The following is a 271,959-nucleotide window of genomic DNA, read 5'->3' as shown; positions in this document are numbered from 1 at the left end:
CCAAGTTCTAACTCGCTCTCGCATATCTTTGCAGGAAATTATTTATTTCAGTGAGCATCCTGGAAAGGCTTTAAGAACGGCAGCCAAAAAAAAAGCCTAGGCAGGGCGTAGACAATGGAACATGGCCAAGAGACAATGATGACGCCGAAACGTTGACGAGGACCTGCCACCGAGGGTGCTGAGCTTGGATTTGGAGGACTCAATGCCCGCCGCGACGGGTGTCAATATGAAAATGAATGCGTGTGGTTTCCTCGTGCCTTTTTTCGGTGGTGCCCCACCTTGAGCTCGTTCCTATGTGTGGATATGAATTATTCATAAAATGGCAATGGCACTCTGAGCAGCGACATGAACAAGAGCAAGTCGTGACGAAGGCATTGGAATGTGTGTAGTCCCAAAAAAAGGAAGGGCTGTTGGTTATTGTCGCTTCTGGTTTGTAATACCCTTTCCAGGGGTAGAATTTCCATTTCTTTTCGGGAAAATTGGAGTACTGTTTAAGAAACAATCTGGTTGAGAATCAATTTAATATTATTAAAATATACGCCTTAGCAAGAATTTAAAAAGCATATAGAGAGCATTTCAAGGTCCTTTTATTTTATTTGGCGGTAGTTTTATTTTTGGCCACCTCGGAAAGTGCACAACTCGGAAAGGGCCAACAACAATGAGTCGCCATTTGAGATGCCTGCCACATACACACGCGAACACTCACCTTTATGCATATGCAAGTGTGTGAGGGGGGATGTGTGTGGGAAAACTATGCGACATAAAATGTAACGAGGCTGAGTGGGGAGGGCGATGAAAATTGTTGAGTCACAGAGATGGCCGAGGTCGCTCTGGGCAGGTTAACCCCGGGTCGGCGTGCCCAGCTTTAACCCCCATTTGCCAAAGTGAAATTAAGGAGATATCTCGCCGCGAAATAACTTGAAATCAGTGAGGGGATCTCGGGGCATGCATCTCTTCAGCTGGATCAAAGCGCAGTACAAGGACTTGATCTGCCTCTTGAATTCCCCAGCTAATTAGCGAAATGGAAACGCTTATTACATCGATGGCGAAAGTTTTCGGCTCCCGAATAGCTGCGTAAACTAAGTCTAGGAAAATGGATGGAAAAGTGAAACTCACCTGACGTTTCCAATGGAAATTCAGCAAACCAACTGGCACTCGACGGCAACACAATCACACTCATCATCGACATTAGCGACAGCCCCCGCCCTCATTCTCGGCAGGCTTAACCCCTTATCCACTTGGATCTGCATGCATAACAACGACAAAAGCCATAATATTTGTGCAAAATAACGAGGCAGAAAAAAAAGGAAAAAAATTAATCGAACTACGACAGGAGCAAAAAGGAAAGAGCCCTCGGAAAGGGCGGCGGGAAAAGGATTGCAAAAACTGGGGAGAAGCTGGGCTGCGTGTGCTCTTTCTATATTTGCATATAAATTTGCATATGTCTGTGAACAGTGGATAAAACAAGCTTTTGTACATTTCAGGTATTTTTTATGGAGGAATGTATATTGGAGTGGAATATGGGCAATGGTTTTTAAACTTTTTCCCAGAGAATGTTGGCTAAACGGTCCTTCTATGGAATTATCGTTATTAACCGGCTTTATAAATAATAAAAGTGTTTTGGCTTTGCGTTTGTTAAATATATTTACTATTGATTGAAAGGAGAGGTGGTTCCACTGTGGGACTCAGGACTGGCTGTGTTTGTGGTTTTGCAGGTTAGCATTGCAAATGCTCGCGACTTGGCTGCGAGCTTATTCAAATGAACTGAAGAGTGCTCCGCTCAGATAGAAGAGGGTATCGAGGAGTGGCAGCCCGGAGGAGGGCCGAAATAACATTGTAGGCCCAGTTGCAGTCGAGAGAGGCAGCTGCGTAATTAGTTCAGAGCTTGAAGGATTTCATTTGGCGAGTTGTGGCACAGTTTCATTTCATTGTGGCTTTCCGCAAGTTGTGCGGGCTACATTTTTCATATCCTCCAGCTTTCACTTTCAGCAAACATTTGGCCTCCTTTCGGGTCGCAGTCACGCCCACCCCAGGCCCTGGCCTAGGCACACTTCATTTGTGCGGTAATAGTTATTTGCGGACAGTAAAAACAAAAAGGACATAAAACAATTATAGTCCCGGCGCTGCAGCGCATAAAAAGGAGCGGGCCAGAAACCTTTGACAAATTTTTGTTGCCAGAGTTCTGCACTTAAAGACCTCCGCCGACAGGCTACAGTAATACTCGCCATACTGGCAAGGATAATGTTTAGCCAGCTCATACTTGTAAGAGGGCTTGGACTTCACTGTGTTGTTTGAAGCCTTTTGTCGCGGGCAAACAGCAAACTGACTTGCTAATGAAAAGTTTATTGCTCCGGGGCTATATGTACTTAGAGCTCCGTCCGCCAAGAACTGTCAGTGGTTGTCCTGGAAGCTGATGGCTCCCGAGCTTGTGCTCCTGCATATGCACGGTGGAGCTGGAGCTCCTCCTGTTTTGGCTTTGCCGCCTGTCATCTGTTTAGTGCTAATATTATTTACACCAAACAGGAGTGGGCGGAAGGACATGGGATGACAAAGCGACACAGACGCACAAGCACTTTATGTGAACGACGCCCTCCGGCATAAACTAGAATTATAACGCACACTCAACGTGATGCGATGCGTTCTGGAACAAAGGAGTTGCGCCAAAGGGTAGCCCGCAAAAGTATGCTACGTTTCGGGAGTGCGGGTTGGGTCTGTTTCTAAGTATATTTTAAAAGCAAAATTTACCAGCCGCATGCCATCAAAAGGGCAACAGACGCCAGTGGCGTCAAATGAACATTATGCATAGCCCGAGGGCAGCCAGCAGGAACCGAAGGATCGTACTCAAGGATTAAGGAGTGTGACTGGATTTCTATATGAGCGTCAGTGTTTTTGTTCGTCGCCTGAGCTGGCTTTCCCATTTATTTCGGGTCGTGTTTGTCCAATAAACCTTGAAAACTCATTAGAAAATTTTCAATTATGCAAACAGCAGCAACACAGAACAAGTTACTGTGGCAATCGATTGGAGATGGCATTTTATTGCAATAGTACTACACTTTATGGCTTGTGTCTCAAAGTCGAAATCCTGACAAAGTCCGATAATCCTGCACAGATTTGACTATTTCGAGTTTTCCGATTTTCGTGTTACTCCCCAAAGACCTTCCGCCCCATTAATCGATCATCTCTAACGCACACACGGCCCGGCATTAACCCATGTGTGTATGCTCAGGTATTTTACGAGCTTTATATTGATAAACAATAAAACCACCCATCGTACCAATTCACACACACATGTATCCGCCAGAAAATCCTTCACCCCGCCTCCCGTGTCTTCCTGCTGCTTTATAAATTTTTATTTTAATTTTATTTATTTTGTTCGGCGTGGCTTTTATGTATTTATGGGCCAACATGCAAATGCAAATTGAAAAGGAACATGAGCAGCAACACGGAGATGCCTCGGCGAAAAATGATTACGAGCATTTGTACTTCCCTCTCGCTCTCTTATTTCACGTTTTATTTTCTTTATAATGCAATAAATAATTTTATTATGTGCCGAGACCAATAAACACATTCGAGGCGAACAAATAATCGAATACAAGCAAGTGCAAGGCAGTCGGGCGAGATCCGCATATAAATCATGGGTGCAAAGGGTGTCCTGTAGCATTCGCAGTCCCAGGACCTTGCTGATTTTGGTGGGAAATAGCTTTATAAGCCCCAAAAGTAATGGATTTAATTTAATTTTTATTTGTTTTGTACCATAAGTGGAAATTGATTATGTAAAGTGAAAACAATGGAGTTAAGTTATTACCTATTGATATTATTGTTTTATTTAAGAAACTGAAAAGTCCTTTATATTCTTTAACCTAAGAATAAAAAACACACTTCTTATTTTAATTTAAATAAATATCTATTAAGAGTACTCCAAAGTCGCTTTCACCCAATATTGCTACTCAATCTTTTCGTTTCACATTGACATTGGGAAATGAGTTTTGCAATTCTTTAGCAATTTTCACAGCCTCTCAAATACAGACACGAGTGGAAGGGGGCCCTGTGGGAGGCTACTTAGCCACGCCCCTCACATGGTGTGTGGCATGGTTAGACGCCCGGCCGTAATGCTGGAAAATCCGCAAAACCCTGTTAGCCTAAGCTCATTGGGCAACCGAGTATGTGGAATGGGGATAACGAGTTTGCCAGGCAGTAAGGATACCCCCTGGCAAGAACTGCTAAGAATTCCCCCTTATGGCAGTACAAATGATATGCGTATTTAAATGGAATGGTAGCAGCAGCTTTTCCAACAAAGTAAATGGGGTACAAGGAAAAGGCGCACAAAGTCAGAGACAAAGGGGTAAGGTGCTCCCCAAAAAGGGGGCTCTGCTCTGAGATTTTCTTGGCAGGAGAAAATGAGGAAAATGGTTAAAATAAATGGCAGCGTGAAGAGGGATTGCCAGAACAATTCCGGCATTATTTATTTACACTTGTAATCGTTTATTGCCATTTATATGGGAGAGATCTGACAGAGTTTCCCAAATCCAGTGGTTGAGTAAAATGGAATACTTTTCCATAGTTGGTAAATCAAAACCATGCACATTGCAGGATGGCGGGATGCAATGGCAAATATTAAAAACGTTTGATTAGAGTTGGCCCTGGGCGAAGCAATCATACCCAGCTTGATTAATAAATGTCGCGCTTCTGTGGCCCATTGACAAATATTTCCAGACCGAAGCCCATTCAAGCCATGCAACCACTACAGGCAGCGATTTCCTGTCAATAAGCCTTGTCAGCAACATGAAATTAACGCTATTCAGGCCCGGAAGGCGCCATGCAGGAATTCTTTCACATTGCGACAAATGTCTGGCTGCTGAATCCGAATTCCTAACTCTGACACTTTCAATCAGCCAGCCATGGATTGCGCCTTCCTTCCTCCGGAGTCCGGGTCGCCCTGTGACATCGTTGGGAGGAAATGCCAATGCCGCTCAATAAATGTCATTACATTGTCAAGTGCATATTAGCGCCATAATTGAGCGGCGTGAGCGGAATTTTCCCAGCCAGTCTCTGTGAAATTCGGAAAAGCACGAAGGAGAAGACAGGACATACCAGGCGAGAAAACATACAAAAGGATGAAAAGCTTTTCTTTTGTGTCTTTTAATGCATTCTGTAAAATATTTTTAATATATATGTATAGGATAGAGGGAGCTCTGACTTATAGATCGATTCTGTATAAGTTAACATAAATCCTATCATGTTTGTAAGCTACAATTGCATGTTTTATTTTCATTGTTGTAATACTGCTATTTACCTCTTTTGTAGAACATTTTTTTAACATTTTTTTTATGTTACAACTCCCTGGATATGATTTTGTTTTCATAAATGTCCCCTCACCAGCTAGCCAGTTAGCCAATTTAAAATCAAAGCAATTGAAGCCCCAACTAATTAACTGAATTCAGAAAGTAAAGTTCATCGCAAATATAAGCAAACACTTGTTTGACTTTTGCAAATTAATTATTTAATTTAATGCAAACATTTTTCCAACACACAACAAAGTAGACAAGGCCAATTAAAATTGGCCGGAAGGAGGGTGGGACGGTGGGGAGAGTGGCAGAGTAAACAGGAGGCAAAACAAATTTTGGCCAATACAATTTTAATGGGCCAACAAATTGCAAAGCCAGAATAACAACAAAAATTTATCAACAAACTTAAGATTGAAATTTTATGCGCAGAATAAGCAGAAAAAAATGCGTTGGCCATTTCCTGGTCTGGTTGGCCGGAATTCTCGCATTTTCCGGCTCAACGCTTTGCAGACCAAAACTGAATTTATAAACCAAAAATGCATGATAGCCCTACTGCTGCTGCCCCCACCCTTGGCCGTCTCGTTTGCGGGTTTTGCGGCTGTTGTGGCGACCTCAGCCCACAACAACAGAGAAAAAGAGTCCAGCATCGAAAGCCACCAGAATTATCATTACAACGGCAAAAATCTCTTGCCAGTTTCCCGGACTTCTGGCCTTCCACCCACGCCCTTCCGTTCTACTTCTCGTTTACGATTTGCGGCTCGATTTGCTCAATTTTTATTTTTGTTTTAATTTTGTTTTTTTTTTTCAATTTTTAGTTTATGCCGTGGCAGGCGATAAAATTGGGTGGGCGTGGAGCAGAGGCACGAAAACCCGCCCAGAATTATTAGAGGAGTTCTCATCGTTTTCGCGTTGGCCCGACTCGCTGGCTTATGTTTTATGGCCTAGTTGCCTAGTCGGGGCCAAAAGCCAAAACTTCGCATACCTTTACTGCAGGACTAAGTATGAGTAATTTAAATATATAAAATGTATTTGTGAAAACATAAGCTCGTCTTTAAATCGTGCATTCACCAAAGCAGTTACCATTTGACTTTAAAAAGGCAAACTTCAACTGGTAAGTCACATACCCGTTCTTTTAAATTCATACAACACAATTCCTCGTTGCTCTAAATTTATGACTATCGGGCCAAGTTAGCAAACATTGAACGAGAAAAAATTGTTCGGCAAACAAACGGAGGAAAACAAACCAAAACACATGGAAACATAACTTGGCATCATTATACGAGAGAAGAAATGGGCGGGTCTGCAGAACTTCTCGTACACAGATATATTTCCACCCAGTTGTGAGCTCTTGAACTTTACTGCACTTCTTTTTACTTTTTCAGGCATTTTTTTTGTTTGCTTGTAGTGTTGTAGATTTATGTTTTATGACCAGAGAGTGTCTACAATTCTTGGCTGGCGATAGCCGAGCAAAGTCGGGCTTGGCTGGCCCCCAAAAACAAATTCAAGTCTAACTCATGGCGAGTCATGTTGCAATATTGATGACCGCGGCTTGCTAAAGACAATATGAGTTCAACGACAAAATCCCCAAATAATAATAATTTAGGTTGGGTCTACTACAACCCCCGCTCCGTAAATAGACTTTCCAGAATAATAGACAGACACATAGCCCCCGGGCAGCCAAAATGTATCATAAATATTTTGCGAGAAAATGAAATAATAAATGCAGCAACAAGAGGTGTTTCGGATGTTGGCCAAATTGTATTTGGTATTGCATTTCGAACTTTGACTGCCGAACAAAGCCCGATAGCAGTGTCATTTGAACCTGAGAGTGTGTACACTGCCAGATAATATTTAAAGGACTGAATAAGAGAAAACATTTATATTAGTTATAGCCTCTATCATCCTTTTTATAAACCTTCCAGATGAATCGCAGCCTCGAACGTGTTTTTAATAGATTCATTTTCAATTACCCATTTTTATTTTGTAGTGTATTTCTATGGTATCCTCTATCTCTGCTTGTTGCTGGCTGTTTTCACGTGCATTTCCGCGTGGACGGGGCGCGATAAGTGAAATCAACGTCGCTTACAACGCCAACCAAAACACGAGATACAAATTGTTTAACACAAATCGCACTGCCATAGTGCCATAGTGCCATGCTGCCATTGTACCATTGTGCTCTGCCTGTTTGGGTGTTTAGCTTGTTTTGGGTGTTATCCCGCCCAAATGTGCAAGTGTCGAGGCGATAACAAACTGGAACATTGCGTTGACAAGGCCGCTGGAAAATGCGAAGGGACAGGTGCGACAGTTTGCTAAATTATGATAAGGAAGGTGGGCTAAAGCTTGATATTTGTGCACGGAGTTTAAATTTTCAGTTTTGGTGTTTCCATTTGGAGTTTAAAAGAGAGCTATTAGGGTATATGTGTTGAATAGCTCAGAAATTAATCATTTCATTAGTCATTTAATCAGAATAGCTATCAAGTATATCTCTTTATCAATCCGCACAGGCTCAGTCACAGTCGCAAAAGTATTTTCCACGAAAATATTAGGGTGCTAATTATGGATCAAGGCTTTCCACAAATATTTCTACTCTTCGACACATATCTTCAAAAGAGAAAAGAATTGAAGATGCAGTTTCTATTATTCCTTTTTAACGTAATTCTACTAAATTGAAATTTTCAACTTTTTCATGAATCGGTCCACAAATTGTTTTAGGTATTCCGCTCAAGAATCGGATTACTATTGGAAAACATATAGCCATCGCTGTGGGCCATATTGTGCCTCCATGCATTTTCCCCATCTTTAAAAGGGATCCTCCAGGAAATTTGAGAAAAAATCCTTAAAATATTTTATTTCTAGATTTTTATGAAGATCGCTATTCGGTCCACAAATCGTTTAACGTATTCCTTTCAAGAATCGGATGACAATAGGCACAAATATAGCCATCGCTGTGGGGCATATTGTGCTTCCATGAATATTCCCCATTTTTGAAGGGGATCCTCCAGGAAATTTGACAAAAAATCGAAAAAATATTTTGTTTCTAGATTTTGATGCAGATTGAAAGGTTATCAGCCAACAAATCGTTTAAGGTATTCCGCTCAAGAATCGGATGACTATTGGCAACGAAATAGCCATCGCTGTGGGCCACATTGTGCCTTCAGCTTGAGAATCGGATGATTTTTGAAGATATGGGTGAAAAAATAATAATATTTTCATGGAAATAAATCCGAAAGCGAACGTTCATAATCCTTTATTTTAGACTTGAAACTTGACTTGAAGACTTGAAAACTATAATGTAAACTTCACTTAACCACGAACTTCCACTTCATTAGAAATCCAAGTACGAGCCCCTTGCTAGGTTTTTGGCGGAAATTCGAATCCGAACAATTGAGTGCTTTTCCTGACTGAGAAAACTTATCGCAGGGTGTCACTAGCACCGCAGCCCATATTATCCCTGCCCTCCTCGATCTCCACTGAATGATGTCTGCGTGTCACACTTTCGGCCAAAGTGCAATTACCTATTTGTGTCACGTGCAATTTGGGCGGAGTGCAGCCGTCGAGGGCGATGTGGGATGGGCGTGGCAAGGCAACCGGTTCATGGGTTGCACATAAATAGTGAGTGCATCGAAGTCAGTGCCGAAATGCATGGTTGCTGCTGATTAGGGTACTGAAGCATTTTGGCTGCGACACGAGGCTGCCGAGGCTCTTGCAACAACAGCCATCCGAGGAGCGGAGCAGCGGCAACATACCCACAGAAACACCCAAAATCAAGAGCAGAGCTATTGTCAAAACATCAGGAACAAGTCTAAAGGGCACTGAAACAAAATTTCGAATTTGGACCTTCTCCTGTTGGATTTTCTAGGAAAAATCGAAGCTCATATGTACAAGGGTTTCTTTCAGTGTCTGGTATGCTAGAAGGCCTCCTCTTCCTTCACCCCGGTTTCTGGCTTTAGCCGCTGTGACGTGCCAATTGTGCGGCCACCAAATGTCTGGTCGTTCTTCGTGCTCCTCCATCTTCTTCCTCTGTCAGCGACACTCCCTTACACGTACCCCTTTCGCCCCACGTCTGTGGCAGACGCCCCACTCCTGCCAGGATGCTTAAATCACGTTAAGATTTCCAGTCCTGCGACTTGGCATGTTTTCTCTCCCACTCTGTCCAACAACGCCTCCTCCACTTCACCCACTGCACACGGAAAATGCAAACATCGCTCGGGCAACAACTGTTTTCGGACCTCCCACAGCCCCTTTTCACTTTTGAAGGGCGTGCCGTGGTAGTTTGAGGATGATTTCTGATTCAGAATGCAGATTTATGTATGTTTTCGGAGAAAATAAGAGGAAGGGAACCAGAAATTATTGTTTTTCATTACTAGATACATGATGGTTCTATAAAAACCTCTTATTAAAACCTGTATCCTAGTTCCCTTTATTTTTAAGCACACTGCCCATAAATTAGCACCATTTTTGTGGCATTTCATATTCAAAACTGTCACATCCGCTCGGAATGATAGTACACCACTCACGTAATACCCGCGTGGTGTCCTTCACTCAATCACATCCCGTCCAGTGCCATTTTCGCGGCAATTCTCCCTCCATATAAGCTACTCGAAACTCCAATATCTGCGCTAGGACACTGCAGCTTGATCGGAATTGAATACGTGCGGCCCTGTCGTAATAGCCAGATTTGCTTCCGGACCACGACAATAATATTTACGGCTCTTCGGCTAAATTCCAATTAAAATTGAATGGCTTTAAGTGCAGGCCGGACTTCTTGTTGCGACTTATATTTAACAGCGTTGTCCAGCTCCCCCGCAACGGATTGGAGCAAAAAAAAGGGAAAACCGAAAAACAATATTCGAGCGATTTGTGTGGATCTAAAAAATGGATAGGCCGCGGCCACCTTCGCATGTGTTGGCGCTGGCCAGCAATTAGAGTTCTACAGCGGCTGACCACTGAAAATACCGGACGGACGAGTACACTGCTGGAAAAAAAGGAGTATAACGGCAGCTGCTGGGTATGAAAAAAGCGGAAAAGGGAGCAGAATGGCATGAATGGAGGGAAAAATGCACAGCAAAGTAGAAAATCGCACAATCAAAACGAAACTGCTGACCAGCATCGATCTATGACGACGGCGAATCGGAATCGGAATCGAAATCGGAATAGCAATGGCTTTCGAAACCGGAATGGGTGTGGGTGCACTTTGAGAAAATCGGATACTGTATGCTGTTCTCAGCTCGACTGAATATCTAAACACGCAAATGGCAAAGAAATTTGCATCAAAGGACCACAAAAGTTTTAAGCTGGCAGCAGGATATGCAATGGGTTCGACTTCCTTTGGAGATTTTAGCTCAGTGCATGGGAATGGCAACCTTACCCAGAGCGTTGTGTGGGGCCATTAAAGTGTGGATGTTGTCGCCAGCGGGAGCATCGTGGGGCAGTAAATGCGGGACAGGACAGAAGGTGTTCGGGTGAAAAGGGGCATGGAGCATGGAGCCCGGGGATAGGGGCAACGAAAAGCCACAGCCGCAGAGTCACCGACATGGTAAAAATTCATGTTTGCCAATGTGTCCTTCCTCCGGTTCGATCTGTGTGCTGCTGCGGCTGCGGTGTCCTTCTAACTAGTGGTGCGTTGTCCTATTTACGTTGTCGTACTTCATGCATTTCGATCACCAAACACAACACAATTTAAATATGCTGATTGGGTGGCTGAAATTTCGGTTGGCCGTCAGGCCCGTTGGGGACGTTGTTTTAGTTGGCCACCTCCTCCTCCAGTCTTGGAGTGGCTTTATCCTGCGCTCTGTAGCGGCTACCATAAATTTCGTATATTCATGAGCAGCGACCCACCGCCAGATGCGACATTGCTTAGCCAAAAATAATTTAATTAATTTTCTATTTTGGCTTTTTAGTTGGTTTGGGATGCACTTTGTTGACATACAAAATGGCTTTTTTATAATTGGATGCCCGGACAACAGAGGTCCCCTACGGGTAAGTGAAAAATTGATGACTGCTGCATGTTGCTTTTGATATTAATTTGGGAATGAAAGAGCTCTATATTGGAAAACATTCCCTATAAAAAATAATCTATATCTCAATTAGAAAATATTTCAGTCAGTTCATTGCACTGAAGACGAAATAATAACTCTAATAAGGTGTCAGGTCCCTCAGGTGTCACATATTGTTTTTTTATTGTCCGCCAGAACCTTAAAAAATTATCAAGCACCCAACAGCTCGCTTCCATCAACTTAAGACAAAGAAAAACAATTTGCGGATAATCTCAGAAAATCTATTGAATCCGAAACCGTTGAACTTTTTGTCGATTGGGAATGGAGAATGATCCAAAAATATACACACCTCTGATTTCCCCGGACACTCGCCGGGGGGAGGAAAACAATACTGATGGGAGCTGGAGGCTGGGAACTCTGCGGGAGGCGTCGCCGAGCTAATCTGCTCCCTGTCAAAAGTCATTGAAACAATTCGAAATGACAACAAATATGGAAGTCGCAGAGAGATACAAAGCAAACACCTCCTCAAACACACACACACTAGCGACCGAAAACACTGATATATTGGGAGAAAAATCCGCCGGGGGGGAGGGATATCTATGGAGGAGGTAGGCGGTGCTGGGAAAACTTGGGGCGAACGAGAAGCGAAAACTGCTGACAGTTGCATAAACAATAAAGGCAGCCCCAAAAAGCGAACTCAGCCAGCGAAACGAGCCAACGAATGCGGTCAACATCAAAAGAAAGGACAAAAACTGAAAGGATAAAATGGCAGAGGGGGTGGTGGAGACTAAGGGGGAGGGGCAAATGGAGGCGGCGAAAAGAAAGCGAAACGAAACTAGAACTATTACTGCCATCGCTACTGCCACTGCAGCACACATGCAACGTGTGGCAAGTAGTTTGGTAGTAGCTCCTATGCCAATCCCATCCGTTCTGCAATCCTGTCCCGCTGCCCGCCGAACTCCGCCGTCTCCATCTCCATGATGGCTAAAACAACAATGTGACATTTTTTCCGCTTTGACGACAATTTCCCTCGCGGCACAAATGGCAGCGCAGCAACTACAGCTCCACCGACTGCAACACCATTGCCATCCTCGCTGGTATGGCAACGGCAACGGCTACTGCTCCTGCTCCAGCTCCGGCTCCTATATAGCTTCGGCTATAGCAACTTAACGATACAGTGGAGGTAGCTCCCGAAAAGGATTGCTAAAAATTGGCTAGTCGAATTGGTGGATACTCTGAGTTTAAATTAAACAATTTATAAGGTCATTGTAGTGGAGTTTTAGTTACTTTCATGATCTCTAACCTTAGTCAAATTTACCTTAAGTGAAATATAGTTTCAAACGTTTAAAAAAAGACAAAAATAAGTTGGAAAAAAGAAAAAAATATCGGAATAGAAACTTAGTTGGAGTGTAAAAATTAATGGATTAGAATATAAATTAAACCATATTTTTGTATCTTGATTAATCTGCAAAAACTAATCCGAATTATAAAAGGATCAGATGATTTTTTAGATGAGGGCACATTCCTATTATTTTGTTTTTTCTTGAGGAGAAGTCTTACTTATTTTATAAAAAGCAAGAAGCTTTCTAACCTTTATCTCCATGAGGTGTGGGGAAATTCATGAAGTAGGTGCCATTGATCTCTAAGTTTTCACATTTTCACAACTCAAACCCTCTAATTTTTGCAGGAATTACGGTAAGCAAAACTGCCAAGCAAGTAAGCTGCAAAATCAATATTTACCATTGCCTAAAATATTTATCTAGAATTACCGCAGACTTTCCTATGCGATCCCGAGATGCAAATACCCCTTCCAAGAGCCACCAGAACGGAAAGTCTGGGGGCAAAGCGAGGATGTGATACACACGCAATGTCGCCATACAAGAAGGATGTGCAAGGAGCACTTGCAGTAGGATTCGCACTGCTCTTCATTTCAACATTCTCGCTTGCCTCCGCCCGAGTATCACAAAAGCACGAAATTGATTGTGTAAATAAGAAAACGAAAATGTCGTTAGTTTACGTTTTCCGCTGACAAGCTTTTGAGACTGGCCAGAGCCCGGAAAAGTGCTGGGTGGTGATGCGGCGAGGCGGGGAGGTGGAGAGAGCTACGGATGCAGTGGGAAATAAAAAAGTCAGATGATGCAGAGACAAAATGGCGTTGGGATAGACAAAGAGTGAGTCGAAATTAAAAATGGAATTTACTCGTTAGTCGCATTTCCAGTTTATTGCCAACTGACTTTGATGCGAGGCATTATCGGTGAAAAATTGATAGCTGCCGTTCCAGAGGCATCTCAGCCAATGCGAAAGTGGTGAAAAATGGATGAAATCGGGAGGCAGACTCCATCAATGAGCGGAAAATGTACATCATCATAAAAGTATGCTACAGAAAATTCATTTTGTGATATTCTGACTGTTAATTGCCTTTTATGGCAATTGATTAAGCAATTAAACGTGAATAAAGAACTGACATTGGTGATTTATTGCTTAAATTAAGGAATGAGTAGGCTATGACTATGATGTGTTAAATCGGAAATCTTCCCACTCCAATAACGACCTTGGCCGCAACCGTAAGGACCTTTCCTACAACAAAGAAAAGTGGTGTGAGAAAGGAAAACGAAGCAAGGAAAATCCCAAGCAAATAATTTGCCTATTCCACTATCTTTGAATCAATTTTCAACCCACTATCGGTCAGTTCACTTTGCACTCGCCTTCCTGGGTCACTTTGTAATGCTCCCATGGACTTGGCTGAAATTCCATAAGAATGTATCCGGTACCTTTTACCAGCTTATCAGTACACTAAGACTATAATCTAATACACTATATAATAAAATACACTAAAATCTAAGAAAAACTTCTAACGAAGGCTGCTTTTGAATACTATCTTGTAAGTTAAGTTATTATCTAGGCAATGATAATTTTTAAATAGTTTTATGATAATTATAAAAGTCCTCTTTAATATTTTTCAGTGCGCACCCCCTTGAGCATGTTAACTTTTCTTTGGCGCCAACAATTTCTGGCACTAGTTCAAAGTTCCCTTCTTTTCCAACGCCTTCTCCTGCCCGACTGCGGCTACTTAAACTCGTCGATGCCTTTTAAATTGAATGAAAGCACATTTTGATTGAAAAGGAAATTTACGGGGAACTTATATAGACACAGACAGGACACCGCAACAGTTTTCCGTTTTTAGTTTCAGCACCAGGGGGCAGGTCCAGCCACTATGGCTGCTTTAACATCCAATGTACCGTGGCTCGTCGCATCTCCTGGCCGAGTTATCAGTCAATTTTGGAAAATAAGGCAACGGGTTTTCCAAAAGGTTTCTCCCCCACTGTTCTAGTTTCTCGCTCTTTCCGAAGTATTTAAAAAGAAGGAATTCTTTTGGTTTCGGTCAATGGAAACTGAAAAACATGAAGCGTTTGAAGTCCGACCTCGTGATTAATTTCAGGCAACAACTAGTTGGCCAAGAGAAAGTTTGGCAATTAACCTTTCGTTTGAGGATTCAAATTTAAAGTCAAAGATCTCTAAGGGCTTTATTTGACATGGATACATATTTAGCATATAGTTAATACAGTTGGTATGCGAATATAGAATACATAGTGCGTTTAACTACAGATCTACTATATAGACACAATCATCATTTTCTACTTATAGGGGATATAATATTAATATAAGAATAGCTTTATTTGGTAAAAATTACTTCTACGTTGCTGTGCACAGTTATACATGTTTTCCAAGCCAAAAGTTAAATAGAATGCTTCTGTGTTGTGCCCGCTTTGCCCTGAAACCTTCGCCTACAAAAATTATTAAATTAACATTATAATTGATTTGTTCATCTTCTCAGTAGGTATTTGTGTTTTAGGTACTTCTTGACATTTTGACACATATAGGGAATAATAAATATATATATTTCTGATTAATTGATGCAATACAAAGCACATTCACTGTGATATTCAAGTTGTTTCAAGTAGTTTGTTTTCTTTGGGTTTCATTCTCCCTCGATCCTTCCAGCTTAAAACTTATCCCTGCAAGTTCCCTTATTCCAGTATATGAGTGAATGAGGTTTTTTTCAAGTACGATGCCGAATACTGAGTTATGTTGTGAACTGTTTATGATTTTGATATCCTCATACTCGGCTTACTATTCTGATTTGTTCAAAAGGATTTATATCCGCCAATACATATATGTGGTAATTCTTTTACCAATTTCTACATCAGGTATTTCGCGTAACCGTATTTTTCATTTGGCCAAGACACCCTCCACCGCCATGTTATTTGAGACAAGAACCAAGCGCCGCCGACAACTGTGGAAGCTAGTTCCGGCTGGTTGTGGACTTGGCTGTAGTGGCCAAGTTGGTTGCGGGCTCTTGGAGTGGAACCCATTGAGCTGTTGCGTTCTTGGCCCGGAAAATTTCCTCGAAAAATATTTTCTCCTCGGTGCGCACTTCCGGTGAATTTCCAATGATGGCGCGTCCCAAAATCTCACTTGAACCTGCAGAAATAGAGTGTTTTAACAGAAAATTAATCTAAAAACTTAAATATTTCCATCACAACTCACCCAATAAACCATCGTGGACTACAGAAAACTCCAGGACACAATTCTTCAGTGTTTCCTTTCCCACATCGAAGGCCAGTGCTTCATTGTAAACCGGATTCAAGGTTCCTCTCTGAACGCCTGTCTTGCGCTTCTTCATCTTCTTACCTCCGGGTCCTAGGAGAGTCACCTTTACATACGGATCTGATGAGTTTCGGGCATCGTCCACAATCCTGAGGTTCCGGGCCTTGATCAGCACCACCATCAACCGTTCTGCCGAAGGCAAGTAAGCCAGAGACACCATTATATCGCCGAGGTCCACCTTCATGTCCTGGGCCGAAGCGGAGCTCAACGGCGTCCATAGCTTCACCTGCTCACTCAAGTCCAGGTTGGCCAGGTGGATTTTGCTTCCCCCAATGCAAACGTGTCGGGAATAGGCGTCGAAATCGTAGAGTAGGATTTCCACAGTTCGCTTGTCTACAACTCCGGCGGTAACCTCGAAAACAAACTGCTCATCGAATACTAAGAGAAGGTCCTTTGTGAGTCCTAATTTCATAACTTCAAGGATAAAACCTACCTGGATTCAGAGTCTTCTTGTGAATGCGCGTTTGCCAAAAGTTCTTCTTGTCGGGCAGAAGTCGGACCTTGGCATAGGGATCTGCAGTGCCACTAAACTGCCTGGGCTGTAGGTTCTGGGCCTCCAATAACCTAACATTTAGAAGACCTCCTACGGGGTCGTAGCCAATACTCACGTGGAGATCGCCCCTAACTTCATTGATGGTCACAGGGTTTATGGTCTTTGGCTGGGAGTGCTGGAAAGGAATCTTTTAATCTCAGACCTCTTATCGAAGCTCCCTTACTTACGCTCCTGTACAGGGTCATATCGATTTTGGTGTGATCCAGTTTGGCATTCATCGAGGACACTCGCGGACGACCCGGGTGCATGGCCAGGACTACATGCTTGTCGGATCGGGCAATGGGAACCGAGGCGGTTGAGCAGTAGGAGAGAGTGTTCGACTTGAGGCTGCCGGTGGGCGAGGTGGGTGTGGGTGGGGCGGACTCTTCGGTGGTGTTCGACACCTGTTGCTGGATGGCCGAGGTGGAGGTGACCGAGGCCGGTACCCAGAAGGCCGGGTCGTTGTCCTCGCTCTTGAGGGAGGTGGGACTGAGGTTTCCGCCGTTTCCAGGCCCGAATTTCCCACGCGGCACCTCGTTCACGTTGTCCACATTGTAGCCCACGGCACCGGCAACCAGAGCCTCCCTGCTGGAAAGGAAAGGGGAGAACACATAGCATAGCAGGTTGTTATTGTGTACAATTTAGGGGCAACGAGGGTGCTCGAAAAGGCCCACTTGAAGTTGCCAAACATTTTCGAATTATTTTACACAAGCTTGCCATTTTCAGAAAGAAAAACACACTTATTTTTCCCCCGATCGCTGGGGAAGGGCAAATTGCATTACCCTGAGTGTTCCCGAATGTGTGCTTGTACCTACAAGGTATATTTAATACTCCGGTTGTCTCCCAAATTATACAAAATAAATGGAAATGTACTGGAAACAAAAAAAGATACTCTTTCTGAATGAATATTTTTCTGACACCCCAAGATTTATTTGAAAAAATTGGCCATTGAACTTGTCGCGCAAACATTTTTAAACGCAAGTGATTAATGAGTCTTTGGGGGCAGATTTTGCATGCCTTGATTAATTGTTTCGTAAATGAAATTTAATTAGGTTTGGCGAAACAAAGTTCGCATTGACTCACCTCTGTTGGTCCTCGTCCTTTTCGTTGGCCGACTCCAAGAGATTCTGCTCGAACCAGTTCAGGCGGTAGCGCTTCGAGCAGGTGGTGTAGAGGGCGGCCCCCACTGCAGAGACCACCAGAAAGGACACCGAGGCGTAGACGCCAATCTGGGCCAGGGAAATGTCCTCCTCACGTATGACAATGTCCATTGCTCCGGCTGCCGAGTAAAACAGGTATCCGAGGGTCAAGAAATGCATCAACTTCTTACACATAAAATAACATATGCTATTCTATTCTAGGTCCCCTGGTAACGTGGCTCAATTATATGAGCACCTTCTGACCCGCTCTCTGACCCGACTAATGACACCCAAACTAGCCATAAAACATTCATTAGCAAGTCAGGACCCCGTGTGTTTGGGCCTCATAAATAAATCAAAGCTCGGGCCCCACGTCCGACATTCATCTTGCCAGCCACCCCAGCCTTCCCAGCTTCCCCGGCTTCTACGGATTCTCTGGCTTTTTGGGTTATTAATTGAGCGGCTTAAGGTAGTGGTCGGGTGCTATTTTGCGGTTCTCCCGCAAATCCTGACCACAAGCACGTGCTGACAGTTCCAGGCTAGGATCAAAGAGGGACTCGGGGCAGGAGGCGACAGGAGGCTTTGTCTTTGTTGGACGGCAGCCACAAAATTGCTATAAAGGCGCCTCGTTCTCGGTTAGTCCGCAATTAGCCGAGCAAACTGCCAGGTGAACCCCACCATCCCACTCCCATGACCCCCACAAGAGTCCTCAAAAGTCCACCCACTCGCTCAAGAACAAGTACGAGGACAGAAAGGAAGGAGCTGAATGCTAAACTCGTGTAATTACTGAAAAATATGAAGGTTACTTTGCTGGCAAATCAGAACCCAATTGTTTTCTTAAGGAAACTTTATGATAGCCCCTAATCCTTGGCATGAATTGTTTGTAAGATAGTCAACATTATTTTTCACAGTGTCCTAGAAATGTAGGGAATGCACAAAAGTGCCAACAAGACGAAGCGATGTCTGTTCAAAAGCAAAATTTATAAGCGACTTGTTAATTAATTAGTACATTTATATTTATATTTTGCCGCTACCTTTGGATGAGTCTTTCTTTTCGTTTAGTCCCGGATCCTTTGGCTTTGTACCCGCCCCCCCACTTACCCCGTTTTCTTGGCAGTTTTGCAATTTACTCTTGGTTCATTATTTATTTACGGCCAACTTCCTTTTTTGGGCCGTGGGTCTTGGCCTTCTTTTACGGCCTTGCATGGGTCGTGTGCGGGTTCAATCCCCTACCTGTCCCACTGGTCCCCCACCTCTTGCTTTAAAGTCCTGGAAAATGATTTATGTTCCCCTATGTGAGTAGGCTCAGCCCACCTGGAAGACTGAGTACTTGTCGTGGGCTGGTGAACTTATGAAATTAGTTATAATTTGAATTTTGACAGTTCACGAGATAAGCGATTTCCCGAAACAATATGCTTTATATAGACCTTTTCAGTGAAATCTATTTGCCAGTCAATCGGGCTCTAATCCCTGGGCTTATTATTGAAATGCCACAGAGCTGATATGGCTACCTCGTTACTTTTTCCATTCATCCCGTGTTCCAACAAAGACCGAGCCCCGGCCCATGTAAATCACATATAACCCAATCAATGTCAAATTGGGCAGATCGCACAGCCGCGCCCACTCATTCATTCAATCACTGAGTCAGTCGCTCCGTCAGTCTGTCATTCGGTTGGATGCCTTTGTCCTGACAGCCCTACTATATCCTGGCATATGTGGTTTAAAACTGAAACTGAATTTCAAAAGGGAAGTTGTGGCTGCGATGTGGTTTTAAAAAATATATATAATAATATTTATAATCAAACACACTCCCTAAAATTATGAATGCCTTTGTTCTCTGACAAGCACCTGTTGGGGGAAGGTATGTTGAATCCTTTCCTGCTTCTGCTCCCTGGTTGGGACCCTGGTATTTGCCAACATGCATCATTCGCACATGTGTCTACCTGTGGGCATATTGGGATTTATTGCCGCTGCCATAAATTTCAATACAAAAACCGCGCTTTAGCCCTGCCCCCAGAGTCTGTCTGCCTGTCCGTCGGACTGCCTGTCTGTCTCCTTTCTCCTTGGCGAGCGGGCTTTGTAAATCATTTTGCGGCTTTATCGCGCACATTTTCACTTTTAGCTTTTCGCTGGAATCCCTAGATAAGGGACGCACTACTTCCGCCTGTGGTTCGCCGCTTTTGTTTGGCTCGCGGCCCGCGGCAAAGTCAAGGCCAGGAACATGGCAAGTCGTTAATGTGTTGACACAGAGTGACTAAAATTAAGTTTATCTAATCGATAAAATCAGCCGCATGGTTCATTGGCTGCCTGGGAAAACGGTGGGTGAGCGTGGGCCCTCGACCAGGCCAGCTCATGCCCGTGATTTCTTCTGGCCCGGCTGGCGATTTCATCATTCCACAAGTTACAAAAAGTGGAATAAATAGATACAGATGCCTTTCAGCGTCATCAGCGACTTCGAATTGCACAATTACGGGAAATTATGTTCATTAGTCTAATGAAGTGTTTTGTGGCTCAAAGACCCGAACACGGACTCACGCCCTGCTGCTTTTCAATTGCAGTTGTCAGCCAGCCGTATGCCCTATTATCCCCCGGGCTGGGTAGATGGACATTGTAAAGGAGCTTGAAATTGGGCTAAAAAATTATATATAATTTGGGTCTATTGTCCCTTCTCCTTAAATCCATTAAAGCCATTCAAAGTGCTCACATATCAATGACAAAAAACCTCCATGTCGAATCATATTCAGTTTGATTGAACGGAAGCTCCTCGTTTAAGATAAACCTGGCTCCATTAATCCACTGAAGAAGTTCCATTAAACTATCGTTTTTCCTCTACTTCCGGAAGCACTTTTCCTTATCCTTCCTGCATCCTTCCACATTGTTTAGCGCTTCCTGCCGTAGGGCATTGCGAAATCGTTCTCCCCACCCCAGCTCTCAGGAAGGAGTAATTATATTACGACATCAGGTCCGCCAGGATGCGCGTTGCCTTTGTCCTTTGGGTTGGACACGAGAGTGACCAGAAAAAAACACAAAAGCGAGCGTTCTGTGGCTGTTTTCTATGGGATGCACTGAAACAAATCATACTCGTACTGGAAAAATACAAAATTCTAGTTAACTTCTACTAAAAATGCTCATCCAATGAGAAGGTTCTATCTTTTTATGTGCATTTCTCGTCCTTTTTCATTAGCACAGCCCAGGTGTGGAATAAAACTTATGAAGGCTGCTAGCCAGGGATCCTTTGGGTTGTGTCCTCCCACGACTGCACTCTGCGCTTGGCTTTAACTCATCCAATGCAATTTTATATTCAGACACCCCAGGCCAACCTTCGGTCTGAATAAACAAGCTGTGGCTGTTTACCCAGGACGAAGGCCGGCCTCTAGAAGCTGACGGATGCAGAGGTCCTGCCCGTCAATAATCAGGCATCAGCAATTTGTACTACTCGCTGTAATGCCATAGTCGGACCCGGGCAACAACTTTATCCACATCATCAACATCATTATCGTCCATCTAGCCCCTTCTGCCCGGACTGTTGTCCGTCTCCGGAATGTCCTGTTTTCGTTATTCGAGTTGATTATCTCCCGCCAATGGCGGCCGCAGTTGTTTGTCCTGCTACCCCAATGTCAATGGGATCAGCGGGCCAAATGGGAGGCTGGCTTTGCTAATTAGCCATCAATGAATATATATGGCTTGTGGCGGGGATAAAAAGGATGTGCGTGGTGGGCAAAAGTTTGGAGCTGCCTCAAAGTTTGCGGTATGGAATAAGTATCTTGATAATCCCAGAGGATCGTATATAATGTATAAAAATGAGTTAAAACCAGGAGCTGTTCGGCCTCACTGTTGACAATCCTTCTATACTTTATTTGAAAATTCACGAGAATACCCGCATGCAATAAAAGCAAAGTTAAATATCCTATTAAAATCAACAACCATATGTCAATTTGCCACAGGCCATTAAACCATGGGACCCTGGCATGGCAACCCAGGAAAATATTGAAAATAAAATACAAAATAAAAGCCGAGAAAGCCCCGGTCGGGCAAGATAAACAGTAATTTAATAAAGTGAGCCAAAGTTATGCGCCCCAGACTAGCGGCGGGAGCATAAAAATAAACAATAAAACGCTCATTAAAACGCTGAAAATGTCCAAGGAGTAAACACCGTAACATGTTTACATGCGCACACGAAAAATGTTGCTAAAAAGGAAAACTGGCATGTGGGCTGCGGAAATAATAAGTGTGATATTAATACTTGAGCCTGGAACAAAAGGAGAGCCCGCCCATTGGGGGCCGGAGGCTAAAGAGCTGCCAATAACTCAACAAGTTAGCAAACATGGCTGCCTGTCGGGCCTCATTATTTCCTTCCTTTTTCCAGCCGCCTTTTACGGCCTGCGGCTGAATGGGCGACGTTTTTTGCATTAAAAATGCATTAATCTTTGGACATGTGATAAATATTCATGGCTCCGCGCCACTCGAAGACGTCTATAATAAATGCACTTCCCTATTGCAGCCTGTTGCCTGCCCGACACTCCACTCGCCAGAATGTAAGACGAAGGTCGCAAACCAGCAAAAAAATGAGCTCGATTCGAAACTCGGATTCCGGAATGGAGGTCGGGGGTCACGGTCACGGTGACGGTTACGTGCTACGGGTATTTCAAGGACCTGCCAGTTGTGTTTGAGTGGCTGCTTCACCGCCCAGGCTCACCGCCAGGTTAAACAGCCTCCGGCAGAGGAAGGAATTTTTTTCTTGTTTCGATGTCGGAGGAAATCCTTACTGGCTTTTCAAACAAAATCCGGCAAATTGGGTAACCTTATCCACATATGTCGGCAGAGATCCCAAGAGCCAGACTAATTAAATTAAAATACGCTTTTCCTTTCAGGGAAGATACTTCACAGCCACTGCACACAGGGCGTATACGCAATGCAATCACTTCAATCAGTAATCAACTGCAAAAAGGTAAAGAGGGTGCTCAAAGTGATGCGAAAATTCATTTTCCAAAGCAAACACATCTGATGAAAATCCGATATGAAAAATTGATGGATATTAACTGCCGTTTACCTACTTATTCCATCCTTATTTCTTAAAAAAAAAGTCAAATTTCCCCTTGAATTTAAATATATAAAAAAAACATGACAGACTAAGTTCTCTTTTTGGTTTTCCATTTCTATTGCCCAGCCATATCGGCTTTCACAACAATTTCACTTAGAACCTTTCTCTGGAAATGAGACCCCTCGTTTTCAGTAAAGCATTTCCGAATAAAAATTCAAAAGACAAACTTTTACAATAAAAGTTTGAGGGAAACTTCGGTTGACTATACAGAGTCCTAGGCTATGGACTCGTAAAGTTTCAATTAAATTTCAACAACAGTGCTTCTCATATCATTCCTTAGTTTATGAAATATTCTTTGATATACTGCGTAAGTTTTGACGGGCTTTTGGATTCAAAAACATTTTTCAATACATTCATATGCAAATGGAGTGGTAAATAAATCATTCGATTGTGTCAGCACTTACCCTTTGATTATTTGCAATAATGTGAGCAAACAATTTTGTTATTCAAATCGCGGCATGCAATTTTCCGCAACAATATGTTTGCGAAATCCTTTGATGGTCCAACGTGGCGTATGCGCAATTTGCTCTACACCGAGTCCCGCATACTGTGCGAGCTTACAGGCCTAACGAGTTTTTCGAAAACAATTTCCTTATTAACGGGCTTTCATAAATTTGTAATTCAATAATCCTTTTTTCCACACTGGTCAATTATTTCAATGGATTCTCAAAGTGAAAGCGATAAGGAAGGCGGTTGGCTTTTGTTTTTGAGGCTCACGCGCTTGAACAACTTGGCCGGAGCGTTGCTGGAACTCGACTGTGTTGTTGTTCACCGAAAATTACACGCAGTTGGCCCGATGTCATGTTCCATCACCCACACACTCACATTCACACTTACACCAATGCACACGCACACTCACGCAAACAGGAAGCGGGAGACTTTGCTTTCGATTTGGAAAAGTACGTTACACCCTCTGGTTTAAGGAAAATGGGCCTTATAGGACCTTATTTCATATAAATTATTTATCAACTATCAATATCCGGTACTTTCAACCAAATGCATAAATATGCAATTAATTCCTTTCGAACCCATTTCAGGGAAAGCTCTCCAACAAGCAACAGCTGGCTCATTTTCCAAAAGCCCGCGAACTCACAAATGATTCATAGCTAGCGTTTCCCGCTAAAAGCTTCATTTCAAATAAGCTTTTCGAGGATAAAAGGCGTCTTTGACGTTGCCACCTGGTAAATAAAACTGTCAGTTGGCTAAGAATCTCAAAAAACGCTTTTTAAATGGAAAAACTCTTTCCAATGACCATCAAAGTTTATTTTACTATTATTATAAAATTTTAAAGTAATTTATTTCAAGTATATTTTATACTTTTAGTTGAATTTATACATATGTGCCTTAAATATGCGAAAGTTTTGTCACTAGCGTCATCACAATTATTTTAATCTCAATACACTATTCCCCAATATATTTTTGATAGAATTTAAATTATGTTGAGCCTCATTAATGGCCATGGACTTGGCAATGTACTTGGCAATGTTCTCGAAGGTCTAAAGACTAATCTATACATTTTGCAAAAATTCTTCAAATCCAAATCCGGGGGAATTTGAGCAACATAAACTTCGATCCCATACGCCTACATTTTGTGAGACTAAACTGATAGTAAACGAAATACGCCTTAGTCCAAAAAAAAGCTAAAACATGTTTCCGAGTCATGACAAATAATTGCTGATAACCTCAAATTTGGGGTTCAGACTGTACGCAATTTCTTTTTTTAATCTCATTCAGATTCCCAGGCATAATTTGATGGCTTTACGATTAATCCTAATACGTATGAGACTGCAGTTCTGACCTCAAAGTCAAAGTCAAGTGGCCTAACCCAGATTCCCATCTCGTAATACTTTTGATTACATTATAATTTAGTGTGGTTTTGAACGTAATCATGCTGATCTTAACACTGACTTGGGGGGTATTGGGTTTCCGAGATTTCCAAGAGATGCGAAAACCGCACATCGCACTTGAACCTATTGAAAATAATACTTTTCAATAACAATTGACTTGTGACGTCTTCGATGTGTGAATAATATTTAGTTGGAAACGTGGCAAATAACAATATTTGTTGATGTCGTTGTATCATTTTAGTTTAGCTTTGCATTTTATTTATAACTACAATGTCTGTACTCTTAATTGCGTTTTGTCTGGCGCCTATTAAATGATCCGATTAATTTCATCAGCCCTTTTCATTCGTAAGAACTTGTATTAGCTTTTGCACTTCTCTTCAATCTAAATATGTAGACAGTTCAAAGAGTTCAGAAGTGTGGCACCGATTTCCAACCAGTTTCAAGTTCAAAGTGTTCGGCGATAATGGTTTGAGGCACAATCTTTGTTTCCATTATGGGTCATGGAAGTATTGAGAGTAAGCACCACATTTAGAAATAAATATAATAGACTGCAGGCTATTAACCCAAAACGAATTTTTACTTATTTAATGACTGGCGTTAAATTGTTTTGCGTAAACGAAATTGATTCTCCGGTGCACACTTGACTTGCTCCAATAAATCAACTGCAATGCTGATAAGCTCCTCCGGAAATTCGCTTTTATTATAGATTTATGAGCCCAATTATGGGGATTAATGGGGCTTCAGGTAATTAGCTCACTGAGAAGACGCATAGTTTGAAAAAGTGCTCATCTGCCAGTGCAGCTAAGAAATTGACTCAACTTTTTTACTCGTGGCTAGTTTTATTACCTAATCTCGGTCCGAATCGCGGGCCTCCCATGAATATTGATTAAAACTAGTTTGCTCAGCTCTACTCTTGCGTAGCCCCACGTATTAACCGATCCGGCTTCGGGTTCTGGTTCCACGAAGTCTTATCAGCCTCCTCGATGGGTACGATTGATTCACGTGTTGGCGTTTATAAAACGATTACAGATCGACGCATGAATGACACTTCAGTGCCACAAGCAGCCCAAGCCACACACGATTTCTCGGGGCAATCTGAGCAAAACTGGAACTTGAAACCGAAACCGATCGAGCGGAACTCACTCGACTCCAGACTGTCTGAGGTGATTGTGTTTGAGAAGCAAGTGCCGGTGGGTGCAGAAATTACAAAACACGCTGTGCAGCATAAACACAACAAATAATAGCAAAGTGAAAGTCATGTCGTCGGCTCTGACAAACCTCTTGCAATCCCTCCGCATCGTGCCCTTGGGACACGGCAAGCAGGTCTCCAAAGTAATGGTCGTGCCCAGCGAGAAAGACAGGCTGAAGGCGGTCGAGGTCCTGCCGGAGATCACCCTGGAGGAGGTGGCCCAGCACGACAGCTTCGACGACTGCTGGGTGGTGATCTACGACCGGGTCTACGACGTCACCCACTTCCTGAGGGAGCACCCCGGTGGCGACGACGTTATCATGGACCACGCTGGTCGGGACGCCACCATCGCCTTCCATGGCACCGGACACTCCCGCGACGCTGTCGAGCAGATGAAACACTTTCTGATAGGGGAGCTTCCGGTCCAGCAGCGCATCTTCCGCACCGGCAAAAACAAGGTTCTGTCCTCGGGCATTCCGGAATAGTGTCAGCCGATCTACCAATCGATCGCTTCCGCCGCCGTCCTCTAATGCATATATATTCCTAGAGTATTTGTCGATTTTGTGTCTAGTTTTAATCAGCAGCTTATTTCGCATTCAGCAAACTGCTTTCGCATTCGCCCTCATAAAATGCCATTCAGCAAATCATCTATACTATACTATCATGTAAACTACTTTATAAGACTTGAAACGGATCTAGAATTAAATTATTGTGTTTTTATGACGCTGCAGTCTTCTCAGTGGGCAGGGCTTTGATTCTACAAATCGGAATTAATACTTTATTGGTATTGGGGTTCTTATGACATTATGTAAATGCGCGAAAAAGAAATGCTTACGACAAAAATAAATATCACTTAACAGATTTTCACTTGGCTTTTCCAACTCTCCCTACCACTCTGCGACCTCTCTGACTAGTTTATTGACTTTGGCCTTCCTCCAATTGACTTAAAAATTATTGCTCGTCGATTGCTTTTTAGGATTCGGGGCTTAGCTGCTGCTGCTGGTGGGCGGTTCGTTGTGAGGTCCTTGGAGCAGAGCCTGCAGCTTGGCGGCGGCCGGGAACGAGCCCAGGTCCAGAGGAGCTGCCCCCGTGGTGCTCTGTATGTAAGCGAGGAGTCTGAAAGGCAAGGAAGTGGGATGAATATGATAATTCGCCAGGACTAGTAGTAGCCATACCTTCTCAACTCCTCGAGGGCGTTCTGCTGCATCAGTATGTAGTTCTTGGCCAGAAGTAGAGTGGCTATCTTGGACAGCTTCCTCACGGACGGGGAGTGGGCATACGGAATCACGCTCCTCAGTTCGTCCAGGGCGTCGTTCAAATCGTGCATCCTCCGTCGCTCCCTGGCATTGATGTTCAGCCTCACGGTCTTTCCCTGTCGGTTCTTTTGCTTTCCACCGTTGGAGCCACCTGGCCCAGACCCACCGCCTCCGGAGCCACTCGGCACAGCTACTGTGGTGGTGCCCCCGCTGATGGCAGCGATTGCGGCCGCCGTGGGACTCAGCGACTTCTCCGGAGCACTGGGACCCGGCTTGTTTTCATCAGTCGGCGGCTGGGACATGCCCATGCCCTGGGCATAGAAGCCGCCCAGGCCCACAGAGCCCAGGGGCGTCCGACGGCCGGGGACGCTCTGCGGCGGACTGGCGGTGGGGGCTGGGTGGGCGCCCAGCATGTTGGCCGTGGGCGGAATGGGCATGTGTCCGTGGTTGGGCAGACCGGGAAATCCGAAAGGAAGATTCGAGGGATCCATTCCTGCTTATTTTCCTGCAGACTCTGAAAGGACAAGGTCGAGGAGATGTGCAATGCTTTAGGGTAGTCCTTGTGTCGCAGGAAGCTATCAACAGACAGGGTTGCTCAGGATATACAAGGATGTGGAAATAGGGGTGGAAAGTCTCAGCTGATAAGTGGCGCCAGTATGCGGCGATTTGTGGAAGCTGCAGCTTTGCGAATGCTCTCATAGGTGGCGTGCCTGATTTTGACCATCTCACACTATTTATTAACTTTTAAATATTTAGATAATGGTTTATAGATAAGAAATATTGAAGAATTTAACTAGAAACCAGAAACTTTAAAATAGTTTGAAAATATATAATAATTATTTGGCATATACAAAGCTTTAAGTAAAGTTTTTTTAATCTAAATTCCGCATTTAAATGTTTTTTTTTTAAAGAAACTACGAACACTAAGCCGCTGTATATTCAAAATAATTTAAACCGTGAAATCGCTTATTAAGATATGAAAAATCACTGAAGCCGTACCTCTGGCTTATTGTTTAATTTATGACACACTTTAAGGATTATGCATTAAAATAAACCACAAATCACTGATCCGATGAGGTGTGACGGAGACGGGAGGCGAAGGAAATTGGGGATTTGCGAATTTATGTATATTTTCGAAAATAGCACGAACCACAAAATGGGGAAAAATATGAAACTGCGGCCGCCGTGTCAGAGGATTTTGGTTCTGATGCTGGCCCGGAATTCGGTTTTTGATTCTGGTCCTGCTTCTGGACGAGATTCGGATTCAGATTCGATGTGCGAGTGTGGGGTGCCCGGCAACAACAGAGGCGACCGCGATTTTGTGGTGGGTTATAGTAGTCGCATAACGATTTTCCGATTTTCTCCTCTCACTCACTCGCGTCTCCACACCCTCACTTTCTCTCTCTCTCTCTGTCTGGTTGTGTGTGTGTCTTCTATCTCTCTCTGGGGCTGGCGCAGCGCTGCCGTCGATTATAAATATCCTTTTTGCTTTTATTCCTGCCACCGACGCCACCGTCGCCGTTTGGTGTTAATCTCGGTCTGCAGAAGGAATATTATGAAGCACTACATAAAAATGTGGGTCGGGTGGTTGACGTTTAGTGGTTGTGCCTCATAATGCAGCATCCACACCTATACGTGTGCCACTCTTATACAGTGGCGGATCTAGAATTGCTGGCGCCCGGGGCAAAACGAAAAATTTGCGCCCCCCCCCCCCCCTCCCTCTCTGCTATATGAACGCGTTAATTTTTTTTTATATGAATAAAATTCAAAGTATTTTGGGTGTGTAAAAGGTTATATCATCTAAAGCTTATAGGTATGAAGAATTATATTTCATTTTTATTCTTTCGTTAGATGCATCATAAAAATACATTAAATGTTGTGTTTTTGTATGAAAACAAAATATTACTTCTGTAATATAACTTTCCTGGCCTTGGTTGCCGCAAATTCAGCAATAATATCATTGTAATCGAGTGATGCTGCTACATCATTTTCGATGGAAAGTATTGCCAAGTTTGATAGCCTGTCTTGGTTCATGGTTGTGCGGAGATAAGATTTTATTAGTTTCAGTTTACTGAACGATCGCTCACACGAAAGGTTGGTTGGAAAGGGGGGGGGGGGGGGGGGGTGAAAATCCTTACAGTTCCTCAGTGAATCCCTTATGAATCCCACCTGAATTCCCGTAAGATTCCTCACGGTATACCTCAGGGATTCCTTGGGGTATTTCCTCAACGATTCCTCAAAGTATACCTCAGGGATTCCCTGGGGTATTTCCTCAACGATTCCTCAGAGTATACCTCAGGGATTCCCTGAGGTATTTCCTCAACGATTCCTCAGAGTATACCTCAGGGATTCCCTGGGGTATTTAGTTCGAAATACTCTTCGAATAACTGCAGGAATCGTGCAGTATTCCTCGAGTTGTTCGAATTCCTCGATGTGAGGAACTCTTCTATGGAAATTCCTTGATGGTTTGTATGAAACATACCTAGAGGATTCCTCGGGTGGCAATACTAGTACCTAGACGATTCCTTCAGTAATCCTTGAGGTATGGTACTGAAGGGATGAATTCTCGAAACATACAGTGTTAGCCGAGCTCGATTTAGCGCCCCTTCGGGACTTGGCGCCCGGGGCGCTTGCCCCTTTCGCCCCCCCCTAGATCCGCCACTGCTCTTATACCAATACGCACAAAACCTGATGAGTCAGAATCAATGCACTGGCAAAAAAACCTGTGGTAAAGGATTAAAAGAGTATTATATAAATTCTCATAAAATGGTCTTAGTGAGGTCTCTCATATGGTCTCTCATAAAATGTTTAAATATTTTTAATTAAAGTATGGGCTTTTGGTTTTACCCTTCTTACGTTCTAAGAAATATTAATACTACTAGAGAATATTATTAGTCTTAGGGAATTTTTTTCTGTGTAAAAAGTTTTTAATGCCCTGCCACGGACATCCGAAAATTCATTTCTCTTGTTGTTTGGGATTTTTATCGCTTCGCTCCTTTTCAACCCTGATGGCCCTGTGCTGTCCTGCCAACCCCCCAGCTTCCTCCCGGCCCGCCCCTTCCACCGGCAACCTCATGGCCTCTCCTTTGTCCATGATTTCAATTTCCATTGAAACTGAATCTAATCACATGCTCACTGCCTGCTGATCCTTGCCCGTCGCCTTTTTGGTCCTGGAACCGAGTTCGGCTCGCCCATAGCCTTTGGGGGTTGAACACAGCCCGTGCATCAAACTCCTGCCACACTATTGTGCATGTATGTGTGTGTGGCATGGCCCAGTGGATGCCACATCTGCATGGCATAGCACGGCGAGGCATTCTTTGCGAGTGTGTGCGCTCAAGAGTTGCCTGGAAACTATGGTATCGCATTGTTCCAACTTGGAACAATGCCATAAATGGCACATGCCAAATATTTTCGTTGCCTAGCGCATACCCTAGGAGAAGGACCTCCTAGAATCTGGGATGTCCTTTCATTTGAAAAGCTTTCATAAAGTATGCATTAAAAATCATTATAATAGTTGGATTTTGATCTAAAGTGGTGTAGGACATTAATAATATTAATAAAAATCATTAATCATATAAACATTGTTGAAGGTCTTCCATATTAACCTTCCATATTTTCATATCCCCTTATTTAATTTTTAAAATATAGAAGAGAGTATATCCAATTTCGTTATGTTTTAATTTTAGAATTTTTTACATAGTCCTGTTAGCGTTGTGGTGCTTACATTCAAAACTAAAAAATTCGTTGCTTGTATTTCATATTTAGAATAAACAAAGGAAGTTTTCAAACGAATGCCGAGGTTTTCTGCAGATTTTTATACTTTATTATTTTTGCTTCGCTACGTGGTTTCCAATTAACAAGACACTTTTTTTCTTATTTTAAAGAATTTCAATCCCTTTAAGAAAATTCTCTATAATACAACTATTATTGTTTTATGGCCAAGACTTTATAGCTAGAAATAGTTTATAAAAGCATCTCTACTGGCTGTCACATGCAATGGCCACTAATGACTTTCCACACTTCAGACTTGCCAGCATCCCAGGATATTTATGTGTGAGTGCGCCGTTTAGTCCTTGGAATAACTCGAACTGAGAGTACAGGCGACAGACCTAATGACTTCGCGCATAATAAATTTAATAATTTGCGTTGGCAACTTACCATTTTCCCTTGTTTGTTTTTCCTTTGGCTCGGGCCACATTAAAGTAGGGGAATTATTGTGTCAGATGTTCGTAGAAAAGACAGAAAAAGCCAGAGAACCGGCAACCGTATGCCATTATTTTCAATGGAATCCGGAATCTGGACAGACCCTCTAGGCAATGCACCATTTGCTCTGCGATTTCGGGGATTGGCTTTTGACAAGATTTGCAGTTGCAGTGTACGGAGTACACCACACCACCCTGCCTCCCTGAGCACTCTACCCTATTTTAATTGTTCTGGGACTAATTCGGTTTATATGCAGCATTTACATTGCAATTTACGGCCCTCCACTCAGGCCACCAAAATAATTTCGACTTTTCAACCCCGGTCCAGGCCTACGGGCAGGACGAATTTAAATTTTCGGTTTTTTCATTTTATGGCCACATTTTTATCAATCCATATACATATAGATGGGCATTTGTCGCTGGTCCGGGCGTCCCCGGGTCCCTGGGTCCCCCGATTCCGGATCCCGGGTTTCCCGAGTCCGGCCATGAGGAATTTCATTATAATTTGCATAATTTATGCGCGACCGTGATTTGCATAATTAAGATTTGTACATTTGTGCATGCCAGTCATCATTAGCTTAGGTTCCGCACTGCGGACCAATTGTAACTGGCCAGAAGAGAGATTTTTTTGCCTCGTACCTCGCAATCCCGTCAAGGGGTTGTCGAGGGTTAATGATTAGTCTTCGAACTATGACACACTGAGGGCACAAAAGCCTCTCAAAAAGTTGCCTAATAACATTATCGAAAGAGTTCTGGAATTCAAATTAGTAGAATTTGGAAGCCCAAGAGGTACTTGGCAGTCGAGTTGAACCTTTCTCCATGTTTGTTATTTGGAAAATTACAAATGCAAAAGCCCCGAGACCCAAACGAAACCCCAATTTAATGTTTTCGGGTTTGCACAAATTAGACAAAGCCATGGAATCCATGGCGTCCACGGAGCTATACGGAACCGGGCACAACTAACGGCCCACCATGGGGCAATGTGAATCAATCATTAGCATTTTATTGTGGAAAAACCAATTTGGCACATTTATGAAGAGCCTTTCTGCCTTTCGGCAGAGAATCCCCTTTGGAGATTTTGTTGATTTTTGGGTTTATGGCTTTCTAACCTTATTATCGATGGGCTCTTCGTCCTATTGCCAATATTTATGGCAGCAGCCCCTGACGTGCCCCTAATGATTCCCTAGCGTATCGTTTTCAAGGTAACAATCTCCACCATTCCGTGCACTTGCCACACTCCACTCCACTACACTTCACTCGGCCCATATTTTATTTCGTTATTTTTATTGGCAGACGTCAACGAAATACAAAAATGTGTCAATTGTACGCCTGGGAAATCGTCGGCGAAGTCTTATGTGCTGTGTCTTTGCAATAAGCAACTGAATGAAGATATATTTATCGTATATTTCCGGTTTGACAGGCTTGATGTGCTTTCGCCATTAGCCGGCAGGAGGATGAACTTTTGCGCTGCAAGGATCTCGGCTAAATAGTTTATTTGTGACAGTGCCCGTAACCACGCCAAAAGTGCTGTAAAGAGCTCCATTCGCTTTGTTTTAATCTAAACCCTTACGCCTGACTTGACACTCTAAATAATTACTCTGTCACACATAAAACATGACCAGGAAAAAAAGGATAAATGCCGCGACAGGGTGAGGCCCGTGAACGAAATTTGATTTCCCCATTTGATAGGATTTCTCATCCATTAGCTGAACTGAATGGATTGCGTCGAGCTTTTATTGATTACATCTAATGTTCATCATATGTATGCGCTCCAGCAACCCAGAAACAGAAACAGAAACTGAAACACAAACGAGAAAAAAAACGAAACGAAATAATAATCACTTTCAGACAAAGAAAAGCGTGCAATATTTTATCAAATTATGCGTTGTATGCAACTTCCGCTCTGGGGCGAATCCTTAACACCCACCCGACCGGCTCACAATTTATCAGCATCAAATGGAAACCAAACAGCGCGAGGGTTACTTCCACAAGAACTCGCAGTAAGCCAGGACACAAAACAACAATAACAGTGCCAGAGCAATACCAATTCGAATTAAAATGCTGCTGATTCTGATGCTGGGGGTGGCACTGAACTTTCATCCACAGTCCCGGTCCAAAGGGGTTGCTCGTCGCTTTCTGTTACCAAGGATTTTTTTTCCTTTTTTCGCTTTTTGGTTTTTTTTTTGAGCGCGTTGTTGCAAATGGATATGGAATGTTACACAAACAAAAAGGGAGCAGGGTGACCGGGTGGAAGTCGAAAAGGAAGCGCCCAGGCCCGAATCAAAACCGAACCGGGAACAGCAAAAAATTGCAAGCTCAGACCACCACGCACAGAACCCAGAATCCAGAACCCAGAAGAACCGCACAACCAGGAGCAAGTCACAAAACAAAGGGCGAAACTTTGGAACAAGGGACGCCGGACTAACAACGAGGTGAAGAGGTGTGGTTGGATGTGGGGAGTCAGTGGGGAGCAGGGCAAAATGGACCAAACAGGCTCCGAGCAGGTCGCTGAGTCAGCTACCAGGATCTTTAATACACCGATACAAAAACTATTGACTTCTTTTGAAAATATTTAATACCTACTTAGACAGTTATACTATGCAGATATAAGATATGGTAGATATATTTCAGTAGATATATTCCTACCCCAAGATCAGATAGATCTCATTTTAATTTTGCAATCTTTAATGCATTTGAAAGACACCCTTATTATAAGGTATCTTTCAGTGCACTCACCCCGAAGCGGTAGCCTTGTCGATGCCTTTGACGACGACGATGATGCCCCTTCGTGCGTTTTGGGATTATGCCCCGTTTGGCTGCCCGGCACACGCATTTTTGATTATGCCCCTAACCATGAGGCATCCGTGGACTGCAATTACAATCGTAGTCCAGGTAACGTAGTCCGGGCCTAAGCCATTCGATATTAAGCCCACACTACGAACTCCGTTCCCCAGTAACCCGACTCCTGATTCATTTTAGAGTCAACTTTTGTACGGTTCCTGTTGCTGATTTTGATGAATTATGCACTGGACTGGACTCCCTCCCGGCAGTGAGTTGGGTGGACGCTGGCCCTGCAGGATAATAGTCTGCTGCAAATGGCCAGGACTGCCTCTAATGATGTGTCCTTATTCCTAATGCTCTCAACGCCATGCTCGGATTAGACCAGACACTCGTACATGGGTCGGAGGTATGTGAGTGTGTCCAGGGTGTGTGTGCATTATCGGGTGTGCGAGATTTCAATGAAATATTGAATAATGCATGGCCGAGGGGAAACTTGATTCCCTGCAGATACTTCTGCCTTTTTTCATTTCTCGTGGGAATATTCGGGAATTAGCTCTGGTAATTGAGTTTGCAATTCCTCCAAAAAGTCCTCCGAAACTTCACACTGTCAGAAATACAAAAAAATTACCTCCAATGTTGTTAAGTGATTTATTACTTTCTGTAACACACAATCGAGATTGCTTTTTGATTCTCTGGCAGTTTAAAACTTTGTGAGATTCCCCTAATCCGAAAGCTGGTGGATCAGAACCAGCCACGCCCACAACATCCATTAATGGGGCCCATAGTCCTGACGATGTGACAGGGATTCATAACAAATTGTTGCTCTGATGTTGATTAGACTTTTTGGGTGCCACCCTGGATGGTGAGGAGCAACCACCGGAGCTACATACGGAAGCAGTCCACTGTGGTCATTACACAGAAAAAAAAACTAATAAACAAAGACCATTTTCTCTAGAAGACTTCTTAAACTCTTATATCTTAGGAATATTTATTAATATTCCAAGTCAAGGCATCAATCTCTAAGATTAATGATATTTTTTGAATCCCTAGCTTTTTTTCTCAGTGTTTGGCTTGTTTCCCCTCAGTCGTTGTCCGACATCAGTCACATCTTCAATTGAATTGAATGGACGTGTGTTCCTGACGGCCGGAGCCGCCTCAAATTTTGTTTAGTTTTCGTTTTTGTACTTTATTTTTATTTATTATGAGCCCCCTCCATGGGTCCGAGGGGTGTACGAAGAATGCTGTTAATGACTGATTGTGCGTTTCTCAGCGCTTCGCCAAATGGAATTTTGATTGCATCCGCTTACGTGCCGCCTCCCTGGGAGATCATTAAGGGAATCCGTCTTGGTCCTGCTCTTGGTCTAGTTAAATATGTCACGTCAGCAATTATTTGGCCACATGAGGCTCACAAACATTGAGTTTCTTCGCCGCTCTCCGTATTTGGCTGGAAAGGAAGGGAAATACATCAAAATAATTTCGGCGTTTATGCGCAATTTCTTGGGTTCCATTTTTGCATTTCGGATGATTCTCATTTATTTTATTGTGCAGTCGAGCGCATAAAATGTGCAATAATAAATGCTGACTGCCGACCGGCGACTGGCGACGACTTTGTCCTGTCCGCGTCCTTTTTCCCCCACTCCCTTTGACTTAAAACTTTATGTGCATATAACATTTTTCGCCCATACTCCGCCTCGGTCCGGGAGTCCGGACGGACTTTCGGTTGGTTGGATGGTCGGTTGGTGGCTGGCATCGTTAACATCATCAGTGAAGCAGTCAAATGCTAATAGCTGCCATTTCCTGCAGGTCCAGCCAAGAGGAGCGGAACTGGGAGCCAGGAGCTAGATGCTGGATGCTGGAAGCCTGAAGCCGAATTCAGGAAAATTATGCGCACAAGTCGAGTTGCGTTCTTCTCCGCTCCAGTATTTTTTCTGTGCGCCTTTCTCGGTTCACTCAGTTTGTTTGTAGCATCCCCACTGATTATGCTTTGTCAAAAAAAAAAAATATAGAGAAAAATGCTAAAATAAAAATAAACTTAAAGAGAACAAAAAGTGATGGGGAAAATACTACAAAAATGTTGCATTTTCATTGTAAGTTGGTATCAAGAATTTACATTCTAAAATATGCAGCAAATTAAAACGGGAAGAACTTTAACAAGGGGGCGGAATATTTTGGGATGTCAAGCGAACTTTAAGATCGTAAACTACATAAAATGTAAATCAGTTCTTTAATGGGTACCAGCTTAGTTTTCCTCATACTGCACCATCCAGTTTAACTAACTTTTTATGGATTAAGAACTTTGTAAACTTTGCACAAGTCAGGCCAAGAGCTCTTGTTTAAGCTCTCTTTTGAGTTTCATTCAAAAAGGCAATATATTTTCTTTTCCGAGCCGAACTCGAGACAGTAACAAGCAATCATAATAATATTACTCCCGTATTATGTGTCACTGATAGATTTAACAAGCCACAACAACCAGCTATGCAAAATGTTTGTGCCATAAAGAAATTCCGCAAATCATTACGACACAACCGCAAAATATAAGACCTCGGCGTTGAAACTTTCTGACGTTGAAAGGCGACAAAGAAGGCAATATACTAACAGAGAGAGAACCATAGACATTATGCCATAGCCAGTGAGGGAAAATTGAAGAAAAATAAGTTTCGCCAGAGGACACCTCATCCTTGAGCCACGTCTTCTGTTATCCTTCGACCTTCTTGTTCTTTGACGGCGTCAGATAAATTGAATCAAACGAGGAGCACAGCCAAACTTTGCATGCGTCGAAATTCAATTCTAATTAACATAAATTTCCACAAATGAATGTCAACCACAGGAGGCAGTGCTGAAACGCGAAATAAAAGGAATTCCATATACTTGGTAAGTATATTCGACGAGGTGATACTTGTGAGATATAAATATTCGGTTCTTCCAGAGTGCGAGTGGTACTTTATAAAATAAATATGTATTATCAGGCTCAGGAAGGCTTATTTAATATCGGGTATCATATAGTCAAGGAATTATCCATTTTCAAGTTGTCTGCTTAACTGTTATACCCCGAAGGTCTATATTCATGAAAGTAAAACCCAATACTTCGGCACACACGTACTCCTGGGTAACTCGTAATTTAATTTATGTAGCGTGGAAACTTTTTCGGCAGTCATAAGTTAAGCCGCCCCCAACAACAGGTGTAGAGTGGGCGTGGCTGTGGGCCCCTGAAAAGAGCCCTGAATGCAAAGGGCCAACTTGATCTCGACTTGCCAGCTCGCTCTTGTGGGCCAAATACAAAGTCTTTCCTGGATGTCCTGGGTGTGGCATGTCGCCCACAGCTTCCGGCCTCTCCAGCTCCAGCTCCTTCCGGCTATCCCCTCCGCCTCCGCTGCCGCACTTTCCCGGCCAGTGCTGCCAGCTACTAATGAGCTCCACAACAAGCACAAATATTATTTGAGTGGAATTTATGCACAGAGTGGGTGGAAGTGAGTTCGTTTGAATAGAATGTGAAGGATATTTTCGGGGAGGAATTACTCTTGGAAGTATGGAAACTATTTGGTTTCGTTTAGGCAAAAACTGTACCAATTATACAAGAAATTTTTAAGAAATATTTATTTAAAAGCTTAATTCAGCATTTCATTTACTTTAAAAACAAGTTCTTAAAAACAAATTCTTGGTAGAGCATTCCAGTTTCGTATTATTTAGCTTCTTCTACATTAAAAATTTCTGCTTCGCCTCCTGCTTTGTTCTTGGAGCAAAAGTTGCCGGAAACGGAAATGGCATTTTGTGTTCTTCTCCAATTGAAAACGCAAGGACTCGTTCTGCGACTTGCAGGGGCGGCGCCGAAAAAGTTGACTTAACTTTTCACTTGAAGTTGCCGAATAAACTTTAAATGAAGCAGCAGGAGCCCGAGCCTGAGCCTGAGCGATGCGGCGATGCAGATGCACATGGCATAGCCCTGGCAGACCCTTCCGCCCCTCGGCCCTTGCCTTTTGGCAGGACGAGGGATGTCCTTTGCCCTTCTGGACGGCGATAACGGAGCGGCGCATGTCAGGATCAGGATCAGGATGCGCGGAACGACGCCGAGAATATGCAAATTAGATACAAATAGTAGTGAGCAAGAATAAAATGAAAGGCACACGAAGAGCCAGCGAATGTAAATGGAAAACAAAATAAATTCCACGGAAATCCCTGCACGTAGCACGAGCCCAAGGTAGATCCTTCATCGGATGACAGAGACCCTGGAGGTGGTGGTGCTGCTAGAGGTGGTGGTGGTGCGTTTCCAATAATAAAGGGTGCATCTGGAGCAGCCCTCTGCTTTCAGCCATTTGATATGCACAGCGTCATAAATAATGTTCAGCATTTAATTTCATTTCCATTTTACGATATGATATTCTGGCGAGGGGCCTTGCCGACTGCTGTTTCAGTTTCTGTTTCTGTTTCCGTGGCAATAAAATTTCCAAAATTGTATTTTTCTTTCGCAAAGTTGTTCGCGAAACGAGGCAGCATTTGATTTTATGATTTTCCGACAACAAACTCGTCCCTTTGGCCAGAACTATTGAGCGGCAACTTCCCAACTTTAGTGTTATTAAATTGAAAAAGTTTCCATCTTGTTGTAATTGAAAAACCAATATTTGCATAAATGTTGCTCAAGCCGTGGACAGTAAATTGTTGCGGAAAGTTGCCCAGATTTGTATACATTTCGTACATGTCCTTATATTCCTAGTGAGCTCCAAATCGCATCAATCAGGCTCGATGCACACTCAAAAGTTATTTTAGGCTTTATGATTACGGAATTCAATTTAAAATGATCCCTAATAGCCAGTGCAGCAACTAATTTGGACGAAATGTATTAACAAAGGCTCTATCAGGGACACCATCTAGCTGGTGTGGCTTAAGCCTAATGCCAACTTGAAATAGGGGCTGTACGGCCCAAGATTTGCATGTCCATGTTCGTCTTTATTTATTGATTGATATGAGTGCGTGGACGGTACACAAAGGACAATGGATGGGTAGGACTCGACCACACCTCGGACCTCCTGGCAATAAAAGCCTCCAGCTTAGAAGCAGTCACTCAGCAGAGAGCCCTCTCCTCTCAATCCGGCCCTGCACCGCATGTATCTTTCATCTTACGGTTGCCATGACTGCGATTTTCCCTCAAGCTTCAGTTCCTATTGATGCACTAGGAGAAAAGTATTTCAAATAATTCGACAAGTTAAGAGTCAAAGGGTTTATTACTTCATTTTCATCTATTTGCCCATTTTTTAAGTCATTAGTGTTTCAAAATTAATTTAAATGAAGCCCTAATTTTTGCTCAGTGAATGTGTGGCAGCACTTGCTTAGCCATCAGTGATTTATGCCACTGTACGGACACTGCTGATGAAAAGCGCCCACCTGTCCGCTGTCACTCTGTCCATCCATCCTGTGCATTTGTCCCTCTGTCCGTTGTCCGCTGTCCGCCTGTCGGTTTGGAATGCCTGCCATAGTGGCTCAAATTATTATTGCCAAGTGCACTCGGGCGTATACGCAATGCTTTTTTCCACTTGAGCATGCCAGTTGCAAAAACAATAACAATGCATGTCTATCACTGGGAATATTAAATGGTTATTTTTATTTATGGGAATAAAAATAAAGAACTATGTATACAAAGAAACATGAATTAAATTTAAGAAATATTTCATCAAATTATGTATATATTGAGTTTAGTTTGTCATTCTCTAATTTTTATTATTCTCATATAAAGTTTATCAGACCACTATTGATTTCACTTTTCCAATAAAATACACATTTTCAAATGCTAAGACCAAAAATGAACTCGATTCAAAAGGAATTTGTTCGCTTCAATGTAGAGATTCATTTCTTGGCTGGCTTGGCTGGCTGGAAGCAACAATTGCAATTTGTGCTCCCACACACAATTGTGGATTATTCATTTGCAAAAGTTTTTCCCATCCAGACACATCCACCATATATTTTCCCAGGCATTGTTCTTGTTGTTGATGTTGTCAACTTTGGATGTTGGGATGTTGGGATGCTGTTGGGACGGTGGGTTGTTGCAAGTGCAACAGCATGATGATGGTGATGTGTGGCAATGCGATGCTGCAGATGGGACTCCGGTGCTTCCTACCCGGCTGTTGTGATTCAGTTTTGCCATTTTCTGCGAATTAAGCCAATTTATATGCAGTCAGAGTACAAAGCATTATTGAGAAACGACAGGCCAAAAATAAAGAAAACGCTGCCATGGAAATTAATAATTGTTTTTGAGTTGTCGAGTTCAGTTTTTTGTTCTTAATGGCCTGGAGGGGGATCTGCTTTGTTGCCACCGCTGCACTTCATTAGCGCAGAAAATTCGCAACGTTCGGAAATTGTTTTCCATTAGCGCAGGATGCGGAAGGAAGCGAAAGGATGCGAAAGGATGTCGAAGGATGGCAAAAGCAGAAGCCAAGGTACGGGAATGGCGGCTGCCGCTAAGCCTTTATGCATTTGATGGCTTTGTGACGTCAAGCCTTGCCACATGTGGGCCGGCTGGTGGGTGGCAAACTTTCTGCCCCACCAACTCGTTAGACAAATTGAAAATGTTGCCGTCAATTGGCGTTCTCCGAGCCAAGCACAAAAGTTTTCCGTGTTAAAGAGTGAAAAATTTCTAATTGGGCTTGGCAAAGGCTTTCTCGGATCAGAGAGTTTAGCTGGTAAGCCGCCATTCTCCTACTTCGTCCTGATGATTCCCCCATGGCATAAATCCTCAAAGCAAATTTCATATTCCCTGTATCTCTCAGATGCCAGCTGCTGAGTTTGCCGTTGTCAACGAGTCCTTGCTGCTCATAATTCAATATTTATTTGCGCATATTAAAAATACTTTGGCCATGTACAAAGTTCAAACAGCACCAAGCAGTGAGCCAGAAAGTGCACCCCACTCCGGAGTCCGGACCATGCCCCACCATATGTATACAATATGAAGAGAAACTTACAAAATAAATATTTTTGCAATAAATAGCAAAAACTTGGCCAGATGTGTGCGTGTACTTGTTTGCGTGTCCACTAACAGAGACCGAATGAGTGAGAGAGAGCGAAAAAGAAGGATGTAGTGAAGGATACCATTGTACATGTCATGGCCAAGATGGCCAAGATGGCCGGAATGGAGAGTCTTTTGTATTCGCCGCTGCGCTGGCTTGTTTATTTATTCTGTTGCATGTTTGTCCTGCTTAAGCGAAAGACAAACAAATGAATCTACATTTCAAAATGGATTCTATTTGCAGTTCCATTCAAGTGCAAATTGCACATTGCAAATAAGAACTTGAGGAGGCCGGCATTAAATATTGGTTGAGTTTCAATTCGCCACTCAATAGATGGCTCGCCCAGAGTTAAAGTCCTTCTTCAGGAAACAGGGAGTTTGAGGCCGAGAAGTTTTCCTAACCAGCTAACCCAGAAAATTGTTACCTGACCGCATCTTGGCAGTTGAGAAAATCTAATAGCCAAATGCCAGGGCCTCTACATACGTACATATGTATATCCTGGCTCCTGCATATGCTGGCTCTTATGTACACTGGCCTGTGGAAGTATCCACGGCAGGGAAAACTTTTACCAACTTTTTTGGGCGTCCGAGAAAGGAAAAAAAGGAAAAATAAAATGTTGACAGGCCACAACCGAGCCAGCCCAGCAAAGCACTCATCGATCCATTAAAACCCAAAAAGAAACGAAAAATACCAATTGGCAGCAGCAGCAAAAGCAGCACCATCAGCAGGAGAGGTTTCAGCGTCCCAAAAAGGACTCAAGGACTCGTAGGTGGATGCGGAATATTTGCTGCCAGCTGCGACCGCCAAGCGACTGATGAGGTTAAGCTGTCAGGGCATGAGCACAGGTAGTCAAGGTTGCCATAGCAATAACGCCATAAAAGAGAGTCCTTACTAAGCTTGTGCTTGTATTTGTGTTGTGTGTGTGTGTGCGTTGCTCATACGCCATGTTGTGCGCAGACCGACAAGTAGGATTTTCAGGGCCGGGCTATAAAAGCCGTTGCCATGTACAGCCCGCCGCAGAGATGCTCCGCAGTTTCCGTTGCCAGGTAGCCTCCCCCTGTAAGCCTGTTTCGGGTTGTCCTGGCTGGAGTCCTTCTGGCCCGGTTCTGGCTCTCGAGTGGCTGGCCGTTTCCACATTGTTTGCCCGGCCGTCCTGCAAGCTGGCAAAACTGTTGGAAAAAGCAACATTTCAGTTAGCCCGGGGACTAGATGTTCTATTGGACTGAAGAGAGCTCAAAGTGCCAACAAAGATTTAAAGTTTGATTAGTTTTCGGAGCTGTTTCCTTCAAAGTTTGCCTGCTTCATTTTTATCAATCTAACGAAATATTAGAAAGGGAATTCAACAGAGATCTTTAAATTAATAGATCTCTAGAGATACATATTTTTGAAAAGTATTGTATTAAAATGTCAATATCTATTATGTATTGGTTCTTACTTTTAAGAACATTTCTGATATACTGAAATATTATAGCCACATACTATCAACATTTGGCAATTTTAGATAGCCCCCAATACCATAGTTTTTCTTGCAGTGTCTGCGATGGCGCCTGCGCCATTTAATTCGCTGGAAAAAACATGGCTGCGCTCACGGCCAGGACACTCTGGCACTCATACACTGGTACTCACACCCGCACTAATACACCCGCACCAGCTGAAGACAGACAAAGACCATTTCCCCTTAACAAATGAGCAAATACACTCACCCGTACACCCGTACACCCGCACACTTGCTCACACACACCCACCCGCACACTCATACATACACACAAAGAGAGTGATTTCTACTCCGACGTGCTTTGCTCACAGTTGTGCAAACGATTTTCAACACATTTACAATTATTGTAAATGTGTGCAAAATTTCAGACCCACTACCAATACACACAGCCCTATATATCCCGCCGTGTGGGTGTTGGCCATAAAGGAGCTCTTGTGCGTATGTCTGTGTGGGTGTGTGAGCCAACTGAACATTCGATTTTACCGGTTGTTGCTTTTTGCCGGTTTTTTACTACCACTGGGTGGAGGCACGGAGGCTGGGGGCCGGGCCAGAGGAGGGGCAGCGACCCCCACGGCGAGTGGATGAGGGGAAGCTGGGGAAGACTACAGAAGGGGACTCTGAGTGCTTCTCGTCGTTTTGGGAATTTGAATGCTCCGAGCTGGGGCAGCTTTTTTGGGGTCTGTTCTTTTTCTGGTTTTTGGGTCCATATTCCCGTTGCCATATTTGATGTTTGGCCCTTGTCCTGTTTCGATTTCTCACCAAAAGCCACTTGGTCAACTTGGTCCTTTGTTCGGACCGTTTGGGCCATCTATCTGACTGCTGGTCAGGTCCGGGCGAGCCATCCCCACGGAAATACGTTTGCGGCATGCTGATGTCCAGCGATTTATTATGGCTAAGATAATGATGCCTAGTAGGCCCGTCTGTGTTCAGATACTTGCTTAGCTCGGCCAGAAGGACCCACATTTCAGACCCTATATCCACAATGGGGGCTATTAGGTAATATCTGGCACTATTAAAATGATTAAGATCTGATCTTAATTGCTTGGAGCTTCATCCTTTAAATGTTTCCATAATGAAGATCCAGGAAAAAAATAAGAAATAAGCAATCAGTCTGATGGATTTCCAATCAGCGATAAATAATTTAAAAACATGATGATTTATTTATAAATAATTTTCCACAGGCTTGTTTTTCTCTGCCACTTCATGGTGTGTGTCTGTGAGGAAAAGCCTCCTCTGGATGCGGTTGTTGTTCCTGTCCAAGTCCATAGCCCAGCCCCTGCCCCTGCTTCATTCCGTATCCCTGTTCCTGGCATACTAATGGCCGGCCAGACGCCATTGGAAACACCAATACAAAGGCAATGTCGATGGCCGCCATTGTTGCGGCCACTGCGCGTAACGGTTCGCGTTGGCGTGGCGGGAAAAACAACAATGGCAGCAAAAACTGATCACACTGAGAAACAAATAGATGCAGTTTAAGGCAATTCTTTTCCTGAAATAGGGTGGGAAGGGAGGAACAGATCCGAAGTACCAGGTATTGATACTCTTATAGTAGCAGAGATACAATCCGAAGTATCTCCCTAATTCTTTCAGTGTACATTTCACGTATGGATCGAAATGCTCAGACAACAAAACACAACGACAACGACAATAGCAGCTTTGAGTCGACTAAATGAAATGAAATCAACATGGCCAACCCGAAGGATACGAAATGGAAATGCAACGTTGCCAATTTTTCGCAGAGAATTTTCATTTTGCTTTCCATTTGTTTTGGCTGCGGCCTGGGTTGGTTATTCGCCCCCTCACTCGCCCCCAGAACAACCTCATTAAGCTTCCCAGAATTTAATTGCCGCATTTGTGCTCCTTTTTCCATTTTTATTTCTTAAATGAAAAATAAACGCTGCATTGTTGGCTCTTTAACGTTTCACTCCGCATCGCCACTTTCGATGAATTTAATTATTTTTACAGTGTTTTGCGTGTTTCCGAAAGGCAATTAATAAAATTGAAATGGCTGAATTTCCGGCCTTTAGAAAAAATGCCATCTAGTTGCGGCACTTAGTGGGCCAATTTTAATAAATTCAATTGTTGGGTGCTGGGGCACACAAGCCCTTACCAAAAATGCTGCAGCATTGACCAATTTATGGTAGTTGCCTCTCAGTGCAAAAAGTTTTAGAATGAAATTTCCTGCCTCGTCCTATGGCAAATTGATTGGAAAATATTTACAAAAGTAGCAAAGGGACCATTGTGTAATATTTTATTAAGCAAATTTGTTTACTTTACTATATCAGGGGGCGCCAAGAGGGGGAGGAATTATTTCCCATTGAAAACAAATGAATCGTTTCCAAATTAAACTAGCCAGTGGCAAGTAATTAATCAAATTACACTCATTTCACATAGATGGAAATTGCAATGTTATTATTCAGTTTAAATCTTATAGAAAGTACACTGAATTACTCCTATTCAATGGACTTTGATCTTGTGAATTTTTTGTGAAAGTTCGGTTACACATGAATCCCCGTTTTATGCCCCCCAGCGGACTTCCGCTGATAATAAAATAATAATAAATTCTGCATGAACTTTTGCCTCCAGAGTCCGGTGTGGGGAGCCCAGGGCCTGAAGTCCAAGGGAACCAGCCATATGTGAAAGACGATGTCGGCGGCGGCAACGTCATTGCTTTAATTTATAGAAAAACTGCAAAAATATTCCCTCCTCGTTTGCAGCGCTTTTCCCGCATTTTCCGCTGCCATTTTCCAACTATTTTTCCAGCCAGTTGGTAGTCGGTGGGCAAGGCGGTGCCAACATTTTCTAGTATTTGCGCGCTCCAAAAACCACTTTTCATGCCCGTCAGTTGCAGCTGTTACTACAAAAGCGAACTGAGAGCTTTTTGGCCCGTCAGCCGGGGCCAATTCTTTTTTCCTGCCAGTGTCCTGGCCCTCGTCCTCATCCTAGACTCGTCCTAGTGGCAAAAGGGAAAATTCCCAACACCAAACTAAAGGCATTTTTCCAGTGACTGCCTTTGTCTACGAAGCATTTGATAGAATTTTGTGCCCAAAAGAGGGAAAAGCTTGTTATCACTCGGTGCCCACATCTGTCACCTTCTATAAATCAGCCAGAAGCCCACAACCACACACACGTCCTGGAAGGTCTCGCCCGGGTTCGTGCAAGAAAATTCTTATGAAGGGAATCGACCAAAAGGCGAATCCTTTATTGGGTTGTGTGCATGTTGTGGCATCCTGAGCCACTGTCTTGGCCTCGTCCGGGCCACTTTTATTATTTTGTAACTAATTCCCTTAATGGAAACTTGCACAATGATGTTAGGAAGCAAAGTTTGCTGTTGTTTCCAAGAAAAAGGAGTGGCAGTGGCACTGGCAGGTTGGACCTCGAACAGGATGTACTCTTTATTGCAACTAGAAGGGAGGAATTACTTAATTTAATTAAACGATGTTGTTGAACAAGTATGCTTTCTGTTTGTTTTTGTCGAGAAAATACATTTAAAGAGTCCTTTAGTACCTTGATTACCAAAAACTATCTTCTTTTAAATTTTTCCGAGACAGACTCCTCCATATTTTAATATGCAAATGTTAATGGATGGAAAATCCAGAGACAATCACTACACTGGCAAAGTAAACCAAGCCAGGGGATAGAGTATGCCCGAGTGCTCCACATAAAGTATGCATAAAGTATTTGTTTATGGAGGGAATCGGGATCGGAGGCGCGGCTGAATTGCTCTCACGCATAAAATATTAGATGCCGCATTGCAATTGTTGCCTTACCATGTTGCGGGTGTTGCATTGTCTCTATGTGCGCATGGAGTGTGTATAGAGTGAGTACTCTTCCCTGGGTATTTTAGCCATTGTAAGAGCCACCCACCAGCCCGCTATCCTGCCACCCGGCTTGTCTGTTGTTCGTGCTGTCGCATTATTCTTCCGCATTTGCTGCCACTTTTCTTTATCTCTCCAGTAGCAGCAGCAGTAGCAGCCGAAGCAGTGGCAGCAACAGTGGCAGGGGCATAGAGTTCCTGCCCCTTTGCCCTTCGACCTCCTCCAACATTGAATTCAATATCTCGTGTTACATTTCATTGCATGCCCAGATTTATTGTAGCGTAATGCCAAACGCTGCCTGCGCCCCAAATTGTAACATCCCCTGCTTCCTCTCCGCACTTTTTCCCCTTATATTAGAACTGGGCTGAGATACATTTGGGTGTTGTCGGTAGTCCGGGAAAATCCATTGCCCAGAACAATGTCGTAAGCCTTTCCAGCTTAGCTTGCAATTCGGCCTTTATTCGACTACTTTTAATGGCCAGGACTAAACTTTTATGATTTCTTTTTTGTCGGGGCTTTGTGGGTTTATTGTTTTCAGCCCAAGACGTCCGTTGCACATGTGTGGCGAGATTGTTTTATCTTTTTACAATCGGGGATTACCAATTTGATGGCCTCGAATATGTTTTATCTGCCTAATCAGATTTATTTTAGCTTTTAGGCCTTCAAACAATGGTTCTTATTACTTCTTGGCCTCTTCTCCATCGGCTAATTTAATCATATTTATATGAAAAGTCTTCTTAGACCAGTCTACTTCGCCAAGAGCACCCGAAATTCATGTTAATTCGCAAATTAGTCGGTCGGGGAGGAAACAGACTCACGAAGAAATACACAAATTCAATTCAGGCCTGTGTCGGGCGGAAATTTGTAATTTTCTCTAATGCAAATATGCGATTTATTCCATGAGAAAATTAATATCCATCATACAGGAGCTACATCAAAGCGAAATCTGATCCTGGCCCGCCCACCAGTACGAGTCCGCAACATGATTGCTATTTCCATTAAATCGAGTATCTATTTTCAAAATCCTTCATTACTCTCGGCACGACAGCTATTTCAAAAGACATCCTCCCCCAGCCCCTGCTCTTGCTCCTGGCCACTTGTAAGCCATCTTAATTATAGGCACATCCAAATGGGATACTTTTCACATGCAACCAGGAAAATGCAATATCCTTTGCATTCTCTCCCCACAATCCTAGCGTTTGTTTGTGTAAAATTTATATATTTTCAATTTCCGCTTTTATGAGTGAAGTGGGGGCAGAGTCGAACACATTTTCATGCATGGCCAAATCAAATGGCCTCCGTACTCATAAAGGGCCATAACTATGTGCGCTCGGGTATGTGAAAGGATCCCAGGACTAAGCAAACACATATGCTGTGTGCTCGCCAGGATGCCATTGGCGGTTGAAATGCAGTCGAAGATGAAGCCCGGACATCGATGAAAATGCATTGAACTGCTTATGCAAATGCCAATCAAAAAGCGGTGGCTTCGGGCGAACAGACTACTGTGGGAGGATTAAAGCACATATGCCGAAGGATATCAAAATGTCTGCTTTTCAGAGACGGATATTCTTTTCAGATATACTTACAAGAGTGCAGAGTGTGGAATCAATGGAACCAATACATATTAAAAACAATAAACAATTATTTACTTTATTAACTTTCATAATGATAGATTTTTCCTCCTCCAGGACCTCGATAACTATTTGCTTTAATTTGATATGCTTTTCCCATTTCAGAAACTCATTTCAGTTTATATGTTTCTTATTCCTCCAAGGTTCAGGCCCTAAGATAAGCTTTTGCCTTTCCTTCTTTGTGTTCCAGGGCCATTTAATCGATATTCAGAACACCAATGGCAGCCATCCTGGTTGCTTCAGAGATATGCCAAGGATATGGGCGAGGATTCGGCAAGTTTCCTCGCCCGAAAACCCATTTTCATCAGTAATCTGGCGAGTAATCTGCATTGAACAGTTATTAAGTTTTCAAAACCCAAAAAAAGGGAAAACCCATAAGGCGTAGCATAAGCTAGAGCTCTCCCAGGATCCCCTGGCCCGCCAAAAAGGACCTAGCCGAGTGTCCTGGGGCTAAAAACAAACAGAACCAAAAACCACCCAAATGCACGAGCAGTTTATGCATATGCGAAATGGAACGCACACGCCCGGCTGCTCCTGCGAGTCCTGCGAGTGTTGTGAGTCCTGCGAGCTGCAAGGAGTCAGGATTGCGATCTGAGCCGGAGAGGGGAAGGGGCAGCACAGCTCAGGGCTCTGCCTTCATTTTCATGCAAGCAAATTTGCATGCCAAAGCGGTAAGGCCTGCAGAAAAACAACAACAACATCAACAACAAGGACGACGGCATCAGGATAAGTCCCTAAGGCATGCAGTCGAATATGTGAGTGCATTTGAGCGTGTATGCGTGTGGGTGCAACAGCAAATATGGCACAGTGAGAAAAAAAACTTGAGACCAGACTCAAAATTGGAACTTGGAAAAAAGAAAAATATTTGCTTCCCATAGAGGTCTGATGGTTTCGTATAATAGCATTTAAAAAGCCAAAATAATAAATAAATGACATGTTAGTCCCCCTTTTGTTATCAGTGTAGTATGCAAGGATATGCAAAACTTTGCTGCGCGTAGAAAAGCGCAAAAAAACGTTGGAAAGAAGTGAACAAATTGCAAGGATATATGCTCGCCTCCGTGTGGGTGTGGTCCTTTTTCATGTAACTAAGTAAGACCCACAGCCACCCACTCCCTACACACCCCCTAAATCCCAGCACTTTGTCAAGCACGTTTATGTTATTTTTACCTTTTTTAATCAGTTTGGATTTTTCATGCTCCGGAGTCAGGACTTTTTACGGCCAAAGAATTTTCTTTAAATATTTTTCGTTCCTCTGCTTCCCTTTCCTGTTTAAGTTGAGGACGCAGGCACTCTGGAGAGAAATATTGCAAATTTCCTACTTACCAACTTTTTCTGCTCCTCTGGCTGCTCATTTCTTTGTCAACTTAGAAGCTTGACAGCGTCATTCGTTGCTTTTATGAGTTGGGGGGCAGATAGGTGGGCAGGAAGTTGCTGCCACGCCCCCATTTCGCCTGTCGCTGTCCTTGTTAGGTTGTAGATTTTCCCGGGAACACCTGCATTAAGCCCCGTCTAATGCATATTTGTGCGACGGCTTTCCACGTACCGACCCTGCTGACGTTAAATTAATTTCCGCTAAAGAATTTATAATCCTGCTTCCCCTTCATGCCTGGCTGGGCTTATTGGCACTTTTAAGATGCCTGTCTCCGAGTTATCCTCGGATTTAATAGAAATCTTTGTGCAAAGAGAGAAGATAACTCAAGAGAACTTTTTATTTGAGTTTATAATTTGTTATTTTAATTTATCATCTTGGCAATATGGTGCGTGTGGATTCATGAAACTCTTTGTGTGCGATAAGTTTGAGTTTAATAAATTGGTATATTAATATCACAGAGGTCTTTTCATGATGAAAGCTAGAAAAGGTATTATAAGCTCAATATAGACTGCTTAAGTATATAATTGAAAACATTGCAAAAAGAAGGTTTAGATATATCCAACTTCTGAGAGCACCATATATAGTATGAATAAAATGAAAAAAAAAATGGATAAGTTTATGAAACTCCATATATCTTAAAAATGAAATTATGTGTTATTTGTCAACTTCTTAATTTTCTTTTATGTTTTTATCACTTTTTTTAGCACCAATCAAATAAATTTTTTATTTTTAATATGTCGTTTGAGATTTGTAGAGTTTCGTTCGCTCTTGGCATTCACCGCGTGCCTTATGGTCGAAATACATATAGGCCTACAGTGGATACCAGGAGAAAAACGTACCAAACGACACAAAAGCCTCAGGGCAAGGCGATTGCATAACCATCTTGAATGGGAGAACGGAAACTCGAAGAAATATCCAAAGGCGAACATATCCTTGACCGAAAAGGAGCCGCATGAGGTCATCAAACGAAAGCGAAACCGAGAACGTAAACGCGAACCGGTTTGAACTCTCAGGGTTCCAGAAGTTTGTTTTCCGTTTTAAATATTTGAACTTTTTTTTTATGCCAAGGACTCGATTGGGAGATCCTTTCGCCGACGAAGTCGCGATCGAACTGCCCGAATTGGCGAATGCGCTGCGATACAAGAACCCCGATACCGGCCAGGGGTTTAAGTACTCACGATCGGGATGCGAGGAGAACACCTCGGCTTAGGGGATGATCAGGAGCAGGAGCAGGATCAAAGGATACGCGAGCAAGAGGGTGGGCACGATCGCGCCCTCTCGCTCTAGCCGCCGAGAATGAAATCCGGTTTCGGTTCACTTTGGGTTATCCTACAGGACCAGCTGCCTGTGAGTTTCATTCACCGATTTTGCCTGGCACATTTGGCTTAGGACATTCGAGTGTGCTCCCTCCGCCCTGTGCCCTTGGTCCTGCTCCCTGTTATTGTTATCCTTGCTGATTTTACGATTATGTGCATCTGTGTGCGTATCTGAATCGGAGTCGTGTGTATCCTTTTGCGTTTCATTCAATTTTTTTATGACGCTGCCGGGGCAATGCAATGCACTTTTTATATCCTGTTTATGCGCTCGTCTTCCCATTGAATGCAAGCTGTGATTTGCGCCCGAAGCTCCCAAGGCGGCAGCTGTGCATCTCCCCGGGAAAGGTGAATGAGCTCGCCTCCAGCGATCCGGCGACATGTCCTCATGTTTACAGTCGCACATTGTTGTCCGTTAAATAGCTGCCACTGGGTTATTGTACTGATTGTGAGGCCAGATAATGCCAAATTGATGGGCAAGGTATTAAAAAATGAAATTATGGGCTTTGATATGCAACCCCGCAAAACGGAGTCTATCTTGATCTAGTAACTCTTTTCTTTAAAAACCTAAAAAGGGCATTGGACTGCTTATCTTATGCCTATCTTGAGAATCGATTGTATGTGTTATATCCCTCAAATCTAAATAGTTTACTAACTAATAACCAGAACTATAAATCAAGCTGGCGCTTTGCCAATCGATATCCTTTGAAAGACAGGCACAAGGAGAGGCCGCAAATCCGTCACAGGACCCTAAAGGAAAACGGGCTGCATCTGGGAAATGCACAGCAAAGAAAAATGCAGCCTGAATGGGCTGGGACGGTCTGGGGGGGGATGGAAAATAGTTAGAAAATAGGCGGCTTTGTCCGCATTGTTGTCGTGCAGCAGCAGGAGCAGCTGATCGACAAACAGCCACATTTTGGCCTGGCCGGGCGAACTGAATAGGCTGAAACTGAAAAGGAAGCAGCGAGGTCCTTGTGGCCCGTGACACACATTTGCAGCAGGCGACGGAGGACAATGGGGTGGAAAATCTTCCCCCGAGCGTTTTCCCTGCAATGGATTTGGCGCCTAAAGCGGCAACAATGAAAATTGCATGAAATCAGCTGTGGCAGGACCAGCCAGCTGCACTCCGGTCCAGTGAATGGAAAACGAAACAGCTGACAAGCTCCCAGCATCCTTGACAACTCATTGGGTATTGATTTTGTCCTGTATTATGCAAATTTTCGCCTTATCTGTCAGCAACGTTTCTATTTTTTTGTTTCTTTATTTATCGATTGCCTGCAGCTCGCCCTAGAATTACGCTTCATTGAACAAAAATGTAACAAAAATAAATTTTCCTATAAGGGCTTAAATAATCATTTCTAAGGGAGGAAGAAGGACTAGCTAGGATAGATTTTTCTATAATTTAAAGTGAAAACCAAATTAGAACTATCATAGAACTATTTCAAATGGTCCTCTGCAAATGTTATGCATCTTACATGCTCATCTTTCTTTTTCTGTTCCCTCCATTATTTTTTATACTTTTCCCTGTTGGCTTACAAATTTCCAAGTCCTTTCATTCCCCGGCTTTTATGTGAAGACCCAAGTTGAGCATTCTATAAAGCGTTTTTCCCTGTTGCCTGTCTTTCTATTTCAATGCCCGACAATTAGCCTTCTTTGTTGCTTCCACTGGCTTTTTGCTTTCCTTTATTTTTTTGCTCTAATGTCGTCGTCGCTGTCGCATTGCTGCCATATGAGCACTTATGCATGATTTTAATGTCAATGGTTCGCCGAGGTCCCTTGCTGCCAAGCTTCTCGCCTTTATTGCCTCAGACAGGAGCAGGACACCCAAAGGACCTCGAGTGCGACTGGTAGTGTGCCGTGTAAGGCAGCTTGTTAGCCAAGCAATGAAGATGAAAGTGTTAGAGGTCATAGCTCTCTTTTTATAGATTTTTCTTGGCTTTATGTCAAGCCATTCGGGGCGGTGTTTACATCGGAAGTAGTGCAAATATTTGTAGGTTCTAGATGTAAAATTTAAGGGCTAATGGGGCAAGAAAAGTGCACTCTAAAAGCCATAAGACCCACACTCCTTATTCCTTGAGTTCGCCGAACTAAGTCCTTTGGAAAGATTCCATCTTAACACACACAAACTCCCGTAATCCTCTTACACATACAAAGTAAGCCGAATTCTGGATCTTTTTTGCGAAAATGCATCCAGGAAAAACTTGATCAACTTTTTCTGCTCAAAGGACACTGAATGGAACTATTTTCCACCTGATAAAAAGTGCCTGAGAAGTATTTTCTAAACCCACAAAGTCCTGAACTCCAACCTCCAAGTCCAAGTCCTAACAAGTGCAGACAACCAAAAAACTCAAAGAGAAAATTATAATAAAATCCGGCAAAAAGCAACGCGAATGAACTCGCGACGGCGGGTGCCTCACACTCGTAAAACAGGAACCCCCAGTCCTGAAAAAAGGACCAAAAAAGCTAAAGCTAAAATACGTGCAAAAAACGCAGCCAACAAATTTTTATGCCAGCCAAGCGTAAGAGATAACGAAGACCCGACTGAATCAAGTTGTCCTGTATGTCCTGTCTGTGTGCGAGTGTGAGTGTGTCGAGGATAATAAAACACGGACAGCTCGTTTTTTATGCAAAGCACGTTTCACTCTTTTTTGTAAGAAGGCAAGAAGTTTTTTAGTTGGGGAGCCAAACACTAGGCGACACATAAAAATGTAATTTCCTTCCGCTCAAATCCTTCTGCAAACTTAATCTGCCATAAATATACGAGTTCTTATTTTAGACTATACATAGAACTGTTATTACAAAAATAGTACAATTTTAGATTTTTCTTTAAATTTCCTTTGTCAATTGTGAATTTTAATAAATATTTAAAATCAAAGTAAAAATTGTGAAGCACAATGAGCTCTGAACTTTTAGATATCTCAGAAAAAATTGTCCCTTGAAAAATATAAAAAAAAACGATCAACCTTTTTAATCAGAATATTTCAGAATATTTTTATGCCTATTTAAAATAGTCCCCTTATAAAAAAATATTGAAATAATAGTTGAACTTTAAAAATTTCGCTCTCTGCATTGTCAACTAAAACGGAAGCTGCTCCTATAATTGATCGACACTTGGCGAGGCGAGCACCCAAATCCTATCCAGCCAGCCCAGCCAGGACATCCATCAGAGCTCAGAGCTCGTCAGAAATTCGCGCTGCGAGAAAAAAGTTTTTTGGGTGCGGTCCTTGACATCGCGCACGACGCATGACACTCGTTTCGGTTTGAGTGTACTAGTGTTCGTGCGTCGGTGTTACTGGTGTGTGCACTGGTGGGCTTGTGTGTGTGGGCATCCTGCGAGTGCTTGAGATTCGCAGGGTTGCCGCCTGCCAGCCCGCCAGCCTCCCATTTGCGGCTTCTCGTTTCGAATTCACGATGAACTCGATTTTACGACAGGCTTGCTTGCCCATCGCCTTCGCCCCCACTTCCTTTGCCTTTGCTTTCACAGCCTCTGCTCCTTTTTCCTTGAAAACAGACTCGGCTGGGGCCGATGTCGGTGCTGGTCCTGCTGCCGTAGCTGCCGTAGTGCCAGCCCACGCCCACACAGGCCCCGGTGAAGGCCCAGCAATGGCAAAGGAATATTTGATGAGTTGTACAAATTCAGCTCGTTGAAACTTTTCTGTTTGCACTTTTCTGTTTCTGTTTTCTCCTGCCCGTGTCCTTTATTTCGTCCTGGGTCTCTTGGACAACATTTGATTTGTGATTTCAGCAGGAAATTGAATTGGCCAAGTCTGACTTGTTCTTGCCAGGGGTATTCTTAGAGAAAACTGACCTAAAAATTAACTCAAACCATTCTCCAACCAAATTTAATTCTTAAATTATTTAATACTTTAATTATAATACTCACTCGATATATTATAAAGTGGCATCAGAATTAATTTAAACGCTGATGTTCGTGTTAAGACAACCAACATCAATAACGAAAAGGACAACAACAAACACCAAAATTGCAACATGACATAAAACGAATATTCCATTACAACATCAAGTACATACCCATGGAAATATTTTACATAACGCGCACTTTCGGTTACGAAATTAAAAATCAATTATAGATTTAATGATTTATGGGGGTTTCGGCTTTTAACCTGGACACTTTCGATTTTCTTTTATGATTATGGCTTTGGTTTTTCCACCGAGTTTTCACTTTTCGTTTCGTTGGGTTTCCGCTTCGATTAAAAAATGTGGACTTGTGTGGCTGTCGGATGGAGTTTTCTTGGTCAGCGTGTGAAATCGGATATATATTTTTGGAGCTATTGTCTAATGAAGCTTTCTGTCCCTCGGTCTTTGTCTGGGTCTGTGTGGGACCTATGGGTGTTAGTGGTAGGCAGTAGTAGGTGGGAGACCTGGCAGCAGATGGCGGCGGCAGGATCCTGGCCCTGGCTAAGGTTCTGGCTCAGACTCAGCGTCTCCTCCGCTGGTGGTGAGCGAGTTTACGGGAAAGCGCAGCACCAAGCGCACTAGTTGACGCCTAAACGTCTACTACGAAATGCGTTTGTTGTAGCGAACCCCAATTTCGAAAAATTCCAAATGGCGGCACACACAGACACAGATGCCCACACACACACAGACAGGCGCCCGGGCAGAGCAGCAGCTGCGCAGCATCCTTGCTCGCGTCTCTCAGTCGCAGTCGCTGCTGCTGGTGATTTATGTACAAAATGGCAAAAGGCAAAAACAAAATAATACAAAATACGCTCACAGGCACAGTTACACACACACAGCTACAAGCGGGCAGCCACAGCATCCAGCTCACACACACACCAATACAAACGCAGACGCTGAGACTTAATCCCAATAGTGTCCTGCCACGAGGGGTGGTGGCGAGCTTCTCTCGTGCACCTCGTCCTGCGTCCAGTCCCGGGTCTGGTCCTCTCTATTACATAGTTACTTATATACTTGGGTCGATCCTGTATCTGTGTGTGAGAGCTGTTGGTGTGAGTGTGTATCTGTATCTGTGTGAGAGGCTGGATTCGACAAGCAGACTGTTGCTGCCGGCTTTCGCTGTGAGTGGAAGCTTCTTTCGAGTGAGCCCTGGGAATCGAGTCAGAAGCTCTCTGCTCGAGTAAAGGACTTTTATTTAAAAATCGAAAGCTAATGGTTTTTTGAAACATAAACAATATACTATAATAATTGTGTCAAATAAAAAGGGACTTCGTAAGTTTAAAAAACTTTAAATATGTTATTTATTGTATTACCCAGAACATCTTTATGTTTGGTATAATTATCATGAATGATTTAAAAAATAGAATTTGCAATACTACAAATATTAAAAGTTTATTATAAAATGTATATTTTTGTTCATCTCTAAACTTTCATGTTTAAAGTATGTATTAAAGTCCAGCTAGTACCAGCTAAGCTCTACAGCTCTATAAACCACCTAATCCAAAACCACAATTTACAATGCACCGTGATGAAACATATTTTATTATAAATTGTGTTATGATAATAAAAACATTATTGCAACAGCAAATATAAACCCCTACCATTTTCCAGATTCGTAAACCTCATTCTAGTGTACTGTAGCCCCTCCCGAACTTTTACTCAAAGTTCACTCGAATGGAGTGACTTTCGTGTCTGTATATAGCCAGGATGCTGGAGGAAGGAAAGTTTTTTGGTATCTCTGGCTCTTACCTTCGAATACCAAGGTGAGAGGATACTCTGCCAGCAGAGATAACAGCAACTACAACAACGATAGCCAGCAGCAGAAACAGCAACATTAGCAGCAGCAGCAGCAAAAGCAAAAGCAGAAACATAATAAAAATCCATTTTTATAGTCCCGACAGAGGAAAGCAACCCCTCCCCTGCTGAGGCGGAAAAAAAACAGATTTTCTGGGATGCAAAGGAGGCGAAGTGGGGTGCCTCAGAGGGGTGGACAGGGAGGGTGTTCTGGATGATGTTTCAGCTGTGGCAGTGGAAGTAGCAGTGCCAGTAGTAGTAGTGGTGGTGGTTCCCAAAAAATTCTAGAAATTTTACTGCCTGCCTGCCAACGTCAACACAATTTTGAAGCTTTGCTTTTTTTGCTTTTGTTCGATGTTGCTGTTGCTGGTAATGTTGCTGTTGCTCCTGCTACTCCTGCTGTTGCTGTTGCTGCTGCTTGTGTTGCTGTTGCTCTTGTCACTGAAGTTGCTGTTGCTCCCGTTGTTGCTCCTGTTATTTTCACTGCTGTTGCTGTTATTTCTGTTATCGCTACCACTCCCCATGTTGCATGTCCTTTCGCCCATGTTGTTGTTGCTCCGGCCGAGCGCCGTTTGAGTGAGCGCGTGGAATGTTGCCATATGCCGCCATCTGTATGTACACCAATACATTAAACTCTTGATTTCTGTGCATGTGTATAGGTGTGTGTGGTTGGCGTTTTATGCTTGGTACAGTCGCTGGCAGCAGCAGCAACTTCTTCTCCAGCGTCAACGTCAGCAGCGGCATCATCAGCAGCAGCAACCACGACTGCGACGGCAACGCAAACGGCAGCAATAATGTCCGTCCGATCTGCCCAGACGAGCAGACTTTTGACTGTGCGGGGTAACCACTTTTTTGTGCTTCACGATGCTCAGGAATCGTGTTGTTATTGCTCTTGTTGTTGCTGTTGTTGGCTTTCCTTTGATTGCTAGTAAACAGGGTGCTGTTTTTTGTACCATATCCCTAGGCTTTGAGCTAGATAATTCAGAGAACCTAATGCTGGTAAAACTCAAATATAAGAACCTTAGTTGTGCTATTCGCTAAGCTTTTATAGGGAGTAGATCCTGGAATCACCCTGTTTTCGTCTATATTCAAGTTGAACAAGTGTGTAAGCACATAAACAGAGAAATGGAATTAAGTTTGCATAGCAAAAGAAAATAAACTGCTAAAATTATAATAACACGGTGACGCTGAAGGGACGGGGACGGTGGAAGGACATCAACAGCAACAACAACAACAACGACATAGAATGAAAACTAGTGTAAAACGGCAACAACAGAAACAGCAACAATAACACACCAAATTACACACACCTCCCACACCCACACCCACATACACAGGCTCACAGCAAGGCTGAAAGAAGCGAAAAGTGAAGAAAAAAAATAAACGAACTTGGTTTGTAATTTATAATATCCTTTGTCCTCTGCCGGCTTTTGTGTTCTGTGTTTTGTGAAAAGTGAAAATGTGTCTGCCTGTGTGTGTGTGTTCTTGTGAGTGTCACATACTTTTTGTGTCCAAACAGACACAGTTACAGGACTTGGCATTACTTTTGGCGTAGCTTCTTCGTCGTTTGTGTCGGGCAAATAGTTAAAACTAAAATAAATTTAGTTGTTGTGCTCCCGAGCTACCGCACGCACACACACACACACCCCCTATACTACTAACACTAACCAAGTAGACAGACAAAAGATAGCGCGGCGACGCCATCTTTGCTTTGGAGCTGCTGCTCCTTGGTTCTGGCGCTGATAAGTATGCTACGCTGGTTTCGCAGCCACTCTACTAGAGGCCAGCCACTGAAAGAAATTAAAAGACGTATTAAGTAATGATTGGGCTTAACTTTTATGATTTATTTATTTAATATTTCATTTTATTTTTAAAGTTTTTTAAGTTTGAAACCCTTTTTTTCTTTTCGTGCATCTTTCAGCTCCACCCGCCGCACGAAATCTCATTATATTTGTTTTATTTTATTTCGTGCCACGTCTTCGTCGTTTGCAGCAGCTTCTTGCCACTTGGACTGCTTCGTTTTGGCTTTTATGTCTATTTCCTATGCTTTTGGCCAGAAGTACTTTTGTGCAGGGCACGTAACTGACTCCGCTCCTGACCAAGCCCTCCCACTAGCAGGCCCACAGCATTGTAGTCTACTTACTTACTACTTAATGCGTGCTTAGTTATTGTTTTAGTGTGGACTTTTGTCTCGAAATTATTAACAATGGACGTTGCCAAGTGAAAGGTGCTCCTGGCTTTTGGTTGGCATGGGTTAAGGGGGATGGGTGGCCGTAATAGCATTTAATGCACCTGCTCTCCTGCCAACCCATACACCTGCAGTTAAGTTGCTTTGTTCAACTCGGGCATTGTCTTCTCACGCACACACTGACACACTCACAAACACAAACACTTCAGAGACACCATCATCGCCACCACCATCATCATCATCATCATCGTCCTGGGCATGATTATGTTGATTGTAAGCCGCTTTTAAAATGCTTCATTTTACGTGTGTTTGCTCATTATTTATTTACCTTTAGTAGCGCTTAATTTTCACTCATTGCCACAGCCCTTCCCATCCTTTTGTCCTTCCTCCCTCTGTTTTCACTCGTCCCCAACTGTTAAATTGCAAAACGTTAAGCTAATGATCTAATTTCATATTTATATCCAGCTTATTTCCATTTTATAATGGAGGCGCATTAAAATATTGAATTTTACATCGCCGCTCCTCCATATTTAATTTCCGATTCAACTGTTGAATGCTGTAAGCGCTTCAGGAAATTGTTGGTCTCGTTTTTGCCGAAACTGCCAACTAATTGGAGTTTGGCCCTCCATTTGAATTTATTTTGAGCGAGCAATTTAAATTAAAATGCAGGTACTAAATGCAAATATAATCGGCACAAGCTGCACTTAGGTTGATTAAAATAAACCTCGCTTAGTGGCAACTAAACAGAGCTTAGGGTAAATATTTACAACATTCTATTAATTAACCTCAGGTTTTGATGCGATTTTTTATTAAAAAAACAACCATTCAGCTTATATTTTGGTTTTTAATTTGGAAGCATTCATTTATTTAGTCAAAAAGTTGAGTCCTGGGAACTCGACTCGTTTTAACAAAATCGACAATCCGAGAGAAAAAACAACATGCTTAAAACGTCAAAATCGGCTTAGTATAAAATCTGCCCCGCAAAAAAAGACCAAAAAGACAAAATTATATTTCTCGGCTAACATCAACTTTATAAATAGCGGATCCCTGGTCAGGACCGCTCCCTATTTTATAGAGCTGAAACTCTGCAGCGGGATATAGCACAAATCTAACATATTAAGCACATACACAACATGGCCCAAAAGCAGGTGACGAACACCACGAAGATCCGCAATACATCTCTGAACCTCATAAACCAAGTGGTCGGTGGAAAGTATCACGTGCTGAAGGCCATCGGATCGGGCTCCTTCGGGGACATATACCAGGGCGTGAGCATCAAGGACGGGTCGGATGTGGCGATAAAGGTGGAGCCGTCAGACGCCAAGTATCCGCAGTTGATGTACGAAGCCAAAGTGTACGAGCAGCTGGCCGATTGTACGGGCTTTCCGGCCCTGTTGCACTTTGGCTGCGAGAAGAACTACAACGCGATGGTGATCGAATTGCTGGGGTCCTCGCTGGAGGAACTCTTCAACAAGTGCAAGCGCCGTTTCTCTCTAAAGACCGTCCTGATGCTGACCGACCAGCTGCTGCTGCGCCTGCAGTGCGTGCACGAACACGGATTCATCCATCGGGACATCAAGCCAGACAACTTCCTCATGGGCCTGGGCAAGAACAGCAACAAACTTTTCCTTATTGACTTCGGGCTCTCAAAGCGGTTTAAGGATATAGGCACGGAGCAGCACATCGCGTACCGCAAGGACCGCAACCTCACCGGCACCGTCCGCTACGCCTCCATAAACGCACAGCAGGGCGTGGAACAGTCGCGTCGGGACGACATGGAGTCGCTGGGGTACTGCATGATGTACTTCAACATCGGCAACCTGCCGTGGCAGGGCGTCACCGCCGCCACCAAAAAGCAGAAGTACGAGAAGATCCTGGAGAAGAAAACCAGCGTCTCGATCGAGGAACTCTGCAAAGGGTTTCCTGCGGAGTTTGCTCTGTACATGAAGTACGTGCGAAATCTCCGCTTCAAGGAGCCGCCGGATCACGTTTACCTTCGGCAACTCTTTCGCATTATGTTCCGCTCCTTGGGGCACCAGTACGACTTCATGTTCGACTGGAACCTTTTGGATATCCAAGAGAAGGAGCGTCAACGCCGGGAGCGGGAACGGCAAAAGGAGCAACACCGAATGTTGGACCGACTTACCTACGGACGCGAACGGGAGCGGGACCGACAGCGAGATCGAGAGCAGCGACGGAGCTCCGCTCAGTACACCGTACCACACTCCTACCGGCGAGTGTCCAGCAAATATGACCGCGACTGGATCGGTGATGGGACTCTCCCCAAAAAGTAGCGAAGATCGGGGGCAAGGTGGTCAGAGTTGCGGGGCAACGGCCACTGGTCTCCATATTATAGGAGAGTATCAAAATTATAATCATTCAATAGTTAATAGGGGTCTACGTTGGGACCCCCCGTTTTGGTGGAAAGTCATTTCGCAATCAGATCAGATCAGATTAATCCCGATCTTTAGAATTTACGAAGACTTGTCAAGAAAAATTTTTGTTTCCTATAATGGAAATTTTGGGCTGTTACTGCATGGGATTGTTTATTAAAATTATATTCTGTTAAAGTTCTTTAAACGAGTCTTCTGAGTGCCAGCATCAACATGTCCTCCCCATCTAGAATTTAATTATATCCATAATCAACGCAATTTATAATATTCTTTGGAAACTCGACTCGATTGAATAGTTTATAGCCAAGTTCCGCCTCCCCCCAGAAAGCTCTACGCCACTCTAAGTTTTCCATTAAGTGGGAACTTTTGCAGCGGGCTGGGGAGACAACTTAATAAACTGTCAAATTGTCATGTAAACGGGACAAAGCTGGCAACCGAAAGTTTTTTACCTCACAACCGTAGAGTCGACAAAAAACGAGGAGGTTGCGGGTTTATTTACGCTACTTATTTATTGAGTGTCCTGGCGAGGCGAACCTGGCCAGGAGGGAGAAACATTTGCCAGTTATGAGAAAACAAAATAAATTTTATAGTAGCAGCGGACCCTCGCTGAAAAAGGATATATAGTTGTGTCAACCGCAAAGGACATTTTATTAGTTTCTTTTTTTCGGTGGAAGCGAAAAAATAAGTGGAAAAGTTTTATTTTACTTTTCTGTACGTAGTACGTATTTGTGGGATAATGGCTTGGTTTAAAGATGAGGTCGCGACTTGGCACCTGCTGCCAAATTAAACCTCCCCTTTCTGAGACCTCAGATAGAGAAAGAACTGCAGAGACTTGGGCATGACAGACTGACAACTTCAATAATTTATGATCTAGCAGCCGAAAGGATAAAAAACAACGCAACGGAATCATTTTGCCATTTTGAGTAATTTTTCTTTTCATTCCGGGCACTCGTCCCCGGCTCTGCCGTTCTCCGGTTCCCGTGGAGCAACTTTTCCGGGCGCCCGAAAACAGAGAACTGAAAACGGAAAACATAATTAAGTGTTGTCTTGAGTTGGGCGCATAGTTGACATGACAAACAGTTGATGAACGAAGCAAAGTACGGGAAATTGCAAATTCCATTGGGGGAAAATAGTTGAGAGTCCCCTGGACCCGCGGACGGAAGGCTGATCTCCTTCCAGACTCGTCGGCTGGCTAATAAAGCGGTCTGACAAGTGGCAGTAGAAAACAAAAAGCCGGCCAGACATCGTGGAGGCTCCGAGTCCTTGATTTCCCGGCTTGCCACCGACACCTTTCGCGGATGCTGACAATGACAGTTGGCATGTCAGCATATGATAAATTGTTCAACCGGCAGGTGACTTGAGTCTCGAATGTTATGGAAACTCAGTCCTTTAGTCCTTCGGCAGCCCGGTGAAAGGGGTGCCAGTTTATGCCCCCTTTTGGGAAATGTAATTGCACATTTCGTTGAGTGAATGCTAAAATAGGTGTTTATTTAATTTGCCAAGTGAATGTGAATTTGTCTACGTGTATGCCACCCGACTCTGCGAGTTTGTCCAATTCGATGTGACAGTTTCCAGCATTTTGAACTCAAAAGGAAAATAGTTAGCAACGGCTGCCGAGGCGAGTGAGTGGCGTTGATGGAATATAAATGGGACGGCATGGGACGGACTAGAATGTAAATTGCCGAAGCCATTCAAATGTGAGCTGAATGCGGTGCCAGACATTTAAATGCATATTCCAAGGCTCTAAACTGAATTCCCAAGAACCAACCCACGGACAGCTTAAAATATTCCAGTTTAACGTAAAGCCTTCTACCCGGCGCGGCAATCAATAAAAAATAAAATGTATTGCAAAGTCATCAAACGAAATGAAAAACAAAAAAATAACGCCTTTTTCGATCAAAGCCGAGGCATAGATACTCTTGCAGATTTATTTAGGAAAGCCAATGGGTTACCTTTGCTAATGAAGTGCATGGCATTACTCCTCTCTGTGAATTTTTATCCAATTCATTATAGGCTTGGCTTAAAGGTTTTTAGATCGATTTTCTATCAATCTGCAATAAAACCCCAAAGCAAACAAATTTTAAAGATTTTGTCAAATATTCCGATGGGACTCCTTTAAAATGTGGAAGTTGTATGGGAAGTACCCATATTGGCCTCCGCAATATCTATTTATTGGCAATTTATACCCGTTTCATAGGTGTAACCTAATTCCACTTAAAATGGTTCAAATATTTGTTATGAAATTATGAATTCGTTTATTTTCACTTCATGAATTTATTTATTTTCAACATAAGAGACTTTGTAAACTCTCTCCTAGGGCATAAAAAGCAATACTTTTTTTAGGTTGTAACTACATACCTCCACCATTACAGCGATTATTTGAAGCCATTCATCCCAGTCAATGCCTCTGAAGTGTTGAGCTGAGAAATTGAAAAACTAATCTATCCGACGACTCCCACCGCAATGGTAAGCCATTAACATCAACAGTAAACTGGTGGAGGAGCACAATGGCCAGCTAGAGTGGAGCTGGCTAGAAAAGTTTTGCTGACTCTACTTTAGGCGAATTTATTTCCTGGGCCAACTAAAAAACGTGAAACGTGAAACGCACCGAGATAATGCCAAAACACCGCAGCTCCAAAAGCAGCTCTTAACTTTCAGCGGTGGTCTCAAAGTTTTCACTCAAATAATTGCTTTTACTGGCCCTAATAGATGAGGATTTTCGAAAGGGAATAGTGTGGTCCAGCAAGGCCACCCACAGAGTAGGGCCCCGGCCCCTTCCGATCTGCCGGAAAGCTACTGCATAATCCATTCGCCGAGATAAGTCGCAAAACACGAACCAAAGTGGTATGATTCTTGTGCTTTTTGTTCGCCGGTTGAAGCCGCAGAGGGATCTTAACTTACTTTGTTTCGTTTTTAGTTCCACATGCGCTCTGAATTATTTATCAGGAGTTTTTCGTGAGAAGGCGAGGTAATTGTGTGCAACGTGGCGTATACTTAATGCTGCCTAAGGCACGAGGGTTCATTAGTTTACCAACAGCTATTACTTCTCCCAGGTGTGCTTTGGCTAAAATCGATTTGAGAGGTAAAAAATAAACGGAATCCTTTGCAAACCACACTTACGATTTGTAATCGATTTCCCCAACTTTCCGAGAGAAATAAAAGTCCAACGGTCGTGGACCTTAAGCAGATTTCACCGTCGAGTGGTCGAAAATTGTCCGAAATGAAATGAAAAGTCCATCAAAGTGGTTGTAAAGCTAAAAGGGGGCTGGCCAAAAACCGCCAGCGCCATGGGTTGCCCAAACAAAGACACAGCATGGCATAGACACACGAATCGAATGTCATTAAAACGATGGCCCTGAGAGACTGAGGAACGGGTCTGACTGACTGAATGTCTGACTGATGCCAGCAAGGGAAACAGAACCCGGGATAAAAGGGGCATCATGTTGAGAGCTCATTAAAATGAATACGAATTTAATGGTACTTAAAGCGGAAATTGCCTGGCAAGTTTCCGCCATGCCAAGCGCACAAGCAGCCTCGACCGAAAACACCAAGCAATATCTATAGCTAGAGATACAGATACAGCTAGAGAAACAAGAACGGATACAGATGCGGAGAAAAGAGAAAGGCGGAGGAAAATCTAAGCCAACTTAGATCGAAGTGCCAAGCCAAGACAAGGGGCACAAACAACAGCACCATAGACTTTACGAGCTGAAAAACTATTAGTGCCAGCAGACAATACTCCACATGCAACAAAGCCACACAGAAAGAAATAGTACAGATGCTGGGTGCTGAATAAATAATAAATCAATTACAGGACGTAATGTTTCCTGCTTCCAATCACAATCATGTTCAATCGAACTGCACTGAATAGCTCGTCAATTATTTGAGAGTTTTTTTAAAAAAATCCAAAGGGGATTATATTTTCTTTTTTCTTCCATTTGCTACTAACTCAATTATTAATTAAATGTATTATGGTTTAATTAAATATTTCATGTGCAGCCCTGAAAAAACTCCCAGGGAAAAAATTCTGGAACCTGGAACCTGAGCAGGTGCTCAGCTAGGAGTGGCTCTTACTTTTCACTCTGCTGGCTTTCCTGTTCCTCTGTGCGCCAAATGAAGCCATTGCACACATATGCACAAAGCCAAGGACTATGGAGATGTTGGAAAACTAAAACGAAACTAAAACAGGACCAAGCTGAAGCGAAAAAATGAACCGAAACGGAAAAGTGGAATTAGTATCCATGGTGAAGACAGGATGCCCTAGAAAAGCGCAAATTAATTATAACAAGCAACAAAAAACCCTCTAGTTGGGATGATAACTTTTAATTAAAATCAGTACATAAAACCAGTAAATGTAAGCCCTGGAAACTACCAACCAACCATGAAATGATATCAATTGCAACTTGTAATATGCGCATCGAACAGAATATCGAATTTAAAGCGCTTTCTGTCCAATTTATTTGAGTTTTTGCTGAAACTTGTTTTGACAAACTTGCAATATTAATTTTTTCGTCCTAAACTGTCCGTAGAGCTCGAGGCTCTATGTTAACACATAAGAGTATCAAAGCGGGATTACAAAAAAGAGTTGGCTGACCATGCAAAGCGGAAACAGTGTGAAAAACTGCGACGCCATTTTGAGACGCACAAAAGTATGCTTTAATTGAATGTTTGTTGGCCTGCCACACAGCACAGACACACAACCTCTTTGCACACACACACAGGCACTCGTTTTCCGCACATATGCATGTCAGTGGCGCACATTATGGCCATAGAAGCATCATGCCGTGTACTTTGAGTTTTCAATTTCAGCTTTTTGCCAGCCGATTTTGTCGGCAGAATGGGCGGTGGAAAATCCACACACAAATGGGACCGGGTCCCTACGAGTTTTGGCTTTCATCTGCCAGATGGGAATAAAAATGTCTCGAATATTTGATACCAAAGCTTTGCAAAGGTGGGGACTCACAAATATAAAAAGGATCTTTCACAAGAATACTCATATGTTCGTAAGTAACCTGTAACTTATTATAGAAATTGGAATAGAATGTAGACTCCTTCAAAACCTCCTCTAATAAATGGGTAGCTACCTTTTATGTTCCCATTACCGTCGAAGTTACCTGGTGGGGCTTTTTGCCAGAGTCAGCCAAAAAGTTGCATTGATATGAGGCATGATTTTTGTTTGCAACCGAAGCATTTCGCTTACTAGACAATTTTGACAGCCAAATCAACAATATGAAATGTTCCATTTGCCAAAGGCGAGCATAGATTTACGGGAAACTCAAAAAAAAAGGTTAGCTTATACATTTAAGCTCTGTTTATAATTTGCAACTGCAAGGGGAAAAAGTGGAAACATATACATGACAACCGTCAGTCGTGTATACAAAACCCGCTTTCAAGTGCACTCATTGCCCGAAAAGTTAATAAAAATAAGTGCCTCTTGGCCGTGTCCTGAGGACTCTGGAGATGAAGACTACAAGCGGAGCCCCAGGACTCCGTCCGGGTCATATGAAGGGCCCCGACAGACTTCGCTAGTTACTGCCATTAGTAATTTAGATTGCTGCCGAATAACTTTGCCCGTTCCCGGCCATCTGCAAACTGTTGGCCGAATAAAGGACTTCTGCCCATTTTCGGGCTTCCAATTAAAGCCCAGGATAAGAAAATACCACAGGCTGGAATAGAAGTAATAACAGTTTTGAGACGGAAGCCCTCGAAGGCAGTCGACCACAAGTTTTTAATGCTACACAGGATGTTTGCCAGCCATTGACAATAATTGTTGTTGTCCAGAATCCTCAACCCACATCTCTCTACATATATATTCCTTTTTTTAAACTAGCTGATTGCCATGGAAAATCTCGTTAAAGTATGCAAATAAATAAGTTTTTGAATTGCCTTCTTGGGGTTCATTTTGTGGCAGTTGCCGCTGGAAATGAATTTCCGGATTGCGAGTTGTTTTGACAGTCCATAAAAAAATGAGAAAAACATATTTCGAAAGGCTCCGGAAAGTGGGGAAAGCTTAAAGCGAAAATATGTGCGATTACTGTCCTTGGCAAGGATGTGGAGGGCCAAAAGAATTTAATTTACTTTCGGTTAAAAGTGGCAAGCCGGGAAAAGAGTGCACAAGTCAGCAGCTAAGACCCGGTAATCGCATTTCTAATTAAGTGCGAATTTCTAGCACACGCAGCACCCTCCTCCCCCTGGTTTTCGCCTAGTTTATTTCGTTTTTTCTCCATTTTTTTTTTGTCCTTCGCCAGTTGAATTTAATTAAATTTCCACACTTCAAAGCGCCTGGCAATGTGTAAAATGTCCTCAAACCCAGAGACCCAAAACCCAAGACCCAGAGAAACCGAGCCAAAGCCAACTTGAAAAAGAAATACTTAGAAGGGCGACACTGGACGGGGAGGAGTTGGAGGCGGTGGAGAAAAAATGGTTATAATAAAAAGGAAATCTTAATTTTTCGTCCTTCGTTATTTGCTTGCTTCAAGTCGGTTTCCTTCAGGTTACAAATTGTTGCAGCTTTCCCAACGACTGTCTGCCGTTGCCTTTTATTTTTTGTGTGTTTTGCCAGCTGCCTTTGTGCTTTGTCGGTTTGTGCCAGCTTCCCTTACTAATTAATTTCGATTCATTGAGCACTTTTACAAGAAATTGCACACCCACTCCGGGTGCCACAGTGTAGCAGCTACGTGACTCATTCCCACTCTGCCCTATGCCCCATGCCCCGTGCCCCGTGTCTCGTTCTGATTCGCATTCCGATTCTGATTCCGATTGCCATTGCATTACAATTCACTATGGCACGGCAGGTTCACTTACTTTTCCTCTTCACCGTTTGCCATTTTCTAGTTTCCCGTTTCCTTTTTCCCCATTTTCCCCACATCCCATTTTCCTTTCTCCAGCTTTCACTTGCAGCTTCAAAGGCGGACTCTGAATGCCTCGGCAAATGAGCGTTTCAAATTGTTGCCAACAAATTTGCAGCCATTGAAGAAATTGCTTTCAACTTCTAAAAAAAAAAATGGAATAAAAATGGAAAATAAAAACTGCAGCATAGAGTCGTCAGTGTGTGTGGCGAGGCAGGACGAAAGCCTCGTCTATGTTAACAATGGTCCTCCAATAGGTGTTACTTTCTCCGCCACCCATAGCCCGCTCTTCCCAATCGATGTGTCAATTAAATGGTTTTAGTGTAATGCCTCTGCCTCTGAGATGGCGCTAAGCCGGGCAGGATACAATACTCCAATCCCCCAGGCTGTCAGGAATCGCACGGACTTAGCCCAATCGAGTGAGACATTCGCTATCGCAGTCTGACATTTCAAAGAAAATACCAGGAAAGGTGGAAAAAATAAAGAAAGAGCCGAACCACCAATGTGCTGATCTGGAAAAGCCGTTTCATTCAATTAAAGACAATTGCAAAAGCTTTGCTTGAAAGGAATATTATACTTAACACAATTTCAACAAGTATTCTAGAGGGGATAAGGACACTCTTAATATTGTTAAAGGTATAAGATTAAATAATGAAATTGAAGAAGACTCTGTCTATTCCGAATTAGTGCTCTAATTAAGGGGTTATATACAGTTGTGATATATGAAAAAATCGATTTTTTTTTATTGCATATTCTTTAAGTATATTCTATTGGGAATACTCTCACAAAAATTCATAACGATCGGAGCATTGCAACCGAAGCTGTAGCTATTTATAGCGCTCTATCTGCATATAAAACTTGAACAAACTTGAAACTTTAAACGCGATTATCTCAGAATCTTTTTTTTTTGGGAAATTACCTTTGCGGTGGACACGATTACTAAGAAACTACTAATCCGATCAACACCAAATTTTAACCACTTATTTATTATGATATTAGCTAGTCCGTGAACGAGGGATTTTCAATTTTTTTGAAAACTCCTTTTTTAAAGCACAAAAAACAAAAATCTTATACCTTGAAAAAGTACATTTTTTGTTAAAAACGTCGCCATTTTTTTTGTAATCAAAATTTTTAAAAATCCCTCGTTCACGGACTAGACAATACAATATACTAACTAAACTTTTTTGAATTTTGGATTTCGGATGAACCGTTTTCGAGAAATCATGTCCACCGCAAGACACCATCGAAAAAAGACGATCCGGGAATTCGGCTATAACATTTTTGTTATGTAATATTTTTTTATGAAAAAATTTAATTAAGTACCCAGAAACATGTACTAAACAACGTCGGTAAAACATTTTTCATAAATATTTTCTATGGTGTCAAAAAAAAATCGATAAAAATGCATATTTTTGCGCGGTACAACTGTATATAACCCCTTAAATATACAAAAACCAGTTTTTTAACCGTATACATTTCGATCATAACACTTAATATTACAAGCCCTAGGGAATTGGGTTTTATTTCAAATACAAAATAAGTGGCCATAACATAATTAAAATAAGGTTTACACTTCCTTGCACTGAATATGTAATTGCGTTTGCTTTCCTTCTACACATTTCCACACTTTATTTTGTGAAACTTTTTGGATTTCTATATCATGTTAAAAAAAAACGATTAAAGTTTAAACAACTCACATGCCAGGCCAACGGTCGGTGAGCAGAAATTGTTGGACCAAAACTTTGTATTAACCGAAAAGCCTCGAAAACCTGAGCAGGGTTCCAAAAATCCAAACACACTCCCCCACACAGCCCCACGCAGAGGAATCCGTAGGAAAATATGCTGGAAATGCGAGAATGTTATAAAAATGCAAAAACCTCAAAAACACAAATTAAAATAAAATGAAACGAATGGTCGGAAGAGTGTATGAATATTTGATGCCCTCTGAACCGACCATGAAAAGTATTCAAGAACTAAAAACCAGCCACAACCTTAAACTTTTTATGTACAAAACTCTGTACCTAAAATGTGATTAATATAATTAACATTAAGTTTAATTTCAAGTCCTTGCCAGCCATTAGTGGACCACAAACAAAAATAAAAAGAAAGTGTAGCGGAAAATGTGAAAAAGAACTGACACCGCCAGCATGGAAAATGTATTAAATTTTTAGCATGCTCATTAAAAAAATATTAAAATAAAATTTCTATGGTTACCGTCCACGAACACATACTCGCAGACAAACACACACTGGCACTAATAATGCCCACATGTATTGTAAAAAATAAAAGAAAATAAAATGTGAAATTGTCTGCCTGATGGCAAAAACATGAGTTGGTCGAGCCATGCCGGGAAGGGTGAACACGAGGCCACATTAAAATTGGCATCCTGCACACAAACACAGGGGCACACACATGGACATTAAAACAACACCCACCACCCACTGAGCCACAGGAGGACTTTGCAAGGCTGAGGTATGGGAGCGGAGGGCTGGGCCAACGATATGTGAATATCAAGATTTAATTTAAAGTTAACTAAGTAAGATTAAGCTTTACCAACGCAGACACACACACTTGCGCAAACAGACAGCCATTTTCAGGGTGCAAATGTGTAAGAAGAGTGGTCCCAAGTGCCAAGGCCAGGGATGGAGGGCGGATGGTGCCTTGTATCAAGTAGAGCAGAAACTCTTAATAAAGCAATTGCCTCTGGCAGTCAAAAAGTAAACGTCGACGTTGTGCAGCAACGTGATTACAGCAGAGAGAGCAGCGGGGGACAGTTGGGGGTGGCGAGCGGGAGGTCTTCCCAGGGCCACCACCACCCACCAGCCGTTCGTAGGTGTACTCCCACCGTGTCTGTGTGTGCATTTCCACCCATTTCGTGTACTTCTATGTGGTCTACACTGGAATACCTTTTAAATATTTTTCCTTGCCTTCTGCCCTGACAAAGCGCAGTGGGTGGTGAGTGGGTGGAATGTGCAGCAGCTGCAGATGAAACTACACTCACACCGTGAGAATATCAACTAACCGGAATACATAATAATATATTGAATAGAGAGAAAGCTCGAGAAGAAATATGAAACACCAGGCGAAGCGAGGCGGAGCATAACGAGGCTATGAACTGAATTTAATTAGCTTTGGCATGGATTTGGACAGTGGACTCTACAGGATATAAATAAAGAAAAAAACAATAGATAGTTATATCATTAATGAAAATAAATAAGTAATTTAAAATTGCCATATACTATTCTACTCTTATTATTTATTTTCAAAACCCATTATTTCTTGTTTATTTCTCCAATCTCTTCCACTGTCCTACTCTGAGTTTAAACAGAATCTCCGATGCTGAAGGAAAATTACACAGCAAGCCGCACCATCAGCATATTATTTGCAGGAGCATCAGGCATCAGGAACCACAACGTGAACCAGGACGACTCCTGGCATAAAAGGGACAGCCATTGCCGAAAAAAGGAAAACAGAAAAACATTAACAACCAAAAATTTAAATCTCCCTTTTGTTATTAGCTCGGAACTCGCAGCCAAAGGGAGATAAGTCTAAATTTAAACATAAACATAAAAGCAAGTTTCGAAAATCTAGTTTCGCATTTGATAATCAGGCGGGGGTTGTGCTTCGACGGAAATCAAAAAAAAAAATGTTATATAAAAAGGGTGGGCAAAGGGTTGCGCCTTCTGCAGTTGATGAGGCAGCCACTTTATGTAGCAGGGGCACGAAAGAGCCGAGCTGGTGACAGTTGTCAGATACATATAGCCACAGCGCCGTGGGCCCTATTAGGGCTTTGGTTACTCAATTGGGTTCGGGGATTGCATTGGATCTCAAAGGGAAATTTTATATATGATTTTTAATGGTTCACGCATCATAAAACCGTATCCCTGGCAGCTCCGAACTGAAAATTGTCAATGCTTTAAATTCCTTAAATTTTATTTGAATTTTTATGAAGGGCTTCTACCACCAGGCTGGGTTTTTGATTAATGTTTCACCCTTTTTCGAGGGGAAGCCGACAAAATTTACATCACAAAGTTAGGTCATTTGAAGTTTTTCGCATAAACTTTGCGTCGAATGTGACTCACAAAAATTAAGGTGATGATGCCGAAACTTGATGTAAATGCTGGAAATAAAATTTGGTAAAGTAAGGCTTTAGTAAAGATACTTTTTTTATGGATCTTCTTTGTGCGCATTTCCTTTCGCTTCGATAAGCAAATCAAACTTCGAAAATGATTGCCGACATTATGTGCGAATTTTTATGCATGGATGCACCCGACTATTGGATAAATTTTAGAAAATGAATTTTTAATCAAAATAAATAGCATTAATTTTCATATTTAATGAAGCAACACTTCATTTAAAAACGGTTTCGCTTTGTACTGTGCATGGGTGGGATTTTACTTTTTTTAAGAGCGTTTTTAAGAGTGTGGGCCTTTAGCCATTAATGCTGCATGGCAACTGGCTCATTAAAAGGCCCGAAAAAAACAACAACAAAAAGTACAAATCCAACGGCAACCAAACCAATTAAAAATAAAAATAAAAACGTTGAAAGCATAATATACAAATATAAAATCCATATACACCCGGGGGCAATAAACGCTTACGCAATTTAATTGCGCACAAAATGGCTGCCGGGACATGCAATGCAAATAAAAAACCCAAAAAGTAGAAAAAAGCAGTCGGCCAGTCAGACAAATATGCATGAAATAAAATAAAATACCAAAAATCCCCGTCTTTCAATAGCGCGATAATTAATATAAAATAAAGTCCGACTGGCGAGGATGTGGGATGAGCCGGGATGAGTGTTTACAGATCGTTATGGGGCCATATAATTAAATGGAAAATTAAGGCGCCATTTAACAGTGGCAATTATTTGTAATTGTTATGTTAAGCTACCAAAGTATGCATCACGAGTCCTTCAAAGTTTTCATAAGTTAGGATAACCCTCAGGCTCTGGCTCGTACTTCCATAATTTAATAAAATCTCAAAAAACATTCCTCAATCAAAGCATTTTCCAGCCAGCTTTAATTTCCATTGTGGAGCTTGAGCATCCTTCGGGCTATTGTCCTTGGAATGTGTACAAACATTTGGATAATCTTGAGCAAATTTAATATTCCTGCCCGTGCCTGTGATAAATGAGCAAACATTTAATGGGCTCTCGCACAGATTTCAATTAAATAAATGCCTGGACTATTTAGGTGTTCAATCCGCTTTTATAGACGACATTAGCTCCGCACCCAGCCACCGGTCCGTGGGCATGCAGGCTCTTCTGCTTATTAAGAAATATCTTGGTGGGGGCAGAAGGACCTTCCATGCCAGCCCGCGGCGCCAGTGTGCAATGTTTTTCCTCATTTTCATATTGCTCTTTGCCGGCTCATCATAATATGGCCCCGTCCCTGGCCCGGAGCCAAACAGAGCAGAACCCAGGACCTGTAGTAAAACAGGAGCGCAACACTGGCCCCAAAGGCCATTCTTCAGTGTCAAATCCAACGCCCCCTTAGTACCCCTGCCCGCTACTTAGAGGCATACACTTTTAATGCGTGTCGCTCACATTTTATGAGCTGTCACAAAGCAAAGGCAGCCAGGAGAAACCGTGGCAAAAAAAGGAAATATTGCGAAGGAAGTGCGCACTCACGCAGCTGTGACCAGCATGGCAAATAAATGAAAATGAAAAAAGTTCCGCAAATAAACAAAAAGGGCAACATGCTCGAAAAATGTAGGTGGAAAAGTTATGCACTTACTCTTCCCCTCGTCAACGGAGGAAGGCTCACAGGATACCACCACCTCTGTAGCTCTCTATGGTATATATATTTAGTCCACAACCCACATTCCAGCATGGCCAACTGCGACTCTTATTTAATTAAATGTCAAATGCTGGCCGACAGTCAGTTTGATTTGAACAGCATTTGGCGGCCAGGGGACATATTTGATTTATTCCATTTATTCGTTTGTCTGTCGCCATTAGACACGGGCCAGAGTTGAAAATTTGCACTTAATTCGATTTCGTTATCGCGATGGATTTAATATCCATCACGGGCTTTAAGGTAAATATTTTAAATGGCTTAATAGTTCATAAAAGGTGGGTTTAGGTCCCATTTAGCCCCATTCATAGAGCTATATTCATTTTCAGAGAAATGATAGTAACACAATATTTCAAAGCTGCAGGCGAATGCATTTGCAATGCCTTTGTTACTCATACGCACTGTTGCCAGAGATACCGCTTTCGGTTCCTCTGTACTAAGGCTTTGGTCAGGAACAGATTCAATTACAAACTAATTAGTTTTAATGCCCTGCAGGCTGCAGCCTTTTCGGAAATCTGAAAAATTGTAGGAGGAGCAGGTTCGTTTTCCATTTCATATTCATATCCATGCCTGCTGTGCCAGAACCTCATTTCGACATTTTACGCAATTTCCATTGAACTCGGAAACTCTTTGAAACGTATTTTCCACTCGGCCGGACACCGAACGTCCTTTGTAATTTTCCAATTTCAACTTTTTGTCATTCGATAGCTGTCACATTTTCCGTAAAAGTAATTTTCCTGCTAATTTTCAGATGTTCCTTGCAGAAACGTCACCATCAGCAACGACAGATGCCAAATAAAATATTTGAAATACTGCTGCTAATATGTGAGTACATTTAATTAACCGCATTTGCCAAAGGACATTTCGCCAACATCAAAGACATATCTTGGCAGTGGGTGCGGTGGAGCAGGGCTCCCCACTTACAGTCCTAATTAAACACGACTCGACATGCGGCAAATTATCAATAATGTACAGATCCTTGTGCTTGCTCCTGTCGCTCCTGTTGGCTTTTCGCTTGATTAACCGAAAGCTGTGCAGCAAATGTTGCTTTAATTAACACTAGGGATGTCGGAAATATATCAAAATATCGATATATCGATATATTTTCTCTTAAAAAAATATTATTATCGTGATATTTTTTGGGCAAAAATAGTCGATAATAATATTTTTGAGTTGGTGTTCTCCGATATTTGTTGCGAAAGAAAGGAAATGCAGGTTTACTTGAGTATGCCATTTTGTAGTTGGGAGACAAATCCGTTGGAATTCTGGAACTCACAAATTTCAACGATGCCGATGCTAGCGAAGGTTGCTTTAAGTTTTCTTATCACGCCTGGAAGTTCGGTTCCATCTGAACGGTTGGCTTCTGCCATTAAATGTATTGTCTGTGACTCCCGCAGTCGAATGACAGACCAGCATATAACCGAAAGAGTTTTTTTTAAATCATTGAAGAAAGATTTATTTTGTAATTAAGAGTAATTAAGAGCATTAAATAAGAGAATTAAGTAATTAGCATTATTAAGTACATATTCCATGAATTCCATGAAACTTTTTTTTTTGTATTAAGTTTTTTTTATAAATAAATTTGAATACAATGTCCTTAATAATTTTGTTATTTTTTATTTCAAAGAACTTAAATAAAAGTCTCAAGCAACTTTGGGTATAAATAAGTGGGTATAAATATTTGTTGTTTTTTCAATTCACTTTTTAAATAAAAAAATATGTCTTATTTGCAGTTCATGGCGGATGAAAACACATATTAAAACCTTTTTTTAAATTTAAAAATAACCTTTTTTCAAATTTAGCTGACTATAAAAAATATCGAAAATACTCGATATATCGATTTTTTTTGGTGATATTTCTGAATATTAGCGATTGATATTTTTTTCACAGCAAATATCATCAATACGATATTTTTTCAAAAACCAACAACCCTAATTAACACTAAGCACTATCGGATCGAATCAATTCTACAGTTAACGCTCCAAGTCGCTAATTAGTGTAATGTACTTGATTTTCGGGAGTCACTTTTATGGCCAAGTCTGCTTCGGCCACGGAAGGATTCAAATCAACTGGCATCCCATTTAATTTTTGAGTAAATAAAACTTTTTTGATTCATGGAACAGAAAATCGGCCCTAATTGCATTGTATTTGTATAACTGCTGTTGGCCACAGTTCGGCAAGGAAAACCACAACAAGTTGTTGCTTAGGCCTGCGGTGGACTAAACAATTTTCCAAACTAATGCCCCGTCGGGAGCAGCTCATATGTCGGAAAATGGGCTGGGAAAAGCGGTGGATGGCGGCATAGGAAAAGCAATGAGCGAAACGAAACCAAACCAAGCACAAAGAACCAAAAAAACCAAAATCCCGAAAATCCCTTGATTTATTTCTATATATGTATACATAAAGCTGAGGAAATATTCTGGTAAATAGAGCAAGTGAAAAGTTCTTTTTGCCTCCGCTCTCGGACCAGCCCAAAAAAAAGCAAGAAATTGCAACAACAACAGGGAAAACTTTAGCATTTTCCCTGAGGAACTAAATTGTGCCACTGGCGGTTTGTTTGCTTCCTTTCAACTCCACACAGCTCCTGCTCCAGATCCGTTTTGCAGAGGCCTTTCTGCCAAAGGCACTCAAGGATATGTGCGGCAAAGGAGCGACCATGCAAAGTGAAGCTAAACGAAAGTGCCTCAATTTAAGTTGTAAGCTGATTTGCTAGAGCGTAATATGGCTGCCACACCACCCACACAACCACAAGATCCCATATACGTACACATACGCACGTATGTAGGTGTGTATATCCGGATCCGGATACGTATCCGCCCATATGTGGAGGGGCGCCGCTTTTTGTGCCTCCGCCCATTGAAGCGGAAAAACTTTCTGCCCGGAGAAGCAACACAAAATGCTTAAAATTAAGGCAAAACTTTGCCATGGATTCCCTTTTCTGCTGGAAGCCATTAGCGAGGGTCTCATACATTTCTAATGAACTTGGCTGAGTTGCCAAAATAAAGGGAATATGTTATTTTATTTCAGGGGTTTTTCTTAAAGCTTGCGAGGAAAACAAACTAATAAGATTGAATGGGAATTACAATACGGTTGAGTGTTCTAGTTTCGGTTTAGAAATACTAGATCCAGTATCTATGGCGCCCCTTTTGTACAGAGTGCTTCTTGTTCTCCCATGAATGATGCTGTTTTCCAGGAAACTCCTTTGAAGGGAATGGCTTCTTCATCATAAATACGAACAGACTTCTTCTATTTCGCATAGACACCAAACCGAATAAACGGAGTGAAGGCTTCTTGTCTTTGGGCTGGCTGTTTTGGTCTGATTTTGACACAAATCCCTTTGGTGCTAAAGCAATTTATGCGGCTTCCAGTCATTCGGGATCCAGGATCCAGGATCTGTGTTCCGGGGATGGGATGTACCCACAAAACTACACTCTCCGTCAGTCTCCGGCAAAGGAGAAAAAAAAACAACCAAACCAAAGATGTGCGAGAATAGTTTTTCCCTATTCCGTGTCCCAAAAGGATGCCAGGACGAAGGACGAGGAAGGAACCCACATGCACTTGGCTGGGCTTTGGTTATGGCTGGTTGGTTATGGCTAGATTGGCGCTGCATAAGTGCAATTTTATGTTTTGGCCCCAAAGTTGCCTTCGAAGCGAAGTAGTTGATAAATGGCTAACCGACGACGATGGCCGCCCCGCAAAATCCATGGAAATCTCCGAAACCCAATCCCTTCCGATGCCTCAAACCCAAACAATTCAAAGCAGCAGGACGAACGGAAAAAATGCAAATTTCCGAGCATAAATCTAAAAATTTTCATATTCACATACAAATACTTGTACGGATGTATGCACCATAGTATAGTATAAATAAATATGGTCGCTGTTTTTTATGTTTGTCCCAAATCGAGAATAACAAGCCAGGAAGGGCCGGGCACAACCACATGCCACGCCTACCTAACAGGCCGCCCACCTTTGTGAGTGCTACATGGCCGCAGATAAACCGTCCGAAAGTAATGCCAAAACATTTCGTGTCATAAATTTTACGACATAAGCGCGAAAGGCAAAACCGCACACAAAGCCAACCCCCCAAAAAATGTCAAAAAAATGGGAATAGAAAGTAACACAATTTAACAAGTCAAATATTTGATGCTCTCTAGAAATTAATAAAAACGTGATAAAATATATACACTTAAGACGAAGATAAAGCTTTAAAAATTGTAATCCAAGGCCAATTTTCAAAACTAATAAAATAATATTTTATCCTAGTTAAAAATGCAATCTAGATATACTTCTTATAAAGTCATTTTAAAGTTTAATCTATTACTTGCGTTACAAATATTATTAGTTTTAGTAAATATTTATCAGTTTTTTTAGAGGCCTACCCTATTATTCGTAGCACGTTTATATGTTGAAACCAAGCCCATTACAATAAATATTGATTTACAATTTTTTGCGCTTAGAACATTTATTTGGTTGAAAACAGAGGCGTAGTCTAAAAATACTTTAACTATAAAATAAAAAAAAATAAATAAATAATAAGCTATAGCTTTAAGATTTTTATTCGTTAATAAATTTGATTAAAAACAAAAATCTTTTTAGCTTCCTTTGTTCCGCTTCTGATTAGAGGCATATCTGATAAAGCCCCCTTTCCTGAAGAACAATGATATTTAGCCTTTTCGAAGGGGAGTACGTAGTGGAGCTATAAATTAATTCAAGTGCCTGAAAATATTTTTGATAACATAAAATCAAGCCAAGCGAATCCAAAGATCCCTTTCTTGTTATTATTTCGACGAGGCCTGAAAATTTAAACGGCCGGGCCATTAAACGAAACGAGTTGGATGTGGTTTAATGGCTTCATTTTTCAGGAGGGGGATATTGCGGAGTGCAGCCCTCTCCCTTTTAGCCAACATTTCCCAATATTTCGGCCGCACTTTAGCCAATTCTATTTGTCTTCTGCTCGAAGATTTAATTAAAAAAGTCGAAAGCATGCAAAACGAACTTTTTTGGCGGGCAACCAAGGGAAGGTGAAATGCGGCTGGCATTAGCCAGAACTTTCCGGCAAGAGGTCCTGCCACGACCCGACCGACCACAAAGGATGCGCCCTAAGGAAGCCCGGCAACTTGGCAAACTTCTCCGGAGCACAGAGCGAAGCGGAGCCGAGTATCTCGTTATCATCGCCCATCATCAGCGTCAGATACAATAATAACAGGACCTCCAACAACAAAGGACTAGATGCCAGCCACTCGTCTTCGATTCCTTCGTTAGCAATACTTTTAAAGTAAATTGCGGCAGACCCTGGGGTGGGGGTTTGGCTGGGTGTTTTGGGTACTTGGGTTCTTGGGTAATGGGACGTCCTGGAGTCGGGTCCATGGAAAGTGCTCCCTGCACACGTTACGGCACTTTGCCCTCGCTCCATGCTTGGCTTCGTTTTGATTTTTCACTGCTCGCCCCTCATGGTGATGTGATGGTGGCCCCCAGTTTTCTCCAACCTTCTGCCTCCTGCTTCCTGCTTCCCGGGCTGGGAAAATTAATTGCATGCAAATATTGACAGAGAAAAAGTAAATATAATTTCATTGTTTACTCATAAATACGCATTATTTGGAAAATGAAAATAGAAAAGACCCAGCATCTTCACCCACACCTCCGAAAAATAACATTAAAACGAGGCAACACAAAGAAATAACTAATTACAATTAGCTCACTGTTTCAGAAACGACTAAAAAATTTTAAACAATTTCAAAAATATTTTTAATAAAAATTTATTTTAAAAGGAGGTCTTTTAGACACTAAAAACATAGTATAGTTAAGTAAAGGTAGGATTCTTTTTCTTTCTTTTCCCATCTCTCCACCCAGTGTAAAAATATAAAAATATAATTTTAAAAGGCTTTTCCCGTTTCTATGCTCTTGTGGAAAAGATATTGGCATTGGCCCTCTAATCGGTTTAAACATTCGGCGAAAACTCTGTCGGCTAATTGGCATCATTATTTTTGATGGGGTCACGCAGGCATCCTGCAGGCTCCTGGAATCGTTCCTAAAACCTTTTCGCCAGGAACCGAATCCCGGTCTGATAAATGGGAAAATGCTTAGCAAAGGTAATTAATGGGCAAGTGCAGGGGGGCTTTCAGCCTTTCAGTGTTCAGTGTTTGAGGCTTTGAGGCTATAATTAATGGGTCTGCTAAGCACGAACATGAGTCCTCAATTGCACCGTCGAGAAGAGTTGTTTCCTGAGTTGATAAAAATTGATGCCAATTAAAAGTTGGCAATCTGTGAAGCTGTCAAAATGGGTCAAGTTTTCAGGAGCAGGTCCTTTGCCGAAAAAATCTCCTTCTCGGCTTGGCTTTGGTACCACATTAAATGGCCCACCGAAGACTCTCTCAAATGCTTAAAACCCCCGGGCTAGCAACCTCCTCGAAAACAACAATTTACGGCTCCCAACTTGCTCGAGTGTTGTGCTTAATCGTCAAAAACACTTCTTATCGAAAAGCATTTCCTACCCCCGGATAAACTTTGCTCATAAATTATTACACAAAATTAGTTGCAGCAGGGAAGGCGGGGAAAAAGCTGAAGCATCTTCGGTGACTTAAAAAATTTAAAGCCCGGCAAGAAAATGAAATATGGGCGACTCGAGACAAAAAGCTAAATAATCACAGACATGTCGGATAATAAATGATTAACGTCCTGGCGGGTCGGGTGGAAACTAGAAAGGCTTCTGCCTCATCCAAGGCCCTGATAGCTCCGGGATTCTTGGCCGAATGTTGACCATTTCATTGCCCCAAATTGATATTGATGAGTAGAGCCCATTAGGATTTAGACCTCTGCCTGGAAAAGGGAAATTTTAATCATAATTGAGACAAAATAATATCCAATAAGCAAACACTTTCGCCCGCCGTCATTACTCAAAATAATATTCAAAAAAGACTTAGGATCAAAGCAAGCAGGCCGAGTTCTACACTCTTCCAGAGAATTTAACCTTATTTAACCTACCAATCCCTGGAGACAAATATGCTTGATAACTGAAATGCGGAACCGCAAACAAAAGAAGTCCAACTCCGTGCAGGATGAGCGCAAGGAGCGGATTATGCGATTCATCGAGGAGAACCGAAGAAAGGATTCAGATTGTAATGATAAAAGTCAGGCTTTAAAAAAGGATTCAGGACCTGCGTCATGTGTAATCTCAACGCCAACAACAGACCAACGATTAATAGGAGGTATATCTGGGCAAAGATTCTGTGCTCCACCCTGCTAAATATATCCAATTTCAGGCACCAGCAAGCCGACTGGAAAGCTACCCCGCACCGATAGTGAATGTCGGCTCAACGCTCCTGGACAGAGTTTCCTTCAAAAAAGAAGCTCCAATGTAGCAATAAGCTTACTGGAGCTGGTTATCCCAAATAAACCACGAGAGCAGCTGAAGAACAAGTGCAACTTTTTTCCCAAATATGTGGATCCTCGACCAAACAAAGATCAGACAACTCAGACGCTTTACAGGTAGAGGATCAATTTTTTCGAGAAAACCTATATAACGTTTGCTTTTTTTTTAAGGGAGTCCTCGGCGCAAACCCTGCCATACCTTCCGCAGCCCTTCACCAAACAAGATGTAGACCAAACGTTGGAGCTCTTAACTCTCCCCACTTTACTGCCAGGAGACGGGCCTCCGGGGCTCTACGAGGTGGATGTGCTCGAGCGAGCTCGCAAGCGCGGGGCTCTCCTCCAGGCTATGAGGACCAACATGAAACTCCACCAGGCGGATGCCAGGAAATTGGAATTTCAAAAGTACAAGAACCTGCTGCAGGCATTCGAGTGGTCGGAGTGGATACAGCGGGAGGAGTACCTCCAGGAATGCCAGATTCTGCGACTGGAGATCGTGATCAAGATGCTCGACAAGCGAGAGCGGGAGATGCACGCCGCCTCCAAGACGCGGATTGAGCAGGCCTGCGAGCGCATCGAGAAACGCCGCCAGGCAGACCTCCAGAAGAACGAGATAGAGTACCAACGCGGGATGCGACGGATAACCATGCAACTTGCCAAGACCTCCAGGAAGTGGGAGAAGCCAGACACGCTGTTCGCACTGGGTTCGCGCTGCTCCGAGTTCTACGCTCCGATCCGCCGATATGGCGTGGACCCCGTCCGTCGGAACTTCGAGCCGGAAGCCGGGCGTCGAGCATTCGACATGCGGATCGATAAGCTTGAGAAGCAGGTTAACATGAACCGGCTGAAGTGCCCCTTTAAGAAGCTGAAAGAGTGGGCCGAACCGAAGCTGCCGACCCACGAATACGAACAAAACTTCTGTTCGGAGGCCCATCTGCAAAGCCTCTACGAGTTCCTAAAGAGAATGAGGAAGCTCAGGGATCCTCGCACCGATACGCCTCTCTGCCTAAAAGAAAAGTTCGATTTTTCAAAGATTAATGACCGCGGAGATTCAACAGTCTCCTACGATCCAGCCCCGCAGTTCATCGGTAGGCGAACTCTAAAGCCGTGGGATAAGAAGCCACTCCATAGCACTCGACTTAAAGAACCGGAAGATCCAAAGGTAGATAGAGACCCAGGACAAGAGATCCAATACACCGACTTAGAAGCTTTGATTAGTGCCTACGAAGGCAAAGTTATCGGCTTCCTCATGGAGTTCCTCTTAGAGGAATCAAATCGGATGGTGGAGCAGCGACGTCTCCACGCCTTCGCAATCCTTTCGCTTAAAGAGCGTTGGCGCCGTGAGGCCATCGAAGGGGGAAACAGACAAAAGGAGAACGACTTGCGGACGCTGTACGAGGATATGTTCCAGCAGAGCATTTCAGTTAACAACGATGTGGCCGATCTCTTTATCAAGAACATCCTCGACACCGACGTGTCAGCAATTGCCGCCAACGAAGCGGCGGAATCGATGAACGAGATGGCTCTGCAGATCGACCGGGACATTGAGCGATGGCTGGAGAGCTTCAAGCTCATCCAGAATCCCCTAACATTTATACCGCTACGGCTTATGCTCCGGGACATGGTCAGCCCGGATTTGGATGCCGCCGTGGTGGAGCACGAAAACGCAATGATGATCCAGTACATTGTGGAGGAGGTGATCTTCGATAGGGTGTGGAAGGCACTAGAGCCCTTTGACGTAGGCAGTACCCTGACAAGCGACCTTATCGACCGCCTCATCGACAACGACCTCTACCTCTTCTCCACGGACAGCGAGAGCGATTCCGACCATATGCCCTCCTGGTACGAGGCCCAAGCCATTATCAGGAAACTCATTCGTTACTCAGTGCCCGGAAAGCGCTGGAAGGAGGAGAACGAGCGGATTGTTCACGATATATACGACGATATGCTAGACGACATCTTTGTTCAGTTGATTTTGAAATACTATCCACCCACTCAAGAACGGATCCAGTGCCAAGAGTATGAGGAAATTAATGAGGAGGAAGGGACTGACTTGATTTCTATAAGATCTGACTTATCCACCAGGAGTATTTTCAATGTTCATTCCGACCTATCCAGTTTTGACAACGATCAAGACAATGCAAGCGAACGTTTAAGGGTTATGGAGCTAACTGAAGATAACAATAACCTGAGTAGTCAAAAAGATGTCCAAGACGACTGGATGTGTGAAATAAACTAACAGAAAAGATGCAAAAAAATGTGAAGAAGCAATTCTCCAAGGATTTCGAATTTTACTATAACATTATATATTTTTATTCTCTTGTATAGACCAATAAATACATTTTTACACACCAAAGAGAAAGTTTGACTATTCAATGCATGTTCAATGCATGTATACCTTGTATAATTGTATCATGCAAATACCCATATTCGTCTCATTAAGGGTAATTTCCTCGTAGCCGGTTTTTAGTCACCTTTTTCTTGCTTCAATATTTTCACAATCACCTTAAGAAACTAAGTAGACTTTATACAAACAATTTAAAGCAATAACTCACACTTATAACTTACTCACTTACATACAAAAAATTCGTATACATAAACACCTTGCTATTAAAAATGGCTCCGGTAAAGGAGAAACAATCGCGGAAAGATCGGATACTTCAGTTCCTCCAGGAACATCGTGAGTTGACGCCCACTGGGTTGACTTCGCCAAGGAAGGAGGATGACTCCAGGCAAAAGAAACGTGTCACATTCACCCAGACGAAGAAACAGAGATCCTCTGGCGGCAAATCATTACCTAAGGTCAAGGAAACGGAAATTCAGATTGGACTGGGTCTTACTTCATGCCTGATCACCAAGTCCTCGGATACAAGAATATGCGGCGGTGGGTGCAGCATGGAATAAAGCCTAATTTAAGTAACAATATTATCCCAATTTCAGGCGCCAACAATCCTGGGGAGCGCGATGTTGGAAAACTTCCACGAACAGACAGCGAATGTCGGTTCAAGTCCCCAGGAATGAACTTTCTCAAGGAACGAAATGAAAACTGTGCTTCCCAAGTTCTCAAGTTAGTTCCTCCAAAACCGATTCGCAAGGAGCTGAAGAACAAATGCGACTTCTTTCCAAAGTTCTACGACAACAGTCCTTTCAAGGATCAGACCACACAAACGCTATATAGGTAAGACCGTTCAATACCCTAATAGTCTTAAATCTCATATCCGCTTTAAAGGGAGTCGTCTGCACAGACCTTGGCCTATTTGCCGGAGATAGAAAAGTCTGAGAAGAGTCAAAAACTTGAGCTTTTTTCCCTGTCCCAGTTGCTGCCGGGAGACAAGCCTCCAGGCCTTCACGAGGTGGAGATCCTGGAGCGATCGCGCCGTCGGTGGCTCTTCCGAGATTCTCTGAAACAAAACTTTCAAAAACTCTTCAACGAGGCCAGGGAGTTGGAGATTAAAACCAAGTACAAACCAATCCTACAGGCCTTCGAATGGGAGCAGTGGATCGAGCGAGAGGAGTATATTCAGGAGTGCCAGATGATGCGGCTGGAGATCGTGATCAAAATGTTTGACAAGCGGGAGAAGGAGATGCACGCCTCGTCCAATGTCCGTATTGAGCAGGCCTGTGAGCGTATAGAGAAGCGCCGTCAGGCGGGACTGCACAAGAACGAGATCGAGTACCAGCGCGGGATGAGGCGCATAACCATGCAACTGGCCAAGACCTCCCGAAAGTGGGAGAAGCAGGACACTCTAACCGCCCTGGGATCTCCCTGCTCTGAGTTCTACGGACCTATGATACGGCATGGGGTGGACCCGGCTCGCCGAAATTTCGCCCCCACCACCGGACACAAGGCGTTCGACATGAGGATCGACGATCTAGAGAAGAAGGTCAACATGAAAAATATACAGTGTCCCTTCAGCAAGCTTAAGGAGTGGTCGAAGCCCAAGGAATACGCCAGGGAGTATGAAAAGAACTTCTGCAACGACGACCATCTCCAAAAGCTTTACGAGTCCTTGAAGACCCTGAGAACCCAACAAGACTTGGTTAAGGATGCGCCCCAGTGCCTCAAGACCCGAATCCATAGAGATGCCGTAGAATTCGACAGTAGTGATGATTCATATCCAAGCTTCAGTTTGCCTCCAAGCCAATGGGACAGCAGAAAGTCCAGACATACCCCGACACAGATACAGAAGAAGATACGAAGAGAGCCCGAGCCACCAAAGAAGCCCGATGGAAAGTTTGGGAATATGAACCTGGAGGAGTTCGAAAACGTCATCAAAACATACGAAGGCAATTACATCGGTTGGATTATGCAGTTCCTGGATGATGAAATGGACCGACTCAAGGAGCAGCGTAAGCTCCACCTCTTCTCCATTGTGGCTCAGAAGGAACGCTGGCGCCGCGAAGCCCAGGAGGCTGGCGTCCGGCAGAAGGAGAACGACTTACGAATGCTGTACGAGGAATTGTTTCAGAAGTGCAACTGCATCCACCAGGAGCTCTCTAAAGGGTACATCGAAAACATTTTGACGACGGATGTGAATAACATCGTGGGGAACTTAGCTGAGCAGAAAATTTCTGAAGAAGGCCGGAAAATAGACGAAGAGTTGAACCGCTGGCTGGAGAGCTTCAAGCTTGTCCAAAATCCGCTTACTTACGTTCCTTTGAGACTTATGCTCCGCGACATGGTATCCCCGAACGTGGATGCCACCCTCCAACACCATGAAAAGATTCTGATCTCCCAGTATATAGTAGAGGACGTGATTTTTAACAGAGTGTGGAAGGTGGTGGAGCCCTTCGACATAGCCACCACCTTAAGCCGCGACCTCATCGATCGCCTCATCGACAACGACCTTTACCTCTTCTCTACGGACAGCGAGAGCGATACCGACCACAAGCCGTCTTGGTACGAGGCCCATGCCATTATTCGGAAGGTGATACGCCAGTCGGTACCCGGAAAGCGCTGGAAAGAAGAAAATGAGCGGATTATTTACAGTATATACGACGATATGTTGGACAACATCATCGGTGAATTGATTCTAGAACAGGAGCCCGTCGCTGGGGTTCCCTGTGTCCAGAATGACACAGTTGAGTCAAAGGTTGAAGAAAAGTTGCCTATTAAACTTCCTCGAGATCCCACCGGACCACTAAGAAAAAGCGTCGCGGGATTTGATCTCTTGGTTGGTCATACTAAGGACACCTATGATAAAACCGAGCTTGATATTGTGGATAGTGACCAGTTTTACGTTGATAAACATCTATTAAGTGTTGTTGATCTGAGAAAAGAGGGAATATCTGAAGAAATGAGTTCGGGGTGTCAAATTAATTAACAAACAAAGGACAAAGTTGTCGCTTGGTAAATCGTTAAAGGGTTTTGAATTTTGCTAGCAATAGTATGTCTTGTAATAATGTCTTGTATAATATGAAGCAAAAAAAAATAAAACTATGCGCCAAAAAATGAGTTTCTTTATGGTGGAATGTGAACCCCAGGCCAGGCAAAAATCGATTAGCCCACGAAACTCAGCCAACCCCTTGACAGCGGCTCGGTTGCCAGGACATTGCGCAAACTGTTTACTGACTGACTAACCCAATATTTTTCTTACTCACCCATCAAAGCTGTTTCGAACAGGTTAACCTAGTAGACTGCTTGTCTACCGACTGGGGAAAACATCACCTCATAAGTCATACGCAAAAGCAACCAATTCATATAAACACTAAACAACTTCGACTTAAAATGCCTCCGATAAAGGACAAACAGTCGCGGAAAGATCGGATACTTCAGTTCCTCCAGGAACATCGTGAGTTAAAGCCCACTGGCTTGATTTCGCCAAGGAAGGAGGATGACTCCAGGCAAAAGAAACGTGTCACATTCACCCAGGCGAAGAAACAGAGATCCTCTGGCGTCGAATCATTACCTAAGGTCAAGGAAACGGAAATGCAGATTGGACTGGGTCTTACCTCATGCCTGATCACCAAGTCCTCGGATACAAGAATATGCGGCGGTGGGTGCAGCATGGAATAAAGCCCAATTTAAAAGTAACATAATTTCTCCAATTTTAGGTGCCAACAATCCTGGGGAGCGCGATGTTGGAAAACTTCCACGAACAGACAGCGAATGTCGGTTCAAGTCGCCGGGAATAAACTTTCTCAAGGAACGAAATGAAAACTGTGCGTCCCAAGTTCTCAAGTTAGTTCCTCCAAAACCGATTCGCAAGGAGCTGAAGAACAAATGCGACTTCTTTCCAAAGTTCTACGACAACAGTCCTTTCAAGGATCAGACCACACAAACGCTATATAGGTAAGACCGTTCAATACCCTAATAGTCTTAAATCTCATATCCGCTTTAAAGGGAGTCGTCTGCACAGACCTTGGCCTATTTGCCGGAGATAGAAAAGTCTGAGAAGATTCAAAAACTTGAGCTTTTCTCCCTGTCTCAGTTGCTGCCGGGAGACAAGCCTCCAGGCCTTCACGAGGTGGAGATCCTGGAGCGATCGCGTCGTCGGTGGCTCTTCCGAGATTCTCTGAAACAAAACTTTCAAAAACTCTTCAACGAGGCCAGGGAGTTGGAGATTAAAACCAAGTACAAACCAATCCTACAGGCCTTCGAATGGGAGCAGTGGATCGAGCGAGAGGAGTATATTCAGGAGTGCCAGATGATGCGGCTGGAGATCGTGATCAAAATGTTTGACAAGCGGGAGAAGGAGATGCACGCCTCGTCCAATGTCCGTATTGAGCAGGCCTGTGAGCGTATAGAGAAGCGCCGTCAGGCGGGACTGCACAAGAACGAGATCGAGTACCAGCGCGGGATGAGGCGCATAACCATGCAACTGGCCAAGACCTCCCGAAAGTGGGAGAAGCAGGACACTCTAACCGCCCTGGGATCTCCCTGCTCTGAGTTCTACGGACCTATGATACGGCATGGGGTGGACCCGGCTCGCCGCAATTTCGCCCCCACCACCGGACACAAGGCATTCGACATGAGGATCGACGATCTAGAGAAGAAGGTCAACATGAAAAATATACAGTGTCCCTTCAGCAAGCTTAAGGAGTGGTCGAAGCCCAAGGAATACGCCAGGGAGTATGAGCAAAACTTCTGCAACGACGACAACCTCCAAAAGCTTTACGAGTCCTTAAAAACTTTGAGAACCCAACAAGACTTGGTTAAGGATGCGCCCCAGTGCCTCAAGACACGAATCCATAAAGATGCTGCAGAATTCGACAGTAGTGATGATTCATATCCAAGCTTCAGTTTCCCTCAAAGCCAATGGGACAGCAGAAAGTCCAGGCATACCCCTACACAAATACAGCAGAAACGTCAAGCAAAGAAAGAGCAGCCTCCGCTGCCTAAAGCAAAAAAAGAGGAAAAGGGCCAGGAGGACTTTGAGAGCCTTATTAGGACCTACGAAGGAACTTATATCGGTTGGATTATGCAGTTCCTGGCTGAAGAAATGGTACGGCTTAAGGAGCAACGTAAGCTACACTTGTTCACCATCCTGGCTCAGAAGGAACGCTGGCGCCGTGAAGCCCAGGAAGCTGGCGTCCGGCAGAAGGAGAACGACTTACGAATGCTGTACGAGGAGTTGTTCCAGAACTGCAACTCCCTCCACCAGGACGTCTCCAATGAGTACATCGACAAGATTCTATCAACGGATGTGAGAAACATCGTTGATAACCTAGCTGAACAGAAAATAACCGAAGATGCCTTGAAAATAGACGAGGAGATCGAACGCTGGATGGAAAGCTTCAAGGTCGTCCAGAATCCCCTTACTTTTGTCCCTTTGAGGCTTATGCTCCGCGACATGGTATCCCCGAACATGGACGCGGCTCTCCAACACCATGAGAAAACTCTGATCTCTCAGTACATAGTTGAGGACGTAATCTTTGACAAAGTCTGGAGCGTGCTAGAGCCTTTCGATATAGCCACCACATTGACCAGCGACCTCATCGATCGGCTGATCGACAACGACTTGTACCTCTTCTCCTCGGACAGCGAGAGCGAAACCCACCACCCATCATCATGGGTTGAGGTCCATGCCATAATGCGGAAGCTCGTACGGTATGCGGTTCCTGGCAAGAGGTGGAAGGAGGACAACGAGGTGATTGTTGAGGCAACATATAGGGACCTGTTTGACGATATTTTCGACGAAATCATCGCCAAGGCCGAGAACGTGCGCCCATTAAACTCCGACGAGCTGATGTCGTTGCGCTCGAGTGACGACTTCTTCCGTTTTCCCGAGGAGATGACCAGGAAATCAAGATGTCCGAAGTCAGATATGGACGCCATTTCAGTCGGTACCGCACCAGTTTCTATGAGAAACTCCTTGACTCTCCACGCTCAGTTATTGAATCTCTTTAAGAAGTTCCATGAGCACAAAATAACCAAGGAACTGAAAAGTGACGATCTGGGTATAGTTGTTTCAGACGCATCCCACAACGACAACTTCGTCAAGGCTGAGTATTACACTCCAATTACGCCAGGGGTGTTGCCATCAGACTCTGACATATTCAGCGTGACTAGTGTCACAGATATTCCCGAAAAAGGCGAACATCTCTCCATGCTGCGTTCTCATCATTCGCATGCCTACTTTGGAAAGACGCCTCGGAATAGATCCATTACGCTTGACGCAGTGGAGGAGGCTGAAGGGACTAAGCCCCCTGATCTGAACACTGAGGGCGACGTTTCCAGGAGATCTTCCAGAAGATTATCTTCCAGAAGATCATCTTCCAGAAGATCTTCTAGAAGATCAGAGAGATCTTCTTTCAGAAAAGAGGCAACGGATCAAGAAGTTGTTTTTGAGGACGAAATTCAGGCTCAAGCCCCCGGAGATTCCTTGGAATCCTTGGAAGACGAAGAGGAATCTGAGGCAAGAGACTCTCACTATACCTATTCAACTAAAGATTCACAGCTCTTCAGTTTTAAATCCTAGTTTAAAATCCATACCACTTTTTTTAAATTTGATAGGTAACGGTTCAATTCGTTACTTTCATAAGCATCGTTTGGCACAGTTTCGATTCAGACTCACGCAGTATGGCAAATAAAAAGATACTCACAGGTTGCTGTAATACATTTAACTTGTTTACTTATACAAGTCTCCTGTTAGTCCCTGGTTGATAAAATAAAAATTTGGTAAAAAGGGTTTGTTTTCCAAATACCTTTAAAATCGGCCCCAAGGATGCTGGTGTTTTAAAGCTCCATAGGCCACATGCATGCTGGCCTAAATCTGAATGGAAATAATGTCTGGCAATTATTTTAATATTTTTCATGTTGCTCAGACTTCACGTTTATTTTAGCCACCACATAATATTTAAGAAATATACATTTTCAAGCCGAACAAACCAAAAACTCTTAGAAGCTCAGCTGGCAGAGCAGTGCCGTACCCCGAATGATCCAATGGGAGGTCGGGGTACTGGGATTGCAAAGCAGCAACATGGCCACCACAAAGTTAGTACTGTGTCCTGTGGTGGACAGGACTCCCCGCCGCTCTGCCGTTTTGTACAAGGGACAAAGGTAGTTGTGCCGATCGGGCAGATCAACCCGTTTAAGCGGCTTCAACCAAATCAGAGGCATCGTATCAAACAGCTCCCTGGGCCGCGATTCGGCCAGATACTTGCCAACGCGATCCCATCGGGCGCCCTCCAGGTATATCCCGTACACAAAGACACCGTCATCGGGAGCTTTCAGGCCCTGGATTTGGGTCTCTTCCAGCGAAAGAACGTCGTAGTCGAAAGCTAGCAAATCGATAGATATCACGTATTTTCGGGCGTAGTTCTGCTGGGCGCCCGTCAAAAAGGCCTGGGTGAAGAAGAAGCCGGACAGCCAGAACGTCGAGGGAGCTCCATGATCAAACCAGTTCTGTTCAAATAGGCAAATGAGTGAGTACTTCAATCGATCAAAGGGGAAATATGTATATCACTTACCTGCAGGAACTCAAGACGTCGCAGAAAATCTGTAACATAGCTACCCAGAGGCTTCAGACTTGGATAGGATTTTCCAGCCCACATTGCCGGTATTTTGGCTATCAAGACGGACTTGTAGACAGCTTCCACGGCGGCAGACATGACGACCAAGCCTGTTGGATATTGAATTGTTTAATCGGAAATAATGAATTTAAAATAGGGATGCCCATTAAAAAATGTAACATGGTATTCGCTCAAAGTTAACTTAGTAGCCCGTTCTTTCTTAAATTTAATTAGACATTAAACAAGTTTGAAGAAAACACAACCACACAACTACCCAAAGACACATTTTCGTTTCTTTTTTCTTTTCGTTCATTGAAAAACCCAAAAAAAGAGTAGTTTATCAATTTAATTGTATAATGCCGTCCACTGAGAAGAAAACAAAGAATGTTCTTGAGAAGGCAAGACAAGAACGGCAAAAAGAAAGGGCTCTGCGAGTCACACTCACCAAACCAGGAGGAAAAAAAGACCTAGGACAGATACTAACATCATGTCTGACTACCTCTGTCCCACAACTGAGAATGTCTGGCGGTAGGTTTACTAATCTTATTGTTCCAAAAATGGTAATATATTGGGTTTTTAGGAACCAACGATCCATCTAAGCGACGGACAGGAAAACTACCCCGGACCGACAGCGAATGCCAACTTAAAGCCCCAGGAATGCAATTTCTATCTGAGAAACAGCCCAAAGTCACAACCCGTGAGGTTACAATATCTCCTTCAGTAACCTTAACAAGCAAATTGAATAACAAATGTGACTTCTTTCCAAAGTTTGAGGATAAAAATCCTTTCAGGAACCAAAGAACTCAAACGCTTTATAGGTAAGTGAACAGAAATTCTTAAGGGAATGACTTGCTTCAACCATTTGCTTCCAGAGAGTCCTCGGCACAGACCCTGGCCTACCTTCCAGAAGTTCTCGACAAGGAAAATGTGAAACCTTTCGAGCTGTTTTCATTGCCATCCGTGCTGCCGGGCGACAAGCCTCCAGGGCTCTACGAGGCGGAGGTCCTGGAGCGCTCCAGAAAGCGCTGGACCTTCAGAGACGCCCTCAAGGCCAATTTGAGAGTCCTTCTCAAGGACGCCAGGGAAAAGGCCATAAAGTCGCAGTACAAGCCCCTATTAGAAGCCTTCGAGTGGGAGCAGTGGATCGAGCGGGAGGAATATATCCAGGAGTGCCAGATGATGCGTCTGGAGATTGTGATCAAAATGTTTGACAAGCGGGAGAAGGAGATGCACTCCGCCTCCAAGACCCGGATTGAGAAAGCCTGTGAGGAGATCGAGAAGCGTCGCCAAGCCGCCTTGCAAAAGAACGAGAGGGAGTACAATCGGGGAATGCACCGCTTGGAGATCTCATTGTCCAAGAAACCACGTAAGTGGCAAAGACAGAACCCGGTGGAGTCTCTGAGTAGCCCGTGCTCCGAGTTCTATGCGCCACTTATGAGACACGGAGTTGATCCAGCTCGTCGAAGCTTTGTGCCGAAAACTGATCGCAAGGCTTTCGACATGAGAATCGACGAACTGGAAAAGAAGGTGAACATGAATAGTCTGAAATGTCCCTTCAGAACCCTTAAAAAGTGGTCCAAGCCCAAGGAGCATATGACGGAGTACGAGCAAAACTTCTGCAACGAGAAAAATCTGCAGAAGTTGTTCGACACCCTAAAAACTCTAAGAACCCAGTCCACCAAAGACAAGGAGGCGCCGAAATGCCTGCGAAAGCGAGTGAAGCCCTATGTACACTTAGAGGACTCGCTTACGAGACTGACCACTCTATCGAACCTCTATCAAACCCATGAGAAGGACGATCGCGCTTTATCGGTCAAGGAAGATCCGCCGAAACCGCCTACTGACTGGTATTTGAGACCACCATTGAATGATGATTTCTGCACTGAGCCAGATTTTCTTGTGGCGGAGAGTGTGCGACATGCTATAGAGGACATACTGAACTCCTTCGAGGGCACCTACATAGGCTGGTACATGCAGTTCCTGTCGGAGGAAATGACCCGACTCTCAGAACAGCGGAGGTTGCATGTACTGTCGGTTTTGGCCCAAAAGGAGCGCTGGCGGCGCGAGGCGGCCGAGGCAGGAATCAGGCAGAGGGAGAACGACATGCGGCGGCTGTACGAGGAAATGTTCCAGAAAACCAGCACTGTCAACCAACAGATTTCGCACGATTACATTAGAAGTATACTTACTACCGACATGCAGAACAACGCTCAAGGAGTTGCCGCCGAAACGACATCGCACCTGGCCAGACAGATCGACAGCGACATCGAGAGGTGGCTGGAAAGCTTCAAGTTGATCCAGAATCCCCTGACCTTCGTTCCCCTGCGAATGATGCTCAAGGACATGGTGTGTCCGGACGTGGACGCAGTTCTGCGTCACAATGAAAGCGTCATAGTTGTAAAACATGTAATGGAGGATGTGCTATTTCCGAAAATGTGGAATGAACTAGACCACTTCGATATTGCCTTCACGTTGACGAGCGACCTTATTGACCGGCTGATCGACAATGACCTCTACCTTTTCTCCACGGACAGCGAGAGTGAGACTCCACAGAAGCCATCCTGGTACGAGGCCGAGGCCATAGTTAGGAAGCTCATCCGACAGGCAGTGCCAGGGAGACGCTGGAAGGAGCAAAACGAACGGATAGTTTACGAAATCTACAATAGCCTCGTCGACAACCTTTTCTTTGAGATCCTGAACAACATGGAGCTTTCATTTTCGACCAAACCATTAATTGAACTGCGTCCGTTTATGTCGCACGGTGTGATTCGCTCTTCAGACGACATAAGAGCAAAGGAAAACGAAGATGTGCAGTCGATAGGGAACGTCAGCACACTGACATATTCCAAATTCATTCAGTCTAATGTACTGAACATTGTTAAGAAACGGAAGGGGGACAAGATCACACGGGAATTGGAAAACTTGGACCAATATGTGACCGATGATAAGTCCTTTGATTTCGACACACTCTTGAGAACCGAGGTAATCACACCAGCAGTCAATATATACCAAGCAAACAATGATATATTTAGCGTAAAAAGCACTCTTGACGTACCCGAAGAATACCAGTTGGAGGCACTCAAGGGCAGAGGCTACAGGGTGATGCTCCCCACAATGGCCGAAATGGATCCCGGTGCACTAAAGAACGCCGAAATGGATCCCGATGCAGTAAAGAATCAAGCTTCACTCGACTCGGAAAAACCGAAACACACACCCGCATCGTTTGAAAACCGAATGTTGAAAAACCAACTTTCGGGAGAATCATTAGCCAGTCGAACAGACAAAAGAGTTAGGGAAGTGTTAGAGATTGAAGATCATAAAAGAGAAAAAAATATAAAGGTAATTGGACTAGCGGAGGATCATTCTGGAAAAAAGGAGACACTCACATCCAGATCAGAAGAGGATCGAACAAATGAAAAGCAAATGGACTTTAGATCCGAAAATAATCTATCAGAAAAAGGGAAAACTCTTATTCAAGAATTGGAGACGGAACTGAAGGCGGAGGAGTCTGAACGTCGGAGCTACGAAAACATTGCGTTCGACTTAATAAACCAAATCTTAGGAGATAAAATCCAAGATGATACGAGTGTGCTGCATGAGAACCAAGCACACATGATGGAGCCAATCGGCGAAGAAGATACAAGCGTACTGCATGAGATCCAAACACATGTGATGCAGTCAGTTGGTGAAGAGGATACGAGCATGCTGCATCAGAACCAAATACACGTAATAGAGCCAATTGGTGAAAGGGAAAACGATGAAGAACAACAGGAAGATATCTTAGTGATGCACATGAACGACTCGGACATCAAGGAGGCCGGAAAAGACTCTACCTTCAGTCTTGCTTTCAACTCGGAGCGGCGTCCAGGTCCTAGCGATTCTGATGATTTGCCCACTTCTGCACCACCTGTAGATGACGGAGACCGACCTTTCGTAGCTGAAAGCCCAAGACCATTATCAGCAGAACCATCCGACCACTCTACAGTAGTTTACGAACACAGAGGCACAACTTCACGACTTAAGAAGTAATTAAATAAATATCACAATCGTATTGTAATCAAAACATCTTACACAAGAAACAATAAATTTTGATAAGCATATAACACTAGTGACTAGTCTATGGGAACATGACAAATAATTCCATCAAAGTAGCCATTGAAAAAGGGAAGGAAATTTCACCAAAAGTTTAGTCATTACTCAAACTCTAATATCCACAAAAACACACTTAAAAACTAATTACACAAAAACAATAATTAATTATTTATAAAAATTAAAAAAAAAATAGTTGCTGGAGATTACTGTTCAACAAAAAATGCAGAGACCAAAAAATAATCTTGTTAAGGGAAAGGTTCTTAGGTTTAATGCGAAAGAACGGAATCCACAAAGGAAAACACTAAAGAAAATATCGTCCAACTGCCCGCAGAATAACGTCCTGACAGAACAGGGCCAGGGCCTCACCTCATGTTTGATAACTACATGCCCAAATTTAAGAATCGAAGGAGGTAGGTTTAAAAGAAAAGAGGGATCTTACTTCAAATCAGGTTCTCTTTCTAGGAGCCAACGATCCAGCCAAACGCAGTGTCGGAAATCTACCTCGAACTGACAGCGAATGCCAATTTAAAGCTCCAGGAATCCTCTTCATGGCAAAGAAAAATACCACAATGTCTACCCACGAAGTAAAGATGGAAACCTTGGAAATAGAACCGAAGGCCAAGCCTATTCGCTCTTCAAACCAACAAACACAAACACTTTATAGGTAAGTTCCAATTAACAGAGGATGCACACATTCTCCAATAATTTCCCATTTTAGGGAGTCCTCGGCACAAACCCTGCCATACCTGCCAGAAGTTCTTGATAAGTTGGATGTACAAGAATTGGAACTGTTCTCCTTGCCAACTGTGCTTCCCGGAGACACGCCTCCGGGGCTCTTCGAAGTCGAGGTCCTGGAACGTTCGAAAAAGCGATGGGCCTTCAAAAATTCCCTCAACCAAAATATTAAAACATTTTTCAGAGATGTGAGGAAAAAAACCATAGAGCTACAATACCAGCCCATTCTGGAGGCATTGGAGTGGGAGCAATGGATCCAGCGAGAAGAGTACATCCAGGAGTGCCAAATGATGCGCCTGGAGATTGTGATCAAGATGTTCAACAAGCGGGAGAAGAAAATGCACTCCGCCTCCATGTCGCGGATTGAGAAAGCCTGCGAGGAAATCGAGAGGCGTCGCCAAGCCAGTTTGGGCAAGAATGAACGTCAATTCAATAGGGAGCTGCGCAAATTAAACGCCAAGAAGACCAAGTGGCGGAAGGAGAGCCCCCTGCAGGCACTGGGTAGCCCGTGCTCCGAGTTCTACGCGCCACTTTTGAGACACGGCGTCGATCCAGCCCGTCGAAGCTACTTGCCGAAAACCAAACGCAAGGCTTTCGACATGAGAATCGACGAACTGGAAAAGAAGGTCAACTTGAAGAATGTGAAATGTCCCTTCGCGACCCTGTCGAAGTGGTCCAAACCCAAGGAACCCCTTCAGGAGTACGAGCAAAACTTCTGCAATGACAAGAATCTGCAGAACCTATACGAGAGCCTAAAAAAGCTAAGAACCGCAGAACCTCAGCAAAAAGCGGAACCAAGATGTCTGGTAAAGCGTCCAAAAGCTGATCCAAAAGTCAGGACCGTAGGCTCCATTTTTAACCTAACCCGTTTTACGGGCCTGTACGAAGACGATGATAGTTTTCCAATCCACAGAAAGACCAAAGTGCCCCTAAATCCCCGCAGTCAAGGATTCCATTCTCAGTCCAAGCAGGAAATGGAAAAGTTAAGGAAAGAAACTGTGCGTCACCAATTTGAGGACATACTGAACTCTTTCGAAGGCACCTACATTGGCTATATAATGCAGTTTTTGTCGGACGAACTATCCCGCCTCAAGGAGCAGCAAAAGCTCCACTTTTATTGCATGATGGCCCAAAAGGAGCGCTGGCGACGCGAGGCCATGGAGAGCGGCTTACGCCAAAAGGAAAACCACATGCGACTCGTCTACGAGGAACTGTTCCAGCACTGCACATGGGCCCAAGGCAACGTTTCTGACAACTACGTAGAACACCTTCTTAAAACAGATGTCGACCATTGTGCTCAACAAGAAGCCACCGAGGTAATAATTGATGTGGCGAAACAAATCGACGCGGACATAGAAAAGTGGCTGGAAAGCTTCAAGGAGATCCAGAATCCCCTCACTTACGGTCCTTTGAGGAAGAATTGCATGGACATGATTCTACCCGACCCGGAAGCTCTACTAAGAGAAAAAGAAATCACCCAGATCGTAGAGTTCGTAGTGGAGGATGTGCTCTTTCCGAGAATTTGGGAGGAACTAGGTCCTTTCGATATTGGAACCACGTTGACGAGCGATCTGATTGACCGCCTGATCGACAACGATTTGTACCTCTTCTCCACCGACAGTGAAGATGACATTCCTCAACAGGAATCCTGGTGTGAGTCCAGGGCCATAATTAGGAAACTTATCCGAAGCGCAGTTCCGGAGCAGCACTGGAAAGGAGAAGTCGAACGGATTGTGTTTGAAAACTGCAGAGATCTTTTCGATGATGTTATTGACAAAATCATATCAAACATGGAGAATCCTGGGCCCCCCACCTTGGTAGATCTGCATGTCACCAAGTCTCAAAGCTTCATTACTCCAGCGGACGACATTAGACTGAAGGAAGGTATCTTCGCCCAGACCTTAGACACTGCAGTCTCCCTGCCGGATACAGATTTTATACGAATGCACATTTTGAATTTGATACAGAAAATTAAATGGGACACAGTCACGAGAAAACTGGAGAATCAGGACAATTATGCTGGAGACGAATTGTCCTTCATCTTTGACACATATCTTAAGTCCCAGGTAATAAATCCCGTCGAGGCGAGACAATCGGAAAATGTTCTCAATGACATATTCAGCGTATTAAGTTCCATGGACATTCCTGACGAAATCAGCTTAAATTTACTTAAAGGTAGTAAAATAAAAGTAGAAAAAGAAAATTATAAAGAGGCATACGAGGAGTCCGAGTACCTGTCATCAGGGACGATTGAATCAGGAACGGACTTTTCGGCACGGCAATCCGACGAGGATAGCCTTACCGGCGAAACTAAACATTCACAGGGTACACAAAGTTTAAAGCACTCCAAAAGTACAAGGTCGTTCATAAGGACCCCCTATTCGGACGACCTACAAAAGGTCCATGTATCATTGGATTCAAATAGCAAGTCATATTATGAAGAATGGAGAGGATCTGATTCAGATCCCACTAGCAAAACGGCAGGAGTGTCAACGAGCGCAAGTGAAATACAAATTCCAAATACCACATCTACTCGAACGCGTCGTGACGACCAAATATAATAGAACTTCTGTAATAGCCATTTAATAAAAATAACATGAGAATTAAAATACTAACTAATAAAGTAATAATAATTTAAACTTTCAGGGTTCAAAAAGGACTTCATATTTTTAATTAAAAACAAGAAAGGAAAGCTAACTTCGGGCGGAGCCGAAGTTGATATACCCTTGCAGTTAAAACCGGATATATATCGCAAGCATCGGACATCGTTTGCCGATCCTTATGAGAATACGATACTATAACCCAATGTATTATAATATAAAATCTAAAAAAAGTCCCAAACTTCTATCTTCTAAAGTACCAAAGTTTGTAATTCTACCAAAAACCATTTCCGATCGTTCAGTTATATGGCAGCTACAAGATATAGTCAGCCGGTCGTTATAAAATTTGGTAGGTCGGATTAAGTGACCAAAAATAGAATCTGTACTAAAGGGGCCCATCCACAGGCGAACATGTTCGGCGAACATGTTGTGCTCGACGAACTTTTTCCTGTGGATGGTAGTGTTCGTTGTCAAATTTTGTGTTTGTCAAAATGTTCGAATGGAATTGAAATCGTTCTATTTTGACAACGTTTGCAACAACATGCTCGCCAATGGATGGCAATGTTGGCACGAACGTCAGTTTGAAAAAACGTTTTGGTAGAGAAAAATGAATAAAAAGTGCAATATTATTTTGCAATATTATTTATGGCAAATACTTATTGCCATAAGTGCAATTAGAGTGCCGATGATGTTCGAAAAAATTGATCGATAAATGATGTTCGCACGAATTTTGGCTCTAGTTAGTGGGGAAAATGAAATTCAAGTAGGCGAGCATGTTGACGAACATGCTCGCCTGTGGATGGGCCCCTTAAGCTTTCTATCTTCAAAAACACGAAATTTCCGATCGTTCAGTTATATGGCAGCTATAAGATATAGTTCGCCGATCCTTATGAAACTTAGCAAGTCGTAATGTTTTGCCAAAAATAACTTTCATGTTAAATTTGAACTCTCTAACTCTGAAAACACCAAAGTTATACCCTTTCCGATCAATCAGTTATATGGCAGCTATAGGATATAGTCGACCGATCCCGGTCGTTCCGACTTATATACTGCGTGCAAAAGAAAGAAGGGTGTGTGCAAAGTTTTAAGTCGATAGCTTTAAAACTGAGAGACTAGTTCGCATAGAAACAGACAGACGGACAGACGGACATGCTCATATCAACCCAGGAGGTGATCCTGATCAAGAATATATATACTTTATAGGGTCGGAGATGTCTCCTTCACTGCGTTGCACACTTTTGGACAAAATTATAATGCAAGGGTATAACTAGATACTATAGAATTCAAACAAGATATTCCTATCGATGTGCCGATAAAAAGAGGAAATGTATTAAGGCATCCAAGTAGCCCTTTTAAAGACCCAAGTCATTAAAAACAATACGCACATGAAACACTTAAGACCCAGCACTAATTAAACAAAAATATACGTACAATAATTACACATTGGAAAGAAGCATTGGATACAATGTCAGAAAGAAAACGAACATTGATGAGGGAAAATATAATGAGGTTCCTTTTGGAGGAAAGAGCACTTGCACCTGAAAAACCGCCAACTCCCATTTCTTCCCCAAGAAAAGGGAAGGAGATGCCGAAACAAACCACACCTAGTAGGCATAGGGTAGACTGCAACCTGTCCAAAAAATACGCGAAGCCGACTGCCCAGAGCCTGTCGTCATGTCTGACCACCACTGCGCCCATCATAAGAATGGTCGGGGGTAAGTTGGTGGATAAAAAGTTTGACAGGATATTCCAAACCACTTCTTTTAAGGGGCCAACAATCCGGCGGAACGAAGTGTCGGAAAACTGGCACAAACCGACAGTCAATGTCAACTAAAAGCACCAGGAATCCGATTTTTAATGAAAAGGAACACTATTTTAACCACGCAGGAGGTGAAGATGGCAGCACCAGTTATAGAAGAAGTAAGGCCAACATCAAAATGCAATACATCAAAAATACTGGACAACCGACCATTCAAGGATCAAAGGACCCAGACACTCTATAGGTAAGATGGGATTATTGAAAGCGTGTGTATTCACAACTTTTATTTTAGGGAATCCTCGGCACAGACCTTGGCATACCTGCCAGATGTTCTAGACAAGAAGCAAACCTTAGAACTGTTTTCTTTACCTTCAGTGCTCCCTGGGGAGGGGCCCCCGGGTCTAAGGGAGGTCGAGATCCTGGATCGTGCCAGGCAGCGCTGGAAGTTCAAAGAAGTCCTCAAGACCAATTTGAATATCCTTCGGAAAGATGCCAAGGAAAATGCCATTAAGTCCCAGTACAAGCCCCTTCTAGAAGCTTTCGAGTGGGAGCAGTGGATCCAGCGCGAGGAGTACATCCAGGAGTGCCAGATGATGCGCCTGGAGATTGTGATCAAGATGTTCGACAAACGGGAGAAGCAAATGCACTCCGCCTCCAAGTCGCGGATTGAGAAAGCCTGCGAGGAGATCGAGAAGCGCCGCCAGGCCGCCTTACAGAAAAACGAAATCCAGTACAACAGGGGAATGCGCCGCTTGGAGATGACCCTTTCCAAAATCCCCCGAAAGTGGGAGAAGCAATCCCCCTTGGAGTCCCTTGGATCCATGTGCTCTGAGTTCTATGCACCGCTCTTGCGACACGGAGTCGATCCAGCCCGTCGAAGCTTCGTGTCGAAAACTAAACGGAAGGCTTTCGACAGGAGAATCGACGAACTAGATGCCCAGGTCAAAATGAGCAATCTGATATGTCCGTTCAGAAAACTCAAGGACTGGTCCAAGCCAAAGGAACCCATCAGGGAGTACGAGCAAAACTTCTGCAATGAGGAAAATCTGCAGAATCTCTTTGAGGACCTCAGGACACTTAGAACTCAAACAAACGAAAACAAAGAAGAACCAAAGTGCCTCATAAAACGGCGGAAACCATTTGTGCGCCAGGACGGCTCTGTCTTTGACTTCTCCTACTTTGGCGGACTCTACGACAAACCCGGACCCGGAATGGAATCGGTGAGATCGGATAGAAATAGAAAGACCGTATTCGAGTGGAGTTCTAAGGGATACACGGTGATGCCTGAGGGCAAAGTTGAATCAATGAAAAGGGACAGATATAAAAATGATTTGGAGGACATACTGAACTCTTTCGAAGGCACCTACATAGGCTGGGTGATGCAGTTCCTGTCGGACGAAATGTCCCGCCTCCTAGAACAGAGGAAGCTCCACTTTTTCTGTATGATGGCTCAGAAGGAGCGCTGGCGGCGTGAGGCAGCGGAAGGCGGACTGAGGCAGAAGGAGAACGACCTTAGGTTCCTGTACGAAGAACTGTTCCAAGAGATCAACTCGGCCAATAACGAAGTCGCTACAGAGTACATCGATACTATTCTGGACACAGATGTCATTTACGAGACCGAAAACCAGTCTATCATTTCGGTGACTCATATGGCGAAACAAATCGACGCCGACATCGAGCGATGGCTCGAGAGCTTCAAGTTAATCCAGAATCCGCTCACCTTCGTTCCTCTGCGAATGATGCTCAAGGACATGGTAAGTCCCGATTTGGATGCAGCGCAACGCCGCCACGAAAGCTCCCTGATCGTCCAGCACATTTTGGAGGATGTGATCTTTCCGGGTGTTTGGGAGGAACTAGATCCCTTCGATATTGGCACAACGCTGACGAGCGACTTGGTTGACCGCCTGATCGACAACGATCTGTACCTCTTCTCCTCGGACAGCGAGGACGGTATTCCCCATAAGCCATCCTGGTACGAGGCCAGGGCCATCATCAGGAAGCTCATACGACAGGCCGTTCCGGGACGCCGTTGGAAGGAGGAAAATGAACGATTTGCCTTCACCATCTTCGACAGTTTCCTCGATGACTTGTTCGCCGAAATAGAATACCGCTATGAGAACCCCGCACCTGTGAGACCAAATGACATAACCCTACTGCGCGAAGCTCAATCTCATAACAAAATTGAATATGGTGATGATATTCGAAAGAAGGATGCCATTGATCTATCTGAATTTATAAATATGCCCTCCTTATCGGATACAGAATTGAAGAAAGCACAGCTCTTAACACTGATCAAGAAAATGAAATTGGATAAAATTACCATGGCTTTAGGCAACTTGGACGCTTACGAGGAATCGGACCCCGACTTGGAAGTGGACATTTTTATAAAATCAGAAAAGATCAGCCCCATTAGGAATTTACAACCATGTTTGAGCGAGGTTTGCAGCATAACAAGCACTATGGATCTCCCCGACGAAGAACACTTGGAAACTTTTAAGGGCCATAGTAGAAGGAATACCAGGGAAATCGATGTAGATTCTACTGTGTTTGAAGTTGAAGGAATCATTGAAGATTTCGCTGTCGACGACGTTGTAGAGGAGAAAAAAATCGATGTGTCCGAGCCGCTGCCTGAACCTACGGAGGAGTCGTCGGTATATCTTAGTAACACGTTTGTTCAAAATTTCATTGATCACGACGCTCGGGAAACGATTGAGAAGCGTCAAATCAAGAATCGGAAAAAAAAACCTACAACCAACCAGATCCAGCCAACCCGATCGGTCATAAAGTTACCTGAAACTGGCACTGAAAGCGTGGAAGTGGAAATAAAAACAGGAACTGAAAATGTTGATGTGGAAATAAAAACAGGAACCGAAAATGTAGATGTGGAAATAAAAACAGCAACTGAAAGTGTGGATGTGGAAATAAAAACGGGCACTGAAACAAGGGGGCCCTCGACTAAGTGGGAAGGACCTAGGAAGACATTCTCGGTGATAGATCCTGTAGACGCCGACGGCCGCCATTCGGTAGTCTCGCATGTATCTGGGGAAAGGCGCAGTCGCAGTCTGAGCAAGAGCATGCACCAAATGTCTTTCATAGATCTGGACAACGAAGAGCCTCAGTCTGGTCAAACGAATTCCATATTCCAAAGCCTGAATGCCCCGGTGACCGAGCAGATCAGTGACGACGAGTTGGAGATTCTACAACACGAAAGAAAGACACTGATCGCAAAAAGTGGCTCAAATCTGAACTCGGAACCAAAAAATGTAAGCGAATAGTCGCCCAGAATTCGGTTACTGATTCTATTTTAGACAATTCCCCTTACTAGTCATTGTTTAAAATCGACCATGCATTCCCAATAAATGCTGAGAGAATAATACATTAAATATATTAGCATAAAAATACAATGTTCTGTTTAATCCGACTACTCACCTTTGATACCCTTCCTGAGCGTAATCAGACTTGTTCGAATGGTATTCAGAAGCACGTTGAATCGCACCATCTCCTGGACCAGCACGGTGTTCATACTCTGATGGTACAAGGTCGGATACTTGAGCAAGGCGGCGTCTCGGTCGAACAGCTTGGGCAGCTTCTGTAGGATGTCGGTGGCCACATTGGTGACGACCTCCTCGGGTGTGAGGGCCTTGGAACTGCCGCTGTCGTCGCCGCCCGAGCTGGTGTCCTGCAGGGGGATTTGGTACATGGCGAGGAAGGGGGGACAAGTGGGATAAGTGGGTAGGGATAGGTTCTCGGGGAAGCGTGTACTAATCGTTTCTACATAAACCCTTTGTTTTTTCACCAGTTTCTGAAGCGTAGCATGTCAATGAATGAGAAGAAGCTATAAGCAATGTTCAATGTCTCGAAATAAATGTATCTCTACTTACGCGTCGCTCATAGAGGTCCTTTTTGGGAATTTTAAAAAGAGTGTAAATTGCAATGCATTTTTTAAAAGTATTTTAAATGAGTCTTACCCAGCGATCCTTTTTTGAGGCAAGAAAAAAGTGTAAAAAATAGTATAGTGTGATTGAAGGCTACCGAGGCTTAAATCTTCCATTAAAATCCGCAATTACAACTAACATTGAACAACTACTACCCGGTACTCACCTGAGTTAGTAAAGTGTGCGAGAGCAACATATCCGTCTCCTTCTGGTCCCTCATTATGTCTGCATTGGCATGGAATCCAAAGATGGCCGGCGACGAGATTTGCGGCAACTCACGGGTGTAATTCAAATACAAGTCCACCTCCTTGAACACCGGGATGTAGTACAAGCCACTGTCGTCGAGGAAGTGCGGCTTCTCCAGATCAATGATCTCGGGGCAGTAGTATCTGTCCAGAATGGTCCTCAGCGTGCGGCGATCCCAGTCATCAGTGACACGTCCTCCGTAGTTGCACTCACCTGTCAAGTACCGCAGAGCATCGTAGTTGACGGTCTCGTATTGGTTGAGGAACATCCGCAACTGCATCAGGGATATCCTGAGATCCGTTTCGTTGAACTCATAGGGAATGTTCCAGCCGATTGGCCCAAAGTACCGCCGCTCCTGGATGACGGCGTGGAAGAAGCACAGCGAGTAGATCAATTGCTTGAAGATCCTCGGCTGGGTGCAGGACTCATACCACTCCGGGTCGCTGATCGGATCACTGATCATCGAGCGCATGATGTTGGAGCGCAGGCCCTTGGGTGGTTCGTTGGTCATTTTGATGCCGTTCTGAAGCACCACCACCGGGAAGTGCTCCGCCGGGTAGGAGGTGAGCCACAGCCTGAAGTCCGGATGCGTGGAATCCGGCAGCAGGTTCTCACAAATCTTCTCCAGGGAGGGCATGAAACTAGCCGCCAAATGGCAGTTCTGCAACACCACCCAGTTGCCCATTTTGACGCCTTCGTCTATCATCTTCATGGCAATGGGTCCCTGTCCCTGGCCCAAGGACAACGAGAACAAACGATTGGTGCCGAAGCCCTGGTCCTCGGCAAACTTCAAAAGCGTAGCCGTGGGATCCGAGCCGGGGGTCAAGACGAATATCAACGGAACACAGCAGTGCGAGTCACCAAAAGAAGCTGCAAGATCGAATTGCGGCGGATCCACAAACCGCTGGCCCATTTCTCCAGACACGAAATTGAGCACAGCCGGCACCAGCTTATCCGGCCGGAAGACCCGAAGAAGCAGTAGTTTCTGGAATACAGTTAGACGCTTTTCCCAGGCGGGCGGGACTTCCTTGAAATCCTGTGGCATTTTAGAATCAAAAAACAATTTAAATATGCCCGGATTGTCGGTAAAGTTCTCCCGAATGCCACTAAAGTTGGGCAAATTGGTAAGGCGACAGAGCTCATCCCAGTTCTGGACACCCAGCCAGGTTGTGGGGTTTTTGTGGGGATTCTCCAGGCCAATGCCACCTGTCAAAAGGAACATCCATTCGGCATTGTCAATCCTGTTTTCGTGCTTCATCATGTTGATGTTCAATATGAGCGAAAACAGCAGCTTATCCTGTTCAGAAAGTAAGAAAATTTCATTACACTCGAAGAATATGGAGGGTATTACCCAGATTTAAAGTTAGTTTTAGGAAAGAAGACTCCATAAGAATGTTGTAAAGTGTAAAATGTGTGTTGCGATGTGATTGGGGTCCTGAGGGTCAGGGTTCAGAGGCTCACTCGGGCATTAAATGGGCTGTATGGAAGGGTTATCCAAAGAAATCAAAGCAAGGCTGCTTCTCTGATAGTCGTTTTTTTTGCGCAAGCAAATTAAAAGCAAGGGATCAAAGGTCAGGTCGGTAAAAGGGCGACCCACATGGGTGGGGGGGAAAAGGGCCATAATTGACTGAAAACAGCATAAAGCCCTAGAACCGGTTTAGATTATTACTTTCTTTTGGCTAGGTCATCTTTTGATAGCTGCAGCAGGGAAATTATGTTATTCAGGCTCAAAGGATGGACGGTGGGTGGAATAAATGATGAAAATCAGTTTGAAACTCAAAGGAATCGTCCTTGGCAGGAGTATTTACTGCTGCTGGAACTACTTTGGCCGCTTGAAGGGACTGTGATTACAATGTACTTGTTCAGCTGACCGACTTTAATGTCATTTAACTGCAAATTCGCGAAAGTCAAGTCCAACCAGGATCACAAAGCAAATGAAACGCAAAGGACAACCTCGCTTCAAATGTCACATTATCCGATTATGCGCAATTACGGGACTAACAAGGCTAAAGGACACTGCCGGATTACGGTTGGACAAGCGGATGGACAACGTTTGACGGTAATTGGGTTCATCCAATGGGCACTCACACGCTCGAACAGACTGCGACAGATGTTGACGTAGAGGCTGTAGGTGAAGTGATTCCGCAAATCCAATAGACGTGCCGCAATGTCGTCCACCTTTTCCGTGTTATCAATCGACGACATGTACAGATTGACGAACCACACCAGGCTGTACTGGTACATGGGATCAATGTTGGCCAACTCCACTGAAAGAAGCGATTAAAACAGGTGCCAGTTTTGTAAAAGACAAGCTATCACCTATCGTAAAGAACAATATGGTCGAGTGCTCGGCTATGGGCACATAGCTCAAGCGGGCAATGTCGATCTGCTTCTCGGTAGCCTCCGTAATAATCTGCTTCTCGCTGATGTCATTGGCCAGGGCCTTGGCCGAGCTCAGAATCTGAACAGCCGTCTCGTCCTCCAGAATGTTCTCGGCTGAGGAGAGTACCTCCAGAATCTGGTCCTCAGTCTCCTTCAACATGCGCTTGTTCTCCGCTCCCTGGACAATCAGGTTGTTCTTTTCCGCCTCCAGATCAGGACGTTCTCGGGCCACCGTTATGCCCAGTAACTGATCCTGCAAGCCCTGATTGGTGATCATGAAGTTTAGCAGGGTCACCTTCACAGCCACCTCGGGCAGGTAATGGGGATTTCGCAGTTTGGTGGTCATGTAGAATCTGTAATAAGGATTTTAATGAAATCACAATGTAATACATTTGATGGCCAATATCCTGCCAACCTGAAACTGTGATTATACTCAATCACAGAGTCACCTAGCTTGATGCAGAGTGCTCCGCCCTGCTTGAACAGTTGCTTCAGCAGAACTGACTCCAAAATGGGATCCAACTCCTCGCCAATGTTTTCCAGGAGCACCGGCAGCCCAAACTGTATGGCGTTCTCCATGACTCGTGTATAGTCGGCCTGGTTGAGACGAATCACACACAGCTTATTGTTCTTCTCATAGTTTTTGATCCATTTGTTGGCCTGACCCTGAGGATCAATCATCAGAGGCCAGCGGCGGGCATTCCTGTAATTGGGATTCGAGGCATTATTTTAATAATGTGTAGTGGGGCGTGTACTTTAAATGATAGAAATAATATTAAATGCATGCCATTTGTCAACGCAGACCCATCAGTCGAAGTTGGGAATATTAAAAAAGAAAATACCGCATAAATACACATCCAATATTTACGTCAATAATTCATAAGCGTAAATAATGCTATAGAAATACATATTTTCAGTTCGCATTATTCGAATGTATCAGTGGAGTGTAGGGTGTTGGGTGTAGGGTGTGTGTGGTTTATGTGGTGGGTAGTGTTGTTGTGCAAGCCTGTCAGTGTGTGTTTTGTGGGTTTCGCAATAAGAGGAAAACCTCTGGCTTCAAATATGCCAATACATCATGCAAAACGTTAAGCCACAAACAGAACTGAATTACAAAAGGACTTCGACTAGGGTGGGGTTTTTTTTTACATTAAAGGATAGTATTTAAGAAATATTAATGCAAATTTTTATAAAGCCATATAAAAGAGCCACTCCCATCTAGATCAAATGGAATTAAAATTTATTTAAAAACCCTTTCCACTTAATGCCTAAGCCTCTGATTTTCTACACACACATATTATATAGACTAGTGTGTACATCGATTGCGGTTGTTGTGTATGTTGGACACAGCATATACCTATATATTTAAATACATATGTATGTACATAAAGCTATAGCTGCTGCGATAACTCACAACCACGGCGGGATAAAAAATGGGTTTGGGAAACCGGGCATAAGCATTGGGAGCGACCAAAAAAAAAAATAGAGATTGGGAGGGCGGGAAAAAAACAACAATAAGTTGCAGCAGTGGCAACCTAGACGGCGGCAGGAACAGGAGCAGGATCCAGAGAAGCAGCAGCCAACACATGACAAATTCACACCGAATACAAATTGCTCGTGCGAATGAATGAACATTTTTGTAAATTGAAAACTTGATGAATGAAAAATATTTGATGGAAAAACAAAAGAGCAATGTTCCTTTGCATTCGGCGGTGGCAGCGAGTGTTCCCGACAAAAAAGACAACTATAAACGGAAAGCCCCAACAATTTTTAAACAAGGAATTTCGCTCGAAACCCCCATACGATATGTCTGGACACCAAATTCACCAGGATCCCCGATGGGGAGTGGGTCCCGGGTAGGCAGTTGCCATGTGAAAAATTGTGAAAGTTCAAAGCGCATCACCAGGGACCGTGAATGCATAGGATTCAAACAGAGATAGAATTGTTTGTCGCCAAAAAAAAAGGAAATAGTTATGAGAATAGTTTGACAAAAAGAATGAAATGGCGTTGCATTGTGTATTGGCTGAGAATCTGTTGAATGGAGTTTGGGATTTTTCCACTTTCCCATAGTAGAAAAAAAACGTTCGACAAAGAGAAATATATTTTTGCAGAATTCCTTGAAATTCCTCGCAACAAAACGAGTACATAGATTCTTATTTGAAAGAACACTCTTTTAAATATTAAAGTAGTCCACTGTTTTCTACTTTCCATATCACTTAAACTACAAACAGCCCTTCTCTCCATGATGATACTTAAAATTCAGACCCTTAACAAGCTCTACAAATTGTTTCTGCCTTTTTCGAATTAACATTATTTAATCAAAAACAGGGTCCTCGAATTTCAGATGACTGGCATGACCCTAAAACCGGCTGGCGAAACGAAAACATCCGCACCTGATACCCCCGATATAAAAGGGAATGGCTTTTTACGATGCTGAAGGCGGTCACCATATGGGCTACGTGTCACCCGAAATATTAAGCAAATGAATGTTAATAGTAAAGACGACACGGGGACATCCCTGGCGAGGTGGCGCCACCCTCCTCCCAGGATGTTTGCCAAATACAAATACACAGGCAACTCCATGTGTGTTCCATCATGCAGGATAGACAAAAGCCCGAAACTAGAGAGGGCAAGTCCCCCAGGATGTGCAATCGTCTATCGCTATCGTATCCTTGTATGTTCTGTTCTATCAACTACCCCTCTGGCCTGCGTAAAAATTAAACCTAATCCGCTCTGGGCGCACATTAATCAATTGCTTATACAGGACGAAGAGTCTGAGACTCGAGTTGCCCTTGCTGCCCGCATCCTTGGTTCGCGTTTTGTCCCCCTGCCCTGGCTCCTGCTGAATCGCATTCGGAAAACCGATGGCCCTCAGGTATTTTCGGGCATGCTCCAAATTACTTTGAACACTTTCGTGGAAAGCAGCCAGGAATTTCCTTTATTAAATCGACATGGAGTGGCTTGGAACGAACCAGCGAGCAACCGGCCTGGAGTGGCATGTGGCCTCCCGTCCTCTGACCTCCGAGAAACTCACCAGATGCGTAATATACGCATCTTACATGAAAGCCTCCCTCCCGCCTTAAAAGCCCTTTTACACAGAGAGAAATCGGGACAAAACAAGAGGACTTTACAAAAATACTTAAAATTAGTGAATATTTTAAAGAAAATAATAAAAAAGAATAGTTTTTAGGGGAACATTAAATAAATCCCTAAAAAATCAATAATTTTCTCTTTGTGTAATTTCCATTTCCCTTGCCCTTTGTACCTTTGACGGGGACTAGGGCCACAGCATCCACCACCGCGATGGCGTGTCCTGGCAACGAGTCCTTCTGGCCGCATGCGGGTGTGTTGCCTAATGCGCGCATGCAACCCCCCTCCATCCGCCTCCTCTATTCCGCCTAAACAGCTACCCCAGCTACCCAGCTTCCATTCCGCGCTACCGTGCAGCATCCGGTGCCGTTCTCACACTCGCAGGCGTATCTTTAATTTTCCTAATACGCGTGAATTCTAACGTTTTATGTTTTGTAATTAGAAAACGAAGAAACACAACAGGGCGACTGGCAAAAAAATAAAAAGGAGCCACGACTGCCGTGGATGCCGTGCCGCTGACAAGCGCGGTGGCAGGGTCGTAATTACCGTGTCAGGTTGTTTAATTGATGCGAGTCGGCTTAGCGATCGCACGGGGAGCAGTGCCAGATGTTGCCACAACTTGTGGTTACAAAGTATAGAAGTTGAGAAATGGTGGCAATAAACCCCAATCCGTAGACAATGATTAAAAGTATTAATTGTACCAACAAACCAAACAGAAGAGGTCCGCCCTTTCCACAAATTAAATTAATAGTGTGGTCCGTAATGAATAACTCACTTCATCATAATGGCACTCTCCACTGAGAAGGCGTCCGTGGGCAGGCCGCATATGTTCCAAAAACGAATCTCAACCGGTTCTCCGAGGACCACGGCCAGCTGGAAGTCGGGGGTGCAGGTTACACCATAATCGAGGCACTTTTTCACCCACGCCTTTATCTGGTCCAGTCGAAAATCAATGGTGAAGGGTCCCAAATAGGCCACCACGCCGGACGAGATCAGCACGTCCCCGGTGACGCTCTTGAAGCTAGCCTGTAGGTTTTTGGCCGTCTCCGACCACCGAGTCCTTTCGCCGCCCAACCCAGAGATGAGCTCCTGGGCACGCTGCAATTTCTTGGTGCAAGCCTCGTGCTCCGCCAGCAAGATTCTAAAAGAAAAAGTTCATTAGTATAGTATATAGAAAGTATCGGAAGATAACTCCACCCGTATTGACGCAGCTGCTCGTCTAGTATCTTCTGGATGGCTGCCAGATTGGCCTCCACCCTGGCCAACTGGGCCAGCTTCTCGTTGAGCGTCTTCATGGCCGCATTGTAGGTGGCCTCGGCCTCCGCCAGGGCAATCTTTTTGGGCGCCACCACCTTGGCCACCACGTCGTATTTGGTCAAGGCGATGACCCAACGGCACAAACCTTCGCAGGCCGTCGAGGCGCTCTTAATCTTATCCGGATCGAATGCCTCGTTGTTGAGAATTCGCTGACCCAACTTCTTCATCACCTCGGGCGGAATATTATCCTTATCGAAGTTGAGCAGACTGTCCAGGAACTTCATGTCGCTGAGCACACGTTTCGAGGGCCCCCAGTAATCCTCCACAGTGCCCACGCCACTCGGATTAGGCACCTTATCCGGCTTCACGTCTTTGAGAATACAAACGGCTTCCATCACAATCTTCACGCCAATGGGCGGGCTCTTCATGGTCTTGACCACAGCAATATCGGCAGTGGTCAGGGTGTTCAAGGCGGCCAGGGCTGACTCAAGAATGGGCAGGGCTTCACCCAGTTTCGCATCGCACTCCTCTTTGATTTCCTGGGCCACCGCCGCCTGTTCCTTGGCAGCCATCTCGTCCATCTTGACTATTTCTCTCTGCTCCTCGGCCAGCTTGCTGTCCGCCGTGACTTTGGCAACCTGCTCGGCCACAATCTCGGATGCCTCCTTCAGCTTGGGCTCTAGGGCAATCAACTGCTCCTGCATCACAGCCACCTGCTGGGCAGCAATGTCCAGCTGAGAAATGCCAGTCAAGTAGCGGTTTCGGTTCGTGGTAATGTTGCTATAAAGGACAAAGATGCCATTTAATATCCCAATTAGAATAAACACTCACTTTCTCTTTTGACTCAGCAGCGCCTTAAAGGTCTGAATCAACTCCAGATACGAGGTCGGGGTGACATAGTTGTAGCGGTGCAGTCTCGAGAAGAATTTGGCGGACAAGATCTGGGTGGAGATGTGGAACTCCATGCACATATCGATGGCTGTGCGACGTTCCAGGGCAGTCAGATCCTCGCTGGCCAGGAAACGAGATGACACCGCCAGCAGAGCATCCTCTGGCCAGGGTTGGAACCAATCAATGGTACAGCAGTTGACGATCGAAGGGAACTTTCGGATGCGGGTTCTCAAAGCCTCTCCAATGGGCGACATGGCCAGCACAATGTGGAGCTGGTCTTTACAGGTCTGTCGGGTAAGGAAATATATGTTATAACACGGTAAGATAATAGTGTAAAGACGGATTGACCGACTTTTCTGAAAAAATATTTAAAAGATAGATTAGAGATCGGACAAGAGAAACGACTATAGTCGGGGACTCTAATAAATCTACTACTAGGATGAATCATAGGTCATTTGTATCCCACCGTGACGAAAAAGTTAAAGAGAGCCACTGGAGAGCCATCGGTTTGGACAGCTTTGTCCCTCTGCTTGTCAATCTGGGCCATCTTCTCCACCACTTCGATCTTCTCTTCATTGGAGAACAGATTGGGCACTTCGCCGGAGTTGAGCAAATTGTTGATGTCCTCCAGGAAGGATTCGTCTTTGATCTGAAAGAGTCTAAAAGAGTTAGCGAGACCAAGACCACCCCAAAAGAATACAGTCCAATTGCCAATTGTGACGCTTCCCCACCTGAACGTCCGTAAAGAGGAAGACGCCGTGCATCTCGGATGCCCCAATTTTGCGTAGGATGGCCTTGATGTCCTCGTGGTATTCGTACGGCCCATACAATCGCGTGATTTCCACCTGGAACAGCTCATAGTCGCATATATGCGAAGCCAATCGAGTCAAGCTCTGGCGTCCGGATCCTCCGACCCCGATGAGCAGAGCATGGCTCCTCGGCTGCTTTATGATGCGGCATATGCGCGACAAATGCTCAATGGCGAAGCGGAAAAGCACCAGATTCATGGGCTTCTTCGACATGTTGTTATACTCCACCAGATACGCCTCAACCACACGCCGCAGTTCCTCCAGGTCCTGCACCTCCACATAGTTCTTGGTGTCCGCCTTCGGGTTGGTGAAGTCACAGTAGATAAGCTGCCGGAAGTCGGACTCCTGCAGCTGTTTGTCCTTCTCCACCAAGCGGCCGAACAGCCGCGAGGGATCCGTATTGAAGGAGCTCTTCACTGTGGAGCAAAGGTTTTCGAACAGCCAGGTACGATCCCCATCCTCCACCAAACGATCGCCATACACCCGCAGCACCTCATGCACCCACAGTCGCCGCATGGAGTTCACATCCTCGGTCGCCTCCGGCACGGACAGCAGAACCCCCTGAATAACCCTCGAGAAATCGCGTAAGTTGAAGAGATAGTGCGACTTGGCGGGGGTGGGAAGCAGATTCAGTTTGGCGTCATTGTAAATGGTCAGAGTGGCACCCACGATCTCGTCAATGCAAGGATCGAACTCCTTGGAGAAGCCCCTGGGATTTGGTTAGGATTAGGTGATTGGAATTTCAGAAAAAGAAACAAAAGGATGCTGACATTCAAAGGAAATCAAGGATTACTTACCTAGTGTCCAAGTGCCAGAGGACGATCTTACTGAAAATCGTGGTCATGATCTCGTTGTTGAAGTCATCGATGCCTATAACGTTAAAGAATCGCTGGAAACGAGGCGTCACCGTGTTGCCTGTGGAAGGAGGACCCATGGCCGTGATCATCTGCAGATCAATCAGTTTCATGGGGATTATGTTTTTCCGGTCGTACCACATCATGTGGTCGAGCATCATCCGGAGCAGCTCAATGGGAGGCTGGGCGCCGTAGTTCTCCTTCAAAGGCATGGAAACATCGTCCACGAAGATCACGAAACGGCTGTTGAGCGGTGGACCGAAGACGCCCTTCCGTCGTTTGTCCAACTTGGACATGATGATGTCCTGTGTCTGGTTGGCGGAGGTCTGGGCCGAGAAACTGATCAGCAGGGGCTTGTATACGGACAAATCCATTTTCTTCAGCATGTAGTCGATCACGTAGACACTCTTCCCTGTGCCGGTGGGGCCCACCAACATCAGGGGCTTTCCGTGGCGCACCAGGAGGTCCAAAACAGCACCGATTCGAACGCTCTCGTTGGTTTGGATGATGATCTGATTGACGGGAATATCGCGAGGAATGGGCGGCGCCGAGTTGACATCGTCCTGCCAAGGCTTCCACTTGCCCTTGCCCTCCTTGATGTACCTATAATCGAACACCGAACCCTGCTTGGGTATCGGGAATATGAACGGCTTGGGCAGGGTCTCCACGTAGAGGTCCTCGGTGACACCATACATCTCGTACAGACTTTCCGGGAACGTCTTCTCCATGAGAGCTCTGAACACAATGTTAAACTTCTCACGGCTGTCAGCATCCAAGGCTCCGCCGAGGGCCCAAATGCAAGAGAACAGGAATATACCCTCGGTCTGGGCCCGGAAATCCAAGTCCGATATGTTAGCCACATACTTCTCGTCCCTGAAGTCGTCTATGAAGCACTCGAAGAAGTTCATCAGGCTGACCATTAGGTTGGCGTCCGACGTGGGGGCGATCTCCCTCAAGCCTTTCCGCACAATGTACAGCAGGATGGGGCAGAAGCGTGAGACCAGCATCGATATCAGTTGCTTGCTGACCGTGTGGAAGGCGGCGGGCAGAGTGTTCTTCCACGAGGCCACCAAAGGCTCCCATCCCAATGAACTAGGCTCCAGATAGATCATTCCGCATCTGGACACTGTGGCCGGGGAGGCCACCTCCAAGTCCATGGGCTCAAACACCAGATTCGTGGTGTTTGATAGCTGGATAATCTCGCCGGACATCAGACAGAGCTTCTTGTTGTCGTCCAGTACAGTGTTCATGTTCTCGATCCAAATGGCGTCCACCGGCCCATCGAAGATCAGCCACTTGCGGTCCGGCGAATCCGACACGGCAAAGATTCGATAGTTGACCGCCAGAATGCCATCGCTCCACTCATGGGACACCGCATCGAACTGGCCGTACAGCTGGCCCATGGTAATAGCCTTTGGGTTGATCACCGTGTAAATGGCTTTGTTCTCGGAACCATCCTGGGGATTAAATAACGTGATTAAGGATACATAGCAGTATGTTGAAAAGCTTTACCGTCTTCTCCATGCATTCCAGTGCCTCTGCTAGGACACGGTACGTTGTAGATTTCCCGCCAAAAGGATAGCCCACCAACATCAGGCCATGTCGCACCACGATCATCTCGTACAACTAAAAGTATGCAAGTAAAAATAAGAATAAAAGATAATATCCTTAATGACAAGATATAGTAGGGCCTCACCTGTTGAACTTTCTCCAAAACAAAAGGAGTACATTGTTTGTTTTGTTTCTCGCAGGCTTGCTGGGTGCAACGATTGAAGAGGACATAGTCCGCTTCGGGTAACACAGTACCCGGGAACAAATCGGAGGTGATGCCCTGGAAGAGGGGAATATCCTGGTTCAAGAACTTTGGCAAATTGACGTCCTTGATGGAGCGCAACACTAGAATATTCTCGTTTTCGTCGCGGTAGCGAAGCTTCAAGGCACCGGCTGCTTTCAGTACAGATTTTACGGCTCGCATTCCGTAATCGTAGTGGCACTGGGTACTCAACTGCTCCGAACAGAGTCGATAGGTGGCCACGATCTTTACGGAAAGCGGCTTGGCGGTAAGGAAACCGTAGGAGTACAATTCGATCTCAGAGATCAAAGCATAGTCCGGCACCATCATGGCCACGGAACGGAACAGTGCCTATAAATTAAAGGATAAGTTTTCTGCCGAGATCTTTAAAAGAGTTTCCTTACCTTCAAGTTGTCTGGTAATTCGGATCTTCCAGCGTAACCTGGATTCATGGTAATAAACACGGCACAAGTGGGATCCAACGTCAAGGTGGTGCCCTCAAAGATCAGCGTAGGACTACCAGAGTTGATGCCCCGCTGAATGGTTAGAATCTGCTGAGCCACCACCGACAACACCTCCAGATCGATGCGGTTGAACTCGTCGAAGCAGGACCAGGCTCCACAAGAAGCCAATCCCTTGAAGAACTTACCCAGGGCTAGGTAATCCAAGCCATCGGAGCAATTGAACACAACACACTGCTTGGCAACGGCCTTGGCCAAATCCTTGGTAGTCTCCGTCTTGCCAGTGCCGGCAGGACCTTCGGGAGCACCGCCCAAATGCAGATTCAGGGCTGCAAACAAGGTGCGGTAGCAACGATCCGTCAGCGGAGTGACCACCAGACGAGGAGTGTTTCCAAGGTACTCATAGCCATAGGGCAGCGAGCAGTTGATCATGCGTGTGTCCAGGTTGTTATCCTCCCAGTAGTAACGCAGCTGGCAAAGCCATTGGAAGTCCTGCAAATGAAAGGAAGTAAGTGGATTAAATCAGAGGTATTGATGATTCCATTGAGAAAACCCCACCTGCAAATCCTCCACTCCATTAGCCACAATTTCGGCCAGCACATCGCGGGCATGGACATCCAGCACCACGAGTGCGCCCAGAGTAATCCGATTCTGGGTGTTGAGGTCTCCGCGCACCAAGTCCACAATCTTGTTGATCTGCTGGATGCACTTTTGCAGATACTTGGCTAGGTTGCCTTTGGGATCTTCACTCTCGAAGCACTCGGTGATCTCCAGAGTCCAGTAGGTCAGCGAAATGGACTGGACACTCTGGCCAGGCCAGGTGAGCACCCAAACGTGTCGCACCATCTTCACATAGCTGTAGAAGGCCTCTGAGACCTTGTGATGCAAACTCTTCTTCATGTCGATCTCCAACTCGAGCAGCCACTTCTCCACTTGGCCACGGGCCTTTGATGTCGAGATGATGTCCACCAGGATAACCTCCTCGCGCTCCGAGGATCGCATGGCCGTGACGTCCAGCTCCTCCGTGAAGTTGAGCGTGGCGATGCCCTCGAAGCACTTCTTTAGGTGAGGCTGGACACGCATAGGGTCCTTCGTCTCGGACAGGATCTCCAGCAACTCGTCGTTCGAGAGGAAGAAGAAGCGAGGGAAGTACAGACGCTTCTTCTCCAGGTAGGCGTTGAGACCCTTCTGGATGACCTCCAGCAGGCTGTAGGCCTTCTTGAGCTTGTCGTTCATCTTGTCGATCTGCACCACGACCATGACTTTCGGATCGCTGGCCACCTGTTTCATCAACTCTTTCCATATCTGAAATGGAAAATTAGAGGAGATAAGCATTTTTAAAACAATGTCCTGGGGCCTATTCCCCTTTCTTAAAAGTTATTCAAACCCCAAATAAGCAATTATTAATTTTATCGACAAATAAATAAACTCCAAGTTAATCCAAATCCCTATTATTTGGAGCTTCCCTTTGGAAATCAATAAATTCTTAAATTGTATTTTCCTTTGTGCTCCGAAACATCATCCTTCCCTAATCCCGTTTGAAATGCTATTGTTGGAATATCCTTAAAGTGGACAGACAAGGGGCGAAGACCCACCTACCCACCTTATCCACGGCACTGAATCGTCGTCCCTCCTCGGGCATCTGCTGTTGAATGTCCGGGCTGCTGAAGATGGGCTCCAAATACATCCAGGTGGCTTGCACGCGCAGCCACTCGTCCAGAATCTCCTGCAGCAGCATGAGCTTGGCCTCCCACTTGCTGTAAAAGGACAACAAAGGTTAGCCATGTGTGATTTGTCGTCTGCGAGTGACACTGACGGGCCAACAAAAAGGCCGCCCTAAAAGGCATCCCTAATGGCCATCGGGCTTGGAAATTACTCAATAAATTTTAAAGATTTTGCCACGAGAATCATTTGAATAAATTCCAAATAAATTTAAGAGAATTGCGGTGCTTACATTATGTCCGCCTCGAAGGGTTTGATGTAGGGAGAACTCTTCATGGTCTGGGTCTTGATTATTTGATCGTCCAGCAGGATTTGGATGTCGTCCACGGCAGCCAGCTTGAAGGTTCCAGAATCCCTGCGGGAGACATTTCAATTACAGCATAGTTTGGGGGGGATTCACGTGAACAACTCACCTGTAGGGCGAAACGGAGAACTCCACGCCTTCCCATTCGTTGACCATCTTGGCCATTGCTCGCTCCAGGTTGTTCTCCTTGGTGGCACTTTCCGAAATGGCCTCGAACTTGGGCACATACTCGTCCAGCTGGTACTCGATGATCTTCTCCAGCGTGAGCTCGGGCGACACCTTGATGGGGAACCCGATAATCTCCGACACGAGCTCCCAATGGCGAGCCTTCATGCCCGGGTTGCCCAGAGTGTTGATGATCGGCATGTGTTCGCGGAAGGCTTCGATCTGGTTCTTGACGTCCTGGATGAGCTGCATGGTCATGGGGTGCTCGCCCATCTGCTTATCCAGCTTCTGGATGACGCGGTAGAAGTTCGAGACATCCGTGTCTATCTCGTCGGGATCGAACGAGCCCACTTGGGAGTGCATCCACAGGTCCCACTTGTCCATGAAGTCCTGACCCGCGTCGAACAGCGTCTTGTAGGGTTTCAGCTGGTCGTGGGCCTTCTTGCGCACCGGGTACTGGGAGAGGTCCCAGCCGTAGGAGGTCTCCTCCTCGTTGATCTGATCGATGGTCTCCATGGCCTGTACCAGGCGCTGATCCAGGACCCCAGCTCGCTTCTTGTACCGGCTGAGCTGCTTAAAGTCGCCCCAGGTGTCGTAGGTCTGGACCTGTTCGTAGTAGGTCTGCAATTCTCGGCGGAACAGCTCGATGCGCTTCTTCAGCAGCTCCTGGTACTCGATTATCTTCTCGGCTATGATGGCACGATGCTGCTCGAAGATGGAGGGCAACTTCAGGTACCACTGGAAGGAGTTGCTGTTGTTCTTGATCTCCAGCGGAGAGTACAGCGTGTGATCCATCAACCAAAGGATTTCGCCCATGTTCACCTTCAGTCTGGCTTCCATTTCCGGCGCAAGATTCTCCTCGGCGTGTACCACATACGCCTTCAGCTCCATCAGCTCAGCCGTGTCCTTCGGCACAGTCAGAGCCTTCTTGGCAATGGCATCGTATTCCTTGCCCAACCGCGAGATCCTGGCCTGCTGATCAGTGACCATTCTGGCCAACAAATCCAACTGCAGCTGCCGGCATAGGGTCTCTAAATGAGTAATAAACTTGTCCCGATGGAACTCGTAGAATCCCATCCGGATAACAGCCCACACCTCTTTGGCAATGCGATCCTCCTTCTCCCGGTACTCGTACACCATCTCCGAATACTGATCGAAGGTGGCCTCGCTCTCCATGAAGTTGGCCACCCGCTCCGCATCACTGCCGTTAATGAGGTCAATAAAGGGATCAAAGTCCTGCAGACGCAGCTCCGGACCGATGCGCTGCTCCTCCAGCATGGCGCAAATTCGGTTCTTTGTCTCCTGGACAATACTGTCCGGCACGTTGGGAGTGAGGAAAATCTTCTTGGACACCACCAAGTCTGTATATAGTTTGCTCTCGATCCGCGGATGCATCTGAATGCTCTGCAGGATTGAGTCAATCACACGCAGGAGTTCGCTCTGAATCTTGGAAAAACTTGGGTTGAATTGTATCGTGTCCTCGTCGGCCAAGATCACACTTATCTCGAAGCCTGGATTGGAGTGTCCATAGTCGCAGATGAAGTCTGCGTAGGCCTTGAGGCTCCGTATGCAAATGTCCTCCAGCTGCTGGGTCATCAGAGCGGCGACACAGTTGAAGAATCTCTTCACCAGGGTGAAGCGCCGGATGTCTGGCAACTGGCCGCGTTTGCTAGCCTTCAGCAGGGAGGAGTGGATCTCGCCGTACCAACTCTCCTCCAGCAAGGTCTTGCCGGCATCGATGTTGGCTCCACAAGCATACTAGTAAGTATTCAATTAAAAATATAATTAAAATTGTTGAAAATTATCAAAACTGCGACTTCTTACCACAAAAGCGAATAGGGCGAACGGTGCCTCGTTCTTGCCCAGTTCCTTGCTATTGATGAAGGTGGTGTCCTTGTACTTGATGCTCCACAGCTCCAGGATGTTGGCCACACTTCGATGTATGCAGAAGAGGGTCTTCATCAGGACATTGCGATTCTCATCATAGCTGCCAACATAAATTGGATGAAAAAGTGGGAGGAGGCGGCACAGTTAGTAGCGTCTTTTTATGCAAATTATCTCGAGAATAAGGAAAACTTTTCACTCCAGCAATTCCGTCACAGCCCATTAAGCAGTGCAGGGAACCGCAGCCGCCCAACCACACAAGGCGGAAACCACCCACCCACCGAAACCATTCAAGGGCCTGGCTTAATGATGCCAAATGCTTGAGGGCAATAAATTAGCAAACCTCACGCGGATGTGAATATCGATGGGCCTTCGACCCACTTTGGAGGCCTTTTGAAGAAACAAAAGAAATCCTAAACCGCACAAGGTGTTGGGACGAGAGATGAGAAGAAAACAAGATTTATTTGATGACTAAAAAGGGCAAACTTTAATGGAAAAAATACCATAAGAACTACTACCTTATAAAGTCAATATACCATATTCCTAGGATCTATTTAGATCCTCAAACACTTCAGCCTGTCTTTACTCTTTGGATAATTTGAAAATAAGACAGCTTGTCAGCACTGATAAGAGTAGGCGATAGAGTAGGAGGGAAGGATGTCCTCCAAAGTGCCGCCCCCGCAGTGTCAGAAACAAGTTCAATTCGTTTTTAAGCATATCCTTTTTGGAATTTATGTCGTGCTGATTCCTTGAGCCGAAGCCGCAGAGCCAGAAGCAGTGAGCCCAGGACCACAACCACGACTCTTCAGCGCCCCCCGGACAGCTTACTGTTGCTCATCAAATGTCAAACCAATACACAGGAGGACTTAACTTTCTGGAGCATCCTGCATTCTCCCCATCCTCCAGCCTTTCCGCTTTTCCATTTCCGTGGCATTGTAGTTGAAAAAGTGCGGTTAAAAAGTTTTTGGCACGCCGCAAAGCGATTTCTCGCGTTCTCCCCATTGCAAGAAGCTTTTAATAATGTCGCACGACTTTCGTTATTCTCCATATTTTGTTCTGCCCCCCCTCCCAGTCCTCTGGTCTTTGCCGGCAACTTTGTCAGCGGCTCAGGAGGCGATGTCTCAGGATCCGAAGCCAAAGTTATTTTCATAAGATTTCGCGCCCTGCCGACTCAAAGGGCAGCACCAATTCATTTCGTAAAAATCCGATTGGGTTTTTAATTTACAATGAAAAACCAGCAAACCGACTTCCACACACACGTGAATCCTCCTCCATGGCGGGGGGGGGCTTGTGTATGGGGGTGTTCGAGTGTTTGTGTGTGGGTGTAATTGCATGTCAATTGCACGCTTTTGGCATTTCGGCAAATGGGAAACCCCCTCCCTACGCGAAACCGGGAAGCCGAGTCTCGCACATTCAATTATGGTAACTTTTTCGTTGCCTTTTACAACGCGGGTGTGGGTGTGGATATGGGTGTGGGGGCAGGTGCTGTGCGGGCGGTGGTGTAATTCATTTTAATTAAAAAATTTGAATCTCCCACATGCGGGGCTAATTTAAAATTTCACCCTTTTGGCCCTTTGTACTAGTGCACTACCAGAGGATGTGTAAACCAAGTTAGGAAGGAGCTCTATTTGGAGATCTCTAGACTCTGGAGCAATGCATACTCACCGATAACGCCAGAAATTGGTCATTTTCTTAACCTCTGCTCGTTCTGGTGTTTCCACCTTGCCCACACCACCCTCCTTGGTCAGCCGGTCCAGGACAGTGTGGCGCAGGACAAAGTCCACGACAGCCTTCTTCATGGCGAACACATAGTCCGCCCGCACCTCCGCGATGTTCTCGTTCAGGGCGGACTGCCATTTGAAGAGCACCGGTGGCACCAGCTCGGTGACTCTATAATTATTACAACATAAAAATAGTTTGAATTATTTTTTAATTAATAATTTGCATATAATCCCAATCAATTTCCATTCTGTCCACAAAGTAATTAAATTTTATGTCGGGGAAAGTAAATGAAGTCCTGTATTAGGCAGATTAGGCGGAATTATCAACGTTTCAAAGAGACAGCCATATGCAAATTTCTTTTTACGAATTTATATAAAAATAAACTGAAATAATAAGCCCTAAAGCTAGAATTTTAATTAAAAAATATAATAGTTATGAATGGCTTAAATAACAAAACCATTTTCCATTTTCTACATACCTATGTCTCCAATTAATATAAAAGAAATAAACTAATAATACACCTAATATACTAGTTAGGTGTATCTTAAATAAACCATTAAAAACTTAAATCCATTCAGGGGTGTAACCTGTGACCCCTGAACCCGTCACCCACCTCTTTAAGATTTTTTTGCTCAACGGCGACACATGGATGGTGTCTATGCCGTGCTTAATATAGTAGTAATATCGCAGCACCTCCCGCTCATCCTTGTCGGGAAAGCTTGTGCCAGCGTTAGGGTCCTGGTCATCGTCCATGTGGAGGATGAGCTCGACCAGCTTGCGGCGGAAGTGCTCCCGCTCCAGGCGCATGGTCATGTAGTTGGCCTTGGGCGCTGTATCGCGCTTTTGTCCTTTCTTGCCGGTCTTCTGTTTCTTGGGGCAGAGGATGCTGTCGGGCAGGTCGGACTGCATCTTGCCGTCCAGCAGGGAGCTGGCGCATTCGGGCATGTTCAGTTCATACCAGAGGCGGCGGGCCTTGTAGTCGGGATTGGCCTTCGATTGCAGGATACTGTGCAGGACGTCTGGTTTGGGACGGGTGTACTGCATCTTCATCTTCTCGCATGGCCGGCGCGCGCCGCATATTGAGGTGAAGCTGGGAATGCTGATCTCCCGATTGGGATTCTGTCGGTTCTGCATGGTGCGGCCTGGAATTCAAAGCAAACATTTAAAAATAACGTCTTGCCGGCAAATACGGTTTGTGTATTTACTGAGCTAAAAATGTTTGATACAAGGGTTAAGTCATGGCTAAGCCGATTAGGTGGCAACACCTAAGTTGACTATCGATACCACCCCTTTGCACGCGACTGACCGGCTTTTGTGCCATCACTAACTATCTTTAGAATTGTGCAACCCGGAAAATTGTCAAAAATTTATTTCCTCCAATAGCTACAAATAGCGACTTACCTAGTCGTCTTCCAATCAAGGATCAGCCAAGGATTTCTATTTACGCGACGCAACGCGTTCAATTGGACCGAGTTGATCCGACCATACGAAGGAGTTGAAAACAAATGCAAAAACACACGTTTCCCGAGTTTCCCCTTGTTTAGAATGAATTGATTTTTGTGGCACACAACGATACCGGTCGACTCTAGTTGGAAAAACAAACACCAGACGTTGCCCGTGGCAGCAGGCAAAGAGCAACAAGTCTTACCTCACAATTCGAAACGATTTTCATTTAATCTGACTTGGTATTTTCTTTTGAAAACTTCTGAAAATATCTCGGTTGAAAAATGCTTGGGCAGAGGCTATTTATGCGGGCAGTACACACATCCCGGCTCCTGTACGCCGGGCCCAGTGCCGGATCGGGTCTGGAGAAGAGTGCTCTGGCTGCTCTGAGGAAGAAGACTGGATACACTTTTGCCAACTGCAAAAAGGCCCTGGAGCTTCACAGCAACGATGTCAGTCTGGTAAGTAAGAGGTCGCCTTTTAATGCCACATCCTCTTATGTAATCAAACACCTTTCAGGCGGAGAAATGGCTGAATGATCAGGCGCAGTCGATGGGTTGGACAAAGGCCACCAAAGTGGCGGATCGGGCTACAGCCCACGGACTAATCGGCATTCTGATCAAAGGAAGCCGCGCAGCCATGGTGGAGCTTAACTGCGAGACCGATTTCGTGGCCAGGAACGACACATTCAAGCGGTTTGTGGATCACGTTGCGAAGATTTGTCTGCACTACACCGACCAGACAGAATTCGATGGAGATCTGTGGAAGGTATACCCTCAAAGGAATTTTAATTTTCATCTAAACATTATATTGTAATCCTCTATTAGCTTGGTTTTGACGAAGATGCCTTGAGGCACCTTCGCACCGATGAAGGACGCACCCTGGGCGACCATTTGGCCCTCTTGATCGGAGCTTTGGGGGAGAACGCCACCATCCGGCGAGCGTTGTGCTTCAAAGTCAACAACGACTTGAAGTTGGTCGGCTACGCGCATCCCGCGCCCACGAATGTTGGATCCACCGAAGGCATCACGCAGGTGGGCAGGTACGGAGCCGTCATAGCCTACCGATCCACACACAAGCTGCTGGACTTTGAGTTCCACAAGAGCGTCTGCCAGCAGATCGTGGGCATGAACCCCAAGAAGATTGGCGAATACGACAAGGACAAGCCGAATGAGAACAAGGACGAAGAAACATGCCTTATCCACCAGGAGTATCTCCTGGACGCCGACAAGACGATGGGTGAGGCCCTGAAGGACCACGACTGCGAGATCGTCGACTTTCATCGCTTCGAGTGCGGCCAGCCGTTGCCAGGAGGAGTAAAAGAGCACATCCAGTCGCAGAGCAGCAACTAACTATAGTCTAGTCACTAGCCAACTGAATTGTTACAAACACCAACCGAATATTGTTAACCCCCCGCTTCTGAGCTCAGTTATGGTCAAAATTTGCATGTAAAACCATTTACCAGTACAAGTACACACCAAGTGATGATCAGAGTCCCCCCCCTGTGTTGGTGTTTTGAATACTCCATGAGTCATGGCAAAAAATTGGGGTGACCAGCCAGGGAAATGTGCGCCTGCGCAGAACGGGAAGCACGCCTGACTGGCTTTCGACTGCGGGGTTAGGTGGGGAGTGGGGGCAGAAGAATGAACTGTTTATGAGCGGGTTTTGTTCTACAGCCGGTAATTACCAGCACGTTATGCGATAGCCCAAAAGAAAGAAAGGTTGCTGTGGGGGCCAAAGACAACAAACAGGTACCAAAGTATCGGGTGAAGGTAAACAGTGCAAGTTGCTCCCCTTTCATCACTGCCTCCAGGTTCATTGAGCTCGCAGAGTCACGTGCACCGAGTTCTTACAGGGAAACAGTCATGTTAAGGGGGTAGTGAGTTTTATATAGGAAGGAAAACGGTTTGTACAAAAGGACTTAAGAGTAGTTTTATGGTTACAATTTTTGGCTTTTTTTAAGGGTTTATTATTTACAAAGAATTAGGAAATGTTATTCAATAATTATAATAATAATACTGACTTAGTAAGTTAGTAAAGAGTATTATTTTTCAAGCTCCTTGTTTTATAAAACCTGTATATTCTTTCCAAGGTCCTCTACCAAACAATTGATTTCCAAATATTTCGCAAAATCCTCATTCCCAGCTGTCTGTAAAATATAAAAAAAATAAACTCTTAAAAAAAAGAATATTTGACATAATGGTTGTAAAAAAATCCAAAAATGGATTTGGTAACCTTAATCCAAATCCTTAATTCTAAGAAAACATAGTAGGCGTGCCAAACTTTGACTTCCAAAGAAAAGTAAAATACTGTTCAGTCAAGAAAGTGGCATTTTGAAGGATGGACTACGTGGACATTGAATCCTTTCGTTCGAAATACAGCGACATAACAGTCACTGCTGTTCCCACACGCCCTAAGCGTGAGGAGGAACCACCCATTGAACCGGAGCCCAAGGTGACGGTAACTGAGCAACAGGAGCCTAGGGTGGAGATCACTCGGGTGTCGGGTGCACAAGGTAGTAGCTCCACTGGTACTCCACCCACTTCCACTGCCATGATGCAGCGTATCAAACAGCAGAACGCAGCTGCTCTGGCTTATGCCAACGAGTACAAGGAGGTGTTGGCCAAGCTGGAGTACACCAGGTACATGCAGGCCAAAATCCAGCTGATGACAATGGCCAGTGCGGTGGGAAACGGAGCAGGAGCGGGTGTAGACGGATCTCCTTACGGACTGATGCCCTCGGCTATAAGTAAGATAACATTCTCAGATTAGGTTTAGATCCCTTCTTTAACTTCCATCCCATGCAGCTGTAGATCCCAATGCCAATATAGAGGACAAGTACTCCGAGTTGCTGCACCTGCTTGGCGAGATGAAACCCAATTTGGCGCCCACTATGATGGGTATCCGTGCGCCAAAGGACCGCCTCCAGCGAGACATAGCCCATGCCAGGGTTATAGTGCGCGAGTGCCTCTTGATCCTGGAGCGCGATGAGCAGCAGGAGCTGACAGTAGAGCCTCCGTCCCTTTCGGTAGATGCCCCCACTAGCGAATAAGACTACTAACGTCAAACTATAAAAAATAAAAACAAGAACCGAGTTCTGGGAACCCTCTTGTTTTGGTAGTATTACATTTTATGTTGGAAGGTGGTTGGATAGAATAGAATGGATCCGGCATTTTGACACCAGCGAGCAGCGGAGCGCGAAACTTGTCCATCGTGAATGAGAGTAGAGGTAGTCGACTGGTTAGTACTCATTGAATATTAGGAAAGTCTTATTGGAACTTGGAATTCTTGCGGCCAGTGTTTCACATATCATCCACTTGTTTTCACATATCATCCACAACTTTTGAAGATCACCAATACAACCCACAGACCTGAATAAAAGCCAAAATATTTTAGAAATTACTGCAAGATTTACGTTTTGGGCCAGGTTAGTTGGGTAAAAGTTCACTTTTGCCAATTCATCTTCATTTTCACATGGATGTTGCACGCATTTTTGCCCAACAGCAGTTTGGCTTACCATCCACAAGCCGTCGCGTATTGTGTACATATATGCCACATTTCTGGTTAATGCTTTGCAATTACACAAGCTTTTCTTAATTATAACCACTGCGCAGACACCTTGCAATATGGTTAGCGGGCTTGGAACAATCGCTTTCCACTGTCCAATGGCCGAATATACCCCAAAGCCGGCCATGGTCAGAGTGCGACTTGAAAGGGTCACATTCACTGACGCCAGCAGAGGAGGGAACATAATACATATGCATGTATATATATATATGTATGTACATATGTACTGACGATCGTCTGGGCTGCCGCCGCTTCAATTGAAGTTTTTCACGTTGGAGGCTTCCAGTCGTAAGCCGACTTTTCACGGGTTAAGTTAACGCGTCAGATCGGCGCCTGCCTCGCACGCATATCCCGACTTTGTTTGTTTTCTGAACTTGGGTTTCTTTTGCGGGAATTCGGTGTGGCCTTTAATGCTTCCGCTTTGCCTTAATTTGGGTTAATTTGTTTGGAAAGTGTGCTGTTTTCTTCCTTCTTACTTCCGCTGCAGTACTCTTGAAATTTTCGCAAAAAGCTTCATAGAGATGGACATGAAAATGGCGCATTAAAAAAAAAAAACACCAAACTTGAACGCGTTATCAGTTTTCTTCCACAATAACGGTTAAAGCGCGAAGAAACTGGACACAGAAGACTGGCGAAAGACAACCAAATAAAGCTCGGATGCCAGTAGGTGACAAGCGCCAGAAAAACAACTCAGATGAGCCGTTGAGTGCGAAAAGTTAATTGTTAATTAAATTGTTTAATTTGGAAAAGCTGTTGAAGGAAAAGCGCAGCTGCACAGATTTGCATTTCAGTTGCAGCCACAAATTGGACCACAAAATGCCTCCATTTAATTTTCTCAAGCAGGTGAGTGCCAACAGAAGACGATTAGGTGGTGTTTCTACATGTTTTATGGCGCTAAGTAATTAATTAAGTGTTTATGCGGTAAGTGGGCTGGGGGATTTGTTAGTTAGTTGCGTCGATTAATAAGTCATTTATGCAACTAATCGATTGACTAAGAAGTTTCCCAATGGGCAAGTCTATTAATTATTTCTAAAGCTTGATTATGTCTCCGGTTGACAATTAGATTGGAGGGGGGAACCTCTACTTCCATCAATGCACTATGGGCCGAAACGCCGTTTTTTTGGCAGAAACTCCAGTTTTAGAGATACTGGCCTCAAATTTTGCATATATGCTTGAACTATTTTTTTCGAATTTCCAATTTTATTGTTTTGGAAATTTGACCACGCCTATGGCCGCCCCCTACATCAAGAGTTGGCCATACTGTCATTTTTACTTAATTTTTACATAAGCTTAAGTTTTTCATAAAAAGAACTACAAATTTTACTAAATATGGTTCTATTAGTTATAATATTTAATTTAAACCTCTAACAGTGCCGTCTTTCCGGTGGCTCTCCTCCCAAACTTCGAGGAGCGCTGCATGAGAGAACTCATAAACACCTGCTACATGTATTGTTTTTTCGAAAAGGGGCAAAAACGGGCAAAGAAGAGCAATTAAATTTTAATTCCTATATATTTATAAGTAAATTCACCTGGTTAGTTGCTTGCGCCGATATGCGCTGAAAAAGTAACACTCCACAAAACACAACTACTTTTATAACACTTTCCTGCTAAATAGAGACTTACAAAACATTTGACAACACAGACACAAATGTAATGAGAACACGAAATAGTTTTATTATTGATTTTTCATACCTTCATCTTTGTTTTCCATATTTAATCTGGTATTTTCACTCAATTTAAGCCAATTGTAACACAATTAAAAGTTGCCAACAATTTGCAAGTTTCAGGATTCCAATGAATCAGCTGGTTAAATGACCGCGCTAAATTAACAGGGTTGCAATAAAGCTCAAAAAAAATTATAATTATATTTATTTGGAATGTCAAAATTTTTTGCATATTCAAAAAATAGTTTCATAATTTTTTCGATTTTATGCCGCACTGGTACCATAGTGCAATGTGAGTATGTGCATTTCAAAATCATATTCTAATAATTGATTCTACGCATCGATAGAGGAGCTTCCATCTTAATTAAAATATGACTTTTGTTCCAAAAAAAGCCATGAATCAGAGCTCGTCAAGATAGCAAAGTTTCCCGTTCGCCCACCATCTGAGATAATGGGGACTCCAGTTCCATATTCGTGAAAGACAATCGGGCGACATGGGACGTGTCTAATTGGCAGATTCATTCTCAAAACAAAGAAAATAACATAATATGGGGAAATGGTAAACCAATTTGAATGGCTCCAAAACCAAAACTAATGAAATGCATAACGCAAATGGATTTATCAGAGCCGGTTGCGGCCCAGCTGGAGATCCGACTGAGGGATTCTCGTAATTAAGCGGGCTTCTGAAGATGCCCAAAGATAGCTTCCGGTGATTAAATGTCAGAAACAAGACCAAGCCACCGGGCCTGGAGAGAGAACTACGCATAAACACGAAGCCCCAGGGAAGGGAAAACAAAGCCAAACAAACCATAAAGGTGGGAACAATTTCTACGCAACTCACGGCCCGGCCCATCTCAGCTTTCTTTATGCTTTTATGGCTTTTCCCCCACTAATTTTGTTGGATCTTGGACCAGGCCGAATGCAAATGGGTCAATGGACAGTGCTCAAGAGGCTGTACATTCGGAAAAAAGAATAGGAATATAGTTAAAGATTGTTTGGAAAATGTATAATTTGGTTTTGTATAATCAGATATTTAATATCTTCTTCACTTTATATAAATTCTATGTTTAGCATATTTTCCCTTGTATTTTGTTGCTGTGTAGCCACCGAGAATATGATTATAGTGGACGGTTTTTTAAGGGCCTGGCTAATGAATTTCCAGCCAGCATTTGGCTTAATTGTGCTGCTTTTCCTAGTCGTGTGATAATTAAGACGAATGACCACCGCCTGGTGGCTAGTTAGAAAGTTATTGCACCACATCTGCGCAGATAGTCCGAGCTTCCAAAGATTATCTCAGCCCAAACCGAAAGGCATCCAAGCTGACTTATATTTATATTTACATTTTTCAGTTTTTGTTTTTAGTATTTAAAGCCGGGTTAATTGTATGTTAAATAACAGTTAAACCACCGTTGGACGGCGTTTGTTTATGGCTCCCAGCTCCCAAATGCTCGGATTCAGCTGCCATCGCAATTGTTGTCCAATGATGAACGTGCGGCTTCTCCACTTTTCCCCCCTCTCCAGATTCAATGAAGAAATTATTTTGAACTTTTCGGTTTAGCTTCACCCACACCGCGACTTAAGCCCATGGCGTGGGAAGCAGACAATGCCAAGTGAGCTCTTGGAGCGAGGAGCTTGAATCCGAAAAACCGCATCCCGAAAACTGAAAAACAACATCTGCGGTAGCCAGTTTGTGGAAATGTGCAGCAAATCAATTGTTGCAGAAGAAAAACCAATCGGATTTCCAATCCTGGATTGAACGCCTTTCAAAACCATTATGATTTGTGGTCGCCGGTTTCGTTCCCGCCTATCGAATCTAATTAGCCATTTATTAAAACCAAATCAAAAGCTCTGCCACTCCAAACACCTGTTATTGTTATTGAAAGTGTCCATGTTCAGCTTTTACCTTTAGCGGTGCTATAGCCTTTGGCTCTTTGTTAATGGTCTTTGAAAATGTTGCAAGTTGAAAATGTTGCAACATAGAGAGCGTCTCTAAGATGATATTTATTATAAGTTTTCGTCTTTGGGGGCAAATTCTTTGAATGGTTTGGTGAGGCTGGGGAACATAATGGGCCCCACCGAGGTCTGTATCTTCGCTTATATTCACCCGATCTCAAAGCGGAACACTTTAAAATATTTTTAGAATTATCATTCTTTAAACTGGATATAAACCTCAAACAAACTTCAAAAGAAAAAATATTTTTAGATTTTTTTTAAATTTTTTGTGATGGGATCCCTTGAAAATGAAGTTTTCCCTTATAGGGGCCACTGTGATGGCTATATCTTTCCCAATTCTCATCCGATTCTTATGCGAAGTACCTTAAAAGATTTCTGTATCGATTCTCCACCATTCTACATCCAAAACACGAGACAAAATATTTTTGAGATTTTTTGTCCATTTTTCCAAATGGGATCCCTTGAAAATGCGATTTTCCCCTGTATGGCCCACAGTGATGGCTATATCTTTCCCAATTCTCATCCGATTCTCAAGCGGAGTACCTTAAAAGATTTCTGTATCGATTCTCCACCAATCTGCATTAAAATCCCGAGACAAAATATTTTTGAAATTTTTTGTCCATTTTTCATGGTGGGATCCCTTGAAAATAGGATTTTCCCTTATATGGCCCACAATAATGGCTATTTCTTTCCCAATTCTCATCCGATTCTCAAGCGGATTCTTCTAAAAAGAATCTCATTCACTGATTTTAGCACTTGGGTCCGAATTACAGTACCCTCTGATAGAGTATAATTGAAAGTCAATAAAGCTCATTCCCATGACGAAGAGGAGTGCCGTCTGCAGGCACCTGACGCTTCGGTCTGGTCTGCATCTGGATCTGGATCTGAATCTGGATCGGTTGGCAATTAATGTGGGCCGCTTCCAGGCCGAAGAACAGCTTGCGAGAAGCTGCAGCCAGTTTGCCATACTTTGGCCATCTTCAGAAAGGTGGCTAATGAAAAGTCTGGACAAGAGAGCCGAGATGCGAGATCCGAGAGCCGGGAAGACAAATCGACGATCACCGCTAGAGGGGCAGGAGGCAGGAGACTGGGAATCGAGACAATAAAAAAAGGCGTCCGCAGCGGTACATTGCTGGTCGGTTTCCCGTTGTCGGTTGCGGAAAATGCCACAAGTCGATGTTGCATTGTGTGCCTGCTGCAATGTCAGATGTTTGCATTTCGGTTTTCAGATTTTTTTACGTAAATGTCGCGTGCGGTGGAGGCCGCAAAACGGTCTTAATGTGTTTGGGGTTTTCTGATATTTTCGCCCCGCAAACAAAAGGCAAACAATCTGGCTTTTTGTAAAAGGAAAAGTCAATTGGCTGGTCGTTTGTCTTGCGGGTCGACGTGTGTAATTATCATAAATCGTAAATTGCATTTTTCATCATGCTAAAAGTCGCACATTTTGAGTTGGAAAATGCTTTGCATTTCGCATCTACCACTACTACTATGGATGAAGTGCACGTCCACGTCCACGTCCACATTTACATTAACATTTGCTTTCATTTTTTGTTACTCGCTTTTTTCCCCAGTTCACGCCTCAACCTCAACGGTTGATTGAACTTGTCAGAGTTTTGAGTTGCCCAGAGTTTTGACTTGAGTTGGGGGAAACAGCATGGAAACATGAAACATGGCCAACACAGAGTTTTTTTCGAAAGGCTTTGTCGATTGTCTTGCCTCGGATACTCGAATATTGGGATGCTCAGATATGAAGATACTCGAACAACCTACGGAAATTCATAGATATGTACACACGAGGCTCTGGGCTAGACCCATTAGTGTCGTTCACGCTTTGGAAGACACTGGAAGACCATTGAGACTCATTACCGAGTAATATACAAAACAATTTCCGACTTAATTGAGATCTGAATTGGTGAGCAAATCGCTGCCAAAATTGCTCCCCGAAATGATTCAAGCCAAGCACTTTCCTCACTTACTCAACCCCACCTGGGGGTGTCTTCGGCAACGACTCCAGCCTTCGAGCCACCTCCCAAGATGCCCCGCCAGCCGCTAATGATCGTGCCAAATGCCCGTCTCCACGGCCAGTCGCCAAACATAAATCATAAAAGTGACGACTTCCAGTCACTCGAGCGACAGAGGCCCGTCGTAGGAAACCCGAGAGATGCAAATCGATGGAGTACACTAAGCCGATACCTTCCTCCCCGCCGGCTGCGTTTCTGTTTCTCGGTTTGTGCTTGATTGGCTCTGGAGAATGTCCATAAGTGCAGCAAAGTGTGGAAAAGACACCTGAGCTAGGCCACGAAATAAATACCCTTTCAGTAGCTATCATCCTTAAACTCTGAGAGTCCTAAGCTTCAAAGAGACTAAGAATACTCCAAAATAATTGAAGCTAAAGTGTAAAATAAGGGTATTCTAACCATGTCCTTATTAAGACTTCCTCTACCCTAACTCAAGTTCTACAATAAGCTCTTGGCTGACAAGATACCATACTAAATTATTTAAATACCTGCAGTTAATGGAAAGAATTAGCAAACACCCCAGAAGCATTCGCCCAGACCCTAGTGACAGCACTTCCTCATGGGTTGGCTTGGCTTGGCTTGGTGTTAGACCCGCAGGCGGGTTCCGTTGGCCAAGACCCAGAGATGGCCAAGAAACCGCAACAAAACGCGCTGCGCTTTCTGCTTTTTCTCAGCTCACCGAGAGAGAGAGGGAGCGACCGAACCGACATTATAACTGATAATTTTCATTCACTTCTGAGTCACAGTCGGCGCTTCCCGACTTCCCAGCTGCTCCGGCAGTTGGCTCAGACCGTTGCTGGCCCGGCCATAAACTTTGAGCGCCGCCTTCCGAGGCAACCAGTCTGCAGTTGGCTTTCAGCTGGCAAAGACGCGTCTTGGAAACGGACCACGGAGCGCGAACCGGAAACCCAAACCGAGTTGAATTCGATCTTGAATCGAGACGAATCTGTTCAGAAAGCTAGCATTTGGCTTTCCTTTCATTTCGTCGATATTTCGGATAAGTTTTGGGCGTATCAAGCCCATCCTAAATTTGCGAATTATCCATCCATGATTAGTTGTGTGGTGCCGCCTGTGAAACTTCCATAGATCCATCCATCCGCTTTCAATCGATCTACTACCAGATGCGTGTGTGCGCGTGAGTGTGTGTGGCGCATTCGCTTTTCAAAAGCGCTGGAAAAACTCGCAAGGATTTCACTTTGAGCCGCTTTTTTTTGCCGGCTTGGCCACCAATTGGACTAACCAAAAACTAGTTCAAGGCTGCCCCCGTCGCAGCCGCAGCTCGAGCTCCCAGTATCTCGCAGATACAGATACAAGTGCGACTTTGAGCTTCTTCCTACCGGCCAGTCATGGAGCTATCGCTGTCACCAAAAGAAACGGTAACTACAGGCTTTTCATTATGCATACCCCAGTGCCATTAGCTCTCCTATATCCATCCATCCCAGACAAGTTTATTTCAGCCTGTTTCAGCCACTAATAACGAGCTGACAATTATTTGTTTTAGCCACTGCAATAATTTGCGGTTTCTGATTAGGACATTAGTGCTCTTTCTCCCAAAACAGTTGTCCAAATAATTGAGATTTCTATTTTTAATAGAGACTTTTACTTTGGTAATCAAGAAAATTATGCTCAAAGTTATCAGAAACGTTTACAGCCATTTAAATATTTAGGCTCCATCCATCAAACTAATGACTTGGCCCAAAGAAAGTAAAAATGTACACAATGGAGGGTATAGGTCTATATTTTGGACAATCGGTTTAGAACATTTCTGCGATCGGCTTTCGCCCAGATTGCTGGCGCTAATTGCCGGCTGAGAAAGTCTTTTTCGGGGCAATCGACTTCAAAGACAATGGCCACAAAAAATAGTCATAATTCTCAGTGTTTATCGTTGCGGTTAGCAGAGGAAATTTCTGTGCCAGTTTTTTGTTTTTTTCTGGCCACTTTGCGGCCGTGACAAATGTAGTTTGGCTGTCAACAGCGAAGATCAATCAATCAACAAAAGTCAGAGAGCTGGAAAACCAGGTTTAACCCAACCCCAACCCCAGCAACGTCTTCGTCTCTGTCTCCGACTAAAATAATCCCAGTTATTTCACCATTTGGAGGCGACAATTAAAATGTTTCCATTTCATATCTCGTCTCCCGTCATATATGAGGCACATTTTATGCATTGCTTATTTATGAGCAGTACAGCCAGCAATTATGATTGTGATTTCCATTGAAATGTCGCTGGGGGAGCCACCCATCCACCCATCCACCTATCCACCCACCACCCTGCCAGGCGAAGCATGAACTCGTTTTTGGTCACTGAGCACGGCAGCTGTAATCACAGGCAGCTCCCAAATGAAATGGCTCCGAGTCAAAGCTTTAATTAGCCCAGAGCGGCCTAATGACCCCAGACCGTTAGCCTGGCCAAGATCGAGATGAAGAAGATGCACAGGTGTCTATGCACCCAGCGGTCGGTCGGCAACCACTTTCCACCTAGCCGCGTTCCATAAATAAATAAAAACTTAATGTTCGACACCAGCGGCCAACATTAAAAACTGGCTGCAACCACGACTGCACCACCTTGCCACCAATGTGGTTCACTCCCGCCTCGCAGCTCGCTGCTCGCTGGAGTTTCAGTTTTCACTATCACTGGCCTCCAATCAGATGCAGAGCATTCTCCAGACGGGTTTCTGGCCTGGCTCTTTCATTTTCTAGTTTTTGTTGATACAACAAAATCAATTTTCATTTGTTTTCGTGGCGCCTGCTATTTTGTGGGATTTTTGCAACAAAAATGTCTCAAGACAGCCCCAATTGGCGACCGCTTGGAAAGGTGTTTAATGTCGTGGTAAATGCTGTCGGATCGGCCTGGAACTGACAGGCTGCCTGGAGTTAAAGAATGATAATTGAAAAACCAATTACATTTAATAAAACCTGATTTTTCTATATTGGCCTCTACTACCAAATATTACAGACTATCTCTAATGAAATTATAATGTCTTATCTTTAAAGGAGGTTCGGCCGAACACCATCCCAGACCTGAAAGTGGATGCCACATTCCGGAAGGTGGCCAAAAATGCAATAACCTTTGCCATTTGGAAAATCGATGAGGATCGACTGGAGGCTGTGGCCAGGTCGCAGTTTGGAACCTTTTACGACACCTGCGCCTACATCGTCTATGCCGCGAGCTTAACTGGGCATTATGCCACTCATGAAACCATCGTAGGTGACTCACTTTTCGCTTAAGCCCACCTTCTTAACCCTAATCCCATACCGCAGACACGCGAGCAGAAACCAAATGTGGTTCTGGAGCGATATATCCACTACTGGCTGGGCCGGAATGTCAGCGAACAGAATCGCTCGAATGTGGTGCACAAAATCCAGGAGCTGGACCTATACCTGGGCAATGTGGCGGCTATTTACCGAGAGACCCAGGGCCACGAGAGTGCTAGGTTCCTCTCGTACTTTAAATCGGGCTACGAGTAAGTTATACATGAAGTCTTTTTCTTCAATAGTTCATTAGCCCCTTCTTCCTCAGTATTCTCTCGGGAGCTTTGACCAATTCTCCTCCAAGGCCACGCCTCTTTCAATTGCACTCCCGCAAGTGGCTGCGATCCATCGAGCTGGCCTCCATCGAGTGGTCGCACTTTAACTCGGACTACATAATGGTTCTCCAAACCGAAGGCCTGATTTTTGTATGGATCGGACGCTCCAGTTCCGGAATCGAGCGACGGAGTGCCCTCGCCTGGGTGCAAAAGCATAATCGGGGATCTCCCATCTCCATTGTGGATGATGGCTACGAGCAAGCCATGTCGCCGGAACACAAGGAGCTGTGGAACTCGCTGCTGCCCCTCAACAAACGAATGGTGTGCCAAGCCAGCCAGTTGGTCAGTGACTCCGGCGATTACAATGTGAACAAGTTCAGGATCTACAAGTGCAACCAGCGGGGACGACTGCACCTGGACCAACTGGATGTGGGGATGCCGGCGAAGGACGATCTGAGTGATGCCCATGGGGTCTATCTGTTGGATAACTACGGCCAGAGCGTCTGGCTCTGGGTGGGCGCCCAAGCTCCTCAGGCCGACGCCTTGTCGGCGATGGGGAACGGCCGGGCTTTCGTCAAGAAGAAAAAGTATCCGGATAACACTTTGGTGGTCCGAGTATTAGAGGGCCACGAACCGGTAGAGTTCAAGCGGCTGTTCGCCAACTGGCTCAGCGTGTGGCAGGAGAACTCGCGGGGCCATAAGCCAGTGTCCACCAAGTTCGGAAAGTTGGATGCCCATTCCCTGTGCGAGCGGCCAAAGATGGCGGCGGACACTCAACTCGTGGATGATGGCAGAGGCGAGAGAGTGATCTACCGGATTATGGGGGATCAGGTCCAGGAGTTGCCAACCTCGAAGACGGTGGTCTTCACCACGAATGCCAGCTACGTGGTCAAGTACAGTGTGCAGGTAAGCAAACCCTACCCTACCTGAAAAACCTCAAACCCTTATGAGGAAATGGTTTTCCATCCTTAGTGCGCCACTGTCATTCCCGCGGATCTTGCTTCCGTGGGCATCAAGACAGTCATCTATCAGTGGAACGGCTCCGAGGCCTCTGCGGAATCGATTGCCCGAGCCGACAAGTTTGCCACCTCCAGCTTCGAGGCTCTCAAGGAGCCGGGCATGTTTGTCCAGCTGTATGAGTTCGACGAGCCGCCACACTTCCTGCAGATCTTCGAGGGCAAGCTGATCATCATGCGCGGCCAGCGCAGTGAGGTGTTCTACGGCGGAGACCTCAAGACGAACGCCATGATGGAGACGTTCCTGCTGAAGGTCTACGGTGACGCCAGCTACAATTCCAAGGCGGTGGAGGAGACTCCGCTCTCGTCCATCAGCTCCAAAGATTGCTACGTGATCAAGACGAACCACGTGTGGGTGTGGTGTGGTCAGAGCAGCACTGGTGATGCCCGGGAGATGGCCAAATCGGTGGGAGCTCTGCTCGGCGAGAGTTCTTTGGTCCTGGAGGGCAAAGAGAGCAAGGAGTTCTGGCAGTCGGTGGTCATGTACTTCAATCAAACGCTTGTGATCAATGGCAATGGAAACTCGTGCTCCAGCAGCACCACCAGCAGCAGCAGCGGAGCCGGCAGCATGTGCAACGGCAGCTCCAACGGTGGCAGCGTATCACCTACCCTGAGCAACAATTGCTATCTGAACACCAGTGTGCCTAGCAAGCCGCGTCCTCCTGTCCAGCTATTTTTGGTTTGGTGGCAACAGTCGACGCTGCGCTACGAGGAGATACTCGGCTTCGAGCAGCAGGATCTCAGTGCGGACTGCACATACATCCTGGACACTGGCACCCTCACCTATGTGTGGCTGGGCTCCCAGGCTTTGCATCAGGAGCGCTACACGACCATTGCTCAGAACTATGTGCAGAATGCGCCCTTTGGCCGCCGATCGGCTACGGCTCTGGCGGTGGTCCGACAGTTTCAGGAGCCGAATGTCTTCAAGGGATTCTTTGAGTCCTGGCAGAATGATTATGGAAAGGTAATGCAAGATTCTTCGATGTCATTAGCGCCTTCTAACAAAATCCTTTTAGAACTTCCTCTCATACGAGCAAATGAGGAAGGACCTGGGAAACTCTGTGCCCAGCACCTGCAGTCTTGGGAATGGTGGCTCTCCACTGCTCCTAAATAACAAACAAACCGATTTCGATGGTCACAAAAAATATCCACTGGCCGTTCTTATCCAGGAGATGGACATGCTGCCTCCGGAAATTAACCCGCTCAAGAGAGAGGTAAGCTTAGAAAAATCCTTTTAGTCCTTCAACATTTAATTACCACTTTTGTAATCCCTTCCAGGTTCATCTCACCCACGACGACTTTGTGTCTGTTTTTAAAATGTCCTTCTACGAGTTTGACGAGCTGCCCAAATGGAAGAAAACCGAGCTGAAGAAGCAGTTCAAGTTATTCTGAGATTGAGTTTGCTTTTAGCGAGTGCGCACTGTACATAATTCTCACTTTGAATGAATACTATGAAGAAATAGTAGCTGTTGAAGCAGTTTATGTTATATATTCACACTTTTAGTAGATGTAATAAAGCGAAAACATGGAATTTTAACACTTAAAAATAACAAGGATATTCCAAAGCTTTCTTCTGGGGGCTAGGTGGTTTCCACTTCCTCCGAGTCCGGTTCATCCCCACTGCCTGAACCTGTGCATTGACGAAAACCAATAAAATTTTAAGGAGGCTATAATAGAACTCACTAGGAAACAAGAGGCCGAATATGAACTCGAAAATTCCACCGAGCAGGTCCCAAAACATTTTCGATCCGCTTAGCTCACCGTTTTGTAATCAAGTACATAGGCATTGCTGGCCGAGATGGGTTTTGACCCAGACCCCTTTAATGAGCCGTGACAAAAACGCACGACTAATTCTACCAAAAAACGATTGCATGATTTGGGTCACAGAAACACAAGGGTAAAATATAATGCCTATTGAAAAGCTTTTAAAGGTAAATGTTCATAACAAATTTATTGCTTTGTGTCCATCTCGATCATCAGATTATTTTTCAATCAGCTTTACAAACAAGACTTAGGGCCAATTAAAGGGCATGTTATGAAACAAATATTACCAAACCATACATAACATCGTACATTTTTGAGAGTATGTTTTATGGTTTGTAGGATGAGTTTCTTTGTCTTTAGGAGTCGTCATCGTCATCATCAGTCGACGTGTCAGCTGAAAGTATCCGATAAAGATTAGTCCTTGTCTAAGATAAGTCCCTTGTAAAACAAGGCTTTGAATTTCTATATTACTTATCCAACTCCACTTCTCCAATATCCTCCAACTTACAGCCGAACAAGACATCCCCAATGAAATCAAATATCATTCCAATTATTTCACAGTCCTCCATGGCATTCAGATTTACAAAGTTTACTACACAAAGAGGTGGAAAACATTCAATTTATATACAATTTGAGGATTAATTAGTTTGAACTTGGTACTTTTCCAAAGTTAATCGTCTATAATTTAATTAATATCCGTCCATTTGCCTCTAAATATATTGTGGTCTGGCAGAAACCTATTTAAAACTTCAAAGCTTAAAAATAGTTTTATTGCTCTTTTGGTGTACTTAAAAACAGGCTCATAAGTTTGTATATTTGTGTTTAATACACATCGTAGCCATACATGGGTCCCTCCATGTAGGCCTTTTGCTGGTCCGTGGAGTTTCGACGGATTCTTCGGCCGATCGGCTCCAGGTCGGCGTAGCACTTGGGGAAGACTCTTTCCACGGCGGCGATGGCATCGGCTTTGCTAATATTTCTCACAGCCAGTACAGAAGCCAGTGCCTTGGATTTCACACAGTTCTACGAAAGAAAGGGGTTTTAGTTCTCCATAATCTTCTACCAACAACAATACCCACCTGATGCGCCTCCTTCACATTGAATGGTGAGGCATCTCCCTGAAACATTGCACTCAAGAAGGAACAGTGAGCCAAGTTAGCAGCCCGGATCTCCGTGCAGGCAAGGTGATCTACGTTCCTGAAGTCAAGATCGTTGTTGCAGTAGTCGAACATGTGGATCATTTCGTGGGTCAGTACTCCGTGAACCATGCTTTTGTTCTTGGCCATATTTTGACACACAACTATCTGGTTTAGCTTTGGATCGTAGCCGCCGGTTACGGAGGGATCACAGACCTCGCAAGAGATGTGGCGCCGCAGATCGATGGCGCATCCGGAGCTCTTCAGGGCTCCCATCATAAGCTTCACCAAGGGTCCGTTTTTCACACACCAGTAGACATTCTGCTCGCACTTGTAGCGGTCGATGTTCTCCTGGCCCTCCAATCCGAAGAGTATGCGGGACCACTTGGGCTTGAAGGTTTCCCCCCTGCGCTCAGGATACAAGTCGTATCCCCAGTCCTTCTTCAAGGTGGTGTTTTCTTCAGGGGATTCTTTGATTTCATCACTGGCCGAAGCCTTAACATCTTGTGATTTCGTTGTTTCTTGTTTCGGTGTGGAAGTAGCCTCTATTTCTTGGGGTTTCGCAGCCTCCTTAGCCCACACTTTAGTCAGGAATTCCATTTTATAGTTCCTCCAACTGGTTGAATAACAAACCGGCAGCTGATGGAACAGAGATGCCACATGGTTAAAAAGTCGTTTAAAAATGGGTTGGATAATTCTAATATAAAATATATTTTATTGCGGAGAATTTAATAAAACCTAAAAAAACAATACGCAATTCCGATGCAAGAGTGGATAGTATTAACAAAAAGATTTATTTTTTAGTTCAAATATATGCAGACTTTAATAAGTCAACTGTTATCGATATGTGTACGACACTGCCATCCCTAGCCCTGCATCGGCACTTTCGACAAGCGATAAAGCGAGAGAGCAGCTGGAAACCTGCTTTATCGCTTCAACTCACTCGCTTTACTACTGTATTCTGAGCTATATTTAAAGATAACTCTAAAATCAGGCGTTTTTGGAAGAAATGGACGTTGAAAATTTAATTAGTGAAGTCTTTAAACGCCCAGCGCTATGGGACAAAAAGAGCAAAAACCATCATAACAGAATTTTGGTCGAAAAAAAATGGACAGAAATTGAAAAAATATTAAAAATATCGAGTAAGTAAAGATTTATTAATAACTGCAAACTATTTGTATTTACATAACAAAGCCGCGAAAAGCGTTTCTTATGAATTGACCTATTTTAAAATATACTTGATTTAAAGTTCCGGCTTTATTATGATTTTCAAAGCCGATATTAAAATGTTGTGATTCTATATTGATATCACAAGGCCCTTCAAGGTCAATGATTGTATTAAGCTAAATGCATATACTCTTAACAATGTCATCAACAAGAAGGCTTCCAGAGAAAATGCCATTTGGATGTTATGATACCAAAGGCTCTGGAAAGTATACTGTTAAAGTATTCGTTTATATCTTTGTATCTTTTGCATTTATATCTTTTCTTGAACATGGCCCTACAAGATGTTCCAAAAGTGGGTAAGCCTCGTCGCCTCAAAAAATCATATGGTATCTTAGTGTTGGTTCCAGGTTAGCAACAATCTGGCGGAAAGAATTGTCGAGCCCTTAGCTTCGTAAAGAGTTGTGATGCATTATATGTATGTCCCACCATCACTTTGTTTTCCATAGACTCCAACATAGAATCTCCCACTACTTGAAGTACTTTAGAAAAGTTATTTTTATAATTATAAAACATAGACCCGGAATGAAGTGGACACTTAATGCGTATGTGCTTTCCATCAATAGCCCAAAAGTCCAGCCCAGCTTCCAAAAGTTGCCTCCCGTCTTGCTAATTATTGGTATATGTAGAGGTTGGAGCTCCTCCCAAAGAGCTATTACAGTCTCTTTCAATAGAACTGAAACAGGAGTCCTTCCTATTTTATATTAATTTGCCAATCATGAGAAAGATGCACCAGTAGCTAAAAATCTTAAAATAACGGATAATTTTCGATCTTATAGTAATTAATTTATCAAATTTGTATTTCAGAAGGCGACTTAAAAAAAAAATGGAAGAACCTCCGGGACCAATTCCGCAGCGAATGGAAAAAAATTCCTGCTTCAAAATCTGGCGACTCTGGTGTTTCAGAGGAGGCTTACAGCAACTATACTTCTTGGCCGTATTTTAAAAGTCTACTATTTCTAAAGGATCAAATAAAACCCCGAAAATCGGTTGGTGAAGATGCACTATGTCTAAGTGAAGATGAACCACCAAAAAAAAAGGAAAAGAAGGTTAATACATTAGAGGAAAAAGTAGCTATTGAACCACAAAAATTAATGCTGATGGACAAGAAAATTAATAACAAAAAAGATAAAGACGACGACGAGTGTTTTTTTGCTAGCCTAATACCGTATATGCGAAAAATGGATCCGATGAAAAAATTATTATGCAGAATAGAAATACAGAAAACTATTCTTAATTTTTCTTTCGACAATAGTTCTGATACTGATATTTCTATATCGTAATATAATTTAATACTTTAAATACCATCTAACATAACTATAATACATAAGTACATAATAATATTAATTGAAATATATTAAAAACTAACCTCAATGTTATTATTAATTTTTGGCAAGGCAGTATGGGTTGTGTCACAAAATTTGGCCAAAGCTTCTCCAATCGACTACTAATTTTATGAATGGTTAAAAAACTTATCCCTTCTCGATCGGACAAAAGTTTAATATATGACAAGGTTGAAAAGTCAAGTGAAAAGTTGGTTCGATAATTATAGAATAAAATATATTATTTTACGAAGAATTACTTGAAACAAGGAAAAAAAATATGCAAATCTGATGGAAGAGTTGGTAGTACCACTAACCATACAGCATATGCTGTATTAACTATATTTGTATTAATTATTAACTATAAGATCTATTTTTTAGTTCAAATTTATGCAACCCTATCAATTTGCGCTTTGCACCACTGTCAACTGTTATCGATATCTGTAAGACTCTGCCATCCCTAGCCCTGCACCGGCATTTACGACTCGTAAAATTCATAGCAAATTCCACGTAAGATTTACGGTACAAGAAACTCAATCCAAGCAACCTATTGGAAATAGTCTGAAATAGTCGGAAAAATGCAGGGCTTGCGGAGCAGGGGATTGTTGGTGCTAATACCATTCCTGGTGGCCTTACTCGGGTCGAGCGAAACTTCGGCTAGCGGAGAAGCTATTAGGCCCGTTGGAGTCTCGTTGGCAAAGGCTGCTCTTTACCATCCTCGATCGGACAACAGTTGGACATGCTTGGACGGCAGCCGAAGCATACCCTTCACACAGATTAACGATGACTACTGCGATTGTGCGGACGGAAGCGATGAGCCGGGAACCTCTGCCTGTGCTCAGGGAAAATTCCATTGTTTGAACAAGGGCCACCAGCCGATAGACATTCCCAGTTCCCGGGTGCAGGATGGCATCTGTGACTGCTGCGATGGCAGCGACGAGTCCCAATTGGTGGCTTGCCCCAACACCTGCCAGGAGCTAGGAGCAGCGGCTGCGGTTCAGCGCAGGAACGAGGCTGAGCTCTTCAAGAAAGGTGCAGAGCGTCGCCAGGAGTTGATTACCCGCGGCAAGCAAATGCGGTCTGAGCGTGAAGCCCGCCGCCTGGAACTGGATCAACGTCTTAAGGAGCAAGAGCTTCTCCGAACCGAAAAGGATCAGCTGAAGCAGAATGCTGAAGCTTTCGAAACGGAGGCCATCGATGCCTTCAAGGAGCAGCATCGGGAACTGGATACGGATACCGCCAAGGCTGAGGAGGAACCTAAAGAGATGCGCAAGGAGGCCTCGCTTAGCTTCATAGAATACGACACCAACACGGACGGCTTTGTGGAGGTGACTGAACTCATGGTGGACATGGTTTTGGACAAGGATCGTAATGGCGTCGTTACCAAAGAGGAGGCCAGGTACTTCCTGGACGAGCGCGACCGCGTGGACTTGGATGCTTTCATTACTTTATCGTGGCCAAGGATTAAGCCTTTGAAGATGCTCGCCGAGGGTCTGTTCAAGCCCCCCACACCGGAGGATACTACTGGAGATGCAGGAGCAGACCAGCAGCCAGAAATTGAGACTGAAAAAATCAATCCAACCCCTCCGCATCTAACTGATGGTAAACAATTCGTCTCACAGACAATGTGAGCAGTTGAGTAAACTGTACTAACCAACGTGTTTGCCTTTTTTTTTCAGAACAAGCGGATCTGGCCGGTGACGATGACGTCGAGGCTGACGAGGAGGGCGAAGAGGACCAGTACGATGACGAAGAGCCCGATGTTGGTGTTGGAGAGGCCACCCCAGACGTGGAGGATGTTAAGCCACCTGCCTATGACCCGGAGACTCAACGTCTGATCCAGCAGGCTAATGAGGCGCGCAATGCTCTGGAAGAAGTGGAGCGCAGCATTCGGGAGATAGAGCATGAGGTCAAGGAGATCGACGAGCAGAACGCCAAGGACTATGGTCCCAACGAAGAGTGGGCTGTGCTGGATGGGGAGTGCTATACCTACGAAGATCGCGAGTACGTTTATACGCTGTGTCCCTTCGACCGGACTTCCCAGAAGTCGAGAAGTGGCGGAGCCGAAACCACTCTAGGACGGTGGGAGCAATGGATCGGCCAGCCCAAGAAGTATTCCCAGCAAAAGTATGCCAACGGTGCCGCGTGCTGGAATGGCCCCACACGTTCTGCCGTCATAAACATCAAGTGTGCCCTGGAGCCAAAGATCACTGCCGTCAGCGAGCCCAATCGCTGTGAATACTACTTTGAGTTCGAGACTCCGGCTGCCTGCGACAGCGAAGCTTTCCAGGCTGAAACGGATAACCTGCACGACGAACTCTGAAAAGGCCACACCAAGAAGCGCAAGGCGGAAAGGAGGAGGAGTAGATCAGCAATTTGGGGATCGTATTTTAGTTGTAAACGAAGAACATTATTTTGTCGAGATCATTCCTAAGCTGAGGCAGGAGGAACATCATCAAGAATGTAGCGAATTAATTCAGTGTACGCATTTAAGAGAGAGAGTAAAACGTTTCATTTTGAATAAAGTGTAAACAACTAGTATTTTTAAATGAAATCTTTACATGGCACACTAATGTTTGTAATTGTTTCGGTTTCTGTCTAATACCACGACTAGCATAAGTATCAACAACAAAAAGATGTGGTTCCCAAAATATTTATCAACAAAATGTTACATTTCCGATCGAACAAAAGGATTTAAATTAAAAAATGTTGGTACTTAAAAAATGCATTTAAATTTAACATTTTTTGATATTGTTAGAGGGAACTAATATAGCTAAAATAAAAATCGCTGTTTAACAAATATTAAAAATATATATATTTATATGTATAAAGCGCATTATATTATACACGGTAGACTAACTCTATGCCTCGGTAACCGCCTGCTTAATGTCCTCCAGATACCCATCCACCTGGTGCTCCAGGGCGAGGATGTGGCCCGTGTTGCAGTTCTCGGCACCCACAAAGGTGAGGATGAGTGGCAGCTTGTTCATTTGCACCACCTGATAGTTGGAGTACATCGATATGATTGTTTTATTCCGGCCGAGGCCCAGTTTGCTCGCCTGGTCGCAGGCCGTGGTAAATGTGGGTATAAAGGACGGCATCAGGGCAAAGTCCAGATTCTTCTCCTGACTAACCCGTAGGAGGGGCACTCCATCGCGATCCGTTATCTGGATCACATGCAGTCCACTGACCCTGTGAAAATGGGATCCAATAAGAGTCACCCACATAAAAGTGTCAGGCCAGCTGGAAAGCGAATACGTACTTGTGGAGGAGGCCGTTGAAGTACTTTTTGATGTCGTCCGACATGTAGAACTTGCCAGGTGTGGAAATAGAGACTTTTAAAAATTTAATAAGGGTTTTCTTCCCATATACAAGTATTTTTACAAATCAAAACAAATAACTTTGATAGGGGAGGTGCACCGTGATAATTCCTTCCACCATTTGCAACACTGCATTTCCGCGCTATCCAGCACTAAAAATCGCACATCTGTGTTTCTATTCCACCGTTCCAACGTAAACTGATTGCGTGGAAAAACAATTGGTTTGTATTAAAAAACAATTGATTTTAACTATGTTTTAAAGGGAATTTAAATATTTTAGATAGCCTGAAGTATCTACATCATGGTGTCTGGAGATGCGGCTGTGACAAAGTCCCCAAAGGCCGTAGCTTCCGAAGATGACGACTATTCGGCGTCGATGTCGCACCTCCCTATTGGTCAGCAGATCCAGGAGCTGTCGAAGCAACTGCAGCACACCACCGAGGAGCTCCACCAGCAAGTTCGGGATAAGCACGGAGCCCTTCTTCAGCAGGCCACACATGCCGGAAGGTTCGATGCCGCGCTGAACACGTTGGCGGAGGATGTCCAGAGGGTGAGGGAGACGGGACACCGCCTGAAGAGCCAGGTGGACACCCAGTATCAACAGGTGGAAAACCAGACTCAAGTACTTGGTCGCCTCCACGATGTCAGTCACCTCTTGCGATCTGCTGGAACACTTTTGAGCCTCACCGCCAAGTTGAAGAGCACCAAAGATGTTCTCCGCCAAGCGGAACTGCATTTTGAGCTGGGCCAGCTTATCGAGGATAAGGACCTCAAGGACATAGAGTTCATACAGCAGGAGCGGGCGTATGTGATCAGCTCGGGTCAAAAGATTAGAAACCTCACGCAGATGCAGCTGGTCACAGGGCTGCAGGAGCGAAATCAAAATCAAGTTGTTAATGCCCTGAAGGTTTGTACTTTCTTCCATTATCTTTTAAGATTATACTTATTCTTCCAATTCTCGCAGATCTTTATGAACTTCAACACCCTAGAAAAGTCGTTAGACAATCTCCTGGCCACCTTCATTGCGGACATGGAGCAATCCCTCAAGGAGTGCTTTGCTGGCAACGACATCTCCGTCCTCAACAAGTCACCCACGCACAATGTTAGCAAACCAGCCGCAGTTCGAGGTCCTGGAAAGACCCCTCAACTGACCACCACCCAGAACTTCCGAGCCAAGTTCTGGAAGTCTCTGCACTGGCTGCTGTATGACGAACTCTACGAATCATGTACCCAGATCAAGTTGCTGAAGGCTGCTCTGGAGCAGATTAACCAGTTTGGATACACTTCAGAGTCCTCGGATCAGTGTATTCCGCAGCGGTTCTGGCAACAGGTGCAGCAGCTTCTGCGAAAATCGTTTGATGAATGCCCCCAGCACGTGACACAGACGCTCCAGGAGGGACTATCCAAACTGCTGACATCCGCCAGGGGCTTGGAGAAAAGATTGAATGGCGAATTTCAGTTCGACAACGAGCTGTTCGCCCCCCTGGAAGTGGGCTACGTGGGCAAGTGCGCTGCAAACCTGAAAGCCTGTCTGGCCGGCGTCGACTTGCCAGGAAACGAGACCGTGGACAACTTCATCCGCGTGGCCTCTACCGAACTTAGTGCGGCCCTGATCGATTCCCGTCTCACGAACTCCATAGCGAACGTTTTCGTGGCCTGTGGCAAGGAGCTGTGTACCAAATTAGAGGCCCAAATCAAGCTGGGAGCCGATTCCAAACAGGTGGTGGACCTCCCCAATCTCCAGCAGCAGCAGAACACGCAGCTGGCCAACGTTCTCTACTACTACAAGGACTCTGTGCGCCGCATGCTAAGCGATTTGCAAGTGCAGTTTGAGAAGACTCCAGGCACGTCAAAGGACAACATCCTCCAATCCCTGGAACAGGCGGATCTCCTCATTGGCACAATCTTGCAGCAGATCATGGAGTCAATTATAACGACCATTAGTATCATTATATTAAGCATGCACCGAGAGCCAGGACTAAACTCCGAGAGGTTATCCACCACAGGGGCATCGATGTACATGAAGGAGCTCCAGGTATGGGCGGCTAACGAACCCTTTTAAGCTTCAAGTAGTTAATAAAATATATTAACCTTTCAGGAGTTCATCAACCGATCCTGGTCGCATCACATTTCCCTCTTCGATGACAAGCAGATGACCACAAAGTGCGGTCATGAGCTGGCCAAGCGTTGCATCGAGTTGTTCCTGCACAACATCAGCATCCTGCGCCCCTTGAGTGCCGCGGGAAGGCAGCGCCTTAAGCAGGATTGCCAGCACATGGAGCAGGCCCTGAAGCCCCTTTGCCTTAATCTTGCCGAGCTGGGAAAACCTTCGCGCCTGCTGAGAGCCATGTCGCTGCTGATCGTGCAAACGCCACAAGAGCTGGTGAAGCAGACTGTCGGAGAGGATTCCCTGGTGCCCAGCTACATAGTGCTGCTTCTGCTCTTCGGCCATGCTGGAGCGGATTTGCAGTCACCCCACACCACAGCCAATTGGTCCAACGAGCGTTTGATTGAATGGCTGGATGGACACACGGCGGAGCGGGAGAAGCTGGAGCTCATCTCTGGAGCATTGCAGCGGTACCGCGACAATGCCAGGCGCAAGAACATCCAGCAGTATGACGAAGTCTACCCAATGATGGTGGAGTACTTTGAGCAGGCCTTGAAGGCGATTCCATAAATTTATCCAAAATATATATATTTATTTTAGTCAATAAAATATCATTGTGTATCCTATAATAGTTACTATCACGAACAGTGCCGCATAAACGTGCTCCTCGATTTATCCGTTGCTGTGTGGCTTGTAAAAGAGGTCTTTTCTAGTTTTCCAATCTGGTCACACCGAAGCGCACCATTTTGTTACCAGCGTGAAAATAATCCCGGAACGCTCTGGTTTTACGAAATAAAAATATAAAACTAACTACAAAACAGTCCATAAATTAGGTATTCGTGCTGCAAAAGATGGATAACATTGAGCGACTGTACAAATGCTACGAGATTCTTTCCGAGGCGGGCGATAAGATATCCGAGGTAAACTATCCGCCATTTAAAAAAAAAAACGGCACCCACGAAACGTGCCGGAAAAAACATGATGTATGTACATATTTGAATAATATTCCCGTTTATGCAGCATGTGGAAGAGTACAAGGAGATAATAAAGGCAGTAAAAGGGACTTCGAAGGAAAAAAGACTGGCCTCGCAGTTTATAGGGAACTTTTTTAAACATTTCCCCGACTTGGCCGACACCGCCATCGACGCACAGTTCGATTTATGTGAAGATGACGACACACAGGTGAGTTTTTGACACGCCAGCTGTTAATAAAGCGGGGAAACTTTACTGAATCGTTTTCAGATTCGCCGGCAAGCCATTAAGGACCTTCCCAAGCTATGCCAAGGAAATGCCGAAGCCACCACCCGGGTGGGAGACACCCTGGCTCAGCTGCTCGTCCTAGACGATCCGTCTGAGCTGCAGCAGGTAAACAACTCCCTGCTGAGCATCATCAAACTGGACACCAAGAGCTCCGTCACCGGGCTGTTCCAACAAATCACTTCGGGGGACGAGCCAACAAGAGAACGCTGCTTCAAATTCATCGCCACAAAGCTACTTACAATGGGCCCCAATGTGATAACGAAGGAGATCGAAGACTATATCGTGGATGAGATCAAGAAGGCCCTGCAGGACGTGACAGCCGATGAGTTCCACCATTGCATGACAATACTCGGAGCTACGAAGCTGGGCACCACCATCACCGGACACGCCGAGCTAGTTAAACTGGCCACCGAGCAAGCAGAGCTCAATAGCACCGACACTGACATCATAGCGGTTGACGACGAGGTTGTGGAGCGGTTCATCCAGTGTGCCACTGCAGCGGCACCATATTTTTCGGTAAATATTATCACTATTAGCAAATATTTTGCATCGCCTTATCTAATCTTGGATTACTTTTATAGAAAACCATTAAATCGACGGCCTTTGTCGCGCATGTGTGCGATAAACTGCTGCCCATCAAGACCTGGAACATGATCGCCACGGCAGTGTCGCAAGATCAAATCCAGCTCAGATTGTTGAAAGTATTTGCGGAAATGGTAACCTACACTGACACCCTGGAGAATGCCAGCGAGCGCATCAACGCTGTCTACAACGTATTACTGGTGGGTTATAAACCTACCAAGAAATGATTCTTTTCTATAATATACTCTATGATCTTGTAGGAGTACATGCCATTGCCAAAATTAAGTGAAGAGGATCTGGGAGACACACCGCCATCGTTTCAGTTTTCACACGCAGAGTGCTTACTGTACGCTCTCCACACTTTGGGCAAGAAACATCCCAATAGCTTAACTTTCGTCGAAGACCCGGAAAAACTAAAAGACTTCCGCGCTAGACTGCAATATCTAGCAAGAGGGACTCAAGGGTAATTTTGTACTAAAGCCTGTAATCCTTCAATTATAGCTTATGGTTGTGTTTTTCAGTTATATTAAGAAACTCGAAGAAGCCCTGAAAGGAAAGTCGGCTGAGGAGCTAAAGACCGAGGAGAACCAACTGAAGCAGACGGCTTTAAAGACGACGTCAAATATCAATGTTTTGATTCGCGATCTATTCCACTCGCCTCCTATATTCAAGCATGAAATTGTTCTGTCCTGGGTTGTACCAAAACCGGTAAGATCCGACTTTCTCCAACCAGTTTCTTTATTGATTCCAGTTTCTTTTGCAGAACAAGCTTGGGAAACGCCATGCACCCATTACATTTGGGGACAAAGCTGCCGCCAACGGCAAGGAAAAGGATCAGGAGCAGGAGAAAAAGGCGCGGCCATCCAACGACCAAAAGTTCTACTCGCCGCCTTCTGGGAAATATTCGAATAAAGTTAACCAGAATTTCGGAAACAACAACAGGACGAGACAGCGTGGTGGCGGCGGTGGCGGCTACAAGAACAGACGCTTCAACAAATACTAGATTCTAGAAGCAAATAAGCAACAGCAGCAGTAGTCAATACTCCGATTCGGTCTTTTATCCTAGTCCTTAACGAAAAACCAATCACCTGAGATAAGAGTATTTCCCACTTCGTACAGAATAAAAAGCAAAACGTACAATCTTCAATGATCCTGCAATCCATGCTACTAATTAGAAAGGAATGAACAGACTGCTGGTGAGTATGAATACATTTTCCCACTAACCCATCTCTTGGTATACTTTCAGATAATCTTCAACATTGTGAAATGTTTGCAATATTTTTTGACATTCGTTTGATTTTATTTTCTTCCAAAAATCTCAAACTTTTATTGTCTTTCGGGGACTTTATAAGCAACACCACGCTAAACCATCTCATTTTACATCCAATTAAAGTTGGCGCTGGTGTTGCTTTGAACTGAAATCCACGCCCAATATTCACAATATTATGAATTAAAAATAGTTTATAACGTTAATGAAACGAAACCTGCAATATGAAAACTATTTAACGAAATTTACATAAAGCTTCCTACAAGCTACCGATCGATTTTATTGCCACCTAAGGCAAGGATTATACGGTTTTTGTTTTTAAAAACTTACCTTAGTTTTTATTTTAACTTGTATTGAAAGCATTATATTGTACACATATACCCCCAAAACATAATTCACATTGAAAGCATACATTTTTGAACTCAATAAAGGCCACATTACGCTATTAAATGTGTGTTTTAATCAAGATTGCAGTAATAATTATAAATATTATTATGTAATCGCAGAGGAAGCGCGTTCCATTGGGAATTCAAAAAGGCCACGTAACATCTTGAATGTTTGTATATATTTATTACCATTAATAAAAATATATATATATATTTATATTGTTATCGAAGCCTTTTAAACATTAAAAATACAATAATCATAGTATCCAGCTTAACTATCCCGATCCTCACTAGATGCTCGGCGGGGGCTGGTTACCCGGCTGCTGGCCATTATCAGCATTGCCACCCGGCTGCTGTTGGGCACCCATCAGTTGGCTGGCGAAGCTCTGGAAAAGCTGCAGCATATCGTTCGACATGGGAGGGATCTGTGGTGGAGCCCCGCCACTAGCTGGAGCACCACCGGCTCCAACTCCTCCGGCTGCTGGATTGCCCATGTTGGCAAACAGCTGACCAATCGTATTCATAACCATCGGGTTCTGGGTCATCGACTGCAACTGCTCCAGATCAATCTCGGCGCTGCTGAACAGATTCCGAACAGTGGGATTGGCCAGCATAGCGTTGAGTCCGTCCGTCAGGTGGGACAGCTGCGGCGGCTGGTTCCGGGCGTTTCGGACCCCCTCCAGGTTGTTGCGGTAGTCGGGATTGTCCGGCTCCAGTTCGATAGCCTTGCTGTAGGCCTGCTCAGCCTCCGCAAACTTTCCCATGTTCGAGTAGGCCACTCCCAACCGACAGTACGCCTTGCTGTAGTTGGTGTTGTACAGCAGGGCGGACTTGCAATCGGTGACGGCCCTCTCATTGTCACCCAAACGGATGTGAGCCGCCGCGCGATTGCAGTAGAAGATCGGATTCTTGGGGTCGAAGGCGATAGCTCTGTTATATTGGAGCAATGCCTCGTTGTACTTGCACTCCTTCATCAGGCGGTTGCCCTCATTTTTGATGTTGTCGGCCAGGGCAAGTGATTCCGGGTTGCGCTCGATGTACAGCGACTGGAAGAGCTCGAACATGTCGATGTTTTTGGGGGCTGCACTGCTGCCACTGGGCGCCGCATCACCAGCCGGGGCACTCGAGGTGGTGCTCTGTGTCCGCTCCTGCTCCAGGTCCTGCCCAGTTCCGTCCTGCTCGCCGTCCTCGCCGACGTCGAAAGCTGCCTGCAGGCACTGGATGGCCACTTCGATACTCTCCGCCTGATCCGGCGACATCAGATCCACCTGCTTCTTCAAGTAATCGATGAAGCTCCGCACGAAGCTTTGTTGAACAGCGTCGGGCATTTTCAGTTTTTATTCCTTTTTGCCGAGTCAAGTAAATGTGATTGAAAAATATGTGAGACGGTGTATTAGCTGTCAAACAAGCTGGTGTGGCCAGGTGGATAACTATCGATAAAGTACTATCGGCTGCAACATGATCCAGCAGTTTTTAAAAATAATTGGCCAATTATAATGGAAAATTAAATAAGAGAAGAATTTATTATTCTAGCTTTCCTTTGTTATAAATTTATATAATTATAACGAATAACTTTATTGGCTGGGTTTTCAGCCCTGTTTGACATACCTCGATGCAGACCCCACCTATTACGTTGTTTTTGTTTTATTTCTGTAATGTACCTGCACTTTCTGTAACGTAACGTACCTAGACTATGGCAACGTAAAGCAGAAACATAAGCCTATTTATTAAATAAAGGGGTGCTGAAGTCTAATTCTGATTTAAAAGCCTAACACAAACATATTTTAATATTCTTTCTCTATTTTTTCGTCCGACTCCTTTAAAAAATGGGGAATGTACGGAAGACTAAGTGAAGAAATCATGGTACCTGTATATGTTGTCTAATGAGATATGTAGTCAAATATCAAAACAACTAATATATATCGCGAAATCATGCATTGAGTGACATTTTTGAGCGAAAAAAAATACTAATCAAAAATAATGATTATTCATGATTTTTATTTTTGGATCAGAGAACAATGGTTACTTTCTGATTTTTTTTCTATCAGACATGATTATTTTGTGATTCTTGTTTTGCGATCTTAAAATAATGATTATTTCTGGTTTTTTTTTCGCTCAGAGAATAATGATTATTTTGTGATTTTAAAATAAACCTCATAATGATTACGGCCCGGATTATTGATTTAATTAATTAAATAAATTTTATTTTGATATATTTTAGTAATCTTAGTTTTTTACTCACTTTACCACCACTAGCATGTACTAGAGGTGAAAGAACATCGATAAATCCCCGTTTACATCGATGTAACCGATGTTTTGAAAGCATCGATGACATCGCAGTTTCTCCACCTCTAAGATGTACCTGTACCGTCACAAAAATAAAGCGAATCGGACGTGATTGCGGATAAAATTTTTGTTTTTGCACTTGCTTGAAAAATCCGCCTGCCCGTCAAAAACCGATTAAAGCCACACTTTTCCGTCTACGCCGCAATTGTGCAACGAAAATACGTATATCAAGCAGTAGAAACGCACTGAAAATGGGCACAACTCGCACTCCCCAATCGAAAGTGGAATTTGTGTGATGTCATTTGGACGGTGTTTCTCTGCTTTCGAGTCAATTGAAACCACTTCCTGCGCTGCTGCTGCCGATTTTTAGCTGCCAACTGTTTTAAGCGCCGCTGTGCTTGCGTGAGTGTGTGCGGGTGTGTAGGAGTGTGTGTAGGAACGAGTGCTGGAGCTGGAGTGCACCACTGCTGGAATTTACATACATACCAATTATTTATTAGCTGTGCAGAATAATTTGCTAGTAAAAGCTCACGGATAACGGATAATTGGCCATTAAGTGCCACACACTTGTTCGTTGCTTTTCTTTCGAAGAACACCACACAATTCCGTTTCGCACAAAAAACTAAAAAACGAAAAAAAGAGAAAAGGTGAAACGCAACGCACACCAGCGCACACCATCGCGGAGCGGAGTTGTCATGTGTGTGTGTGTCAGTGCGGTGGCTCCCCTCCCCCCAAAATAAGAAGAACTCGTCCGGCATAAACAAAAACACAAAAAAAGGAAACACCTTTATCGATTTCCCTCCAAAAAAAAAAACGAAAAAAAAACCTTGCAAGATACCACGATTCCGCCCAGGAAGACAGCAATAAGCATCTATAAACAGCACCTGCCACGCCCCCACGGCGGCTGAACCGTCCATCCTCCTCCCCCCCCCGCACTGCCTCATCCGCGAGGCGAGGTGATCCATCATGTCCAGCCCCAACGCCGAGGAAAATGGCTCCCAGACGCTGCAGGATCTGCGCATGGAGGTGGAGCGACTGACGCGGGAATTGGACCAAGTCTCGTCCGCCAGCGCCCAGTCGGCCCAATATGGTCTGTCGCTGCTCGAGGAGAAGTCTGCGCTGCAGCACAGGTGCGAGGAGCTGGAGACGCTCTATGACAACACACGCCACGAACTGGACATAACCCAGGAGGTAAGACTGATAAGTGTGGGCACTTTCCAACCTGGAAATCTGACTCACTTTATTACCTGTTATGTGACTTTCTGATTGGAATTTATCCAAATCCATGTCCAATTGGGCCTCACTGTGCTCGCTGATCTGTTTCTAAGCAGTCGCGCTTATCTGCACACCAACACACTCACTCACTCACTCACTCACCTGTATGGAATACAGACAAAGAAAACCTTTCCACAATCGCCACCAATTTGTCTTGCTGGCAAATTAACTCGCTCACCTGTTGGTCAGTTGAAGCCTCCTCGATTCTCTATGCTTCTCCGGTTCTCCGGCGGGCTCTCTCTTCGGTCTAGCAGTCTGGCGTCTGGGGTCTGGTCTAGCAGAAATAATTGCGATCAACTCGCTGATCGTGGAACTAAAGCTGGCCATATGGTCACGTGCTGTGTGTAAATACAGTAGAGCTTCATAAAGTAAAATAAAAAAAAAATAAATAGTCATTTTTAAGTTATTAATTTTATTGTAAACATTTAAAAATTCAACTATAAATATTTTAATTTTGTTTGTTTTCCATTATAGTTTATGTTTACTGTATCTCCTTGGTAATCGTTCCTAGCGGTACTCTAAGCTTGCCTCAGTGAACACTCCTCTCTCTCTCTCTTAGAGCCGCCCTATTTCCTTGTTCTCTCTTTCCGCGGCGCTCTTCTTTTCGCCCCAAACCGATCTCGCTCAATTGGACAGCCTGGCTTGGGTAAGCATTATTCCAGCTTAAGAGCCCTGCCCGGCCATGGCCAATCTATTTTTGCCATTTCACTTTGCACCTACCTTTAGCGCCACATGCCTAGGCCGCCTCCTCCCCCCCTCTTACCTCCACCAATTAGTCGTTGCCATCGCTTGGCATTTCCGTTGGAATTTCCACCGGCTGTGGAAAAGGGGAAAAACTTTGTCCTTTTTTTTCCGTTCGAGGGGGAAACGAACAATAATCATTCTGCCTGCCTTCTATTATCATTTCTGGTTCTGTTTTTTTTTTTTTCTTCCTATTTTTAGTTGCTAATTGAAGCTACAAAGTTGGAGGAAAAAAAAAGAAAGTATCTTGGAAACAAGAGATACACATCCAAGTACAATCGATTTCAACGACAGGTGTCTGTGTAGTATGGCATAATGCCTCTAGTTAAACATTTCATAATATGCAAAGTTCAAAGGGCATTCACACCTGCACCTGCATACAGTTACAAACTGATGGAAAAACACCTTTTACAATACATACATACATATATTTCATGCATTTCTATGCGTTGAGGACAAAAAGCATGCCAATTAATTGTCCGACAGGTGGGGAGTACTTGTGCGAGTCCCCCCACCGCCCAGCTTGATAGTTTCCAGCTTGTTGGATTTGAACTCAACTGAACTTTTACGAGAACAGAGCCACCCTTCCAGCCCCCTATTCCAGCCCACACAGCATTTTAATGGAAGCTTAAAATTAAAAAAAAAATTTCGCAATGTCGGCGACAACGTCACTGCGGGCATTTCTGGAGCAAGTGGGCGGTCTGAGGCATCCAAGTGGGGGATGGGGACATACTTCCACTTGTAATCAAGACATCAGCCGTGGGCGACTCCCAGCCAGTGACACACCAGGAGTGAAGAGCCAAGTGCTTCCCACTCCGGGCTATGGCCTTAAATTAGCTTACTAAAATTAATCGAATATTTTTCCAAGAGCCCCAAAGGCTTTGACATTTTTCCGATCCAATGAACTTGATATAAATTATAATGGAAAATTGTTGCAGGAAAAGCATATATTAATTTTCATTTGGAAATTCTCAAACCAACTAATTAAAACTACTCCAGGGAGCCAGGGGACCACAAAACAAATATTTAGCCAGTTTTCTAGACCAGAGAACTGTCAGCCGCATTCGGCAATTTATTCAGTTACCAAAGGGGGGCGGGGGGCGTGTGGCATGTGGTAGGAAAACACAATTGTAACTGCGGCAATTAAAGGCCCCGAAACAAGGGCCATAAACCGAACGATGGACGACGCAGTGCCCGTTGTACCACCACATAAGCCATGTCCTGTATGTCCTGTTGTATCCCTACCATGTGAGTGTGTGATGGCCATATTTTATGGCTCGCATCGCGGGCCACCAAGGACACTGTGGGTGGCACTATGCTACTTTCAGAACCGAAAACTGAAAACTTTTCACAAAAATTTAATAATTAATGGAGGTATTTGACGTTTGCGATAGAGAAGTTTTCTATAATTTATCAGAAAACTTAAACCAGAAAAGGTCGAAGAGTGCAGGGTAACCTAATTGGATCCAAAAGATAATCCCTTCTAATGCCATCAATATCACTACTAGATGGGATATCTACTAATCCCACCAACACTTGGTTCCAATTTATGGCCCTGTTCAGGCAGCCAAATCCCAGCCAAGAGCAGGAGCCAGGAGGAGGATGAAAACCAAATCCAGGCAACAAAAAAATTATAATGATTTGACACTGATGCTCTGTTCTTTTGGCGCAAATTGCAATTCTCCGGCAATCAAACTGGCAGACAGGAACAACTGCAACAGCCACAATGGGCAGGAGTGGGTGGGTTAAGCTGGCAGGGGTTGGGACTGGGGCTGGCAAGGGTTAAATGCGGCGCACTGAGCACTGACAAAACATGTTTCCGTCTCTCCTCTGGCAGGGCCATGGCTGTTTGTCTGGCCCCCCAGAAAGGAAATGAGCAGGAAAAAGTGTTGTATTTCCCGCCAACTGAAGCTCCCCCTCCCATTTGCCACCCACTCTGCCCCCAGAGGCCGTTGCAATGAATTGCAAGCAATGAAAATGTTAAGTACACAGACTTGCCACAATGATGAGCAAAAATCTGGGCGAGAATGAGGACCAGAACCAGAACCAGGATGAGGACGAGGGTAGAGACTGTTGTGACAATTGCAGTTCTCCAGCTGCGAACTTTGCTCCTGCGATTGTCCTGCATAATGACGATGCAATTTATTTGCGCAAACTTTGGGCCTGCCCCGGCCAGGACCTTTTTTTCTGAAGGACCCCCAGCTGCAGAGGCCAATTGGCTCCGGGTTGGAACTTGGCCAAAGCCATCATCATGGAATGGAATGTGGCGAGGAATATTGGCTGTTAAATGTCCTCGAGATACTTTCCTAGGATATGCAGACTGCATTATGCAATGGTTATTATTTCCTCTTAAAAATATAAACACGGATGTGGATTTTTTGGATAGAAAGCACTTTAAAGCAACTACTACGCACATGTGATCATGGACATCCTTTGTTAGGACACTCACGGGTGCGGTTAAGTATAATAGGATTACCCGTGGCATCCTTTTAGTATCCCCCCCACCGACCCGCTCCTGCCGCATTTCATGGATTCCCATTCCCATTCCGTTAAGAGCGTAATTTGAGTCCTTTTGTGTCAGCTTCCATGCTAAAAAATTTCCGCAACGTCAGGACCAAGACACACACACACACCCACTCTAAGAGCGGGAAGCACATTTTCGCATTTTCCGCCTGCAGTTTTAGTTTCTTTTGTCGCTTTTGGCGACATTTCGAATTCACAGAGCGAGAGTGTCAAGCCCGTGCATTGACATGACGACCGCAAATGCGTCTCTTCGTTCTCCACTCTCCACTCTCCGTTTTCCATTTTCCACTTCCCATTTTCCATTCCCTCTGCCTGGCCGGCTTGGATATGGTGTGTGTGGGTGTGGGTAGAGAGAACTGTGCACAGCCTACACCTAAAGTACACTCGGAAAAATTGCACAAAGAATCGTAAATTCGGAAAGAATGAGTGTAGAGATACCCGGTACTAGTACTCTTCTCTCTTCAACTCCATGTTCTTTCTCTTAAAAAAGCTTTATTTTCATCCAACCTTCAACGCAAATAAAGAAAGAATGAGTATAGAATACCCAGTACTATCATAGTACTCTTCTCTTTTACTCAATTTTCTTTCTCTTAAAAATTGCTTCATTTCTGAAGTCACATTTGCCTTCTTTTGGGGATTTTAAAGAAAGCTAGTAGAAAGTGTAGCCAGGATTGTAGACCGGTACCCGGTACTAACATAGTACTCTTCTCTTTTACTCCATGTTTTTTCTCTTAAAAAGGGCTAATTTCTGAAGTCACATTTTGTTGCCTACTTTTGGGGATTTTAAGGAAAGAGTAGAAAGTGTTGCCAGAAATGTAGAGATATTGTAGAGATACCCAGTACTTGCATAGTACGCTTCTCTTTCACTTATTGCTCTCTCCCTTAAAAAAGCTTAATTTCTATCATAAACAAGTTTTATTTCTCTTTCTTAATTGAAGTAATTTTTTATTGCCTACTTTTGGGGATTTGCTTATTTTTGTTTTCTAAATTTAAAGAATTATACAGATTCGAATAACATTGGAATATCTGTAGAAATACCTGGTACTATTACTCTTCTTTTTCCTCCATGTTCTTTCTCTTAAAAAATCTTAATTTATTTCTCTTTATTACATGAAGTAATATTTAGTTGCCTACTTTTGGGGATTTTAAAGAAAGCCAGTAGGAAAGCATAGGAAAGACATCCATAACTTCTTTAAAAATCATCCGATTTTGATGATATTTGTTTTCCAAAAATTAAAAATTTATTAAAATTTGGATAATACTAGAATATCTTTACTTAAGGGGAAGTAAACACTCGAAAGAATATACTTTATGAGGTCATAGATGATACCTTCTCCCTCCCACTGATATTCTACGAGTACCGGGTATTAATCTTTATTGTTTATATTTTTCTCCATGTTAGCTGCACTCTCAGCCTGCTCTCCACATTCAAATTTCATGCGTTCCAGGACAGTGGAGCTGCCGGGCAGCGACGTCATCCGTTAACGAACAGGGCGTGGCGTCGCCCTGCACAATCTGTTCAGTCATTCATGGCATACTTTATCAGCAGCGGGTAGTTGGGGAGTAGGCCATCCCTCACCACCCACTGAGCCACCCTCCTGGCCACCACCGCAACCACCCACTCTGACCAGGAGGAAATTGTTATAGTCTCCGTTATGGCCCGTGTTTGTTGTTTTTGGTGTTGTGGTTGCTTTGCCACCTAAGTGCTCCGACACACACACACACCCTGCTCCGCTCCGCTCCGTTCCGAAATTCTGCTCATCGCCGTCATAATGTGGGCAATCTGGTCTATTTTTAGTGGGCTCCGGCCAGGAGGAGCTTCATTGCAGTCATTGCAGTCATCCGGCGGGTCTGACTATTGCGAGCAGCTGCTATATTGCTGCTGGTCCAGGGATTCCCTAAATAGTCGTATGATTCCCCTACACCGGGAGGAAACTAAATGGGATTAAACACTACACCTACACCCACCAACTAGTCTGGCTCGCATTCCAATCCCAAACAGAGCAGAACTGTGAAGCAATCCAGCAGATACCAAGTGCAGGCCCAAGTGGGGGTGGTGGTGGTGGTGTGTCTGGCCCTCTGAACTGTGTTAATATTTGCTCGAGTTAATTAAAAATCTTTTCTAATTTGCATAAAGTTTATGCCGTCATTTGTTTGCGGCCTGTTGCCCTACAGGGCGCCATCCGGTACACTGTGGAAAATTATTTAGGTTGTTTCGTAATACGGTGCTAGTTTAGTTCAGTTTCTTATCTTTAGAGAAGTGTTGTGTCATTAAATTCTTATCTGAAAGATGTGAATATTGATTGAAATAGTCGCTTTGTTCTAATTACACTGAGAGAATTATTTCCATGGGGGAATACCTCTATAAAAGTTTCATGCCCTGGGAATGCTTTAATGGGTCTCTCTCGTGGCACAACTTTTGTCTGATGATTATCTCGCACTTGGTCTTCCACATCCACAAATTCCTAGCCCGCGTCCCTGTCTCTGCCCTGCCACTGCCACAACCCTTTTGTCTCATTTAAGAGGCGCCTTGCAATTCAGTTGCAAGAATGTGTGACAGCTTTAGGCAGCTGAAATTCCATCCGAGACTTTGGACCTTGGTCGCCTTGGTCTTGGTCGGCCTTTGTTTGCTTTCTCTCTCTCGGCACACCCACTCGCCCAGGCCCAGACCCAGGCCCCTCTTCTCTGCCTCTTTCTCGGATTACACTAATTAACGAAATGCACTTGGCCAGGGGGGCGGAGGGGCTTGGGTGGGGGCGATTGTCAAATCGAGATTGCAAAAACAACAAGCCCCGCCAACAATAATTATAGGACCAGCAGAGCTAGGATTGAAAAGAGTGCCCATAGAAGCACTTGAGGATGTGGCATGGAAACTGAGACTTGCTAATTACCCGGCATTTAGGAGGAAGTCGTATCAAAAGAAAGTTTTCCCAGGACTTGGTGTAGTTTCTCCGAAATCCTTGAATCGTGGTCTTCCACTTGAGGTCCAGGCCCAGTTTTTATGACGACTCGGACGATGATGATGTTGCGGTGGAAGTTGTGAAGCACGTACTCCAAATGGCCCCCCATTCAAAATATGCCAGACAAGCGGGTGCGGGCGACTGTTAGGGGTTGAGATTTCAATTAAAGCCGCCAGTGGGTTCCTCACACACACCTTAACCCGCTGGTGGACATGGTCTCCAGCGCCCAGTTAAGGGCTTGGCCAGGACCCCCATAAACATTCTGCATTCGTGTTTACCTTTGGAGCTGGCGCTGGCTATGGAGCTGGGTGTGTCTCTGGCCACAGTTAACCTTTATGTGCTCTCGGGCGTCTTTAATGCGCTTGCCAACACTGGCCACTGGCGGAAAGCCAGCCGCAATTAACAAAATCCAATAAATGCCGGTCAGCGAGCATGGAATCTCCTCCAGCGAGTGCATCTGCCCCTCTGCAGTGGGAATAAATAATTACAGAGAACTCGGTAGTAATTTTTAATCATGGCTGGCTTAATATGCCCTTTAGTGACAGGTTTTTAATACAAGACGGAGATATAGACCATAAGAGGACTACCTCTCCATACCCTTTCCCAGAGCAGCTCTGATAAGGAATTTAATAAAAACCGACAGCAAGGTATGGAGGGGGGCAGCTCCCCAGTGACCAACGCCCTCGGCCCAGCTCCTCCCTTGTGGGACATGCAAATAACTGCAATAAAATCGCAGACATTCTGGGGGGCAGTCGGAAAACTTTTATGATTACTTTGCTTTTCGTTCACTTTGTAACGCCCTCCGTTTCTGTTCCTCCTGTTCCAGGCACTGACCAAGTTCCAGACCTCACAGAAGGTGACCAACAAGACCGGCATCGAGCAGGAGGATGCTTTACTCAACGAGTCGGCTGCCCGGGAGACGTCCCTCAACATGCAGATATTCGACCTGGAGAACGAGATCAAGCAGCTGCGCCACGAGCTGGAGAGGGTGCGCAACGAACGCGACAGGATGCTGCAGGAGAACTCGGACTTTGGCCGGGACAAGAGCGACAGTGAGGCGGAGCGGGTGCGCTTGAAGTCCGAGCTGAAGGACCTCAAGTTCCGCGAGACTCGGATGCTTAGTGAGTACTCCGAGCTGGAGGAGGAGAACATATCGCTGCAGAAGCAGGTTTCCAACCTGCGCAGCTCACAGGTGGGTCACTGATTCCATGTCCCAGGAGTAGTTCCTAATAACACCATTTGTGCTGTCCTCCAGGTTGAATTTGAAGGTGCCAAACACGAGATCCGTCGTCTCACCGAGGAGGTTGAGCTGCTAAATCAACAGGTCGATGAGCTGGCGAATCTGAAGAAGATTGCCGAGAAGCAGATGGAGGAGGCTCTAGAAGCCCTGCAGGTGAGATATCCTCATAGACCACCTCCAATTTCAAACCCTAACTTAATGGTTTGTTTTCCAGGGCGAACGTGAAGCAAAATATGCTCTGAAGAAGGAACTTGACGGCCACCTCAACCGAGAGTCCATGTACCACATCAGCAACCTGGCCTACAGCATTCGCAGCAACATGGAGGACAACGCCAGCAACAACTCGGACGGCGAGGAAGATAATCTGGCACTGAAGCGGCTGGAAGCAGACTTGACCACCGAACTAAAGTCACCCGACGGCACCAATCTCTTCTCGGAGATTCACCTCAACGAGCTGAAGAAGTTGGAGAAGCAGCTGGAGAGCATGGAGAGCGAGAAGACCCAGCTGAAGACGAACCTTCGCGACGCCCAGTCTAGTCTGGACAAGTCACAAAATGAGTTGCAGAACTTCATGTCCCGCCTGGCCCTTTTGGCCGCCCATGTCGACGCTCTGGTGCAGCTGAAGAAGCAGATCGACGTCAAGGAGCAGGGCAAGGAGGACCAAAAGAGGGAGGAGCTGGAGCAGCAGCTGCGTGGTGTCATCTCGCAGTACGCCAACTGGTTCACACTCTCCGCCAAGGAGATCGACGGCCTTAAGACTGACATTGCTGAGCTGCAGAAGGGTCTCAACTACACGGACGCCACCACCACCCTGCGCAACGAGGTGACCAACCTGAAGAACAAGCTCCTGTCCACGGAGCAGAAGTCGCTGGACCTGCAGAGTGACGTCGAGACTCTGACCCACATCTCCCAGAACGCCGGCCAAAGCTTGGGATCAGCCCGCAGCACATTGGTGGCTCTCAGCGACGACCTGGCCCAGTTGTATCACCTTGTCTGCATGGTGAACGGAGAGACGCCCACGCGCGTTCTCTTGGATCACAAGAGCGACGACATGAGGTAAGTCGGAGAACCATATTATTGGATGGGCATATTGTATGTGATGCTACTTTTCAGTTTCGAGAACGACTCCCTGACTGCCATCCAATCGCAGTTCAAGTCGGATGTGTTTACCGCCAAGCCACAGATCATTCAGGACCTTCAGGGCCTGGCGGATTCCGTGGAGATCAAGAAGCACGTGGACACTGTCAGCGATCAGATCAAGCATTTGAAGACCGCCGTAGAGCACACCATCGACCTCAACAAGCACAAAGTGCGCTCCGAGGGCGGGGATGGTAAGTCGGATGCACTAAACCCTAAGGTCCACTACCTAACTGCTTCTGTTCTTAGCTCTGGAGAAGGTCAACACCGAGGAGATGGAGGAGCTCCAGGAGCAGATAGTCAAGCTGAAGAGTCTGCTGTCCGTGAAGCGCGAGCAAATCGGAACCCTGCGCAACGTGCTCAAGTCAAACAAGCAAACCGCCGAGGTGGCCCTCACCAATCTCAAGTCCAAGTACGAGAACGAGAAGATCTACGTCAACGACACCATGTCGAAGCTGCGTAATGAGCTGCGCAGCCTGAAGGAAGATGCAGCCACATTCTCAAGTAAATCCCTAGAATCTTCTTCAAAAATCGGTACTAATTCAAATTATTTTTCAAGGCCTGCGTGCCATGTTTGTCGCTCGCTGTGAGGAGTATGTGACCCAGGTGGATGATCTCAACCGCCAGTTGGAGGCAGCCGAGGAGGAGAAGAAGACTCTCAACCAGCTGCTGCGCTTGGCTGTCCAGCAGAAGCTGGCTCTCACCCAGCGTCTCGAGGAGATGGAAATGGATCGGTGGGTGCACTTGGGTCGTTAACAGTCAGCTGCAACTCCACTTTCCCCAACAAAAAATTATACCCCACCACCCACACATCCCTTTCATAAATAGAGTTACTCATCCCCATGTCTAGTCCCTGAATCCCATGAGACAATCCAGCAATCGGTAAGCATCTGCATGAGGCAGAAAACGTGTTGCATGCCCGCCCGCCTGATAACTTGCTGCTGGAATCCGCCTAACCCTACCGCTGTTTACTGTTGGATCGATTAAATAAATTTTAGTTTTGATACTTTAATAATTTTGATTTAAAATAGACACCCTTACTAACTAGCTTCTTCCCTTTCTGCAGCGAAATGCGCCACGCTCGCCGCCCTCTGCCCGCCCAGCGGGGAACCAGCGGTAGGTCCTCGTTCAGCACGCGACCCTCGAGCAGGAATCCAGCCAGCAGCAACGCCAATCCCTTCTAACATAAGATCAGCGTGCAGCGTAAGCTTTTGGCTTTGGTTTATACTTTGCTTAAGTTGTAAGGTCGTTGGAGTTCTAGTGGAGAGCGATGAGCGACATCCATGCCAGACATCCCCGAACGAAGCTATAACTATTCAACTTTATCCAACTACTATCTATACTGTATTTGTTTGTATTGTATTTGTATTTATTGAGAGTTTAGTTAGACGAAAGTGTTGCGTTAGACAGGAAGGCAACGAGCGATTATTAACGGTTAGTTACTTAAACGTCCAATTAATTTAATTAAACAAAGAAAGAAGAAGGAAAATATTAAGCAAAAAGATTGAAACGATAACGTAAAGAATTGTATTTCTTAAAATGAAAACTACGTAAATGATGTATTCGATGACTCCTTGGTTTGATTCGATTTCGGTTTTGTTAACTTTCGCGTTGACTATTTGATTTTGTTATCAACGCTGTGCGCAAGCGACTAAATCGACAAGCTAAAATGATTATTAAGTTGATGTTGAACAAACGATATTGATATTGGAAACCAAATTATATGTATTATGACCGGCCCGTCGCTGTCAATCGGGATTCAAATACAGTGGTCTGCAGCCATTGTATCAGGTCTATGAGTAGCAAGTGGCTACGTCTCTAAGACGATTCTAACTGAAGATGATTTTTGTATTTATGGGCGACCCATCGCCGCAGATGAAGAAAATGATGAAAATGTAGCGAAATAATTATGATTTGCAATGGAGAAAAAACTTAGTTTTTTTTTGTTGGTTTAATTAGCAATAATTGCCGATATTAACTTATGATTTGTGCATTATTATTTAATTCAATTAATAAATTGCAACACAAGAATATCAAGCGATTGAATGCGGATTTGTATTTTATTTATTTTTGCATTAAACTGTTGCTGTAGAAAATGTAGAGAATATTTTTACAGCGGAATATTAAGCAGCCTTAAACACAATGTATTCTTTAAACGAAAAGTAATTAAACTATGGTGATTACCAAGCAGCTTAACTATCTTACAAATAACAAGAAAGCGTTAAAGTTAAATAGATATTATCGTAGCTAATTGATCACGAAAGTAGAGTCAGCAGCCAGAGCACTTTCCGTAGTAGTGTCTATTCAAGTCCCCTCCAGGAAACCACTCCTACCTTTGTTGCTTTTTTTCTGGGTTACTGATGATTTCTGTTGTCAATCGGAAGAGATCGATAAACTACATACAATTTATATATACAAGATCGTGTATTGTGTAAATTACCGAGCCATTAAATTGAATTTATATTTAATAAACACAGATACATACACAACATTCACACTGAGACACAACGTCCATGATGATGATGGGTTCACAACAGGAGGAAACTCACTGGGGAGTTGCCTATAGAAATTATTTATGAAATATGCCACAAGAATATGAACAACTCTAACCAATTGTAAATATATATTTATATACATATGAACGTTAGTAGGAGGTAATACCGAACGAGTAACAAGCGAACAAAACAAGATGCATACATATTTCAAAATGATTTTATTGTAATTTTACCGTCCCTTTTTGCGAGCGAAGAAAACAAAGTCTATTTACTCAACTCACTTGAACTTGAACCAATAACGAAAAGCATATGAAACTCGACTCACTTTAAGTTTCGTGTCCAAGCAAACAGTCCGAGCAAGAAATTCAACTCATACATCGATCGATCGTACGCCCAACAAGCCAAATATTGATAGCCAATATGCATAACTACATAAATAATATAAAATACTCGACCGGAGGATATTTAAATTAGAGACCATGACAGGTAGACAGATAGAGCAGATTAAACCGAGAGCAACCGAACAAACGGAAAATAGTTTTCTATTTCACAGATCGATAATGCAGATACAAATGATAAGAGTGCAGATTGTAAGTGTAAAAGCAATTTAAGATTTGAACGATATTTAATGTAAGTTTTACGATAATTGCCGGCTAAGTGGAAATACTTTTCACCAGCTAACTGTGGACATATGAGAAATGCAACAGAGTGTGCAAGGGATAACCCATAACATAAATTATACAAAATACTTATTGCAAAATATGTGAAAATAAAGAAAAATTAGAAAATACGTGTGAGTTTTCTTACGGGAGGAGCTTCAAAACTGATGAAGGAAACCACAAATATGGTGGTTTGGTTAAAACAATTAATTTTGGTTAATATTTAATTAAAGTATTGAAAAATATGAAGGTTTTTATGTTCTACCATTAATTTATGAACAAGGGCGCCAAATTATGAAAAATTACGTATACGTAGTGGTGCATCAACTAGAGACTGCCAGTGTTGCCCGGTGTATGACAATTGCTGACTGCTACAAGGCAAGCTTCCTTTTAATTTTCGTTAAACTTATTAGATTAATAGAATTTAACTAATTTAAATTTCATTTATTGTAATCCTTTAAGTTCAAAATACATTAAAATAAAAGATATTTACATTTTTAGAAAATTTTAGCTTTAATTGACTTTCTTAATTTAGAATTTTTTAAATCAAATTTCTTTCTTAATTTATCCTTTTAATAGACGATTCAAAATGGTATATTTTATATTTTCTACATAACTAAAACTATGTTATTTCTAAAAGGGGTACGAAATAGGGTTTACAGGCAGCAGGGTACGCCAGAAGAGATAGAACACCCTGGCCGCCGAGATGCGGAGCCTCATCCAAATCTCATTCCTTTCGGGACACATCGCATTTTGGGTCTGACCCACCTGACTAAAGATGGGGGCCGCCGATCCCCGAATACTAAAAAAGCTGGAGCTGGAGGTCGGCGGGATGGTGGTTTCGAGCGATTTGATCTTCTCACTGAGTTCCGCGACCACAGCATCCATCTTCTCCTTTCCCTCGCGCACCTTTTCCAGTTCACGATTTTGGCTAGGGATTGGGGAGAATATTATATTACTTGTGGATTGGCCTGAACAGCTTCTTACTCTTCCAACTTTCGCACTTTCTCTACTAATGAAGCAATCTCCCCATTCATGGTCCGAATAAGTTCGTCCTTGCGGGACACCTCCCGCTGATACCACTCCTGCTCCTGCTTGGTCTTGGTCTCCTTACCCTCCATAGTGACCACCTCTCTGATCAGCTGCTCGTTCTCGTCTTGGAGCTTTTGGGCGACACGCTGCAGCTCGCACAGCTCCTGTTGCAGGGTGCGTTGCCCCGCTAGGGAGCCAAAGAGCTCCCTCTTCGTCTGGTTGGAAATCTCCTCCAGCTCCGAGTACTACCAACAAGTAATGATTAGAAAACAGTAGTCCCATCCCAAAGACTCTCCCAACTTACTTCCTTCTCGCGCCGTTGCAGGTTCATCTGGAGTTGCATCCTGTCAGCGGTGAGGCCGCTGACTGTCGTGGAGAGCGTTTCACAGGATGTGCGGACCTGGTTCATGTCCATGGTAGATTGTTTCAGTTGAAGTTGTAGTTCACTATTTCGCTTCTGCTCTACTCGTATCAGTGTGTCGCAAACGTGCAATTTATTCCTAGTCTTCATGGACTATGAGTTTAGAGATTACAAACATGATTTGGAGAACAGGATGTCAACTCACTCGTGTGTGCAGGTTCTGGACCACTTGCTGCAAGTGACGCACCTCCTCGCGCCTCTGCCGCCAGGCGTGCAGCATTATGGTGGTGAAGACCTTCATGCTGGACACTGTCTTGCGCTGGACATCCGAGGTCCAGAGCTCTGGCTTGGGCAGCATCCCCTTCAAGTGCATCTCCGGGTTGCTGTCGCATTGGCACTCGATCACCGCATTCTTGTCTCCGTCCATCCTCAAATCAGATCCTGCTGATCCGCCAATTTCGTAATAAGACAACTAAACTATAATTTTAGGGAGGTGTTCGGGTTTTCTCGAAGCGTGTTAGAAAAGTTTCAAAAAATATACATTCCTTACTAAATTTGTAAACGAGTTGGGGAAAAGGACTGGCATTTGGTAGGGTTTCATGAAGTGAGTATGAAGTTTTCCCAGCCTACTGCGAATAAATCTTGCACATTGATTATTTCGCAAGAAATAGCCGGAATCGGCCAAGGTCATCGGGGGTTAACGGGCGAATTGCACGCACACCTTTCCGAATCAACCAGAGCGACGAGGTCTCAAGGATTTTCACGTGGGTAATACCCTCCAAAGAAGTGCTCTAAAGGAATTTAAGGACCTCACAAAGGTACATATAATAAATATCAAAGGGATTTTTATTATTTCATTTTATTTTGACATTTTTAGAATAATAGTTTCCAGAAATTTCATTATTTTACTATCATAGGATCAATTGTCCTTTTACTTTCTTGGAAAACTATTACTAATAATTCTCGGAACCCTTTAAAGGCAATTATTAATTTCTATTGACTCATCCAAAGTTCAATGGTAGGAAGGACTTCTGCTTTACTTTACCAAGGACCCTAAAGCAGAGGCGGTGGTATCAAAATTTTTTAAAGGTTAATATTTTTAAAACTATTTGAAAGATTTATATTTTATTGAAGACTAACTATATTTTATTGAAATTACTAAGGTTGTATTTCGTAAACAAGCTCTCTTGTTTAGACCCCCGCCCCTGGAAATCCGCAATACCCTTCACATTGAACGGTTAGCTCCAACATTGTAGGGTTAGTTGCCCTCCCGCTGTCAAGGACACGTGTCACAGGAAGTTCATAGAGTTTAAATCGCCAAGGCGAGACCCCGACAACCGGAAAAATCAATAATGTCGTAGTATAATACCCGGGGTACATGTGTATATAATGCAGAGTGACTCCCTTAGCACGTGTCGGCTTATAAGGGGGGGACTACCCATCTCCATGAAGAATTACCTTTCTGGGACTGGATAAATATCGCGTGATTTTCATGAAAAACCCTCTGCAATTGGTTAGTGGCTTTTCGGGGGGAGTGAGGACTTCTCCGCCATTGTTTGATCGATGTCTGGACTCCATTAACTGAGTGTGTTTTGTGGTGTTTTTCGTTCGTGCCATCAAGGCATTGCGAGTTGGGTAAGGGCCCCAATTCCCCTACCACTTTCCTCTTGAAATTGTTGTGGAATTTCAATACAAACATTTGACATAATTTCTATTTATTTGGGATTAGCTCATGTGAATACAGGGCGCACGTGCTATTTTTTCTTTGTTTTTAATTGTTCTTAGTATAAATATTTCTAATCTTTCTGACAAAATTTCGGGAATTTCGACTCATAATTCAAATGGGTTTTGACCTCATCTATTATCAAAATTCTTGGAAGAAGCTCTTTTTTCAAATGAAACGTACTTATCTCTAACTTTTTTTTAATTAGGTGTGAATAATTATAGTGTACAATATTCTATTAAATTCAGTGTTTAAAAGGCCATTATGAATCAGAACATTCCACATTCTGACGAAAATGGAATCTTGAATGTCAGAGGTCGACCGGCCAGAAAGTGAAAGTTGCTCCAGAATGCAGAACAGGGAACAGTGAGTCATGGACCCGGGACCCTCTGCTGTAGGACATAAATGCCAAAACAAATGCCGGCGCAGGATAATATCCTTTTTCCAGGAATCGTACGCTGATTCAAGCCTCCCATTCTGCCAATGGGGGGGTCTGGCAGTCGGATGGGCCCCAAGTCACACACACACAGATATCGAGCGGTTCGTGGATTTTCATTCATAAAAGCGGAAAAGCTTTTCCGAGGAGACCGCACGAATTCATAGGATGAGTCATTACTAAAAGCACTTTAAGAAATTTTATTATTTACATTTAAGAAAAGACTCATTTTGTTCTCCAAAACTCTATAAATATTAAAAATAATTCTTAAAAATCACTTTTTGGAAAAAACTAAAAATAAGAAATTCTGTAAAATTTATTTGGAAGCTTATTGGATCACTAACAATGAACCTAATCTCGACTGTGGTCAGTTATGAAGAATTCGATCATCATACTAAGATTTAGTTGGAAAATGTGAGCGACGTGACTCAGCACAGCTATAAGCCGACTTAAGCTACGACTCTCTTAAAAAGATTTTGTCCCTAGCGTTTGGTTTCTTCTCTCTCTCTCTTTTAAGCGTAGCTTAGATCTTCAACAATGTTGTTTTTTTGGTAATTTTGCGTCGGAGACTCCAACAGCTCTTCTAAAGCTCTACTAAAGCTTTGGGTCTTTGTGGGGACAGCTCCATATGATATTGAAACTTTCGGTGTAGACCCTCTTTTTATTTTAGTAAGTCGTTTAGTTAGTCTTCAACTCGCTGGCTTCGAGATCGGTTGTGCGTGATTCCGTGGTTTTATCACCTTTACTACCTTTTCGTGTTTCCTTATTTATCTTTCCGTCGTGCTCAAAGCTTTCGAGTTGTCTCTCGATATCGGCCTCTCTCTTGGGGAGACAGGTTGGAATACCAGAAAACCTGTGGACTCGTCTGTTTGAGATAAAAGTAAAATAAAAAGTAAAAGAGCTGCACAAAATCGTATAAATTCAATTGAGCTCCGAAAGTTTCACTTGCTTTTGAATTACGAGAAAAAAACAACTGAAATAGCGATACGCTGCCTCATAACAGCAAATAACACAAGCACGTATTGATAATTTCGATTTAAAACGAGCGTTTTACCGATTAGATTACACGGCACATCGAAAAACCTAACCAGGCACCCACTAGAGACCAAAGACCAGAGACGTCGCAGGCATTACCAAAATATTTAACAAAAACAAAGTCGAAATCGAAAGGGTGAGAGGGAGAGCGCGAAAACAAAATATTAAAATTAAAATCCGCCGCGCCAGGGTGATCGCATAAAAGCATAAAATAAAGCCCGGAATTCCCTAAAACGACGTCACATCCCTGCGCGGCGCGCAGACTCTCTCTCTCGATTTCTTACCTTTTCATTAGTTTCTGTTTCGGTTTCTGTTCTCCTCCCGTCAAAGTTTTGCCGTTTTCGCTGTTGTTGTTATTGGCATTGTTATTCCGATATTATCGCACCCGCTTTGTGCCCGCGCAAAAATTAAAAAAAAGACAAGAAAAGATAAAAAAAAAAAAAGTTATTTTTTTTATATATAAATAATAAGCGCAACCGGTTTCTGTAATAGTTGTCGCTTCAGTGTGTGTGTGCCAACACTTTTTCAACTACAAATATTCATATGACTTATTTGCTCGTTTTCATTTAACTAATTTGCATAACGGCACCATTTTCGAAAATTCTGATCGATTACTAACACTGCTCCACAAGAGGAGCCCAGCCCGCGGAAACGCAAAGTGCATACTATTACTTTGTGTATTTATTGGCTTGTGTTGAATTTTTGCAGGTGCCCGCGATTATTAGCAGTTCGAGTGATCATCAATGCATATAACAAGTTTTCAGATCACTCCTTGACTTCGGTGAGTCCCCTAAAGTGCCGTTAACTATTTTAATCTTTGGACCAATCAGAGGCAGTGGGAAAATCCTCATCGAAAGCATTATTAATTGAGATTCTAGATTGCTTGTCTCTTGGGACAACTTTGTTCGCCAGTGGCGTCAAAATTCGATTTATTTTGTATTGGCAATCAAGATAATTAATTCATTTGTATTTCGTCGTGTATGTATTTACCAACAATAAATAATGAATTTAATGAGAATGTATTTTCCCAAGTTTGGTCCTTGAATTTTGGGGAATACCTTACGATCTTATGAGAGTAATAAGATCCCTTTTGCAGTGTAACCCGAAGCTTTTCAGGGGGCAATTATCCAGTTGCGTATTAAATAATCTACTGTGAATGCAAACGATAAACCGAAATAATGGCCAAAACACCTGTGTACATGGCAGCGCAGTCGCTGTTGGCTTTTTGCCGCTTTAGTGGCGCTGCCGACGACGCGTCGTTGTCCCCAACGAAAGTTTCTTACGACCACGTGTGTGTGTGTGTGTGTGGGGGGTGGGGACTCTGTGGGGACTGGGGGTTGGGAAAAGCTTTTGCCCCACTGAGTTCCACTTGCATTTGTTTTTTGCGGCCACTCAAATAGCCCGGAGAGGTTTCCAATTGTTTCATTCCAAGATCGACTCGATGCCTTCGTGGTCGTGTTCGCGCTCAACTTTAATTCCTTTAATTTCGTTTTCAATTTCTTGGTGGTTCGTGATTTGTTAATTCTAATAAAATAATATTAATCATATTAAGCAAAAGCCAAGCAATAAGAGCGGTTTTGTGACTCATCCAGAAAATAATAAATTAAACCATGTCTTCTTATTGGACCTCGTCTTAATTCGCAGGTAATTGTGGACAGAAAAAAAAACAAAGTTTTAGTTAATTCGGAGTAAGACCGAGGAACTGCAGCCAAGTCAAGTGAAAACCGGCTGCTGACTCACGTATCGAGAGTGTTGAACGAAAGAAAAACAAGGCGAAAAACAGAAATATTTATTTATTTTTAGCAAGTCATCTACGCTTTACAAATCTCGAGTGCTAACAAAGATCTAAGGCCAAGTCAATAGATGATATTCCGTGTATATGGTATGCCTAAGTTTTCCCATATGCGCCCCCCCAGCCAGGTCCCTCTAGTCACGTTAGATACGATCTGGAAGTGGGTAAAGCCCTATATGCAAATCATCAATCAACAGGAATTCTAAATCGCGAGAGAGTGTTGTTGGAATATAATTTATAAATATAAAAATGATAGGAAAGCGTGAACAATATTATTCTGATTGATAATTCTGGATGGATAAGTGTGTGTCACATGTCGGGAATAGTGCTTAAATCCAACTATAAACATTTTCAAATATTAGCTTTTGAAATTCGTCGATAATCCCACTTTATGGGGCTGTAAACTTCAACCCCCCAGCTAGAACCACTTTTATAGTTTCGGATGGAACTAGTTCCATCGATTTGTCAGCATGTCGGTTATTTATTTTTATTTGAGCTGTAAATTGCTTGACGCCAAAGATCGTTAAAAACATTTGCCTGTCTGGGTCTGGACATTGGCAGAACCCGTTCCACGGGGGGCTCCAAAGACCTGAGGAATTTTTGGCTGCTTCTGCCTGCTACTTTGATGTTGATCTTAATCTTAATTTGTGGTGCTGGCGCCAAAAGAACTTTTTTCTCTGTCTTTTCGCTATTTCGCTATAGGAAATTGCATAAAATTAGCATATTAAATGATCGACCGAATTGTTTTTATTTTATTTTGTTTATTTACCTTTTTTATTTTTCGCCAAAAAGTCATAACTGGCAGATAAGCGACGCCGATCGCTGGGCATCCATTTCGCCCATTAAAGGAAGAGGCGTTCAAGTTTTATGGGTTTGAGGCCTACGGTTGGTCCTATTTAACCTCTTGTCTTGCTAACGTCATTGCATTCTAAATTTGTACATTTAATCTTACTTTTGGTTATCTTGGAGTATTGTTTTTAGAATTTATGTGCCATCCACACCTGGTCACTATCAGTCTGAACGATACGCTTTTCCGCCCCTATCTGATGGGCTGCGATTTGGCTGCTTTATGAATGGTTTTAATCGCCTGTCGGTTTAGCGGATGATATAATCGCCAATCGTATGGGGAATTGCTAATATAAATATATTTGGTCAGCTAATTGCCTGGCAAGTGACTTGCCATACCGTTGAGTGACAGTTTCAACTGGCAAATCGATTCAAATTGAGGGAAATTCCAGTATTTGGTTTCCTCAATTCGGGGGAACTGCATCCCAGAGGGTAACTGACCTATTCCCGCTCTGTTTATCCGCAGGCCCGAGCGGGAGTCACGCGTTTTCTGAATGATTTTGGCAACAGTGGGTGGCACACGAGCACATTCCTTAGATTTTTCAATCTATATTGTAGCTATAGCTACTTATATTGCATTGTGACTCACTCAGATTCGTGGAAATTCTTCGTGGCCCAGTCAAAATTCAGATATTTTGTTATTAAAAATCTTTCGCGTTCATTCATTTTAAGCAAATTATACAATATATATCCTTCGCCCAGCATAGATCTATAGAACTGTGTTCTTGCAAACTCATTAGAGCCCGCTGAACTGGCGCCAAATACTCAAGGCGGATTGAACGGTGACAAGTGCCGGGCGTTTTCGTTATCCGCTGATTTTGAAGCGGAAATGCCAATATAGCCCAAAGCCCAAAACCATATGCCTACAATATATTCCACTTGTATACAAATATACTCGCTTTGTGTGTTTATATTCAGTGCAAAAACAAACAAACACCCGTGGTTGCATTTTAAGGTATTTTTAATGTACCTATGCATCTTTTGCTTGGATTAGGCATATTTTCTGCAATGCTACATATATTGGCTAATATTCAGATAGAATGCCGAATATACAGCTCATGTCTATGTTTCCATTTCGGTGTTCATGACGTGTTTGAGTCACAGATTCAGAGTGACGCATTAGTATTCTGTGCCAGGCTTTAGTTATTTTATTTCTATTTTATCAAAATTTCGTTTTTTTTTAATTTTGTATCTGACCGGAAGTCTTTAACCGAAATCCTTTATGACGCGTGCCTATCGACGTTGGTCCAATGGTCCGAAATTATATTTAAGGTTATTTTATTAGAGGATTAACTCTAAATACGATATACTACTATTCATGCCGTGCTTAGCTTTAATTTATTCGTTTGTTCCCACAGTATTTCCCAGTAAAAGTATATTGACATTGCTGATTAAGTTTTCAATTAAATTCTACACTAATACACTACAAATGTCACTTGCAAACTCATATTCATATAAGTATGTAGTTGAACAATTTTGAAAATTGGGACAACAAAAGAGAAAATTCCTTGGAAGCTAAAGCAATAAATACACGACACAAAACACGGGCAGATACATATCGCTCGGGCGGGCGGGCAATCACTTTAAATAAAATAAATGTTTAATATATTAAGATAAATAAAAATAGCAGAAAGCTCCGAAGACGACAAAACTTTTTCTGGCGAAGCGTGCCCAAAGAATTCTGTGTTTCTTCCCAAAAACATTTTCCTCGGTTCAGTGTTCAGGCGCTGGGCGAGTACTCAAGACGTATTGCCGAGTGCTATTTCGTCGGTTCGATCAAATATTTCTCTCTCTACAATATCTATAGATCCGAAAATATATAGCAGCACAGCTATAGCGGGCAGATCGGTTCAAGAGCAAGCGACAAAACACAAAAGAGTTCATTTGGTGCGGTTTTCGGAAACAGAAACCCTTCGTATCTCGAAACCCAGTGTTGTCAACACTGTAATTGATTAACTATTTTGAAATATCGAATATCCGGATAATTTGATTCTTATCTGTTGGGAGAGACTTTCCATCAAAGTTCGGCCGTGATAAGTGAAAGGTGATTGATTAACTTTCTACCGAATGCTATTGAACAATATCTGTATATGAAGAACCTATATAGTTTCGTTTTTGTACAAAATTACATATTCTGGCAGTCGTCCAACTGCCGTTTCATATTCACAAAATGCAAATAATTTAGTGACGTAATTCTCCACCAATATTCTATGCCAAAGTTTGATCGGTTTCAACAATTGCTTTGTGAAAAATAAGATTTTTATATTCCTTTCCAAATATAATGTAGGATGACAGCACGTGGGAACTTCGGGTTTGATTTATCATTTATTCCTGTGCTAATTTCGAGCTGAGGCTGTTCCAAAGGTTAATGGCATTGATTTGTTGTTCCTTTAATGAAGACATAAATATTGCCGCCTTCGAGAGCTGTGGCCAGGGAATATGATTTGTAGACCAAATACTTTCAGTTGACGCACAAAAAACATTTGACAGCTGTAGAAACTGTGATCGGAAAATCGAATTCCTCTGGGGAGAAACAGATGTGTTAGATTGGCGAGGAAGTATATAGAGAGTGATATAGAATATCAGAGCTTTTTGGATGTAAAAACTATGTCGTCATAAGTGCATAATCCATAAAATGTTAATCATCAGTTGGAATTAAAAGTCGAGTATTCTTATACCATATAAGATTGGAGTATACCAATCGAATTAGCTCAGATCGGACCAATGCACGGCATTAGTTTTGTCAGCCATTGACGTGTGTAATACCCATGGCAGACCAGTGTCTAGACACGATCAGAGAATAAACTCTGAGGTCATACAGCTACTTAGTCTTCGCCAGAGCATATATCCACCAGGTTCTATACGTATTCGACTCTGGCCGTTGACAATGCGCCATCATTGATAAAATGTTTTGTTTGGATTGCTCCAAACTCGCCAAAAACCAAAATAAAAAGCTCTCCCATCTCCGGGGAGGCCAGTCTGCGAGGCAATCTATATACAGCCACCCATATACCTGGTATATATATATGAGGAGCTGCTGCCGATCCGCCAGGCAGAGTTGTCGCTTTGCGGCCGCGTTACGCAAAAAGTTTATTTTTAAACAAGGCGTCCGGAGCTTTAGCCGGACTATACCGGACCAGACCCGCACCCGGATCTATCCGGCGGCGAAGGAAGAACAACCACTGCACCGAAACTGCACGAGCAGTATGTGCATTTATGAAAACATACATATTCCTAATGACCCCTAAATAGACCCATTAATGTTGTCAAAATACACCACCCACATAGCAAGCAGTGGCCTCCTCGCAGTTCTCCTCATTTTTAATTTTCTTTCAGACTTTTTCGATTTGGTTCGTCATAGCCAACTGGTCAGGAGAAGCACTCTTATGTATATAGACAACTTTGTACATATGTACCACTTCCACCTCATAATTCAGAATAAATTGAAGGGATCTGGGGGTCTTATTTTCGGTTAACACCGTCATCGTCTGGCTTGTCTGGGAGGTCTTCGATTTCGTGCCAAGGAATTGTTTCGGCTTTTGGCCATAACTTTAAAACACAGACAAACACTATAAACTTTGTTGTTGCCAAATTATCTATTTTTAAGTGTTATCTATTCGTTACTCAAGCTGATAGGCTTCGACCTTCTTTAGATGTTTATTTTCAAACAAAACATTTGATTTTTTGCAGTAACAGGCCACGAAATGTTTCCCAACCAGAACAACGTAGCCGCGTCTGGGCCCGGCCCGGCGGCCGATGGCCAACAGAGCCTCAACTACAACGGATTGCCGGCCCAGCAGCAGCAACAACAACAGCAGCAGCAGCAACTGTCACAGTCTACGAAGAATGTGCGGAAGAAACCGTATGTGAAAATCACTGAGCAGCCGGCGGGAAAGGCCCTGCGTTTCCGCTACGAGTGCGAGGGTCGGTCGGCGGGTTCTATTCCCGGTGTGAACTCCACGCCGGAGAACAAGACCTACCCGACTATTGAAATTGTGGGCTACAAAGGACGCGCCGTGGTTGTTGTCTCGTGTGTGACCAAAGATGTTCCGCATCGGTAAGGATCCTCGTTGAATCTGTAACCTATTTGAGGCTAAACTTAAACTTCTTTTCAGTCCCCATCCGCACAACTTGGTTGGCAAGGAAGGCTGCAAGAAGGGCGTCTGTACTTTGGAAATTAACAGTGAAACCATGAGGGCCGTTTTCAGCAATCTGGGCATCCAGTGTGTCAAAAAGAAGGACATAGAGGCGGCCCTCAAGGCGCGTGAGGAGATCCGCGTGGATCCATTTAAGAGTAAGATCGACCTTTGAACTATTTTGTGAAAGAAACTTTACCAAACTTTTACCCCCCAGCTGGCTTCTCGCACCGTTTCCAGCCCTCTAGCATCGACCTGAACTCGGTCCGGTTGTGCTTTCAAGTATTCATGGAGAGCGAACAGAAGGGTCGCTTCACCTCGCCCCTGCCGCCGGTGGTCTCGGAGCCCATCTTCGACAAGAAGGCCATGTCCGACCTGGTCATCTGCCGGCTGTGCAGCTGCTCGGCGACGGTGCTGGGCAACACCCAGATCATCCTGCTCTGCGAAAAGGTGGCCAAGGAAGACATCTCCGTGCGCTTCTTCGAGGAGAATAACGGGCAGACTGTGTGGGAGGCCTACGGGGAGTTCCAGCACACGGATGTGCACAAGCAGACTGCCATTGCCTTTAAGACGCCGCGATACCACACCCTGGACATCACAGAGCCCGCCAAGGTAAGATTCTCAGCCCCAAAAGAGGAATGTATTGACTTATACCATTTTCAGGTCTTCATTCAGCTGAAACGACCCTCGGACGGAGTCCTCAGCGAGGCCCTGGCATTCGAGTACGTGCCATTGGATTCAGGTAAACACACGTTCTGGAATCTTCATCGGCACCTCAAACGGAAGCCCGACGAAGATATTTTTCAGCAGATCCTTTCGTTGGACGCCAAACGGGAGGCGCCTACGATCGAGGTCATTGATTTAGATACACCCAAGTTGGAGGTGCCAGTATTGGAGGCGCCATTTATTAGTCAGGAGGAGCCCATGCAAGAGGAGCCATCTTTAGAGCAGGAAGAACTCCTCCAGCAGGAGCAACTGTTCCAGCAGGAGAAAATTTTACAGCAAGAGGCTTATAGCCAGGAGCCCTCGGGCCAGCAGGAGCAAGTTTTCGATCAAGAGCAGTCATCTATAATTGTCGAGCCCGATCACGGCTCGGATCACTCGCCCGAGGATATGGAGGCTGAGGCACATCGCCTGCGTTCTGAGCAGGAAAAGGAAATCGACACGATCATTGATGAGAAGGTCCGGGAGCTGGAGCAGCTGGAGCTAGGTCAGCAGTTGGAAGCACCTCGCCCACTGTCGGCCAACGACAAGATCACCGAGTGGATGAAGTCCAACGAAATTGAACAACAGCCTCATGAGCCAAGCCCCACCATGGAGGGTGACGTCCTGGACTCCGGCTTGGAGGTCACTCTGGACATTACAGAGGAGGACAAGACCCTCAACGATCTCCTGGAGCAGGTGGCAGAACTGGATGAGATTTACACGGACTACAAAGTCCAGAGGGACACCTACAATAATACTTTACAGAACGAACTGTCTGGCGTTGTTGGACCTGGACAGAAGGGAGGTCCCTTGATGGTGGAGGACAGCTTCGACGATGCCGCCACTTATACCAGCCTACAGATTGCTTTCAAGAATCCCGTTCTCATACCCATGGATGACATAATGCCGCCAACGCCGCCCATGTCCCAGTGTGCCCCTGAAGATGCTCACCAGCACTACGACCCCATTGAGGTTAACTCGCAGTCCCAGAAATCAGAAGCCGCCCCACCCCGGCCAGCACCGCCTCTTCCGATGCCGGCCATCCTGACAGTTCCGTTTCCGCCCGAGGAGGAGAAACTGCCGCCCTTGCCGCCCAAACGGATCCGCAAGCAGGACAGCAACGCTGAGAACCGCTCAATCGAGGCGAACACGGTCCAGGCCAGGCCCTCTACGGCGGAGTCGCCGCTGAACAAGCGCCTGCCTCCGGCGCCCACTCCCAAGAATCCCAACTTCAACACCCTGCCCAGGCAAAAGAAGCCGGGCTTCTTTTCGAAGCTGTTCTCCCGGCGGAAGAGCAAGCCGGAGTTGGCCCAGGACCAGTGCTCGCTGCTAGACTCCAAAGCGAACAGTCGTGAGCCAAGCATAGGACACTTCAACATGCAGGACCCCATGAGGGCGTCGCTCAGGTCCTCAAAGTCGGCTGCTCCCATTATTTCTACTCCAGCTCCCAACAAGTCCAGCCCCGTGAAGGCCAAGAAGCCCGGCTCCAAGCTGGGCAAGCCCGTGGGCCGCAGTGTGAGCAGTGTCTCCGGAAAGCGACCTGCCTACCTCAACGCCGACGTGGTGCACATTCCCCTGAAGGGGGACAGCGCCAACAGCTTGCCCCAGCAGCACCGGAACGAGGCCTACTCCCAGTCCAGCACGATGTCGGTTGGAACCGGTCTGGACAGACGCACAGCCTCCGCCCTCCAGCTGGCGGACATACCGATTAGCGAGGGCGGCATGGAGCTGGTGGCCATTGCCGACCGCCAGAGCCTGCACAACCTGGTCAGCTCCATCGAGGGCCACTTCAACGTCCAGCTGGACCCCAACCTTGATCTGACCGAGGCCGAGCACTTTGCCCTGTACACCAGTGTTCCGCCCCTGGCGGCGGCCAGTGAATTTGACGAGACCTCCGCCTACTACGCCCCCGTGGACGCCGGGGAGATTCTCACGCCCGAGGAGGTGGCCAAGCGGTTGGCAGCAGCCAATGGCCTCAACTAGGCCGCCAATTTGTTAAAACCCATTTGTTGATAGGCAAACGAACGAAACTCTCAATCGAAGCAGGTCGGACACAGGCCAGGAGCCAGGGAGAGCCTTGTTTCCCTCGGCTCTGGCGTCCACTTGCGGGAGGCCAGACCTCCCGAAAAATTTGTATTTGTTTTATATTTGATAATTGTGCTAAAGTATCCTTCCCCAGCAGCCATTGATTGGTTGAATATTTTGTAAGCGATACCAGGCATGAAACCCCAACCAAATCTCGCCCAAAGTGGGTCGAGAATGATTTGTTATTGTCCAGGTTGCCCATTTTGAGGGTTCGAACCGAAACCAACTATTGTATTTAAGCAAATGACTCAATTTTCAGAGTAGAACATTGCGTTAATTGAAACCAAATCCCGAATCTATGTACAACTTGTGTGTATATTTTGTTTTATAGATCCAGCGCACTTGAAGCGGAAACGTCAGAAGACTGGCGGTGATCCCATGCACCTGCTGCTCCAGCAGCAGCAGAAACAGCAGTTGCAACAGACCGACCATCCGGATGGCAGTAAGTCATCAGTTGTCATTGTCCCTGTCCCTGTAATGCCACATAGCTCATTGGTGTTGGCCCCATTTGTGGCGTCCCGTCTTGGGGGCGCCTCTGTCCGCCTCTCTCTCTGTTTCTCGATATTTTCCCCCATCTGTGTCTGGGTCTCCTTGGGTACTTTGTCTTGGGATGCCAGCCATCCAACTGATCCTACCTGGTCGAATAGTGTTCGTATTTGACTTTTTTTTTTTTTGGTATACAAAGACTTAATTGAACTAGTCATCGCCCCTGATGATGTATTAATCGAATAGACTATTAGCAACTATTAGAAATCACTCACTGAATGCACACCCACAATCACGATATTAACAAGTAACTAATAAACAAATAACGAGGAAAGGTCCTTACTATATTTATATATTGATTTACATACATAGTCGAAATTATAGCAATATTTTTGGAGCCGACAGGAGTCAGGAGAAATGAGAAACTTATTTGTAATCAACATGAGACATGAAACATGAAACATGAACATGCAATTTTTGTCGTTTTTTCGAGGAATATTTGATATTTTTATATTAAGAATAAAATTAAAAGTTTGGTAAAAATATTTTGTAAAATATCGTAGCTTAATAAAACAAAAAGAAAAGAAGTTCAAATGAATATTATTTGTTTAAACTTGGAGTTTTTAGATTTTTAGAGAAAGTAAGTTTTGCTCCCAAGTCTTATGAAAAATATTCCTTCTGAGTAAGTTTTTGAGGCTTTTTCTAGTTGGTTTTTGATTTTTTTTATTAACTTGTTTCTTTAAAAACTTCATTTTATTTATGCATGATTTTTTTGTTGTTTATTTTTCAAGTATGTTGTGATTTTTATTAGGTTTTTTTATATTTTTAAATTAAGTTTAAAGCATAAGTTAAAAAAACGCGCTTTCTTGATGACTGGCCCCTTTTGTTTTTGTGAAATTGTTCTACCTCTTTATTTCATTATGCTTGTTTTGTTATTGTTTTTGTTTTTAAATTTTTTTTGTTTATTAATATTTTTTATTTGCTTGCCGCTCTTAGGACAAACTAACATGAATTGCTGGAATGCGCCAAGTATACCTCCCATTAAAACCGAACCGAGAGGTAAGTGCTTAACCTTTATTCGCATTAAATATTAATTGGCTAATGCTGATAACCGATTGCGATTAGATACCTCACCTCAACCCTTTGGCCTGGCGTACCGAGCTCCTCCAGAGCTAACGCCCTCGCCGCAGCCCCTGTCGCCGTCGAGCCACTACAATCAGAACAGCACCCCCTCTCCCTACAACATGGGCTCTGCGGCCACGCCCACCAACGGCCAGCAGCAGCAGCTTATGTCGCCCAACCACCCCCAGCAGCAGCAGCAGCAGTCGCATCCGCAGTACGGAGCCCCCGACCTGGGCAATAACTACCACTTTGCCCAGCAGGTGATGGCGCAGCAGCAACACCAACAGCAGCAGCAGCAACAGGCGATGCAATTCCATGGAAACCCCTTCGGAAATGCGGGAACTAGTCATTGGGAGTCCAAGTTCGCGGGGGCAGCAGGAGCAACGGACATTAAGCCGGCTCCTGGCACCAGCCACAACAGCAACAATCTCAGTAATCTCAACAATCCCTTCACCATGCACAACCTGCTGACATCCGGTGGAGGTGCTGGGGCAGGCGGCAATCTGCAGTGGAATCTGCCCACAAATCATCTGGTAGGTGGAGGAAGCTACCAGAGTAGTAGTCACACATTCTAACCCACATATTCGTTTCCAGCATAACCAGCACACGCTCCACCAGCAGCAGCAGCAACAGCAATTGCAACAGCAGCAGCAGCAACATGTCCCGCCCATGCATCAGTATGATAACAATGCCCCCAGCAACAACAATAACAATAACAACAACAATAACCCCAACAACACCAACACGAGCAACCAAGCGGATAATGGTCCCACGATCAGTAATCTGCTGAGCTTCGATAGCGAGCAACTGGTGCGCATCAACTCGGAGGATCAGCAGATACTGCGCCTCAATTCGGAAGATCTGCAGATTTCCAACCTATCCATATCTACGTAATACCTTATCGAAACGAACCCATTACCACTACGATTGCAACCTGAGCAGAAACCCTGGAGGCAGTACGAGATGATATAGCATTTAGCCCTATCGACCTGGTCGTCGTCTAATTGATTGTTTTAGCTTTGTCATAATTAGAGATAGTGCAACAAAAAAATGTAAAATGTGTGTTTTAGGATATGTTTTTTAAAGATGAATAAAATAATCGTTTTAGCAGTACTTTGCTCTCAGCATTTAACCCATTTCAGATAAGTAAAGTAAATTTTCAATTATCTATAATGATTGGATGGTCTAACGAGAGTTTAATTGTTTAAAAAAAAGTACATTTATTTTTATATAATTCGCACTCAGTTAACGTACGGAGTTGAGCTGCTATTGAAATGAATATACGAGTCGGGTGTGTGATTTTTTTTTTATTTTTTATAAATAAGGTGAGTATCTTTTAAAAGCTACTCTCCTTAAATAAAAACTAACACCCGTTCAAGATGGAGACCCGTCGAGTGGACTTTACCAACATTAAGTGCAATAGTTACGACAGAAACTTTTCCATTTTTGAATATTGTTATATTAAGGCTGTCAACCGAACCCTGAAACATGTCTCCCTCAAGGTCCTGCTCTTGCAGGTTCCAGTAAATCATTTCAAGGTAATCCTTGACTTTTCTATTGCAAATCTTTGGATATACACCTCCATATATTTAGGTAAACATTGCGCTCTATAAGCGTTCTAATGGCCAGTCGCCTTTCAACTATAACTTCACTTTCGATGGCTGCAAAATGCTCGACGAAGTCCAGAATCCCTTCCTATCCTTTTTGTTCAAAGCCTTTAAGACCTACACAAACATCAACCACTCGTGTCCATATGACGTAAGTCTGATTTAAGCATTTTGTTTGTGATTTTTGTTACCTATTTAAATTTTAGAATGATGTAATTGTGGATAGGCTGCCCACCCTCTTCATACACGAGAAGCTGACCACAGTCTGGCCTTTTCCGGAGGGCGACTACGTGTTTTCAAGCAACTGGATTACCTCGGGGGTCAACCGAGCCAATGTCAGGATACATGCCTCGTACTCTTGATGAAAACCGGTCACTATTAAAAAAAGAAGTTACTTTTTCAATGCATACATTTTTAACTAACAACTGCCTATAAGGATTTAACAAACAAACTCAAACGTCAGATCAACAGAAAACATTAAACAATAAACTATTCGGTAAACTTCAAGAGGCTCTCAGACGGTGCGTCCTTCTCCTGCTCCTTCCCATCATCGCAATCGCAATCCTCATCAGCCTCAGGTCCCCCGTTTTGGGGGGCACGTGAGAAGAGACCCTTTAGCTTGGTGACCGCACCCGGGATCATGGTCGGTGAGGGTGGCGGGGTCCCTGGCAACATGTAGTGGGCCACAAAGTGCAGCATGCGATAGGTGGCATGCTGGTACACCTGGCTCTGGGCAAAGCACTGGCGGATTCTCTGGCCCAGAGTGGCGGCCAGGCAGTTCTGCAGAGTGACCACCTGCTCCTGCTTTTCCTGGAGCGTTTGCTCCAGTTCCAGTGAGTGCTCAAGGAGCTTGCTAATTATTTTAGTCCAAATTAAGGGAGGTATATAGTGAACGGAGGAGGTTGGAAGTTCTTACCTGTACTTGTCTTCGACGGCTTGCTTGTCCTCTTCCATCTTGGCCATATTCTCACTCAAGTGTTCGATAAAGTCTCGTTTGAGAGACAAGTCGATGTGAACCAGCTCCAGCTGCTGGCTCATCTCCTCCAGGGCACACTGGCTATCCTGATGTTCGCGCTGCAGCTGGGTGAGCTGCTCCAGATGATGCCTCTGCTCGGCGATCGCCTGGAAGAGTTCAGTCTTTTGTGATGCATGGACTTCCTGCAGATTTACGATGTCCTGGTTTTTGGCGGACAACTCCTCGGCTAGCTTGTCCTTTTCGCTTCGAGTCTGCACCAGGATCAAGCTAAGCTCCTCGTAGGATAGCTTGGTCTGGGCATTGTCACGGTACGATTGTCTCAACTGGTCATTCAGAGTGGCATTGCGGCGCTTCTCAACGCAAAAGAGTGAGTTGTAAACATGCAACTGGTTGCGATTCTTCACGACCTGTAGGGGAGAAACAGAATCTGTAGAAACCAAGAAAGCACTTCCATATGGACACCCCATCTCTAAACCCACTTACACTCTTTTTAAAATCCTCCACCTGGTCGCTGAGGCAGCGCACCTCTTCGCGTCTCTTGCGCCAGGCATGCAGCATGATGGTGTTGAAGATCCTGAGGCTGGCCACACGGGCATCCTGCTCCGGAGCGACTACAAAGCTCATCTTCCCCTCGACTCCATCGCAGAGCGGCAGCACCAGCTTGGCCACACTGGCTTCTAATCCTGCCGGAACTGCAACGGCAGATTCCTCAGGCTCGTCCACCGTAATCGGCATCTTGCGGGGCGAGGGCACGTGGGCCACCACCTGGTAGTTGCCGGTGCGACGCGCTTCCTTGAAGTCCATTTGCGATAGGGACTTGCGAACATTGTAATTAATCATGGTAGCAGTCTGCTGGCGTTTAAGGGTCAAGTACGGTGCCACGGCAGTGGAGGTCGAAAGGGACGGCTCCTTGACGAAGCTGCTCTTGGGAGCCACAGTGTAGCTGGACTGCCCCGAGCTGGAGGTGGAGGTTGTCACTGAGTTGTCCGAGGACGAGGGCGTCAGCATCCCAGCCTTGGATCTCTGGTTGACCAAAGGGTTCTTGTTCTCCTTGTCAACACTGAAAAGGAAAAGAGTTTCCTAAACCAATACGATCTATTAAATGCATCTCTTCCTTAAAACTTACATCATTTCCTTCTTCAGGTATCTTGAGCCATAGCTGCGACGCTTCTTGAGCTGTCCTTGGATCGCAGACTTTGTGTAGAGTGCTCTTGGCGATCCCTTTTGGGAGGTATTGTTCAAAGATGAGGAGTTAACCTGACGGATGCGAGGACTTTTCGGCCACATGGTGCCCAAAAATAAATCAAATTTAAGTTCGACGAGAATAAATAAAATCAACAACAACTTTTGTACTTCGTTTCAAACGTAGAGAAACAAATTATAGAACTGAACAATGCTTTCAAGACAGATCTATCGGGGAACGAGTCCAAAGGTAAGGCCTACTCTTTTCAAAATTGGAATGTTTAGGAATTGAACCCCATTCTTCACAGCAATGCCTTCATTTTAACTAAATTAAGATATATTTAGATTTTTTACACCGTTTTCCACCGGACTCCTTTGAAATTCGGGAATGTATAGGAGGGGCCCTCATAATACTTGGGGATGTTTGTGTCTTTTCTAATTTTCACCAGATCCTTGAACACCAGAACATTTTTTACGATATTTGTAATTGCTTCTAGTGAGAGCCATTAAAAAATGGTAATTGTATGGTCACTTATGCCCCAAACTATTGCGAAAAGTTATCTTTCCAGCAATAAAATGGAATCATAACGTCAACAAAATTGATTCTTTGGCTCTTTAAAGTAAAATGGTTTATTTTTAAAATAATTAAGATATTGCCTCAAATGACATGTTACAAATTACGTCTACCCACAATCCGGGCCGAGTTCAAAGCCGGAGAAATATCCTGCTGGGGCACCAGTCCGTCTCGCCCCCAGCTATCATCCACTCAACCATCACATCCGGCTGAGTTCTCACACATCGTAAGTAACTTGATGTGGTTGCCTTCGCATCCGTTTTCTTATTTGCGGCCCATTTTCCCGGGGGGCACAATTTCCGCTACATTGGGCGCCAAATGTGCGTTTAAACGCAACTCACCACGGGATGGTAAAGCTTATTCCACAAAACTCCCCACTCGAAATAAAAGTGTTGGAAAGTGTTTGAAGGCCGTCCCTAGGACAACTTTTGTCTGTTGCCGTTGTTGTTGATGGGTGGGTGGAAGGTGGGAGGTAGGAAGACCACTCTGTGTGGTGGCCAAGGCGGCATCGGCTTCATTAACGGTTCGTCGCTGGTGGCAGAAGGTTGTCGGTCTCCTGGAACAGCTTGAAACAGAGTCAGTATAGTCCAGAAATCTGCGAGCGGAAAATAACGTAAAATTCAAATCGAAATCAAAATCGAAATGTGCTCATAAAACAATAGATTAATGTAAATGAATTAATTCGGCTCGAATTTCCCATCCGAAAGTGGTGTGCTGGTGCGCGTGTGGGAGTGATTAAAATCGAAAACGAACATAAAATTGAGAAAAATTCGAGTGGAAAATTGAAAATCAACAAAACATATTGAATTATTGCTCCGGCTGAAAATTCTGATTTAGGTGAGTTCTGGAATCTATCTATAAATAATCTCACTGCCGCTGCGAGATTACAAAATTCCGATTTGTTTATAAATAATTGGCCATTAAGAGCAAATACAACATATTGGGTTTGTGGCAGAATATTTCATTGATGTTCGCTGGGTTTCTCCCAGCGGATCAATTAAAGACTCTGAAACTGGTATCTGGGGATCTTAGTCATTTCCCCCCAACGGGCTACAGGTGTTAAAATCTCAGATGCTTACGTCTTGGGGAAAAAGTTATCTAATTACATTAATCATGCCGCGATCTTTAGCTTCAGAGCGCCAAGACAACGTCACATTATCATTTGGCTATTGAGATGACCTGTTTGGGGGCTCAGATGGGGACACTGACGTGTTATCTGGAAGCAAGTCAATCGAATAGGCGCACGCCTCGACTTCTGAGAACTTGGACAGTTGGAAGTGTATTTTTTAGAACGTTCCTGGAAGACAATGCATTATTAATCGCATATAATGTTGGCAATGGTACGACTTGTTCGCGTTACTGGCATTTGCAAAACGTTTATCCAATAAGTGACCGCTTTTCCTGGGAATCGCTGGTGGCCTAACATGTGCTGGCAGTGACTTAATAGATTCGAGTGTTTTTTTTTAGCCAAAACAAAGAGTTATACGAGAAAACTCTAATTAAATTTCCTTTCCCTGTTTCGCTTATATCAATCAACCCAAATGATATCAGGTTTCTGTACACTTTGCGTCACAATCACATAAACAGTCGGACACCTTATCTGACCTTTGAACAATTATTTCCCCACATTCCACTCTCCGCTTTAAACCAAACAAACTGTGAAATACAAACAAAGCATCAAGCTCTGAGCGAACTCTGAGTTTGTGTCCAGTTCTGCTTGCAAAATCGCCATAAGTTCTAATCCTACACACTGTTGTTGTCCGTTGCACCCACTTCGCCCCACAAATCGGCGGGGCATTAATTAATTAACACTTGTTTGTGCTGTCTGTGGCGTTTGCTTTTTAGCTGCTATGTTGTGGCTGGTTCTGGCCAAAAGGCATCAAAATCAAAACAATCTGCCGTCTATCTCGAAGTCTCGATGCCAGAGTTACCTTAAGTTGTGAAATGATGGAGTTGGAAGACACTTACTCCATCATACACCAGACAACCTTGATGTACCTCTAATAAGCACTGTAGATACTAAAGAAAAAGATCATTTTTTGAAGTTGAAAAAGCTCTTTCAGATACAGATACAACATCTCTGTATTGCATGCGGAACGTCATCGTCTTCAGGTAACTCCCCAACTGCATACACCGATTACATAACGTGCAAAGTGACTGGAAACTGGAACTGCAACTACTTGCACTCCCTCTTTCAGTGGGATCCCGAATTTTCCCCACTCTCTGGAGCTGATCATCATATGGTAACTCTCTCTCTCTCGGCAGATTTCCGCATGGGCAAACACACACACACAGACACCAATACACAGGCAAAGTGGCCCCAATTGAAAGCGAGTGTGAGATACAATTGTATCTGGTTTGGCCACTGGAATGGCAAATGTGGCGGGGCTGATGATTCATCGCGAGTTCGGGGAATCCAAAGCCAATCAAGTGCTTTAGGCCCAAAGCCACGACACGGCAGACGGACAGGTTTTCGGCTTCGGCAGGCTTTTCATATTAACAAGATGGGTATTGGCCAATCTATAAAGCATTCAATTTTGTTTAAATTTCTTACTAATATTATTTTGGTTTTTAGTATTTCTAAGTAAAGCTTAGAGCCGACTTCATTAGAAGCTAATTGCTTTGTTTAAATAATTCGCAAGGGAACAATGTTTAAATTAAACGGAATAACCAATAATACGCAATATTATTATTTTGATTCAATTATGCAATAATCTAGAGTTCGGTCGTAATTATGTATAATTTCTTAGTAAGATATTTAAGTTCCGCTTTCTTCCTGAAATTCTTTTCCTTTTTTCATGAATGACTCCCCAAGGGGCGTTAGGGGTTCGGTTTTACGCAGGGCATCTTGGATTCGACGCAGTATTTAATTTTTTTTCTTAATAAATTCGGCATTGCCTTTGCGTCTTTTAGTCATGTTTTTGCTGGCCAAACATTTTGAGTTCGTTGGTAATTTTGCCCATCGGGTTATCGATACGCCTGCCAGCCCCGTCCGCCTCCTGGAGGTCCCTCCATATCACTATTATGTCTTGAATGTTAATGCGGTCTGCGGTCTTTGTTGGGCTGCCTCTTTAAGGGCGGCGGCGACCTTTCGTCGTGACTCTATTGCACATACACAGAGAAAAAATTTTAGGAAAAATATAAAATTAAAAAATATAAGGGATTAACCTAAAATATAGTTTTTAATTTTTTAGCAATCAACATTATTTTTGATAAATAGTTTTAAAAAATATCTTTGGCTATTTTTGTCAGTGCATTCAAGCTGGCCTTAATGTGGCGCTGAACGAAGAGGAGCAATAAAAGCGGCAGCAACAACAAGTGGTTGCCCAACTATGCGCTCCACTCTTTCGCCGCCCCCTCGCCATGGCACTTCTCTCTTTCTCTCCTCGTCGCTCCATCTCCCTTGCACTCGCAATGATGGGGCTCTTTGGGGCTTGGCTTTGTTTGTCTGCAGTCAGTCACCCGGTCTCGCTCTGTCCCGCTTACGCGTGTGACCTTGAATCGCACACATGTGCCGAAATTGCAGGGGCTGCATGGCGGGGGGAACTTGGCTGTTGCCTCAGCCTCTCTTTCTTTCATCTGGCTTCTTATCTTCAGAGCTCCTTCTTTTTGTGGAGCGCAAAAAACAAGCTCATTAACGTGTTGAGATTTCTGTGACGTCGGCCCAGCTTGGCGACGTCATGGGCGTCTTGTATCCAAAATAGTATCTGCATCGAAGTGATTAATATTTTATTTTTAGCTCAGAGATAGTTCTCAAATTAAACGATAAAAAATAACAATATTTCCAAATATTTTGTTATCAATAAAAATATTTATATATTTTTAGCGATTCCAGTTAATGGAGGATCGCTAAAATTTGTTGTATTTTTAACAAGTCATCTGATTTTATAGGCATTGTTGTTGTAATCATATATAGACATAAACGTGGACCAGAATAATAGCTCACAAAATGCATTTGGTCCCCCAAACCGACCCTGCCCACGCCACACGGAAACTTTGTTGTTAGTTCGAAAAATCTGTGGGGCCAGAAGAAAATATCTGAGCGCACAATAATGAATTATTTCTGCCCGAATTGCAGCAAATAGTTTCCCCCCCTCCCAAGCCCGTACATACTATATACCCGATTGTTTGCCTGCACTTGTGTTTATTTAAATGACTAAAATCTGCCGATGGAACAGAAGCCAAAAATTGAGTTAATAACTCAGCCTGACCTTAGACGCTGTCGAGACGTTTTCCTCATTTTGGGGAATTTTGCTTGCGCGAATCGGCCACGTCCATATAGATTTTATAATTTACATTGGCCGAGGGCCGTGATAGTTTCAGGTCTGTCAATTCCATGGAAAATCAATAAAAATATTCATCTGTCAATATTTAATAAATAGGATCTATTGTTATGCACCTGGCAGCCCAGATGTTCGACAATCAGGTGTATGTATATTTAAGCTCATTAAATATGTAGGGGATCTGGAAGGTGAATGATTCACATGCTTCTGCTCTGATCAATTAGTGTTCTGTCTCTTTGATCTTTTATTTCAAAAAAGTGTTTGAAATTCGAAATATTTTATTTTGCAGTTTTTTAAGTTTTTTAAGGAGAGTTCATTAGACCTAACACTTTAGGGATTATCTTTCGAATTTGAACCAATAAACTTTATTTCCCTGAAAAATCACCGGAAAATTCGCTCCAGGAACTGGTGCTTGTTTATAGCAGAAAATCGAAATCGAAACACCTGCCGTGTGGCATAAAAATCTCAACACTTGTCTGAAACCCACTTAAAAATCTATAATAATTTTTTGCGCTTTGTTACGTCATAGGAACGCACTTGAAAAATTTTGTATAAAAGCAACAAAAAGGCAAAAACCAATAAACACAACTGCAGACGTAAGAAGTCCGGGCATCAATGGACGGGGAATGGCCCGAAATGAAAACAAAAGTGCCCGCTCCAAAAAAGCAGCGCACCCACCGATCGCCGTATCAGGGCAGTCAGTACAGTTTATCACGTATACGTATCACGTATACGTACTGTTGCCGATCACAAGAGACCGAGAGAGGGAGCTCGCGTCGTGCTCGCGTCGCTGGCGATGTTAAGCTTGCCTGGTAGCTACAGAGAAGCTTTTTCTCACTTTTAATCTGAGCTTGGCCGGCAACGGACGTGCGACTCTGTCCCCAGTAATTCGACCGATTGAACGAATATTGTGCAAGTCGCACGCGACTATATTTGAGTGTCTTTGTTAATTATACGCGACACAACAACAACCACGAAGTAAACTACAGATGTGTGTGTATAAATCAATGTCCGCTATTAACTGGCTGCGGCTGCAGTGTCTATAAGAAATAAAGTCCAAACGCCCGTAGCTTCGGAAACTTGTTGTTTATCGGCCCAGAGGCTGACTCGAAAATTTGGCGCGTTTTGTTTGTGACTAAGACCCGCCGCGCGCGATAAGCCAGACAAACAAAACACAAACAAGTGCATAAAATTCGAATTTAATCAATTACACGTGTCGGTCCAAACAAAGAGATAATTCGATTATTGTGTCGCAGAGTGCATTCGGGTCGGGCCAAATTAATCTAAAAATTGATTCAAATTGAAACTAATAAAGTTGTTTTCGATCAAACCGCAACATAAATCCCATAAAAGGTTAGCCAGCAATATCAGTTTTAAGTTAAAAACAAATCTAGCAAATCTAAGGCGTAGTTTGTAAAGCACCGCTGTCTAGTAGTCGTATCCGTGAGTACACTGCACACCCAGGCAGTGGAGTAACTCGATTGCAATGACACTGCAAGAAAGCGAACTGCTGCCCTGGCGCATACCCTGGCTGAAATATTCATAAATTATAATCCCAGATACATAAATAAATATCAACTCTTGCTGTGGGCAATTAGTTATCCAAGTGCCGCGTGAAATGCAAATTTTATTTATAATTTAAACAACGAGAACTAGGCTCTGTACTCGCGTGTTTTCTGTCTTCTGTTTGACAAACATCTATCTCAAATTCGACTGAAATGTCAAAATGTCAACAGGCCAAATAAATCATAATTCCCTTATCTATCAAGATGAGGACTAATTTGGTTTTTTCTTCTTGCTGGCAGTGTAGCTCAACTGATATATAATATATATGCCAGCAATAAATCTCCCAACAATGCAGGCGGCTGCTGATTGCGATTAAATAAAAATAATACTTAGTTGGTGTCGAGAGAGCTCAGTTTGCTTTCTGTTTGATTTGATTTACATACTGGTCCAGATCGTTTATGCAGGCAATTATGCCGGAACTATTCCCCCGAGTAGACGTTTCCTCCAAAATGCATAATTATTCTTCGAGCTCAACAGAAATGCTAATTGCCTTCAGATTTTTTTCTTATATATTGTTTGAATAAACTGCTACTTACTTGTATACATTTCCGTTGAGCGATAAGGAGCTCAGACTAAGCTACAAAGAATGTATTTTCTTAGTTTCTAATCGAATCATCTCAAGAGGAATATGGTTCTGAAGTAGTAGTATGGTAGCCTCGAGGCTGGCGAAAAAAAATGTATCCAAATGGAAATATTTATATTAACGAAATGTAAATATTTTTACAAGTCGGTAAAGCAACCGGGGAAAAGTTTATAAAAATTTCTGATCCACGGTATCTGGATCATTTCGTTTATTTCATTTGTAATCAAAGGAATACACAACCTGGCACTGCAATCGAAAGACACAAAATGCCATAAAGACTCGAAGACTTTCCGCACGCACACGGCTCGGACACTGGGTATCCATAAAAATAGAATGAAATGGAACAGTCATGGTCAAAACTTACTTAAATATCGATTTATCTGCGCCCAGATAGCCCCCAGCTATCCCTACTTGTATCGCCAGAATTGAATGTTTTCCCAAATTGTTGAAAGCAAAAAAAAAAGAATACAAACAAATCCTCGATTTTCACACCTTTTGGCCCGTGTGTGTGCCAATGTGTTTGCTTACATTCGACCTACAGAGTGGGAGCCATAACTTTGCAACTTGTACTAAACAGACCTGTTTCCAATTGAAAGTTATTGTAAAGTGAATGCCAGCGCCAGAAAGGTCGGAGGTGGTGGGAGGAACCCCAAGTCAACATTAAAAGGTTCTTTTTAAATATTTCGCAAATTTTATATATATTTAGTTATGTTCTTTTTTGTCATGGCATAGCCCTGATAAGAGTTATTCTAAAATATTATTTCGGACCATTTTAATGAAAGCATGAAAATGAGTAATTAATTTCAGCAGCCATTGTGTTGCTGAGTTCTGTGTTATCACTTCCAGCAAAGTTGTCAGGCAATTCTACTAAACATTTCTCGGTCCCGAAATCGTATTCCACTTGAACAACCACCAACTTTACATTTATGTGTCATTCACACTTGGGCCTCCTTCGAATAGGAAAAGTTCACACCCCATGTCGGAGGAAGCAGGCTCCCATTACGCATACGCCATGCTGGACCTGAATTCTGAATCTGAATTGATTGAATCGTGAAAAGTTTTATGGCAAAATAATTAAATGCTGCGGTTTCTTCAGTTTTCGGGCATCGCGTGTCGGTCGTTTTTCTTTGTGTGCCTGTGGTGGTGTGAGTTGTGTGAATTTTCCGTTTTGTCTTGGCCATTAGAATGGAAATGGCTCTAACGCTCCACTGGCCTGGTCTGGTGTGGTCTGGTCTGGCCTGGCGGGCTGTGGTCGGGTTCGGGTCTCGGCACACGGAACGCTTTGGGTTACGCCGGGCATTATTTACTTGACTGCAAAAATGCTTCCTTTGATTTGCTTGAAATGCCATGAAAATCGATTTGCTGTATAATTTAACTTTCCTTTTGCCCTGCGCTGCTTTAACAGTGAGTGATGAGGGAAGCCAAAAGTAACCGGAAAATGTGAGGAAATTAATTGCTTTTTAATTAGTTGGGCACACGTTAACAGTTTACAGGTGATGTGCAGGCCTTTGTGTTCTCTGTTGCAAAAATAAAAAAAATATATTTCGGTTTTATAGGTTCGGTTAGCTGCTGAGTCACTGCCCTACACAGTCGGAAACCCAATTGTATATACCAACGAGGTTATCTTGGGGCAGTGACATAAACTTCAGTCCTTGTTCTATCTTTAGAAGAACAATCTTCAGCACTTACCCTCATTTAGCCCCTAATTCGCCAGGAAAGTCTTTGCCGCGGGATTACCCACTGATAGGCGGTGTGGAAAACCTTATCAAAATCAGCTTAGTCTCTTAACAGCCGACCAATGGAAATCCATTTGAGCCGCCTGTCTGAACAAATTAAATAAGAATTTTGTGTATGAAAATGCTCGAGCAATCAGCAGATAGAACGTTGAATAAATGCTCAAAAAATTACGAAAATAATCAATAAGGGCTAGAAAAGATAGTCTAACCTATTATATATTTTTCCACCTTTGGCCTAGAATATTTCTAGAATACATTTCTTTATTTTCAAACATTAGAAGTTTATTTTCCAAGCAGTGCTGGTGTAGAATCGATGGTGACCTTAGAAAAGTTCGGTTCGGGAAGTAAACAAACATTAGTTATTTATATATGCGATGCATATAGAACGGCAAATGGATTTCCTGCAAATGACAGCGGGCCAAGACCCGCTCAAGGACACTGTCTAAGAACTAGGGGGAATCATAATTTTCAGCATTTATTGATTTTCTCGTATGGGGCGGGAGTGAGAGGTGGAGGTACATTTTTTGTCATTGCCGGCGAGAATTCATTTCTACTTTCGGGTGACAGGCGAAATTCGTTCAAAAAACTTTTTATTTGAATTTAATTTTTTCGTAGATACACATGAGTGCCGAGCATAATGCAAGGCACTCAGCACCCACACTAGGACACTGGCAGGACCTCCAGTCACGCACTGACACACACACACTTACACCCGAGCGTCGGCTTAAGTACTTGAGGTGCCAATGGGAAAAAGTGAGGAGAGTGACTGCCGGCCCCACAAGTGGGGGAGGTGGTCTGTGTTTGATGTGGAGCCTTGTCGGTCGGTCGGAGGGGCGGGAGGCATGTGTGTGTGTGACTGAGTGTGATTAGGCCATCGGTGTGTGAAGTGTGTGCGATGTGGGAGCGGGTGTGGGTGGCGAATTTTCGGCCCTGGCTTTCATATTCAACTCCCACTGCCCCCGACCGATCCCGATCCCGACCCATTCCATTCTCCTCTTCTATTTAGCTGTGTGTTTATTTTCGGTTCAGAACGCGATTTTCCAATCGATTGAGCACGTGACAAGGTTCTAGCTACTGAAATATGTATGTCCGACGACAATCCCGCTCGGAGGACACACTGCTCGAAGCCCCGGCCCAGTAACTGAAAACCCACCACTTCCTTGGCCGTCCCAGGACCGGATATCTTCATTTCCAATGCCCTCTATTTTTGACAACGTTTAATTAACATTTTTCTGCAGCCTAACTCACTTTTATTTTCCGTGGGCGAAAACCTTTTTGTTTGCTTTATTTATGCGCCGATTCGTGGCTCTGATTTATGTCGCCGAATTTTTCCGAGACCCCTCCATCCTCCATCCATCCACTCGCCCTAAGCCCAAATGCGAATTAAATTTGTGCGTGGTTTTTTCTCTTTCAGAGCCCGGGCCCGGGCCTTGCCGTCCCATCTTAAAGTATTATTCAGCTTAAGTTATTCCCGAATCGAGGAGGAGGATACTCCGGGCTAGACAAGCACAAAAATAGCGGAAGAGGGTTTCTGGAGATGAATCAAGCAATTACGCTTCTGGAGAGCTTTTTTTTGGGCACTTAATAAAATAGAAAAATTAAACTGTACGGCTGGAGGGGGCAGGCCGAATGCGAATGGAATATTGATATTTGTAAGCAGAGTATTACAATTTAAATTGAAAATCGAGTCCTTCTTAATCAGGGGAGTGCTTGTGGTTGAAGATAACATTTTGAGGCAGTACTGCCAGCTATGTAGGTTAAAGGGCTAATTGACATACTCACAAATTCTAAATATACACCATCTGCTCACATATGCGAAAGGATTTAACCAATTAGCTCGCCCATTAGTCCCTTTCGCTATTTTCGGATGCCTGCCAGCTTCGAGGACCTCAATGTGTGGCAAATGAAAAAGGATAACAGTGGCGCATTCGTTGCGGCTTTGTTTCGTTTGATGGCAAACTTTCGTATAATTAGGCCCTTAATATTTAAATTTCAATTAAATTTGGTTACGACCTTCAGATATTTCATAATGTATGCAAGCCACTGAGCAGCAACAGCAAAGGGTTATCTCTCTTTATTCCAATTCGGTTGCAGACGATATCGCAGTGACAAGCCATTGCCCGGAAGTTGCAGAGGATGGTACTGAGGGTTTATGGATGAGGATGTGTGTACTTTGCGAGTAAGAGAGATTAGCGGCTCTGCTGTCGGAGGCAGCTAAGCACCAGCTCGATAAAACTTTCCTGATGTCAGACTGCCTTTGGAAAGGCAAACAATGTTAATGCACTCGGAAATGTTTTTTAGACTCCCAAAAATTCAAATTTTCAACAAAATAGGGAAGTACTTCAAATATTCCCAATCATAAAATTGCATTAATTGGCAAAGCACCATTTATGCAATTTTTACTGCCATAATCTCATCAATATTGCGTTTTATCACGTTTTGGGAATACGTATATGTACATATAATTCTATGGTTTATATTACGTATACGCCTTGTCTGCTGTTGGTTTTCAAATATTGTGTGCTCCATACTGATGCTCACTCGGTGCAATTGAGTCTTTAGTTATTGCGGAAAAATTTTTAATACAAAAGTCAAATGTGTCATAAATATAAATCGATGCTTTGATATTTTGATATTCGAGTGTTTTTACGGTTGCTGGCAGCACACTCCGACCCACTTTCGCTTATTACTCAGCTCAGATGGTCGGCACACGTGAGATCCGACGGATGGGGGACCGAGGTAGACCCATAAAGCGTCATGTGGTTCGTAAACAAGGCCGAAGGATATATGCGGGGGACATGCCACCACCCACAGTGGTGTGAATTGCAAAGAAACCGAAACAGAACAACAGGCAATGACAGTAGCAGGAGCCACAACACAAATCCAGTGACGGACAAATTGTTTTTGCAAGGCTATAAATGTAAACAAAATTAACATATGCAAATTTTGCAAGCCCCCAGTGTGTGTGTATTAGTGCCTTTTGTTGGTGTGTGTGTGTGTGTGTGTGGGGCTTGACGCCAACGTTTGGCATTTAGACAAATAGGCTGTCTGGTGGGGCTCCTTGAAGACTTTCTGCTGGATTGTATCATCCTTGCGAGTTTGCTTCTTTTGTTGAAAAGTTGAGTTATGTGCGGAAAATGCAAAATACTTGGGTGGCACACACACGTCGGGGCCAAGTTCGCCTCCTTCGGCCTCTTTATGGCTGCGACTATTAAATACACATTACACGGACAATGTTATTATCCCTCACACAAGCGAATAACAATGATAGCCTTGATCGATGCGCCGCCAGTAGTCGGTATCTGAATGCTTACATAATGGCCAGGGGAAATCGTTAAGCTCAAAGGCACATGTTTTCGGGATTGTTACGATTACCCGCTGAGATGTTTGAATAAATATTAAAGAAGGATAAAACAGGAAGTCAAGAGTCCGCACAATGAACTACTACTCTTAGCCCTCAAATCTGTACGAGCACCCGGTAGTGATAACCTTATCACCTTTACGACCTTCGGAGTCATGCTAGAGAGATTCCCCGGCAACACCCATTCTTGGCTTCGATTATCACCAAAATGCAACAGATTATATGTTATCAGCCTACCTTTGGGGGAAAGAAAAAATCACACAGATAAGAGGTGCTCTTGGGTCGGTGGAAATTGGGAATTTCACTGTTGTTAAATCAGATTTTGGCTCTTACGAAATTCTTGGGGGATAACCAGTAGTAAAAGTGTTGGGGCCGGTCCCAGAGCCACCTCTTATAGTAAGTGGGCTGAACGGAACTAAGATAGGCCACTAATCAGGTCAACGTCACTGCCGTTTTTCCCCCATTTGAGAGATTATAATTCCTTCAAGTCAGACAGCCTGACCAATGCTTATTTTCAATGCGATTAGGTTAATAGAGTACCTAATTAAAAAATAAATTTTTTACAAGTTCCTACAATATTCAACAAAAATAAACGCTCTCTTTTAGACATTCTCCTCATAGATAATTCATAGACAACAATGATTGAAGATGTCACAAGGAAACAAAAGTTAAATGGGAGTGAGGTACTTCGGAAGGGGAATACCAATATATCAAAAAATACATTAGCAATATGAAAAAAATTTAATGACAATCTATCATTTGTTTAATTCGCAGGCAATCAACACTGAAATCAAATGGCTGACGATTTGGGGGATATAGGTACGTATAAACAGCCATCAATTTATGGCACATACTAGCCCGCATTAGTATAAACAGATCCGTCCATAATCCGCCTGGTAGTCCTTCCTGGTTCTCGGGTTAATGAATAATCTGGGCCCATAAGTCAATCGACAATGCGCTTAATTAGGCCGGGATGAAAAAGCATCGGATTGGCCGGGAATTTTTAGTGGCTAATTGAACATTGTTATTGCCCATGTTCTGGGTGAATAATGTGGAATAATGTTGATGTTGCCATCCGAAGCCTGTGGCAGAAACCGAACGCAAACGCAGACAACAACAAGCATGCCCGGCAGAGTGGCATAATAAGTCTGGCAAATTGCTGCGTAACTTTTGACGTCAGTGCCTCGACATCTGGCCATAGCCGAGTTCAAATGAACACTAGTGGCAGGAGGCAGAAGCCTTCCAGCCCTCTCACACCCTTTCGCCAAAAACAATGGCAACCTAATGCCACTGCCTTTCATGTACTATATATATACGCTCTATAGTCGGCGGGTATCTGATGGATTCGGAATTATCCACTGGCACGCAGTTTTCGATTTCCGTGTGCCCCGAGATGGATGATTTCAAATTCACATTCTAGTTTGTCGCTCTTTGACATATCCCTGTTCGAATTACGGAAAAGGTCATATGCCACAAAAGGATTATTATGCATCCAATTTGCCTCAAAAAGACTACTATTTCTTGTAATTAGAGCTAGATATTTTCTAACAATTTCCATTTGCGGAATTGGTGGCTTCGATTTGCGGTCAAAGGTAATGGGGCGCTCCACTTAATCTTCTGGGGCATTTCTGGGAAGCCCCCACCCTGCCAATACTTCCCCTAGCTTAAGCCAAGTTCTTCCTGGCACTCGGACTTATTGATTTTTGCGTATTACCAACCCTAGAGGAAATTATCAATGCCAGAATGGAGGAGAGCGATGGCGCCACGGGGGGCGGCCCTCCCCCGTCCGGGCAGCCAATATTCCCGCAGTCCACATCCCTGCCGGTAATGCCGTCGCACCTGCCACTCCAGTTCCAGAGCCCGGCACCACTGCCGCAGCCGAGCACCAGGTGTGGACCCCACCTGCGAATCGTGGAGCAGCCGACGAACAATATAATCCGCTTTCGCTACAAGTGCGAGGGCCGCACCGCAGGCTCGATTCCGGGCATGAACTCCTCGGATAAGGGCAAGACCTTCCCCACCGTGGAGGTGTGCAACTACGACGGCCCGGTTACCATTGTGGTGTCCTGCGTGACCAGCGACGAACCCTACCGCGCGCACCCCCACTGGCTGGTCAGCAAGGAGGAGGCGGACGCCTGCAAGTCCGGCATCTACTCTAAGCGCCTCCCACCCGAGGAGCGGCGGCTGGTGCTCCAGAAGGTGGGCATCCAGTGTGCCAAGAAGCTCGATATGCGTGAATCCCTGGTGAAGAGGGAGCGCATGAATGTGGATCCCTTTGGAGGTAGGTTTCCACTTGAGGTCTCTTTTCTTGAAACTAATCTCATCCCGCTCCTGATTTAGCCAAATTCGATCACAAGGACCAGATCGACAAGATCAACCGGTACGAGCTGCGTCTGTGTTACCAGGGGTTCATCAAGAAGGTGCCCCTGGACCCCATTGTGTCCTCTCCGATTTATGGCAAGAGCAACGAGCTGGCCATCGTCCGACTCTGCAGCTGCTCCGCCCCGGCTTCCGGCGGCACTGGGATCATCATGTGGTGCGAGAGGGTAGCCAAGGACGACATCGAGGTGGTATTCTACGAAACGGACAGGGATGGCCACGAGATTTGGAGTGAAATTGCGGAGTTCAAGCCAACGGATGTCTTCAAACAGACTTCCATCGCGTTCAAGACGCCGCGCTACAAGAATCCAGAGATCACAACAAGTGTTAACGTAAGTTTTGCTCTGTGAGGTCAGAAGCAAAGTAATTCAATTCTAATGAGCCAATAGACTATTAGTAATAGTAATTTCGAAAAATTTCCCAACCGCAATAATCTGATTAATCGTATATGCCGTCATCTGCACCTTTTTAATATACATACTTTCTCTCTCATCAGGTGAAGCTGAAACTTGTACGACCCTCGGATAAGGCGACCAGTGCCCCCCTGCAGTTCGAGTACTACCCCAAAACAGGTACGGTAACTTTTGACAGGCTGCAGCGCAAATTGAAGCGCCGCCAGGAGCTGGACATCTTCCAGCAGATTCTTTCCCTTGACAGCGAAACGACAGCCACGAAATACTCCTGCCCGCCGTTGGACCTTAACGATGAGGAGAACAACACGGTGTCCTCCGACGACCAACAGAGCTCGGGGACCCTCAACGAATTCGAGATTGCGGTTAAGAAGTTGCAGATGCGACACCGAGGCGAGTCCCACGAAATGGATGGCGGCACCGTGACCGAATACACGGATAACGATAACGAACCGGACATGGAAATTGAGTTGGAGGTGCCGCAATTGCTGCCCCAGCTGGCCGATGACTGCACGCAGACCTCCACGCCCATGGAGGAGATCCTGCAGCATCCGCAGCTGCAGCCACGACCTCTGACCAATGTGGACAAGATAACCGAGTGGATGAAGAGCAGCGAGTTCGAGCGAACGGACAGCCTAACGGTGGAGAACGGGGACACCATATCCCTGACGAACAGCACCGCTCAGACCGCGTTCACCAATGTGAGCAGCTTGACTGCCAACACGACCATTACTAACCAGTTGGACGACGAAGGCAATGGATGCCTGCCCACCACGGCCAACGGGTCGCGCCGGGACACCCTCGAGAATCCCGCCGTGAAAGAGCTGCCGGAAACCGAGAAGATGGAGCCGGAAATGGTCTCAGCCAGTGCCCAGGCGTCTGTGGACTTGGACGAGAACTTCGATGAGACGGCCACGTACACTAGCCTTCAGATAGCTTTCAATAATCCCGTAGAAATAGGAGCTCCGACCAAAGGGAACCAGCAACAGATTCACTACCCACCCACCAATCCATTCGGTCAGCTGGACGACGACGAATTGGTGGTTCTGACCAATCCACCGGCACCGAGGATTAAAGTTAATGCAGCCCAGACACCGGCCACGCCGCCAGACTCGCCGCCCCTACCGCTCCCACCGAGGACACCCTCGCCCGATCCTGAACACCGGCTGCCGCCCCTGCCACCGAAGCCGCAAAGGAACTCCCAGGACCTGAGTGTCGTTAGCGATTCGATATCCATAAACCGGTCCAGAAACGGCAGCCTCAGCTCGAACAGAACCACTCCCTCGCCGATCATTATTATGAGAACCCCAGACCAGAGTCCCACCAAAAAGCTACCCACTCCCAGTGCGTCTCCGAAGAAGCGCCAGGGATTCTTTTCGCGGTTCTTCTCCCGCCGCAGGAGCAAGGCCGAGGACGATGAGTCCTTGACCCCGGGAGCAAGTCCCAGCAAGCAGCAAGCGGGCGGTTCCAAAGCCACCACTCCCACCGGAAGTCGTGAGCCTAGTGTAGCCCACTTTTCTCTCGGGGATCCCAATCGCAGCTCGACCAGGTCCATGCAACCCTTGGGCAGGAGCGAGACCCGGAACGGCAAGCCCGTGGGGCGAAGCTCGAGCAGTGTTTCCGGGAAAAGACCTGCCCACCTGGACGCGGATGTGATTCACATTCCGCTGAAGGGAGGCGACAGCGAGAACAGCCTACTGCGGCCGGAGAGCTACTCCAATGCCAGTACCCTGAGCTATGGAAGGCCGCTGGATAGGAAGACCCTGAGCACCCTTCAGCTGGCGGATATTCCCATCAGCGATGGCAACATGGAGCTGATAGCCATTGCCGACAGGCAGAGCATCAAGAATCTCTGTGAGGGGGCCTATGGCGTGGTCCTCGATCCCAGTGTGGACTTGTCCGAAGCGGAACACTTTGCTCTATACACCAGCAAGAGTCCGGAGCCTCCGGAATCCGGCGAGGGCGGAGCGGCAGGTGGCGAGGCGGATGCGGCCGATTTCCTTAGCGCGGATGAGATAGCTCGGCGTCTGGCGGAAGCCAATGGATTGCAGTAGACAATGGGGATTGGGGGATGGAGATAATTGGGGTTTCGGGTAACTGATTGCATTTTCAAATTAAAATGAAACTTTTATATTTTAATCTAATTGGCAACACAGTAAAACTCAATATATTCGAAACTCAGAGCTTAAAAAAAGAACCCCCTATAATGTCAGTTACCCGGGGCTACCCGACACTAGTTAGTCCAACACAGCTATAACTATAAAATACGTTTTCTAGTCGTCTTCTATTTCAGTATTACAAACTACAATGGCTACACAACTTACTAGATTTAGAAAATGTTTTTGAGAGCACTTACCGAAACAGAAACTATTACTATTTTCTAACCACCCCGATATCCGAATATCGTTATAGACACCCGCATCCAGCACAGTCGTAAACTGATTGAAAGCATTAAGCGCCGACTAATGGAAACAGAATACTATCCATCCAAGCAGTTCAGAACGTCCAGTAAGTCCTCGAGAATATTCCGCATTTTTATTGGTGCTGGGACTAGGTTTCCATAATACAAATACATCACATCTACGTACATAGTTCCTAGAAACTCACACACACCACCCACACCCATTTTAATGACCATTTTGAGTAGAAAATTTTGAATATATAGATATACATACATTATATAGAGCAGGTGTTGATACACTGTGGACCAAAAGCGTTGGAAATTTTTTGAATAGTAGTCGGTAAAAATCTGGTTGATTAGGGAATAGATTATTGAGCGCCGTTTGAATTGAAAATATTTGTTCTACACATTCTAATTGTATTTGAATTTGAATAATAAACGTTTTTGAAAAAAAAAGTCATCCCGACAAGAGTTAGTAAAGTAATTCTTTTTTTAAAACTAATAGTCTTGCCTTGAAAAATCTTTAATAATTTCTTGCTGTTAATTTCCTTCCAATTAAACCACAAATTAAAATAATATTCTCTTGAGAGATTTAATTTTGGCAAATGGCAAGGTTGTTAAATGCCTCGGATCGCCGAGGATTTTCTCCATTTCTTGTTTTTTGTCTAGTTCTCCCCAAGCTTCATATTATAGCCCCCAAAGTTGGACATCAAACGAGAGTAAGTTGATATTGCCGCCTTGGAGGCAAGTTGATGTTGTGGCTGACCGTTGTCCTTTTTGAGTTTTCGCTTTTCGCAAATTGCTTTAGTTTCACCTCAGTTTCGCCTCAATTATGTAAATGCTTTTTGCATGCGGTTTACCTCTCCGTTCATTAAACTTTCCTCCGGCTTACTGTCATTCAAAGCATCTGGCTAATAACGTCGTATTTGTGCTTCCAGGTCCAGTTTCTGTGGTGCCCCCGCCTGAGCCAGGTCAGGCCACGGCACAGGCTCAGGTGTCGCCCAACCTGGCGTTGCTGTATCCTGGAAGGAGTCCCCAGCAGTTTGTGCAAGACATCAAGTTTGAGCCGGCCTCAGTGGATATGGATAGTCGGAGTAATCACTGGCCCGCTGGGAACTTTAACTATCCCTCGCCCCATTCCACCTGTAGCACAGTGGACAGTATACCACCGATGCAGATCGGCCAGAACACAAACCATTTATATTTGCCAGAGGCCTCAAACGTTTCTATGACTTCCTGCAGTCCTACTCACTTTAATGGTGGATCCATGACTCCCATCAACCAAAACAACAACAACAACAATAACATGATGATGAATAACAACATTAATTATATGGGAATAAGTGATGTGAACGCCATGAAAATGAATGTTATGAGTCCTGCGGCGGCGAATAATCAACATCAACAGGTGTTCCAACAGCAGGCCCAGTTCCAGTACCAGACGGAGCAAAATTCATATGTGTCGCAGATGCCTCCAGATCAGTACCTTCCCCAACTGCAGCCGGAGCAACATCAGTTCACCGAGGCTACCATTCAGCAGCAACACACCGAGGGCAATTTTGAAAATTTGAACTTCAGCGACCTGATTCGAAACGGCACCCCAATGGAGGCCATCGATTCGATTGATGAGACCCTAAGCGGCTTGGGGCTGGGAGGCGACGGATCTGTAGGTTTTGTGGGAACCCCACAAATGAACAACCATTTTGCCAATTACTAAATATACATATAAGCTTAACAAGCCACCAGAAGATTAACCAAGCTAAGAGATATGAATAGAGGTCTCCAAAAGACTACAACTCTCGTTATCCACATTTGTACATAAAGAATAATTTGTAAAAAATGAGACGGAAATGCGAATCTCATTGCCCTGTTAAAGCCCTGTTATGACTTTGTGTAGTTTTTAAAAGCGAAATTCATATTGTAAATGTTTTTTCTAAAATAAAGTATAAATTAAGATTTTTAAATTATGAGTATTCTAAAGGGAAAAAGGGTCCATTCGGTTTTATTTTCAGATACCGGGTCCAACAGTAAAAGATATTTGAAATACTAACAGAGGCCTGTTAACCACCGATGGCATTTAACATTTCCCAACACTGTTCGATAGACGATTCTTAAGCGGGAAACAAATTTCGATATAAATATATCTATTTTGGGGGACATACCGATACTTTGACGTCCCTGGATTAAACATCAAGAAGAAGACGTTGGTAAATTATTTGCAATTTTCGTTCATCATCCCGCCAAACTAACGCGTTGCTCCATTCAGACGGATTTAAATAGTTTGAAACGAAGTCCCGCTCCACCTCCGAGAGAAGAGTCGAAGAGATGAGTGAAATCAATACTACTACCAGCAATGCAGAGGGCGATGAGAATAATCCCCACGAGCAATCCACAATAACCATGGTGGATGTCCTCGAGCAGGAGAAGGAGCTGGAGGATGAGTATGCCGCTGTGCTGGGCGCCTCCGACGAGAAATCGTGTACGTACGCCAAGGGGCCCATTGGACGGCAGGCGCTATACTCATGCCTGACCTGCTGCCCGGAGTCTCGCGGTGATCTGAGCAAGGCAGCGGGAGTTTGCTTGGCCTGCTCCTACCGGTGCCATGAGAATCACGAACTGGTGGAACTCTACACTAAGCGCAATTTCCGCTGCGATTGCCCAACCAAGCGTCTGGGCAAATGCTCTCTAAACCCCCAGCTGGAGGGCGCCCAGTCGCCGAACTTGGCGAATCTCTATAACCAGAATTTCCAGGGATTGTACTGCAAGTGCAAGCGCCCGTATCCAGATCCCGAGCGCACTTCCGAGGAGGTGATGCTGCAGTGCGCCGTCTGCGAGGACTGGTTCCATTTGCCACACATGAAGGCTCCCGGCTCCAGCGAGAAGTGGTTGGACTCGTGCAGTGAAATGATCTGTGACGGCTGCATGGATGCCAAGCCGTTCCTTAAGGACTACACTGGCTTAGCCCTGAAGCCAGTAGTGGACGAGGCTGAGAAAGACGCCAAGGCGGACAAGGATGACAAAAAATCCAAGCCAGTGGCGGATGACAACCAGCTTAAGGATGAATTGGATCGCAGCATTTGCGATATTATGAAAGTGGCCGAAGGAGAGGAAGAATCTCAAGCAGACGATGAGCCTAGCAAGAAGCGTGCCAAACTGGATGATTGCCGTCGACCCAAGCCACTCCAGCAGCTCGAGGGTGAGTATATAGTCCAGAGATTAGTATATGCCTAATGAGAACTAACTTTAATTGGGAATCAAACTCAATACATAAACAGCAAGTCAAAGTTTTTCTTGCCATCGCCCAAGTAGAGGAAACCATGCTCGTGCGAGTCGATCTTGTGGAAGAAGGTCATGCCCAGCCAAAGGCACGATTTAATGACCACCAGGCGCTCATTCTTTTGAAGATTCAAAGCGAAAGCCTGGCCCAGCGGGATCACACAATCGATGGTGTCCAGAAAGTCAATGGCGTAGTTGTAGTCGCTTCTTTTGGCCAAGTTAATCTTGAGATCGTTACGGGGCAAGCGATACAGTTGGTAGTAGGATTGATTGTCGATCTGCAAGCTGTTGAGGCCCCGGAACATCTGGTTCGGTATCACACGGCCGTCGGTCATCTTGTAGAAAGCTCCTCGTGGGCAAATGGCACACTCTTCGGTTATAATAAACACAATGGCAGCCAGTCGCTCCTCCTCCTTTAGTTTGACCACCTCAGGTCGGCTAATCCCAGTAACATGATTACCCACCATGTCAAAGGTAGGATCCTGCAAGGAAGTAGATCCATTAAATCTCTATACCCACCGCTGGAAAGGACACATACCAATTTAACGTAGGTCAGCATGCTGGGATCGCCAATGAACGGCTCCCTGGCGAGAATAGTGGCCTGAAATATCTTGGGACTCTGGACGAAAGGCAGCAGCTGCCACTGGAACTGATCCAAACTATAAAAATACTTTCTGTCCTTCAGACAATCGTTAGTGTAGCCAAAAGCAATGTAGTAATCCCCCTTGGTGGCGGTGATGCGACCCCACAGATACATGCCCGAGAAGCGGTTATCATTTTGCAAGGCAATCAGGGAATTTTCAATCAATATGCGCTGCTCCGGCGAAAACTTCATGCCGCAGTACATCAGGGAGTCCAGCCCATCGGTGAAGTACTCTAGATTCATGGTAGATCTTTACAATTTAAACTTTTTGTATGTTAATGTGCTTTAGGCTTATAATGTTTGATTGAAAAGTCAGAACTAGATTGATTTGAGAGTCAGATGTGACTATACTTTTAATCTTTCTATTGCAGGAGCTGCCTTTTGGTCCAACGACTGGCGCAAGTCACTCTGCCAGTGCTCTGATTGCCTAACCCTCTACAAGGAGCTCGCTGTTGAGTTTTTGCTGGACGCCGAGGACTCGGCCAAGACATATGAGGAGCGCGGCATGAAGCGAGCCGAGGAGAACTCCAGCTACGAGCAGGGCATCCGCGCCCTGGCCTCCATCGACAGGACACAGCAAATCGATGCGATCACCGAATACAATCGTATGAAGGACAAGCTAAAGGAGTACTTGCAGGATTTTGCTGCCAGTAAGAAGGTTGTGACCGAGGAGGACATCAATCGTTTCTTTGCTGGAATGCGCAACGAGAACAATGCAAGCTTGGGCCAGCCGCACTTCTGTCGCTAAGCAGAGACAGGCGCATTATTATGTTCCCCTAGTATTACCCACATTCCTCATAAAGTCAAGACCTCATACATACCCATGTAGAATTATAAGATCGCTTATGCTGCGCTAAATTGAAAATGTAATGTGTTTCTATGGCCTTATCGGAGGGGACTGACTTAGAGCGCGCGTTTTAAAAATTCTAGTGTTACCATGTGAAAAAACTTTCGATCGTTGCCCATCTCTAGACAAAAGTTCTATCGATATGTACCAATCGGTAAAAATATCGACAGAAAGACTAGTGATGTACAATATCAGCTGTACGTACCGATTGACTATCGATAGCTCAAAGTAGAGATGCAAAAACATCGATAGTGAGTACATCGATGTTTTCCAACATCGATGTTTTCAAACATCGATGTTAAAAACATCGATGTTTTACTGAAAACATCGATATATCGCTGAAAACATCGAACAATTTTTAAATTTTTAAAATTTTTTTTTAGTTTTTTCTATTTTTTGCGCAAAATAGTTATTTCATAGTTGAATAAAAAGGAATAACATCTATATTTTAATTTTTTTATATTTATTAAGGAATTTTTGCTTAAAGAATATTTATAAGGAACATTTTGCTTAAAAAATAGTAACAATTATGACTTAATCAATAAGCCATTGATTTTGTTTTAGAAATAGTAATTTGTTAATGGCCTTTGGTTGAAGGCGAGATCTTCGTTCATTTGCGATTTGGCCCGCTTTGCTAAACGTTCTCTCTGATTCGGTTGAGGTGGCCGGCACACAGAGGTACTTTAATGCGCATTGCGCAAGGGAACCGCATTGGAGATAATTAATCTATAGCAATATAAAGTTATTAATCAAAAAATATTAAAAATACATCAATCTTACCTTCCAATATTCCAGAGGGTCCATTTTTTGTGGGGCATTTTGGTAGGTTAAGTACTGCCTAATTTCTACAATAGAATCTGATCTATTTGTTCTGGGTTTGTTCTTTATTTTTTCTGCTACAAATCCATATAAGTCGGACGGGTTGTCTACTTCTAGGGGCGGTTCCTCGTTGGGACAAATGTTCTGCAAATCTTTAACTAAGCTCAATTCGTTTTCCACAGCTGCGACTGCTTGCTCTGCATTTTTTTGGTTGTGGAATCCTTCTCGCTTGAACCTTGGATCAAGGATTGTTGTTATTCTAGGAACAGTTCTTGTTTCATAGGTTTGTAATCTGCTCTGTAGTTGGGTTTGTAAAAAAAGGCACGTATCAACGCCTACTTCAGTTTTCATTTGATACTTAAACTGGTCCATTTTAAGTATAAGGCCGAGAACAGTCGGAATTATCAACGATACTGTCACATTTTTTGCTGCTGATGTATTAACTGTCGCCGTTTCAAATGGCTCTAAGAGACAACACAAATCTTCAATAACAGAAAATTGTTCCTCCGTTAAAGGAGTTGGAGCCTTTAAGGTTTTCAGCAAAACTCCGCAAACTGCTTCTCGAACGACCAAAATCCGCTTCAGCATATAGAATGCGCTGTTCCAACGCGTTGGAACCTCTTGTACAAGATTTAAAGGCTTTTCAACGCCTTGCGCGGAACGTAGTTTTGCATAGGCAATTGCGCTGCTTTTAAAGAAGGTAACAATATTTTTTACTGACTTTAGAACGCTTTGAACATCTTTCAAAGCCAAACAGCTCTGAACAATTAAATTTATGGAATGGGCAAAACAACCAAGGTGTTTTTTTTTCAAAATTTCGCAAGCCTTTATCATGGCTGCTGCATTGTCAGTTACAATAGTGCTTACTTTGTTAAATATATCAAAATCAATACATATTGCTTTGATGGTTTCTGCAATATTGTTGCTACAATGATTTGTCTCATCTAAGAGAGGCTGAGTTGCCAGTACTACTGTTTTCAGCTCAAAATTTTCTATAAAGTGACATGTCAATGTAAGATAACAGGCATTTGCCTTAGATGTCCAACAGTCAGTAGTTAAAGAGCAAAACGGAATCGTGAGAAGCTTATTTTTTAACTTTGCCATAGTTTCTTCATACATTTTTGTTGCATGTACATTTTGTAAAGTAGTGCGGCTGGGCAAAGCATATTTGGGGTCAAGTAACTTTACAAAATTTCTGAAACCTTCATCTTCAACAATACTGAAAGGTTGTATATCAGATGAAACCATTTTTGTAAGGGCCCTATCCAATTGGATCTTTTTTGCTGAAGCGGTATCGTACAATTGAGATCGGAGTATAAATGCATCCATTGGCGCTACTTTAGCTTTTTTTCATCTATTTTAATTGGGTGAAGGCGCCTCAGATGATCATACAAATTTGTTGTGTTTCCGGAAGTTTTGTATTCCTTTCCACACAAACGGCATTTCGCAAACAATTTGTTCTTGCATCTATCAAAATGTTTCCAGACGTCTGATCCGTTTTTTTTGGGTTTTTTGTTACCTGGAGGTTCACAGTCTATTTCACATTCAAAAGGGTCAGCGATCGAAGCAGCAGACGCAGGAGCAGCAGAGGCAGGAGCAGCAGATGCTGGAGCAGCAGACGCAGGAGCAGCAGACGCAGGAGCAGCAGACGCAGTAGCAGCAGACGCAGGAGCAGCAGACGAGGGAGCAGACGAAGGATCATATTCTGCAAAGTAAAATCGTAGTCAAAGCCTAAAGTAACAACTGCGGTGCGGTGTACTTACTTGTTTTTTGCAAGAACCTTTCCATATTTACTAAGAATTTCCTCGCAGAGGAACCGCCCAACTATGTTAAATCTTAAATTACCTGTAAATATGATGAAGGCAATGCATATTATTAATTCAATTAATTAATTTAATTGTAAAATTGTAACATTTAGTTACTTACCTCTGTAACTTTCGGTGTCTTTTTTCTTAGTGAAGTTAGAGATGCTAAAACATCGATGTTCTGAAAAATACATCGATATATCGACTTTTTAAAAAACCTCGATACTATCGATAGTGACATCGATGTTTTTGCATCCCTAGCTCAAAGACATCTAAGCGTGCAGAATATCGTAAACAATTCGCATTTTTCTGTAATTTGACAAATTAACTTCGAAAAATGAATGCGCCACCAACATTCGAATCATTCCTGCTGTATGAAGGCGAGAAGAAGTAAGTTAAAAAATGAAACACACATGTAGTAACACATTTAATTTACTTTTATTTATTTTTTGGCAGAATCATTAAGGAATTGGATACAAAAGTGACAAATGCGGCAATATTTACAATAAATAAGGAGGATCATACTCTGGGAAACATGATCCGCAAGTAAGAGCTATCGTTTACCTTTATTTGTAAAAATGAACCCACTTATTTCGATTGCAGCCAACTGTTGAAGGACCCGAATGTTTTGTTTGCCGGCTACAAAGTGCCCCATCCCCTGGAGCACAAGTTCGTCATCAGAATCCAGACTACGGCGGACTACTCTCCACAAGAAGCCTTCATGAATGCTATTACCGATCTGCTGGCTGAGTTGTCCCTTTTCGAGGAGCGATTTAAGGTAGGATACTACATGCTGCCAGTAAACAGGAATATTTTCAAAGCCCTTTTCTTTCCAGGATGCCATTAAGGAGAAAAAGGAGGGCGGAGATTAACTTTAAACTATAATTAAAAGCCAATAAACTCTCTCTTTCGTTCCACATTATAATTTAAAATTTTTCCTTTTTACAATATTTTTACATTCAAAAAATACGAAACAACCGCAAGTGATTCACACGTCGCATTAAATAAATAAAAACAATTTAAAATAGACTACATTCCACGCATCTGTAAAAACGCAAGATCACAATTTGAAGTATAGAATGTTTTTTGTTAGCTAGAGTGAAGCTCTCTCGACGAGGTATGTTGAAAGGTAGTTCATCTGATCGATCTCGCAATACGGTTAAGTCCAAGGGTCCAAAACAAGGTAAGCAGGAATTTAATTTAAAAATTTGGTCTATAACTAGTAGGTCTCTTCGTCGGCACATTCGCTGGTATCGTGGCCAAAGACTGGAAGGGAAGACTTGTCTTTAAGGTTCAAAGAATAGGAATAAAGATTGCAACTCACCCTCGCAGGACTCGCAGTACTTTCTGGGAGCAGGAAGCTTTCGGTCCTTCTTTTCGTTGTTGTTGGCTTCAGTGGAGGGGGGCGGCGAGTCATCCCGATCATCACCGGCCTGGATGGGACAGTCCTCTGTCTCGTGCTTGTCGAACTCGTCACAGATGTCGCAGAAGAGTCGAGGAGCCGGTTTTCGCTTGGTCAACACATCAAAGGCATGGGGTCTGAGGTTCAAATAAAATATTAAAATATATATTTTAAGTCTGTAATTAAATCTTAATACTTGGTAAAGTCCATGGGGAGAGTTTCTAGGGTCTGGACCTTGGCCTTGAGGGCATCGTTCTTTTGCTGCATGTCTGCAATGATCGAGTTGAGGAAGTTGATCTTGGCCAGGCTACTGTCGTTATCAGAGCCCTAGAAAAGTATACAAATTTTTATTTAAAACATCACCAAATAATTAAGGAAACTTACCTCCACATCGCCACCACCACTGGACTTGACTGTCGCTCCATTTACCTGAGCCTTGAGTGAGAGAATCTCCATGGACCTTTCCTGATCGAGCGACTCCAACCGACGCCTCAGTTCCGTCATCTCGTAGCTAGCTGTCTTTTGGGCTTCGTTGGCCAAGTGCAGGGCCGCCTCCAGCTCAGCGACCCGCTTTTGAAGCTGCTCCAGCAGCTTGGACTTCATGGAGGCCGTCTCATCCATTTCATCGATGACCTTTTGGTACTCTGCCAACTGGGAATCGAACTCGTTGCCCTTCTCCAACAGGGCCTTGCTCTGCAGCAGGGATTTCTGGAGCTCCTCATTAGCTTGCCTCAACTGGCTTATCTGCTCGCTTAGCTTCGATGTCTCCTCCAGGAGGTCCCTCTCCTTCTGCTGAGCCTTTTCCAGCTTATCCTGCACTTCGTTGTGGCTTCTCTTTTGGTCTTCCAGCTGGCTATTGCTATCTTGAAGTTGGGTTGTCAGACTCTTTAGAAGCTCATCCTTTTGGCCAACCGATTCCTGCAGCTCGGCGTTGGCTTGCTGGAAGTGACTTAGTTGCTCTAGTACCGCCTGCGATTTGTCTTGCAAGCTGCCCTCGTTCTCCTGCGCCTTCAGCAGAGTTTCCTCCAGATTTTTGTTTATTTGCTTTTGATTTTCGAGTAGCTCCTTCACCTTCTGGAGTTCTCCTTCATAGTCCTTGACAAAGTCCTGAGCTTGGCACAAGGCTACTCCAGCCTTATCGCTGCTTTCTTTGATTTTCTCCAGCTCCTCAGATAGCTTTGAAACCTCACCCTGCAGGTGCTTCTCTTTTTCTTCAAACAACGTGCGTTGCTCCTCCCAGTTCTTACTTTGCTCCTTCAGGGTCTCTTCTAGTTTCTGCCTAGCTTCTTTATCCTTCAAGACCTGCTCCTTGAGCACCTGGTCCGTTTTCAAGGATTCTTTTAGTTCTTCGTTTAATTTTTCTAGCTTTTCTTCTAGAGTCTTCTCTCTAACCAAAGCCTCTTCCAACTTTCCCTGTAGTTCCTGAGAAGATTTCGTTTTGGCCTCCAGTTGCGAGCTTGTATCTGTAAGTTTTCCCTCGAAATCCAAGACCAGCTCCTCCTTAAGTTTGAGGGACCCCTTGAGTTCTTCCAGAGATTTTTGAAGTTCCACAACATTATCCGCTGCGTTGATGGCGTCTTTCTCGATTCCCTGCTTACTCTGCAGCGCCTCCTCCAGTTTCTGCTCGAGTTCTTGCTGTTTCTTGCTTCCCTCCTCCACCTGGACATGGGTTTCCTTCAGCTCATCCTTCATGGCTGTGAGCTTCTCGATCAAGCGCTCGGCATTCATGTCTGCCTCCATCTCGAAGAGCTCGAATATGTGGTTCGTCTCGCTCTTTTCCGCCTGGAGCACTTCCAGCACAGTGGAGAGTTCGGCATTGGTTTGGGATATGTTGGCGTTGGCCACCTGGATGGCCTCCACTAGAGTCTTCAGGTCCGATATCTTCTGAGCGTCTTCGGCGGCCATCTTCTCCTTGTGCTGGATCTCTGTGTTGGTGATTTCCAGCCGCTCCTGCAGATCCTTGATGGTCTCCTGAGTCCCACTGCTCAGCTGCTTGTTCTCCGTCTGAGCCTTGGACACCTGCTCCTCCAGCGTCTTGATGGATTCGCTCATCGAAGCCTCCTTCCGTTCGCCCTCAGCCTTGAGGTTCGTTTGAGCATCCTGACTGTCTTGCAGCTGCTGGCGTAGATCCTGAAGCTCCTTTTCCTTTTGCAGCATCTCCTGGCTCCAGGCATCCGCCTTGCTGGTCAGCTCCTTCTGGCCGGTGGCCAACTCCTCCGAGAACTTGGACAGCTTCGAGTGCAAGTCGGTGCTGGAGGAACGCTCCGCCAACAGTTCCGCGTGAAGCGTTTCGGTAATCTCCTTCAGTTGATCTTCCAGGTGGGAAGCCTCTGCTCGGGACTCGGCGTAGTCCTTGTTGACCTTCTCCAGAGCCCCGTTGGCCGCCTCCAGCTGTTTGGTCTTGGACTCCACATCGGTCTGACTTGAGCAGAGCTTCGACTGAGTCTCCTCCATTTGGGACTTGAGTCTGGTGATCTCTTCCTGCAGCTTGGCCGCCTTCTTGGTTTCCTCGTCGAGTGAGCCATTGGCTGCCTCCAGCAGCTTGGCTTTGGCTTCCACATCAGACTGAGTTGACTTCACCTGCGCTTGGGCCTTCTCCGCCTCCGCCTTGAGCTGGCTAATCTCCTCCTGCAGCTTGGCCAGGTTTTTGGCTCCCTCCTCCCCGGAAGCTGCTGCCTGCTGCTGGAGTTGCTCCAATTGGGTTTGGCTTGTTTTCAGGGCATTTTCGGTCTCTGAAAATCTAGTCTGGAGTTCCTCAAGTTGCGAGTCCTTCTCCTTGGTGGCTTCCTCCTGGCTCTTCTTCAGCTGCTCCTGGCTAGCCAGTAGACTTTCCTCCACTTGAGTTTTTTCCTCCAACAGTTTCTGGAACTTCTGGATAACGGCGTTGGAATCGACTATCTGGAGATCCTTTTGAGTATTTTCTTCCTTGGCCTCCAGGAGTCGAGAGTTGGTTTCGGCCTGCTCCCTTTGGCAAGCTTCCAGTTCGGCTTGCTTGGCGGCCACTTGCTGCTCAGCGGCCTCCTTTTCTGCCTTAACTTTACTAATTTCGGATTCTAGCTCCTTCCTGACTAGCTTCTCCTGGTCCACCGACTGCTCCGCTTCTCTTAATTGCTTCTGTAGTTGCTCCTTTTCTTCCTGGTTCTTGGCCACCTCTTCCTTGAGCTTCACGATCTCCTTCTGACTTTGTTCCAGAACAGAGTCCTTCTCCGCTCCCCCAGCCTGCTGGAGCTTCAGCATCTCATCGAGGGCGGAGCTGTCAGCCTTTTGGACGTTCAGTTGGGTGGTGAGCTCATCCACCTTCTCGCTCAGATCCTTGATCTGCTCGTCCCGCATGCGCACCTCCGTCTGCAGGATCTCGCACTCGTCCGTTTTGTTGGCCCGCTCGTTTTCCAGCGAATCTGAGGCCGCCTTCAGCCTGAGCAGTTCGCAGCTGACCTTGTCCAGCTCCTCGGATTTGGCGGCCAACTTTAGGGCAAAGTCCGCCTGCGCCTCCAGCGCCTGCTTCTCGTTCTCCTCCTTGAGCAGGGCCAGTTCCCGGCGCAGATTCTCGATGCCGCTCTGCGACAGCGAGAACTTCTCCAGGGACTCGTCCTTGCCCACCAGCTCGGCCTGGAGCGTGGCATTCTGTTCCTCCAGATACTTGACGTTCTCCCGCAGACGTTGCTCCTCCTCTTGTTGCTCCGCCAGCCGGGACTCCGCCTCCCTTTGCTGGGCATTGAGTTTCTCCTGCAACTGGGCGATCTCCTCTTTGAAGGCACTGTCATCGGGTGGCGAGACAGGGGGCGGCACACTCTGCAAACTAGGCGTGGCTAAAGGGGGAAATATTATTCAGCTGGTTTGTGGAAGAATGGTTGGTAGAATGGTATTACCCGACACCAAGTTGGTGATCTTTGATTCCAGATCATGGATCTTTTCCTTGTAGACCTGAGACTGAGCCTGAAGAAAGATAGGAACTTGTATTATTGGGTCTTGGGTTTTGAATATAGACTGGCTAAAGGATTTGGATAGATCTCTCCTAATTTATGAATTTATTTTTATAATTTTAAATTTAAAATAAATTAATTTAAAGGCAATTATTGGGGTTTGTTTAATTGAAGCTTTTCTTTGGGGCTTGGACTTTTTTATAAAAAACTGTAGCATACTTTCTGCCACTAAAAGAAAAAACCACCAAAATTGAGGTGAATTTTTTAAATTAAACAAATATTTATGGATTTTTTAAGCCAAAGACTTGAATTTATTTATTTTTTAAAGCATAAAAAAAGGCATTCTACACTGTAAAAAATAAAACCAAAGCTAAGTATCAATAAATCAATTAATGAAAGGTAAAAGATACTATATCTTAGATAAGAAACTATCCAAATCCCCTGTCCCAAGTCTAAATATTCTAAATCTCCTCCTTACATTCAACTCATCACCACAAAACTGAGCCTCGTCTACGGAAAACTGCAATTCTTCGCTCTTCTTGCGCTCATCCCCCAACTCGGTCTCCAGCTCGACTATTCTGGCCTTCAGCTGAGGATCGGGATCAGAATCGGGAATATATAGAAACAGAATTAGCAATCGTAGTCAAGACCATAAATAAAACAACATTGTTGAAATTGTTAATGTATTTTTCTTTATAAAGTAAGTAAGTAATATATATCGTATATATCGTATAAACTAAACCAACAGCAAGAAAATTCGCTTTCGTACAAAATAATCAAAAATTGTTGAACAACTTTTCCATATTCCATAATATTTTCGTATTCTTTTTTTTTTTGGCCAAATAACCATTTATTTAAGATAGTTTTTTATTCGTTTTGGTTTTATGGTTGGCCTTTGTTATTTTTCGCATGTATCTTGTAGATACTTTATTCTGTATTTGGTTGTATTTCAGCTTAAAACGCTGTGCAGACTTCATCAGTTGTCTTCAGTTTTCAAATCCTTTCTCGCTCCGAAGAAAGTTGCTTTTGAGCCACTCCAATTCCAACATCCAGGACATTTCAGGACATTCACTTGACACCCAGGGGGGTGAGGACACTGTGCAGGATGCAGTGACTCTCGTGCTTGCCCGACCAGCCGCGGAACTCGCGCCGCAGATCAGACAGCCTTATGCTATGCCGCGCTATCAGACGTCTCCAGCGATCCGCTTCGATCAGTATTTGCTATAATCATACAAGTACTATATATAGAAAATCTGCAAACAGCCTCTCTAATCTCTAATTGGTGGTTGGATTGGTTGGTTTTGCGTTAAACAGGATCAGGATGGATGGTTGGATGGGTAGGTAGGTAAGTGGGTGATAATTTTGTTGCTAATTTTCAACTCAAACTCACAGATAACAGCTACCCAGTAAGGTAATTACAAGTACAAACAGTTTATTCAAAAAAGTAACCAAACAGAAAGCACTGAAAACTGAATCATCCCAGACAGTCACCTCCGAAAATAGTCTCCCCAGAGGTAAGGGCTGTAGGCTTTTGAAACAAAATGTGGCAAGGTGTGAATAATTAATGCAAATAATAATAGGTACTATAGTAAGTAATACTATCTTTAAGGTAAATGATAGCTGAAGGTTGGATTGTGAGAGATTCTTCTCCAAAAGAACCTTAATTTATGAAGGAAGATTCTATATACTTGTATGTATATTTAGGATTATAGGATATGGTTGCAGACTTGTCAGATAATCCCCTTAACCCTTAACCCTCTGTTAGCCGAATTTAGACCGAGTTAGATGACCCCTTCATGCCTAGTTAGACCTTCTCTCAGCCTTCAAGATTAATTGGATGAATCATTGTTGGGGAAAATGACTGACGGATGATGACTGACTCGGGTTTTCTGACTCCACCACTCTGGCTTCTGGTTAAGAACGAAAATTAGGGGGTGCTGACATTAAGTGAGTTTGAGTTAAAATCACAAACAAAACAAAAAAACACAAGACCATGAAAACAAAAAATGTTAACAAAAAACAGGCAACAGGGAGGTAACCAAACGAAAAGGAAATGATTTCCCCAATGAGTGTGGGAGTGTGGGAGGTGGGTGGTGGGTGGTAGGGGGTGGTGGGTGTGCTGAGCCAGCAGGTGCAATGCAGAAACAAAAACATAACACAATTAATCGAAACCGAAACTGCACAAGTGACTGGGCAGCTGGTCAGCCAACTGGAAAGAGTTTCTTTTTATCGCAAAACCAGACTTTCTTTGGTTTGGACTGCTGGTGTTGGGGCTGCTTCTGTTGCTGGAGTGGCTGCCTGTTGCATGTTGCTCCTCCTGCCAGTGATGGTGGCTTTGTGGTGCTCGTTATACTGCTGCTGAGGGTGGTGGGCACCCAGAGGTGACGCTGCCTGGGCTTCTTGGCCGGCAGGAGATAGGGTCGCGATCGGTCCGCATAGGGCAGCGGTGTGTACATGGTATCGGTGAAGATAATTACCTCGTTGATGTTCTTCTGCAGCTGCAGCGCCTGGTTCTGGGCATCCTCTCGGTCCAGGTCCCGCTCCACCATCAGCTGCTCCACATGTTGTTGCTTCTCGCGCAGCAGATCCTACAGAAGGGATCAGGGTATAGAAGCAAGCTTATGATATATGCCCGACAAACAGACAATATAGAGATATAGGTTGTGGGTGTATATGTACAGTAACAGAAACAGAAACAGAAACAGGGTGCAGCTTGTAGCAATAGCTTGTGGCAAGAGCTTGTGGCATTCATTACCTTTACCGTTGACAGCAGACACACATGCATTATAGCGATATATACAGAGAGACATTCAAAGCGTGCAGGAAGTACTTGAATAGATCTTATTTTTAAGGGATACGGAGTGTAATAAAAAACAAAGAGTTCATTGCCAGAACATTTATTATTAAATTACAAATTCTGTTTTTTTTTTGGAAGGTGGGATAGGTGTGTAGTGTAGTGTAGTGTGGTATTAGTATCTATGATTAGTGGTACGTCTTAAGAGCTAAGTGTTAGACAACAAATGTACACAGGGAGTACCCGAACCCAGTGGCCAGCCATCGCCCATGGGTTGGACGAGAGCTCTCCAAGCTTATAGGGCTACTTAAGACCAAAGGAACACCTTGTGGATATTGGTTTTTTTTTGTTAGCATACCTGCATGGAAAACTGGGATTTCGGCGTCGCTAGTATTGGCTTAACGGGCGTGCTCGACTTGCGCTGCTAGGGATTGCGATTAGAATTGTAACTTAGTTAGTACCGAGGCTCGAATCAAAATCAACAAGGGGCGTCAATGGGTTAATGGGTCAAAGTTGAAAGTAACAAAAATAAACATAAACTGTAAAGTGTAGCCTAACTGTTTGGGGTTTGGGGAAGAGCAAGGAAGGCTCTTCTCAAGGACACCGCTTATACCTGGGCATTCATGCGCATGCGCGACGTGTTCGTGGTAGCGATACTGTTCATGGTCCCTATGGAGGTCAGGGATTCCCTCGATCCGGTCCTTGAGAGGCGCGTCTTCTTCGAGGACGGCGACAGGGAGACCTTTGCTATCGGTACAAACACACCGTACTTGGGCTTGCATTCGAAATATCTACAAAAAAGGGGGGAGGGGGTTATTATAATCCAATAGATATCCCATTAGGGAACAGTACCTTATACCATCAACAGCTCCATCGTTCTTGCCACTGGCCTCGTCCAGTTCCACGCCACACCAGTTGCCAGGAGCGAACTGCGTCTCACCCAAGTAGCGTAGAAGGCCAGGACGACTTCCGAATCCCGAGGAGACAATCACCCGATCCCCCACAGTAAGCCCGTTTTCTGAAAGAGTATCTTAGAGTATCTCCCAAAGACTGAGATGAGACTGAGATACTTACTGCCGATTCCGGGACTGCGAAGCATGGAGCTCCGGATGCTGGCCGTTGGGGACACAGTCCTCGATCTGTCTGGGGAGTTCTTGGCCAGGGGCGAGGTCGGGGTCTGGGCCCCGGACATCGGGTATGTGGTGAGTCGCGTGAGCCGAGAGAAGATGCCGCACTTGGGTTCGCACTGGAAGTAACGCTTCCCAGAAACACAGCCATCGTTTTTCCCTAAAAAGTGCGAGCTGGTTAGAAGAGGTCCTCCAGGACTAGAGTATAGATCTTACCATTGGGCTCGTCCAGGACTATGCCCGCCCAGTCGCCAGGGGCAAAGTGTGTCTCGCCGATGTAGGCAATCTTTCCGGACCGGATGCCACCCACCCAGACCCGCTGGCCGATGATGAACTGGTCTGTGTTGGCCGTCAGTACGGCGCTGTTGTGGTCTGCCGACCGATGGGAAATAAATATCAAGTTGGGAGGTCCATTAGTCTCTATCGCCAACTAAGTCATCAATCAAAGTACACTTTTTACAATGCTACAATTGGCCTGACTGCGTTTTCATTTATCTCCCCAGTATGGTTCATTTTTTATTGCCCGGCTATGATGTCATCTATTTGCATATCCCGGGGCCTCAATGGAAAGCCATTGAGAGCGAGTGATCCCCCGCATAATGGATATCGATGTTTAAACTTGACTTGAGGTTAAAGTGTTATTCTAGATAGATACTCTACAGGTCTCTGAGGTCTGAGAGGTCTGAATGAAAAACCATTAAGTGGAAAATTGCAGGAAATAAGCCGATTATTGCATGCAACCCAATGAAGTCATAACAACAATTTGCCAGCCATCCAGCCAGCGTGTTGTGTCAGTAGAGTTTATATCATTCCTGCTGGCTGGCTGGCTGCATCCACCCACACCCATTAGATATGGCAACTGGCTCATGATTCTGAACTGAACTACGCCTCAAATTTATTACCTCGTTCTTTGGAGGAGAATTCAAAGCTTAAATGGCTTTTCAATTCATAAAATCATAACCTTTTGTCTATAAAAACAGCTCTTAGATTCATTAATTTTCAAGCTGAATATTCATATTTTATTAAAAATAATTCTGCATAATTAATAAAACTCAAACTTGCCTGTAAAAATATTAGGCAACCCAACTCCCTTCACTTAAATTACCATAAACCCTGCTCAGCCACTTAATTTAATATTTTCTAATCATTTTATGGATTAAGTTTCCCCATCAATTTATTTCCCATCAAAACCGTAACGACTGTGGCCCGAATTCGTTAGCCCTTACAGACCTTAACCCTAGAAAGACCTTGTCTTGAGTTGACTTGCAAATATTGTCGCAGCCACCGTCTGGCTCATTAGAGACGCAATTACACCCACTGAGATAACCTCATTAGGCTCTAATTTGACAATAGTTTGGGCCTCTGAAGATACATGTCTTGGATTGGATTGTATCTTATAGATCGTGTACGTGGAATAGTCAGTTTGGTCATAAATTGTGCGCTTTTTGCCGTTTAAGGAGCGAGCAAGTAACCCAGATGCATAAGATAGCCACCTGCGCACATGGCCAGAACCCGCTTTGCAGATACAAGATACAAAGATACTTTTCATGAGCCACCCACAATCGAGTGGAATGCTGTGTATGCTTACCTGAGCTGCGACGTCGCCCAGTGGCTTCGAGATAATAATCATCTTTTTGCAGATACAAAAACAAAGATACAAAAACAGATAAAGATACATGCTGAGATGCTGGGAGCTGGAAGGAACTTACAAGATGCGCGACTTCCAGCCTCCGACTTGAGGGAGCGGCGAGCGGGCGAGAAGCGGTCCCAGTCGGACGTGGGTGAGAGCGAGGAGCGCGTAAAGCGTCTGACGGTCTCTTGATAGAGATCTGTACATTATATAGATATATATATATACAGAGCCATGAGAACTGCATTCGCAAATAGTAGTATTTAGCATTTGGCGTTTTTGGCCAAGTTGTTAGCCAACAACAACAACAACAAGCTCTCTCATAGCCTTATATACTACATATGTATGAGTGGTTATCGGTATTGGTTAGAAATTAGCGCATTTGTGTTAAGCCCAATTTGCTCATTTTTTTTTTGGGTTGTGAAAGTTGGCTAATAAGATCTTGGCCGCAAGCAGTTGTGGTGGTAGAGGTTAGAGGCAGCGAACGAACGGTAATCCGAGATGTTATTAGACCCGAAATACAAGTCCAAGAGGCTAGAGGGGCTATTATCTTAGATCTTAGATCTCTCAGATCTATAAAAACTAACCATGACTGAGCTACAATCCTGAATCATAAACGTATCTCACAAGACTCCCCAATTATCATTCTTGAAAAGCTTTCATGCCAAAACACTTATGGATATTCTTTCACTTCCCTTTGGAAGCCCCACTTTCAAAATCAATCTTTCTTCTCTCTTTCTGAGGAGAAAGAGCCATATAATTCCATAAATCAATTAAATTGTCGACAGTTTGGTAACGTTTTCAAAGCTCTGAATGGCAGACAGCAGGAGACTCCACAGCACAAAGGAGTATCTGCGGAGAAGACACCACAAAGATTTCAATTTTCAATTGCACGATTTCGGTTTCCGTTTACTTTTCAGATACAGATACAGATACAAAGCTCTATACAGTCTTGTAGTTAATTGTGTTTTTGTCAGTTGGAATTGCTTTTATTATTTTTTTGCTTTTTTTTTTTAATTTACACCAGCCATGCTGCTGTGCCTTCTTCAGCTACTCGGCTACTGTTTTTGGCTAATCAAGCCCAGGCCATGACACGCCAACTGGCTGGTCTTCAAGGTTCGGATACAGATCGTGCAAGACTATTTGTTATTATTTGCCATTATACATCATGACGGTAGCAATTTATTTTGTATCTCGACCTGTTCATAGATACTTTTTTTAATTATCTTGTGTGTGTATCTTTTGCCAGCCAACTTTCACTAATTGTAAGGGGCGGACATTCTCAGTATCTCGCTGTGAGTGCCTGGCTTTATGTAATGTTTCGAGCCGGCCAATGCCAGCCAATAAATCACACTCGACTCGATCGCTACCTTCGCTAATTTAGCCCCCCCTGCCTGACAGCCATTCCCCCCCTCCAGATAACATGCAACATTTAACTGTGAAACGTCATCTGTAGCTGTCGATTCTAAAAATACGCACGCACCTAGATGACGAACACGAGCGATTTCCTTGCAGTTGACATTCAGTGTCGCAGCTAATGAACTCATGTATCTGACAGATACGCAGCGTACACTGCCCGCCGATGGGTGATTCATCAAAGCACACCGCTGCCAGAGATGCTAGTGGCGCCGCTGAAACTTGGCTTCGACCCACTTTGTGCACGACTCCTCTACGATTCTGGCCAAAAAGATACACACATATTCGCGGGCACCTTTTACGGAGCACCGATCGCGCGCTGCCCGGCGATAAATCAGCCAACAGTGCTGGTCATGTCACTAGCCCATTATCTCTCGAAATGATTAAACAAACATTTAATTAAACTAAACTGTGTGCAGGTATCTTGGCTACAGTGTAGGTTGCAAATGCAGTTTCCAATGTAGGCTTGGACACTGAGAATAAATCTTTAGGATACTACGATATCTACAAGATATATCTACAAGTATCTGAGATACTTTTACTGCTCTGTGATGCAACTGAGCTGCCCACATGTCGTGCAGTTGCCTCCAGGCTCGGACTTACATGACTTTTTGGCATTTTGAATGCAAATCCATCTGCGAGTGCCGACAAAAGCTGATTATTAGCTGTCGCAGTTGCAGCTCGAGATCGAGCTCGAGCTCGAGAGGTTCCTGATCACTGTGGGCAGTTCCCAGCAGCTCCACCAAGCCAGCTACAGTAGAGCTTTTAATTGAGGTAGCAGTCTGGGTTAGTCGTCTGAGTTAAGTGGGTTTTGTGATAAAAATAAACCACCTGGAGGTGTGGTTACAAGCCCCCTTTTACTTGTAAGCTTCCTTGTCATTAGTTAGTGTCCATTTTAGTGAGTAACCACTGCCACTAGCATTATATTTATCTCAATCGATTTAATCTCCGCTCATTGTTCTGGGCGCCCATCGGTAATTGCATCGCTAATTCAGAATGAATATTTATTTATTCGATTGCTGGAAATGTTAAATGCTTTCAACAGGAACCTTTGTGCGACAAACTAGAATTTCGCCAAATAGAAAACTGGTTCTCCAGATGAAGATGCTTACGTGACAAGGCGTGTCCCACATATATATTAATTATAGATATATACTAGATACCTATACTCTAAAGTAAATACCCAAAAAAAAAACAACCGGTTGGAACGCGTATTTCGCATTACAATTTCGATTTGTTTCGAGAGCTTAGAACGTGTTTCGAATAATGCGACAAAATCGAGAGGCCATGTGGCAGCAGAAGGGCAGCCTGCCAGTTGAATGAACATTCCAATACCAGACTTGGGGGGCTAATGGATTTCCCCCTTCAGCTATGGCAAAAAGCGATTAAAATTATGACTTATCATAGCCGATAGTCGGCCTTAATAGACCTTTGATTGCGCCTCTCAGATCGTGGGATTGTTTTGAGATTCTACTTCGATTCGAGCTCTATCGTCTATGAATTAATTACCAGCCTGATAAGATATCTAATCTTGAAGATAGAAGCACTATCTTTAGTGTAACTAGTTAGAGATTTCTTTAGAGACAAGTTAATTAGACTCTTATTAATTATGATATTCCCAAAATGATCCTCATCATCAAGCAATTAATTGAAAATTAATTAAAAATTAATAATGTCATGTAAGGAGATTAAATAAAATCGCATTCAGCAAAAGCCCAATTAAAGTCATGTGTAAATTATTAAAAAAATGCCATAAAAATATAAAAAATAAAAATCATAATTACCTGTGTAAGCCGAATTAATCGAACTCAAGTCATCGCTTTCACGACTCATGCTGGCTGTGTCTAAAAATTAAAAATTAAAAAATAAAAAAAGAAACAAGCACAAAAGCGCAAAGGTGAGCAAACAAAATAAGAGCATAAACTTAAAAATTAAAAAATAATTACACCCATGGCTTTATTCGGGCCATGGTAACGGGCCAAGAAAGCTTAGCCCCCAAGTGGTTATTAGTTGTGGGTCAACTTCCCACCCCTTGAGAGTCGCCTTCAAGAAAGATTAGATAACCAGATGAGTGTTGGGTGAAGGTATGGTTGGAGTGGCTTTTCAAAGAAATTGGAGATACAATACTTCCCGGATCTCAAGCTACACAGATTCTGCAGAAAGAGGGGCACGTTTTCAAAGCTCGTAAGCCAAAAAAAAAAATATCAAATTACTAATTTGATATAATTATGATTTTTATCATAAGATACCACCTCTTTGATTTATACTTGTCTTTCAAAGTCAAACTTGACATACTTTTAGCCTAAAAATATATGCAGATGAGTTGGCTAACTAGCCAAGATTTTAATTCTAGACCTATTCTAGTCCACAAAGTCCCAATAAAACAAATGTCACTCCACCTGCCCCGGGTAATAATATCTTAAAACAACTCTTCTCATAACATAAGCATATGCCACACGAGCCATCCATCAATATCTCAAAAAATCTCCGAAAACCAGCTCCTATCTATCTGAAACTCAGAACGAAACTAGACACGAAGTATCTCTGACATTTGACTTTTTCCACCTGCAATCAATGACTGTTTACCTTTAACACAAATAACTGCCAAATCACCGAAAAACAAACAAAAATATTCTCCTTAAAATAATACTCTTCTCCCTCCACTTGTGATTAATTAATATTCAGAGAGACGCGTGTGTTTCGATCTCCAGATAAACAAACAAAAACAACTTAATTATGGGATTGTTTTTTGCCGAATTATGAGTCTTCAAGAAATGGCTAAAAGCTATGTATTTGGTCAGTGGTCTGCGGTGGTGCAACCCACACGCGATTGCCATTCCAATTAATTTTGATGGAGCGTTCGATCGCCGGCTAAGGTGTGGGCGGGTCGCGAGCTATAACTGTTTTTCGAAGATGGACACTAATGTCATCATTAAATAGAAGTTCATCATCCATCATCTTTGGCTCTCAAAAACCCAATATTTAGTCAAGCACGTGTATTTCACATTTTTATTAAATTTATTTTCCAAGATCTTACTCAAATATCTTGAGAACTCCGGGGAATATCTTAACCCGGCACTTGAAAGACGAGAGACCTTAAGTGACGTGTTAATTTGTTTGACTTTTGCTTGGCCTGTTCTGGCTTAGAGCTTTATTGCACAAAAAAATAATTAAAGGCAGTCGAGTGTAAGCAAAACAATAAAATGACCAAAAAGTGATTATTTTTTGCTTAATTGTTTGGACGTCAAGTTGAACTTGCTAAAGCGAGAGCGAGATCCGGTTTTATTATTTTAAAGTTTAATAAATAAACTAAAATCTAATCTAAGCTAAGATGTGAGGTCCACCGGATACTTCCTAATGAACTCCACCATTAGGCTTATTTCAAGCCGCTCTTGCCAATAATTCATTAGAAGCAGAAAACTGCCAAAAATAATAAAAATAATGGGTTTGTTTACACGAAACTGGGAGCCAGAGACTACCAACAAATCACTCTCCGAGATGGTCAAGTGGAACCATTTCATAATCGGCACTCGTGTACCAGCCATCAAAATTAATTAACTTAAGGTGGTTACCACCTTTTCAATATTTTTCTTTCGGGCATTTCATTTGCCGATTTGTGTCTAGTCAAAGAAACTGTAATTAAATTGCCGTGCAAGTCGGCAAGAAAAGTAAAAGCCATCGGCCGGAAGGCAATGAAAGGTGCCGCCACATCATAAATACAAAAAATAAAAATCATTTTCGAGGCGTGTGAAGCGTAATTAGCCAAAGAAAAGCACTAACAGCAATTAAATGCCCACAAATGAACACCAAACACAATGCAAATTAGCGACAGTACGCGGTACAAAGGTGCGTATACGTGATATTGCTCATACGCCCCAGTGGCACCAACCACCCACGAGCTGAGCTCATTGGGAAGCTCAAAACAGAACAATATTTGAGTTTGTAAACAAACCAGGCGACTAAATTGAGTGAAATGACGACAGATGTACAGAAAAGTATCTAGAATTTGTTCAGAAGTTGGTGTGAATTGTGTGGCTGTCTGACAGCTGGGAAGAGCCGTCTCCCAAGGTGATGCCTTCAAAAGGCTTTACAGCCCGCCCACGAAAATGTTTACAGGTGGATTGTATAATCAGCTAGTATATATGGTTCTATATAGAAAATGTCACCATATTTCAGCTTGTTTCAGTTGTGTAAGCAGCAGCAGTAGCCTTGGCCCATGAATATGTTTCTCCAGAACTGAACAATCGGCGTCTGAGATGGAAAAGAATTTCACTTCCCAGAGCTCTCGTTTCTAATTCCAAGATAACACTTGGCAACAGCAACCCATAGTTCTTTGTGTTGGCAATGATGTCGTTTGGAGAGAGAATAAAACCAAAATACCGAGACTCTTATCAAAAACAAAAACATTCACAAAAGTGTACCGCTGATAAAATACCAGTTAACAACAACACTTGGCACTTGGCCTGGCCAACAAGCTCAGACAATGTGCGTTATGCGAACGGAACGTGGCAGAGAAAAGAAAGCCACAAACGGAAAGAAAGTTACAGACAAACTAACAACTAAATTTCGATAAAATAAAAAAAATCAAAATTTGCATATAGTGTTGGCCATCGGATTTGGCAATAGGACGTCAACACCGAGCCGGGCCTTAAAAAATAAATAAACAAGCGACAACCTCAATGAAATTGCACTAAAAGCCAACCTCTTGGCCAATATGCTAATGTTGTGGCTGTGAAAGTCCTACCATTCAGCGTGCGTATTTTTAGATTGTATCTATGTATCTATGTATCTAAGTATCTCTCTTTTTTTTTAAATCCAAATCAGCAATAACAAATTTTATATCTAATTAGCGGTTAACCGCAAACGAAGTTTGTTATTGCTGTTTGGGGGGAGTGTTTTGTAGATACATAGATGTAGAATGTAGTCTTAAGGTTATCGCCGACATTTCAATGAGAGTGGAATGGAGGGGACTGGGTCTGGGAACACGTGCTTAGCCCATTTACAAGCTTTCGAGTGTAAATTTGCTTGCATAATGGAGTCCAAACAGGAAGAGGCAGATGTTAGCGGAAAATCCACAATTAGCGACTTGGAAATCGACAGCTAAAGTTGAAGCTTTTTATTGAAAATTTTTCTTGTTTTATTGCAAGATCGTGGAAGCGACTACAAACCCTACTAGCTATTAGACAATACTACTAGAATCTATAGAGAAACATGTATTATTCTCCAATCCCTAAAGTTTCTCTATTATTTCATTATTTTTCTATTGATTTCCAAACCCAACTCCTAATCAAAGTTAGTCACCATTATTTATTGACCTTTTTTTTATTATCTTGGCCTTTATTTTAAAAGAAAAAAACCTTCAAAAAAACCAAAACAATCCCTAAAATATAACCAGAGATAAGAAACTAAAAATGTTACAATTTAAATCACAGATATCAGCAACGAAAACTTAATATCTTATCGCCACAAAAGCAATAAAAACAAGAGAACTCGGGCTTGGTTTTAGAATAAAAATATTCATTAACCAAAACACAGTTTAAAAATCACAACAAAAGAATACATTTGATTACCAAATGCTAATAATTTTAGTTTTTTTTTTTTAAAACAGCCACCAGACTACACCGCCAAGGTCAAAGGCTGTCACTAGTCACAAAAATATGAGAAACCGGTGCCCCCGAAAAATCAAAACAATAGCCACCGAAAATAAAGAAAAGGGCACCGAATTATGTTTTCCTTTTAGGGACTCTCCAAGGACACTGAGAAAGGGGTCAGCCTGCCACTCGAATCACCTTTCGTACAAACTGGACTCTGTTGTACTGCCGTTGGGCTTTCGATTTTGATTTGAATTTGGATTTGGATTTTCGTCAATTTCGTTTGCGTGTTCACTATATAAGCTATATAGTATATAGAGCCGATCAAGTTCAATTGGCTGCCATCTGAGGTGGAGGCACGCGTTCAACACGTCCGTCTCGCGAAAACTCGTACAAGTAACTGAACGGCGAGCGTGAATCGCAAACCGGAGCTACCGCAAACTTTGAGATACTTTTTTGGGGAGCGGGAGAGCTAACTGAGAGGCAGTTTTTTACTGAAACCCCAGCTTTGTTGGCCAGTGCCTCGCCAAGCAGACACTGTGGCAATTCCTCGCTTTCTGTGTTTTTATTGAATAAACGACTACAGGCGTAAAAAGCGTGCTTTTATTTTTTATATTTCGCACTGACTCGTAAGTTTAATATATTTTGCAAACAAAATGCGCAGCTCCCGCTACTCTTTCTGTGGATTTCCTCTTTATTTCTGATCGGATATTGATGGATCGTCCGACGGCGGCGCCTTTCCATCAATCAGTCTGGCTCTCTGGGGGCTTTTGAAACATTAAGTACTTACCAGTACCAGATTTTAGATTCTTGTCTGGGTCTTATTAGTACTTTTTCTAGTGGTTCTCTGAACTTTCCGGGAAAACTAAACATTTCACAAACTGCCTTACATTCTGAGTCACTTGGGGGACTGGTTTGCACAACGATGCGTGTCTAATTAGTTTTTCTTTTATTCTGTTAAGTTTCCAGGTAATAAAACAAATTAACAAACATTTCGTGCAATTTTATGCACATTTGCTGGAAGCTGAAGAGAAATATTCCAACAAATCAGAGGCAATTATTTATAGATTATTTCTGGGGAACAGGAAAATGGATTATGTTGGGAAAGTGTTCTCGAATTAAGTCTTGTAAGTGGAACACTTTTGAAGAATAACTAGAGAGATCTATAGGATCTAGGATCCAGAAACTAGAAACATTAAAGAGTTTACTTTCTAACTCTTCTGTAGCTTGTCAAAATAGAAAATTGCAAACAGTATATGCCAGAATCTAAATAATCCCAATCCCAAAACATAGATTGAATGAGACAGACACCTGTCTCAGATTCCTCTTAAGGGGTTATACGCAGTTGCAAGGCCCAAAAAAGGAGCGTTTTTAGAATTTTCCTACGAAGAGAACTTAGGATGTGTCAAGGCATATATTACTTTCTTAATTACTACTCTTTAAGCTACTTTTAAGCAGATATTAGCATGTCGATCATGAAATAATATCTTCTAATTCCTATAATAATATCTCCAAAGAAGTAGTTTCGAGAAAAACTAGCTTGAAATTTAAAGAATGCTCTGTGGGGTCGTTGAAACCAATTACTTCTCACCGCTATAACTTTGTAACAGGATCGAATATTGAAATAGCCATTTCTACATAATCTACATCAATTTAAGTTTTTATTTATGAAAATGAGTACTTTTTCATCATGACCCTCTTAAGTTGGGAAAGGGTTTATCGGAAAAAGTCGTATAAATGGGATATTTTTGAAACAGAAGTCCCAAGTAACTGTATTTTTATATAGATACTTTCGAAGATCTGGGAACTTGTATAGATCTAACATGCTAACGCCCCCCTAGCTTTGCAAACAATCCATATGAGAATCTAAAGAAAATCCCCAAACCCAGACAGTATGAAACCCGAGACTGATTCCGCTTGAATATGCACCACGTGTCTCCAATTATATCGTGTATTCGGGCCTTAACGACTCAATGAAGTGGTTGCGCCAAATAAGACCAAAAGTATTAAATCATAATACCAATATTGACTCTCCCGCCGACTGGCTGATGTAAACAACACCTCCCAGTTCTAGAATCTAGCATCTAATGGAGTAATCCCCTCTCGCGACAGCGCTCATCCATTAGGATTGTATCTTAATGCGAAGACAAATGGGTTTTCTGTGGGAGAGTGGGGCTCGACTTTTGGGTTTCCGATCGAAATCCAATAAAAGTGACATAAGCTCATCCACGAGCAGCGGGCGCGACCGCAGCCATCATATCAGATCAGATCAGAGGAACGGAACCAGGCATCAAAGTGCGCAGCACAAAGTATCTCCACAAACAGACCCGCACACAGATACAGATACACTTGTAGCTGACAGATACATCTGCCAGAACAAATTCAATTAGAAGCCGGAGAGAGATTGCCGGCCGGTGTGACATTGAGTGTGAGGTGAGGTGAGTGGCAGGTCTTGGCGGAGATCTGAGAGTTCCAAAGAGAGATTCTCGAGATTTTAGAAAGTGGATGGAGCTTGGATTGGTAGCTAACCAAATCTGTTCTATAAAGCCAAATATTAAAAAGCTCGATCTATAGGCATTCTCCCTGGGAACTCTATAATTTTCTCACCCCGTGAATCAGTCTAATCTCTCCAAGATTTATTGTGTTTATTTTTGGATAACTCCTGCCCTGGGGCTGGCTACTATTTCGCGGTTGCATTGGGGACCTGGTGAAATAGAAAACCGATCGATCGATGGCCGGATTGCTGACAGATCGCTTGCTATATGGGCCAGTGGGTCGACGACGGCTGCGGTTACGTGCCTCAAACATGCCACAATGGGCGGCTCAATTAAATGGTAGCAGCGTTTGCTTAATTGGCCATAATTCTCCTAACCAAAAAAAACACTTTCGGGCCCGGCTTCGGGCCTCTACAATTATAATCAAGAGCCGGGAGTGGGCGGCAATTTGTTTTCTTTATTTTCGTCTTGGCGGCGATCAAGCGTTGGTGTTTCCCAAATTATTAAATAATGCTTCCAAGCATTTGTTTACAAAACAAAACGGTTGCCACACTTGTCGGTCTAAATGAGACAACATTAAGTGAGATATGGCTTGTAAATATATAGAAGAAGTGACATCGTCTCTAGAAGCTAAGACTTGCTCGGTTCTTTAAGGTCAGTGTAGTGCAAAAAAGTGCACTTTCAAGTGGGTGGGGTCAGTGTTTGTGCTTTTGGCAGCCAGTGAGTGGGTGTGTCATCGCCTTTATTAGATCATTGCAGTCCATTATTGTGTTTATATCGTAGTGGGTGTCTGTGTGAATAGCTGCAGTGGTTCGAACCGGAATTACAGACGAATTGATAGAATTTTTTGAAAAAAAATCAAGAGTCAAGAGTTGCAAGGTGCAAAGATTGGCAATTACAAGGAAATTGTTGTCAAAATAATCAAGGAAATGGAATAAAGAATACGACTCCATACTTTATTTTTCATAAAAATATGCTTTAGTAGGCCTAAAAGGAGGAGGGGGAGGTTTAAGTGATAGTGTTCTTACAAGGTTCCTTCTTTTCTAAGTTCCCTGAGGAACTATTTTTTATTTAAATGCCATTTAGTTTGAAAAAGTCTTCTAGATGCCTTTAAAAATATCTATTAGTTATCGGATTAGGTGGAGCAGGTTAAGAATTAAATCAAATAGAATGAATTAAGACCTAAAAACTTGACAAGCAAGTGAGGAACAAATATTTCTCCAAAAAAACAAGTAGAACTTAAGGTAGAACTAAATAAAGCCTTTCAAAGACTGTACTAATTATAAATACATGTATTAAAATGATATACGACGTGAAACTTAGACAAGTGACTGTGATTTAATAAAACCTAGTCATAAAAACCCTCATATTCAGACAGGATAGCCAACTAAGTTTAAATTACTATCAGAAATAATACTATTTTAATATTATTTCTTAAAACAACCAAGCTAGTTCTAGAAAACTTACAGTGACCTTGAAAAATTCCAAAATAAACTCACCTCTTGGGGGTGGTCCGGCCTTGGGAGTTGTGTGATTGCAGCAGGCCCGTCCTATTTTCGAGACCGATCCTGTCGACCCGAAACTGGATGGAGCCTTCAGTTTGCTGGCCACTGGAATGCCAGTCACCGAGGATGCGGGCGTGGGGATATTGGACCGAGTGGAGACCGGCAAGTTGGAGACACTAGGCGCCGGCGCCGGTGCCGGTTCCGGTTCAGTCCCGGCTGGCAGGGCAGGAGGAGCCATAGCTCCATCAATAGTTCCAGTTTCTTCACTCATTTTGCACTATTTATATTTTTATTTTATTTTTTTATAAATTTTCACTAATTTTGGACACACGCGTATTAAATATAAACGATTTAAAAAAAACTTGGAAATGTAATAATAATATTTAAAATATTATAGAAATGTTAGTTGAAAATAAAATGGATGCTGAGCACTTACCTTATAGGAAGTTAAAACTTTTCTTTAAAATGTATTTTTTTGTAGACTTTTTGGGCGCTTTCAGACCACTGTGCCTGTATTGTTTTCCTCTTTTTTGTTTTGGCGCGCACGCTCTTGGCGGTCGCTCCGAACAGCTGGTTGGGAGACTTCGTTCTCTTCGTTGGCTGAGCTCGAAAAATAAACAAAAAACCGCTTTGTTGTTGCCTCAAATGCGGCTTAATAATTTCAAAAAAACGCGGAACAAATCACTCGAATAAATTATGCACACACTCGCACTTTCAAGGGTGGGCTATTTATATAGATTGCTCTATTCAGACTTGATATTTTCGGCCCTGCTTGCTCCGATTCTGTGCAATCGAGATGCCCACTACTTGCAACACTCTGTTAACACCATAAACTGATTTAAATTGCTTAACAATTTGTGCATTTAGAGCTCACATCGCCCCACACTCACACCGCACTGAATTCTGGTCTATTTTGTTGTTGTTGCCTATTTGACACAGTTACTGAGGAAGAGGAAGAGAACGGAACCCGAGGGGGATGTAATTGCCGTGGACTGGTCCCACCGATAGGATAAGCGATGTGCAGTCGCACCGACAAGTCCGAAACGATTTGGAAAACAACGCGTTTGTTTTTGTTACACTTTCTAGCTAATTTTAGAATTTTATTTTTTTTTGCACGAACTTGCAAGCGTTGCGTTGGAATTTTGTTGTTGTTGAATAGTGTGCCCAGCTGTTGTTGTCGGATTCTTACCTGTTGGATTTTCTAGGTGGTCAGTCTGTAACGACTTTTTAAAATATAATTTAAAATAAGAATTAGATTACTACAAATTACTAATTACTACCCATCGTTATTTAAAAAAGTAACCCAAAAGCAACTGCAATAAGTCACTTGTAGAACGGCAAAACTCCATTCATCATAAACTTTTGATTCTTCCACATTTTTTACACAATACCTTCAAGAATTATACTTTACATCCTCTGCACTATTTTTATTGATTAGTTTAAATTTAGTTTAAAATACTACAAAAACTAGCCCTAATAGCACCGTTTGTCCTGCTTTGGCAGACAAGTTGGCAGCTCTCTCAGAGTGGCCATTCTTTACCAACCATTTTGGACAAACTTGGCCGCTGGTAACACTAATGGCGGGCCCCAGCTGTCTTCTCGTTTGTATTTTCGTTTTTTTTCGATTCCCGAGACCGACGGTTGACTTCGATAGCGCGCCGCTTCAACGTCTGTGACTGTGTGCGTGCGCTTGTGTGTGTGGGAGGCGAAGCAGGAAGCCGCAAAAGAAAATCCAATTCCGGGAAAAATTATCAATGAGCGAAAACTAAACGGAAAAGCCTCGAGATGCGTGCGTTCGAGTAGAGTGATTTTAGTGGCCAGTTTGTTATTTTTCGGCACTTCTTGCGAGCATCGTCTGTCCGCCTTCTTATCGGTGTGTCTTCGTGTGTGTGTGTGAGTGTCACCACGCCCACTCGCTCGGGAAATGGCAGCCACGGTCTACCAGCGCCTCCACAGCGTCGCCGTTGGCGGTGGCAGTGCGGTCGTCAGTAGCAGCAGCAGCAGCTCAGCATCGTATCCAGGATCAGGTTCTGGTTCCGGATCAGGAAACTCCAACACCGGAGCCGGCCATGCCTCGACCGGCGCCTCCTCCTCGTCGGCCCTGCTGAGCCACTCGCAGCTGACGCGGTCGCTGGAGCGGATCCTGGAGGAGGCGCACTTCAGCGGCGAACTGATCCTGACCAATCGCAAGCTGAAGGACTTTCCCAAAGCGGGCACGAAGTACGTGCTCACGGACACCGTAATAGCAGGTGCGCGATGCGAATTTTAATTCTAGTTCTAAGGGTGGGTCCTTGTTGTCCTTAAGGGTTTGAAAATTGTAGATCCCTAGACCTGATAATCTGGCCATGTTATCACCAAAAGATAGCCAGGCCATTGTTGGACCTCTTTCCTAGCCACGGCCCCTGGGTAGACACCACAACATGCTGGAATTTCCTTATCTTTGGGAGTTTTGGGTGCGGCCCTCGGGAGTGGGCATTGAAGGTGTGTTTCGAGTGCGTTTTCCACCGGTTTTCCTTATCTCTCCCAGCTGCATTTGGCGAATTTTCCTGCTGGCCCGCGAAAATCAATAATCTGCAGCAGCCGCAGAGGGTGCCTGCCACCTCCCTCGCTTGTTCCTCGCTCTCGTGCTCTCTTCTCTCCTCGCTTCTCTCAAGGACAATCGCTCTCCGGCACTATTCGTATTTTCTTCCTGGATATCCTTGCTCCTTCTTCCTGCAGCCGGCGTGGAAAATTTCGTCGAAGTTCAACCAACTTTCGTTTTTGTTAGGCTGCCGAAATATGCACCCGCCTGGGAAAGTGGGAAAACCCACCCTGCTCAGCACCCTGCTCTCAGCCCACAGCCCACAGCCCACCGCCCGCCACCCACACCGGCTGCCCCGCCTCCTGCCACAGCTGCTGCTACCCTCGAACATCTGTTCTCAGCACGGGACATGTCTCTCATCGATTTTCACTTGTGTTTTGGGTTTTCCCCAGTATACACACACACATATATATATATATATATATCTGGATTGGATGTCAGTGCCGGGCATTATTTATTTTTGGACCACAAAGATTAATTGCAGCGAGGGAGGAATACTTTGTTCGGGAGGCAGAGATCCCTACTAGCCAGGTTGGATGTTTTGGGAGTTAAAGATGCAGTCCCTTCATTCCGAATGACTTCCCTTCCGTACGTGACTTGTGGTCATGGGCCATCAACCCGAAATAGGAATACCCTTCCCCATATGGAGACACCCAGGGCTGGCTTCCGGTTCTTTTTTCGGCTTGAAAATTGAGTCATAAGCCGTGAAGGCGTGACTAATTACCAATTAAAGTGCTGGATTTGGTGCGAAATGACTAGGGAGTGGGGTATGGTGGACCCCCCCCCTTTCAAGGGTTAATCCATTTGGAGAAAATATTTGTAAATACATCCAAGAGGCAAGAACCTCTTGGAGAACAATAAAGCCACCCCCATTAGGACTCTGCCGTCAAGAGGTGGCAACAGCTCTTGGCCTTAATGGCTGCCACCACAAGTTGCAAGGGTTTCTCAGGTTTCCCAAGAAATCAATGAAGTCTGAAAGGAAAGAAAAGACCATTTTTCTTTTTCTTTTTATTTGCACGCATGTTCTGCAACCCCCAAAGGAGGCGAAAGGAGGTGGGCGCCTGTCCACCCACACCACCACCCTGACTGGCTGGCTGGCTGGCTGGCATTCTGGGAATTGCATTCCACGGAGGCGCTTAATTAACACGCGTGCCACGTAAATCAAACAGTGCCATAAACAGAAATCTAGACAAGGCCCGCAAAAGGAAAGAGTCGATCGAGACTGTGGCAGGAAATTGTTTAAAATAATTGCAACTTGAAGAAGGAGAAAGAAACCGGGTAGAGCTGCAGCTGCCTCAGTCAGAAGTTGCAAGAAGGTAGCCACAGCAACAGCAACAGCAACAGCAGCTGCGCAGACCGCAAGCAGCAGCTGACTGGCAGTAGGAGTGGTCACCTGGCTTTTAAAAGGCCAAAGATAGAGTATCTCAAAGATTCTCCACATTCTGAGGATGCCATCGAGAGACGTCATAGAACCAACAAAGTATCTTCGGGATAGCTGCCTTTGTCGTGTGTATCTGGCTGTTGGCATTGTGGATATGATGGAGCATAAAGCCGTCTGCTTTTTTTTTGTAGTTTTATTACCATTATAGTATAGTATACTGCCGTCTGCAGCGGACAAAAGAGGAAATGCGAGCGCCGCAGCACGTCGCTTATCTCCAGTGCATTTCAAACTGCACGGGCACGGTTCGTGGCTTGAATGCGCAATTGAGATACAATGCAGGGGGAAGAGATACAAAATAGAGGGGGTTTCGAGATGGGATCGTGATACGAGTGATTCCCAGAAGGAAGTGATACAAGAGATTATATTGATAGGGTCAGTAATACCTCTACAAGGTGCCAGAGAAGTGTCATCTTCATCCAAAAGTGGCCATATCTTGTATTATAATTTTCTCTCTATATTATAAATATTTCTAAACGCAATCTCTTTGTGCCCATTGCGGGCTATAAATAAAAAATTATTTCATCAACAAACTGCAGTCGCTTATCTGCAGTTGAACGACTTATGAATGCAAACACCCAGACACACCATAGCCCCATGTACATACCTCCATATCTTTGGGGAGTATCGGGGGCACTGCAAACTTGACACACATAGCGACGAATTATGCATTGAGTCACTTCCATTAATTTATAAATGTAAGCATTATTTAACAGCCGACTGATTAGTTCTTCTGGCTCTAGCTCTAGTTGCTTAATTACCGAGTACAGCACGCGCTCTTAGAAAGAAATAGACGAGAATCGGAGAATGGGGGTCGGGTTACAAACAATTCTCATAAATAATACAGTGGAGTCTCGGAAAAGAGAACTGGGAGAGAGGGAGAAGAGTGTTTGAAATAAAGTATCTAGAAAGGAGTGTGAACCTTCTCGGGGTTTATACTCTAGCTTGTAACTATTTTTAAAATAATAATAAAATATTAAAAATAATTGCGAGTTTTGAACTCTTTTTAGTTACTTTTAGAACTTAATTTTTTTAATTAAATAACAATTCAGGAATATTAAAACTTCTTGCCTTGTAATAGCTATTTTATAACTATTTTCTATAAGAAAAGAAAATTATTTTATTAAATTTGCAAACTTTGAACTATTATTTAAAGGAAAAAAATTAAATATCTAGATAGGAATATGAACATTATTGACTTGTAAGGTTTTCTATCCTATAAATATTTTCTAAAGAAAAATTATGATTAAAATACTTGCTACTTAAACTTTTACCTTGAAATTCAAAGTTTTAAAACTTAAAGCAAGTTATATGTATTTGAAATTAAATACCAATACAGGAATATACACTTCCTTGACTTTAACCCCACTTTATAAGTATTGTCTAGCAAAATTTTTTAGAAATATTTAAAGTATTATTTTTGAACTCTTATTTTAAGGTTACACCTATAAGCCCTTTATTCGAAATTAAATATCCAGATAGGAATATGAGCCTCCTCATCCAGATATGGGCCTTGAAAACCCTACCTTATATGTAATTATTTTCTATAAAAAAAATCAATATTTAAAATATTTGCAAGTTTTGAACCCTAATTATTATTTAAAATAAGTATTAAGTATTATTAAAGTATTATTATTTAATTATTCATAATAAGTAAATTATAAATTAAATATTTAATGATATATCTTACTATCAAAGTATATACTACAAGACCCACCCCACAGTCGCCTTCTTCTGAGAGTCCACTGTTTCCTTTATTTGCATTTTGGCTTCAAAATTTATGTAACCAGAAAATCACAGCTGTTACAATTTGAATTTCCAAAGAAAAACACTCATCAAGCCCAACAAAAACAACAACAAAAACACAAGGCAATCAATATTTGCTGGCTTCTAAATATTTTCAATATTTGTTCTCCCAAATGTTTATACTTCAGGGAACCAACAAAGAACTGGATGGTGTTTGTTTAGTGATTAAATGATGGAGGAGGTATGGCGGAGGAGGAGAATTTCTAGGCGAAATGCAGCAGTCCAGTCCCGAGTAAACATAGCGAGAGAGCACTGTATGTGTTTGTATTTGAAATTAAAAGCAGCCAGCCTGGCAGCCTGATAGTGTGGCCTGTGTCTGGGAGCGAGTGCTTGATTGCTTCCAGCTTTCAGTATCGGAAAGTAATCAACTGATGGCGAAGAATTATTTATTTTGATTAGTTTCCAGTGCTTCGAACAATAAATGCGCACATAGTTTGGGACATTGGCCTACATACTATATAACGAAGTGATCTCAACTCTCTCTACTGGACATACCCCACTCGCTAATGGTTTTTAATTTCCTCACCCTACTTCAGGCCTACCAGTTTGGCAATCAAATTAATTTCAATAAATCCATCAGTGGCCCCTCGATGGCCCAACCAGCCCGGCGAGCTTTAATGAACGGACATGGAGTGGCATCCGCGAGTCCAAAACCGAAAAAAAATAAAAGACCCCGAAGCCAAAAAGAGTCGATACGTGCTAGAGAAGCCGTCGCCCACATGGCTAGACTGGGAAGAGCTCCATTCGCCAACTTTTTTCGAAGCTCCATTCATTTAATTTCTGGATGCTTCCGGGCTAGCCACTCGCCCTTCAAAAATGCCAACCAATGTCTGCCATATGGGTCCTTTGGGGGGGAGAGCCACCTCCATTTACCTCCAGGGTATGCGAGGGTGTGTCGGATTATAAAGATTTCCATGAAATCTGGCCTTATAAAGTGGTCTAGGAGGGGAAGAGGATTCTTTATAATACTTTCCATGTTTATGGTAGAGTTCTCTTGGGTCTTTTATCTTGAAATTGATTTTTGTATCACTCTGTCTTTATTCTTATCGAAACTGAACTTATTTTGGTTAACAATTTCTTATAAAAAATGGAAAATAATGTCTTCAAAATCGCTCCCCATTTCGCAATCATTTTCCCCCCATTTGAATCCAAAACTCAATATCATGGATGAGAAGTCATACCCCGACTCCAAGGAGTCATACCCCCCAGTTGGTATGCTCCACTTACATCATCCTCCCTCCTGCCCCACCACCATAGCCATAGCCATAGCCATGCGTGTGTCGCCTTTGTCTGCCTCCAGAGTTGACTTTGGGCGTTGCCCAGAGCCATGTTCCTCCACTTTTTCGAGTCCCGAGCCGCACCCTTTTCGGCTGCGTTTTTTTGCGATAATTGCCGGCGTGGTTGGAGGACAATTTCTGCAATATTTATGGCTTATGCGAAGCCTCAGGTGGGCGAAAAAATGCAAAGTTTTGGGGGTGACAGGGCACTCTGGTCTGCGGCGCGTCGAGATGTTTGATTTGTTCTGCGAGGCATAAAAAAACACATTTGCGGCTGTCGCATTGCGATGAAGTTGGCCAAAAGCCAACCAGGGGAGGATGGAGGGGAATCATGGGTAACTAGAGTGGAAACTCTTGGAGTGATGCCAGCGGAGAGCCGAGACCAAGAACGAGACCGAGCAGGTGTCAGAATGATGAAAATATCCGTCCATCGGCGGGCAGGTTCAAAGTCCAAAGTCGGTGCTTGTCCCACATTGATGCCTCCGCCCTCCGCTTGGGGAAAATCCAATTTCCGTATCCGTAACAGTGTTCTATGGAGCTCTAATCGAGCTCACTGGCCGGGCAAAGGGTTTATTCAACTTGCCAGGATGTCGGATGTCGGAAGAGATGCACTCTGGAGCACTGGAATTAAAGATTTAAAAGAGAAACCAATCCAAAGCCTCCTCTGCATTATGGAAGGTTGACTTCTTTGTGCCTCTATTTCCGTGGAGTGTAGTTCCTCCTTTGTGTGTTGCATCATTGTGAGCTCATGCAGTATGCAACAGTAGCAACAGCCCTCCAAGTGGCAGGTTAATGTCTAGGAGCTGAGAGCCGATGTCAAGCTTCCATTCATTCACCGCCTTTGTCTGGCAGCCATCTCCCAGCCATGCTCCCAGTGCGTAAATCACCAAGGCAGCCAAGCTGCCGACAGTCTGGAGTCGTTTTGTCATTCTGCCAAGCCAGTCAGCCAGTCAGTCAATCAGTCGGTGGCTCAGTCTAGCCAGCAGGCCAGTTTTTCTGGCGTTTCTGGTTTTATTTTAAAGCCTCTTGGCCCGGTTGCGTAAATGCGCCTGAAGCTGGGACCCAGTCTGGTCTGTGGTTCGTAAATTTTAACGATGGAACCATTAAGATGCCCGATTTCATACGCACCGTTGGCCCAAGAGCTCAGGTACCCCACTTCTCGCTGCTTGAACTTTATTGGTTTTGGCACAGTTGGGTATGTAATGGAATGGAAGAGTGGGTCTTGAAGTGCCTACTCCACAAAGCTAGGTTCCTGGTCCTCACTACTTGCCAGCTCCCAGTGGATGCCGTCGTGGGGAAGCGGGCTGGGGATGAACGGTGAGATCCAGGTGAGGATCATCCACTTGCCCAGGAACATCCTCAAGTTCGACAGCATCCCCAGGTTGTACTGGAAGCTGAGGGCATCCGCCTCCGGGCTAGAGGCTCCATACCTGATGGCTGGCCACTGCTTGAAGAGGATGAAGGCGGACATGACCATGAAGACCAGCGACAGGATGGTGACGATCATGAAGAGGGCCACGTAGATGGGGTAGAACTCGAAGTAGCCCGCCCGGTGGACGAAGACAAAGTCCACGCCCACCACGAACGAGGTGGCGGAGGCCAGGAACATGTAGAGGACGAAGTAGAAGAAGTAGCGGTAGTTGTGGTGCCCCACGCAGCACCCGGTGAGGATGCAGTGGTGATCGCGCTTGAGGACGCACACCGCGCAGATCCGGCAGTGGCGGGACCTCGGCGGCACCCACATCTGGCACTCGGTGCACTCGTGCCAGTCCTTGCCGCCCTTTCCCAGCTCCAGTTCCAGGAGCAAGCGCTTGGGATCGGCCCGCGGGTCCACCAGGATGCACATGACCATGTTGGTAATGATGTTCGTATAGAGGAAGAATCCCAGCAGCGTGTAGAAGGTCACATCGGGGGTTCCCTGGCGCACCATTTGCGGCATCATCACGTTGAGTAGAACTGCCAGGACCAAGGTCATCCCCGCCACTAGGGTCACCAGGAAGAGGCCCTCCAGGGCGTTGGGCGGGACTATCCGCTTCAGGGATCGAATAGCCATTTCTAGAGCTCTCTCTCTGGGTCTCTCTGGCCTGTGGAAACTCGGAATTTGTTCGGGATGTCACACTTGACGTAGTTTTCAAAAGTGTAGCTCGGTCGAGGTCCAAAGTTCGTACTCCCACTCGCATTCCTCCATGCCGGTCATGTCGTGGGTTAATCTCTGCGAGCGAATCTCGCGTTTTTCCCCAAAACTTGACGCACAATTTCACGTCGATTACGCTCCACTGTCTTCTCTTCCTGTCTCTGCTTCGGGGTCTCCCAGCCTTCCATCGCTCCTCCTCTTGGTCTGGTTCTGGTTCTGGTTCTGGTTGGTTCATTATTATTATCCCGCTGTGCGACCGCACCCCCACAGAACTCAGAGCTCTAAAGACCTGGTACTGTTTGTGCTCGTTTCGCATGCAAATTCATTTACTAAATTAATTGCTCACTCCACGCACTGGCCGGGCTTCGGAATTCCCGGGGGGATTACGGAAAGGGATGTCCGAAATAGGGCAACATTAATTATTCCACTTTTGAAATAGTAGGTTTCGTGGGCGATGAAGTCTTGCCATTCGCTTGAAATACTCTTAAGAAGGAGTACCCATCTCCAGGGTAGCTACCCAGTCTGGACGCTCTCCTGGAGCTTGGAGTGGGGGTGAACCGCCGGCAGATTGGGGTCAGCAGCTTGAAGAGGGCTGAGGAAATACGAGTACATGGCTAATCCTCAACAGACTTTATAATCCAGACTTCCTCCTCTTCCTCCACAGACCTCTCCAGGAACCGATTCTGCGAACTGCCCGAAGAGGTGACGACATTCGCCTTCCTGGAGACGCTGCTCCTCTACCACAACACCATTAGGAGCATTCCGGAGTCGGTGAAGCAGCTCTCGTCCCTCACGTACTTGGACCTGCGCAGCAACCAGCTGTCCTCGCTGCCGCGGGAGATATGCTTCCTGCCCCTGCAGGTGCTACTGGTGGCCAACAACCGGCTGACCTCCCTGCCGGACGAGCTGGGCCGGCTGGACCAGACCCTGACCGACCTGGACGCCTCCTACAACCAGCTGGCCAACCTGCCGGCCCGCCTCGGGGAGCTGAGGTCCCTGCGCTCCCTGTCGCTGCGCAGCAATCACTTGATGTATCTGCCCCGGGAGCTGACCTGCCTGAGCCTGGTCTCCCTGGACGTGAGCAACAACCGGATAGCCAGCCTGCCGCTGGAGATCCGTCACATGGGCACCCTCGTGGAGCTCCAGCTGGAGAACAACCCCCTGACTTCGCCACCGGCTAGTGTGAGTTTCTAATCCCGATCCCTCTTCTCTAGAAGATTAATAAGTCCAATCTCCTACAGCTCTGCATGCGCGGCCTGGTCCACGTGTTCAAGTTTCTGGAGACGCAGGCCACCAAGGACGAGAAGGGCTCTCGCTCGGGCGGCAACTACGATGGTTACACCACCCTGCGACGGGCACCACGCCACAACTCTAGCGGCAATGTCCTCGAGGCGAGCACCACTGGCGGCAACCATCGCAGGCATCAGGTGGACTCGGGCTACAGCACCAGCGATGGCCTGGACAAGCGCTGGTCGCACGACGCCCCCGCCAAGTCCAAGACCGACTCGCCGCTGCACTGCGTCTCCAGCTCGGCGGCAGCCACTCTGCCCCGGACGCTGCCGAGTGCCGTGCACTCCCATGCGGACATGATGGACGCCTCGCTGACCTCCAGCACCAGCACCATAGTGGACGAGAGCCTCACTTTAAGTCCCGCGGAGTCGCCCTGCAAGCTCAGCTACGCGCACTCGAGCTCCAGCAACGGCTCCTCGCCGGACCAGGACGAGGACATCATGCTGGACCACCAGGAGCGAACGGTCCACGCCAGCAATGGCAAGTCCGGCAAGGGTTTCCCCCAGATTCAGACCTACAAGTAAGGACATTAGTTAGATTCATATTTCAACATTCCTAATCCTGAATCCTTTCCAGGGAATACAAGGAAGCCCTCAAGCAGCAGCGCAACCAGGAGGTCAGCGTTTACAAGCAGAAGCATCCGAATGCCAACCACAGCCCCAACGACGACGAGGACCTCTCGCCGCCGCCGCCGCCCCCCTCGCAGAGCCTCTCCAACGGCTCCGCCGCGTCCAGCACACTGCCAAAGTCCATCATGAAACAGTCGAGTCTGAACCAGAACGGCCACAACGGCAACGGAAACGGGAACGGAAACGCAAATGGAAATGGAGTCGACGATGTTGTCATACCAAAGAAACCCATCCAGAAGGTGATTCCTTCGCGCAACACGGAAATAAAGCCACCCTCCACGGCCGGCATTCCCTCGGCCGTTCCCTCGGATTGCCTGGGCTACGTGAAGCCTCAGAGTCCCCTGAAGAACGGCGCCAACAAGTTCAATACGTCCAACGGCAGCCCCGCCACTAGCACCACCATCAAGTCCCCGGTCAGCTCCACCACGAAGCTGGCCTCGGTGAAGGCGCACCGATCGGTGACCTGGAACCACGACATTCCCGCCGAGAAGCTGAGCTTCACGATGCGCCGGGAGTTCGACCGCCAGCGGGAGGAGACGGAGCTGATGTCGCAGCTGAGGAGTGTAAGTGGTGGATCACTACCTTGATTGGAGATTCTAATGTAAGATCTTCTTGCAGATCATCGAAACCCGCTTGAAGATGACCCTGCCCGTGGACATAGCCTCGGCCCTGACTGACGGCGTCATCCTCTGCCACTTGGCCAACTACGTGCGTCCCCGCTCAGTGGCTAGTATCCATGTGCCATCTCCGGGTGTGGTAGGTTTGGTAATCTATTCTTAGAGACTTTATATAATGGATGATGTTTCAGAACAAGCTGACCATGGCCAGGTGTCGCCGCAATGTGGACAACTTTCTGGAGGCCTGCCGGCGCATAGGCGTGGATGAGGTGCGTACTTTAGAGAGTCTATCTCATCCTAAGATCCTTGGATGCAATGCCTTTGGAAGATGATAACTTCCAAGGCATTGTATCACCAGCTTCTGTTTGTATTCCCCATCTTGAATCTAGATTTAGGGTGTAAGGTGTCTTAGTTTCTCGTCCCAGACCATTGTAGCTTAGTCCTAAGAACCACACACTCAAATACACACACCCCAAACACACACACACACAAAACACACTCCCAAATATACCCACAAATACAAAAGAAACTGATGCATCTGTTATTGGTGTTGGTTGCAGGAGTTGATTTGCTCCTGCGAAGATGTTGTGCCACAAGGTGAAGGTGAACACCAACCAGAGACGCAGCCACAACCACGTGCTGACGATGACTATGATGCTGATGTGTATGTCACAGATGCCGCATGCAACAGCAGCAACGTAAGCAGCAACAATAATGACTCTGACTCTGCGGATGAGCGAGTGCCCAATGCCATGGCCCTACTGCAAACTGTGTCCGCTCTGATTGCCCTGGATGCCAATCCACATCACCAGCAACTACATCATCTGCACAATCCGCAACATCAGCAGCACGAGCACTTCAGCGAGCCAACAACCTGCAGCCAACAGCAAGAACAGATGCTCCAGATAGAGAATGTCCTGTACGAGAACGGTGGCGGCGATGATGTAGGGGTTGAGGACTGCGGTGAGGAGTCCCTGGGCAGAGGCCAGAAGGCGACAGTGGGTCAGATGCTGCTGCGGGCCAAACAGAAGACCTACGAGAAGATCAAACAGAATCTGCTGAGTGCCCACGGGCAGCACAGCTTCCACGGCACCAACAACAACAACCGGACGCTGCACACGATTGTGGAGAACGAGCACGACGTGGCCGCCGCTGGACCGGCGGGCCACTACCACGTAATCGATGAGAAGGAGCAGCAGCTGGAGAAGAGCGAGAGCCCCAAGGAGAAGGCCAGCGCCACCGCCAGCGCCAAGGAGGCCATCAGCAAGCGGATCGAGTTCTTCGAGCAGCAGCGAAAGCTGGAGGTCTTCAGCATCTACCTGCCCAAGGAGAAGGAGAAGCAGCTGGAGCAGAAGATCAAGACCAAGACCCTGGAGGCGGGAGCCACCTTGTTGAAGCACGACTCCCACACCCTGACCGTGATCCTATCTTGCGTCTTCATAGCCACCTTTCTCTGGCTGGTCTTCTTCCCCCTGCCCGGCTAGTCCATGTAGTACCCATAGCTCCAGAATCTTTGCCTTCATTTGCCAGTAGGGATTAGGGATAGTTAGAGCAGCTATTGCGCTTTCTCTTGAGGCTGCTTTTTGTTTACCGCTTTTAGGTTTAAGTCGCGTATTTATAAACTATACTCTATAGAGACTATATAACCCGATCTATATCTAAGAGACCCACAAACAGGAAACTTTTGAGGCATTTAATCGAGAGACAACCCAAAGACTTTGAGGCAACTAGTATTGGTTGGAGGGTATGCACACTCTACTATCCTAAACTGAAGACTCTTTTTAAGAAGAAAGTTAAGTTCCTTTGAAGATATGTTTAGTTTTTTAGACTTTCTAGTTCCTTTGAGTTTTATTTTCTACTTTAACGACAATACCAGTTCGAACATTAATTTATTCATCATCACGACTATCTATCTAGCCTTAGTATTTATTTAACGCATTGTGCATACCCTTGCTGAAGTATTCCCATTTAATCACATATTCCTAGTTCATGTACAAGCGATTGAACTCTAAATTGGATTAAGAACTGAACTGAATTCGAAAGGAAAACTACCCAAAAAATATTTTATTTCTCTAACAATTAAGTCCTAAGTTACAACGAAATTTTGGTAAAAAGACATCACGAAATCTTAATATTATATTTAAGATATATATGTACGCTTAAGAACCGAGAGAGTGGCAGGACAGAGAATTGTTACAGTTTGGTGGGAGGAGGAGTTGTATGGTTTACTTGAAGCAGGGACACTCGAAATAGTTGTAGGACTTAGCAAGGACTTAGCGGAAAATCAACAGAATCGGAAACTAAAATCCAGAAGAAGTATCATCATCACCACAGATGTGTCAAAGTAATAGACCTTTTCCCCTTTGAATGTACACTCCAGATGTACAAATCGATGTGTCAAAGAAGAGTAGCTGACATTTGTTAAATATATTAAACACTGACCAACTGATACACTTTTTAACGACTTCTAATACGCACACTCGCCATCAAAACCCAAGAACACAAACCGATAGAGAAGAACCAGAAAACAGTGCCTTTGACTGGAGATTGCCTACAATCTATAGCTATAATGTATCTGCAGTCTTAATCCTTCTCGAAAGCAATGTTTCCCCTTACTCTGATTTGCTATTGTGCTAACCACATTCCTAACTTAAAGCTAATTTATTTTAAGACTAAACTTGTACTTAATGAAAAACACGAAAGGAAAGCTAATCAAATTTCTCCAAGAAGCACAATCTCAAAAATACACAAAAAGTGAAAGATCAACACATATATTTATCTAGAGTCTAGAACCAGAAGTATATATTTTGTCTAACAAAATTATTGTGGCCAGGATCCAGGCAGCTAATGGCAGCTATACGAAATGTAATCAGTCATTAATTTTTATAATCTACAAATATTTAACATCTTACGAGTATATACACATACGATTTTGAAATCGAAATCTACAACTTTTTGTCAGGAATATGCATTTACTTCCATGCATTTACTTCCAAATCTATATGAAAATGAAATACAAGAACCTGTTGCATTTAAAAATAAGCACAAAATGTCAAACAATTGCTAAATATATTAAAAAAGTGAAATTAAAGAGCTAAATATATGGAAAAAGTAAAAGAAATGGTAATACAGTTTTAGAGCCACAGTGTTGGGTTGTAGCAAAGACACCAACCAGGCAGAGGTGGGAAATTCCCTTTAGCAGGGACATAATACCATGTCTCTCAAAGGCGGAATACTGGGAGTTGAAAAATGATTTATTTTACAAGATCTATATTTTCTTTTAAAATTACAAGTTAAAAAAAAAAACAAAATATTAATCCTATATTCTAAAAAAGGCTCGGTTTGTCCTGTAACAAACATAAACACAGACAACCACCTAACATCCTTTAATCTCAAATGAAAATTACATTTATTTTGTAAATCTTGTTTTTTAGAATCTAATTTGCTGTGCGGCCGACGTGCTCGAGGGAAAAGGTGCTGTCCAGGTAGCCATTACGGTGGGAGAACTGTTCCGGCTGCATGGCAACAGCGGAGGCGGCGGAGGAAGTGGCAGCAGCAGTGGAGCCGCCACGCCCACCAAATCGCCGACCAGAACGACACGTGCCACAATGTCGCCCACATCGCTGGCCTGAGCTGGGAGTCGGGATGGGATATGGGGAGACTCTTGGATAATCGGCTCATTGCGAGATGAGCTGACCTAATGGGTTTCCCCCATAACATTCAAACACATGCATACCTACATTACATAGATACATAGATACATGCCAAAATGTATGATTTGTTGATATTTATATCTCACTCATTTTTCTAGGTTTGTAGTTCATTTATGTAAATACACAACCAACACAAAACACACAAGGAACACACTCAAAGAAACCAAATTACACAAAACAATCGAATTATGTAGTTAAGAATGAATTTCAATTTATAGTTCGATTTGGATTTGAATTTAAATTTGATATTGAATTGTCAATCGAGTCACAAATTATTATTTATGCTATTTTGTTTTGTGCTATGAATTTGTTAGAGTTTAGCTATATCCTATATCTAAATATATATATTGTGGGCCGAGTCGCCAGTTTGTTTTTTGTTACACCCCCCTCATCACACCCAAGAGAGCGAATCACACCCCAAATCGAGCCAAATCTTCGACTAGCGATTAGCAAATACTGTTTTAAGTATCAGCCACATATAAGAACATCCACATTATATAGCATATATATATTCATAACTATGATTATGGCATATTTATTATGTAGCTTAGCTGTAGACCTACGCATAGCTGTGGTAGACTTTTCTACGCCCCTGCTGCACCATTTATACGAATCGAATTGTATTAGCCCCTAAGTCTTCGATTATAAAAACATTATATATCAAATAAAGCTAAGAAAAAGCTGGTCGTACGTAACAATGCGCCTCCCTTTCTATTTTTCCCGATTTAGCCCCAGAGCGCCCGTTGAACAAAAATTGGCACACAGCTGTGGGGCTACAAAAAATGCCGAAAACAACTGAAAGTTTTCTTTTGTAGTTTTATAATTTGCATAATGCGCCAAGCAAACAATTGGCTGGGAGGAGCTGTAAAGGGAGGTTGGAACTGCTCATGCGAAAATTAAAAACACTCGACACATCCGGTATTTCCTCTTAACAGCTGCTCCCACGCCAGTCATTATTGGTAAGTGAAATGTGTTTTCCGCGCAAAAATAAGTGCAGAGAACCCAAAGCCAGCCTGAAAGGCTGTGGGCAGGAAATTATAAGACGATTACGAAGCTTCAGAAGAGCCTGGTTTGCTGGAAATACAGGGTTACAGGCGGGAGTACTCACTGTGAGTGCGAAGAAAGATCTAGGGAAACCTGAAACACCATTAGGGGAAGCACCATTTCTAAGGGATCCAGGATTTTGATGCAGAATGGGGGACAATCGATCCAGAAATCGTTTAAGGTACTCTGCTTAAGAATCGGATGAGAATTGGGGAAGATATAGCCATCATTGTGGGCCCTATAGGGGAAAACCCCATTTTCAAGGGATCTCATCACGAAAAATGGACAAAAAATTGAAAAAATAATTTGTCTCAGGATTTTGATGCAGAATGGTGGCAAATCGATTCAAAAATCGATTAAGGTACTCCTCTTGAGAATCGGATGAGAATTTAGGAAGATATAGCCATCACCGTGGGCCCTATAGGGAAAAACCCCATTTTCAAGGGATCCCATAACGAAAAATGGACAAAAAATCGAAAAAATATTTTGTCTCAAGACTTTGATGCAGATTGGTGGCAAATCGATCCAGAAATCGATTAAGGTACTCCGCTTGAGAATCGGATGAGAATTGGGGAAGATATAGCCATCACTGTGGGCCCTATAGGGGAAAACCCCATTTTTAAGGGATCACATCACGAAAAATGGACAAAAAATCTAAAAAATATTTTGTCTCAGGATTTTGATGCAGAATGGTGGCGAATCTATCCAGAAATAGTTTAAGGTACTCCGCTTGAGAATCGGATGATAATTGTGGAAGATATATTCATCACTGTGGGCCCCATAAGGGAAAACCTCATTTTCAAGGGATCTCATCACGAAAAATGGACAAAAAATCTAAAAAATATTTTGTCTCAGGATTTTGATACAGAATGGTGGAGAATCGATCCAGAAATCGTTTAAGGTACTCCGCTTGAGAATCGGATGAGAATTTCGGGAGATATAGCCATCACTGTGGTCCCTATAGGGGAAATATTTTAAGGTATTCCGCTCAAGGATCGGCTAAAAATTGATATAAAATGATATGATATAAATAATGAAGTCGATAGTATTGATAGTCGACCTTTGCTTTATGAGAGGCTCTTATAGAATAGTAAACTTTTCACATGTTTTAATGACTAAGCTACTGACCTTTGTGCTAAACTGTTATGTTAAGTATCACTATCTCCCTATTTTTATCCTCAAAGACTCTAATACTGGCAGGAAGACAAGCGAAAAAATGTAGTCCGCCCACAGGGTAAGTAACCGAGTGGCTTCTCTCATCAATTAGTCAAGGCATAGCCTAGCATCACTTATTACTAATTCACGCCTACAGCTTGGAAAGGACATAGGGCAAAGGACGAATGTATGAGAGAAAGGATGGAGAAATAGAGAGGGACCGAGTCATTTGTCACAGTGAAATTTATTAAAATGATTATCTCGTATCTACATTTCGCACGGAATGCCTAATTTTTTCCCCAACAGAAAAACAGGCTCCTCTTCCTGGATGGCTTTGTTTACTTTTTTGCGGTTTCTTATTACGAGGTACACTGGCTTTTGCCATATCGGGTCTGTGATAAGGGACACAAGCTCGTGCCTAAAAGTGCGTAGATGCACTAAGAAAAATATATCAGAATAAATCTATAATATTTTAATAAACATCCAATATTGTAGGGATTTTACATTAAAATTTGTATAAAAAGAAAATATTATTTTTAAAATTATATTATTTAATAAAATTGTCGAAATCTCTCCCCCTTTTTTGTTTAGAATTGTTGAGCCCAGCGGCTGGGGCCATAGTTTAATTGTGACATCTGAAAAACACCCCAAAAATCAGCCCACCCCAGCCTAAGAGGCCCTCCCAGCCATCGGGGAGGGCAATTAGTTAAACTACGCCCTGGGGAATTGCGATAATTAAAATGGTTCTACTTGCGGTGGAGCTCTTGCCACTGGAGCTAGTACATGCGGAAATATTTTTTAGCCAACTAATCTGATTGCTCTTATATCAACTCGACCAGCTTTGGGCTCCGGCCCAGCTCCAGCTACAGCTCCAGAGCCGCTCCCCTGTAACCGAATCAACATTTGCATTCAATTTTATGGTAAAAAGCACTTTAATTTATTTACCCCCATTGAAAGTCATTCCATTCTAATCCTATTAATTCAAATTCAAACACTTTTACGCCATCAAAGGGAATTGCTTTCGGAGCGGTTAGTTGTGGGCCAGAGTGGGGGCGGACTGTTCTTTTTGTTGAACGAAAAAAAATGGAATTGCATTGTTTTTAGCCCTCTAAAAATATTTCAGCTTCGGAAAGGGATTGCGAGTTGACTTTTGTCTTCCAAAAAGTTATTTCCTTTGGAGCAAGACCAGGACACGAGCACGAGCACCTGATGCAATCAAATAGCTGGAAAACCAATCACGGCGACAGCTTTCTCCGAATGACGTTTGAGAGTGTTTGATTTCGATTATTAGGAATGGATCGCACTTATTTGCCAAAAAATGTAGTTTGTTGAAAATCCTATTCTTTCTCCAAGTTTATATAAATTTTAATTTAATTTGGCAGCCCAAAGTCCAACAAAGCCAATGGCTCTCGGCGAGGCCTCATTTAAATGCATTCCAACCCAACCCCACGGTCATAATGAAGATGAATTTTTGTAGATTGTGTATTTTTCCGGTTCGTGTAGCAATTTCTTGCTAAATTTTTGTTTGTCCAAAGTTCCGACCGAGTTGATTTTTCGGTATTCATTGTGCCCAAGGCAGGAAGTGCACAGTGTCGGCGAAATGTATGTACATTATGCTAAAAATACGCCAACTGTATCTACGCACCGAGCCGGCGATGGGCTTAAAGACGTCTTTTTTGTGAAGCCTGGTGGCCATTAAATATGCAGCAGACGATCCTAAAACACGTATCATCCTCGGATGCTGCCGCAGCTTCGCACTTGCGTTGCGCTAAATGAGTTTCAGCAGCAAAATTAAAAACTTTATCAGAGGCGCGGGCCAGGAGGACCAAGGTGTGTTTGGGTGTGTTGCACAAAAAATAAAGTAAAAAAACTTGAAACTTTTTCATGAAGTTAAAGCAAAGTAAAATCAAATTATTGTGGTTGCTCGCAGGCTGGCAAAAGGATTACGCGACGATGGCGCCTGCTCTGCCAGGACTTGCCAGCCCCACTCGCCTCCCATCCCCCTGATTTCTACCCACATCCACCTGTAATACAACATGCCGGCATTGCATTTTTGGAGAGCAGACAAACAGACCGACAGACAGAGGGACGCCGACTACAGAGCCAGACAGTTAGACTCGCCTGGCTGCCTGTTCACATGAAGTTGGCGCATTCTAATTGAATTTTCACTTTTTTCACAGGCAGCCCCCCTGTATCCAGCTCCTACCTGGCCTGCGACTACGTGACGATGGCCTGGCACAGAAATTGAAATAATTATTTTTAATCTTAAGTACGACTTGCGCGTAATGAGATTTGGATTATCTGGGTACCCTTTTTCCGCGAAAGCTCCCCTCTAGACACATGAAAAAGAAACTGCTTACTAGGAGACGCATAAAAAGTATCGGTGGAAAGGTGAAATGGGGTTGCCGAAATAGGTTATACTAGGGCTTTGGGGTTCTTAAATTTGTACACATTGTCACCAGAACTTTATTAAGAATTAACACTCCAAAACATTAGATATATGTGTAAGGATGGAAAGAAAATATAATAGTCTTTTAAAGTAAAAAGTGTTTCGAAAGAATTGGATCTTAAATGCTATTCAGAGAGGGTTTGAGGTCGAATATTCCAAGATCAAGATACTCGTCCTTCTTTTTTATGGTATAAGATCCAATTTCTGAAGTGTCTTGAATATTTCGCAGCATTTGGTTTAGTATTTAGATGATCTAGACATCATCGTCGTGTTTATCAAGACCGGATTCTGACCCATCATTCTCTTCAAATTGGCTATACCCTCATATGTGGCCACCAAGCGATCGTATAGATGGGAACTCAAGAATACTTTATCCTTCTCTGGTGCTTGGCAAGTGCATGTGCCCTTCAACAGACAAGGACATCCCTCCACGTGACTACGGTTATCTTCGTCTTTATCGGCCATAATCAGGATATATCCGGGTTTGAAGAAATATTGCGCCACAACCGATTTTGATTTTTATTTTGTGAGTACAAGTCAGAGACTGGAAAATGGAACTCGATTCGTCTTTGATTTCCTTGGCCTGGCCTACGTCGGTGGCTGCATAAATTGCCAGCAGGCAGGAAAAAGTTTTCACACGACTCCCCCAACCCGGCAAATATTGCATTTTCATTAAGTTAAAGTTTGGTTTTTAGTTTAATTTTTTCTTACCCTTTGCGGCTTCCTCCTCTCCGTTTACTTAAAAACTTTTTGCGGCAAGTTTTTCGGTTCAAAGTTTGCATGTGTCTGTCTATCAGAGGGGGTGTGTGTGTGGGTTGGTTGTGTGTCCTAGGTGTGGGTGTGGGTGTGGGTGGTGTGTGGGTGAGCGCGTGTAATAATCATGTGCGCAGTCAAAGCAAAATGACGATAGCATTGACGCTCTGCCCAAAAACTTTTGACAGGCCAAGTTGCCTTTAGGCCAAGTTAAAAGCTGCCAGTAACAGCACCGACATACTATCGCCTGTTTCTTGCTAGTTGGCCAGATTGAGCCTCTAAGACTGATTAAGACAGCTACTTTATCTCTAAATAAGAGTGCCTAACAGGAAAAAGTTAATTCAAAAGAGTTGGATTACTTATTTTTAGAAGATTTTCTTTTAAATGCTACTATTTTTCCACCATTTTTCATTCCTATTGTTTCAGGGCGTGGGAAAAAACTATTTTCACACTTGGCCGATCGCTTACAATAACTAAAAATTTGCCACTTCTCTCGCACTTTTCACACTCCCCGTTTTTTATCCATTTTTTGTGGCTCAATATCGAAATGAAATGAATAAAATATCAGCTGAATAACTGGCTACAGTTGGAGAGAGCCGGGATGTCCTCTATTGTTCTTCCTTTTTTTAATAAACTTTGGCAAGTTCATCAAAAATCTTCTGGATATTGATGAGTGATGGGTGGACCGGGAAATATATTCCCGAAAAAAACGGAATTGAATTTTTTATACATATTAATAGTCCATCCACTGACTTTTCCGCTAAAATATTCTTTTGTGCATTTTGGCTTTGATTTTTGTGGCTTTCAAGCGATTCTTCTGCAATTTTAATATTTTAGTTTTTTTTTTTTTATGAAAATTAAATGAAATTTCTATGCTAATGCTATTGTTAGGGTTTTTTGCGGTAGAGTGTCAATGGATTTTGAAGGGTGTTGAATTTCCCTTCATAATTCTTTTTTTTAAACAGATATTTAAGGAGAGTTTTTATATAGACTTCCTTATAAGCACATCCCTACTCTCCTCTTTAGAACCCAACTCGTTGACCCAAATATTGGCACAGGTTCTTGAGCACTTAACAACTTGTTGGGTCATCTCTTCTGCCCAATGAGCAGGAGTGCTTCTGGTCCAGCATTTGCCGCATTCGGCCAGCAGCTCTCCACTTTCCACTTGCAGCACTAAGCACGTCATTATGTTGGCTCAACTTTCCGATCATTTTTAATTACCCGCCCCTACCCGACCGCCTCTGAGCCCAGCTTTCACAGCTTCCAGCATACTTTTTTCGCCATTAATTCCTTTAATGGAATGCTGCATTAATAAAAAATACGTTATGAGCGCATAATAGAAATAAAAGCTAATGTAATTACATGCCGCACTTGTTTCGCCTTGTTGCAGAGCAAAGAACGAGTATTGCTGGCAGGAATACTAAAAATTAAACTCCAGAATAGGGCCAGATGAGGGGTTAAAGGTGGGGGATATAGGGCATAGATGTAGGCTGAGAAAGAGTACATTTTTACATATGTTACTCTCACATTTTTAAGTAGAAAACATAATATTTATTCTGTCCTTGATTATTTATATTATATTAATATTTAATCCCTTACGGTATGAAGAGAGTTGAGCTTTTTCTCCGACAGTTTCTTGGATTTCTTACTCTTGTTTTTGCCTAGTTTCCCGTATTTATTTTCGTATTTTTTTGTGCCAGCGACTTGCAGTTTCCGGTGACTACTGTTGGTACTTAAAAGCTTTGCATTAACTATTAAACGCAACTTGAATCGCATAAGGCCACTTGGCATACAAGGAGGGCGGGCCGGGCAATGCAAACAAATAGCAATTGGTGTCAGCGAAAGTGGCCTCGGGCCTCTTAGCAGAGAGCGGGGGATATGGCCAACAATTGTATCCAAATTATGGCTAAGGGCGGCAAAACTTGCACGCTTATTGTTGGCTGATTGGCGCCAATAAATTCTGAAGCCAACCAAAGGCAGGTAAACAAATAAACGATTGAATCGAAAGTACACAGAAAATAAAAAACTAATCAGATCTAGTCTAGAAATAGTCTATTAGTTTATTAAAGAAGGCATAGTTTTTGTTTAGTGTACCGAAACTTTAGGTCTTCCGCTAAATAAATTTGTATTTATTCCATCGCTTGCCGCACTCATTTTTTCCGCCTGTCCCCCTTTCTGGCTTCAACTGGAAAACAGCACGCGAGGTGCGCTAAAAAATTCATACAGCACGGAAGGGAGTCAGAGGATGGGTAGGATGGGTCCTGCGAATGGCTCTGTGCTGCTGAAAATTCCTGGGCCAAAGGAGTTGAGAGTTTGAAGCTGTTAGCCTGACAGGTTGCAATGCTATAAAATGCAATCAGCTGCAAAGAAAATAGGTTTTGCTTCACCAAACAGACACAGGCGGGGGGAGAGGTGGGAGAGGAGGGGTGGTGCAGCATCCACAGGAGCTGTTTCCACTGCTGATGCTGCTGTATGGCATAAATTAAAGCGCAACAAGAGCAAATAGACGCAGGGCATATTTACCAACACACACTCACACTGCAATGCCGGAATGGCATTGGGGAGAGGGGCAGGACAAGGAGGGCAGGGGGGAAGAAAAGGACACTAAAGAGTGGAGGACAGGTGGGTTTATGCAGACAAACAGATTGTGGGCTGACTGCGGACATTCAATGGAATTGCCACGGGAGAAGACAAGTCACGATGAGAATGCTTCAAAGCGCTGACAACTTTCTCGTAAAATGCCCTCCCTTTCTCTTTCTCGGATGTAGCTCCCTCTCCCTCCAGACCCCCGTAACTCCGTCTCTTTCACGCCCGAAGCATAGTCGAGTTTAATTGCCGGCTGTCGCTTAGCTAGACAAATGCAAATTGGCCAAACGAAATGCTAGACATCGGGTTAAATGGAAACACATAATTACATCCTCAACGTAAAATTTCGGAATAAATTCAATTTCTTAATGAAACGATTCCACGGAAGCCTTTGAAGTGGGAATTTACAAATGGGACAACACTGCGTATGCGTAATAAACTCCCATGTGAGGCCAGAGGATAACATTACGTATACGCACTGTGGTATTGTACTTTAAAAGCCCCTGCAAGTTTTCAAAAACCCAGCGACAGTTATTCAATTTCGGAATCACTGCTGGCTTTGATGGCTCCAAAATCGAGGGGATGGACACCCAGAGGGGTAAGCAAGTAAGTAAGCCCAAAGCCCAGCTCCAATTACACCCCACGCACCCGGCCACCCGCCTGCAATGTGAATTTGAATTGCAATCGCGAATGGCCGCGCTCTGGAAATTAAATAAAACACTCGCAACGCTGCCAGAGGATGTTAGGACGGGGAGTATCCGCAGATACAAACTTTGTCATAGGGAAAACTTTTTCGCTGCACACTGAACCAAAATGAAAACGTAGCCGAGCGTGATGATCCGTGGCAGGATGCAAAGGGCTGGCTTCAGGATACTCGGTGTCGGGTGTCGGTTGTCCTGCTGTCTGCGCCAAAACAATCACCAAAATGGCATGAAACAGAGTCAGCGACTCTGGTCCTCGGGACTCTGCATCAAGCTCAATTTAATTGCGTTTGACCAAAAGTAATCTATGCTAAAATGTAAACATAGAGCTTCTGATACATGTGATGAATTATGTTGGCACTCCTCATCATTCTGGGGCGTTGCACTCTCGCGTTTGATTTATCACCAACTGTCGGGTTTGGAATCAATTGCATTTTTGTGTGGGCAGCTGGCCAAATGCGATTTTTGATGGAACGCTGAGGAGCAACCACTTAGACCTGTTATTAGCCATCATAATTCTTGTGTAGACAACGAGCAGCTGCCACTTTTGGGTCCTCGCAGAGGACGGACAGGACATCTATCAATTTGCTACCGCCGACCCACACATATTGCCCATCCATCCACTCTTGCTTTCTGTACGAGGTCCTGCATAAGAAATTTAAATAATTTTCAGGAAAAAAAAGGTATAGCTTCTTAAGAAGTGACTATACTTGGCAATACCTTTATAAGTAAAAGATATAAATAATAAAACTAAGAGCTATATTTTTTTAATCCCTTCTAAATTCACTTGTTATTATTTTTCTTATGCTCTACATCATTTTTGAAGTCCCAATATAACCCTCTTAAGCAAAAATTAAAGGGTAATCGGTTGAGAAAAGAAATCACATCAACACCTTGATAGGTGGACAGGACGAGGGATAAAGTTGCGGCCATTTATCAGAGTCATGGGCCCATAAATAAAACAAATAATACGAAAATATGCAAAATAAGGAATATAAAAAAATATTGAAGAACACAATAGTGGGGGAGGAAACGAATTGCAAAAAAGGAAAGCCCGGGTCCGGGATACATTTGGTCTAATAGATGGACTGAAGGAAATGGACCCGAGCCCCGGGGCTGTGGCATCCCACCCCGAAACACCCGTTCCGTGCGTAAGTGTGTGAGGCATGGCGTTAAACAAATGGCCGATGACCCATAATAAAAATTATTATGAATGAAACAAGAACAAGAAAAACCCATTGGGCTGCTGCCAACCCTGCTGTTGGCGTTCGGGGAGGCGTTGAGATACTCCGGAATATAGAATTCACCCTGCACCCTTTGGGACCTGCCCAGAAGGATGCCACCCGAATGCGATGGCATCGCAGTGTCCGCTTCGGAATTATATTTGGGCCCTGTGCCAGGGCACGTGCATCAAGATTCAATTGAGAGTTCTAAACACAAAATGGAAACTCCTCAACAATGTTGCCTGCTCCTCTAACCGGTTCCTCGTCCTCTTTCTGGGAATCTCTTTTTTTTGTCCTCTTTGTGTGCGTGAGTTGGGCTGTTTAGTTTTTGTAGCATACTTTGTTGCGCCTCGCGAGGCATTTAATATTTTGTTATACTTAAGTTTATATTTTACAAAATATATAAGTGTTATAGGATTATAAAATACATTTAAAAGAAATTTTTCTTGAAATTCCAATTTTTATAATTTTTAATATTCCCTTACTAGAAGGGTACCCTGTGTGTGTGTGACAAAAGGGATACAGCTTGATCCTGTCTCTGGACTCTCTGCTAAGTGTAAAATATGAAAAATATACAAAGGCAACTGCAAAATAAAAAAGGAAGCCCTCTTTAAACACATTCCACACGCTTCATTGTGCCTGTCCCTGGACCTGCACATCCCTTTGCAGGACCTACAGACGTATGCAAATAGAGAGGGCGAGTAAATAAATAATAGAAATATTTTTATCTCAGCTATTTTGCATTTTTCGCATGGCCAGTACAGTACACTACCGTTAAGTGAGAGGTGAGCGATGGGAGATGGGCGATGGGCGATGGGCGATGGGTGTTACGGTGAACCGCTTTCTGGATATGTGAAGTAAAATGTTATTCCGCATTGTTTACCCTGCTTTTTGAGCACTTGGACAGTGAGTGAAAATAAATACATAAATATTACAAAAAATACACAAATACAATGTCGGCGGGGGAGAGTGGGTGGGGGCGAGGAGCAGGGGGACCCGAAATCCATTAGCCAGCGAGTCTCAAGAGCAATGATAATGGAAGTAGGGGCAGCGCAGAAAGCGGCAGCGAACCTAATAGCCTCGACTCGACGTGTTGTCCCTTTCAATTATATGAGAGGCCACCCTGGCCGAAAATCCCACAGCTCCTGGCCTCGGGAACTCCATGCCATCGCATCGCCCGTCGAACCTCCGCAAGGACTCTGCGGTTGTTTCTTTTTATTCCTTTTCGCTGGCTACTCGGTAGAATTTTTCAATTTTACACGTCGCCCCAAAGAAAAAGGCGTTGCCACAACAGCAACTGAGAATCGAAGCCAGCTCATTGTTATTGTTCGTGGGAGTTGCCGAGGAATCGGTTCCCGTGGGTGGCAGCGCAGCCCCGAAAGTAGTAGCCGAGGGAGCCTGGGCCCGGGGAGCGGCATCCAATCCTCATCTATTTGCCTCGTGAAATTTATTGGCAACAGAATAATGCGAGGCACGTTCATTTGATTACATTAAAACGAAAGTGGCTAAAAAGGTTGGACCGCAAAGGACCAGCAGCAGGCAGGAGGAGTGGCAGGCGGATGCTAGGCGGAAATTTTTAAATAAATAAATAATAAACGGAGCTGGGAATGGGGTGGGCAGCAGCTACTGCTTATTATGCTGCAGATAATGTTGATACCTTGAATAAGAGGATTTCCCATTGTCTATGCGTGTCCAACAATGGGGGATATTGTTTGTGTGTGGACGTGGGCGTGGCACTCGAACAATTGCGCCACACGATAGAAAAGGCCGCAGAGTGGGGCTTAAAATAACTCGCAAATCAAGTGCAGCCAGCTGGAAAAACAATAAAGGGAAGAAACTAATTACATAGTGATATTTTGGTTTTTATTTTGAAATTGACTTTAAATGATAAATTGTAATATTGAAAAGGATTGTACGAATCTACCGTTTTCCTGCCGGACAACAGTTTCCAAAACCAGAACATCTTTGATCACAAGCCACCAGAATAACCACCCACATGATGTAAGTCAAGAAAATGATGTTCATCTTTCAAGCGAAACACATAAGTTATAGGTCTTTTGATTTCAAGATTTTATCAAAAAATGTGAAAATATAAAATGTAAAAATGTTGTTTGTTTAAAATTTAGTTGGGCGTTAAAAATTTGCTAATATCCATTCAAAATTGTATTATTTTCTTTTTAAGTATTTCTTGTTGGTAAACTGAAACTGATATAAATATTATATACCATAATTATGTATACAATTCATACATTTATCAATTGAACAAGGGTGTATTGCCGCAGCCAGTTGACCACAAACATCACATTATAGTTCACTGAACCAATTAAATCAACATTGAAACAGCCATTTCTGGCGCGAAAAGCAATTCAAACTCGCATCAGGCCGATAATTACAATGTTTTGTGCTAAGCCTAATAAAATGGCCATTTAAAAGGATATATTTATTTATATATGAATTATGTAAAAAAGGGCAATGCATTAGTTGGCATCAAATCAGGCACTCGAGTTAATTGCATTTAAATTTAATTAGCATTAAATGTTTACAAATTTTGCGGCATAATTGAGGCCAATAAACGCTTTTCGGGGATGGGGCCTGAAAGGGGATTAAAAATTAAAAGTAGTCCGGAGGCGAGTACACAAATATATTATGGATTTATTTATAATTTAACTAATTTGCTTTGTACCTTAATGTATTGTTTTCACTTTATTTTATTAATATATGAGGTCTGCGAAGGGGATGTAAGCTAGATTAAATGCATTAGATGTATGGTGAGTGACAAAAAGGTAACTGAATTCTTGGGGATACACTTTTTTAATTCATCCATGGCTAGTTTATTCGTTTTAATGCTGATTTATTATGCCCCAGCTTGGCCCACTTCGTTTCCGTCATGCCATTAAAATTATTAAACAAAGTGCATAAATTAACAACAATAAGGCAATGGAAAAAACGCGAAACAGCATTCGGATCAATTTACATGGCTTGACTCTGCATAAATAATAAATAAATAATTTCGCTGCCTGGCCCGCTGGCTCACTGAGAGCGGTGGGAGCACCATGAAAAATACAAAAGCAAGCAAAAACGCACACGAAGAGTTAATTTATCTATGGGATAGACTCGACTGGACTATAAAATGCAAACGAGTAGTAAATTTAATAAATTCATTATCAGCTCATTAACAGCGGACACACGGGGCGTATGCGCAATGGGTAACGAGCAATTTGCAATTAAATTCCTGCATCTGCCAAAAAAGCCTTAAAGTCAATAAATTCGAGTTCGAAAAAGCCTTCCTCTTTTTTTTGTGCCACTAAAGTTTGTGGGCGTTGCTCCAGGGCGCAGATTGTTAATTGCAAAATAATACACATACGTAGTCCTTGTCGGAATTCCTTCCAGGCCTTTCATCAATGCCAGCACACACTCACAGGCACAGACACTGGCACGTTGCAGGACACGCACTAACACTTGCTCGTGTGGCAGGAACAAAAGGAAGTGGCAAAGTAAGGCGTAACTACAAGGAGCGCATGTTTCGGTTAATTAGTAAACATCCAAAAAAGTAGAGAGCAGCAGATGCGAGGAATAAAGTAGAAAGGAAAACGAACAAGCATAAAATAGTGAACGGGGGTAACAAACAGGATATAAAATTGGCACCCCCTTCGAGGGTAGGAATGGGAGGGATACTGGAAAATGGCCAGGAAACCTAGAGGATATTATTATGAATTTTAGGTAATAGATTAAAAGAACAAGCTGTTGAAAGGGTTTAAGATGAATCATATGTAAATAATACTACCATTTAATCTTCATTCACTTTCCCAACAACTCTCTGACTACTGAGTATCTGAAAGAAGCTACAAAAACTGTTGTACAAGTAAAATGTAGTATTGGCAGGTGGTTTCTGTGCCGAGCTGAAGGGTAAAGGACCTCGAAGAAGAGTGTTAAGCCCGAACTGTGCTTAAAGTGCTGTTGCATGTGCCACTGCCCAGCTCCGTCTCATTCACAGCTCCTGGCTCCCAGGACACAGTGGCCAATGCTTAATTTGTTCGTAGGGCCAGTGGCAATTGAATAGCATGTGTGAGCGCCCATGAGGCATTTTATTAAAGCATTAAGCTTTGTATTTTATGCCGGCCATTTGTGTCTTTATGTTGGAATATTGGGAGAGCAGGGCGAGCGAAGCAGGCCAGAGGCAAATTACCACAGCTTCATCTACAATAATATTGGGGCAGTTTCTGTATAGAAAATGGTTTTGGGTGGCCTGGCCCCAACTATTTTTTGATGGAGGTACAACATAAAAGTAGTTGTTACAAGAAATTCTATTTATTGGCCTAACAAGTTTGCAGATAAAGGATATTATGATGGCTCTGTGGTTCGCGTCATTAGGTATCCTTCTCAGGCAAGTCATCAGTTTGAAAGAACTGGCCAATGCACTTACTTGCAGAACTTTCTTACTAGCGAGTATTAAGCGAAAATACGACCATCTGCAAGGTGTGTGTAGTGTGTTTATGTGTCGAAGTAACGTCCGTGGGTTGTGTGTAAGTGAATGTCTGCATAAATTGCGAGCAACGTGGCGTATACACAACACACACCGCAAACTCGCATGCAACTAGACGTATATTTCTCGCCTTATGAATTCGCATTTCATATGAAATTTTTTCATTCATGGCAGGACGAGGCAGCGCATGGAAGCAGGGGCGAGGATGCTGTTGCCGTTTTGCAAAATGCAACACACCAATGCATAAAAATGCCATATTTCAGAATGCAAATATATTCTTTTAGCTTTTTTGATAAATGACAACGCGGTGTGCGCTGCGCTGATGAAAATGCTGCACCGTCTAGGGGCGGAGGAAGCTCGTCCTTCGTCTTTTGCTTGAATGGGAGAAAAGCGAAACGAAGCGTGCTGATGCTACTATGGCCACTAAAAGCACATGAAACAAGTTTTTAAAACTAGTATCTTGTAAAAATAAATAAATTTTATCATTAAATCAAAGAATTTAGAGAATAATTGCCCTAAAAAATGAGTTGAAAATTGTAAAATTGTAAAATAAATTTCTGAATATATATTTTTTTCCTGTACAATATGCCAGTTTTTTAACAGCAGCTGGCCAAAGCACTAACCACACACGCACACATCAAAATACAAACAAAAACTATCAAGAAAATACATTTCTTTCACCAGCAGTTTGTGCGCTGGCATTTTAATTTAATTTTGAAACAGAGAAATTCTTCATTGACGGAACGTTTTGGTCTGCCTCCCTTTTTTTGGCGATTATCGTGTAACAATATAACGATTTAACAATTTAATTTATTTAAGCCACGAACGAGTGCAATGTGCCAAAATATGTCACCGGCAGAGGGATTGGATTTGAACATCGCATATTATTGGAGTGCTTTGCAGAGTTATCCCATTATTTGAAAATTAAATAAAGGTCAAAGAGGAAGTAATTGCATTCAACTGTCATCCTATAAATGTTTAAAGCCTTTTGAGACAGGGCTGACTCCCTTACAAATTAACGCGATCTGATCTGGCGACAAAGCCCTCCAGCTTAATGCTTCAACAGCAAGATTTGACAAAAAACAAGAAAGGAAAGCTAACTTCGGGCGAAGCCGAAGTTGATATACCCTTGCAGTTAAAACCGGATATATATCGCAACCATCGGATTTAGTTGGCCGATCCTTATGAAATTTGGTAGGTTGGATGAACTGACCAAAAATAGAATCTGTACCAAGTTCCAGCTTTCTATCTTCAAAAACACAAAAGTTGGGTCAATTCCGATCTTTCAGTTATATGGCAGCTATAGGATATAGTCGGCTGATCCTTATGAAATTTGGTAGGTTGGATGAACTGACCAAAAATAGAATCTGTACCAAGTTCCAGCATTCTATCTTCAAAAACACGAAAGTTGGGTCATTTCCGATCGTTCAGTTATATGACAGCTATAGGATATAGTCGGCCGATCTTTATGAAATATGGCACGTCGTATTGTTTTGCCAAAAATAGCTCTCATGTTAAATTTTAACTCTCTAATGCTAAAAACACCAAAGTTATACCATTTCCGATCAATCAGTTATATGGCAGCTATAGGATATAGTCGGCCGATCCCGGTCGTTCCGACTTATATACTGCGTGCAAAGGAAAGAAGGGTGTGTGCAAAGTTTCAAGTCGATAGCTTTAAAACTGAGAGACTAGTTCGCGTAGAAACGGACAGACAGACAGACGGACAGACGGACAGACGGACATGCTCATATCAACTCAGGAGGTGATCCTGATCAAGAATATATATACTTTATAGGGTCGGAGATGTCTCCTTCACTGCGTTGCACACTTTTGACCAAAATTATAATACCCTCTGCAAGGGTATAAAAATGTGTTTAAATTTAAATGGTTGATGAAATATAAATAAAATTCTCTTCGTCCTTTTCGGCAGGCATTGTATTTCGTAATTTTTCACTCTGCTCTGGTGGCATTTTTTTTTATTATTAAATTTTAACATTTACTGTTGACATTTCAGTGCTGACTTCAGCCACCCGCGGCGCGCGTATGTGTAACATTTATGGAAAAGCGTTAAAAAAACCTGGAGCAGGAGCGGGGGATCGCCCCACGTGACGTATGAGCAATTTTTTAATTACCAGCCACAGCAGCAGGCGAGCGTTAATAATATTTCATGACGCGTGTGTGCGTATTTAACGGGCTTCATTAAACGAACATTTTGCGGCCTGTTCAACAGAAGAGCGGGGTGGAGAAGACAAGTTGCAGAGCAATCTCCGGACGGATGCTTGGCATTCCGTTTTAATGATTTGCCTGCCAAAGCCAAACAAAGTTTTCGCCTGACATCTGTGCAATTGCAGCACGTAACGACACGGAAAAATTGGCTTGCCTTAAAGCCGGCAAAGGATTTTCCCCTCAGCATTGTCAACTGTCATCCTAGCATCGTTCCCGCCCGCACTTCCAGCTTGTTGGCCAAATGATGCAGATGATGATTCATGGCCAGCGATTTCTTCGCCAAGACCGACCGCAAGCCACAAACTCAAAGCAGCCAGCAGAGTGAAGGAAGCTGCGAAAAACAAAAGCAAAAAACAAATACAAATTCATGCAAAATGACATAAGTCACCGCAGAAGTAATTTTTCACTAATGAGCTTGCCAGGTAGCTTGCCAGGTGGAAAATGGCAGGAGGAGGGGTGGGAAAAACAAGAGCATTACTGCTGGCACAGTGGAGCTTGAGGTTCAAAAAGCAAGTTAAATTTGTATCTTAACTATAGAGTTACTGCATCTCCCTAATAAAAGTATACTTATAGTCTCTATAATATAGAATTTATTTATAATATTTGTAGTATTTTAACCACTTCCCACTGCTGTAAAAGCCAAGGCCAATATCTTTGTATTTTCCCTTTTAGCCACACTCCCTCGCACTCCCACTCGCCCTTGCCTTTGCCTTTGTCTCCGTCGCGTTGTATCTTTTGTGTTTAATCTAATGATGTATCTCAGGTGTTTGTTTGTGAAATTTATCGTGAAAACTTTTATGCTTTTATATCTTGGCTTAGGGCGGTGCTGGGCCAGATTTATAGCCCGCTATTAGTTTGGATATAAATATATACCCTATTGCTGCCCAAAAACAGAAATACAACAAGCCACACAGCCTCGAGCTATGACTGAGAGTAGGGCAGGCCAGTGCTAGCTTAGTCAAATGAGTTTCGGCGGTTTGCTTGTATTTGCATTGCTTATAATTAGCTTGCAATCTGACGCATCCAATTACATGCACTCCAGTGCTGCCATCCTCCCCGCCAGCGCCAATGGCTCCGACTCTCGACAAACATTAGCAGCTAATTACCGCAGCAGCAATAACAGTCGGGCCAACACCTGCAGCCAGGACTAATGCACAGATTACAAAATGAATATTCATAATTCGAGTGGCGACTGAAGCTCAAAAAATGGTTGATTTTTGGTGGGTTTTGTTTTAAAAGACAACTCTTTTATGGAAATTTATCAAAACCTAGCGCAGATAATCTCTGGCCCTTTAAAATCTGTTATTTTCAAGCAGTGCTATCCTTTTTTTTTTCCATTTTCGCCGGTTTGGCGACTAAACACCTGCTCCTAGCCCTGCACAGCCCTGGCTTCGGTGCTTAACAATGAAATTTGCGCATAACCACATGCAAATTGCCAACCCACAACGACTACTACTACCCATGCACATTGGGAAATGTACAAATAATAATCTACGAGCTTGGCAGCGAAAAAAAGGACACACACATCCGAAAGGTAGAGCCAGGGAGAGACCAAAGAGATGTCAAAACGAAAATTGCTGCAGAAACCGCACAAAGTACACAAAATAGTAAGCCAGGATTTGAAAGCGAAAGGATCGAATATGGAAACACACTTTCCAGTAATTAGGAGGGATTTTGACCACAAGTTGGAGAGATTATGGTAATTATGATGCTGTATTTCAGAGAAATAAATACAATTTCATTCCAAATATTTATTTATGCAATAAAATAAATTTCATTGTCAATTCCATTCGCAGCCCACTCGAAAATAAATCGAAAAATAATTTCATCGTAATCACTCTCCAATCTCATCAAATATCCGAAATAACCCCTTGTCATAATCGAGTGTCTGGTGGCAAATCGAAAAAAGTTAGTTGGTCAAACATAAATTTGCCATAAAACCGCTCCTAGGGCGGGACTGACGAAGGGGGCCTGCGAAATGGACTGCGGGCTGTGAGCATATTGAAACATACTATGTACACGGACATGCCATTTCGAATTGCGGGCGAGCTGGAGTGGTTGGGGCGAGTTACGCATTGTTTTACACATTAATCGATAAACTTTATTATAATCTGTTATGGTTGCATTTCGTTTTGTACTGGTTTTTGTGCTGCACATTACACATACGCCCCGTTGCCGCTGTCGGCGTGTCGCTGTGTCGTCCCTCGTTTTTTCAGCGTCTGACCCGACCTGTCCGCTGCAGCATTTTTGGTAATTTTCACAATGTCAATGCATATGAATAATATTTCATTTTCCTCCGGGACGCGACACTCCATTGAGGGTCTGGGGGGTGGCCATCACAGACAACTTTTTGTTTATCAGTTAATTAGAATTTTCGGCGGATTGAAGCTTTTCCCAATTGAAGTTTGAGCGGAAAAGGGTTCAAAGTTTACAGCATCCGCTTCGATTTAACTTTTTTTTGGGGCCACAGCCACCCTGGACATGCAAACATTGGCCACACTGTTTATTTTTTATTTATTTTTTGTGTCGTTTTTTGTTGTTGTTGTTCTGTTAAAAGTCCACACAAGCTCATAAATTTAAAAAATGTAATATCCCTCTTACGGAAATGACAATTTATTGGTGGTTTTTACTATTCGCAATTTATTTTAACTCCGCAAGGAAATGCATTGCGGATGTAACACCCCACCAGCTCGTCCAGCCCCGGCCAGCTCCGGATCTGCCTTCACCCAATCTCCACCCATCTGTAGTAAAAGTTTCCAGCAAACAGAGAAAGCGACAGACGAGCAGGCAAACAAACAAACAAACAAGCGCTTGTCCAGTGTTAATACAACAAAAAGAGCGGCCAGGGACGGTGCAGGGTTCGGCTGGTAGAAGGAAATAAAATAAATATAAATATCGGCGGCAAAGTGGCCTGGTGTCATTAAGCGTTACAGATTGGGGATACCTGGTGGCACTAATTTGAAATCAGGTTTTGAAAAATATAAGTCAACGAGGAGAGGAGAGAGCTATATCCATCAGTTTGTTTTCCAGTTTCAATTCTCTATGTTACCAATCTTGCGAAGTCCCTAAATACCCAACTTCTGTTGTGATCCAGGCTCAGCTGCACCCACCGGGAGCTGTGGAAAAATGGCGGTATTGCCGTTCTGCGACTGAGATTGAAAATCCGTTAAGTCATCGCCACAGCTAACCACCGTGGCCGTGGTTGGGTCTCGTATTTCTGCCACCAGATCGCCCTCTCTGCAACTCTCCACGCACAGTCACCTTTTTTCGAGCTGTTTCTTTCGGTATGGCTGTCAATGGGCTTGTTTGTATTGTTGCTTTGCAGCTTTTCTGCCAGTCCTCCTGCCACGCCTCTTTCGGCCACTGCCAGGCTGGTTGGCTGGCCAAATCCTATGGCAAATAAACGCTTCTCCTGCAATTTGTACTCGTATTCGAGACTGACTTTGCTTTTAATTTAAGCAAAGCCCGGCCGCGAGCTCGGGGAATTGAATTGCTCGCCGAGACTCGGCTGGCCGCTTCATTGTTTTTCTGTCTGCGAGGCAAACGGCCACCAAATGAGTACCGAGTATAACGTTGTCAAGTAAAACACCAGAAAAATAAAATAGAAAATTAAATTTTTCAACTAATAATAAAAATACCGAAAAGCAAACTAGAGTTGCTTCAAAATAAATTAGTTACAAGAAAATTAAATAAAATAAAGAACAAAAGCAGCTACACGATAGGCCCGCAGTTATTTTTTGGCTTAAATTAGTGTGAAAAAAAGTTAAAAATGATATAATATACAAAAAAAAACCATAAGATGAAAAAGGCGCAACAACGTATTACTACTACCAAGAACTCCAATAAAAAAAGTATGTATATAAAAAACAAAAAGTATTAATAGAAAATAGAAGAAAAAGGTCTTAAAGTTAACTATTAAAGTTCAAATATTAGGAAAAAGATGCTCTTCTTTTTATGAATCTTTATGAATATAAAAAATGAAAATATGAAATGAAATGATTTCATATATGATATGAAAATATGAAATATGATATTTTCGGAGCTTTTCGACTTTGTTTTGTACAAGTAGGCCCTACCGGTTTCTTTCAAGGAAAATTAATAAATTAAAAAAAAATATTAATAAAAAATAAAAGAAAAAGGTCTTAAAGTTAACTATCAAAGTTTAAATATTAGGAAAAAAGATTATCTTTCAGAACTTTTCGACTTTGTTTTGTACAAGTGCGCCCTACCGGATCTAAGGGAGAGCGAACCTCGTCGACACAACACGCGAGCAGTTCGTTCACCTGGAAGCTCCACTTCATTATGAATAAAAAAAAATAATGAATCGAGAAAAATGTTAAAGAAAATAAGAAAATCAGACCCTGGGATTTCGGCAAGTGGTTTAAAAACCCAAGGAAAATTAATAAATTAAAAAAAAATAATTTAAAAAAAATAGAAGAAAAAGGTCTTAAAGTTAACTATAAAAGTTCAAATATTAGGAAAAAAGATGCTCTTCTTTTTATGAATCTTTCTGAATATAAAGTATGAATATATTTTCGGAGCTTTTCGACTTTGTTTTGTATAAGTGCGCCCTACCGGATCTAAGGGAGAGCGACCTGGGCTCCTCAATACTATGCACCCTCGGCGACACAGCCCGAATAGTTCGTCCACCTAGTGGATAAAGTGTTAAGCACCGCTTCTTTATAATTAAAAAAATATATGAATTAAGAAAAATCATAAAATAACAGAAGAAAATAAGAAAATCGGACCCTGGGATTTCGGCAAATGGTTTGAAAAGCCAAGGAAAATTAATAAATTAAAAAAAAAATATTAATACAAAAAAAGAAAAAAATAGTCTTATAGTTAACTATCAAAGTTCAAATATTAGGAAAAAAGATGATCTTTTTATGAATCTTTATGAATATAAAATATAAATATATTTTCGGAGCTTTTCGACTTTGTTTTGTATAAGTGCGCCCTACCGGATCTAAGGGAGAGCGAGCTGGGCTCCTCAATACTATGCACCCTTGCCGATACAGCACCCGAGCAGTTCGTACACCTAGTGGATAAAGTGTGAAGCTCCACTTCTTTATGAATAAAAAAAATATATGAATTAAAAAAAATCATAAAATAACAGAAGAAAATAAGAAAATCGAACCCTGGGATTTCGGCGAATGGTTTAAAACCCCAAGAAAAAATTAATAAATTAAAAAAAAATATATTAAAAAAATAGATGAAGAAAATAGTCTTAAAGTTAACTATTAAAGTTTAAATATTAGGAAAAAATATTATCTTTCAGAGCGCCACAACGGATCTAAGGAAGAGCGAGCTGGGTTCCTCCATACTATGCAAAAATAAATAAAATACAAAATAATAAATCGAGAAAAATTTAAAAGAAAATAAGAAAATCAGAAAAAAAAAGGTTGGACTGTGCAGCTGAGCTGCTGCCAGTCGAATGAGTAAATTTGAAGCATTTTCTGAGGACTCTAGAATTTATAAAACGACAAGGCCTACTTCGATGGTAAGAGCTTGAGACTCTGAGGTGGGCAGGGTTACCAGATAAGAATAAGTTTCTGTGTAGATAGATCGATTTTATGATTTTAAAATACATACATGACAGTAATCCAATTCCCATGCGGTATCCGACAGCCGTCTGGATCTGCAAATGCATCCTCTACATCATCGAATCCGATATTTACTCAGCTAAATTGCATTTTCCATTTGACTTGAGCGAGAGGAGGAGTAGCTGGCAACCCTGGCAAATGCGATTAATTAGACGATGAACTAATTGAATTAGAATAACTTAAATTAGGTAAACAGACTCCGATGGCCCTGGGAGGAGAGCCGAGTGCAGGACTTGAGCCGAGAGCAAGGAATGCTAATGTTATTGACAAACTCCGGTTCGGGCAAAAAGAAATATTTTTAAAATCCAATTTGCGATGGTAAACGTGGCTATCTCTCTCGTTCCCCTCCATCTCCGTCTCTCTCTTCCGCTCAGACGCATTGGGAATTAATTAAGTGCATTAAAACTTATTGAACTGCATGATGGTTTGGGGGCCGCACTGGGGCGCCCCCACCGGGTGGTGGGATGCAAATGATTTAACCAGAGCAGGGGAACCTCTTTATTGGAAGCCCCCCCAGTCGACGCCCCTGTGCGCTTGGATGGCTGCAGTCAAATGCTAAATGCCGCCACAGAGAAGCGGAATGGAAAACAAGCTGATCGAATATGGAAGGGGAGGATGTTCTGGTTCCATCAGGGGCTTAGTAAAGGGAGATCTTGCTATATATTTCATAAAATGGGAGTACTACAAAATAAATATTTTTTAATTAAAAGAAATATGAGAAAATTAATATATAAAATAATTTTTAAAATCCCCTCTAGACAATCCTTTACAGGCACTGCCCATGGCCTTCCCGAGCCACCCATCCTCACGTACGCGGCGAAAAACGGAACGTGCATGGCCAACAGGGACACTCTCTCTCACACACACAGCCATATCCGCCATTGGTATCCAAGTGTGTGTGTGTGTGTGTGTGTGGGGAATGCCTGATGGAAAAGTTGCTGCTGGCGCGTGATTCCAATCGAGTTATTACAGAAATTAATCATGTTGAACATGCATGGGAATTGCACTCTCACAAACATAAAGCCACAGCATATTTGCATCAGTATGTGTACACAAACACACGCAGAGATATTTGTAAAAAGCAAAAACCCGGTTGCAAGAGAGATTCCAACGACCCAGGAGTTACCGAAAAGATTATATCATTGTAAGCATTCTTTGAGTGAGTGATTAAAATGCAAAATTGTGCGAGTTGTGTTGAAAAATTGTCATAGGGCAAGCGTTGAGGGGAGAAAGTAGCGAGGGTGGATTGGAAAATGGTTTAAAATATGTTAGATACCAGTTTGTACACTCTTTCGCCAACGATTTGCCTATAACTTTGTTGGAAAATAAAATAATTAATGCATTTATACATTAAAATATTATTATAGATCATTTGTACCTTATACCATAACCTTATCTCCGATAAAGAATACTTTTGAAAATCATCTCGTTAAGCCGTCAACTCCCCAAAGGAGCATGTGTTAAGCTTCCGGCCATGTCATTGCCGAGCTACCGAGGAGCAAGCCAAGAGGGAGGCGTGGCAATGGCAGTGTAATTTGCATTGATTTATGGCCGGCCCAAGGAGCACTCAGAGCAAGCCAGTAACCTGCTACCTGCAACCTGCAACCAGAAATCTGCAACCTGCAACCTGCAACAGTACAAATGCAACGATGTCAAGGTGGGTCCGACACACTGCCACTGTTAATGTGTCTACGGCGGGGCATTCCATTCGGAAGCC

The 271,959-nt window shown here is 43.9% G+C and overlaps 32 protein-coding genes and 4 long non-coding RNA genes across 63 annotated transcripts; 22 read left to right on the top strand and 14 right to left on the bottom strand.

Annotated features, from left to right (window-relative positions):
- Positions 1 to 14,779: 14,779 nt before the first annotated feature.
- On the bottom strand, positions 14,780 to 23,492 carry Sytalpha (Synaptotagmin alpha). 2 transcript variants are annotated; one of them, XM_070277670.1, is made up of 6 exons: positions 23,126 to 23,492; positions 17,565 to 17,760; positions 16,670 to 17,069; positions 16,383 to 16,617; positions 15,830 to 16,327; positions 14,780 to 15,763 (listed from the first exon to the last, which is right to left on the bottom strand). In XM_070277670.1, the coding sequence occupies exons 2-6, from the start codon at positions 17,750 to 17,752 to the stop codon at positions 15,585 to 15,587; spliced, it is 1,500 nt and encodes a 499-aa protein (XP_070133771.1). In that variant the 5' UTR covers positions 17,753 to 17,760; positions 23,126 to 23,492; the 3' UTR covers positions 14,780 to 15,584. The 2 variants fall into 2 exon arrangements, with proteins under 2 accessions (XP_070133771.1, XP_017107041.2); XM_017251552.3 differs by having other exon boundaries at positions 16,670 to 17,066.
- Positions 23,493 to 25,518: 2,026 nt separating this feature from the next.
- On the top strand, positions 25,519 to 26,480 carry LOC108132429 (cytochrome b5). Its single transcript, XM_017251862.3, has one exon. The coding sequence runs from the start codon at positions 25,826 to 25,828 to the stop codon at positions 26,240 to 26,242; it is 417 nt and encodes a 138-aa protein (XP_017107351.1). The 5' UTR covers positions 25,519 to 25,825; the 3' UTR covers positions 26,243 to 26,480.
- A 27-nt stretch (positions 26,481 to 26,507) lies between these two features.
- On the bottom strand, positions 26,508 to 28,387 carry Oli (Olig family). Of its 2 annotated transcripts, none has more exons than XM_017251860.3 (3): positions 28,013 to 28,387; positions 26,933 to 27,527; positions 26,508 to 26,873 (listed from the first exon to the last, which is right to left on the bottom strand). In XM_017251860.3, the coding sequence occupies exons 2-3, from the start codon at positions 27,502 to 27,504 to the stop codon at positions 26,744 to 26,746; spliced, it is 702 nt and encodes a 233-aa protein (XP_017107349.1). In that variant the 5' UTR covers positions 27,505 to 27,527; positions 28,013 to 28,387; the 3' UTR covers positions 26,508 to 26,743. The 2 variants fall into 2 exon arrangements, with proteins under 2 accessions (XP_017107349.1, XP_017107350.1); XM_017251861.3 differs by having other exon boundaries at positions 28,164 to 28,387.
- A 31,025-nt stretch (positions 28,388 to 59,412) lies between these two features.
- On the top strand, positions 59,413 to 61,097 carry LOC108132235 (casein kinase I). The gene has a single exon (XM_017251563.3). It carries the CDS (start codon positions 59,651 to 59,653, stop codon positions 60,809 to 60,811), a length of 1,161 nt encoding a protein of 386 aa, XP_017107052.2. The 5' UTR covers positions 59,413 to 59,650; the 3' UTR covers positions 60,812 to 61,097.
- Positions 61,098 to 80,438: 19,341 nt separating this feature from the next.
- LOC108132258 (cilia- and flagella-associated protein 91) lies at positions 80,439 to 83,273 on the top strand. Its single transcript, XM_043213789.2, has 3 exons — positions 80,439 to 80,761; positions 80,816 to 81,041; positions 81,096 to 83,273. Exons 1-3 carry the CDS (start codon positions 80,572 to 80,574, stop codon positions 83,158 to 83,160), a joined length of 2,481 nt encoding a protein of 826 aa, XP_043069724.2. The 5' UTR covers positions 80,439 to 80,571; the 3' UTR covers positions 83,161 to 83,273.
- Positions 83,274 to 83,446: 173 nt separating this feature from the next.
- Positions 83,447 to 86,370, top strand: LOC108132247 (cilia- and flagella-associated protein 91-like). Its single transcript, XM_017251575.3, has 3 exons — positions 83,447 to 83,805; positions 83,862 to 84,099; positions 84,151 to 86,370. The coding sequence occupies exons 1-3, from the start codon at positions 83,538 to 83,540 to the stop codon at positions 86,243 to 86,245; spliced, it is 2,601 nt and encodes an 866-aa protein (XP_017107064.2). The 5' UTR covers positions 83,447 to 83,537; the 3' UTR covers positions 86,246 to 86,370.
- Positions 86,371 to 86,564: 194 nt separating this feature from the next.
- Positions 86,565 to 89,985, top strand: LOC108132249 (uncharacterized). The gene is made up of 3 exons (XM_017251579.3): positions 86,565 to 86,917; positions 86,976 to 87,213; positions 87,265 to 89,985. Exons 1-3 carry the CDS (start codon positions 86,650 to 86,652, stop codon positions 89,840 to 89,842), a joined length of 3,084 nt encoding a protein of 1,027 aa, XP_017107068.2. The 5' UTR covers positions 86,565 to 86,649; the 3' UTR covers positions 89,843 to 89,985.
- Positions 89,986 to 90,175: 190 nt separating this feature from the next.
- On the bottom strand, positions 90,176 to 123,108 carry Dhc36C (Dynein heavy chain at 36C). 2 transcript variants are annotated; one of them, XM_017251692.3, is made up of 24 exons: positions 122,974 to 123,108; positions 122,186 to 122,714; positions 121,516 to 121,740; positions 119,791 to 119,953; positions 117,911 to 119,724; positions 117,730 to 117,852; positions 117,379 to 117,532; positions 116,334 to 117,080; positions 115,719 to 116,267; positions 115,219 to 115,665; positions 115,035 to 115,148; positions 113,466 to 114,979; positions 112,591 to 113,377; positions 112,326 to 112,508; positions 111,800 to 112,146; positions 110,909 to 111,748; positions 110,487 to 110,852; positions 107,040 to 107,327; positions 106,562 to 106,977; positions 106,331 to 106,509; positions 104,163 to 105,539; positions 103,491 to 103,740; positions 90,834 to 90,985; positions 90,176 to 90,768 (listed from the first exon to the last, which is right to left on the bottom strand). In XM_017251692.3, exons 2-24 carry the CDS (start codon positions 122,704 to 122,706, stop codon positions 90,262 to 90,264), a joined length of 12,063 nt encoding a protein of 4,020 aa, XP_017107181.2. In that variant the 5' UTR covers positions 122,707 to 122,714; positions 122,974 to 123,108; the 3' UTR covers positions 90,176 to 90,261. The 2 variants fall into 2 exon arrangements, with proteins under 2 accessions (XP_017107181.2, XP_070133599.1); XM_070277498.1 differs by lacking the exon at positions 122,974 to 123,108 and adding an exon at positions 122,778 to 122,826.
- LOC108132199 (uncharacterized) lies at positions 91,098 to 94,988 on the top strand. The gene is made up of 3 exons (XM_043213756.2): positions 91,098 to 91,403; positions 91,456 to 91,693; positions 91,748 to 94,988. The coding sequence occupies exons 1-3, from the start codon at positions 91,232 to 91,234 to the stop codon at positions 94,902 to 94,904; spliced, it is 3,567 nt and encodes a 1,188-aa protein (XP_043069691.2). The 5' UTR covers positions 91,098 to 91,231; the 3' UTR covers positions 94,905 to 94,988.
- Positions 95,054 to 98,298, top strand: LOC138925778 (cilia- and flagella-associated protein 91-like). Of its 2 annotated transcripts, none has more exons than XM_070277175.1 (3): positions 95,054 to 95,377; positions 95,430 to 95,631; positions 95,686 to 98,298. In XM_070277175.1, exons 1-3 carry the CDS (start codon positions 95,188 to 95,190, stop codon positions 98,261 to 98,263), a joined length of 2,970 nt encoding a protein of 989 aa, XP_070133276.1. In that variant the 5' UTR covers positions 95,054 to 95,187; the 3' UTR covers positions 98,264 to 98,298. The 2 variants fall into 2 exon arrangements, with proteins under 2 accessions (XP_070133276.1, XP_070133277.1); XM_070277176.1 differs by having other exon boundaries at positions 95,241 to 95,377; positions 95,417 to 95,631.
- Positions 99,668 to 103,449, top strand: LOC122322200 (uncharacterized). The gene is made up of 3 exons (XM_043213757.2): positions 99,668 to 100,017; positions 100,071 to 100,305; positions 100,354 to 103,449. Exons 1-3 carry the CDS (start codon positions 99,768 to 99,770, stop codon positions 103,334 to 103,336), a joined length of 3,468 nt encoding a protein of 1,155 aa, XP_043069692.1. The 5' UTR covers positions 99,668 to 99,767; the 3' UTR covers positions 103,337 to 103,449.
- Positions 123,109 to 123,173: 65 nt separating the features above from the next.
- Positions 123,174 to 124,511, top strand: mEFTs (elongation factor Ts, mitochondrial). Its single transcript, XM_017251693.3, has 3 exons — positions 123,174 to 123,476; positions 123,535 to 123,783; positions 123,843 to 124,511. Exons 1-3 carry the CDS (start codon positions 123,300 to 123,302, stop codon positions 124,365 to 124,367), a joined length of 951 nt encoding a protein of 316 aa, XP_017107182.1. The 5' UTR covers positions 123,174 to 123,299; the 3' UTR covers positions 124,368 to 124,511.
- Positions 124,512 to 125,286: 775 nt separating this feature from the next.
- LOC108132319 (uncharacterized) lies at positions 125,287 to 126,264 on the top strand. The gene is made up of 2 exons (XM_017251694.3): positions 125,287 to 125,764; positions 125,823 to 126,264. Exons 1-2 carry the CDS (start codon positions 125,356 to 125,358, stop codon positions 126,065 to 126,067), a joined length of 654 nt encoding a protein of 217 aa, XP_017107183.2. The 5' UTR covers positions 125,287 to 125,355; the 3' UTR covers positions 126,068 to 126,264.
- Positions 126,265 to 126,883: 619 nt separating this feature from the next.
- On the top strand, positions 126,884 to 138,296 carry qua (villin like protein quail). 2 transcript variants are annotated; one of them, XM_017251825.3, is made up of 7 exons: positions 126,884 to 127,425; positions 135,209 to 135,418; positions 135,476 to 135,678; positions 135,735 to 136,647; positions 136,714 to 137,721; positions 137,774 to 137,971; positions 138,036 to 138,296. In XM_017251825.3, the coding sequence occupies exons 1-7, from the start codon at positions 127,399 to 127,401 to the stop codon at positions 138,147 to 138,149; spliced, it is 2,673 nt and encodes an 890-aa protein (XP_017107314.2). In that variant the 5' UTR covers positions 126,884 to 127,398; the 3' UTR covers positions 138,150 to 138,296. The 2 variants fall into 2 exon arrangements, with proteins under 2 accessions (XP_017107314.2, XP_070133242.1); XM_070277141.1 differs by lacking the exon at positions 126,884 to 127,425 and adding an exon at positions 133,071 to 133,593.
- Positions 138,297 to 138,689: 393 nt separating this feature from the next.
- On the bottom strand, positions 138,690 to 139,099 carry LOC108132246 (uncharacterized). Its single transcript, XM_017251574.3, has 2 exons — positions 139,030 to 139,099; positions 138,690 to 138,915 (listed from the first exon to the last, which is right to left on the bottom strand). The coding sequence occupies exons 1-2, from the start codon at positions 139,088 to 139,090 to the stop codon at positions 138,878 to 138,880; spliced, it is 99 nt and encodes a 32-aa protein (XP_017107063.1). The 5' UTR covers positions 139,091 to 139,099; the 3' UTR covers positions 138,690 to 138,877.
- Positions 139,100 to 139,261: 162 nt separating this feature from the next.
- On the bottom strand, positions 139,262 to 140,307 carry LOC108132245 (mitochondrial inner membrane protease ATP23 homolog). Its single transcript, XM_017251573.3, has 2 exons — positions 139,601 to 140,307; positions 139,262 to 139,544 (listed from the first exon to the last, which is right to left on the bottom strand). The coding sequence occupies exons 1-2, from the start codon at positions 140,255 to 140,257 to the stop codon at positions 139,344 to 139,346; spliced, it is 858 nt and encodes a 285-aa protein (XP_017107062.2). The 5' UTR covers positions 140,258 to 140,307; the 3' UTR covers positions 139,262 to 139,343.
- Positions 140,308 to 140,528: 221 nt separating this feature from the next.
- On the top strand, positions 140,529 to 142,249 carry LOC138925904 (uncharacterized). Its single transcript, XR_011442134.1, has 2 exons — positions 140,529 to 140,799; positions 141,689 to 142,249. It is a non-coding gene; the product is annotated as an uncharacterized lncRNA (long non-coding RNA).
- Positions 142,250 to 142,645: 396 nt separating this feature from the next.
- GCS2beta (glucosidase 2 subunit beta) lies at positions 142,646 to 144,757 on the top strand. Its single transcript, XM_017251697.3, has 2 exons — positions 142,646 to 143,805; positions 143,883 to 144,757. Exons 1-2 carry the CDS (start codon positions 142,782 to 142,784, stop codon positions 144,524 to 144,526), a joined length of 1,668 nt encoding a protein of 555 aa, XP_017107186.2. The 5' UTR covers positions 142,646 to 142,781; the 3' UTR covers positions 144,527 to 144,757.
- Positions 144,758 to 144,994: 237 nt separating this feature from the next.
- On the bottom strand, positions 144,995 to 145,606 carry Lamtor3 (Late endosomal/lysosomal adaptor, MAPK and MTOR activator 3). The gene is made up of 2 exons (XM_017251700.3): positions 145,466 to 145,606; positions 144,995 to 145,395 (listed from the first exon to the last, which is right to left on the bottom strand). Exons 1-2 carry the CDS (start codon positions 145,507 to 145,509, stop codon positions 145,065 to 145,067), a joined length of 375 nt encoding a protein of 124 aa, XP_017107189.1. The 5' UTR covers positions 145,510 to 145,606; the 3' UTR covers positions 144,995 to 145,064.
- A 3-nt stretch (positions 145,607 to 145,609) lies between these two features.
- Positions 145,610 to 148,217, top strand: fws (four way stop). Its single transcript, XM_017251695.3, has 4 exons — positions 145,610 to 145,744; positions 145,804 to 146,430; positions 146,488 to 147,558; positions 147,622 to 148,217. The coding sequence occupies exons 2-4, from the start codon at positions 145,825 to 145,827 to the stop codon at positions 148,198 to 148,200; spliced, it is 2,256 nt and encodes a 751-aa protein (XP_017107184.2). The 5' UTR covers positions 145,610 to 145,744; positions 145,804 to 145,824; the 3' UTR covers positions 148,201 to 148,217.
- Positions 148,218 to 148,346: 129 nt separating this feature from the next.
- cass (apoptosis inhibitor cassowary) lies at positions 148,347 to 151,189 on the top strand. Its single transcript, XM_017251698.3, has 7 exons — positions 148,347 to 148,550; positions 148,651 to 148,812; positions 148,873 to 149,406; positions 149,472 to 149,672; positions 149,733 to 149,935; positions 149,994 to 150,180; positions 150,236 to 151,189. The coding sequence occupies exons 1-7, from the start codon at positions 148,482 to 148,484 to the stop codon at positions 150,473 to 150,475; spliced, it is 1,596 nt and encodes a 531-aa protein (XP_017107187.2). The 5' UTR covers positions 148,347 to 148,481; the 3' UTR covers positions 150,476 to 151,189.
- A 100-nt stretch (positions 151,190 to 151,289) lies between these two features.
- Sgt (small glutamine-rich tetratricopeptide containing protein) lies at positions 151,290 to 152,555 on the bottom strand. Its single transcript, XM_017251699.3, has one exon. The coding sequence runs from the start codon at positions 152,451 to 152,453 to the stop codon at positions 151,416 to 151,418; it is 1,038 nt and encodes a 345-aa protein (XP_017107188.1). The 5' UTR covers positions 152,454 to 152,555; the 3' UTR covers positions 151,290 to 151,415.
- A 917-nt stretch (positions 152,556 to 153,472) lies between these two features.
- Positions 153,473 to 165,328, top strand: BicD (protein bicaudal D). The gene is made up of 8 exons (XM_017251758.3): positions 153,473 to 154,602; positions 161,737 to 162,102; positions 162,166 to 162,303; positions 162,365 to 163,206; positions 163,264 to 163,481; positions 163,537 to 163,791; positions 163,847 to 164,021; positions 164,354 to 165,328. The coding sequence occupies exons 1-8, from the start codon at positions 154,378 to 154,380 to the stop codon at positions 164,469 to 164,471; spliced, it is 2,337 nt and encodes a 778-aa protein (XP_017107247.1). The 5' UTR covers positions 153,473 to 154,377; the 3' UTR covers positions 164,472 to 165,328.
- Positions 165,329 to 167,004: 1,676 nt separating this feature from the next.
- Positions 167,005 to 168,446, bottom strand: LOC108132343 (golgin subfamily A member 6-like protein 26). 2 transcript variants are annotated; one of them, XM_017251729.3, is made up of 4 exons: positions 168,040 to 168,446; positions 167,778 to 167,978; positions 167,429 to 167,718; positions 167,005 to 167,372 (listed from the first exon to the last, which is right to left on the bottom strand). In XM_017251729.3, exons 1-4 carry the CDS (start codon positions 168,259 to 168,261, stop codon positions 167,075 to 167,077), a joined length of 1,011 nt encoding a protein of 336 aa, XP_017107218.2. In that variant the 5' UTR covers positions 168,262 to 168,446; the 3' UTR covers positions 167,005 to 167,074. The 2 variants fall into 2 exon arrangements, with proteins under 2 accessions (XP_017107218.2, XP_017107217.2); XM_017251728.3 differs by having other exon boundaries at positions 167,778 to 167,987; positions 168,040 to 168,445.
- Positions 168,447 to 170,692: 2,246 nt separating this feature from the next.
- LOC108132342 (REL proto-oncogene, NF-kB subunit dorsal) lies at positions 170,693 to 183,313 on the top strand. 5 transcript variants are annotated; one of them, XM_017251727.3, is made up of 10 exons: positions 170,693 to 170,873; positions 171,737 to 171,809; positions 177,357 to 177,723; positions 177,782 to 177,960; positions 178,020 to 178,414; positions 178,466 to 178,544; positions 180,924 to 181,034; positions 182,075 to 182,137; positions 182,204 to 182,733; positions 182,795 to 183,313. In XM_017251727.3, the coding sequence occupies exons 3-10, from the start codon at positions 177,371 to 177,373 to the stop codon at positions 183,092 to 183,094; spliced, it is 2,010 nt and encodes a 669-aa protein (XP_017107216.2). In that variant the 5' UTR covers positions 170,693 to 170,873; positions 171,737 to 171,809; positions 177,357 to 177,370; the 3' UTR covers positions 183,095 to 183,313. The 5 variants fall into 5 exon arrangements, with proteins under 5 accessions (XP_017107216.2, XP_070133101.1, XP_070133102.1 ...); XM_070277000.1 differs by having other exon boundaries at positions 170,693 to 170,885; XM_070277001.1 differs by having other exon boundaries at positions 170,693 to 171,008.
- On the top strand, positions 178,551 to 180,967 carry LOC138925754 (embryonic polarity protein dorsal-like). The gene has a single exon (XM_070277005.1). It carries the CDS (start codon positions 178,727 to 178,729, stop codon positions 180,488 to 180,490), a length of 1,764 nt encoding a protein of 587 aa, XP_070133106.1. The 5' UTR covers positions 178,551 to 178,726; the 3' UTR covers positions 180,491 to 180,967.
- An 885-nt stretch (positions 183,314 to 184,198) lies between the features above and the next one.
- On the bottom strand, positions 184,199 to 186,183 carry LOC108132252 (ribosome-binding protein 1). Its single transcript, XM_017251582.3, has 4 exons — positions 185,910 to 186,183; positions 185,267 to 185,843; positions 184,724 to 185,190; positions 184,199 to 184,660 (listed from the first exon to the last, which is right to left on the bottom strand). The coding sequence occupies exons 1-4, from the start codon at positions 186,068 to 186,070 to the stop codon at positions 184,297 to 184,299; spliced, it is 1,569 nt and encodes a 522-aa protein (XP_017107071.2). The 5' UTR covers positions 186,071 to 186,183; the 3' UTR covers positions 184,199 to 184,296.
- Positions 186,184 to 187,016: 833 nt separating this feature from the next.
- On the top strand, positions 187,017 to 205,222 carry Dif (Dorsal-related immunity factor). 4 transcript variants are annotated; one of them, XM_017251643.3, is made up of 7 exons: positions 191,657 to 192,175; positions 198,843 to 198,887; positions 199,792 to 200,349; positions 200,409 to 200,779; positions 200,944 to 201,019; positions 203,270 to 203,365; positions 204,197 to 205,222. In XM_017251643.3, the coding sequence occupies exons 2-7, from the start codon at positions 198,863 to 198,865 to the stop codon at positions 204,973 to 204,975; spliced, it is 1,905 nt and encodes a 634-aa protein (XP_017107132.2). In that variant the 5' UTR covers positions 191,657 to 192,175; positions 198,843 to 198,862; the 3' UTR covers positions 204,976 to 205,222. The 4 variants fall into 4 exon arrangements, with proteins under 4 accessions (XP_017107131.2, XP_017107130.2, XP_017107132.2 ...); XM_017251642.3 differs by lacking the exons at positions 191,657 to 192,175; positions 204,197 to 205,222 and adding an exon at positions 187,017 to 187,376 and having other exon boundaries at positions 200,944 to 203,324; XM_017251641.3 differs by lacking the exon at positions 204,197 to 205,222 and having other exon boundaries at positions 191,656 to 192,175; positions 200,944 to 203,324.
- A 173-nt stretch (positions 205,223 to 205,395) lies between these two features.
- LOC108132288 (putative E3 ubiquitin-protein ligase UBR7) lies at positions 205,396 to 208,042 on the top strand. Of its 2 annotated transcripts, XM_070276752.1 has the most exons (3): positions 205,396 to 205,465; positions 205,525 to 206,454; positions 207,549 to 208,042. In XM_070276752.1, exons 2-3 carry the CDS (start codon positions 205,584 to 205,586, stop codon positions 207,923 to 207,925), a joined length of 1,248 nt encoding a protein of 415 aa, XP_070132853.1. In that variant the 5' UTR covers positions 205,396 to 205,465; positions 205,525 to 205,583; the 3' UTR covers positions 207,926 to 208,042. The 2 variants fall into 2 exon arrangements, with proteins under 2 accessions (XP_070132853.1, XP_043069801.1); XM_043213866.2 differs by having other exon boundaries at positions 205,448 to 206,454.
- Positions 206,475 to 207,495, bottom strand: Rsph9 (Radial spoke head protein 9). The gene is made up of 2 exons (XM_017251646.3): positions 207,073 to 207,495; positions 206,475 to 207,016 (listed from the first exon to the last, which is right to left on the bottom strand). The coding sequence occupies exons 1-2, from the start codon at positions 207,418 to 207,420 to the stop codon at positions 206,519 to 206,521; spliced, it is 846 nt and encodes a 281-aa protein (XP_017107135.1). The 5' UTR covers positions 207,421 to 207,495; the 3' UTR covers positions 206,475 to 206,518.
- Positions 208,043 to 208,494: 452 nt separating the features above from the next.
- On the bottom strand, positions 208,495 to 210,794 carry LOC138925923 (uncharacterized). Its single transcript, XR_011442161.1, has 4 exons — positions 210,770 to 210,794; positions 210,607 to 210,688; positions 208,805 to 210,548; positions 208,495 to 208,750 (listed from the first exon to the last, which is right to left on the bottom strand). It is a non-coding gene; the product is annotated as an uncharacterized lncRNA (long non-coding RNA).
- An 86-nt stretch (positions 210,795 to 210,880) lies between these two features.
- Positions 210,881 to 211,677, top strand: Polr2J (DNA-directed RNA polymerase II subunit RPB11). The gene is made up of 4 exons (XM_017251647.3): positions 210,881 to 211,038; positions 211,105 to 211,194; positions 211,252 to 211,426; positions 211,485 to 211,677. Exons 1-4 carry the CDS (start codon positions 210,986 to 210,988, stop codon positions 211,518 to 211,520), a joined length of 354 nt encoding a protein of 117 aa, XP_017107136.1. The 5' UTR covers positions 210,881 to 210,985; the 3' UTR covers positions 211,521 to 211,677.
- CLIP-190 (Cytoplasmic linker protein 190) lies at positions 211,550 to 233,688 on the bottom strand. 12 transcript variants are annotated; one of them, XM_070277618.1, is made up of 17 exons: positions 232,968 to 233,688; positions 232,526 to 232,892; positions 224,725 to 224,784; positions 221,604 to 221,723; positions 221,483 to 221,524; positions 220,111 to 220,266; positions 219,842 to 220,054; positions 219,620 to 219,785; positions 219,381 to 219,558; positions 219,126 to 219,188; positions 218,451 to 218,561; positions 216,452 to 216,562; positions 215,920 to 215,986; positions 212,435 to 215,859; positions 212,247 to 212,377; positions 211,973 to 212,187; positions 211,550 to 211,914 (listed from the first exon to the last, which is right to left on the bottom strand). In XM_070277618.1, exons 2-17 carry the CDS (start codon positions 232,800 to 232,802, stop codon positions 211,868 to 211,870), a joined length of 5,382 nt encoding a protein of 1,793 aa, XP_070133719.1. In that variant the 5' UTR covers positions 232,803 to 232,892; positions 232,968 to 233,688; the 3' UTR covers positions 211,550 to 211,867. The 12 variants fall into 12 exon arrangements, with proteins under 12 accessions (XP_070133719.1, XP_043069813.1, XP_070133720.1 ...); XM_043213878.2 differs by having other exon boundaries at positions 219,126 to 219,191; positions 232,968 to 233,687; XM_070277619.1 differs by lacking the exon at positions 219,126 to 219,188.
- Positions 233,689 to 234,139: 451 nt separating this feature from the next.
- On the top strand, positions 234,140 to 248,692 carry Lrch (Leucine-rich-repeats and calponin homology domain protein). 3 transcript variants are annotated; one of them, XM_070277101.1, is made up of 8 exons: positions 234,140 to 234,780; positions 242,432 to 242,949; positions 243,009 to 243,577; positions 243,634 to 244,249; positions 244,305 to 244,442; positions 244,495 to 244,572; positions 244,864 to 245,763; positions 247,738 to 248,692. In XM_070277101.1, the coding sequence occupies exons 1-8, from the start codon at positions 234,456 to 234,458 to the stop codon at positions 247,933 to 247,935; spliced, it is 3,342 nt and encodes a 1,113-aa protein (XP_070133202.1). In that variant the 5' UTR covers positions 234,140 to 234,455; the 3' UTR covers positions 247,936 to 248,692. The 3 variants fall into 3 exon arrangements, with proteins under 3 accessions (XP_070133202.1, XP_070133200.1, XP_070133201.1); XM_070277099.1 differs by lacking the exon at positions 247,738 to 248,692 and having other exon boundaries at positions 244,864 to 247,424; XM_070277100.1 differs by lacking the exon at positions 244,864 to 245,763 and having other exon boundaries at positions 234,141 to 234,780; positions 247,738 to 248,687.
- Positions 248,693 to 259,768: 11,076 nt separating this feature from the next.
- Positions 259,769 to 260,697, bottom strand: LOC138925930 (uncharacterized). The gene is made up of 2 exons (XR_011442169.1): positions 260,611 to 260,697; positions 259,769 to 260,519 (listed from the first exon to the last, which is right to left on the bottom strand). It is a non-coding gene; the product is annotated as an uncharacterized lncRNA (long non-coding RNA).
- Positions 260,698 to 267,154: 6,457 nt separating this feature from the next.
- On the bottom strand, positions 267,155 to 270,060 carry LOC138925819 (uncharacterized). Its single transcript, XR_011442044.1, has 3 exons — positions 268,869 to 270,060; positions 267,584 to 268,171; positions 267,155 to 267,503 (listed from the first exon to the last, which is right to left on the bottom strand). It is a non-coding gene; the product is annotated as an uncharacterized lncRNA (long non-coding RNA).
- Positions 270,061 to 271,959: the final 1,899 nt, after the last annotated feature.

This window comes from Drosophila bipectinata, chromosome 2L (genome assembly GCF_030179905.1).
Source record: "Drosophila bipectinata strain 14024-0381.07 chromosome 2L, DbipHiC1v2, whole genome shotgun sequence".
NCBI lineage: Eukaryota > Metazoa > Arthropoda > Insecta > Diptera > Drosophilidae > Drosophila > Drosophila bipectinata.
The sequence above is the reverse complement of the archived record's forward strand: the minus strand, read 5'-3'. Positions and strand labels throughout refer to the sequence as shown.

Coding starts and splice junctions, on each gene's coding strand:
- LOC108132429 (XM_017251862.3), top strand. CDS start 25,826: ATGTCGTCGGCTCTGACAAACCTCTTGCAATCCCTCCGCATCGTGCCC.
- GCS2beta (XM_017251697.3), top strand. CDS start 142,782: ATGCAGGGCTTGCGGAGCAGGGGATTGTTGGTGCTAATACCATTCCTG. Junction 143,806..143,882: donor CCCTCCGCATCTAACTGATG/GTAAACAATTCG, acceptor TTTTTTTTTCAG/AACAAGCGGATCTGGCCGGT.
- LOC138925754 (XM_070277005.1), top strand. CDS start 178,727: ATGCAAGAGGAGCCATCTTTAGAGCAGGAAGAACTCCTCCAGCAGGAG.
- LOC122322200 (XM_043213757.2), top strand. CDS start 99,768: ATGTCAGAAAGAAAACGAACATTGATGAGGGAAAATATAATGAGGTTC. Junction 100,018..100,070: donor CATCATAAGAATGGTCGGGG/GTAAGTTGGTGG, acceptor ACTTCTTTTAAG/GGGCCAACAATCCGGCGGAA. Junction 100,306..100,353: donor AGGACCCAGACACTCTATAG/GTAAGATGGGAT, acceptor CTTTTATTTTAG/GGAATCCTCGGCACAGACCT.
- Sgt (XM_017251699.3), bottom strand. CDS start 152,453: ATGCCCGACGCTGTTCAACAAAGCTTCGTGCGGAGCTTCATCGATTAC.
- qua (XM_070277141.1), top strand. CDS start 133,564: ATGGAGCTATCGCTGTCACCAAAAGAAACG. Junction 133,594..135,208: donor CGCTGTCACCAAAAGAAACG/GTAACTACAGGC, acceptor TTATCTTTAAAG/GAGGTTCGGCCGAACACCAT. Junction 135,419..135,475: donor ATGCCACTCATGAAACCATC/GTAGGTGACTCA, acceptor CCCATACCGCAG/ACACGCGAGCAGAAACCAAA.
- mEFTs (XM_017251693.3), top strand. CDS start 123,300: ATGCTTGGGCAGAGGCTATTTATGCGGGCAGTACACACATCCCGGCTC. Junction 123,477..123,534: donor ACAGCAACGATGTCAGTCTG/GTAAGTAAGAGG, acceptor AACACCTTTCAG/GCGGAGAAATGGCTGAATGA. Junction 123,784..123,842: donor TCGATGGAGATCTGTGGAAG/GTATACCCTCAA, acceptor ATCCTCTATTAG/CTTGGTTTTGACGAAGATGC.
- LOC108132235 (XM_017251563.3), top strand. CDS start 59,651: ATGGCCCAAAAGCAGGTGACGAACACCACGAAGATCCGCAATACATCT.
- LOC108132246 (XM_017251574.3), bottom strand. CDS start 139,090: ATGGAGGACTGTGAAATAATTGGAATGATATTTGATTTCATTGGGGAT. Junction 138,916..139,029: donor TGGGGATGTCTTGTTCGGCT/GTAAGTTGGAGG, acceptor GGATACTTTCAG/CTGACACGTCGACTGATGAT.
- Dhc36C (XM_017251692.3), bottom strand. CDS start 122,706: ATGCAGAACCGACAGAATCCCAATCGGGAGATCAGCATTCCCAGCTTC. Junction 112,147..112,325: donor TCTTTAACTTTTTCGTCACG/GTGGGATACAAA, acceptor CTTACCCGACAG/ACCTGTAAAGACCAGCTCCA. Junction 107,328..110,486: donor GAGAGTGCCATTATGATGAA/GTGAGTTATTCA, acceptor TCCCAATTACAG/GAATGCCCGCCGCTGGCCTC.
- CLIP-190 (XM_043213878.2), bottom strand. CDS start 232,802: ATGAGTGAAGAAACTGGAACTATTGATGGAGCTATGGCTCCTCCTGCC. Junction 221,724..224,724: donor GATTAATTCGGCTTACACAG/GTAATTATGATT, acceptor TATAATGTACAG/ATCTCTATCAAGAGACCGTC. Junction 215,987..216,451: donor TTTGTGGTGATGAGTTGAAT/GTAAGGAGGAGA, acceptor ATCTTTCTTCAG/GCTCAGTCTCAGGTCTACAA.
- LOC108132252 (XM_017251582.3), bottom strand. CDS start 186,070: ATGTGGCCGAAAAGTCCTCGCATCCGTCAGGTTAACTCCTCATCTTTG. Junction 185,844..185,909: donor TACCTGAAGAAGGAAATGAT/GTAAGTTTTAAG, acceptor TTTCCTTTTCAG/TGTTGACAAGGAGAACAAGA. Junction 184,661..184,723: donor GCCGTCGAAGACAAGTACAG/GTAAGAACTTCC, acceptor TAAAATAATTAG/CAAGCTCCTTGAGCACTCAC.
- LOC108132342 (XM_017251727.3), top strand. CDS start 177,371: ATGTTTCCCAACCAGAACAACGTAGCCGCGTCTGGGCCCGGCCCGGCG. Junction 178,415..178,465: donor ACATCACAGAGCCCGCCAAG/GTAAGATTCTCA, acceptor TACCATTTTCAG/GTCTTCATTCAGCTGAAACG. Junction 182,138..182,203: donor CATTAAAACCGAACCGAGAG/GTAAGTGCTTAA, acceptor GATTGCGATTAG/ATACCTCACCTCAACCCTTT.
- LOC108132247 (XM_017251575.3), top strand. CDS start 83,538: ATGGCTCCGGTAAAGGAGAAACAATCGCGGAAAGATCGGATACTTCAG. Junction 83,806..83,861: donor GGATACAAGAATATGCGGCG/GTGGGTGCAGCA, acceptor TCCCAATTTCAG/GCGCCAACAATCCTGGGGAG. Junction 84,100..84,150: donor ACCACACAAACGCTATATAG/GTAAGACCGTTC, acceptor TCCGCTTTAAAG/GGAGTCGTCTGCACAGACCT.
- Rsph9 (XM_017251646.3), bottom strand. CDS start 207,420: ATGAATCTAGAGTACTTCACCGATGGGCTGGACTCCCTGATGTACTGC. Junction 207,017..207,072: donor TGCTGACCTACGTTAAATTG/GTATGTGTCCTT, acceptor ACTTCCTTGCAG/GATCCTACCTTTGACATGGT.
- Lrch (XM_070277101.1), top strand. CDS start 234,456: ATGGCAGCCACGGTCTACCAGCGCCTCCACAGCGTCGCCGTTGGCGGT. Junction 244,250..244,304: donor TGATGTCGCAGCTGAGGAGT/GTAAGTGGTGGA, acceptor ATCTTCTTGCAG/ATCATCGAAACCCGCTTGAA. Junction 244,573..244,863: donor GGCGCATAGGCGTGGATGAG/GTGCGTACTTTA, acceptor TGTTGGTTGCAG/GAGTTGATTTGCTCCTGCGA.
- cass (XM_017251698.3), top strand. CDS start 148,482: ATGGATAACATTGAGCGACTGTACAAATGCTACGAGATTCTTTCCGAG. Junction 149,673..149,732: donor CTGTCTACAACGTATTACTG/GTGGGTTATAAA, acceptor ATGATCTTGTAG/GAGTACATGCCATTGCCAAA. Junction 149,936..149,993: donor CTAGCAAGAGGGACTCAAGG/GTAATTTTGTAC, acceptor TGTGTTTTTCAG/TTATATTAAGAAACTCGAAG.
- LOC108132319 (XM_017251694.3), top strand. CDS start 125,356: ATGGACTACGTGGACATTGAATCCTTTCGTTCGAAATACAGCGACATA. Junction 125,765..125,822: donor ACTGATGCCCTCGGCTATAA/GTAAGATAACAT, acceptor CATCCCATGCAG/CTGTAGATCCCAATGCCAAT.
- LOC108132249 (XM_017251579.3), top strand. CDS start 86,650: ATGCCTCCGATAAAGGACAAACAGTCGCGGAAAGATCGGATACTTCAG. Junction 86,918..86,975: donor GGATACAAGAATATGCGGCG/GTGGGTGCAGCA, acceptor CTCCAATTTTAG/GTGCCAACAATCCTGGGGAG. Junction 87,214..87,264: donor ACCACACAAACGCTATATAG/GTAAGACCGTTC, acceptor TCCGCTTTAAAG/GGAGTCGTCTGCACAGACCT.
- BicD (XM_017251758.3), top strand. CDS start 154,378: ATGTCCAGCCCCAACGCCGAGGAAAATGGCTCCCAGACGCTGCAGGAT. Junction 162,304..162,364: donor AGGCTCTAGAAGCCCTGCAG/GTGAGATATCCT, acceptor TTTGTTTTCCAG/GGCGAACGTGAAGCAAAATA. Junction 163,482..163,536: donor GCGCTCCGAGGGCGGGGATG/GTAAGTCGGATG, acceptor TTCTGTTCTTAG/CTCTGGAGAAGGTCAACACC.
- LOC108132199 (XM_043213756.2), top strand. CDS start 91,232: ATGCCGTCCACTGAGAAGAAAACAAAGAATGTTCTTGAGAAGGCAAGA. Junction 91,404..91,455: donor ACAACTGAGAATGTCTGGCG/GTAGGTTTACTA, acceptor TTGGGTTTTTAG/GAACCAACGATCCATCTAAG. Junction 91,694..91,747: donor AGAACTCAAACGCTTTATAG/GTAAGTGAACAG, acceptor ATTTGCTTCCAG/AGAGTCCTCGGCACAGACCC.
- LOC108132245 (XM_017251573.3), bottom strand. CDS start 140,257: ATGGAATTCCTGACTAAAGTGTGGGCTAAGGAGGCTGCGAAACCCCAA. Junction 139,545..139,600: donor ATGTGAAGGAGGCGCATCAG/GTGGGTATTGTT, acceptor TTTCTTTCGTAG/AACTGTGTGAAATCCAAGGC.
- LOC108132258 (XM_043213789.2), top strand. CDS start 80,572: ATGCGGAACCGCAAACAAAAGAAGTCCAACTCCGTGCAGGATGAGCGC. Junction 80,762..80,815: donor AGACCAACGATTAATAGGAG/GTATATCTGGGC, acceptor ATCCAATTTCAG/GCACCAGCAAGCCGACTGGA. Junction 81,042..81,095: donor ACAACTCAGACGCTTTACAG/GTAGAGGATCAA, acceptor TTTTTTTTTAAG/GGAGTCCTCGGCGCAAACCC.
- LOC108132288 (XM_070276752.1), top strand. CDS start 205,584: ATGAGTGAAATCAATACTACTACCAGCAATGCAGAGGGCGATGAGAAT. Junction 206,455..207,548: donor GCCACTCCAGCAGCTCGAGG/GTGAGTATATAG, acceptor TTTCTATTGCAG/GAGCTGCCTTTTGGTCCAAC.
- Dif (XM_017251642.3), top strand. CDS start 198,863: ATGGCTGACGATTTGGGGGATATAG. Junction 198,888..199,791: donor TGACGATTTGGGGGATATAG/GTACGTATAAAC, acceptor TACCAACCCTAG/AGGAAATTATCAATGCCAGA. Junction 200,350..200,408: donor GAATGTGGATCCCTTTGGAG/GTAGGTTTCCAC, acceptor CTCCTGATTTAG/CCAAATTCGATCACAAGGAC.
- Lamtor3 (XM_017251700.3), bottom strand. CDS start 145,509: ATGTCGGACGACATCAAAAAGTACTTCAACGGCCTCCTCCACAA. Junction 145,396..145,465: donor TTCAACGGCCTCCTCCACAA/GTACGTATTCGC, acceptor CCATTTTCACAG/GGTCAGTGGACTGCATGTGA.
- fws (XM_017251695.3), top strand. CDS start 145,825: ATGGTGTCTGGAGATGCGGCTGTGACAAAGTCCCCAAAGGCCGTAGCT. Junction 146,431..146,487: donor AAGTTGTTAATGCCCTGAAG/GTTTGTACTTTC, acceptor CAATTCTCGCAG/ATCTTTATGAACTTCAACAC. Junction 147,559..147,621: donor TGTACATGAAGGAGCTCCAG/GTATGGGCGGCT, acceptor TTAACCTTTCAG/GAGTTCATCAACCGATCCTG.
- Polr2J (XM_017251647.3), top strand. CDS start 210,986: ATGAATGCGCCACCAACATTCGAATCATTCCTGCTGTATGAAGGCGAG. Junction 211,195..211,251: donor CTGGGAAACATGATCCGCAA/GTAAGAGCTATC, acceptor TTTCGATTGCAG/CCAACTGTTGAAGGACCCGA. Junction 211,427..211,484: donor TTTTCGAGGAGCGATTTAAG/GTAGGATACTAC, acceptor TTTTCTTTCCAG/GATGCCATTAAGGAGAAAAA.
- Sytalpha (XM_070277670.1), bottom strand. CDS start 17,752: ATGGACATTGTCATACGTGAGGAGGACATTTCCCTGGCCCAGATTGGC. Junction 17,070..17,564: donor AAGGACGAGGACCAACAGAG/GTGAGTCAATGC, acceptor TTTCCTTTCCAG/CAGGGAGGCTCTGGTTGCCG. Junction 16,618..16,669: donor ATATGACCCTGTACAGGAGC/GTAAGTAAGGGA, acceptor ATTCCTTTCCAG/CACTCCCAGCCAAAGACCAT.
- LOC138925778 (XM_070277175.1), top strand. CDS start 95,188: ATGCAGAGACCAAAAAATAATCTTGTTAAGGGAAAGGTTCTTAGGTTT. Junction 95,378..95,429: donor AAATTTAAGAATCGAAGGAG/GTAGGTTTAAAA, acceptor TTCTCTTTCTAG/GAGCCAACGATCCAGCCAAA. Junction 95,632..95,685: donor CAAACACAAACACTTTATAG/GTAAGTTCCAAT, acceptor TTCCCATTTTAG/GGAGTCCTCGGCACAAACCC.
- Oli (XM_017251860.3), bottom strand. CDS start 27,504: ATGGATCCCTCGAATCTTCCTTTCGGATTTCCCGGTCTGCCCAACCAC. Junction 26,874..26,932: donor GCCCTCGAGGAGTTGAGAAG/GTATGGCTACTA, acceptor CTTGCCTTTCAG/ACTCCTCGCTTACATACAGA.
- LOC108132343 (XM_017251728.3), bottom strand. CDS start 168,261: ATGGACGGAGACAAGAATGCGGTGATCGAGTGCCAATGCGACAGCAAC. Junction 167,988..168,039: donor TCCAGAACCTGCACACACGA/GTGAGTTGACAT, acceptor CTAAACTCATAG/TCCATGAAGACTAGGAATAA. Junction 167,373..167,428: donor AAAGTGCGAAAGTTGGAAGA/GTAAGAAGCTGT, acceptor CCCAATCCCTAG/CCAAAATCGTGAACTGGAAA.